Source organism: Arvicanthis niloticus, chromosome 1 (genome assembly GCF_011762505.2).
Source record: "Arvicanthis niloticus isolate mArvNil1 chromosome 1, mArvNil1.pat.X, whole genome shotgun sequence".
Taxonomy (NCBI): domain Eukaryota; kingdom Metazoa; phylum Chordata; class Mammalia; order Rodentia; family Muridae; genus Arvicanthis; species Arvicanthis niloticus.
The window spans coordinates 67,357,327-67,591,087 of NC_047658.1; the positions used below are offsets into that span (position 1 = coordinate 67,357,327).

General features: G+C 47.4%; 4 protein-coding genes and 1 long non-coding RNA gene across 11 annotated transcripts; 2 read left to right on the top strand and 3 right to left on the bottom strand.

The window, feature by feature from the left end:
* The first annotated feature begins 458 nt into the window (after positions 1-458).
* Gdpd4 (glycerophosphodiester phosphodiesterase domain containing 4) lies at positions 459-91,857 on the top strand. 2 transcript variants are annotated; one of them, XM_076938320.1, is made up of 17 exons: positions 459-558; positions 7,085-7,272; positions 11,923-12,026; positions 16,546-16,639; positions 19,701-19,760; positions 23,851-23,949; positions 24,020-24,113; positions 24,885-24,962; positions 25,833-25,978; positions 26,328-26,410; positions 38,917-39,067; positions 59,005-59,226; positions 60,966-61,120; positions 65,305-65,452; positions 67,115-67,197; positions 68,713-68,762; positions 90,885-91,857. In XM_076938320.1, exons 2-17 carry the CDS (start codon positions 7,099-7,101, stop codon positions 90,920-90,922), a joined length of 1,779 nt encoding a protein of 592 aa, XP_076794435.1. In that variant the 5' UTR covers positions 459-558; positions 7,085-7,098; the 3' UTR covers positions 90,923-91,857. The 2 variants fall into 2 exon arrangements, with proteins under 2 accessions (XP_076794435.1, XP_076794430.1); XM_076938315.1 differs by lacking the exon at positions 90,885-91,857 and adding an exon at positions 79,301-80,381 and having other exon boundaries at positions 471-558.
* Positions 91,858-93,270: 1,413 nt separating this feature from the next.
* On the bottom strand, positions 93,271-166,355 carry Myo7a (myosin VIIA). Of its 3 annotated transcripts, XM_076938305.1 has the most exons (49): positions 166,129-166,355; positions 164,626-164,685; positions 153,885-153,998; positions 149,448-149,600; positions 145,214-145,398; positions 144,645-144,766; positions 144,422-144,564; positions 144,138-144,251; positions 142,377-142,530; positions 141,439-141,515; positions 141,063-141,182; positions 140,265-140,407; positions 139,383-139,593; positions 138,722-138,857; positions 136,137-136,243; positions 130,285-130,422; positions 128,270-128,428; positions 127,860-127,952; positions 125,937-126,031; positions 124,720-124,804; positions 123,989-124,207; positions 123,537-123,644; positions 122,406-122,615; positions 121,786-121,989; positions 121,420-121,596; positions 120,707-120,796; positions 119,675-119,802; positions 117,854-117,980; positions 117,075-117,194; positions 116,526-116,699; positions 115,612-115,839; positions 114,198-114,368; positions 111,729-111,846; positions 111,077-111,203; positions 110,332-110,615; positions 109,566-109,756; positions 108,920-109,044; positions 108,402-108,559; positions 107,328-107,481; positions 101,400-101,555; positions 100,829-100,934; positions 99,972-100,085; positions 99,038-99,125; positions 98,772-98,878; positions 96,661-96,846; positions 96,164-96,280; positions 95,322-95,405; positions 94,400-94,519; positions 93,271-93,923 (listed from the first exon to the last, which is right to left on the bottom strand). In XM_076938305.1, exons 2-49 carry the CDS (start codon positions 164,641-164,643, stop codon positions 93,834-93,836), a joined length of 6,648 nt encoding a protein of 2,215 aa, XP_076794420.1. In that variant the 5' UTR covers positions 164,644-164,685; positions 166,129-166,355; the 3' UTR covers positions 93,271-93,833. The 3 variants fall into 3 exon arrangements, with proteins under 3 accessions (XP_076794420.1, XP_034374213.2, XP_034374204.2); XM_034518322.3 differs by lacking the exons at positions 164,626-164,685; positions 166,129-166,355 and adding an exon at positions 158,281-158,420 and having other exon boundaries at positions 110,332-110,501; XM_034518313.2 differs by lacking the exons at positions 164,626-164,685; positions 166,129-166,355 and adding an exon at positions 158,281-158,420.
* Positions 151,876-159,181, top strand: LOC143443080 (uncharacterized). The gene is made up of 4 exons (XR_013111801.1): positions 151,876-151,988; positions 157,621-157,728; positions 158,900-158,947; positions 159,061-159,181. It is a non-coding gene; the product is annotated as an uncharacterized LOC143443080 (long non-coding RNA).
* Positions 166,356-168,440: 2,085 nt separating the features above from the next.
* Capn5 (calpain 5) lies at positions 168,441-224,424 on the bottom strand. 4 transcript variants are annotated; one of them, XM_034514782.2, is made up of 13 exons: positions 224,247-224,424; positions 208,479-208,673; positions 198,566-198,697; positions 184,003-184,211; positions 180,890-181,082; positions 179,747-179,940; positions 179,236-179,313; positions 176,476-176,671; positions 175,682-175,804; positions 173,421-173,617; positions 172,644-172,759; positions 172,097-172,233; positions 168,441-170,980 (listed from the first exon to the last, which is right to left on the bottom strand). In XM_034514782.2, the coding sequence occupies exons 2-13, from the start codon at positions 208,641-208,643 to the stop codon at positions 170,798-170,800; spliced, it is 1,923 nt and encodes a 640-aa protein (XP_034370673.1). In that variant the 5' UTR covers positions 208,644-208,673; positions 224,247-224,424; the 3' UTR covers positions 168,441-170,797. The 4 variants fall into 4 exon arrangements, with proteins under 4 accessions (XP_034370673.1, XP_076794455.1, XP_034370682.1 ...); XM_076938340.1 differs by lacking the exon at positions 224,247-224,424 and adding an exon at positions 219,331-219,350; XM_034514791.2 differs by lacking the exon at positions 224,247-224,424 and adding an exon at positions 208,875-208,968.
* Positions 190,433-192,792, bottom strand: Omp (olfactory marker protein). The gene has a single exon (XM_034514814.2). The coding sequence runs from the start codon at positions 192,596-192,598 to the stop codon at positions 192,107-192,109; it is 492 nt and encodes a 163-aa protein (XP_034370705.1). The 5' UTR covers positions 192,599-192,792; the 3' UTR covers positions 190,433-192,106.
* Positions 224,425-233,761: the final 9,337 nt, after the last annotated feature.

Below are 233,761 nucleotides of genomic sequence, written 5' to 3' on the forward strand. Positions count from 1 at the left end.
CATACAACACCAAAAACAAAACAAAAACAACAACAACAACCCCACCCCCAAAACCCTTTTAAAGATAAGCCCAAAGGTAAAACTGGTTCATTGTCATGTTTGAAACAGATTTGTTTGTTTTCCTTTAAGGGAATGAGAAGAGAATTAAATGGCGATCTGAATAACTTCACTACAAAAATAGCTACTGTGAATTATGCAAGCAGTAATAACTACGCTTATTTTTATATTAACCATAACAAGTCAGAGAACGTTTGTTTACCTTGGAAGGCACAATTAAAACATGTTGCTCTGAGAAAATGAGTTCTAATCCCAGGCATCAGTCAACAACAACAACAGCAAACCAACCACAGTACTTGGTCCTAAGATTGGGGGCCTGGTTTCACAGGGTTTTCCCAGACTGCAGCCCTAAGTGAACTTGGCCATGACCCTACGATGAGTGGCCACGCCCCCTCACACGTGATCAGGTGAGAGGCTTCCTCGTGCTTGTCCTCCATCTTGAGAGACGCTAGTCTTCACAGGTGTGAAATTCAGATTTACGTTGGCGACTGTAGAGTCACCGTAAGTAGTGTTTCCATCTCTTTGGAACTCCCAGACATCACCCAAACCAGGAAGTTACCTTAGGTTTACAGCCGGTAGCCAAACCTGAGGGGAGCTGGCCCGAGTTGCTCATCACTTGAGTTGAGTCAACCAGCCATGTTTCCACAGCTCTAAGGAAAAAGGGGTTTCCTTTCCACGGCTATCAAGGGACCGGCACAAAGCTCTGCAACCAAGGGATGGCCAAGAAGGCCACCCAGACTGTCACCGTGAAGTCCCTGCAGGCTTGTTTCTGCGTCTGAGGATCACAGTTTTAGGCCACCTGTCAACGTTTCGTTTATTACTCTAGTTTTTGTGGCAAGAGAAATGTCTATTTTTTTTTTTTTTTTTTTTTTTTTTTTTTTTTTTTTTGACTTTCGAGACAGGGTTTCTCTGTGTAGTCCTGGCTGTTCTGGAACTCACTCTGTAGACTAGGCTGGCCTCGAACTCAGAAATCTGCCTGCCCCTGCCTCCCAAGTGCTGGGATTAAAGGCGTGCGCCACCACTGCCTGTCGAGAAATGTCTACTCTTAGTCCCTGGAGTCACTGTCTGATTTTCCTGCTCAGTCTAGCTAGTGAACGGTGGCATCTTTTAGATTGAGACATGGGTTCTGGGGATCAGACTCAGGCCATCATGCTTTCGTGGCAAGAACCTTTACCCACTGAGCCATCTTACTGGCCTATATACAGTTTGCTTTGTTTTTGTCTGTTTATTCTGTCATCTATAGGTATGTTAAGCTCCTTAACCAGTGTAACTGTAGATGACTTTATTTCTCTTTTGGAGACTATGTGATTAAGTACATGTAAATTTATAACAATTTTTTAAAATTATTTTTCATCATTGTACTTTTTTTTGGTCTCATATTTACTTGGCTGGTCTTTTAGTAGAGTATACACTGATTATATCATTTGGCCCTAATTCTTCACCTATTGAGTCTACATCTTTTAAAGACTTATTTTTAATTTATGTGTATGTGGGTGGGGGAGGGGATTGCACAGATTGAACCTCTGGTCCTGTGCATGCTCAATGAATTCTCTAGCCCTGAATTACCTCCCCAGACCCAGACCCTCCCTCCCTCCCTCCCTCCCTCCCTCCCTCCCTCCCTCCCTCCCTCCCTCTCACTCTCTTTTTCTTTCTTTCTTTTTTCTTCTTTTCCTTCTTTTGCTTACAATCTCAACAAATGAAACACTTGTATTTGGCTGTCTATTTCTCAATTGAACACATTTTGCCTGTTTTTAAACTGAAGAATTTACTGCATTTACACTTAAAGTAATGCTGACCTTTGTAGACTTAAATGTCACTACTGCTTGAGGGAAGGATTTTGCTGGTCATTTTGTAGGGTGGATTATATTATTCACTTTGCTTCAGTTGTTTATGCTCTTCACTGTAATCTGGCTTTCCTTTGGATTGTTGCTTTAAAAAAAAATTTTTAGTTCTTTGTTTCTTGTTTGAGACAGTGTCTCTTTGTGAAGCCCTGGCTAATTTTGAACTTGCTATGTAGATCAGACTGGCCCTGAACACACAGAGATTCACTTGCTTCTCTGCCTTCTAAGTACCTGTATTAAACTTGTATGATATCATGCTAGGTCCTAGTTTCTTACATTATTAGCTTTTAAAAAAAAAAAAAAAAAAAGCTTTATTTAGAGTTGGAGAGATGGCTCAGTGGTTACAAGCACTGGCTGCTCTTCCAGAGGTCCTGATTTCAATTACCAATACCGACAACATGGCAACCCATAACTGTCTGTAACTCCAGTTCCAGGGGAACTGGCACCTTCACAGTCATACATGCATGTAAAACATCACTGCATATAACTAAATGAAGCTTTTTTAAAAAAAGGTTTACTAAAGCACAACTAGATACAGTAAACTTCACATATGCAAAACATATCATTTTTATTGGGCCTGGTAGCCCGTGCCTACAACCTTAGCAACCCAGAATTCTGAGACAAGAGGATTGAGAGTTTGAGGCCAACCTGGGCTTCATAGCAAGACCCTGTTTCAGGAGAGCACACCAATTAGTTATCCAGTGTGAAATGGTCAGCCCTGAAAACACACATACAAATAAATTGTATGGACTGCGCAGGTTATGTTTAGGAATACATACATGCATACATACATACATATATGCATTTATGTGTGTAATAATGAAAAATGAGGCCATGTATTTGGAAGAGAGAGGATAAACAGGAGGGTTTGGAGGGAAGAAAATGAAGGGAGAAATGTTGCAATTATAATCTCAAAAAGGTTTTTCTTTTTCAGGAAGAAAACAAAGCAAAGAAGTAAGATTACTTTGGAATAGAAAGTAGGTTTGGGGAGGCAAGCGAGTGTAGAGCTGCTGTTTAGGGGGCTTCTGTGGTGCTGCGGTAAGGACTGCAGTTGGAGAAGCAGCTGGGGGCAAAAGGGCGAAACAAGCTCAAGGACTCTCGTAGTTCTATGGACCTGCTAGTTCAGCCTTCGAAGAAAAGCTGAGTAGTGTAGAAATAACTGAGTGGCATAATGATCCTAACCAGTCCAATGGTTGGGTGTAAGTATCTGCTTCTGTCTTAGTCAGCTGCTTGTTGGGCCTCTCAGAGGACTGCCAAGCTATGATTCTGTCTGTAAGCACACTATAGAATCAGTAATAGTATCAGGCCTTGGAGCCTCCCCTTGAGATGGACCCTAAATTGGACTGGTCTCTGGACCTCCTTTCCCTCAGTCTCTTCTCCATTTTTGTCCTTGCAGTTCTTTGAGACAAGAACAATTCTTGGTCAGAGTTTTTGACTGTGGGATGGCAACCCCATCTCTTCACTTGATGCCCTGTCTTTCTATTGGATGTGGGCAGTACAAGTTCTTTCTCCCCACTGTCAGGCATTTCATCTAAGGTCCCTCCCTTTGAGTCCTGATAGTCTCTCACCTCCCAGGTCTCTGGTACTTCCTAGAGGGTTCCCCCAACCTTCTACACCCAAAGCTTGCATATTCCCATTCATTCTGCTGGTCCTTGGGGCTTTTCTCCTGTCTTCCCTATCCCCGGTACCTGATCATGTTCCCTCTTTCTCCTCCCCCTCTTCTCTCCCGCCATCATCCCTTTCTCCCTCTACCTCATGTGATTATTTTTTTCTCCTTCCCAAGAGGGATTGAAGTATCCTCATTTGGGCCCTTCTGCTTGTCAATCTTCTGAGTTCTGTGGACTGTATCCTGGGTACTCTGTACCTTTTATCTAATATCCACTTATCAGTGAGTACAGACCATGCATGTCCCTTTGGGTCTGAGTTACCTCACTCAGGATGATATTTTTTAGTTCCATTCATTTGCCTACAAAACTCAGGATGTCCTCATTCTTAATAGCAGTGTAGTATTGCATTGTGTAAATGAACCACATTTTCTGTATCCATTCTTCTGTTTTGGGACATCTCGGTTGTTTCTAAATTCTGGCTATCACAGATAAAGCTGCTATGAACATAATGGCACATGTGTCCTTGTGGTATGGTGGGGCATCTTTTGGGTGTATGCCCAAGAGTGGTATAGCTGGGTCTTCAGGTAAATCTATTTCCAATTTTCTGAGGAACCTCCCAATTGATTTCCAGAGTGGTTGTACCAGCTTGTGGTCTCACCATAATGGAGGAGCATTTCTCTTTCTCCACATCCTCAACAATGTGTGCTGTCACCTGAATTTTTGATCTTAGCCATTCTGATTGTGTAAGGTGGAATCTAGGGTTGTTTTGATTTGCATTTCCCTGATGACTAAGGAGTTTGAACATCTCTTTAAATGCTTCTCAGCCATTTGAGATTTCTCTGTTGTAAATTCTCTGTTTAGCTCTATACTCTGTTTTCTTTTGTTTGTTTTTGTTTGTTTGGGTTTTTTTTGGAGGTTAGCTTCTTGAGTTCTTTATATATTTTGGATATTAGCCTCTATTGGATGTGGGATTAGTGAAGATTTTTCCCAGTCTGTAGGTGGCTGATTTGTCTTATTGACTGTATCTTTTGCCTTACAGGAGTTTTTCAGTTTCATGAGGTCCTATTTTTCAATTCTTGATCTTAGAGCCTGAGCCATTAGAGTTCTGTTTAGGAAATTTCCACCCATGGCAATGAGTTTGAGGCTCTTTCCCACTTTCTCTTCTCTTAGATTCAGTATATCTGGTATTATGTTGAGGTCCTTGATCCATTTGTACTTGAGCTTTGTGCAAGGTATCAAATATGGATCTATTTTTATTTTTCTACATATAGACAGCCAGTTAGACCAGCACCATTTGTTGAAGATGCTTTTTCACCCCATTGTATATTTTTGTCTTCTTTGTCAAAGAGCAAGTGTCCATAAGTGTCACCATAATTCTTGCTATTCTGTTTTGGCCAAGTAGAAGTTTTTTTTTTAATTTTTATGTGTGTGTGTGTGTCTGTGTGTGTGTGTGTGTAAGCATTGCATGCATGTGTGTAGATTTCCTGAGGAAGACAGAAGAGGCTGTCAGATCTCCTGGAGTTGTAGTTATGGGTAGTTGTGAGCATTCCATGTAGATTTTTGGAACTGAAGTTCAATCTTCTGGAATAGCAGCAAGCAGTCTCAATTGCTGAGACATATTGCCAGCCCTACTCCCTAGACTAGAGACTCTTCAGTGCAGACACAGAATGATGTTCATAAAAACCAAAAAGGAATATGGCTGAAAGTTTTTAGTAGTAGGGACTGTTGCCTGGTATTAGCTCCTTTATGACTTTATAACTATTTCTATAATTATGTCTTATTATTGTTTGTTTTCCTCATAAGTGTTCTTGTTTGTTTTTAAATACTCATGACACACACACACACACACACACACACACACACACACTGAATTTACATGTCCTTTGAAAGCCCTTTGATATGAAAACAACATTCTTTAAACTTTTTTCTTTCATGTTGTTTTGATTGTGTGTGTACACATGTTCCACAGCACAAAAGTATCAGTCAGAGAAAAGCATATAAGAGTTGACCTTCTCCTTCTACCATGCAGATACTGGGGATCACACTCAGGTTTTTAGCCTTGGTGACAGATGCCTTTACCTGCTAAGCCATGTTACCAACCCAAGAACAGCATTATCTATCGTGATACACTGAGAAAATTTAGTAACTATTCATTTACTATCTGCCTGCTCCCTCTTTTCTTACCAATAAGAAAATGTCTGTGAGTGAAATGTCTTGTTTAGCTTCTGTAAAAATCCTTAAAGTTAAGGCAGAGTTTTCTTCTTCGTTCTCCTATTTTCTGCTAACTATAACTTGGGTGAGAAAGGTGAACCGTAAAGTGGAAGATGCCTGAGTTCTTAATGCCATTGTGAGCCCACATGTCCCCTTCCTCCTCCTCTTCCTATTTCTCTCTCCCTTCAGATTCATTTTTAAGACAGGCCCTAACTATTCACTCCACATCAACTTCAAACTTGCAGTCCTCCTTTCTCCTCAGCCTGAAGAGATGCTGGGTTACAGGTGTGTACCACCATGCCAGCTTATCCTTAATTCTAATTGTATAATCTATTCGTGGTGTTGGCCAAAAAGGAAAAGAAATGTGTATTTTTTTTTTTCAGTTGCGAAGATAACCAACAGAAGAAAGTGAATCTCTGAGTTGGAGGACAGTTTGGTCTAGAGACAGCCAGGGTTACATAGAGAAACACTAGCTCAAATACAAAACACAACAAAACAAAGTTTATTTTTTCAACGGTTGCTGTTTTGAATATTCTACCATGCATAGTTGAAGCTAACTGTGACTGATCCCACGTGGAGAGTGTACTAGATAGGTTTATGTCAACCTGACACAAGCTAAAGTCATAGAAGGGAACCTCAAGTAAGAAAATACCTTTAGAGACCCTGCTATAGGCACGACTTAGTGACTGATGGAGGAGGACCTAGCTGTTGGCTGGTGTCCCTGGGTTCTATAAGAAAGAAGTCTGAGCAAGCTATGAGGCACAAGCCAGTAAGCAGCATCCCTCCATGGCCTCTGCATCAGTTCCTGACTCCAGGTTCCTGTCCTACTTGAGTTCCTGCCCTCACTGCTTTTGGTGCTGAACTGTTATATGGAACTGTGAGCAAACTGAGTCCTGTCCTCTTCATGTTGCTTTTGGTCATGGTGTTTTATCACAGCAATAGTAACTCCAACTAAGGCACAGAGTAAGAAGGAAAAGGGACAGGAGGTTGGGTTTGAATCACACATTAGGAGGATGGCATTTTTCATATGCCACCCATGCATTTAACATCCTGGGTTATTTCAAGAGAATGTTGCAGTTAGATACTGTGTGATTGATGCTTTTAGCACCTTTTGGTTGACTAGGGTAGAAATGTGGTCTCACTTCAGAAGTGAGAGAACTATACCTAGTGTGGTGCAACGGCTACAAAAAGTGTTGGGTGAGTTAGTTGGGATGCTTTTATTCCTCTTCCTTGAGTCCCACATTTCGTCCTTGATTGTAAATGTGTGTTCTTACCTATCTATTGTTGATAGAATTGTCTATGGCTGGCCAGTTAGAGTAAATGAACAGGAGCTACCCTAGGTTCTGATTGTTTTATTTGTCCTTCCAGCAAAAGGGTGAATCATGGAAGAGGTCCAAGCTGAGTCCAGTAGCAAGCCAAATGAGAATTCCAATCCATGGATAAAACAGTACTTCAACCACAAATGCTTCATCACCTTCCTGACTGGCTGCTACAGCTGCCAATGGCAATACAGAGAGTGGGAAAAAACTGAACTTGGATCCTGTTGCTGCTCCCGGGTACAGAGATGGAAAGGAGCTAGACTGTACTTACTTAGATGTGGGTGTGGGTGGGTCCCTAAACTCTGCAGAATTCACTGGAAGTCCCAAGGCTGGGTACACTAAGCTTCAGCTTTCCCATCAGAGTATCGTGAGTGTCTAGAGCTAGAGAAGAATGGACTTGATGTCTTCTTTTCCTCCCTTCCTCTTTCCTTTCCTTTCTTTTCTTTCTTGCTTCTTTGGTTTTACAGTAGATCAGATCTATGTTTTTTGTGTGCTGGGCAAAAGCTGCACGGCTGAGCACTTTATTCCCTTTCTTCTTCTTGACATCACTTTTATATCATTCATTTATTCTCTCCTTCACTTTTATATTTATTCATTGAATTTTGAAGAAGACTTAGATGTTCACAGGAGATTACAAGAATGTCCAAATCTTCCAATAAAAAAAAGGATGGGAACAATAAGAATAGGGGTGCTGAGTGTAGTTTAAAGTTTTCCCGTGTACAAAACTACTCTTTTGATATTCCCTGTCTATCTTTTAAGTCTCGTGATTTCAGGAATATTTCATTCAATTGCATATATCCTCATTTTTCACAAAGTAGTGTAGAAAATCATAAACTATATTGAGAGATGGGGAAATTAGCAAACTGTTGACCTAGATAAACAATATACAACTTTTATCTCCTTTGAATTTATCTTTCATACTCACCAGACCAACTCCAGAAATATATATGATGTAAATATATATATGATCATATATTTATATTTAACCCCTTATTCCTTTAATTTTATTAAATTCTCATTCCAGTTTCTAGTTCACCAATATCAAATATGAATGGCACTCACATGAAAACTTAGAAACAAACAAAACAGAGAAACTCTCTAGCCTAGAATAGCTGAGATACCACAAAGATGTACCTAAGAAGTTCCCAATCAACCCATTGTGCTGCTAAGCTACGTTTCATAATATGCTAATCACCATAAAGGCATTAAGATGAAAAAAAGAATGCCTAAATCTTTCATTATCAATAGCAGCCCTTGTGTGAGTCTTTATATTTTTGAGAGAGGTGAGGGGAGAGAAAGAGAGAGAGAGAGAGAGGAAACATCTGTGGTGATCAGCAGATAACGTATTGGAGTTGATTGTGTCCTTTCACCGTGCAGGTTCCAGGGATTGAACAACTCAGGTTATTAGACACCCTTAACCACTAAGTCATCTCACGAGCACCTCAAACTTTACTCTTCTGTTTTCTGTGAGTTTCCAAGGGGAAAGTATATTCCTGGGGGGACAAGGTGGAGAGCAGATAGGGAACCTAGTCAGTAGAAAACAAGGTTTGCTCCTGGCCAAGCAATTGCTTAATTTTCACTAATAGAACTCTTGTGAAACTGGGTGGTAGCATGAAGCATGCCTAAGGAAGCCTCTCTGTCTCTCTAAGCAGTATGTACTGAGGCGCAATATATCACATGATGAGCACACACAAATGACAAGAAAGATAAATCATGCACCCTCACTTGACTATAAGCATAGTCCAACTAAAGGCTAAGATTCTCATTAATTAGATCTCTAATTTCTTGTTATCGGTTTTTATAAATATGTGTTTTCACCTGCCTAGCTGCTTATTTTTGGGATTTTGATGGTTGTTAATTTAAGGCCTTGCACATACTAGGCAAGTACTTTATTGGAGCTACATCTCCAGTCCTGGATTTCTCATTTCTTATGTCTGGTTTGAGTAGTTATAAAGGAAAAATGTAGGAAATGCGAGGCTTCCCTGGAGTAATCAAGCATATTCTTCTGTCCCTTATATTTTTCATGCCCAGATGCTTGGCTTTTATTCTAGTCACAAATGTGCTTTAGGCATGGTCTACTTTCAAAGAGCTCATGTTCTGCTGGGAGAAGTTAAATACAGTCACATTCTAGCATAGCAACAAGTGTATGTATGCACACATAGGCATATATTAAGGGACAGGCCATGGGTAACTATTTAGAAGATGAAAGGTGATTAAGAATTGACCAAGAAAGAATTAGATATGCTATGATAAATTATCTTAGAGGAGCCAAAGCATGTGGGGAGTGTAGTGATTGGTAGGTTTAGGTGGGGCAGAAATGAATAGACAAGTGCTGGCAAATGAAGTTGGAGAGGTGAATGGGTCAGATAGTGTGTAACTTTAAGAGCTTACCACTGTCATATAGGAAATAAAGAATATGTAAAGAGGGCTGGGAATGTAACTCAGTGATAGAGCATGTGTGTAGCATGCATGGAGCCCTGGGTTTGATCTCCATCACCAGAGGGTTGAAACATTTTAATCTGAGGATATGGCCTGAGCTATGATTTGGAATGGTTATTTGAATGTATGGAGGTTGTATCAGAAGGGGCCAATGTAGGAAGGCCGCTACTTTCAAAGGAAAACAGTGGCAGTTTGCCAAAGAGAGACTTGGGTGGTATGGATTCAAGTAGTGAAGGGGGCTATGGAGAAAGATGGGTAGATCTGACAAATTGTTTATTGCTCAGGAATGAAGAATACAATCACTTGAGATCTACAAAGGATATAAAGTAAGAAATAAATGGAAGCAGTTTTGAAAATAGTAGCATTTGTGGCAGTCTAGTATAATGGTAAAAACACTGGATCAGAACTTTGGAGTATGTATGGGTTCTAATTGTAACTGTAACTTGAACTGGTTATGTGATATACCCCACTCTCTCTGTAGCTAGGGGGTTGAGTTAGGTAAGTACCTAGATGATTTTCAAGTCTCATTTCTATTCAGATGGAGTATAACATAAAGGGAAAGACCACCAGATTGAATTTATGGTTTTGCTACTGACCATCCCTAAATTAGTGACCTTCCGGTCCTTGTGGCTGGAACACAGAGAAGGGCCCCAAAAGACACGTGGAGTCCATGGATTTAAGAGATTTATTTTCATGGCAGTTGGTAGTTGGATCTCGATGTACCCCCCCCCCCCCCCCCCCCCCCCCCCCCGTGTGAAACCCAGTGCACACCTGAGTTAAATAAGGAGGGAGAAGGGGGCAGGGTCTGGGGAAGAATGCTTAATTGGCTACGCCCTCTGGCCTTCAGGTATCTCATTAGTATTTAAATCTCTTGAGGCTGAGGCCTGTAGTCACGCCCTCTACCAGTGCTGGGTGACATAAACCTCTCTTACGGAGGGCCTGTATTGCCCTACATGACTGAAAAGTGTGGGTCAATGGAGATCTTCACCACATGTCAGGAGCCTGGGTTCTGGGAGCATGGCGGAATATATGCCCATCCCTCACAGGCATGCACACCTGTTGGGTCTCCAGGCTATTTCCAGCCAGCAATTCTACCAAAAACTAGGCCATCCTATCACGGTCCCACAGTGACCCATTGTTATAAGAGATTAAGGAAGTTATTTAACATCTCTGTGCTTCAGAAACCAAATTAGGGAGATATTAACAGCAAAGCCTACCACAGGAGTTGCTCTGAGAATAGGAGAGACATTATTAGAATATACTTTGAGTTGGATATGATAAAATATTACTACTTGATGGATATTATTACTGTAGTGTTCTTAGGGTTACTGGCTTTGGGAAGCCACATATACAAAGAGATGCACAGTGTTTGGGGTCAGAGGCAGGGAGAACTAACCAAAAATCTAAAGAGAAAAAAAGCACAATGGTGTGTTTAATGAGAATTAGATTTCCAGTGCTGAATTTAGGAACATTTAAAGGAATAAATAATAATTACAATCAGAAAACACAATTCATATGAAACTCTAACATCTTTACATTAGGCTAAAAAAATTCAAGTTTTAACCTATACACAGAGAAGATCCTTTGAAAAATTTCAAGCCAGAATGGTTATGAGATTAAAAGAAGAGAGACAAATTTATTTAGCATAAAATTATTAAGTATATCAGCTATACCACAGTAGCCAAGACAGCTAAAGCCATCTTTGGCCTTCTGGGTGCTTAAATTCTAGTGGGATAAGTTGTGCAATAAATAATACACGAGAAATTATTTCAAATAGTAATAAGATCTTTGAAGGTAAAATAGAAAAATGTATTAGAAAATGGGAAGGGGAGTGTTTAGAGACCTCAAGGAAAGCAAGTCCTTTGATCCATCTCCAGATGAAGAGACAGAGCCTGCCTCGTGTTGGGATAAATGCACTCCAGGCAGAACTGCCAAGTACCTTGCTCCTCCTGAGGAAGAATGAAGTTTGATGTGTTATACATACAGAAAGCAGCTAGTGTGGCTGGTCTCTGGAAAGGGAGTCAGTGGAGAAGAGATGAGGTAGGGGATGGGCAAGAACTAATCCTATATAACCAACCTTGTGGGCTATGGAAGTCTGTTTGGATGGTGACAGTATAATAGCATAGGAGCCCTGAGAGGGTTTGAGGAGGACAGAGACATTATTTGATAAAGTGCATTTTAAAGGTCCACTGAGGTTCTGTGGAGGAGTGGTATAATAAGATGGAGTCAGCTGTGTCTGCACTCTGGGAAGTGATGTGCTGCCTCAGTGCCCATAGGCCTCTTCAGCTGGTTAGGTGTCCTTTCTGTGTGTGCTTGCCCTCAGATTATTCTAGCCTAGGGAGGGGAATGTCCAACACCAGAATGGTACTGCCCTTTGGCAAATGTTTACAAGGATCATTGAGGTCACATGAACAAATGGAGCTAAGTTACACTTTTTTCTTTTTACAGAAAGAGCAATTTTTTTATGTGTGCCTGGTAATTGCATTCATCTTGTCTGTACTTTTTCTGTTCGTCTGGATAGAAACCTCCAATGAATACAACAGCTTTGACTGGTGAGTGCTGTTTTCTCTATTTTTATTGGTGTATGGACTCTTTCATTGGACAGCCACTTGGGCTTTCCTGGGTAAAAAGATCTGGTGGTTTAGTATGAAGGGTAGACAGAGTGGGTTTTGCATACCTTGTGGGCAAGAGATGTGACCAGGACAGTAGTCAGATGCTCACACCCAAACTTGCACCTTCCTTCCACCTGTGCTCACTCAACACACTGAATGCCAAATGGTGTCCTCAGTTTTCTCTGTGCTACCAGCATTCCCAGCCCTTAGACAGGATTCTCTGTCATCTTCATTCCAAAGTCTGTGTGATTACTGATGTCCATACTTTTTTCTTGTCACTATCATGTCCCTCAGCTCTGCTTTTTCTGCTTTTTCTACAGCCTTGGCTTCCTTCTTTTGTCTTTAGGGGTCCCTTGGAACTCTGAACACAGGGACACATATCCCTTCTCAGCTCCTTTTCATGGCTAAGCTACTCTTGGACCAATCTCAGACATCCCAGCTTTTCTGGCTCGATGCATCCTATCATTTTTGTAAACCTAATCCATTATTTGGTGTTTGTGGGAGAAGGCATGTTTAGATGTGAGGCCTCCTTTCTTAATGAAATGCAATTTATTTTTCTCTTTATAAAGTTAAATCTAGTTGGTTGTTTTAAATGTAAAAAAATGTAGGAAATTAGGGCTAGAGAGATGCTCAGTAGATGCCCACAGGTCTGAGTTCAATCCCCATGACCCATATGGTGGGAGGAGAGATCCGATTCCTGCAAGCTGTCCTTTGACCTCCACACCATGAGAACACACCTGCACAATGAATGACTGTAATAATTTTTTAAATGCAGAAAACTGAAAAATAGTCACATTTTCAAGTGACCATCACAAACTAACTTTTTCTTGTCCTTATGTTATACCATTATGTTTATACTATTTTTATAACTTTGCTTTGTATTTTTCCATAAAATAAACATAAGCATTCAATAGATTATTAAAACTCATATTGAATATTATTTTTATGTGATTTTAGAATATGACATGAAGATGCATTAACTTTGCTTTCTGTGTGCTGGGGTGGTGGGACAGGGACAGAGCCTTGCTGTGTAGCTCAGGCTGGCCTCAAGTTGGCATTCTCACTGACCCCACTCCCACTTTGCAAGTTCTGGGATCACAACTCTCTGCTATCATGGCTAATTAGCTGGGGTGAGAAGGGTTACTGATTTTTTTCCTAGGCATTATGAACAACATTCATGTCTTGATAAGATAACAATAAAGTGAATTTTTCATTTTTTGATTAATGTTCCTTGGACTAGATTAGTACAACTGGCATTAAGAGAACGAACACTTAAAATTAGTTCTGCTTTTTGACAAAGTATTTTCTCAAAAGGTTATAGCCAGCTCTGCTTACAGTAGAGGTAAAAGACAGTTTTTATAGTAAGTTGCCTATGGCAACATTAAATATTCCAGTTTTGATTATTCAAAAAGTCTTCTTGATGGAGTTATTTTGTTTTAATTTGAGCCATTTGTGTTTCAAAGCAGTTTTTAAAAATATATTCTCTTTAGAAGTATTTCTTCCTTTTTGATGTTTATGCTTTGAGCATATTCAATACGTTTTATCATTTTCTAAGCAATTTTATTATAGATTCATTCTGAATTATTCTTCAGCACATGCATTTCAGTTGTTCTCTGTGTGAATGGATTTTAAGATATCTGGCATTGAGATCTGCAGAGGACTAAGGCTGTATGATGTCTAATATTTACAGGTTTGTACTTCCCCCACCCCTTGAATGCTATCAAAGTCCTGTAGCTGAAGACAGCAGAAGTTGTCTGGTGGCAACATACAAAAAGTCTTTGAATTTCCTTTAATAAGAACCTGCTGGGGACTATTTCTGGAAGTTCCTATTTTTGTGAAAACGGCTCTATTTTATCTTTATTCTTGAAGGGTATCTTACGCAGACATAGAGTTCTAATTTGCAGTTTTTCTCTTAGCACTGTGACTCCGTCTCTTTCCCATCTTCTTGCTTTGTATATATTGAGAAGTATGCTATCTATCTTGGATCTTTTGAACCTAAGCTGTCCTTGAAAAAGTTGCCTTCTTTTAAGAGTTTTCTCTTTATTTTTTCCATGATTTTATGTTCATGTGCATGTGTTTCTTTGTTTTTGTTCTCCTTTAAGCTTATGTTGCTTCTTTAATTTGCATTTTGATATCAGTGGTAGAGACCCTTCATTGAGGCAGAAAAGATGGCTTAACAGGTAAAGGCTAACAACATAAATTTGATCCCTGAACCCCACATGGTATAAGGCGAGAACTGACTCTCACAAAATATCTTCTGACTGACACGTGCATGCTGTGATATGTACTTCCTGCATCCAAAAAATAGATAAATATAAACTATTATTTTAAAAAGAAGATGCTTATTTTCCTTAGAGTGCAACTATCTAGTGAAGAAAAAACCTGCTCAGGAAACATTAAGAAGCAGCTTAAATTGGGCCAGTCCATGTAGAATGAGCCCCCTGTGCAGCCATCAGTATTACATATTCCCAGCTTAAAGAAGTGGTAGCCAAAAAGAGACTTTCCTTTTCAGGTTCCATTCTGTATAAGTAGTCACATAAGCACAATCCTCTTCATTCTAAATGACACTCCTTTTGACTCATCATCCCTCCATGAAGAGTGATCACAGATGACAGAGGCAGAAGGAGCAGAACAGGGAGAGAGAAAGATCCCAGTTCTTCCTTTCCTCTGGTCCATCCACAGCAGAGGTGAGAGCAGGCCTGCACTTGCTGAGTGAGAGAGCAGCCCCTGTGCTTGCTGAGAGTGCATTGGTTCAGTCAAGTTGGGGTTGAGAAGAAATAAAAATAAATAATATGGTTAGCAAGATGATAATGAAGAAAGATGTCCCGTTAATTGTCAATTCTTAAGTTTTTCTTGTCATTTGGAAGCATAGTCGATTATCAACACTCAATTACTGTTTGGGTAGTAATACTTTGGTTTCATGTGAACCACTATTAAGATCATCGTTGATTGTGCTCCTTTAAAGCCATACTATTTTTGTTCTATAAATCCACGTTTTTACTTCTCTGAAAATCATTTTTAAAAACTTTTAAAAAGTAAAAAGTATTTATTTTGTGTGTGTGTGTGTGTGTGTGTGTGTGTGTGTGTGTGTGTGTCACAGTGCATGTGTGGGAAGCAAGCACAGAACTTGCAGGAGTCAGTTCTCTCCTTCTACCACATGGGTTCTGAAGATCAAACTCATGTCATCAGGCTTGGTGGCAAACACCTTTACCCACTGAGTCATCTCGACAAACTTGGATCTTAGATATATTTTTCTTAATCTTTTTGATTGTTCTATTAATTGCGTTTTTGGGCACAATAATTTCATTTGCTTTGAGAGCTTTATTGGGTCTCCTTTGTCCTTCCAACCGCTGAGTTGGACCCTGGCCTCTCATATACTAGACACATAGTTACCACTGAGCTACATCCAGAAGCCCTCTTTACACCAGCTCTTTTTTTTACAAAGTGTCCTTCTCTTGCAACATCTTTACCCAAGAAGCTTCCTGCTGTGAAAGCTACCTGCCCTTTTTTTTTTTTTATCTTTGACGTATTTCTCTAGTTTCTGAGTGGAAAGGAGGTCATTTATGTTTTCTTGAAATAAGAAGTATAGATTCTTTGACATTGAAAATCTAGACAGATAAAACATTGTCTCTCTGCACAAGTCACTGGTAGAGTTCCCATAGATGGAACTTTAGGAACACCATGTGTAGGACACAGCTCTCTCATACAGCTGAGAGCAATCATGGAAGAAAGTATACATGGACCTGGACAAGGAGCTTGAAAGGTAGAAACAACTAGTCATATTGATGTAATTAATTTAGGGGGTGTGGGGATTGAATATTCTTGGCCCAGGGAGTGGCACTATTAGAAGGTGTGACCTTCTTGGAGGAAGTTTGTTACTGTGGGAGTGGGCTTTGAGACCCTCCTCCTAGCTGCCTGTGAGACAGTCTTCTCCTGTCTGCCCTTGGAACAAGAGGTAGAACTCTTTAACTCCTCCAGCACTGTGCCTGCTCAGATGCTGCCAATGCTGCCATGCTTCCTGCCATAAATGCTAGTGGACTGAACCTCTTAACCTGTAAGCTAGCTCAGTAAATGCTGTTCTTTATTAGAGTTGCCTTGGTCATGGTGTTCACAGCAATGGAAACTCTAAGACAGAGGGTGATTCTTTTTCTTTTATCATTGCAGAATTTCTACATCACTTTGATTATTAAAGATGATATAAATTTGAATATATATTATAAATAACTTTTTAAAGATTGCTTTACTTATAAAGGCTTCATTAATATATCTGGTTGCTTATAGTCTGAAATTAAAATAAAAAATATCCCCAAAGTGCTCACAGATCTGTCCACAAGGTGCTTCTCTTCTGTCCCCACCATTTGTTAATGCTTCATCTAACCTGTTCTTGTCTTTACCCTTAATGTAGATACTAGTACTGATTCCTCCTATATTTTAAAGTTTGAAACATTTTTTTTTTCAGGGTCGTTTATCTAGGGACAGGTCGCTGGTTCTTTTGGTCCATTTTCGTGCTGAGTGCAGCTGGGATTCTGGCTGCCTACACCACCTTGCTTTTGGTGAGTGATGCTTCTCATTATTTTTGTTCCTTAAACAGCCTCATCAGTTAATCCTTTCCGTGGTGTTGTATCTATCTGAAATCTTTGATATTAGTAGAGTCGGAGTTTACACCAGCTCCTTCAGTTTCATGCACAAGGGATGGCTAAAGGAGATTGATGCTATTTAGAGGATGTGTTTAATCAAGCTGTTCTTTGAGTGGGTGACAGGGCACCCCTTTTTTATTCCCCCATTTAATACTGTATTCATTAGTTTACTCAATATTATCATTTAAATGCCAAGAGCTTTACACTCATAGTCTGGGACTTACAAATCAAACCAGTTCTACTGTGCAAAGGCTAGTCACATAGCTCAGATGCAAACTAGTTATGTATGATCCTGCCTCTATTGCATGACACGGTAAAGTCAATATTGTATGAAGGATGCACACCATGTAAGAGAAAGGTTCATGAAAAGGAAGAACCAAACAGAAAGATAACTTTAGAGAAAACTGTGAAATTACTTTAATTTCATAATTTCATGTTTCCACTGATTTGTCTCTGACACACAAGAGTCAAACCCTTAAATATGTTGCCAGTTGCACTATTTTTCTTCTAAAATGTATTAGTCATTATGAAATACTGTAATAAGTACTGAGTATGTAGAAATCAATAAAAGTAAAACTATTTTCATGGAAAGCCCTCAATAGAGATAATGTGTTCATTCTTTCTCACTGACAGTTGAAACTCAGGGAGGGGGTATTTGACTTATAGTTTGAAAGGTGTAGTCTTTTGTAGTAGAGAAGAAAAGGTGACAAGCAGCAGGCAAGTGGAGCATCTGGTCATATTAAATCTCTTGGCCAGGAAGCCAAGAGACATGGATGCTCACCCTCAGCTCCCTTTGTCCTTTTATTCAGCCTATGGCCTCCACCCATGGAAGTCTTATGTCGCTGCCCATATTCAGAGTGAGTCTCCCCTCCTAAGTCAGACCTTTCTGTTAAAAATCTTATACAAACATGCAGAAGTATTTCCATGGTGGTTCTAAATCCAATCAAATTGACAAGGAAAATTAATCTTCACAGATTGGAATGGGAATAAAGTTATGGCTGTTTCTTCATTCAGTGTTTAGAATCTCCTAGACAACTAAGTCACAGAAAAAAGTAACTGCTTATGATGGACCTTTGTAGTTATCATTAGAGATACTCATATGAAGCTTGTCAAGGGTTCTAAGAGGGAAGAGAGAATTTCTAGCAAAGAACAGCAAATAAAACTTATTAGAAGAGGTAGCACTAGAGGGCTGGGCATAGTCAGTAAAGTGTCTGCTGTGTAAACATAGAATCAGACCCAGGACTGCAGCTGGGACAAGGCAGAGACAGGGAAGTCCTTGAAGCCCATTGACTAGGTAGCAATGAGCTTCAGGGTCAGTGAAAGACCTTTTATCCAAAGATAAAATTGGTCCATATACGGGGCTGGAGAGATGGCTCAGTGGATAAGAGCACTGACTGCTCCTCCAGAGGTCCTGAGTTCAATTCCCAGCAACCACATGGTGGCTCACAACCATCTGCAATGCAATCTGATGCCCTCTTCTGGTGTGTCTGAAGACAGCTATACATATACATTAAATAAATAAATCTTTAAAAAAATTGGTCCATGTACTTGTATAAATGTATGCATATACATGACCGACCACATGTGCAAACATCCACACCAAGTACACACACACACACACACACACACACACACACACACACACACACTGTAGCAGCACTGGAGTAGGATCTTGAACAGATGATAGTTTTGGACATAAGGGGATTGAAATGGAAAGGAACATTGTGGGCTGAGAAAATGTATTTTGAGAGAGTAATAAGAGATAAATATACTTGGTATTTTGTTAAGAAGAGAATAGTGTAGACTGATGTGACAGATTTTGAAAGGTTTTGAAAGTAAGAGTAAGGTACTTAGTAAACATGGGTTTCTATTTTCTGAACATCATTCTAGAAGTTGTGATGTGAAGGTAGAACCTTTCTCTTCAGTGAGGAAGGTGCAGATATAGTATGTGCTCTGACCTAAATCTTGGATTGTACCTCGTATCATGCTTACACACAATTAGTGAGACATGGGATTGTTAGCTTCCAATGTGAGAATATTAGTACCCAGCAGTCTTAGTTTCAACAGACTACTTTAGCCTACCTCTCTTACACAATAGTGAGAAAGGAGAGAGGCCTGGCTTCGGCCCTTCCCCCCACCCCCCCTCCATCATTAGGGCACTTACTCTGAAAGCTCAGTATGAAGCTCAGTGGTGAGAATGCTGTGCACTGGGTGAGGCCCCTAGTTTGATTCCCAGCAGTGAAGAACAAAGGTTTCTGAGTAGTAATTTTGGTCAAGATTACTATAACTTGACTAAACTCTCCTAAGCTCTGGTTGCTTTTTAACTGAAAATGATGCTTAATAAAATGGTATTTTTATAGGGCTGAGTAAAAATAGATAAGATCATACACACAAAATTATTGTAGTAAAAGGTAAGTGCTTTGTACAGGAGTATGCTAACATCTGAGGACGTAGCTTTGCAGTTTTTATGTTCATACTGACTTGAAGACTGGCTAGATTTAGACTGAGATCTAAAATGTATTGAGCATATTCCGATGGTAATGACAATCAGCATCAGCACTAGTTCTGGAAAGAGCTTTTAAATGACCCTGGGGAGAGTTGGCTCATAACTCTCTTCTCTTGTTAGTGTCTCTAAGCAATACCAGGCATGAAGTCCATCACAGAGAAAATACTATGCAGAAATTCAGAAACCATCAGTGGTAATGGCCGTGAGATCCCAGAGGAAAGAATAACGAATTCTTTCTAGGGTGCTAATAGAAGCTACAGACAGGAAATGACATTTGAACTGGCTTCAAGGGTTAGTGGCATGGGGAAGAAGAGCCTAAAAGGGATGAGAGGTAACATGGCAAGAGAGAATAAAGGGTAGCCCAAAGAAGCAAAGGTGGTGCCTATCATGAGAGGTTCCTAATCTACTGAGCTGCTCTGGGCAGGACTTTAGTAATCTGGAAATGATCACCTTGCCTCCTTTGCTTTTCAGTTGATTGGGTTTCTGTTGCTCTGGGAAAGGATTGAACTAAACCTGCATAAATCTCATAAGGTAAGACAGCATCATCCTCACAGGAAACCACAGAAAGGATAGCAAGAGCTCCCCAGTGGTCCATGCTATGTGTGTATCTGGCCCTCTTTCACCATACCCTGAACAGATCTGATTGTGCACGTTTAACTGAAATATGTAAACTTCTGGCAGTAGGAAGTGAAGTGCCAAACTTGCTGAGCCTGTACCATGTTTTCTCTCTCCCACTGGCTCCTGTCATACTCCCAGCTTGGCTCTTCCTGCCCCACTGAAGTCTTAGGCACATTTCTTACTTCTGCCATTCTTTTCCATCACAATAGCATTCTCATGCAAGTCAGTAAAATTGTGCTTCATGGTAGTAATCCCACCTCCAACTTTCTAAACTTCTACTTCTAAAACATTCTACCTCCTCTAATTTAGGCTTGACTTGGCCTCTGCCTGTCATGGTGGAGAGGGCAGTGGCTCTTTCTACAGTGACATTTTCCTTGGGTCAGTGCCTGCTTCCTTATGATACCCCCAAAACTTCCCATTTAAGATCTGAGTAACCTTTTCTTAGTTGAATCCCTTTAAAATGATACCACCATGGCTTCTCTCAGTCAGTTCATACCTGGTCCCCAGAGACCAGGCAACCTCATTTCACTCTCTGTGGACCAATAGCATACTTGCAACATGGAGTTTCTGACTTTGTCCTACCATTGATTATCATCACCTCCAGTAGCATGTTCTTCTGCTTTATTTTATTTATTTTATTTATTTTTTTTTATTTTTCTCAATCTGCTTTTATACCATTTTTAATTACATGCAAGTGTCAACGTCAGTTTTAGGTTGAGGAACTAGCAATACAATAGATGCAAATAGTTAAGGAACAAGCAAGATAATAAAATAGTCAAAGAACAAGCAAGGCAATAAACAAAGTCCCATGATCACTCCTGTGATCACTGTTTCTAAGGGCTTATCAGGATGGCCAAAATATCTGAGCCTACTTCCCTGTCCTAGCCCAAAGCCTGAAGCCTACTTCTTTGTTCTAGACTAAGATTTAGATTCCCACCTAAAATTACTTCTTTGTTCTAGCCTAATGTCAGATTCCTGCCTGAAGCCCATTTCCTTGTCCTTGGCCAATGTCAGATTTCTGCCAAGCAGCCCTTAAAGCTCTCCACATCTCCCCCATGTTAATTCTAAACAAGACTGAGTCTCTTAGATATCCTGCCAAGAATGCCTTCCTTACCTGCCATGGAATATGCATTATCAAAAGCAATGTACTTATGTCTTAGGTTGGTAAGGCTCTGTGCAGAATCTTACCCATCTTTGGCTTGCCAGCCTGTTAATTTAATAATTCTGTCTGGGGGTCCATTTTCAGGTTCAAACCATGTACTTCGGCTGCCAACATGTTGATGTTGTTAAAGACAAGCTTTAACAGGATGCGCAGGAATAAAAGTATTCCCAGGACAAAGAGGGCTAGCTAGCATGATCAAGCTATATATGCCATTCTTGAAGCTTGACCAAAATGGAAATACTGACCTCAGGCCATGGATAATTTTATCAGCAGTGTCTGCCACATCAAAGCTCAGCAGAGCAGCATTCTTGAAATTCATAATCTCATTATGCAAAGTTAAAACATCCAGAAATATGTTAGAATTATGCCAAACACCCTGCAAGTATCTTTAAACTTTTTCCTAATTATAATGACTACCACTGTAAATTTTAGAACTAACATGAATCCAATGGTATTTGGCATGACACTCAAGATGGCTCCTTACTCTTAAACTTTGAACCACCTTCCAATAATTTGAATAGGATAAAGAGTATCAATCTGTTGTTCCAAATGCCTCTCTAAATCCTCTTGTATATTCAATACATTAGTAACATTTTTTGCTAAATGATTAACAAAAGTAGCTGTCTTAATTTCTGTGTCAAAGCAATTACAGAAGCAATTGTGCTAGCTATTAATGTAATTAAAGCTGTTATACCAGCAATAATCAAGCCCACTACCCTTTTGCTTCTGCTTAAAGCCTGACTCACTTCTTCCAGTACTTGTAAGCTTTTTTCAGAAGACCAAGGTTCTGTGATACTCAGGGCAATAAAACAAAAGCTGGTTGATAAACTGACATGCCGTGTGACACTAACACAATTAGAGAGTGTACAATCAATACATCTTACATTAAATACTATAGGAAAAAAAAAGTAATTTTAACTTGACAATTAAAAGAGCCTTAACACTTGTACTAACACTTGTTTGAAATTCAGATCCTGTCCCAACTTTATCTCTTGCTAACATAACATCATAGAGAACTGCAGCTAATTTCCAAATATGTCTCTGAAAATGTCCAGAATCAGCCTTCCAAATGAAGACCTTCTCAAGCAAGGTTGTGACCACATGCTCATGTTTCTCCAAATCTGGGAACATGTCAAGTCTTTTGAGTGGCATCCTTAAATCTCCTCTTACTCAAATGAGAAATTCAAATTGGAAATGTAACTTAAGTGTTATTAAAATATATGGAGATTGAAACCATGAGCTGTTGCATGGGAAGAATATATATTGAAAAAAAAAAAGAAAGAAAAGAGAAGGCCTTGGTGCTAATACTATCCATTTTAGAGTTTGGATGCAAGAAACTTATTATTCCATCAGCCTCCTTTTCATGAATCTTCAACCAAGACATTGTTGGCATCCCACTTTCATTAAGCACAGCTATTATCTTCAACCAGGAACAGATGAGGAATATGCTCTAGGCTAAATTCTAGCCACAGAATCTTACCCCCTTCATACACAACCAGCAAGAAATTGTTTTGTTAGTTTCTAAAGTGGGAATGCTAGTATCCGGTTAAGTCATATGTGTTAGTGAACTTTTTTATTATACCCTACCTTTTTTTGGATACATATAATGATTATTGAATCAGTTTCAGAGAACAAAATACTGCTTAAATATTGGGTTCTGGTATCCCAAAATGCAAATCTCTCATATATGTATCTATTAGTAAAGTTAGACTGGTTTATAAAATTATGCTTTCCTCTTGTCTGGCATTATCCTTAGAATTCATTCCTATACATCTTCAATGGGATTTTTACTCAAGTTGATAAAATCTGGCCATTGTTTTCCAAACCTTCTTGTCCTGAAATATTTTTGGATCTAACTGCAGTTATGAACCTGTGGCAGTGAGAGGTGAGGGAGGGAATTTTGAGAGGATGTGACCTTACCTTGGAAGGTAATTTGGTTAGGCCTTCAAACTAGCAAGAACAAGACCTATGGAGCCTGCTTCTGTTGGCAAGGGGGATTCTTTAGGGCTTAGAAGTTTACTTTTATCCTTTTTTTTTTTTTTTCCAAAATAACTCAGAAGGGATCGGATTAGCACCAGGTCTAGACTCTCTAGATTACCTAGGAAAGCACAGAGAGTGCTTTCAGATTACAGTGATGAGTCAAAAGTCCTTGTAAACATGTTAATAACTTGACTTCCTTATAAAAACCCCTAAGGTATCAGTTAGGTAGCAATAATGGGATGCCGCTGAAATTTTCTAACAAGATAGACCTAATAATATCTTGGTTGCTTTTACTTTAAATAAGCCCGGAGTTACAGGTTTTTTTTTATATGACAGAAACGGACTTGCTGGAACTGTATGATTAACAGAGTGATAGATAAGGATGGTATGTACACAAAATGGCTCTTTCTGTAAGGCAGTATTTTTACATATTTGGCTCAAAACACACCTTATATTCTAAGCTCAAAATCAGAATGCTTGATTAATGTGGGTGAGTAAAGAAAGAGCATTTATGAGTAGTTGTGTTTTATATGACCAGATCTCCCCAAGGGAAAATATTTTATTTGTACCCTATGATTGCTTATATCCTTTAAATCATCTGTAAAGCTTGGTATTGAATAAGAGGTAGATTCAACAGTTCAATGCATTTAGTTTGCTAATAGACTGGTAACTTCAAGTTTATGTATTTGAGAGCTTGGTTTGCACTTTTTTGTTTTTTAAGTCAAATAGGAGGAAAAGGTTTATTATAATGATATAATTAGTCATATGCAATTCACAAGGACAGTTCTGATTCAAATCTGGTGTCTAGAAATAAAAAACAAACAAACAAACAACAACAACAAACCCTTTCTCTTTTCCCAGGTCTTCATTTGGATAACCATTATTTTGTGCTCCTTCTTGCTCTGTGTTTTAAGCTATTTCTGGAGAGACAAGTGGCTGATAGCTGGGTTGTCACTGCAGGTAAGCATCATCCTATTGTTCTCAGCACTGTGTCCAGATGCAGCTAGTCTGACTTTTGGCTTTTCCCCAGATCTTTGCTCCCTTCGTGCACCTGAGCCTCATAACTGTGATGATTATAATTTCCTGGCCTCTAGCCATCTGTGTGGCCCACTTGGAATCAGAAGGTACATCATGTGAGGGGAACCTTGCCTGATCTCACCAACTTGCACACACATTCAAAGAAACAGAAATGGTAGCTAGCTACACATGTACCTCTTTGAAATTTCTTTAGCATGTTATGTAGGCATGATTTTTATGGTCTCACTTACTAACCCCTGTAGCCTATCATAGTATTTCTATGACTAAGTTAGTCTTTTTCTGAGAAGGATTCTTTTAGAAAAACATCTTTTCCCCTCTGTGTTAATACACACTATTTTTCTGGGGTGATGAAGACAGCAGAGGGCATCTTAATTCTGGTTTGGCCTGAATGCTACTTATAAGGCTTAGCTTGTTCATACACAAATGTCACTGATTTCAGTTAATACTATGTCCTGAGGGCTCTGGTTATATCAGGCAACTCAGAGAAGTCCTCTGTGAGTTTCTGTCCTACCTAGCAACTTAAAGAGTCAAGAATGGCTGCCTCTGCAGCTGGATTCTTCTCTATTCTTTTTCGATGATAGTGGAAACAAAACAATGAGCTCTGTATGCTTTGGAATTGGAAAGCAGTAGGGTCTTCTTTCTACATCTCTCTTTTTACTATTGGTTAAGTAAAGGGAGCTTGCTTCCTGGCTTGTGGGAGGGTGCAGACAAGTGAAGGGTTGGCTTAATATTGATGCTGGGTGTGTGTGTGTGTGTGTGTGTGTGTGTGTGTGTGTGTTGATTGTAGTACATTTTAGAAAATATTTCTAGGGCAGGAACTTAAAGTGAACAACAATAAACTGTTTTCTCTATTTTAGTTAGAATAAGAAGATACAGGATGGCAGATTACGAGCACGAAATACTGGAGAGGTGTAATATATTCAGAAGGTTAAGAGGTTAGAGATGGTGATCTCAATTTGAAAGTCACTGAAGCATAGTAATTTAAACAATGTACAAGTGGGTGGGAATCTTCAGAGGTCTAAAACAGAAGGTGTTGGGAAGCAGTTGATAATAGGAATTAAAGATAACTTGTGATGTGGGAGCTGGGCATGGGTGGAGGTGAGTAGTGGGAAGAGGAGAAAGAAGGAGGAAAAGAAACAAAAATAATAATTCATCAACTATGATAAGTCAGCACTGTTGTACCACTTCTGTGAGCAGTGTTAGCTCACAGACCTAATTTACGGAAAAAAGATGAAGACCTAGAGAAGTTACCCCATGTGTCCCCAGTTACTACAAGAGGTGATAAAGCTCATACCCACATTCCTGTCAGTTGGCATCTTTTCCACCATACTTCTGTGCCCTAAGTTAGAGCGTCTTTTGAGAGGATCTTCGCAGCCATCAGGGCTCTTTCAGAGCCAGCCAAGCTCCCCTTCTGAGACGCTGTTTCATATATTTCCTTCCTTCTCTTTCTTCCCCTCCCTCATCCAGCCTCCCTTCCCTTCCTCCCACCCACCTTCTGTACCGTTTTTTCCATTTTTACTTTCAAGTTCTAGCAATATTGCCTTAATAATGTCTTTGTCTGAAATGTAGGTCAGTGGTAGAGCACTTGCCTAGCAAATATGTGGTCTGGATTCAATACCCAGCCCTAAAAAAGTCTTATATCTGAACAATCCTGTGTATTTATATCTAAACCCCTGAAAGAGGATGTGATAGAAATAGAAAGTAAATCATGGCCTGACTGCTGCCTTGACTAGTTAGCTGTTTGAAATGACTCTCCATATCTCTTTTCCTTTTTACCCACTTGTCTCTTCTTCCAACTTTTTCAGCTCTACAAATAGCCGCTGGACTGTCCTTCCTGATCATTCTTTTATGCCTTTATTTGATGCCACTGGGGATTTATTCTCCCTGCATTCTGAAAAAGGAGGATTTAGGCCCTAAGCCTTCCCTCTTTGGACATAGAGGTGCACCCATGGTAGGTCTGCTAATATTGAGCTTGGGTAAATGGAGGTAGGTTTGGGGCCTGTGGCTGAGACGGGAACCTCGGAAACATCAGCCACCCTGAAGAGGAAAAGGAATCTTGGCATGACAAGAATAAGGGGTTCATTGTATATTGTACATGTTGTATTTGATCTCAGACTATCTAACTCCTGGTCAGCTTCTCTTTACTGTGCCCAGGGTTCTGCTGTATAGAGGGGATTATAGTCAGCCTTTTTGAAAAGAGCTCAGGGAGCCAAGCTCTGCTTCTCAAAGCCCTTTCATTCCCAGGCTCTGTGCCTACCATAAAAGAAATGCATAGCGCTTAATATCTCTTTCTTCCATAGTTGGCGCCAGAGAATACCATGATGTCCTTTGAGAAGGCTATTGAATTTGATGCTTTTGGCCTGGAGACAGATGTATACTTAAGGTAGGACTAGGGTAGAGGATTTTTCCAGTGTCAAGAGAATTAGCCTTGAAGAGGTTTTTTTCATGTTTGTGTAGCATATTTGCACACACTACATATATAAACCACATGTCCCTTATAAAATATATCCCTTTACATCTGTGTTCTTTACCAGAAGTTCACAAACCACGTGCAATTCAAGTGGTTTTCCAGTGTAAACCACCAACCTACCCCAGGACGTACTCACCAACATTTCTTAGATACCTGCTATATTCTAGGCTGCCTTCTGAGTGTTCAGGAGATGCAGTTGAGTGAGATATAGTCATCTTTACCTTCCTGGGGTGAAGGAGATATGGCATAGTTACAGGTGAGCACAGAATAGGGCCATTTGTGATAACAAGCCTTTCAGAGAAGAACAAATCAAGCACAATGGAGCCTCAGGGAAGGAGAAGGATACTTCCTATTCTGAAAGAAATAATCTGTATACTCAAAGTTATGTGTGGGTTAGCTTTAAAAGAAAATATTTTGCTAACCAGAGATGAGGTCATTCCAGACAAAAGCAGCAACCTATTCAAAGGCATATTGATGAGCAGTCACAAATCACAGAGCTCCATGCATGTGTAGTGGACAGCCAGGGTACTCGTCGGAGGCTGGATGGCTTATTGGGTTTTGTTGTTGTTGTTGATGATTTGTTTCTTTGTATTTGTTTTTTAATTTAATTTTATTATTGTTTGTTTGCTTATATATGTGTACATGTGTGCCATGGTGTGTAGTAAGAAAGGTCAGAGGATGGAGTTGGTTTTTCCCTTCCATCATGTGGGTCCCAGAGATCAAAATCAGGTTGTCACATTTGGGAGCCATTTCACCAACTTTGTATTTGCCTTTTGTTTTGGGAAGCCAGATCTTGTGTACCTAAGATGGTCTTGGGCTCACTATGTAGTTGAGGGTGAGTTGATGCAAGCTTCTGACCCTCTGCCCTGCTTCCTAAGTTCTGGGACTACAGATGGATACCACCACATCAACCATTTTTTTAAAAACTAAATTTTAATTTCAGATTTTACAGCGATGGAGCTCAAACTCAGGGTTTTGTACATGCCAGGAAAGCACCATTCCATTGAGCCATACCCCAGTCCACTTTGTTGTTGTTTTTAATATGCTTTGGGAAGAATTATTAAAGTGTTGGGTGGCAAGGTCTGTCAATACTCCAAAGAAAACCAAAGTAATACTTGGATTAGAACAGAGCCAGGAGCCAGAGGAGGTGGAGGATGGGGCAGGGCGACAGGGAACAACACTGCTATAGAATGTATGTATCTTGGCACCTTAGGAAGTAGAAAGGTTTCATTTTTACTGTGAATGTATTAATAAATATGCTGAGCATGTAATGCTGCCATGCTCATTCAGTGAGGAAAACAGAAACGTGAACTTTTGATTTGACAGAAGAGTAACCTGGGTTCAAAGAAGGGACCTGTAGCTCAGGCCACAAGGCTTAAAGTGCACATGGGAAGGTAGAGACCCCCAAACTGAGATTTTTGGATTCACTGAAACTGAATATTTCAAGGGGACACTTTTGTCACTTCTGGAAGTGCCCAATAGTTGTGGGCTTAATGTGGTAAAGTTCTGGTCCAGTGAACCCCTAAAACGTAGTCTTGTTCTCTGCTGTGGTGTTAACTCTTCACATAGATTATCCTTCCAACTTCTTTCTCTGCTTGCTGATTGACATCACTTTTCAAAAATTATCACTTGCAAATACCTCTACCACTATAACAGTCATTCCTAAACCTTCACTACTACCTCAGATTGCATGCCATCCAGAGTTTATCTAGGACATGAAATTCATTATCAAGAATTTGAACAGGGAAAATGCAATATAAAGGACTGCTAGATACTAAAATAGGACTCTAATTTTACATAAAATAGCATGAACAGGGTTTACAAAGAAACCTACTGTTACACTGTTAATCTTTGATTTGAATAATTTGTGACTCCTCCTCTTACTTTTGTTTGATTTACCTAAGGCTCTATCAATCTTTTATATTTTTAAAACACCTACTCTTAGATGCATTTTTTCCTATTTCTTTCATTTCTTCTCTGGTTTTATTATCTCTTCCTGTCTACTGGATTTGGGTGTGGTTTGCTCTTGTTTTGCTACCTCTTCAGTTTCATCTTTGAGGTTTTTTTTTTTTTTTTATGCTCTTTTGATTTTTTTAAATGTAGGCCCTCCCTTGGAACTATAAACTTTCCTCATGTGGAATTTTTACCTGGTAGTTTTATATTCATTTATTTCAAGGAAATTTTAAACTTTTCTTCTTCATTATTGACTCGTTCATCACTCAGTAATGTGTTGTCTAATCTCTGTGGGTTTGTGTGGTTTCTAGGGACCCTTTTGCTGTTGATTTAAGCCTTACTACCTTGTGGTCAGACCGGATATATGTCATTATTTCAAACTTTCTGTATTTGTTGATATTTGTTTTGTGTTCCAATATGTGTTCTATTTTAGAGTAAGTTCTATGGGATGCTGAATAGAAGGTATAGTCTTTGGTGTTTGGGTGGGAGGACTATTCTGTAAACATCTGTGTAGGTGATCTTAGCTACATTGTGGGTCTTCTTTTACCCACCTTTTATTCCCCTGGTTTCACCCCCTAGCACTAATTAGGAGCAAAAGCAAGACAGAGGGGAGGGAGAAAGAGATTTGTCTTGTGGCTTGATTCACCAACAGCTGTAGTGTGAGCCTGGATACGACCCTGAAGCTGTGCAGGTCCTAATGGAAAACTCAGTTATGACTTAGATTAGCATTTGAGTGCACATCACTGATGGCAGGACAGATATAAAGGGTTTATCTGCAAGTACTGGGGCAGAGAAAGCTGTACTACCAGTGAGTCACCAAGACTGGATTATAAGTTGGGATGGACTACATTAATACTATCCCAACCTTGGGTAGCAAGGGTATGCTGGGAGAGGATGTGGTAACAAGCATAGGATTGCCTTGGAGATTCTGAGTGTATGAAACCCCACACTGGGCAGAACCCTAACAGCCCCTGTCCTCAGGCCTGCCTGTGGAAATCCCCTCTAGAACAGCCCTGTTTTTTTTTTTTTTTAACCCAGTGTCACTTATGACTGATTGCAGCAGACTCTGGCTATGAGTTAGCAGTAGGCAGTCAACAAGAGTGTGGGCTTCAATTCTTGGCAGTCTGTCAGCTGTGTGACAGTGTTGCAGTTTTGGTGACCCTATATAGAAATGGCATAGAGGCCTGGGGCTGGTCCCTCCATGATGCTTCTGTCCAGAGAGGGCAGAGTCTTCAGTGTCTGAATACGTCCTGGTGACTGTGGATGAGGTTTTCCGGGACTAATATAACTCTCTGCAGAGGTTTACATACTTCTCTAGCTCATGCAGCTAGGGATCTGAAGTAAGCATGGGCTTGGATCACCCTCTAGTGCTAAAACAGTGGCAGTGCTCCTGCAGTGAATCCAGCACATGTGGCTACAGAAATCACTATTGACTAAGAGAAAACAAATAGCCTACATAGACTCTCTAGAAGAGTAAGCGCAAAGCCAGAGTACAAAAACCGAAGCAAGCACAGCACACACTAAGAAGCATCAGGGATGTCCTAGAACTATAACCTCACCCAACAGTTGAAATAAGGTACCAGGAAGTGAACAAATGGTAACTAGTGTAGTCTTTGATAGTGAATTTAAGACGTTTTAAAGAAACTCGATGACCTTCAAAAGAAAATAGAATGATTCAGTACTCAGAGAAACTTGACAGAGATGAAAGCATTTTTTTAAAATAAAGCTTAGTTGAGCTGAAAATAATATAGTGAGTCATTAAAAATCTAGGAGATAGAAGAGACCAATACAGGAAAGAAGTAATGAACTCAGAAATAGGCTATTTGAAACCATAATTGGAGAGAAAAAGAATATAAAGCATGAAGAATGCTTGAACAGTTTTAGAACAGAATTAGAAGAGCAAATATTCAAGCTATTGGGGTTCAAGAGGGATTTAGTAATTCCACATGGATATGAAACTCGTTAGAAAGTTAGTGATGCCTAACCAGCTCCTCTGTCATCTATTCTAACTAAAACATTTAATTCTGAACCTGGCTTTAGGATGAATGTCAGCTGACGACCATCCACTCAAATCTTTTCTCTTAAGGTCAATAGCTATATGTTTTCAACCCCATCAGAAATCCAGAATGACTGAGTTAACTATAATTGTGGGAAGCACAAATCATAGTTTCTAAAACTTAGCCAATTTATAGAGACCTCTGAACACCTGGACACTTGCTCTACTTCAAAACGTTGGAGCATCTGTTCTGCCTTCTGGCCCAGGATCATCTGACAGACCTTAGTGCTGCAGAATTATTAAGGGCTGATTACTCTGTCTAGGCAGATATAATCAGTCGACTATTCTGCAAGTGTGTCCTTTTCTGGACAGTAATTTGTCTGTAGAAGGAAAGTGGCAATTCTTGCCTAGTGGCTGTCTCACCACAACTGAAGTAACTCCAAGGATGCTCAATTTCTTCTTAGAATTCAATATAGGAAGCTGTCCTGAGCAGACAGGTCTCTAGTGAAAATGAACATTAATACTGAAATGTTTGTCATGTCAATTCTAAGGATTTCTGATGTTTTGAAAACCAGCTATCCATGTAAGGTAATCTGGACTGTTGCCTGTTAACTCCACTCAGCTATTTCTAAATAAAACATAGAGAACACCCTTATAATAAACTCCAAGTCATGAATTTGCTATAGTCCCTTAACTCACAGGCTGACCATCTCAAATCAGTTAAAAAAGTTAAAGAAGGACTGGGTCTAAGCTTTGTATTCCTAAATGTGTTATACTGGTACAATGCCTATGAGAGTAACAATATTCATCTCACTCTTATATCACTAAGAAGCTCATGCCAATGAAAACCTTAAAATTTGTAAACAAAGTAAATTGGTGCCATTTAAGAATTTATATCTTCATCTTGATATTAATTATACAGATTTCTACTAATAGGTTATGGCTATGCAATAAACCCTAGCTAATCCTCTCTATTCCGACAAAACCACTACTTTTCCCTAGAGAGACAGCCCAACATTTACCACCTTAGTCCCCAAGCCCAGGGAATAGGGGCGCTGACTCATCATTAGCTCCTTCAAGCTGATTATGGGCGTTGGTTATTAGGACTATCCTGTACCTCACTGGTACAAATTGGCATAATTATGCTCTAATTCTATTTTGAGAGAAAAGTTTCATTTTAACAGGAAGGGTGATGTGTAGGAGGAGCTAAGGTAGGAGGAGTAGTGAGAGGAAGAAAAGGAGTAAGAAGAGGAGAAGAAGAAAGAGAGGAGAAGCTAGGTGATGAAAGAGAGAAAGAGGGGGGAGACAGGGAGGCAGATGTTCATGTATCTCCACCAGTCAAAGATAGTTGTTATATCTAGGTTGGTCAGTGGGTTACACCTCTGATTGAACAATTCCAAACTTATAAAGCCTATGATTAACATTATTTTTAAAAAATGTATAAATGCAAAAAGGAAAAGGGGGCATAGGATAGGGGTTTCCTAAGGGGGTTGGGGGGGAATGGGGAAAGGGGATGCCATCTGAAGTGTAAATAAAATATCTAATAAAAAAATTAAGAAAAAATAAATAAATAAAATAATTTAATTAAAAAAAAAAAAGAAAGTCAGTGATGGAAACAGAAGCTTGCAAATCCACAGGAGGAAGCAAGTATCCAGGAACAGGAAGGTCAGAGGTCACTAAGCACTCAACAGATCTGCCCCAAAGCATGATAATGTCAAGCTTTCAAAAGTTAAAGGGAAAAAAAGGGTATCCTCAAAGTGACAAGTATTCCCAGAGCTCCTAAGACAGACAGACACATTCTTGACTCCCTAGGACAGACAGACGTGTCCTTATGGACCAGGAGAGGTGCATGTGAGTTCTAGGAGTTAAAGGGGAAAGACCACAGCCAAATCGAGTGTATTAGTTGCTTTCCTCATCACTGAGACCAATACCTGGCCCAAACAACCTGGAGAAGGAAAGATTTGGTTTGGGACTCACTGTTGTGAGGGATTCTGTCTATGATGACAGGTAGAACACAGTAGAGCTGACTACTTTAACTTGGGCCAGAAAGCAGAGAAAAGGGGGATACTAACATTTGTCCCTGTGCCAGTTGGGTTATCTCAACTTGACATAAACCTAGACATATCTTGGAAGATGGGATCTTAATTGACAAAACACTTCTATAAGATTGGCCTGGAAGCTATTCTGTAGGGCATTTCTTTAACTAATGATTGATTGACATGGGAGGGCCCAGCCCATCGTTAGTAATTCTGCTCCTGAGCAGGTGATCCTGAGGTGCATAAGAAAACAAACTGAACAAGTCTAGAGAAGCAAATCAGTTGCCAGCACTTCACCATGGTCATAAATGTAAATGGATTAATTGTCCAGTTAAAATGCATGGAATAACTGTACTAAAAGTATACTCCCTAACTCCAAGTTTCTTGTATTAAGAACTTTACCTCTGAAGACAAACATAGACTGAGATCAGTGAAGGGATGGGATAAGATGTTCTATGCAAATGACATCCTGAAGAAATAAAAAAGTACCCATTCTTAGATCAAATACTATACTTTTCTATCAGAATCAGTAAAAAAAAAAAAAAAAGACATGAAGGTTATTATATAATTATAAACAGTCAATTCAGCAAGGTGAAATAATTCTAAATATATAGTACCCAATATCTCAAAACCCAAATAATAGGACAAAGTTAATAGACCTAAAGGTAGAGATAGACACCAATACTATAATAGTAAGAATTCTAGTTTGTATTATCAACCAAATCCAGAGAGAGACAATAAAGAAATGACAGTGTTAAGCTGTGCTCAACACCAAATGTTCCTGACAGACATCTTTAAAACATGACATCAAATAGCGTCAGAACATAAGTCCTTCTTATCAACATATTCTCTAAGATAAAACATATGATAAGCCATAAAACATGTCTCAACACATTTTTAAAAATTGAAATCATCTCAGGTAATTTTTCTAACTACTGTCCTTTCTTCCACACAATTGCAAAATACAAACTCAGCATACAGAAATCTGAGCGTTTGTATTTGTGAGGTCTTTGGTCCAATTGTGGGGTTCGTAGCACCACACTCAATCAATAGTAGCATTGCTATGGCTAGTAGGTGGTCAGTTATTGTAGACATCAAGAGGCGTGGGCAGAATGAGTAAAGTGTTTGTTGTGCAAGCATGAAGACCAAACTTCTAATGTCCATCACCCAAATAAAAGCTAGATATGGTATTAGCACATTTGTAACCCCAGTGTTGGGGGAGCAGAGATAGGAAGATCCCCAAGTGCTAGCCGGTCTTGCTAGTTGGTGATCTCCAGGTTTGTAAGAGACCCTATTTCAGAGAATAAGGTGGAAAGAAGAGGACGATACCTGACAACCACCTCTGCTCTCCACACATGAATGCATGGGATGGATGGCTTCCTCCCGAGCACTCACGCGTGCACACACACACACACACACACACACACAAAAGAAATGGTGACATCAAGAGCTGAGCATGGTAATATATACTTATAATCCCAGCCTTGAAAGGCAGAGGTAGGAGAATCATGAGTTCAAGGTCACCATGCACTGTATAGTAAGACCTTCTCTCAAACAAACAAAATCAAGAAAACATTTCCATTTATACTAGATGCAAAGCAATACAACACTTGGGAATATATTTGAAAAGGTAAAAGATCTCTGCCCGCTAAACCCTATAAAACATTGGTGAAGAAATGAAAAAGACACATAAAACATAAACATATCCCAGATTTGTGAAATGAGAGACTTTGTGCTATTAAAACATCTATAGTACCCAAAGGATGCTATGGATTTGTGTGATCCTTGTCAACATACCAATGACAGTTTTCACAGACATAGAAAAAAGAGTTTTAAAACTTGTATGAGACTACAAAAAAACAAAACAAACCAAAACAAAAAACCCTAAAACAACAGTTTGGAGCAAAAAGAATAAAGTAGAAGGAATTATACTATCAAACTCCAGAATCTATTACTATGCTATGGTAATAAAGATACCGTGGATAGCCAGGTGTGGTGACACATGTTTTTATTCCCAGGAGGCAGGGGCAGAGGGGCAGAGGGGCAGAGGGGCAGAGGACTACATAGAGATACCTTGTCTCATAAACAACATAGCAACAAAACACACAGTACTGGCATAAAAACACACAGAGAACAGTGAGCCACAATAGATATTCTACATCCATATATCTATAGCCATCTGATTTTCAGCAAAGATTCTAAGAACACAGAGTGAAGAAAGGAAACCTTTTCAATAAATAGTGCTGGAGAAATTGAATAATTACATGCAGAAGAATTAAAAAATACCTGTATCTCACCAGTTAGAAAAACCAACTCAAAATAGATTAAAGACCTGACTATATGCACATTGGAATCAGTGTAGCAAAATCTTGAGCCATGAAGATGGCTGTGACCAAAGGTGGTTGGCTGACACATGGGGAGGAGTAAGAACTCTAAGCCTCCATATATGGCCAAAGAAGACAAGAGCTCTACAACTGCTGTAGGAAACAGGTTGGTGGTGAGCAAGTTAAAATATGTCCACCAAGAAATCACATATGAATTCCACAATGATAGGATTCACAGCTCCCAAAAGTAGAAAGGGCACAGGCATCCAGAGGAATGGATGAATGGATTCAAACAGTGTGAACCATTTACATGTTGAAACATTCAGCTATAAAAATGGAAAGAGGCTCTGACACAAGCTACAGTGTGAGGGACTTGAGGTCATGTGCTCAGTGAGAGAACCAGATTCGAATGTTAGTTTGGTAGAAAAGATCAAAGGCTGGGAAGCCCAGAGATAGGATCTAAGAGTGATGGTTCATGCAGAGCTGAGGTAACACATAGTTTACAAATAATAAACATATAATTTTTTTTTTAAAGAAAAAGACCATGTAATTGGAAGCCATGGAAGAAAACTTAGGAAGAAATGTTTCAGGACATCAGATTTGGAAAAGATCTCCAGAGTGCCAAAAACAAACAAATTGTGTATAAAACTGAAAACCCTTCACACAGCAAAGTAAATAGTCTTTGGTATGAAGAGCTAACCTACAGAGTAGCAGAAAATATTTGCAATTTATGCATCTGACAAGGGGTTTAATGTCTAAGAATATATAAGGAACACAAATAGTTCAATAGTGAGCTGGCTACATAGCTCGGAAGGCGAGGAAGAGCAAGGCTGACAACCTAGTTTGAGTCCTAGGACCCACAGTGGAAGGAGAGAACTGCATCTCAAAAGTTGTCCTCTGACCTGCTGTAGCATGCATGCATCCTTGTGTGCTTGTGTGCTACAAGACCCAGCCTTTAAAAATAAATAAATAATGCCTTACAACTAAATTACTTGTTATCATATGTTAATCATATTTCCACCACTATGACAACTATATAAGGTAAATTAATTTAATAAGAAGGAAACTTTCATTCTCACTCATGATTGAGCAGTGTCAACCCACAGATCAGTCCTCTTACCTTTGCACTTGTAGTAAGGCAGACCTTCATGGTAGGAGCATATGGGGGTATCACTACCTGCTTCCTGGTGGGTGGGGAGAGAGAAGAGGAGCTAGGGTTTGGAGAACACCTTCAAGGCCACATCCTCAGGGTCCCAGTTCCCTCTAGACCTCACTTCCTGAAGGTTCAACTGTCTCCCAGTAAAACTGGTGTACCCATAGGCATGCTTCTGAGCCCAAGTTCTTGCTTACATTAAGGGAAAATGTATGTAGTTACAGTTTTCTCCACAACTGGGCTGAGAGCCATTCTCATTCAGACGTCACTGTCCACATTATATCACTAATTGTATAGACATGGACAATTGTGATGTTTATATGTTTACTGTAGTATTTAAATCAGGTTAAGCATATTTGTGGCAAATTTTCTCTATAGTGAAAACATTTAAAGATCTACAGGACAGCCAGAGCTATTCAGAAAGACCCTGTCTTGCAGAATAAAACAAGAGGCTGGACAGATGGCTCAGTGGTTAAGAGCACTGGCTTCTCTTCCAGAGGCCCTGAGTTCAATTTCCAGTAATCACATGGTGGTTTACAACCATCTGTAATGGGATCTGATGCCCTCTTCTGGCATTCAGGTGTACATGCAGACAGGGCACTCTTAGAAAAAACAAAACAAAACAAAACCACCAAAACATAAATTAATTAATTTTAAAAAGAAAAACAAAACAACAGCAACAAAACCAAGAGCCCGGAAATAGAGAGTTAGTTCCAAGTCCCAGTGACTGGAGCTGAAAGACATGCCATTCTCCTGGCTTTGGGAGCCAGAGCTTCTGACTTCTATGTTTTATTGTATTGCCCCATTTTCAAAATCACTGCTCTTTTAATGACCTGTTACATATTTGTATGTGGGAGTAGTAAAGTGTTCATCTGTGTGGGCACATTCAGAGAGCAGAAGTTGCCATTGTGCACTCTGGTCTCACAGAGAATCTCTCGATGAACCTGGATCTCCTTATCTAGGTTAGAATGGATGGCCAGGGAGCCCTCAGGATTTTCCTGTCTCTACTTCCTGGTTCTGGAGTTACAGATGTGTGCTGGGCCCAGGTTTTATGTGGGTGCTAGTTCACTTTACCAACTGGGCCACTCCCCAGCCATAGTTGTAAATTTTATCCAGAAGAATTTTCATTTAATTTATTATTGTTTCATCAACAGAATTTCAATTTCTTCTTTATATTCTATACACACACACACACACACACACAACCTGTAGGCAAGGTTTAAACTAGACATCTCCTGCCTCAACCCCGTGTGTTTTATCTCACTAAAGTTGGCTCTACATACATATTTTATATTCATGTTTACGTTGCATGTTATTTACAGAATTTATGTTATTCTATGTTATTTAATACTCTTGTCTAATCCTATCCACTCTTACTTTTGAGTTTGTCTCTGTCAAAGAATCTCACTAGCATATATTTACATAATCTTGCATCTTTATCTCTCTACTAAGGTTTTATTACGTACTGGACACTGTAATTTTACATGGGTGGGGGATAGCTTTGTTGCTTCCCTTTAAAGAATGGACTTTTTCTAGCAAGTCGATGAAGTAAAAGTACTTTTAACTAGTTTGATCCTCTGGAAGCTGTCTTAAGCACTCTTATGGAGGTATTTAAGTGGATGTACATTGTTCTAGTTTTAAGTTATCTTCATTTCTAAGGTATGGCTTTCTGGAATCTCTAAAGAATACCCATGCAAATTCTGAGGTCTCTCCTCTCTTGCTGGATGGAATCAACTGACTCACACCTCATGTGAGTTCTGCAATTTGGGGGACTCTGATAATTTTTTTCTTGAAAGTTGTTTGCTTAAAAAGTTTTAAAATTATACTTATTTACTTGTATGTTTATGTATGGATGTACATGAACACACGTGTAGAGGTCAGAGGACAACCAATAGGAGTCGGTTTTCTCCTTCCATTATGTGGGTTGTGGGGATTGAACTCAAGTTGACAAGCTGGGCAGTGAATGCCTTTACCACCAAGTTGTACCACTAGCCCAAAAGTTGTTCTTGCTAAGCTCCATAGAGTTTCCTGTGTGTAGACTGACACATAGTCATAGACTCGAGATCTCTGTGTGCACTGCTCAGGAACTGTTCTGGTTTGTTTTTGCATAGCTCCATCCTCTATGGGACTCTATTCAATACACTGCAACTTTCTTTTCCTACTCTGATCTCTTTCTTCCCATTGCTGCAAGATGGCTAGGTCACTTTGAGCTCACTCTTCTACTATTTACAGAAAAGAAGTTTGTATAATGGTGTGGCTTAGTCAGTTGGCTTCCCTCTTCTCAGAAGCAGAATACTGCAGTCCCAGCTGTCCTTTGACTAATAGTTACTTCCTTTGTTTTGTCCCATTTTATAGATATGACAAGTTAAATAGCCCCTCAATACCTTATGACCATTGTAGATATTCTCTTGGTGATTATTTTAATGAGAAATAAAGAGAGTGTCAAAAAGTCATGGATTCTACAGAGCAACTAGGAAGTAAAGGAATTGGTAATCTGTTTTATAATAATGTGCCTTGTGGCACAGGTGCTACCCTGAAAAAAAGACTCAGAAAAACCCAGGAAACCTGTGTAGAAACATGTCTAATATGGTTCTGGGGACCCTGCTTCATACCCACCATATTCTTAGGTCATTACTTACCTTCTGTTTTCCTGGTGTCAGGAATCTTCTGAATAAGAAATCTACTCTTCCAGCACCACCAATATAAATACATACATATATATATATATATATATATATATATATATATATATATATATATATATGAAAGATGGATTCCCAGGCAGGAAAATGGTGACATCTGTATATATGACCAGCACTTAGTTCTTTGCTGAGATTGAAGGGAATAGGAGAAGTCCTTGCAAGGCTTCCACCCTGAAGGGCTTTGGGGAGTCATTTATGTCATGGTAGCTAGGTTTATGCTCTGTACTTCTTCCCCTCTTCCCCTCCTGTCTGCAGTTGGGATCATGTGCCTTTCCTCATGCATGACTATGACCTGACCAGAACAACCAATATCAAAGAGGTTCTTCCGTCAGCTGCTAACAACGTCACTTCCAACTTCTATTGGACTTTACTGTCAACTCTGAATGCTGGTGAATGGTTCTTAAAGGTAGGATTTATAGCCTCTAGTTCTGGGAACTTGTGTGAAGCCCTCCTTTGTTCAGGTTCCTGTGCCTGGAGATAAAGGCAAAAGGTGAAGACAGATTAGAGCATAGGGTCTCCCCCAGCTTAGTAGCAGGGCGGTCACATTTTCTGGGTATCATGGGTCAGCATTTACTAGAAAGACTGATGATAAATTGTAAACTCAACCCTTATTGCTTGTTCTTTCCAACATTTCACAGCCTTTAATAGTATGTTTGCAACGCACATGGCACTTGCCTAGCTGTTTTGAATATTTTACAGTCTTCATAAAGCATACTAGGAAACATATTTATTTTTGAATTCTTGCTATTCAAGAATGTGTTAAGTACCTACTGGGTACAAGGCACATGGAATATAATGACAAATAACCCAAATGGAGCAGTATAAGGAGTATACTGACAGCCCAAAGGACAGTGACAGTGTTAGAAATGGACAGTTAGCATACATTGTGGTAAGTGTCAACTCAAGTAAATTTCTTATTATTTCAGAAGCAATGTGAGAACAACTTCTGACTTAATCTAAATAATGAGGATGGGAGGCGCTGGAAGAAGACAGGCTAATTAAGGGAATTGTAAGATATAAACCATACATTATGTATGATATAATTTTGAGCCACCTTCTTGAGGAAGTTGGAGAGTACATATTTTAAAAAGGTATTATTTATGCTATAGGGAGATTGTTACCAAGAGGAACCATGGATGATGGTGGTGATGTATTTCAAAGATACATTACACTAAAGCCAGTGTGTGTAGCTATTTATATTTTAATGTTAATTATGTCCCCCCCCCAAAAAAAAACTGTTTACACAAAAACATCTACATGTAGCTTCTGAGAACCTGCCCCCAATTGATTCTGACTGGTAAATAAGATGCTACCAGCCAATAGCTGGAGAGAACAGACTGGCAGGATTTTAGGATTCCCAGACATGGGACTAGGGGGGTGGGAAAGGGAAGATATGCCATGCAAGCAGAGAGTGGAGGCTAGGGAGACACCATGCCTGGAAAGAATACAAGACAAAGAGGCATGGCCTCCGTGTGGGAGCCAGGAGAGCACAGCCCAGAGTGCAGAGCAGTTGGGCAGCCCTCTGGGTCCAAAACAACCAAGATAGACACAAAATTTAATAAATAGAAACTCGAGATTAGCCACATAGAAGTTAAACAATGGCCCAGCTATTGAGCTACTTAAGACATATTAAAATATGAAGGCTGTGTGCATGTCTTCCATTTGAGAACATAAACCATGGGGCAGGTAGCAAACCTACCCCTGAGACTTCATAATATATATTTCAACAAACATGTGTATAGGGAGGCAGGAAGAAGGAAGGAGAAAAGGATAGCAAAATAAGGCTGAGGAGGAATAGTTGGGAGAAGAGTCAGTAAGGCTGAAGGAGGGGATAGTTGAGAGAATCAGCAAGGCATGCAGAGGGGAGATTTGACAATGCTGAAATAGCAAACTAGAGTGCTTATAATTCCCCTTTGATGATTTCAAAGAGGTATAGAGTTTGATGAAAGGTCAAGACTACAGTCTCAAGATAAGGAAAGTAACACATTTTCAGCTTGTCTTATGACTGGGGAAAACTAATGAAGCCTACATTCCACTCAACCACATATAGTCATCAGAGGCTCTGATTTTGAAAACCGTCTTACTAAGGGCTGGCTGATCATGTTTCATGTAAAAAGCAGTGAAGAATTATGTAAAAATGGACTAGTCTCTACAGACTCCAGATTCACACCCTGCTATTAATGTAAGAGCTGGAAGTAGGTTTATAACAACCATGTTTCCTCAGAATGTTTGTCCCTCTCTCTGGGAGGATATAACTTGTAATGCTGTTTTATTATATGAAAATAATGCAGTGGTCCATGTGTGGTAGAGTACACCATTAACTCTTGGGAGGAGGATGCTGGCCAGTGGACCTCTGTAAGCCAGGGCTACAGAGTGAGACCATGTCAAATCTCAAACAATCATACACGTGTATATGAGCATATGTGTGGGGCAGAGATAAGAGGACAACTTTCAGGAATTGGTTCTCTCATTCTACTACATTGGTCTCAGAGATCAAACTTAGGTCATGAGGCTTGATAGTGGGGCCTTTGTTGTAGGTGCCTTTACCTGTTAAACCATCTTGCTGAGCCAGTTAATGTTTTAACACTGTGCCTTCTACACGAAGGGATATTATGTATTAGATATATACAGCATTGCTACTAAAAATCTTCTTAGGGTTTGTAGGATTAAATATATACTAAAGATGAGCCAAAATTTCATCAAACTGAGGTGTTTGATGGACATGTAGGGTTGATGATTTGAGTGGGTGGTATTTTAATCTAATGGGTAATTTTTCTGGGTTGTTCTTATTGGAGCCTTATAGTGTTTATTACCCAAAGACAACCATAATTATTTTCTATGGCTTGATTCCATCTGGGAGTGTGGCACATAATATTTAATATTTCTGTTAAATATTGTCCTTGGTTCAGGTTTTCAAAACTTTCCTTCAATACTTTCCCTAGGGCTGGGAGTGTAGCTCAGTAATAGAGCCCTTGCCTGGAATGTTCGAGGCCCTGGGTTTGAGCCTCAGAGCCATAAAAGAACAACGAAGCCCAGCAATTTTCTGTTTTCAGATTCTGGGATTAGTTATAAGTGGTAAGATTGGGTGTGCTGTTATGATAGATTTTGGTGGGTTTTTTACATTTAGAATCAATAGCTTTATTATCAATAGCTTTATTAGAATCAATAGCTTTATTAGAATCAATAGCTTTATTATCAATAGCTTTATTAGAATCAATAGCTTTATTATCAATAGCTTTATTATCAATAGCTTTATTATCAATAGCTTTATTAGAATCAATAGCTTTATTGCAGCGTTTTGTTTTATGATGACTGTAGCTACTGTGAATTCTGAAACCTGGAGTTCACATTTGGTTTATTTGGTGAGTGAAGAACTTTAGGCTTTACTGTGGGGCTTTCTTCTGATATGTTATCAGAAGGTAGTTGAAATTATTGTTATCTGTGATTTAAAATATTTAAAGGGTAGTATTTTCAGTAAATTTTTGCTGTGTTTTTGAGTTTCTGTTGCTGTAAAGAGATACAGTGACCATAGCAACTCTTACAAAGGCTGGCTTACAGTTTTACAGGTTTAGTTCACTATTATCTTGGCAGGAAGCATGGCAGCGTGCAGGCAAACATGGTGCTGAAGAAGGAGCAAAGAGTTCTAGGTCTAGACCTGTAGGCAGCAGGAGAGAGAGAGAGAGGGAGAGAGAGAGAGAGAGAGAGAGAGAGAGAGAGAGAGAGAGAGAGAAAGAGAGAGAGAAAGAGAGAGAGAGACAGAGAGAGAGAAAGAGAGAGAGAGAGAGAGACAGACAGACAGACAGACAGACAGAGACAGAGAGAGAGAGAAAGAGAGAGAGAGAAAGAGAGACAGACAGAGAGAGAGAAAGAGAGAGAGAGAGAGAGAGAGAGACAGACAGACAGACAGACAGACAGACAGACAGACAGAGACAGAGAGAGAGACTGGGCCTGGCTTGAGCTTCTGAAACTCCAAATCCCACCATCAGTAACACAGTTCCTCCAGTGAGTCTATATCCACTCCCAAAAGGCCACATGTCCTAATCCTTTCAAATAGTGTCATTCACTGTGAGCCTTTGGGGGCCATTTTCATTCACACCACCACAACTGTGAAAATCTTTCTAGTGATTCATTGTTTGATAGTAATGATAATTAATTGGTGATGGTTATAAATTGATCATTATTTATTAGTATCCCTGTACTTAAGAGACTTGTGAAAATCTAATAGTTGTATGTTAGTCAGATTTCTGTTACTGTAACAAAGACCCTGAGATAACCAGCTTACAATGAGAAAAGGTTCTCTTAGCTCACAGCTTTGGAGGCTTGAGGTCATGATCTGTTGACTTTGTTGCTTTAGTAACATCATGGTAGGGAACACATGGCAGAGCAAACCTCCCAATGGCTGAGAAGTGAAATAGAGAAAGAAGAGACCTAGATTCCACATGTTTCTCCAAGGGCACTTCCCACAGTGACATACATCTACCAAATGTGATTCTCATGAACCAGCCTTTAACACATGGGTCTTTAAAGATAGTCTATATCCAGACTACAACAGCCCAACTGATAGTGAAAAAAGAACAGATACGGGAATTCTAGGATCTGTTTTTAGAAACGTAGTGAATTCTTGTTTCTCTTGCCTAACCAACATTTCTGAGGCTCTTTCTTATATTTCTTTTTAAAGTATAAATTCTTACAGTAATAAAAACCCATTACATGTGTATGGATAGTGAACAGGGTACATTTAGCAATTAGTGAAATAACAGGCAGGACTAACAAAGCTTTCTCAGGAGAGCTGTGAGAAACTAATCTATGTGTAGCCAATGAAAGGATGTTGAGACCAGACTGCTGAGTTAGACACAGACTTAGTGTACTAAATGACAGAGCTGAGACCCTTGGCAATAACTCTTCTATTTTAAAAAAAAAAGCATCATTCTATCTTTATATGACAAAGTTAACTTTCTTATTTTCTATAAACTAACATATAACTTTATATAGTCTAGGCCCTAATCAGAAGAAGTAATGAGTAACTGGTTGTGGTGTACATATCCAGGACTCTGGAGTAGAAGGATCATGAATTTGAGGCTAACACTGTTAGGAGCCATGCTGTGTTTGCTGAAGTAGCTATACGCTCGCCATTATAAGATGGCGCTGGCTTCCTGTTCCTGGTTCTTCTTGGCCTTGGTGTCTGCAGCTGTGCGCACACGTAGGCACGAATTTTCCTGCTGAAAGTACTATCAGTGGATATGTAAATGAGACCCCAGTCTGTAAGCCAATGAGAACAGATCATGTCTCTTTGATAGTATATAAGTCAGTACATTCTGGGGCTTGGGGTCCTTCCTTTGTTCTCCATCTTGCATCCTTCTAACTAAAAGAGCTGTAACAATAAAAGACGTTGTCAGAAGAATCTTGAGTGTGACGTGCTTCTTATCGGCGAGGTAGCATGTCGCATTTGGTGCTGAAACCCGGGAGTGCAAGCCGAACGCCCCCGAGGATCGTCTACCTTGAAGGACCCTGCTTAGCTCGCAGAAACAAGATTCAGAACTGACGGTGCAGTAAGTCTAGACACTTTTCTGTAAGATATGGTGGATCCTATGCTTGGCCTTGCTTTCGCTATCCCTGTCTGGGCTGTGGTTGTTCTCGTGTTTTGCTTTTGCCTTAATTGGCATATTAAGGGACGGGAGTGTACATGTCCTCCTTTTCAAAGTGAACCGTAAATCACAGGCAGATAACTGTGCAGGTTCGCCCAGTTCTGTAGATAAAGAATTATGGGCAATCAACAGTTTAAGCCGGCTCTCGTGGCAGTGCAGGCGCTGCTGCAGGAAAGCGGCTTGACTATTTCAGATGGGGTTCTTTTGAAGTTTTTTAAAGAGGTAGATAGAGTTACTCCGTGGTATGGTCCTACAGGATCCCTTACCACGCGATCATGGGAAAAGTTAGGAGCTGATTTAGCCCGGGAAAAGGAAGAGGGAAGATTGAGAGCAGGCACATTACCTATTTTTAGGATGATTCAGGCATGCATAGCGGATGAGAAATGCCAAGGAAAGATTAGAGAAGGACAAAAGGTCCTTACTCAGTGTCAGGATAGCCTATCAGAAGCAGAAAAGGAAGGGAATGCTAGTAGAAGAAAAGGCAATGATAAACAGCCTTTAAGCCCTCCATGTCAGAAGAAGAAGGAGCGAGAGAAAAGAAAAAAGAAAAAAGAGAATGGAGCTGAGAAAATAGCTCAGTCAGAGAAATATAAAAAAATATATCCATCCTTGTCTGGGTTTAGAAAATTAACACTGAATGACTCCGCCTCAGAGGAGACGTCCTCTGAGGATGGAGAAAATGAGGACGATACTTCGTCCCAGGATGGGTTGGATTCGGACGAACAAACAGAATTAGATGAGGAGGCAGCTCGTTATGAGAAAGAAAGATATCGTCCGGATCCTCCTTATGCACCTGGCAGTTTGCCATCAGCGCCGCAGCTGCTTGTTCGGAAGACAAAACAGGAACAGGCTAGGAGACATGTTATTCCAATAGCCACCTCCTTGATTCCAGAAAAGGAGAGAAGAAGGATTAGAGCAGCCTTTCCGGTCTTTGAAGATCAGAATCAGCAGAGATACCATCGAAGTTTAGACTTGAAACAATTAAAGTCATTGGCAGAATCGGTGCAAACATATGGCATAAATGCCTCTTTTACCCAAGCCTTAATAGAGAGACTTGCAGAAAGTGCTATGACGCCTGGGGATTGGTGTAGTACTAGCAAGACAATTGTCCCTACAGGCAAATATTTAGAATGGAAATCTCTTTATCATGATTTGTGTGCTACACAGGCCAGAGATAACATGGCACAAAATCACCCCCAATGGAGCTTTGATATGCTCACTGGCCAGGGGAGCTATTTGTGTTTTCCCACAGGAGCAAGAAAATCCGATCTGGGTACCAACAAGATTGACAAGAATAGTGAAGGATGGAGAAAAAGAAAATCCGGATCCAGAGGCTGTGGACGTCAATGTTTCTGATATTAATTCTTTGGACTCCCATAAGGAGCAGCCTACCTCTGTGGGCAATAGTGAGAACATGGCCCGTTCCAATGCCTGTACATGCTAATTCGACTAAACTTCCTTTATTCTTATCCACAAGTTGTGCCATGGAAGCACCATGCATCAAAACGCCTAAGTTTGAAACAGAACCATATAATGCCACCTCAATAAAATTAAATACGGCATTATGTTTTACTTTCCAAAATGAGACTATTAGCTCTGGGAAAGGGCCATGTATTAAAATTACAAAAATGAAATTGGGATATTGGGAAGATCCACTTGTTGCTAATAAAATTCCCACAGGGATATCAATGAATGCCCTGTCACAAATAAGTACTGGAGCAACTAGTGGAAGTGGAACTGGTGGTAATAATACATCTTCTAATATCACTACAATTATGCTCACTAGCAATGTAACTATACCATTACCTGATAATTCTCCTCTTAATGTGACCGCTAAAAGACAGATACCATGGTGCTATCCATTATTGGATTTTCCTCCGACATTTACAGCATGTCAACCACCAGAATTACGGAAATTTAAACTATCGGAGGGTTTTTATTTTAATCAAAAGTTAAAAAGATTTAAAACAAATAACACTCACTCTGGCCCTGGGAGTGAGTGGCCATTTTTCGAATGGATAATTATAAATGATGCCGAGGCATCTACTAGTATATCAGCTTTTGCTAATCTACAAGGAAGCTTCCATACATCTAATAATGTCAGTGGTACACGATTGGAGACCACGAAAAGTAATAAAACAAAGATCAGTTTATCTATTTGAAGATTAATCAACAATATTCTAATTATACGCTTGAGCCATCGCTAGTGTGTGTTCAAGCACCATATTCTTTCCTTATATGTGATGAAGAGTTGTTTGAAAACAGCTCAATAATTAATTGCCATAGTCCTAATATTACATGTTACTTAACAGAATGTTGGAATGGAAAAAACCGGACAGCAATTGTGGTGAATATTCCCACATTTGTACCAGTACCTGTTGAAGCTGACCCCAAAGATTTTCCTATCGTACAATTATTGAGACAAAAAAGAGATTTTGGCATTACAGCAGCTATAATCACTGACATTACTGTTTCTGCTGCAGCTGCAGTGACTGCAGGTATTGCCATGGCCAATCAAGTGCAAACAGCCTCAGTTATTAGTCATATTACTGAAAAGGCATCCGATGCACTTGAGACAGTGAAGAGACCTGATGCTCATTTGGCCTCAGGGGTCTTACTGGTCAATCAGCGCATTGACTTATTACAACAACAATTACAAGCGCTTGGAGATGTCGTACAACTTTCTTGTGTGGCTTCCACACGTTCCCTATGTATAACCCCCTTACTTTTTGATAATTCTTCCCTCGTTAACAGTTCTATTATTTCAGAATATCTGAAGGGGAATTGGACCCAGGAGTTGGAGTTTCTTCAAGAAGAATTACAGTTGAAGATATTAGACCTCAAAAATACAAGCCTTGATATAATCAGTTTTAAAGACTTTACCTCTTGGCTTTTTTCCGCATTTTCCTTTTTTAAGGAGTGGGTGGGGGTAGGTTTGTTTGGCTGTATGCTACTTGGAGGGACATTGATCTTACTCTGGTTGTTCTGTAAAATGAAAACTCAACAACAACGTGATAAAGTAGTTATTGCTCAGGCATTTTTGGCCATTGAGACTGGAGCATCCCCTCAAGCTTGGTTGAATATGCTAAGTGCTGAGACGCTTTTCCGTTTATGCATGCTTGTGGGCACAGGATCTCATTGCACCAAGCTGTAGACGGGACAGCCTTTTGATGCCTCCCAGGGCTCGGGTTCCCATTGCACGGGACTAAGGCACAAAAGGTCTCTAGTCACTATATGCTATTTATAAAGAAGGAGGAGATGTTAGGAGCCATGCTGCGTTTGCTGAAGTAGCTATACGCTCGCCATTATAAGATGGCGCTGGCTTCCTGTTCCTGGTTCTTCTTGGCCTTGGTGTCTGCAGCTGTGCGCACGCGTAGGCGCGAATTTTCCCGCTGAAAGTACTATCAGTGGATATGTAAATGAGACCCCAGTCTGTAAGCCAATGAGGACAGATAGTCAGTACATTCTGGGGCTTGGGGTCCTTCCTTTGTTCTCCATCTTGCATCCTTCTAACTAAAAGAGCTGTAACAATAAAAGATGCTGTCAGAAGAATCTTGAGTGTGACGTGCTCCTTATCGGCGAGGTAGCGTGTTGCATAACACAACCAATATGGCAAGAAAAAAATCTAAAGAAAAAAATAATGTTTTACAAAATGTGGACTAGGGAGATGGCTCAGTCAGTAAGGTGCTTGCCCTGCAAGCATGAGTGCAGAGGCTATAAGGCCCCCATGAAGGGAGGACCTCACCCAAGCCTCAGGAATTCTCAGCCACCCATTAACTCACAAGACACTGAACTTGATGCAATCAGCAAGAGGTATATTTCAATCAGTATACTGAGGTCAAGACCCATGAACCACGCAGGGCAGTGGGGTCTGACCCCAGGGCTTTGGAGACAGAGAGAATTTAAAGCCAAAAACCACAACTCAGGGGGGAAACCACAACCCAGGGGGAGTAAAGGAGGGCTATTGGAAAGCACCTGTGGAAAGTCCCAGCCCATTATTCAGTTTGTGACAGAGTACAAGGAACAGGCACAGGCTATTCTCTAAGAGCCTATACATAATCAGCCATCTATCTCGTGATCAGTCAAGTTCCTGAAACGCAGAGCTCATGACCAAGCTGATCTGCACTCTTGGTTCTGTTCAGTCTGCTAGGAGGTTTTGAAAATTCTTAACCCTTTCAAGGCCAGATGGATCAGAGGGGCCAGACTTGACAAAAGAGAGTCTCTAAGTTCAGTGAGAGAATGGGAGAGTGACAAAGGACAGTACCAGCTTTCTCCTCTGGACTCATCTTGTTTATCTACATGTACATATACAGAGAGACCACACATAGTACAAAAAAATAAAAATAATGTAAAGCAACCAACTTTTTCCTGTATTCTATGCTCTGAATAATATAGCAGCAGTCTCCTGCCGGGCGGTGGTGGCGCATGCCTTTAATCCCAGCACTTGGGAGGCAGAGGCAGGTGGATTTTGGAGTTCAAGGCTAGCCTGGTCTACAGAGTGAGTTCTAGGACAGCCAGGACTACACAGAGAAACCCTGTCTGGAAAAACATATGTGTGTGTGTGTGTGTGTCCTATTGTAATTGTAACTTTTACAGATTATTTAAAAGCTGATTTCATGTTATTTAACTCTTAGTTTATGTAAGTGAATTAAAAGGGTCAAGTAACAAGAAACAGATACAGTTTTTTGTTTTTGTTTTGTTATTTTTTTTTCTGCAGAATCAGCAAGTCTAGATAGAGCCAGGCTCTGTTAGCCAGCATTTAAATTAAGTTCTAGGGATGAGGTAGGTAATCAATACATATTACTTTAATTTTTTAAATTTAGTTTTAAAATATATTTTCTGATTCCAATTTTTATTTTATTTCATTATTTAAAACAATGTTTAAATTTAAATATATTTTGATCATATTTTTCCCCTTCTTGAGTTCTTCCAGATCCTTTTCCCTCCCTGCCCACCCAACTTCAAGTTCTTCTTTAAAAAAAAAAAAAAACCTAAAACCCAATACAGCAAACCCCCAAACCCTAGAAAACAAAATAGAACATCACTCAAGAAAAAAAAAAAAAAAAAAAAAAAAAAAAAACACCAGACTGTAACTAAACAAAAGCACACACACACACAAGCCATGGAGTCCGTTATATGTTGGTCAATGACTCCTGAACATGAAGCCTGCCCTGGAGTAGTTGATATACCCAGTATATCTCTATTGGAGAAAACTGATTTTCCCTAACCTAGCAGGTATAAATAACAGTTCAGTTGTTATCCTTTACCCTGCTGGTTAGATTTTCACGTATTCATTCATTCACTCGTTTAAAAAATATAACAAAATAGAATATAATAAGATAAAAACAAAATTATCACATCAAAACTAGAAAAGACAAAGCAAAAGAAGGAAAAGAGCCCAAGGGAAGGCACAAGAATCAGAGACCCACTCATTCGCACACCCAGGAATCCCATAAAAACCTTAAACTGAAGTCTTGCTATATACACAGAGGCCCTGATGCAGACCCACGTAGTCCCTGTGCTTGCTGCTTCAGTCCCTGCGTGTTCTTATGATCTTTGCTCATGGTGACCTAGAGGGCCTTGTTTTTTTTGGTGTCCTCCATCCACTCTGTCACTTATACTTTTTCTGTCTTCTCTTGTGTGGAGCTCACTGAGCTCTAAGAAGAGGGATTTGATGGTCATCCCATTGAGGGCTGAGTGTTCCAAGGTTTCTCACTCTAAAATGTCTGGCTGTGGGTCTGAAAAACCTGTGGCACATGCCTCTTAAGGCACCTAGGCCAGGCCAACTCCATGGTTCTCTGCAAATTGGAAGGGTAGTTTAGTGGCAAAATATTTCCTACAAATGCTTGGGGGTCCAAGAATTCTTTCTCACTTTCCATGCAGAAAGGAGAAAGAAAGTCACCACAGCAGCATCATAGATGTTGAAGACAACAACTGCACCACTGATAATAATAAGAAGAGGGTAAAGTAATATAGAACAGAATAACAGTTTATATAAAATTATAATTTAAAATTAATGAAAATAACAAGATCAATGAGAAAGAAGAGAAATTACCAAACAAAACAAATCCAATTGAGAATTGAAAAAAAAAACCCAATAGTCTGGGGAGTGCCTTCCTATACCAAAGACACTAGAATGCAAGGATGACAGCTCTCTGTTGGCATGAGCTTGACTTCTCTATATTCAGTGAGCTGTGTAGGTGTTATCTGCAGCAATGGGGCCTTGCTGTCAGTTTGTGAAGAGCAACCTACAGTCTTAGCAAAGGCCGAGGTTGTTTGGGGATTCTTGTGGGACCTCTTTGGCCAACCACTCAATTAGATGTAACCAAATCCTGATACTGAAAGCTTTGTTTGGTAAGCAGTTGGAATTTTTGTCTTTCATTTGGCAATTTCATTTAGAACTCCTTCATATATGTATATATTTTAGGTATATTACTACAGTATCATGTTTTCATGTTATCCCTCATATATCCTTTCATTTCAGTGGTCTCCTTTATTTTCCCCCCATAACGCTCTCTCCTTCCCCTTCCTCACTTGATCTCCCATTCCAGCCCTGCCCCCATGTATTCATATCTATCTATCTATTCTATTTCCCTTTTCTAATGAGATCTATCTGTACCCTGTACTCCCTTATTCTATCTATACCTACCCTCTGTGTTTCTGTGGACTGTAGCTTTACTGTCATTGACTTCACAGCTAATATCCACACATAAGCAAATACAGACTAGTTATGTCTTTCTGGGTCTGGGATAGCTCACTCAGGATAATTTTCTAGTTCCATATATGCCTGCTGCTGTAGTAATTATTTTAAAAAGTGGCCACTGGTCAAACCGACTGGCTAAGCTGCTGCGGCTCTGCCTAGCTCAACCACGTGGCCAGAGGCTACATGTGTGCCACAGCTATAAACGGCCAGCCAGAAACACCAGCCCTGTCACCCACGAGACACCAGCGTAGGAGATGGCTCTGCCAATCTTCCACACTGTCTCTACAAGGTTGGGCATTGCCCAGATCATCCCGCCATCCATGCTGGCCCAGTAGGAAGATGAGACTCTAATGCTTAAATTATTCAAAGGCTTTATATATTTGGTAATGGTCAATAACAAAATGCCCATACAGAGGTATAACCCAATACCTAATTTAGATATACCAACTACCTTTGACTGCTACAGACAAGCAAACATCAGCCTCCATGTCCCCCTCTCTTGGTTCTCCTCTCTCTCCTTTAGCTTCTCCTCTTCCTTCTCCTCTTCCTCTCCTCCCTCCTCCCCTTCCTCTCTTTATTCCTCCCACCTTAGCTCCTCCTACAGCCTGCAGATTTCACAATGTCATTTTTAACAGCTGTATAGTACTCCATTATGTAAACATACTACATTTTCTTTATCCATTCTTCTGTAGAGGGACATCTAGGTTGTTTCCAGCTTCTGGCTATCATGAATAGAGCAACAAAGAACATGTTTGTACAAGTGACTTTGTGGTAGGATGAAGCATTCTTTGGATATATACCAAGAGTGGTATAGCTGGACCTTCAGATAGATTAATTCCTGTCTTCCTGAGGAACTACCACACTGATTTCCATAGTGACTATACAAGTTTGCACTCACACTAGCAATGGATGAGTGTCCCTCTTACCCTTGCCAGAATGAGCTATCATTTGTTTTATTGATTTTAGCCATCTGACAAGTGTAAGATTAAATCTCAAAGTAGTTTTGTTTTACATTTCCCTGAGGGCAAAGGATGTTGAATATTTCATTAAGTGTTTCTCAGCTATTTGAGTTTCCTCTCCTAAACAGAGAACTCTCTGTTTAGATCTGTACCCCACTTTTATTGGATTATCTGTTTTCTTAATATCTAGTTTCTTTATATATTTTAGATATTAATCTTCTGTCAGATGTGTAGTTGGAGAAAATCTTACCAATTCTATAGGTTGCCACTTTGTCTGAATGATATTGTCATTTACCATGCAGAAGCTTCTCAGTTTTATGAGACCCCATTTATTAACTGTTGATTTTATTGCCTGTGTTAATGGTGTTTTGTTCAGAAAGTCTTTTCTTGGCCAATGAGTTTAAAGATATTTCCTACTTTCTCTTCTATTAGGTTCGGTGTATCTGGTTTTATGCTGGGGTCTTTGATTCATTTGGAGTTGAGTTTTATGCAAGGTGATAAGTATGCATCTATTTGGATCTTCTACATGCAGTCATCAGTTAGACCTGCACAATTTGTTGAAGATGCCCTTTTTTCCAGTGTCTATTTCTGGCCTCTTTATTTAAAATCAGATATCTGTCAGTGTGTGGATTTATGTCTGGGTCTTCAGTTTGATTCTGTTATAAATTGAGGGGTTAGGGAAATAAGACCAAATGCAAAGAATGGTTTACAGAAGCATAGCATAAGATTCAGATTTTTTTTTTTTTTAAAATGTCTTCATTACATGCTCATCAAAAAGTAGAACACAACAAAAACTCTAAAATGAATAGTTGTGACTAGAGAATCAATTACTTTTCTGTTGCTGTGATAAAATACCATGACAAAAACAACTTAAGAAAGAAAGGCTTTATGTTAGCTCATAGTTCCAGAGGGAGTGTCTATAAAGGCAGGAAACACATTGCATGGTGACAGAGCAAGACGGTGGCTGATCACATCTTTATCCACACACAGGAAGCAGAGGGAATAAAGCAAGTGGTGAACAAGGCGAACAACTCTTAAAGCTCGCCCTCAGTGACATACTTTTCTGCAAGGCTGCATCTCCTAAAGGCTATATAACCTCTCCAAGTGGTACCACCAACTGGGGACCAAGTGTTCAAATACATATGCCTATGTGAGACATTTTTTAAATTCAAATCTCTACATTTGTCCCCTTAGCCCTAGGGACTCATGAGCATCTCATGACACAAAATGCACTTAACCCAACTTCAAAAGTCCCATAGTCGTTAACAGTCTCAACACCATTATAAAGTCCAAAGTTCCTTCTAAGACTTGAGACAATCTCTTTTTTTTTTACATTTAGTGTTTTCAGCTCTCTCTTTTTTCACTTTTATTTTTATTTTTTTATATTTTATTTACATTTCAGATGCCATCCCCTTTCCCCATTTCCCCTCCCTAGAAAACCCCTATCCCATGCCCCCTTTTCCTTTTTGCTTTTATACAATTTTTTAAATGTTGATCAAAGGCTTTATAAGTTTGGTAATGCTCAATCAGAAGTGTAACCCAATACCCAACCTAGATATATAAACTATCTTTGACTGGTGGAGACATGTGAACATCTGCCTCCATGCCCCCCCCCCTTTTCTCTCTCTCATCACCTAGCTTCACCCTTCCTGTTAAAATAAAACTTTTCTCTCAAAATGCAATTAGAGCATAATTACTCCTAATTGTACCAGTGAGGTACAAGATAGTCCTAATACCCAGTCCATCATTTTGTTGACTAACCAGAACCTCTGTCATCTCTCCTAACTAAAACACTTAGTTTTGAACCTGGCTTTTTTCTTGGCTTTAGAATAAATGTCAGCTGAAAACCATCCACTCAGATCTTTTCTCTCAAAGTAAATAGCCAGGATTGGCTATGAGACTATAGGTCTTCAACCCCATCAGAAATCCAGAATGACTGAGTTAACTGAAATTATGGGAAGCACAAAGCATAGCTTCTAAAACTTAGCCAATTTATAGAGAATGCTGAACACCTGGAAAGCCCCTATATGACCGAACGTTGGAGCATCAAATCTTCAGCCTTCTGGCCCAGAATCATCTGACAGACCTTAGTGATGCAGGATTATTAAGGGCTGATTACTCTGTCTAGGCAGATATAATCAGTCGACTAGTCTGCAAGTGTGTCCTTTTCTGGACAGTAATTTATCTGTAGATGGAAAGAGGCAATTCTTGCCTAGTGGCTGTCACCGCACAAATGGAGTAGCTCCAAGGATGCTCAATTTTTTCTTAGAATCCACAACAGGAAGCTGTCAGGAGCAGACAGGTCTCTAATCAAAATGAACATTAATAAAGAAATATTTGTAACATCAAATCTATGGACTTCTGATGTTTTGAAAACCAACTATCCATGCAAGGTAACTTGGACTGTTGTCTGTTAACTCCTCTCAGCTATTTCTAAATAAAATATGGAAAACACCCTAACAATTAACTCAAAGCCCTGAATTTGCTATAGTCCCTTAACTCACAGGCTAACCGTCTCAAATCTGTTTAAAAAGTTAAAGAAGGACTGGGTCTATGCCTTGTATTCCTAAATGTGTTATATAGGCACAATGCCTATGCGAGTACCAATATTCATCTTATTTTTATATAAATAAGAGGCTCGTACCAATGAAAACCTTAAATTTGAAATCAAAGTAAATTTTGTACCATTTAAGAAATTATAACTTCATCTTGATACTAATTGTACAGATTTCTACCAATAGGTTATGGCTATGCAATAAGTCCTAGCTAATCCTCCCTGTTCCAACAAAACCACTACTTTTCCCTAGAAAGACAGACCAGTATTAACCACCTCTGTCCCCAAGCCCAGGGAAGAGGGGCGCTGACTCTTCTTTAACTTCTTCAAGCTGATTACGGGCATTGAGATATTAGAAGAGGGGTGGGGGGAAAGAGTAAATTGATAAGCCTCTGATGCTGTGTCTTCACTGCATCCAGATGGAATTCCAGGACACTGGAGGTTTGAGCAGGTCTGCTCAGTTTGCTTGATGAGTAGATACACCAAGGCTGTGTATTCTGCAATATACAGTTCTCAGAACAAGTTTTAGTATCAAGAAAAAAAATTTTTTTTCCTAGAGGGCTGACTTTTTTTTTTAAAGATGTTGGTTCTAACAACTTTCCTTTTTCCCCCTTTTTTAAATTGGTTGTAATATTTACATTTCAAATTCTATCCCCTTATCCCATTCCCCCCACCACCTAGGAACCCATCCCCCCCTTCTTGTGCTTCTATGAGGGTGAGATTTTCCAGTTTCTATGATGCTGTTTCCATTAACATAAACTGCCTCCTAAATTTCTAAATCCTTCCATTTGTGTTATTAAATCTCCTATTTTTCTTTTTTCCCCTTTTTTCCTTTTTTTCATCTCTTTTTTAAAATTGGGTATTATATTTACCTTTCAGATTTTATCCCCTTACCCCACTTCCTCCCACCACCCAGAAACCTCCTATCCCATCCCCCCTCCTCATGCTTCTGAGGCAGTGCCCACACCTACCCCCCCCACTACCCCTCTGGAAATTCCTCTCCCACCTATGCTCGACAAGGCCATTCTCCCCTACATATACTGCTGGAGCCATGGGTCCCTCCCTATGTGCTCCTAGGCTGGTGGTTTAGACCCTGGGGGGCTCTGGTTGTTTGGTATTGTTGCTTTCCTCCTGGGGTCACAAACCCTTTCTGCTCCTTCAGTCTTCTAAGTTCTCCATTGGGAAACCCTTGATCATATCAGTGGTTAACTGTGAGCATCGTCCTCTGAATGTGTTAGTCTTTGACAGACCTCTAATTAGACAGCTATATCATGTTCTTGACAGCATGCACTTCCAGCCATCCACATCAGTGTCTAGCTTAGGTGACTGTACATGGGATGGATACCCAGGTGGAATGGTCTTCTGATGGCCCCTCCTTCAGTTTTTGTCCCATGTTTTGTTTCCATATTTGTTCCCTTGAGTATTTTTGTTACTCATTCTAAGTAGAACTGAGGCATCCCCTCTTGGTCTTCCTTCTTCATGAGCTTCATGTGGTCTGCAGGTTGAGTCTTCGCTATTCCAAGCTTTTGGGCTAACATCCGCTTAACAGGGAGTAAATACTATGTGTGTTCTTTTGTGATTGGGTTAACTCACTCAGGATGATAATTTCTAGATACATCCATTTGCCTAAAAATTTCTCGAATTCATTATTTTTTAATAGCTGAGTAATACTCCATTGTGTAGATGTACCACACTTTTTGTATCCATTCCTCTGTTGAGGGACATCTTGGTTCTTTCCAGCTTCTGGCTATTATAAATAAGACTGCTATGAACATAGTGGAGCATATATCCTTATTATATGTTGGAGCATCTTCTGGGTATATGCCCAGGAGTGGTATAGCTGGATCCTCAAGTAATGTTATGTCCAGTTTTCTGAGGAACTGCCAGACTGATTTCCAGAGTGGATGTACCCACTTGCAATCCCACCAACAATGGAGGAGTGTTCCTCTTTCTCCCCATCCTCGCCAGCATCTACTATCACCTGTATTTTTGATCTTAGCCATTCTGATTGGTGTGAGGTGGTATCTCAGGTTTGTTTTGATTTGCATTTCCCTGATGACTGAGGATGTTGAGCATTTCTTAAGGTGCTTCTCAGCCATTTGAGTTTCCTCTGTTGAGAATTCTTTGTTTAGCTCTGTACCCCATTTTTTAATAGGGTTATATGGTTGTCTAGAGTATAATTTCCTGAGTTCTTTGTATATCTTGGATATTAGCCCTCTATCAGATGTAGGATTGGTAATGATCTTTTCCCAATCTGTTGGTTGCCGTTTTGTCTTGTTGACAGTGTCCTTTGCCTTACAGAAGCTTTGCAATTTGATGAGGTCCCATTTGTCGATTCTTGATCTTAGAGCATAAGCCATTGGTGTTCAGTTCAGGAACTTTTCCCCTGTGCCTAGGTATTCGAGGGTCTTCCCCACCTTCTCTTCTATTAGTTTCAGTGTATCTGGTTTTAAGTGAAGGTCTTTTATCCACTTGGATTTGAGCTTTGTACAAGGAGATATAAATGGATTGATTTGCATCCTTCTACATGTTGATCTCCAGTTGAACCAGCACCATTCGCTGTAACTTCATGTTTCCTATCACATACAATGCTCCTAAGATCGTGGGATGTGCTGCCTTCACCTTTGTTACTTATACCCTATTGTCTTTGTGTGTTCTCTTCTCATAGGCTTCAGCCTTTGGTTTCTTTTGGTTTTCAGTTGTGGAAGTTTATCTCATCCAACCTTCAAGTTCAGGGATTCTTTTTCAGTATATTCAGTATACTAATAAGCATATCAGATACATGCTTACTCTTCAAAATAATCCCAAAGGCTGGTTGTGGTGGCACAGACCTGTAATACCAGCAGTCAGGAGGCTGAGGCAGGAGAACTATAAATTTGAAGCCAGTCTAAGCTATGCAGCAAGATCTTGGATCAAAAAAAATTGAGAAACACATAGATTACTACACTACTCTCCTGTTTTACAGTTTGGGATATTAAAACTAAGAATATTGACCAAGAGTAGAATTGTTTGTTAACTTGACAAGATCTATAATTACCTAAGAGATAAGCTTCCTGAGAAGCCTATGAAGGATCATCTAGATTAAGTTATCTTATGATCCTGCCTGTAAAAGATCATCCAGATTAGGTTAGCCTGTGGTCATGCCTGTAAAGAATTATCTAGATTAGGTTAGCCTGTGGTCAAGCCTGTAAAGAATTATCTAGATTAGGTTAGCCTGTGGTCATGCCTGTAAAGAATTATCTAGATTAGGTTAGTTGTGTTGGAAATAACTACATTAACAGTTGACAGCACTCTTCTCTAGGCTAAAGTCCTGGACTGCATAAAAAGTAGAAAGCTAGCTGAACAGTGGCATTCATCATTCTCTACTTCCTGTCTACAAATACGATGTGACCAGCTGCCTCAAGTTTCTGAGGTCATGCCTTCCCCAAAATGATTAACTGTACCCTCAAACTATGAGCTAAAACAAACCCTTCCTCCTTTGGATTGCTTATTGCTAGGAATTTTGTCTAACAATGAGAAAAGTAATACAGACAATTGGTACTGAGAAATGGAGTCCATTGTTGTACCATGTGGTCCTCGGGTCTTCAGAACTGGTTTACAAGAGGATTGTAAAGAATTCTGAAACTCTGGCCTAGAAGTCTTTGAATGCTGCAAACAGATCTTAATGAGTGATTCTCATAGGAGCTTGGAAGACAAGAATGTGAAGAGAAACATGGACAGTGGAGGCCCAACTCATGAGAGAAGCAAAGGCTCTATTCAGAACAAGGCTAGAGGCCATTTATGTGGTTTTCTGGCAAAGAATCTGGCTACATTATGCCAGTGTCCTGAAAACTTGAGTATGGTTGAGTTTAAATGAACAGCAAGAAGTATACTGAGTGAGGATTTTAACTGTGGTCTAAGATGTATATGAATACTATCAAAGGCAGCACAATATATAAATTTATAGAAATTTAAAAATCGACCATTGGAATATCTTGCTATCAAATTGTCATTAGTTCAGAAATACTTAAGAAACGCTTCATGAAGGAGGAAGCGTTTGAGCAGGTAGAGTAGGATTTTAGCAGTTGACATGGTAAACAACTGAGGGAGTGGTACAGCTGGGACAAACACAGTGAACCCTGAACCAAAGCTTATGTTCTTTCCGTTACACAAAACTATGATAGCAAGAGCCCATGTGGTAAGGTAGTGTGATTAAAAAAAGGGGGGGGGGGAGCTGGGGACTGTGAGTTGCAGAAGAAAAGACTAAAAAGAAAAAGTTAAGAAAATGGAGAACTTTTGGTATGTGTATAAGAAGTCTAGGATATCAAAGAAATCATTCTGAACCCTCAAATCACCAATGGAGATGACATTGTATTCCCCTCGTATGTCAGAAGGCATAGTAATTGAGTGGTAATGTAAGCAGTATGGAAGCAGAGTCACAGAGCAGGAAACCTGGGAGTGCTTGACCAGAACCAATGTTTTCTTTGATACATTTATCTTTAGAATAAGCCGTTTTATGGCATGAAACCTTTATCAGAGGATGACAAAAGAAGAGCAGCCAGCCAGTCAATTCCACAGCTGACTGACTTATTGAAACTTGCACAAAGGGAACAGAAGCTTGTGATATTTGATCTTTTCGGCCCTCCACCAGGACATCCTCTCAGAAACAGCTTTGTCCGAAGAGTAGTAAGGGTCATCCTTGACTCTAATATTCAACAACATCTGGTATGTCTTTCTTAGTATTTATGGCAGAGGTTGGGAGGTGAGCAGTCTGGTCAGGAGTGTAGTTGAATTTAACTACCATATAAGTCCTCTCTGAGATCAGTAAGTGATATTGCTTCCTTTGGAAATGGAAATAATTGTTTATACAGCCACAGAAGGCAATCTGAGAATGATCCAGTTAAAATGCTCCCAATAGGGAAAATATTGCGACTTCTTACGTTTTTAAACCAAATTTATTAGTGCATTGTTAAAGAATGATTTAGGAGTTGAGGAGACAGCTCAGTGCATGAACCACTTGCACACAAGCATGAGGGTGGAAGTTTGGATATTCAGAACCCATGTAGAAGCTGTACAGGCATGGGAGCCACCTGTAATTCCAGAACTTAGGAGGCAGAGACAGGGCAGGACAAGATTGCTAGCTAGACTAACTGGGGTTGGCAAACTCCAGGTTCAGTGATCGACTCTGTCTCAAAAAATAAAATGGGAACCAATTAAGAAGATACCTTATGACAGCCGAAATAGCTCAGTTGAGAGAGCGTTAGACTGAAGAAGATATCTTATGTTAACATTTGGCCTCTACGTATGCACACACATATGCATGTGCACACGTGTACATTTGTGTACCTGTGGGCATTCACATATGTATGCTACACATACACACATGTGCAGGAAAAGAGAATAATGTATATGAGGCTTGGCTCATATAATCCCAGCTACTGTGGATGCTGAGGCCAGACGATGACAAGTTTAAAGTTTGCATGGATATAGAATAAGGACAATTTATACAACTTAGCAAGACTTTGCCTCAAAATTAAAAAAAAAAAATTTAAGAGTGCTGGGGATATAGCTCACCAGTAGGATTATTGCCTCGCATGCTTGGGACTGTGTGTTCAGTCCCTAGGACCACACCAAAACATAATAGTGTGTATGATAACACTGAGGTGATCTATCCAGTGCTCAACATAGACCTAACATGACAATACAGTCATGGTCTTCACGACAGTATAACTTTGAGGGCATTGGCTTTAAAGAACCATGCAGAGAGACCACCGCTCTCAGTGGCGTGAAGCTCTGCTCCTCATTTGCTTTTGGTTTCTTCTTTTAGAATCACTCTTTATTTGCAAAGTTATTTTTTCAAATCACTTAATTTCTCAAAATCAGCAATGCTGTGAGTAAAACAAATGTGTATCTCCCTCCCTGCAAATGGAGCTCTTTCCACAGCTGAGTCACGGCAGCATCCCTGTTGCCAGGAAACACCTAAGTAGCTCCTCTTAAAGAGGGCTTTGGGCATCAGAAACTAGGGTATAGTACTTTAATACTCATATCTACCAATATTTTTTCTCTGTTAAATATCTAATTCACGATCCTGCAAGTACTAGGAAGGAGCCTTACCACTGGGCTACAATACATCGTTAGCCCTCAGTTGTTTTTTTTGTTTGTTTGTTTGTTTTTTTGTTTTGTTTTGTTTTTTTTTTTTTGTATGAATCTTTCTATATGCTTGGGCCTTTAACTTACTGTTAACTGGTGGATGGAAAGGTCTGGGGGAAAACTCAATTCCACAGCAGTTTTCCCCATTTTTAAGAGTTCATTAGACAATATAACTAATTTGATTGCTGCACCAAGGGCTAGACTCTTTCTCTGCTTCCTATAGACTACTACCAGTGCTGGAATGGAGTCTCACCCATTCTCCTGGGCTGTTTGCAATTAGGAAAGTTGAGCATCCACTGTGTTTCTTCTTGCAGATACTTTGGTTGACTGGTTTTGATAGAGACTATGTCAAGTACATAGCTCCTGGTTTTCGGCACGTGGGTCGTTTATGGTCCATTACAGAGCTTACACAAAAGAATATTAGTATAATAAATGTTGACTATAAGAGATTGTTCTACACTGGGATGAGGTAAGTGTTTTACCCCAGCTCTTGGCATGCATCATTGCTGTAACATTGACAAAATATCAGTTCTACTTAGCTTCCTTTCCCTCACGCCTTATTTGGTTTTATATCATCTTTGACTCCTCCAGATTCTCATTGCTTTTTCTGCTTCCCTTTTTTGTTAATGAACATGTATGATATGTAGATGATGCTCCTTCTTCGTACTCTAATTCCTTACCATTTAATACTTGTGTTAAAGGTCCATTTATTATTTTATGTGTGTGTGTTTCCATGATGTGTGTATGTGCATATGTATAGTGCCCACAGAAGCTAGACAAGAGTGTAAGATCCCCTGGAACTGGAGTTATAAGATGACTGTGAGCCTCCATGTGGTTGCTGGGATTTGAACGAGGGTCCCGTGGAAGAGTGGACTGTACTTTGATCAGCTGAGCCATCTCTCCAGCCTCTCCACACATATTTTTATATGATTGTATATATATTTTACTCTACACTTTTGTAAGGTTGACTATTTAAGATTCCATATTTAAGCACAATTATACACCGTTTGTCTTTCTACCTCTGGCTCATTTCATGTAGTATAGTGCTCTCCAGATTCATCCATATTGGGGCAGCTAGCAGAATTTAATTTAATTTAATTTTTTTAAACACTGAGTAGTATCCCATTGTATATAAGCACCATATTTTCTTAATCCATTTCTTAATCAATTTTATAAATCTATTGGTAGATACTTTGGTTGATTCCTTAGCTTGGCCATTGTGAACAATGGTGTGTGAAGCTGGGAGTGAAAACAACTTCTGAACTGTGGTCACCAGCGTCCTTTGACCCTGTCCTTGAGCAGCTACTCTCCTGTCTTTTCCCCCAGCCCAAAATCTTAACCCCTGGCAAAATGTCTGTAATGTGTTATAGCAAGAAGGAACAACTCATATTATTTGAGGACTAGTTTATTTTTCACTCATAATTCTCTTAAATTGTATCCAGGGCATTTATCTGTAATTTGTTCCTTTTGTTGCTGAATAGTGTTCAATGGTGTGTTTACCAAAGTTTGTTTAATCAGTTCCTAGCAGAAGGACATCGGATTATTTCCATCTGTTTGCATATGGGCTTTCATGCAAATACAAGTCTTTATGTCAGGGATAAAATGCCCCAGATTTCAAATTCTTGGGTACAGTAATTGAAAGTTTTATGAAAAGCCACCAGACTTTTCCAGGAAGGCTGTAACCTTTTACATTCCTGCCAACACCGTGACCCAGAGTTTCTGCATCTTTGGTAATGTTTGGTGTTGTCACTTTTTAATCTTATCCTTTCTAACAGGCACGTAACATCAGTTTGTTTAAACATATTCTCTAAAGGCTAAAGATGCTGTGTTTACTTGCTCATAGATTTCTTCATTTAAATTCCTTTTCTTTATTGTTGAATTTAAGAATTCTTTTCCCCCTTTGTTAGATAGGATTTGAAAGCACTTTCCTGGGACTGGAGGGATGGGTCAGTGGATAACAATATGAACTGTTCTTCCAGAGTTCCTAGAGTCCCCAGTGCCATCCTGGGAGGCTCAGAAACATCCATAACTGGAGCTCCAGGAATCTGACACCTTCTTTTAGAGTCCATGGGCACTTGTACAATAATTTCAGTCACACACACTTATAAATAAATATGAATCTGTATAAAAGGGAGCACATTGTCCTAGTCTATGACTTACTTACTGTGGCATCTTCTTAACAGGGCACAAGGTCTCCACAAAGCAAGAGCAGTGTCTGCATTTGGATGAGGCTGGCCTGTGAGTTCTCCCTTTAAGGAAGTGAGCACTTAGCTCTAATCTAAGAACTCTTTGCTCAACTCAAGAGCTGACAGAGTTCTTTTCTTCTGTGTCTTCTGTAAGGTTTATATTGTTACATTATATACTCAAGCCTACAAATCATCCTGAGCTCATTTTTATACATAGTCTGGGGTTTGGTTGAGATTTTAATGTTCTTTTGGGAGAGGGCCTCTGGCCTTCCAAATTGGTGACATTTGTTGAAATCTACTGTTCCACTCGCTTTAACAGCTTTGTCACAGGTATATTTGAGGAAATTTATATAGGTCTTTTTCTGGAGTTTCTATTCAGGACCACTAACTGATGTGTCTGTTCTTGCTCTGGTACCTTGGTGTCTTGATTACATGTAGCTTCACTGTCGAATACGGTGATTAATTCCCTTTCACTTATTATTTTTCCAGACTGAAGTATGTTTTCCCCAGCATATGGGAGACTAAAGATTGTCAGGGCCAGCCTGGACTAAATAGTGAGTTTAAGATCACCTTGCACTGGAGTGAGACTCTAGCACTCCCTCGGACCCATCCCCACCAAAGATTTTATTTTCCTAGAGCTGTACCTTCGCATGTGTGTTTTGGATCAGGTGACCTGACTGTGTAAACAGGCCTTTGTCAGCCTTCTCTAGGACTCTCATTGACCTTCCAGATCAGCTTAAGGACAGCTGGCAGCTCTTCCCTGATGCTCTCCAGTCTGGTGAGCATCACTCTGTTGACTTGGGTTCTTCGCTTGCTTTCATCACTATTTCTACATTTTCAGGGTTACATCCTTAATGCTTCTTAAATTCATAACAAAGTATTTCATTTTCTTTGAAGTAATTCTTAAGGGTATTATGTTTTTAATTATAGTTTTTACAGCCATTATTCATATTTTAAAACATTGAATTTCAAGTTATAGTTTTAAACACTACAAAGAAGTCTTTTTCACTACTTTTTCCCTTTAAATTCTTTCTAAGTTTCTCTTTATGTGACCTGCAGAACTTAGAGGCAGTTCTTACCTGTGAACAGGAAATTAGCAGCACCTCCTGTAGAAAGGCATGGTTATTATCTTAGGTCTCTCCTCTGAAGCACATCGTTTGCCATGCTAGTGTATGGCAGACTTGTACTCTCCTATGTGACTACTGGATCAGGATTTGAAAGTGCTTAGGCAAACACTTCCACCTGACCTCAGCCCACAGGCTAAGCAGCAGCAGAGGGGCACTTGGTGTGCTTTCTGAGAACTTGAATTCTGAGATGACACTGGCCTTGCTTTGCGAGTCCTTCACTTATTCTCTTCCTTCTCCACAGATCAGGCCAAGGTGTTCACTGACTTAGTGCCTTATAGACAGTTGGGTTTGTTTTCTCCCACCAAATGCTTGTTAAAAAACAAAATACCACAAAACTCATTGTATTTAATTGTTAAAATGGCTAACCAACCAGAGCTCCCCAGCGTCTAAACCACCAGCCTGGGAGCACATAGGGATGGACCCATGGCTCCAGCTGTATATGTAGGGGAGGATGGCCTTGTCAGGCATAGGTGGGAGAGGAGATCCTTGGTCCCATGAAGGCTGAACACCGAATTGGGGGTAGAGAATTCGAGGGTGAGGAGGTGGGAGTGGGGGGGTAGGTGGGGGCACATCCTCATAGAAGCTGGAGGAGGGGGGATGGGATGGGGGTTCCTGGGCGGGGTTTAGTGGGTAAGGGGATAACATCTGAAATGTAAATAAAATATCCAATAAGAAAATGTTAAAACGGTCACCACACTGGCTTTTACTTTGTTCTTTCAATTAAAACTTACACTTATAGAGCCAGGTGCTGAGCTAGGTCTGGATTCACAAAGTAGGGTAGGGTTATAGTAGTTTCTGCTGTAACTCGTTTACAGTCAAACAGAAAATGGCAAGTGAGCAAGCAGGTCATCAGCATCAGGGTGGGCTGTGCTGGGATAGAATCCTATGGGACCCACATGCCCAAGGTGACAGGCAGTGAGTGGCATGTAGAAGCACCCATTCCGGAGCCATGTGCTCCTCTGCAAACTAGTTTTCTTAGTTATAGTTTGAAACTGGCTGTGGTGGGAAGATTTGTAAATGTTATAAAAGATTTGTGTCTGTTGTTGTCCCCCCCACCCCATTCTTTCTCTTTTTCTCTTTCCATTTTCTGTGTCTTGCTGCACCCCCTTAGGACATTTAGTTTACCAGAGCTCTGTTGGTGCTGTAGGAGCCAGAGGACTAGAGCAGCCTTTGCCTCCCCTGAGCCCCTTCTGTTGCAATGGATCTGAAGCTGTCCTTTGACCAGGTGTTGTCTGGTGATTTAAGTCGTCGCTTTTCACAAATGTGGTTGTTGCCCTTTAGTTATTGAGAATACAACTGAGCTAAAACCAAACCCTCTGTGGGCTCTGTTTTTGTTCCAGACATTATAAGGAAGCTAAAATCTTCATCAATGTCTATGTTATCAACGAGCCTTGGCTCTTCTCACTGGCCTGGTGTTCTCGTATCAACTCTGTGACCACAGACAACATTGAGCTCCTGCATCAGCTCACTCACCCTCTCTTCTTCATGGTGAGCTGCTTGCTTGTCCACATCATTCTAAACCTGGTGTGACTGTGCTCTCCCACCCCCATGGAGACCCCTGTTAAGCTACTTCAGAATAGAGACATCTGTGAGTAATGGAGATGTGCCTTCTCCCTCACCACCCGAACTCTTCTGGGTTCTTTATTTGTTACAATGCACTTTACACGCTACAGTGTAATCTCATTGGAGATTATTTTTATTATCCCATAGAAAACTGGAGCTCACAGGTGTCTTGGTCCACCTTCTCTTAATGCGAGGTCTGTCTGACCCCAGGGCTTTGCTGCTGCAGGCTTCATGTGCAAGCATATCCACACGCACACGCTAGTGCTATGGCAGCAGCAACAGTGAGAGGGTATATTGTGTGAAGAAAGCCAGAGCCCTTTGTCTGCCAAGTAAAAACTGTTTCTTGAATATAATGCTCTTAAATAAATGAGCCAGCATCCAGCTGTATTACCCTGGCACCCTGGTGGGACTTGGTGGACCTGAAGACCTGGTTTGCAGCCACTGCTAAATCCAATCACTTAGCACCTATGGAGGGAGCTGTGGCTAGCCAGTTACTGCAACAGAGCCTGGGTTTCTTGTCTGCCTAGAATGATTTGACTGAGCAGCATGCAACAGAAAACAGGTTTGTCAAAAGGGAGTCTCAATGTGCCACTCATGCTAGCCTCAAACTCTTGGCCTCAAGTCATTCTCCACCTTAGTCTCCCAAGTGGATGGGACTATAGACACACTCTACTATTCCCACTAGGAAACAGTCTAGGAGCTGGAGAGTTAAGAGTGCTTGCTATTCTTCTAAAGGTCCTAAGTTTGGTTCCCAGCACCAATATCAGGCAGTTTACAACTGCCCAGAAGTCAAGTTCTAGGGGGTTCAATGCCTCCCTCTGGATTCTGGAAACACCCATATGTACACGTGTGGTACGAATAAAATAAATCTTGTTTTTTTTTTTTTTTTTTTTTTTTTTTTTTTAAAGAAAAGTTTAACTTTGCTCCTTTGAAAGTTAAGCATTGGGCAGAAAAGCTTAAGAAAGACTAAAAAGCACCAGATTCTGTAGCGTCAAGAGTAACACTGAGAAGGAGCAATGCATGAGTAGAGGAAAAAATCAAAGCAGAGATTAGGAAATCCATGTGAATCAGTGCAGGAGTCAGAGTTCCCAGAGTGCTGGGGAAAGAACTGATCTTGGTAGAGTCTGGAGAAGTGGGTGTGTGAATCAAAGGGAATTACATATAATTCAGCATTTCTGTGAAGAATGTTGATTCTGACCAGTGGTGCCCAGGTACTAGTTCATAGACAGTTGCATTATGAATGGCTTCCCAGAACTATATGGAAGTAGCTAGATATTGGAGGCCATGTTACAGAAAGAGAGCACAAGATGTCAGATAACCTGGACTGGAGTCCTGGGTCCGGGACAGACTTGGTGTGACTTGTCTGTAATTCCCACAGATGTTTGCCTTCAGAGTCAAGGGAGATGAAGAGCTTGGCACAATGTATCTCTTGCAGATCCCCTGTCTGTGTGCGGGTGACTGTTAGAATAGCTGAAGGTAGTCTCACCTGGCCCCACTTCCTATGGCCCTCAGCCCAAGTAGATGAGCAAGAAACTTGAAACCTTCCGCTATAGAGCGATTCACCTTCGGTTGGTTCATGTTTTGCAGACACCAGGATACTACATGGTCATCTGGCTTTTCCTGGATCTTGCTTCTGCATTTATCATTACGTTTGTGTTTTGTTATCACTGGTAAGTATTTACTTATAATTCTAAATGAAAAATTCCTCTAAATAAAAGTAATAAATGGGTTCTTACAGAGAATTGAGGAAAAGGTTGTTTTCTTCTGACACCTTCCATGGCAAAGTGGGTTTGGAATATCAGCCTCTCTTTTCCTTCTGCCTGCAGCTTACTCCCTCACCCCCTGTCTTAGTTAGGGTTTCATTACTTCAAAGAGCCATCATGACTGAGGAAATTCTTATAAAGGACAACATTTAATTTGGGGCTGGCTTACAGTTCCAGAAGTTCAGTCCATCATACAGGCAGACTTGGTACTGGAGAAGGAGCTGAGAGTTCTATATCTTGATCTAAAGGCAGCCAGGAAGAGATTCTGTCCATAGTGGGCAGAACTTGAGCATGGGACCTCAAAGTTCACCCCTACACTGACTCACTTCCCCCAACAAGGCCAAACCTCCGTCTCTAAGAAAGCCACACCTCCTAATAGTGCCACTTCCCATGGGCTAAGCATATTCAAACCACCACACCCCCTTTTCAAATAAGGGCTCCCACTGGAGCCCAGTCAGGTGAATTCAGTGTGATCTGTTGAGAAAGGCCTGGGATTGCTGTCCAAACAAGGGCCTCCATCTCCCCTCCTGAGAAGAATGGACAGAGCAGACGCACAGGCCAGGAAGACTGGGCCGTAGCCCTGGCTTTGAATTTTAGTTCCTGGATGACCTTGAGGGAAAAAACATGCTTTATCTTTCTGGACCATACTCCTCCCCCCACCCCATCCCACCCCAAGGTTTCTTTCTTTTCTTTTTTCTTTTTTTTTCTATTGATTATTTTATTTACATTTCAAATGTCCTCTTTCCTGGTCTCCCCTCCACAAACCCCCTCCTATTCCCTGTCCCCTTTGTCTCTAAGAGGGTGCTCCCCCACCTACCCACTCCCACCTCACCTCTCCAGCACTCCCCTTCACTAACCATACTCCTCTTTACATCTACCCAGAAAGGGGCAGCTAAGTATCCTTGCAGGACAAATGCTACAGGGGGTTGGTTTTATTTGTTTTGGGGGGGGGGCTTTTTGGGGGGGGGAATCCTTTGTTTTTACTATTCTCTGTGTGTGGTTGTTTTGGCTGCATGTGTGTCTGTGTACCTTGTGAGTACCTCATGTCCACAGAAGCCAGAAGATGGTGCCAGATTCCCTGGAACTGTAGTTACAGATGGGCTGTGAGCCACTAGGTAGGTGCTGGGAATCAGGGTCCTCCGGAAAAGCAGCCAGTGCTCAGAGCTAACTATGGAGTCATCTCTGCATCCCCAGGATTGTGGGATTTGAAGATGAGAGAACTAACAGCCTGGAAGAAGGATGTAAGTTCAGGTAGACAGTGGTTCTCTATATCCATCATTCTGATTGGTGACTTACCCTTTAAAGGGAAGGAAGCACAGACCCTCCTCTCAGGTGAAAGCCTGCCTGGGTAATGCATCTCTTCTGGCCATAATGCTAACCAAAAGAGGCCTGTGAGCTAATACATGGTCTGCTTCCTTCCAGGATAAAAGAGCTTAGAAAAGAAAGGTGGCTTGAAGCTCCTGCATCAGCAGGTAAGGTCAAACGCCTTGCTCATTCCTTCCTCTTTGTCCCTTCCCATTGCCTTTAGAAGACAAGGCCTGCTCTTCACATCCCTGCTGAGAGCTGAGGGTGTGTGGGGACGGAAGGTTGGGGACCAGAGAGAAGCAGGAATGTTTAGTCAGCCCCCTTGTCCTTGAGTTCCCATCTGCAAACTCAACCAAGCACCAGTGGGAACAGAAGTCCTGTTGTTGCTGATATGATTCATGTAAGTAGGTCCTGTAAAGTGTGCTGGCTATGAGTACATACAGCTTTATTTCTGTGGTCAATCCTTATCACTGCAGAATGGTTGTGTTTTCCAAATGGTTGCTTACTTGATTTTATTGTTGTGCAAAAACCACAGAGTGCATTTACTGTAGATCTCTCTCCCCTCCTCCCCCCTCTCTCTCTTAGCATTGCTCCTAGGGCCATGATGAATGGAGCAGTATGATACTAAATAAAGCACATGAGCAAATGATATAGTCTAGAGACTTAACATGAAATTTAGCTGCCTGGCAAGACCATAATCTCATATTAATTAATTAATCTCATAATTTTTAATCTCATAATTTAGGTTTTTTATTCATATTACATACCAATCATAGCCCCTTCCCTCCTCTACTCTCAGTCCCACCCTTACTTTTAGTAGACCCCCACTTAGTCTCTCCTTGGGTACCACCCCAGCCTGGGACATCTAGTCCCAGCAGGACTAAGCACCTCCTTTCCTATTGAGGCCCAACCAGGCAATCAAGGTAGGGGAAGGGGATCCAATGACAGGCAACAGAGTCAGAGACAGCCCCTACTCCAATTGTTAGGGGACTCACATGAAGACCAAGCTGCACATCTGCTACAAATGTTGGGGGAGGCCTAGGTCCAGCCCCTGTGTGCTCTTTGGTTGGTGTTGAGTCTCTGTGAGCCCCCATAGGCCCAGGTTAGTTGGCATTGTAGGTCTTCTTGTGGCTTTCATTTTTCATGATGTCTTTGTTTTTATTAGCTGAATAGTATTCCATTGTGTAGATGTACCACATTTTCTTTATCCATTCTTCAGTTGAGGGATATCTAGTTGTTTCCAGTTTCTGGCTATGACGAATAAAGGTGCTGTGAACATAGTTGAGCAAATGTCCCTGTGGAGCATCTTATTTTCAGTTGGGCTATTTGGTTTATTGATGTCTAATTTCTTGAGTTTAAAAAACTCTTTTTAAAAGTAGCATGTGAAAACAACAATAAAATGCATAACTATCACAATGCAATCACCTGTTACCATGGTCATAAATGACAAACTATACTTGTTATGTACTGACATCTCCACAAATGTGTACAAACTACACTGTGCTCTAACTCAAGATGGTAGCAGTGTCACTAAATAAGAGTTTTCAGTTCTGCTGTGACTTTTTTGTGACCATTATCAGGTGTTCAGTTCATGACAACTGAAACATCATTATAGGGCACATGACTGAATTTCCTAAACAACACAGTGTACTTATTTATACAGCATTTACATAATTTGGGCATTACAGATCATCTAAAAATGATGTAAAGTATATAAGAAAGTATTTTGAACTCATGTTTTCAGAGTTCTTTCCCAAAGCCTTAAGGGCTGTCCTGAAGGTCCCAGTGTTTGCCATTTTGCTAAGACATTAGCCATACCTTTGCCTCCTGGACTCATGCTGTCTGGATTATCATGTAGTCATTAACTGTTGAGAGCCTCACTAGCCCCACATTCGGGCAGCCAAAATATGTCTCCGCCCGAGCTGAATGTTGAGGCCCGGGCTGCCCCGCGTTTGGCAGCCACTGTATCCCGGCCCAAGCTGCCGCTCAGGTCCACGGGTCGGGGTTCAGCAAGAGAGAGAGTGAGGACAAACTCGAAGAATGGAGACTAGATAGTGCCTCCAAGTTCAAAGTTACTTCTTCCAAGTTCTCTTCCAAGTGCCTGCTTCTCTGTCTTCTCTCTGCTGTGTCTGATTCTCTCCTCTGTGTCTCCCTAATGTCTGATGTGTCTGATATCTGCCTCTGCCTTTTATATGTCTTACTTCTAAGCCACGCCTCTAAGTTACACCTTTAATCATGCCCTTAGGTCTTGTCTCTAAATCTGATCTCTACACTTCTAAGTCATACTCTTAAGTCACACACACCTTTAATCTCATGCACCTTTAATCTCAAGGTATCTAAACCAAGATTATCGGAGTGTGCTCAGCTGTTGTAGGCTATTGTAATCCAAGTCACATGTCAGGGTATATGGCTCAAGATGGCTGCAAAGCTGTTAGAAAAAAAAAAAAAAAAAAAGTCGGCCCCCAACAATTAACATTAACAGGAAAGACATTCCTCAAAGGAGGAATGTGAAACTATGTACATTATTATATAAAAAGCCTTATGCCCACAGCAGCCATAGACACTAGTGGAGGCCCATGCCCTGTTGGCCCTATTCCAGAGTCAGGAACCATGCCATTCCACCCCTAGCAAGGCCAGGCCAGACCTAGCAACCTTTCACTGCAGAGTATAAATGTCTAAGCACATATCCCTGGGATATTTCTGGAATAGGTATTTATTTGCTCGTGTATTGCATTATTTGGGTACCTACTTTGTGCCAGAGAAAACCAAGAACAGTTAAAGAGAACTGGAAATTTTCTGTGGTAGGTGTCCCGTTCAGCCAGTGAGGAAGCAAACAAAAGCTGCAGGTGCTATCATTGAACCAGACATCTAGGTCCAGGGCAGAGTATCCTCCATGCCTGTGAAGGCTGAAAGTGCTTTATTGGGTTTCAGTTGTGGATGGTATATGTTGGAGAGTACACAAAGAATACTTTGTAGGGCCTGAAACGCTAGGCTGCAGTCTAGTCTCTGATACCAACAATAGGAGATACCAACAATTGAGTTCAAAGGGGAAATGATAAAGCTAGATTTCTAGGAAAGGATGGTGTTAGGTCTCAAGAAATTCCCTTTCCCAGCATCTGGCATTTAGACACAAGCCAGCATTCCCTCAGGGACCTAGGAAGATAGTTCCTACTTGTTGAAAGGAGTTATTTTCCTTATTTCTGGCTAAAGGAGCATATAACTCTTCAATTAACCTGTGCTTATTAGCATTTTGAGGTCTACGCTCTGGCTGCCCCCGTCCCATATCTACAATAAATCTCTTCAACCATTCCTAGGAACAATCATGTCCTAATACACACACATAGGAAATGTTTATTCAGAAAAAATATTTCAAGAGAAAGCTAACTGAGCTGAGGTGGATAAAGTTTTGTTTTATCAAGAATTTCCATCTGGGCATCCCCAAGTAGAATAGTAAACTTGACAGAGAGAAAACATTCCAAATCACAGAGGAAAAGCATCCCTTGTCCTTGTGATTGGAACCTACTGGGGGGCAAGAGGAAGCTTCCTGGCACATTAGTGAGGCTTTTGTAGTTAAAGTAGACAAAGCAGGGAACTCTGTAGTGGCACTTGTCTATTACAGGAGAGAGGAGAGAGTAGGAGAAAGGGCGATGTCCACCTGGGTGTAGCAAGCCCGAGGTGTAGCAGGTTTCAGGAGCCAGAGAAACATGTAGGTGCCTATGTGGAGGGCATAGCAGGCCAGACCCCAGAGATATGAGAGACAAATGGTTAGAACAAGCAGAGGGAAGCAGCAGCTGAAGAATCAGACTCTAGAACTTGGAATCAAATTCTGTGGGTGGCAGTAGCCAGCAAGGGGAAAAAAATAATCCATACATACCTTAGGAGAGTCAGGTCAGCAGCTTGAATCAGAGTGGCCCAGTTCCTTGGAAGAGGACTCATTTATGACGCTCCTGGGATTTGGCAGCAGATGAATGAAAAAGAAGAGAAGAAAGAAGAAGAAGAAGAAGAAGAAGAAGGAGGAGGAGGAGGAGGAGGAGGGGGAGGAGGAGGAGGAGGAGGAGGAAGAAGAAGAAGAAGAAGAAGAAGAAGAAGAAGAGGAGGAGGAGGAGGAGGAGGAGGAGGAGGAGGAGGAAGAAGAGGAGGAGGAGGAGGAAGAGGTAGAAAAAGAAGAAGAAGAAGAAGAAGAGGAAGAAGAAGAGGAGGAAATAATAATAATAATAACAATAACAATAAATATAGGACATGACTGGTCCCAGGTTTCAGCACCAGGTGAATGAAAAAAAAAGGAAAGAAAAAGGAAAGATAAGATTGCCCCTAGGTATGGTGGGAGAAAGGGTTTATTGTAGCTAAAAGGGAGAGCATAGCCAGAGGAAGAGATATGGAGAGTCCAGAGTGAACCTGAACCTGAGGAGAAGCAAGAGGGAGAAGGGAAAGCCAGACCAAAGACAAGGAAGGCAAAGGGTAGACAAAATAAGCCAAAAGGACTTGCATAGCAAAAATGGCTGGATTATATAAGCAAAGACAGCTGGGAGAAGGGCAACCCAGCTGCTGGGCTGAAGAAATTTGGGGTAGGGGAGAGGGTATGCCAGCCAGGAGGGCCCTGACACAGGTAGAAACTGAGAAACCCTTTGGCTGTTGGCCTCGGTGAGAGTGAGATCTGCAACCCGATAGCTTATCTTTCTTTACTGCTGCTGTATCGCTATGATCTGGCCCATTCTGTTTAAGGATTCTGTTTCAGAGAGTTTCTTAAGTAACTCCAGCATTATAAAATAGTAATGTAAACAGTGTGAAGCTTCTCATTCTACCCAAGAGTTGGATATTCTGTGGAGATGGACTGGATGGTTTTGAGATTTCCACTGGGATCAGTTGGTTTCAAGAATTAAAACCTGGAGTGACCCTAGGAATCTGGCATTGAATGAGTCCCTCTCATGGCCTCCCTATTTAGAAGTTTTGTGTCTGTTTCCCATGTATCTCTTACATTGTTCTGCTTCAAAGTCTCAAGATCAAGGTCATTCAAACAGAAGACACACAGAAACACTGAAACCTTCATCTAGATCGTCTTCCCTGGCTCCACCATCTTCACTGTCCCTTGGTCTTTGTGTGTGCCCTGGAAGCTAGTCTGGAAGTGTCCTTTATTTCTAAGATAGGGAAACAGAACTTGAGTAGGTGGCTGTTTGCCTTATGAAGTGGTATCCATTCTGGCTCACCCCCAGAAGATGGACTCTTCACAGGGCATCATCTGTGGCTGTATTCTGTTTTGTAAAGAGGATCATAAACACCAAAGATTTCACCGAGATAGTCAATTCTTTTTGCCTCATTCTGATTTCTTTATTAATAGAATGCATCACTCTCCCACTACCACCTCTGTTTTGTTTTTGTTGTTGTTGTTGGGATTTGTTGTTGTTGTTTTGAGATAGTCTCACTCTGTAACCCAGGCTGGACTCAAAGTAATAGCAGTCCTCTTTCCTTGGCTTCCTAAGGCCATGTGCTACCACGCCTGGCCTCTCTTAATTGGATCTGTTTAGCAAAGATTCATACCTCTGTGCCTCATCTTATGTCCAGAGCAGATTCCATTAGGCAGGTATCTGGCTTGGGCCCCAAGTCATAACCTGGTGATTTTCTGCAAAGCCTTGCTCTCTACGGAGCTTCATATGGCTGGTACTTACACAGTACACCCTGCCATACCATAGTGAAGAGATCTGCTCCAAATAAAAAAGGGGCCACATGGGTTTCTAAGTTATGTTGCACCTGCCTGCCCATAGTGAGGTATCTGCCTGTGAGTTGCAGATGACACTCCCTTCTCTCTGGAGACTTCTGTGTCATCAACCATTAAGAAAGTAGTCAGAAATAGGGATGTAAGTCAGTGATAGGACACTTGATTAGCATGTGCCAGGCCCTGGGGCAAATCCCCAGTACTTCGGGCTTGTGGAGAGTTGGGAAGAAAGAAAAAAAGTAGCCCAGGACTCTCATTTAGGTTCTGTCCTAATGTTGGAACCAAATCATTGTTCTCTCTAACCTTGGAATAAGAGCAGATGTCTTCTTATTCCAACTCTTCCTCTTACAAGCAATCTAGCTACAGGAGACAAGAAAAAGAAGCTGATTGTCTCTGGTTATGTGGCCCTGGGCAGAGGGGAAGTATGCCATTTATCTATAATGACTTTGTGCTACTTCAAGGTCTTCTTGCTGTCTTAGTGGAAATATTGTTTCCTTTTTCTTCTTGTTAAACAAAATGCCTCTAATCTACCTTCCCTCTGCCCTCCTCCCTCCTCTTGTTACTCAAAGGCAAGACAAGGGACTATCTCTCCAGTCTGTTATCTTACACACTGTAAAGTACTCATGGGAACAACTTTACCACTACCTTTACATACAACAGAACAAAGGCAGGGTGTGTGTGCCGTATCCTATTGTATAATTATAGGCCTCACAACACTCAAATGAAAGGGATATACATTAAAATTTGGGAAACTTGGAAGCTATCATAGAATTCTCTCTCCTACATTAAAACTCTGATAGTCTTGTCATTTGTAATATCTTACTAGGTAATTTTAACCGCTGACATTTTCAAATATATGCTTTATATCTACAAGTTGTATTTTAGCAGAGGTAGGGGCATAGGTATGATACATAAATACAATAGAAACATAGTAAGTACTAAGTAGACTTACTATGTTTATGTTTCTCCTTCCCCTGTGTGGGTCCCTGGGATCAAACTCAGGTCATCAGGCTTGACACCCTGTGACTTCACCTGCTGAGCCATCGTGTGTGTGTGTGTGTGTGTGTGTGTGTGTGTGTGTGTGTGTGTGTTACATGATTTTATTTAACTATCTGAAATATTCAGATACAGTGGTAAACACCTGTAATACCAGCACTTGGGAGATGGAGGCAGCAGAATCAAGGTTCCAAGCTCATCTTCAGCTACATAATAAATTCAAAGTCAGCCTGAGTATGTGAGCCAGTCTCAAAACAACAATAAAAGCTAAACATAGTTGCAGTGGTTTTATTCTCTTTGTTTTCTGGCTGTCTCACCTGTTAGTTTTCATCCTTTTATATTAACTGATGCTTTTGGAAACAGGATATTTTTTCATTTCTTGTGTCTAATATTGTCATTCCCACCCTGCTCTCCATCCCTCAGCAGCCTGAGAGGGAAGGCAAAATGGGGATGGCTGGGGGTAATGGAGACCTCAAGTGACAGGTGAGTGCAGGAGAAGCAGACTTCTCAAAAGACAGGCTTCACTGAGCAGCTTGTTTAATTAGGGGGTGAGGTGGGAGACAAGGGCTATTTAAACCTTTGGGGAGTAGAGGCTTTTAGGGTAAGCATACATCATTGGCTGGGGCTGAGGCACTGGGAATGCCTTACTTGCATGAAGAGGAATTCCAGGTACTTGCTGGAAATTACCTTATAAGGAGAGAGGAAATTTAACCTGTAACCTGGCCACCATACTGCCTGACTACCTCAAAGTCAGCAGAGGTAGAGGTCAAAGGTTGTGCACCAGGACTTGCAGGCCCAGAGCCGTAGAGGAAGCGCTCCTCATCCCTACCACACTCAGATGAGATTTCCGGGGTTGGTCATGCCTCAACCCCACTTCTGCTCCAGACTGGCTCTTCTCAGTACCTCAGCCCCACACACTATCTATTGTTATTTGCCATCTTGTAATGTTTAAAATATTTGCAGGTTCATTTCAAAGTGATTTTTAAAGGTTTTTGTGTGATGTATCAGTTTTAGAAAAAGAATGTAGTGAGAAATATAGCAGTCTTTAAAAAAAAATCTAAACACCTAAATTTGAAAAAGTGACAAAAATTCTCATATCTGCTTCTGAATTTTCCATCTCTCACAGTCACTGTTTGTGAGGTCCATGCAAACAAAACGGCAAATAGCATTAGTATTACTATAAAAGTCGCTTTGATTTAAGCGACTCCTCCCTTATGAAAAGGGTTTCCAGAGACCTCTAAAGGACAAATTGAGAACTGTTAACCAAAATTTTCATAATTATTGGCATTCTTTATTACTGATTATTACAGCAGGGTGTTATCTCTTTAATAATTTTATATTGTAAAGACCGATGTCTGTCGGCTCAGAACTCCCAAGACCAAGTTCTTGGCACAAAGGAGATTTATTTGTCCTAGAGGGATAAAGAGCAGAGAATTAGAAAACAAAGAGAGGACAGGGGAGAAGAGGAAAGGAACAAGGGAGAGGGGACAAGAGTTTTGTCCCAGAGATGGGGACAAAGGGCTGCCTCGGATAGAAAAGAGACAGACATGGCCCATAGGAAAATGGCTGTTTAAAGGTACAGTGGAAACCTCGTGTTGGGATGAGATTTTTTACTTTAATTGTGCATGTTAATTAGGGCAGCCAAAGGGAGTTTTTGGTTGCTGGACTTCAATGCCTTCATAGCTGGACTTTGGAAGTCAACATCAGGAGGAAGAAGTGACCAAATATGGGAGTAGACTTCATCGGTGACTTTAGGAATGTAATCTAATGGTTTTTAGCAAGGCAGAGGGGATGGGGAGAGGGGTAAGGCCTGCCAGAGCCATGCATACCATGTGTGCCATGCCCAGGCTGGCCAGAGGCCCTTCATTGCCTCCTTTTTGTTTTATTATTATGTCACTGGGTGTTGGGTAAGTGGACTTTGTCTCTGGCTGTTTCCTGATGACATTGGGACATTGTTGTTAGGGGGTCCAAGGAAGCTGGGTTTCTGGTGAAGGCCAGGAAGATCAGGCAGTTTCACTTGGCTCTGCCACAGGGAAGTGTAGTGATGAGCCTGGGCTAGGATGTAGATCCCAAAGAAACAGCTGGATCTGGGCTGGAGTTGTGGGAGCAATCTTAGTTGATTTGAAATCAGGTGGGACAGATGGACTAGGGGCAGAGCTGAAGTTAAAGAATTTAGAGAATTTTTTCTCTTGGATGTATATCTGAATCTTTTAGGTTCATAAGTCCTAGTAGTTGGGAAGAGGAATCCCAAGACCAGGGAAAGGGGAAGAGATGCCACCATAGGAAAAGGCAGGAGGCAGGAAAACTTGGTTCAGGAGTGCTTATCTGGAGTCTTGAGAGTTCTTCAGAAGAGCCAGGAGAATTTAGATTGGCTATATAAAGATAATTGGGAAACAACTATCATTTGAAAGTAGGTTTGGCTGTGTTAGGGAGAATACAATTTGAGAGTCTTTTGTTACATGAGAGTAGTCTTTCCAGGGACATTAACATAGGACTTAGATGGTTAGGGGACAAGCAATCAATGGTGAAGGGGGGGCATAGTCACTGGGAATTAGCAATTGTCTTTATGATAACGGAGGCACCAGTCTAACATGACTGTCTGACAGGAACGAGCTTCCAGCTGTATAAGACAATGTAGGCAGAAGTAACTGAAGGGCCTTCTTGTGTCTGAGAGGAAAGGGATAGGGGGTTTTTGAGAGCTTTTGCCAGGAGTGAAGAGGATCTGGGGAACCCAGGGCAGAGATAAGTGTGGGTGAATTGCAGGGGAGGACAGATAAGTGTGACTGATGAGTTCTCAATAAATCGGCCAAGGAGTCCTTTGTAAGTGAGGAATGGGGGGGGGGGGGCAGTGTGAGAGGGGATCCTGGAGGCTCTATCTTTGTCTTCAGCTTTAGCAGCTGGGGGAATAGCAGTTCTCTGGGAACACTAGACTTATTTAGATAGATTTAGAGGTAGCAGAGAGGCTGTGGCAAGAGTGCATAAACAAGGAGTCAGCCATAGATGGTGTTGTTTAGAATTTTGGAGAGGCAGGTGACAGGGGAAAGGGTCAGTCTTATGCCTTCACTTATAAACTGTTGATGAATTTCACTTTAAAAATTTAATGTTATTAGCATTTCATGAAATGCATGAGTTTAAATATCTCAGAAGCTCAGAAGCAAACCTCATGTGTGCTGATGTTTTTTCCCAGTTTGAATATGTGTAGGCAGGAATCCCATTCTAGCCCTGAGCTTCCTGCTTTGCAGACTCAGCTTCTGGGTATTGATGCTCCTGCCCACAGTGGTAAACTTCTTGAAAATTTGGACATGTTTTTATGTTTTTACAGATCAACTAGACTCATTATTCCTCTGCGATAGACTTGCTCTCAATTCCCTTGCTCCATTGTTATAAGTTTTTACTGCCTATGTTCTCCTATCAGTAAAACAAAGTTCACTTATCTGGTACTTATTTTGTGACACACACATTAAAATGCTATGACAAGTCAAAGCTCTGTACTTAAGAAGCTTCCTTTGAAGCCAGCATGGTGGTTCACACCTGTAACCCCTGTACTTAAGAGATGAGGTACAAGGACCACCACAAGTTCAAGGCCAGCCTGGGCTGCATAATGGGTTCCAAGCCTGCCTGGGCTATAAAGTGAGACATTGTCTCAAACAAATAAACAAATCTGTGACTCTAATTGAGAGTATATTTATTTTTTTATTTAAGCTGATTTATAAGCAAAGGTTATGAGGCATGAACTCTCAGCAAAGTCTGGTCCTTTCCTTCTGAGACCTTCCATGGTAAGCTAGAGACTTACAGTAAATCCGTAAGCTTCACCTCCATGCTGAGCTATAGGATCAGAATAAAATTTGTACAGTCTAGAGAGAGAAGAAAGCTTAGAGGAAAGAACCTGAACAGTTTAGAAGATAATGCTGAGGTGACTTGGATGTCATACATGACTGGCAGGGATTGGAGAAAAGTGACATTTGAGGAATCCGTATTTGTGTCTTTTCTATCCTACAGATATTGAAAAATCTGAGATTCAAAGAGTTTCACACTTACCTAACAAGCCTACTGCCCGAATAGGGAGAAGTCCATGGACTCCAACAGTCCACTATGGAAGCCCAACCAGGAAAGAAAAGAGCCCTCCACACAGAGATCCATTTGTCAAAATCCCCAAGACGAAACCAGTGCCATTGAAGAACAAGGTTAAACCACTAACTCAGGGCTTTCAACACACCAGAACCAAGGAAACTTCCTTAGAAATCCCAAAGCCCACTTTGAAGAAGGATGAATCAGAAGGACCCTTCACAGACGACTCCCATACCAAAACCCAACAAAAGACTCCCATGTGGGACTTTTCTGAAGAAAGCTCTGGCTCATTCCCTTCCATCATTTCCGACATCTCCTATAACATGCCCTTAAAGAGGAAATAGCCATGTTCCCTTTTTTTCCTGTTCTCTAAGTATGGTGATGGTAGGGTGTGGTCAAGAAGGTTCACAGCAAGACCACTGAGGCTTCCAGGAGCAGGTCTCTGGCCTCGCTCCTCTACAGGATGCACTTCAGGAGACAGGCCAGGGAAACAGTGGTACACAGTCGTGGACCTGGAGCTGGTTGCTCTCCGGGTTTGCAGGGCTGTCTCATCTTATGCTTTTGTTGTACTTCCTGCTGAAGTGTCTAGTCATGTCAGCTTATAATAAAGGCAACCTCCCAGGAAGCCAGTGTGTTGTTTGTGCCTCTGTGGTCACCTAGGCTGAAAAGACTGTGGGATGGTGCAGCAGTGACATTTTCCTAAGTCTGGGAAGGAGACATGAGCCAAGACAAAGCTCTCAACCCACCCTCGTTTTCTGATCTGTGTGCAGTGGTTTGCTCCCTAATGCCTGGGATTCCTGGTGGGCATAAGCAGTGGCCCTCAGCCTTGAGTGAATTTTAGGACTGTATCCCTGTCAGCATAGCAGCTCAAAGAAGACAGGCTCAGGATCCAGGAAGTACAATGATTAAAAAAATAAAAGATATACCATTAATCAGACCTATGCATAAGCTCTAGAGTCTGTCACTAAAAATGTGTTGACATTTCCCTTAGAGAAGAGTCAATGCATAACAAGAATCAAAATAAATATAAATATTTGTAATTGCTGATACTTAATTCTTCAAGGTTAAAGACAGAATGTGATGAACTAAATAAACTTACTCAGACAGTAATAGTTCTTTGGATCCAGGAAAGAAAGTTATTTCGCAATTAGAAGAAACCTGAGACCTAGGGCCATGGTGTGTTGATAGAGCGCTCACCCTGTGTGAGTCCCTAGGGTCCCTCAGTGCACAAGAAGGGGGGAGGATAATAACATTTGGTTGTGAAAGATAGGTTGGTTGGTTGTTTTAGTCTTAAGACAGGGTTTTGCTAAGTTGCCAAGATTGGCCACACTTGAAATCCTCCTGCCTCAACTTCCTGGGGGTCTGGGGTTATAGGGCTGCATTGCCATTCCAGGCTATAACAACAGTCTTAAGTATTACATTCTCTCTCTCTCTCTCTCTCTCTCTCTCTCTCTCTCTCTCTCTCTCTCTCTGTGTGTGTGTGTGTGTGTGTGTCTGTACACTTGCATGCATATGCTTATAGAGGCCAAAAGATAACATTGACCATCAGTTCTCAGAAGCTGTCTTCCTTGTCTCTCAGTGGCCAGGAACTCACCAATTAGGCTATGCTGGCTGGGCAGCAAGCCCAAGAATCCCTCCCCAGGTCTAGAGGAGTATGAGCCTCCAGCCACCACACCTGGCTTTTACTCCTTCCTTCCTTCCTTCCTTCCTTCCTTCCTTCCTTCCTTTTTTTAAAAAAAAATTTATATTTTTATTTATGTGTGTGTGGAAGGGGTGTGTGCATGTGAGTGCTGGTGGCAGCCAGAAGCATCAGATCCCTTGGAGCTAGAGTTAAGAGGCTGCCTGATATGCATGCTGGGAATTGAACTCTAGTCCTCTGGTGTGATCTTAGCCAAGGAGCCATTACCAGCTCAACACAGCAGGTTTTGTTTTGTTTTGTTTTTAGTACACTCTGAGATAGAACTCAGGTCTGCATGCTTCCAAAGCAAGCACTTTACCAAGGAACCATTTTTCCAACCCTTATATTTACTTATTGCTTAAAAATTGTGATAAATGACCAGACAGCTGATGCACAACTGAAAGCCAGCACTCCAGAATCAGAGACGGGGATTGTGAATTGGAAGACATCCTGGAGTACTTAACTGAGTTTCTGCCTCAGATAAATAAATAAATGTTATAATAAAATACATATAACAAGGTTCATTATTTTAACCATCTTTAGATATAGTCCTGGGACATTAAGTGCATTCACATAGCTATAAATTATCACAGTTCATTCCAAAACTTTTTAACTTGTACTGAATGGACTATAAACAAATAAACAGACTGAGACCAAAAAACAACTAGAAGAGCATGTTAGGGAAGTCTATTTTTGAGCTCTGTCTGAGCAATGCCTTTTTAACTATGACTCCAAGAACATGAATATCAAAACCAAGAATAGATAAGTGGTTCTGTGTCAAGCTAAAGCTCATTAAAGTGTAGACAACCTGTGTACTGGGAAGAGCAGCTGTTTGCTGCATGGCTAGGAAGAGGTTAATAGCCACAGTTTTTAAGGAACTCAACTCAGTAGCAAGAAAGAGCTGATTTAAAAACAAAGTACCCAGACAGACATTTCTCAAAAGAAGTCATCTTGCCAGCTGACTGACATAAGCAAAGGTGGCCAGCATCCCTATCACTAGAGAAATGCAAATGAAACCCTGATGTGACACTGCCTCACATATGTTAGAATAACTTGACACACGGAGAATCACTTGGACCAGGAGAGTCAATGAATGATTGTCTAGATTAGGTTGGCCTATGGGATTGCTTTGATCACATTAGTAGAGATGGGAAGACCCGTCCAGTGTAAGCAGCATCATTCCCTGGGCAGAGAGATCCTGGCAATGTAAGAGAGGAGAAAACAAACTGAACACTAGTATGTATGTATGTATTAATTCACAGTTTGCTCTTGCCTGTGATGTAATGTGGCTAGCTACTTCAAATTCCTACTGCCTTGACTTCTCAAAATGATGGATGGTAACCTGGAATTGCCAGACAGAAACAAAACATCAACAACATCTCAACAACAGGAAATTAAATTAAGATAATGACTACTATAGACAGAAGAAAAATAACAAGAAGGCAAAGAGGTGGAAAAAGGAAAACCCTGTGCAATGTTGGTAAAAAATATATATAATACAGCCAGTACAGAAAGAAGTTTGGATGTTCCTCAGAAAACCAGAACTGCCACTTGCTTCAGCAAGCCTGCCACTGGCCAGATGTTCAAAGAAAATGAAATCAGCAGAGAGGAACAGTCTATATCCCCTGTCCAACACAGTGCTACTCACTAACAAAGACATGGAGTAACCTAGATTCCTGTCCATGGATGAATTCATAAAGATAACATTCACACAGTGCAAGATCACTCAGTGCTAAAAAAAAACAACCTGGCCATCAGAGACAGCATGGATAAGCGTGAGGATAGTACACTAAGTGAAATAAAACAGACCTAGAAGGACATGGCCTGACCTGGCCTGGAAAATTTAAAAGTCAGCAGTGCATGATTGCTAGGTGTCTGGAGGTGGGAGGCAGGTATCAAAGAGACAAAGTTACACTGAAATTGAAATAGACAGCAGTGTGACTCTAGTTAGCAATATTGTAGACTTGCAATTTGAAGAGAGTATGTCTTAAGGGTTCTCGTTACACACACACAATCAGAGGCATGATTTACATGTTTGTTTTGTTGAAACTGGGTCTCATGTAGCCCAGGCTCACCTCAAATTTGCTATGTAGCTGAGGTTACCCTTAAACTTCTGATTTCTCAACCTCCATCTCCCAAGTGCTTGGATTAGAGGTTTATGCAACAATTCCTAGCTCCTATGCTAATTACCTTAACTATGGTGATTATTCCACATTGTGTAAATATATAATAAATGAAGTTGAATGCCTTGAATTTGTACACTTTTTATGTCCCCATCTTATCTCAGTCCCTGGTAATTGCCATTATTTCTATCTCTAATGAATTTTATTACTTTTAAGTGTTTTGAATGTATTAAATACCATAGTATTTTCCTTCTGAGACTGGCTTGTTTCACTCAGCACAGTACCTACAAGTTCCTCCATATTGTGTTAGAAGTTGCCCACGGAAGCCAGAAGAAGTCATCAGATACCCTAGAACCAGAGTTACAGATACTTGTAAGCCATGATGTGCGTGCTGGGACTTGAAACCAGGTCCTCAGGAAGAGTAGCCAATGCTCTGAACCAGTGACCTATCTCTCCAGACCCCTAGTTCTTAATTTTTTTTTTTGTAAAAAATGAGCTGCCATTGCCTTTAAACCGGACTTGGACCTAGTAACAACCTTAGGTCATATACTCTTTATTTGATGAGTTTATCAGAATATGCTTCAGTATTCTGCATTGGATGATACTATAAAAGAAATTTCAGCTACTAAATTAGTTGATATTTCTGCCAGCTTAAAAAGAAAAAGAGTCTAATAACATAATTGAAAATGACCTGGAGGGCTGGGGAGATGGCTCAGTCGGTGAAGTGCTTACTGAACAAGAGTAAGGCTACATATGTAGCCATAGCACTAGGGACATAGAGATAGGAGAATCCCTGGGGCTTACAGGGGACACCAGGTCCTCATAAGAGACTCTATCTAAAAAACTGAGGTAGAAGATGGCTGGGAACATAGCTCAGTGGTAGAGCACTTTCCTACCATGTGAGGTTCTAAGTTCAACTTCCGGCACTGAAAAAGACGGCAATTCCCAAGGAATAACACCCAAGTGGACCTCTGGCCCCTCATGCCAGATTTCAACACACTAACACAATTAGAGAGTGTACAATCAATACAGCTTACATTAAATACTGTAGAAGAAACAAAAGTAATTTTAACATGACAATTAAAAGAGCCTTAACACATGCACTAACACTGGTTTGAAATCCAGATCTTGTCCCAACTTTATCTCTTGCTAACATAACATCATAGAGAACTGCAGCTAACTTCCAAATATGTCTCTGAAAATGTCCAGAACCAGCCTTCCAAATGAAGACTGTAATTTCCAATATTGGATTGATTTCTAGACCAGTCTATGATTGAATCCAAATAACTGGTCACATTAGAAAAAAATACAAGAGTCATTATAACTTCTCTTTTTGATTCTCTATCCCACAAGGTCTAAAAACCTGAGGCAAGGCAGCTTGTCCCATCTGGTATATAGGCAAGCAAAGGTAGGTCAGGAACATATGTCCAATACAGCTTCCCAGTCACCATTGGCAGGGCTCTCAGCAAGCTCACAGGTCAGCATCATTCTTTGTCCCAGCATCAGCATGTTTCACCAATCACTCTCCTTCAGCATCCTACGATCCTGGGTGTGTTCTTTTCTTGTTGTTATTGTTTCCTTTCTCCTGATTTAGGTTTGATTGGTTCCTCATTTCCGACAGCCTTCTTAAATACTGCTTCCACAATCCCCATGGTCACATGGTATTATTATTATAGTTTGAATGTGAGCATCCCTCTAGAATCCCCACATGAGAACCTAATACCCCATGTGGTTGTATTCAGAAGTGAGTATTTGGGGGAAGAGATTGACATGAATACCCCCTCCTTGGAAGGGCTGATGCTCTTATAAAAGAAGCTGAACATAATGTCCTAATACTTTTTTGTCTTTCTCTTCTCCTGCCTCTGTGAATATACAGATTTACTTCATCCAGATAATATAACAGACATAGTAGAGAATACAGATGTCTCTCAGCAGAAGCCAGAGGTGGCCCCTTAGTCTGTCAGTTCAGCCCTTGAAAATATGATAAGTAAGCTGTTCCTTTTTATAAACACCCTAACCTGTGATGTTCTCTTATAGCCTTGGAGAAAGATAGCGACCTACTGTGGATTCATTTTCATACTTTTTAACATCGTTTCTTATTTCCTTTACTTTAATAAAACATTAAAAAATACATTACATTTGAACTTATTTACCACGTGTGTGTTGGGTATGCCCCACAGCATGCCTGTGCCATCCAGGAGACAACCCATGGAGGCTGGTTCTCTTCTCCCCTCTTCTGTGTTCTAAGGGTTGAACTGGGGCTGTCAGAGTTGGCTAATGTAGTAAGGTGGATGATACAAGTTCTTATTCACGCTTCAGACAGCTAAAGTATTTAGTTCTTCTGAATTCTTCAACCTTTTCAGGTCTTGTTCCTACTTTGGGGAACTATAAGGTTATCACACTGCTGTACTTCCCCAGAGGAAGAGCACAGACTACACCATGCTTCCTACCCACAGGACCACCTTGAGACCTTGTCCCTCCACATCCATGAAACATCCAAACAATTTTATGCTGCAGCTCTGCAAACTCAACTCTGCAGCTACAGGAGGCATTTGGACAGCTCAGAGAAGTCCTCAGCAAAGAGCCACATGGCAGCTTCGGCTGCCCTGAAGGCAATGAGATAACCCAGGCCTGAAAGGCCCTGTCCTCCAGTGTCCCCACAAGATAACCAAGCAGATCTTCCTGGATGGCATGTGCATACTCCTTCCCCTTTGAGAAGCAGAAGAGCATCCTGTTCTCAACTTAGCCTATTGTTGCCTGTGTAAGTTAGCATGGGAGAGCAGTAAGGTCAGCTTATGGAGCCTTGGATACTAATATCCTGCCTAAGGGAGCTGCATCTAAGTTAGCACTACAATCAAACATCCTCATCCCAGGCTGTTATATCCCACATCTTAGCTAATGTGAATTACAGCCAAGGAAAGAACACAGGCACTGAGCCAAAATATTCACAATAGACTAATCAACAAAGCCCATTTTTTTTTACAGATGCCACAATTATAGGCCAGATTTGGTAGCACACAGCTATAAATCCAGTATTCAGGACACAGGAGCAGGATGATTGCAACAAATTTTGGAATAGTCTGGTCTATACAGCAAGTCCTATGTCAACCAGTGCTATATAATGAAACTCTGTCTCAAAAAAGAAAAGCCACTGTTTAATGTTGAGAAAGGCAGTTATTGGCCGATCATATTCTTTCTTATAAGAATATAAGAAGGATGATAAAAAACAGCACTGTAATTCCTGAAGAGGAGCAAAGAAACACTCTAGCAACAGACCCCAGTAGGAAAGAAAATAAACAGATTATCTAAAAATAAAGTGGGCCAAAAGAAAGTTAGATACTTAGTGAGATAACTACAAGAAGACAGTTCATAACGTGGATGAAGGAGTCATCAGGGAGATAGATCATTAAAAAAAGAAGCAGTAAGAAATCAGCCGGGCGGTGGTGGCGCACGCCTTTAATCCCAGCACTTGGGAGGCAGAGGCAGGCGGATTTCTGAGTTCGAGGCCAGCCTGGTCTACAGAGTGAGTTCCAGGACAGCCAGGGCTACACAGAGAAACCCTGTCTTGAAAAAACAAAACAAAAAAAAAATGGCTCTAAAAAACTCAAGAAATAAAGTTTAAGACATGGTAAAGCACTTCAATAAAATTGATCAGATAGAAGAATTTCTGAGATTAAAGTTCTGAAGTAGTTTTGAAATGGAGAACACTTTATGCATCTATGAGATAGCATTTTATAAGTAAATATGTATATATCATAGTTGTTTTAGAAAAGGAGATGAAGGAAGGCATAGAAAAATCTTCCTCTTTGGACTGGAGAGATGACCAACAGTTAAGAGCACTCGCTGCTCTTGCAGAGGACCTATGTGGCTCATGACCATCTGTAACTCCAGTCAGGGGATTCAGTGTCTTCTTCTGGCCTCAGCTGGCACCAAGCACACACACAGCGTAAATACATACATTCAGGTAGTCATGGGCATAAAATCAAAGTTAAAACATTTTTAAAGAAATAAGTGAGGGGCTGGAGAGATGGCTCAGTGGTTAAGAGCACCGACTGCTCTTCCTGAGGTCCTGAGTTCAATTCCCAGCAACCACATGGTGGCTCACAACCATCTGTAACAGAATCTGATGCCCTTTTCTGGTGTGTCTGAAGACAGCTACAATGTACATAAAATAAATAAACAAATCTTAAAAAAAAAAAAAGAAAAAGAAATAAGTGAAAATTTTCTTCAGTAAAACAATTGCTGGAATTATGGGGAAGCTTCTACCAGGCCCAAGAAATTCAAAGGACACCTTAATAAATTTGACCAAAACCAAACTCTCTGATTTGTATTGTAGTCAAACTTCCAAAGGAACAAAACAAAAACAAAAATAAAACAACAACAAAAAATCCAAAACACCTCTAAAAAACAGTAAAAGAAAGCATTAGTATCTTAGAAGGTTAACAACAGACTTCTCAACAGAAACGTTGAAGGTTGGGAGAAAATGGTGTCTTAGAGTTTCTATTGCTGTGAAGATACACAGTGACCACAGCATTTCTTATAAAGGAACATTTGCTTAGGGCTGACTTACAATTTCAGAGGCTCAGTCCATTATTGTCATGTGAGGAGACATGGCATCATACAGGAAGACATGGGTCTGACTAGCAGACAGCAGGAAGTAAACTGAGGTACACTTCCTCTGACAAGGCCATACCTCCCTAAAGTGCTGTTTCCATGAACCTATGGGGGCCAATTTCTTTCAAATCACCACAATGGGATATGTCCAAAGAACCAAAGGAAAAAAATAGCATGGACAACAAAACGTGCTTCAGAGGTGAAGGAGAAAGACTTCCACGACAAGTAAAACCTGAAGGTATCCATCATTACTAGGCCAGCCTTACAAGAAATGCGAACAGAAATACAACAGAAGCAAAAGGATAACAACCATCACAAAAAGTACAAACCTCAGCCGGGCAGTGGTGTCACATGCTTTTAACCCCAGCAGTCAGGAGGCAGAGGCAGGAGGATCTCTGAGTTTGAGGCCCTCCTGGTCTACAGAGTGAGTTCCAGGACAGCCAGAGCTATACAGAGAAACCCTGTCTCAAAAAAACAAAACAAGACAAACAAACACAACCCCAAACAAATGGGAAGTACAGAATTCAGCAGTGGAGTAGATGAACAAAGGGGAAAGGAAATCAAATCCTACGAATACAGAAACCCATCAGAGCACAAACACAAACAAGAGAGGAAAAATGATATACACAACAACCAGAAACTACAGAAAGGTGTCTTTAATTTTCAATGATGACATTGAATGCAAAAAGATCAAAGTCTCAATTTAAAGAATAAAGGCTGGCTAAATCAATTTAAAAAAAAAAACTATCATGTTTTGTATTTGAATGTTTTGCTTGAATGTATATAAGTGTTCCACATGCATGCCTGTCACCGGTAGAAGCCAGAAGAGGGCATAAGATCTCCTGGAACTGTACTTAGAGATGGTTGTGAATCAGACGGTGTGAACCACACTATGTAGGTGCTGGGATTCAAACAAGGGTCTCTGGGAGACCTGCTGCTGCTCAGGACCATGGAGCAATCTCCCCACCTCCTGGCAATATAGATTTTTAAAATCTATACCTAATGATACACTGCCTATGAGAAATTTCTTTATTGGTAAAGAGATACATAGGCTGAAAGTGAAGGGATGAAAAAAGACATACCATCTAAATGAAAACCAAAATGTGAACAATTATTTTACATAAAATAGACTACATAAAAACTATTTAGAAATACATGGATTGATCCAAGAAAAGGAAGTATAATCACAAAGGTGTATGTATCCAGTGCTGGGGTAACACATTGCAAATAACAGACATCAATTATTAGACAGCAGATCATTCAGGTACAAAATCAATAGACATTAGAATTCAAGTCTGTAATAGGCCAAATAGACTTAGGAGTTGCAAGACATCACATCTAATAGCTACTGAATATACCTTCTTCTTATCCACACACACAGAACATTTTCCAGGATAGCTTATAGAAGTTAGGCCAAAACAAGTCTCAACAAAATTTAAAAACTGAAGTGACAGAATATGTTTTCCTTGGCCTCAGTAAGACCTGTAATTAACAAGAGGATTTTTAGATATAGTACAAATACAACTGAGGTGGCTCTCCTCACAGCTGAGGAGGTAGTGACAATGGATGGTGCTGGGGATAGAGGTGTAATCTCAGAGAGGGTGCCCGTGCTCTATAGAATGACCCCACACCCTTGCACATGCAGGCAAGATCAACTGGACTCAATGGGATATTTTTTAAAAAATAGAAGAAGACATTAAGAGAGAAACAAGTATTGGAGAGGGTCTGGCAGGAGTCACAGAGGGAATTGGGGTTGAATATGATTAAGATACTTTGTATACATGAATAAATTGTCAAATAATAAATAAAATATATGCAAAAATATACCTGAGGAACTAGCTATGGTAGTTACTATTATCATTACATACTACATACATGCATTGAATTGCTACTGTATACCCCATATATACTATTTTGATAATCAAAAAACCGAACTTGTTTGTTACAAATATTAGGAGATTTTCCAGATGTCTTTGGGGGAATTCTTAGTGGATGCTGGGCTTGGAGCTCAGATTTTTTCTTTACTTGCTAAGCCCACATTCTATTCCTGAGCTAGATTCACAGCTCCAACTTCTCCAGAAATATTGCCATTATTTTCTACTTTAAATTTCTATTTCCAGAGAATATAATTAGAATGATTATTAGTCCCTTTGTATTTACTATGACTATTTTATGCCTATAATGCAGCCTATCTTTGTTGATTTTTCCCATGTATATATGTAAATAATGCATTCTGTAATTAGACAGAGTATACTATGAACGTTAATTAAGTCAATAATAAAACTTTTATTATTTTGGGTAAATAATATAATTCTTAAATCTATTTGGTATAATATTAATAGAAACCCTGACTTTTCTCTAGTGTTGGTATGACCTACCTTTTAAAAGCATTTACCTCTATTTATATTTTTAGTATCTAAAATAAGTGTCTTGCAGGAAACATACAGTTGGGATAGTCTTCCCTCCTTGAGGGTCCTATAATTCCTCACTATATTGTTAACTCTCAAATAACTGTAATATGATTTTTTTCTTTATACTTTACACACTTTTATAGTTGATTTTCTACTTGAAGGTGTATCTGAATTCCCTAGCTCCCCCACCTACCAGTTTTTCCACCAAGAAAGTAGGGTGTATTAGGCTTCTAGTATGTGACATTTTTCTGGGTATTGGGAACATAACAGCAAGCAAGTCAAAGTTCCCCCAAGAAATTCCCATTCTGGTGGGGGGAAGTGTTCAGTTTTGACAGGTAGATTGAAAGAGGAATTCACCCTGAAGCTTAAGCTGGCCTCCAGCTTGTAATCCTCCCTAAGTGCTGGGAATTTAGGAGCAGGACGTCACAGCTGATCACTTGAAGATAATTTCAGTCACTGACTACTGAACACCCTTGGATCACACAACGACTTTTGTGGGTCTGGATGAAATGGAGGGTTATCTGTAAGGTTTGCATAAAACTGTGCAGTGACTGAAAGTTTAGAGTAAGCCAGTGGTGGGTTGGAATCAGTGCTAACATGCTAGCCACAGCTGTGAGCTCACTATATAGTAAACAAAAATCTGGAGAGTGACAGTTGGGAAATCTGTTTATCTTTTCTCTCCCCTACAGAATTTCAGGAAAAAGGGCCTACAACAGAAAACGCATAGGAAAACTCTGGCCAGATTCCAGCCTTCTGAGATATTCAAACTCTCTCCATTTCACAAGTCCTGAAAGAGGAGGCTCTCAAACCACCAGATTTCCTCCAGCACAGCATTGTTCTATTAGGACTTGCAAAGAAGAATATCAAGCCACCAGTATCTCCCCAAAGGAGTTATTAGTGCCATGCCACCAGTAACCTCTAAAAGAATACTATACCTCAAGGGTCCCCCCAAAATGACAATGCTCTGTCACAGCTTCCAAAAGGAACCTTGAACCACCAAAATATCCTAAGAGGGGTGTGAGATAGATCTCGAATGCTCCTCTCAACAGTACCATGTCTCCTAAGGGGAGTATCAAACAACCAGCATCCCTATAGAGAACATCAAACCTCCAAGTTTGATGGTACACTCCTCACTGAAGAACACTGTGACCCTGTATAACTGAATCCCTTCCCAGGAGTCTGTTTACATGGCATATTCCCTCCTCAATTATGTCTTCCTTCTCCCACTGGAGAAAATTTAACTTCACCTTGCCCTCTCCTCCTCTCTTCTCTAACTATGGTGATGGTAGGGTGTGGTCAAGAAGGTTCACAGCAAGACCACTGAGGCTTCCAGGAGCAGGTCTCTGGCCTTGCTCCTCTACAGGATGCACTTCAGGAGATAGGCCAGGGAAACAGTGGTACACAGTCGTGGACCTGGAGCTGGTTGCTCTCCGGGTTTGCAGGGCTGTCTCATCTTATGCTTCTGTTGTACTTCCTGCTGAAGTGTCTAGTCATGTCAGCTTATAATAAAGGCAACCTCCCAGGAAGCCAGTGTGTTGTTTGTGCCTCTGTGGTCACCTAGGCTGAAAAGACTGTGGGATGGTTGCTCCCTAATGGCTGAGGTTTACAATTCATGATCCCATTTCACTCAATAAATAGCCTTTGGCCTTACCAGAAAAATGGAACTCAGAACAATCATTTGGCTCCCTTTGGGAGCCCAGTGTTAGCAATAGTGAGTTGAGTTCTATGATACTTCTTTCATCCATTGTGCTGGGCCAGCCAGCACCAGGCAGACAGACCTCTGAGTGGGGAGTGAGGATTAACAATAGGAAAGGCAGAGAGAAGACACAGATAGATTCGAGAATATTCCAGTGACTACTACAGTTCTGAGTTTATTTCTCAATAGCATTTTATACCCTGCAGTGCAGTGGGAAGCAAAGTCACAAACTAGCAGAAACAGTGGCTGACAACATAGGATATCTGTTCCCATTTGGAGGCTTTTCTGTTCCTTCTACCAAGGTTAATAGAATATTCAGCCCCTTGCCTTGACCCTCAAAGTATCTCCTCATATCGTCCCATGTGTCAGCAGGCCAGGAAATCTGTCTGCCCACAGAACATCCTGCCAGGCCAGCAACCCCTGACCTGTTTTGACTCTGCTTAGCAGGCAAAAATGGCTCCCGACAATCCATTCACACTCCCCCTGGACCTCACCCTTCCCCTCAGCATGAAGATATAGAGAAAACTATAGCATCATTTCTCCATGGGTCACATTTATCTAGTTGACTGTGGAGTCATGTGAGTGTTATAGGACAAGGCATTTCCTGCCTTCTCAACAGCCAAGGCAGCCATTCCATAGAATGAGGCTGCTGGATCTGGGTTCTCTGCTTGTGTACACCAGCTGCCCTCTCCTACACATGCACTTCACTGGTCAGCTACAGCACCCCCTGGGGTGGTTAGTCACACAGATATGGCAGCCTGTGCTTAATGTGACGTCTCAGGGAGATGCTGATGGAAGTCCCAAACATTACCAGCTCAAAGAGATTCTCAACTGTCACACCAGTAGCTACTTGCTTCAGCCACCATCCCATCTGAAGCTCCTGCCCCAGATCTACTCAGTCACCCCCAGACTCATTCTGGTCACAAAGCACCATCACTGGATGTTAGCATTTCATTCAAGGAAGTATTATCATTCTTGGAAATGTCTTGCTAAACCAAGGAGAAGCTTCTGGCAAGATGTGAGGGGCTACTCTGCCTCCATTGGCCCTACTTAAGAGCCAGAATGCTACCCATCCTCTATACTCTACCCCCTAAACACACACACACACACACACACACACACACACACACACACACACACACAATTTATACACATACTCGGGCCTTCCCCTCTCTGGCCAGTGGCAATCATTTTCCCCAACCCCTGTCCCAAGTGGTTATTTAAGATTCAAGGAAACCTTGGCTTAAGCATGCCAAACCCTAAATGTAAAGCAGTTGGTCAGACAAGTAGAAGAAGTAGCTTCATAGGCCACCCCCTACAGATTTGTACCCCAACCCCACATTGTCTCCCCCAGCAAAGACCACCATGAGACCAGAGGATAAGACACATGCTTTATGCCCTCAGGTGGTCAGGGAGATTTTAACAGGGACCCAGCACATGGCTGTCACAGGAGTGATCTAGGTAGAATCAGGAGGCTTTGTCCAGACTCAGGAGGTAGTCTAGGGGGCTTCCTGGAGCAGGTGATACTGAAGGAGTCCTCCAGAGAGTCCTCAGTGGTAGTGCTTATGACAGGGGCCAGTGCTGAGAACCCCGAATCCAGTCCCTTGGGTTTCAGAGTATCATTAGTTCAATGCACAAATAGTTTGGTTGTTCCAGGTGCAGAGATAGCTAAGCTGCCCTTGATTCCTCTGCCCCATCCGTATACAGAAAGTCAAAAGAGGTTGCTTGATGGAGCTGATCTCAATCAGGAGAGGTGACCAAGGAACAAGGCTCTTACACCAGGAAGGCCACAACAAAGTAGGGTGACAGCAAACCCAGATGCCATAGGTGGATGCAGAAAAGTCTGGACCTCGTGGCAGGCAGGTCAGATGGCCAGCAGATATGGTCAGTCCAGCCTCCCTGCCTAGATGGCCAAGGCCTGAGCCAGCGTCTCCTCTACTGTTCACCTCCCACTCCTGGAGTTCCTCTGTTTGCTCATGGCTGTGAGCATCTGGCTGATGTAGGAAGTCAGAAGATCATCCATTTTGTATCCCTGAAACCAGGGGTAGGAAAATAAGCAGAGCCCACAGTGGAACACGCAAGCCCCTCACACACAGACACGGCTCCCAGAACATACTGCAGTGGGCACAATTCAGAAACAAAGCAAATCTGTCCCCATCTACACATTTGAGTGGCTGGGTTCATCTTGCCTTCTTGAGCCCCAGGCTTGTGGTCCCTCTAAGCCTGGATGCCTTGTTGCAGGAGTGACTGCAAAAACTACCAGTTAAGCTGCACCTTGGAAATTTGGGCTCATGTGGAAGGTCTCATTGCTAATGACTCTTCTGTTACATGTGGGCTGAAGGCCCACATTCACTGGCTCAATGGCCAGATACTAAAACAGCAGGTGAATGACAGTTCTCTTCCTCTACCCTAGCTGACCGTTTTCCCCAGACCTAAATAAACTAGGCTTCTAACAGACTCCACCAGGAGAGGCAGGGAACCATGCCGGCCACTAGGAGGCGCTCTCACCAGTGATGTCTCACAGAGCAGTTTGCTCCCACGGACTAAGTTCCCAATGGTGATGTGGAAGTAGGTGTTTCCACTGCTCCAGTTGGAGATCTTGGTGAAGGGGTGGGTAGTCAAGATGTCCTAGGAGAGAAGGTAAATACAGATGCACAGCCCACAGATACCCCCCGCAAAGAAAGCCTGAGCCCTCACACGAGGAAAGGAACAAGAGGGAGTGGCCAGCTCTGTGTGGAGCTGCCAGGGAGCAGGTCCCTTCTCCTCCATGCCTTGCCTTGCCCTGGAGGCTGTCATGTACTTAGGGCCAAATATAGAAACGTAGGTGCCTGAGAGCACTGTCAACTGTTGGTCTGAATGAGATAGCCTGATGAGTTTAAAGAGAAAAATGGGACGGAGAAGAGCCTTGGAAGGACACAGGATACATGAATTGTGTAGAGTAGAAGCCCCAAAATGCCTCAGAAAGAATGACAAAGGAAGGCAGAGAGCCCATGTGACCATGACATCATGCAGCAAGAAGACGTCAATCATTCGTGATTTCTATCTATTATTCAGAAGCACAACCTCTGGCCTCACAGTGGGACTGGCCTTTCGGTGCATAAGCACAGCCACCCTGCACATGCTCTGCCATTTATCATCCTGACCAGATAGTCAGAGACCATTTTGGAAAGAGGTGTCGGTCTGTGGCATCCAGTGACGTTGAAAAGCTGGGTGCTAAAAGGAGTTTGTGGAACTTAGCAGCAAGAATTTGGTAATAAGTTGAAGGTTGCAATTTTGGTGGAACAAATGACTGAGCCTTTCATGTGGCAAGCACAGGCAGCCTTTCAAGGTGGGCACCCAGGGGCTCTGAACTGGGGACAGTAGATGACAGGAAGATGTCTGGGACCTTGGTTGGTCCTCACTCCAACCTGCTCACTCCTGCCCTGCTCACCTTGGTTCTGGGATCGATGAGGCTGACCCCATACTTGTTGATGGCAATTAAGAGAATCTCTGGGAAGTTTGGTTCTGTAGTTTGCTAGCAAAGAAAGCAGAGGCATCATCAAATGGGAGTCCAGAGCAAGACGGGTTTGCAGACAGGCATGAAGCCATCTGAGCCAGGAAAAGATCAACCCAGCCTGGCTGCCTATGTGGAGCCATCCCTGCCAAAGCCTCCCGCTTTCTCCCTCTGCCCACAGCCTCATTCATGGGTCCCCAGAAGAAGTCCCATCTTTTCCCTCTTGCTTCCCTGAAAGTTTTTACTATGTCCTTTCTCCATTGAAAGTTTCAACATATGGTAAAAACATCCATATGGTACTCTTGCCCCAGTCCCGAACCTCCCCAGTCTCGCTGTCCCTTGAGGAGACTCTGACCCTCACCGGCTTGGCGCCCTGTCTCTCACCACACTTAGCCACAGTTAGCCTTTTTCATTTCCTGCCCAGACCTGAGCTCTCAGGCCTGTGGGCCTTTATCTATATAGGACCCTTGGCAGAGGACTTCCTGGAAAGCCCAACATCACCTGCTCCAGGAAGCACAACCTGCTGGCTCTGCTACCTCACAGGGGCCCACTATTATGGGACAAACCACCCTCCATTATTCCAGCCTGTTTATATGACTGTCTCCCTCTGTGGCCCAAGTTCTGGCTGTCCTTAGTGGGCCAAAGTTAACGATGCTCCCCTCCTTTCTGTGCCAGCAGGTGTTCAAGGCAGCTGCTGTCACCTCCATTCCAGTTTCTGTGCTGCCTCACTCCCGACCTTTTACCCCTACCTGCCCTCAGAAGGTCCCCTGAAGACATACCTTCACCTCAAAGAAGGCTGAGCCAAAGGTGGGCCACTTGAAGATAAGCTTGAGGAAGGCCAGCTTGGCTTCCTCCTTGGACTTCCCTGCATGCTTGTTGAAGTAGGCGACAATAGACTGTGGGGGGAGGGAATCAGGGAGGACCAATCACAGCTCTGCTTCTGCTTGTCTACACGGACAGTGTTGCCATGGTCCCCATGTATCCCAGCCAACTGGTTTCTGATCTACCCCCATCCAATGCAGACAAACCAGAGGGCATCAAGCAAATTCCGGTCACCTTGACAACGAGGATGGGGCAAATTAATACTATAGGGCCACTAAATCCTTTGCACAGGGACTAGAGAACAAAGCAGACAGAAATGGAGTAGAGGCTTCCCTCATCACACAGGAGGGCCACTCCCCTTAGCTGCTGGCCAGCACTTGCTGTCTCAAACCCTGGGATAAGCAATGTACCATTCTGAGAGGCCCCATTCCCGCTGCTGCTCCTCCGTGTTTACCCGTTTCCAGTCATCAGGGGAGACCTGCCGGATTAGGTCCTGGGGCACCAGCTCCCTTAGCAGCTTGGGGATGCTGGGGAAATAGGATTTGTCCTCCTCAAACTTGACCCTGTAGATGAGTGCACCCAGCTGCAGCACCTCCTCCCGGGTGCACTTGTGGTAGCCTCGGAGATACTTGGGCAGTTCCTGTCAGAAACAGAGCAGGTGTCATCCCCTATATGTGGGCCAGAGCTTCCTCTGCCTCAGTTGACCCTGCTTCCTCACAGGAGACATAGGACAGGAGCTGCACAGTCCCAGCTCTCGGCTGTTTAAAGGCAGAGCCATGCTGGAACATTGTCCACCACCTTTTGAATAGCCAGTGAGGTGAGCTGACCCATTTTCAAGACGGAGAAATCCAGAATCAGTTCCTCATCCCTCCTCTCCTGGGCCCATCCTTCCTAGCCACTTCCTGTTTATCTTCTTAAGGGTTTCGGTAGCAACACCAGCCCTCTCACTCCCTTGAATTTCCAGACCCAGTGCCAGCTCATCTGCGGGGGAGCGGCCTTACCAGTACTGTCCACAGGAGCCTCAGAACCATCTTATCCACCACTAAAGGGCAGAGAAACTGAGGCAGGCCAGGTCACAATGCTAATCAGAGACTTGAGTCAATGACTCTCCATCCACCCTTCATTACTTATGGGTCCATCTACCCATCCATCTATCCATCCATTCACATCTAGCCACCCATCTACGCACAATTCATCTGACGTTCATCCTTCCACCCATCCGTTCAGCCAGTTGCTAGTTCACCTATATGTGAATCCATCAATCCAGCCAATAGTCATTGAGCATTGACGATGCACTCTTAGCAGCAACACACACACTCCTGCAGAATATACAGTCTGAAGTGAAAAGTCAGACATGGGAGTGGGGGAGAATCTATACTTGAGGACAAAGAAGAAGACATCCTTTAAAATGAAACATCTAACTGCCCAGTAGATGAGGAGAAGGGAGTGAAAAGTGTCCCGCACAGGACAACACTGCTGAGGCTGGGTGGCACTTGAGAGTTTGTAGCTGGAGTGGCCAGAGCCAGGGTTCACGACTACAGCCGCAGACATCAGGAGAAGGAGGCAGCACCAGGATCTCGAATTAGATCCTGAGAACAACAAGAAGGCCCTGGGCAGCTCTAGAAGGCAGGATAACCATTCCACGCAGAGCAGAAAGGAGAGTCAAACCAAGAGAGGCCAAGGAGACTGTCAGAGCAGCACGAGAGGGCGTGGCAGAGTATCCCAGCTCCGAGGGTGACAGGGAGATGAGATACAGTTTAGGTATTCAGTTATAATGACATTAATGATAACCATTTACAATAACCATTAATAAGCTGATGTGGATCAACTCGTAGGAGAGGTAACAGCTGACTCAGACTTGTGTGTTGGGGGACCTGGTAGGGGGAGGGGCATGGTGGAGGGCAGCCCAGGTTTGACTGAGGGCAGTTCTTGCTTCCAGATCATCATGCTCTACACCAGAGCAGCCCCTGTCCTATTCTCCATCCAGGCATCCTGGTTCACTTCTCACTCAAGGCTAAGCAGGCTGCAGTCAAGTGCAGAGCACTGAGCTGCAGTCACTACGATCCAGAGCGCTGTTCCACCAGCTGTGTGACCTGAACTGCATCACTTGGACTGCCTGTGTCTGTTCCTCCAAAATAGGAACACGGTGATTTCAAGGGGTTACATGAAAGGACAGAAGGAATCAGAGGCAGCCATGACAGGCTCTGCCTGTGAGCACCCCTCCGGGTTTCCTGTCTGACACTGCCCGAAGAACCAAGGAGGGCTTGAACAGACTCAGCCACACCAGCAGATGCCGGCAACCAGAGGACTCAGGGCACGGAGCAGCCTGAGCTAGCAAGGACCTCAGAAGAAGAATGATCAGTTAAGTCTTTAGGACTGGAAGATGATGAGACAAGTCTGAATCCACACAACTGTCTGGAGACTAAGTGATGAAAACAGGAAGGCATTTGAAGCAGCAGCTGCAAGCCCTTATCTGTCAACGGTAGCACTCTCCAGCTTCACAGTGAAACCACAAGGCAGATGGCCCACGAAGCCAAGGGGAGCAGAGGGCACAGTGCAGCTCACCTGGTAATAGTGGAAGATGGAGTCAGCCATGGGGTCCTTGCCTGGCACTGTGGTGGTCCACAGCTTCTTCATGAAGAACACCTGGTAGGTTAGTGAGGGCACGATTCCTGTGGCACAGGGCAGCTAGTCACATGTAGTCTCAGCAAAGAAGGTCCCCTGACCCCACCAGCTTGGTTCCAGCCCCTTGGCTAACTACTGGGATTCACAGCCTGGCCTCAAGCCAACATGTCCCTGTGCTGCTAGCATTCCAGAGCCCAGTCCCTTACCATCCTTGATGGGCCGTGCTTTCTTTATCCAGTCTGTCAGGTGTCGAACAAAGTCAAAGAAGAAGTCATTCTCGGGGACGCTGATGACCTAGGGATGTAGTAGCCATTGCAGCTCTGGGTCGTTTGCTTTGGTTCTGATTTTCCCAAGGACATTCCTGTCAGCTGCTTCTATAGGAAGGCTCCGCGCCCCACCCCCACCCCCACCCCCCAGCCAGAGATGTTCTGTGTGTCCGTCCCACCCACACCACCTGTGCCTAGTCAGCATCTCGGGAACACCGGCCTCCTGCTTGGAGTGGCATCATCCCACCCAGTCCCCGGCACACCAAAAACTGCACAGGCCCAATCAAACGTAGCCAAGAACAAGACCAGTGTGCCTCAGCTGACTTCTGGCATCTGTGTTCAGCTCCCCCCACAGGCTCTGACAGAGATCCTCACAGACATTGTCTTTAGGCCCTTGTGTTTGACACAGTGACAGTCAGTGAGGTTGAATGTACACAGGGCTGTCAGTGATCAGTAGAAGGGAAATTCCAGTTCCTCAGGATGCTCTAGGAAGTCTTCCCTTTGAGGAGACATTAAAGCTGACTAGTGAGACCTTTAGGGATGGCACACCTGGATCTGGGTCCCTGCTGTGTGATCATGGATAAGTTACTTAACCTCTCTGATGAAGCAATAATAAGCAGTCTACCCCTCTGAAGGTTACTTCAAGGGTGAATTTTCTGAGTGTACAAAGTCAATGAGCCTTGTGACCGCAGAGCACAGGGCCTGGGCATGTGACTCTCAGAAGAGCTTTGCTGCCATGTGCCATGCTCTAGGGAACAGAGGACATCTGTGCCATGTGAGGTGAGCAGATAGATGCTCCATGCAGGCACCTCTCTTCTCTTACCCCACGTGTTCCTGTGGCCCCAGCAAGTCTCCAAAAGATGGGCAGACCCACCTTATCTGCGATTTTGACAAAAAGGCTGAATCCTTCGGAAGACTTGAGGAGCAGCCGGCTGGCGATGTTCTGGCAGAAGTCCTTGGCCTTGGTGCTGGACTCCACCTCAAAAGCCTAGGGGTAGCACACACTTAACTTTTGCAGGACTTCCCCCCAGCCCCCACTGCCCGTCTCTGCTGTCTCTCCTACCCAACCAACCAACCAACCAACCAACCAAGACCAAGTTCCTCCCTTTCAAGCCCCCTGCCCTATTGGTCATCCTGGTGGATCCAGATCTGCATGTAGTATTTGAAAAGAGCAATTCCCACTCAGCTTTTCCCAGATCTCACTGTCCCTGGCCCTCAAGCAGGACTAGGCCTGGTGCTGGCGCTTTAGGTCCAGGCCTGGATAGTGAGAGCAGAGGCGGGGACTCACGGGAGTATGGGCGTGTTGGGGAGGGGATGAAAAAGAAAACCAACCAAGAGAGGATGGACTGGGAAAAGCTGTGACCATGGGGGGTGGGGCAGAGTTTGAGAAAGAGAGAAAAGGAGAGATGGGACAGAATATAGGTGGGAAGGAGTCTGGGAAATGTCTGAGTTTGCCACAGAATCCTTCTGTGGCATTTGAGTCTCCAGGATCAGGCAAGTATTATAACCACTCATCAGGACACAAGGTAAGATGACAGATTCATGACAGAAGGCCTGACTGGGGATCTGGGGTGAAGGAGGGAACTAAGGTCTAAAGTGGAGGGAACAGGAGTGTCTGTAGTCTTTTGACCAAGACTCATTCTGCCCAAGGGCAAGAGAATGAGATACTAGGTGTTGTTAGAGACACCCTGTGCAGGCGGAGGGATCAGACCCGAGTGTGGGGCCCCTCACCTCGTCTGTGTCGTCAGGGAAGTAGACCTTGTGGAAGATCTGGGTAGTCTTGTGCTGGATGGCCTCCACCTCCACCAGGTGTGGGGGGTACTTCCGGGAGCCATTTCTGAAAACACAGAGGAAGAGAGGGAAGGAAGCATGCTCCTAGGTCCACACAGCTGGGAAGCAGAGGAAACAGGAAACTGGCCCCAGCCTGAACCCCCACCTCCATGCCCAACAGTGGACTCAGCTATGTGGTCTCCCCAAGCTCTGAATTCCCAGCCAGTAAGTGGGATGGGGGTGGGAGGGACAAGAACAAAGGGTGTGAGTGAGCTTTGCAGAGTCTGCAGTGGGGCCCAGGGGCCACCTTCCCAGTCCTCCAGAAGGTGAAAGCCACTCAGGGGGCAGCCAGTTCCCAAACTGTAGCCAGCATGGGATGCAGCTCCTGCCACTGTCAAGCTGGGAACTCAGGGAAAGTCTTCACACTGTGTGTCAAGTCCTAGAGTCCAACACACCAAGGGTCTGTCCTACCGTTGGGTGTGGTCAAACTGCCCCCCACTCTGTGCTTGCCCGGTCTCTGTGGCTCTAGTACCTCAGAGCTTTCTGGAGCCTCTGCAGGCAGTCAATGGCAAGAGGACAGTGCTTGCGGGACTGCAGGAAACGCTGAACATGAGGTAGGAGGATGTTGCTGGGCGGGAAGAGGCCTGTGCACAACCACAGCAGTTCCCAGCCCCTTTCCTCACTGTACCTGTGGGAAAAGGACCAGAGTGACAGGGACCATGCACCCTGGAGCTATACTTTCTGTTCAAGGACCAGAACAGACACACTTTCATGATAGCCAGAACCAAGCAGTGCTCTTCAATGTGGCCATGTGCCCATACCAGGTCATACAGTAGCCAGTCCATGGGGACACAAGGTTCTGGTGCCAGAATGAAAGTCCACAGTTACCCAGCACTCTGTCTGGGTCAGCTGAGATTTCCCGAGGGATAACACAGAAGTAAGTGTGCAACCTATACACCCGCTGAGCTCCTGAACTCATCTATACTGTTAAAGCAGAACCCCCTACACCCTCGTGCACCCCTTGGTTCACTGGGCCTGATGGAGCAGTGCGGCCTGGAAGGCTCTATATGAGGTGCTATTAATGTAGGCTTTGAAGAACAAGACAAATTCTGACAAACAGAGATGAAAGGTGATCCTGCCCAGGGGAAGACCTGGCATTGTGAAGAGACCTGATGTGCTTGCTTCCAGGGTGGATCTTGCAAAGATGGGGAAATGTGTCTGCCATTCTGATACAGGAATATGCTGGGCTCTTCTAGTCCCAGAACTAGGCAGTCACTACCTCGGGGCAGGCTGGACTTAGACCAAGGTCTCTGCTCCTTCCAAAGGGAGAGCAAGGCCAGTATCTCATCAGAAAGAATAAATCAAATCATGCCAAGCCCCAGCCGCAACCTGTCTCCAGGTATCCTGGCATCAGTGTAGAAGATTCTACACTTTACCATGCAGCCCAGACCATCCAGAGACTGACCCCTAGTGACACACGGAGTCTTACACAGACAGCTGGTCCCCAAAAAGGAAGAGCACACACAACAAAACTCAGCCCTTCACAAAATGATGAGCTGCCCGGCTAACCATCTGGAAGTGAGCTAGTCAAGACGTTTCATATGGTGAGACCATGACTGTCCTTTTAACCACCCTAAGAGGGGCTTTCACTCTCCCCCAAGGGTGAGCTCCTTGGGAACTCAGCCACCATCTCCTTACAGTTTGTTTCTGTAAGTCTCCCTGTTGCTTATTTTGTCTAGCTAAGATCTTTTGCCCACCTGCACACCGGCCTCTTCAGACACTGCCCTGCACAGCATTTTGGGGGCCTGTATAGGAGTTGGGGTTGGGGGGGGGGACTATTTGCCTTGCCTCTCTTAGCTACTTAAACTGGTGCCTGTGGTGGCTGCCTGAGTGGTTCAGAGACAGGTGATGGTCCTTGGCTGGGCTCTAGAGCATAGACTTTTTTTTAACCCCTTGAAGAAAAGTCTTAGTTCCCACCTGTGGGTGATAGAGGAAGACCATTTGTTTATGGAACACGAAAGGTAACAGAAAAAGGAAGGCTGACTGCCATAGTTCATAAGGGCAAGAGTCTCTTTGCCTTCACCTCTGAGGACCTCCTTACCAGCTATGTACCGCACAAATGGCGGTGGCAGCTGGGCCAAGGAAATGTCACACACCACCCTTCTTCCCTTTCCCCTTCTCCAGAGTGGGAAGGGACAAAGTGTGTGGCTCACTGTGCTTGCATTTGTGGGTTCTCCTGCTGTCCAGTATTCCTGATCTGAAGGCTCACAGATAGCCGGGTTTCACTCCTGAACAAGTACCCCTCTCCTTCAGGACTGATTCATGGCCAGGATCAGTTTGTGACTTTCCCTGGGGCTTCAGTTTGCTCCAGCCTATGGGTTTGGCTCTGGAGTGAGTTCTCCTTCCAGGGTTGGAAGGATGCCTTGGTTTGTCACAGGATCCTGCACTGTGGGAGAAAGATCACTGTGCCTCACTAGACTCTTACCCTAGGCTCACCTTCCTTAACCCAACCCCATCCCTGATCCTTCCTTGAGGGCACATCCAGACCCCTCCCCCTGGTGACCCCCCCTTCATCGCCTTTCTTTTCTCCCTGGGGAGCCCTCTCCAAACCCTTTCTCTTTACCAGCAAGATGCACTTTCTCGATCACTTGGTCACTTGGGAACTGCATGTAAGGGACTCACCTCCTCTCCCTCTGAGAACATCCTTTTCCTTTACAAGGTGACTAACAGGACCTCTGTATCCCCTTGGTAACCATCAGTTCTCTGCATCGGATCTGTCCCAAATACCATGTAAGCTGGAGCCATTTACTCAAAATCCTTTTACTTTCATTAAGGAAACCAAAGGGTTTGTTATGACTTTGACCTGACCTGTCAAAACATTTATCACCCAAACCACTTGCTGTGTGTATGAGGAGAGTTACCTGGCCTTAGCATGTGCCTGGGCTGCTGAGACCCAGACTCTTAAGGTCACAGCCAAGCCAGCCTCCACGATGGCACCTGACACAGAATTGAACTGGTCAAATCAGGCCACCACTGTAAAAGGCAAGCGGGGAGGGACCTGCTAGATATATTTGCCTGCCTAGTAGGAGGATGACAAAGGCCATTGCTAAATGTCTTAACCAGGACAATATGCATAAGGTCACACAGGATTGTCCTAGAACCTCAGCATCTTTCAACTTAGACTAGCAGAAGCCGTGTGCAAGTATGCCAGTCTGGACCCCATGGGCCACAACAGTCTTGGCTGTGAATTTTATAAGCCAAGCCTGTAAAAGCCAGACCAGGGACTTGGTCTCCTTTTCCCTACTTTACCAAACACACCCTCAGAGGTATTTTTAACAACCAAAAAGTGACCTCAAGAGTGGAGGAAGAAAGGGACAAAGGACAAGCTCAGGATGCAGCTGCAGCAAGTACCTCCTCTCTGCCCATCTCAGCATCCGTGAGCTCCATCTAGAGCCCGCTTCATATCTGTTTCCAACCTATGGGAACTTAAGTAAGTGAGCGTTTCTGCTATGGTTGTGGACAACTTGGGCATTTCTCTCCGTATACACAAAGCCACCTGGGGCCCTGTCCAAACTGCAGACTGAAGGCCCAGTAGAAGCAAGAATGTCCCTCTATTTCTTGAGAAAAGGGACAAGCACTTCTCCATCTAAGAACCTCACACTCAGGTCAAACCTGACAAAGGACAAGTAGCCTTGATTTTGTTTCCAGACTGAAGGCACTCAGTGAAATGGAGTTCCCTCTCCTTCAGAAGACTAAAGGGCCCCTGAGGCTATGTGGGTTCCCAGATTTTCCAGCTCTGTGGGTTGTGGAAGCCCTGGTCTTGTATTTTGATGCTAGTTCCTCTTTCTCAGGAGGGCCTGCAGAAGAGGAATGAATCAGTATACAGGTGACTTTGTGAACCTTCTGCCACTTTAATTTGTAAAATAAAGGCTAAAGCCAGTGATTGGGCAGTAGAAGAGGTAGGTGGAGCTAGGAGTTGGGAGGAGGAAGGAACGAGGGAGGAGGAGAGAGGAGAGAAGGCAGAGGATGTCTGCATGGCTCTAGCAGTCTGAGGTTCATTCATTCAAGATTAGGCAGTTGGGTTAACAATTCTAATTATGTGGGCATCTTGTGTATTGAGTATTTGCTGATATATAAATCCACTGGATAATCTTTAATCATTAAGAGTCTTCTTTGTACCGGGTACCACAAGGATGGCAGATATTGTCTGGGGTTGAGCAGAGCACTATGTGGGTGGCAGAGTTGGCACAAAGGCCATGCTTAGAGCCAGAGTCCACAGAGGAGACTACAGAGGCAGCAGCCATGCTAATGTCTCATGAGTCTTGGGCCAGTGGCTGGGAGCCAGACCTGCCTGCTATTTCTAATATCTCCTGCCACATCTATGAATGAACTTCAGATAACCCTAGATGAGGCAGGGACCCAAGTGACATTCCTTTTAGGTATGGAGCAACTTTTTCTGCTCTGAATACCTTTTCTGATTAGACCTTCCAGACTCAAATCCTCACTGGTTTTAATGGCAAGCCCCAACCAGCCCACTTTATGCCCTTCTTAATATGTATGACACATGATGTAATACATTTTTATCCATTCCTTCCTGGTCCTTCCTAGCTTCCCTGTTTCCTTTCTAGTTAGGGACTTTATGTTTAAACTCTAGACCCATCTAGGACTTTTTAAGCACAATGGTCTGTCTGGAAAGTCTTCTGCACTGGGAACATGGGCCCTACAGGATATCCCTGTACTGGGCCAGCCTGAAGCAGTAGCTAAACTCAAGCTCACTGTAGATATTAGGGGAAAGCTCTACCCGGCCTAGCTTCACCTTCCTCTCTGCGTGACATGGTGTGGAGCCTTATCTTAACATCCCCCCTCCTGTAACCTCCTGAAAGACCCTCCCTAGCATCTGCTATAGCCTCGTAACCAACAAGCTCCCACAGGGTCTGGGATGTCTCCAATCCTGGGCACTCACTAACAGCCACTCAGGTTACAATAGCCCTTAAAGACTCTTAGTGACTTTCCTTAAAGGAAAATCCCAATATTCTTAAAAGCCAAATGTGCAGAAAGGCTCACAGACTCTCATTGATAAGTAAGTTCTTGTCACTCACTTTGCAACACTCCTATCTTGGCATTGGAAAGTCTAGTGGATCTGAGAGAGTGGCCCTTGGTCTTCTAAGAATGGGGCTATAACTGAGGCTGTGGTCCTAATCCACTCCACAGTTTCCAATCCTTACCCACTCTGGGGACAGATAGCCTCTAGCCCCTCCTTGGTAACAGTTAGACCTTAAGGATATTTTCATTCGTATTCCCATCCGCCAGACCCTCCATTCCGATCTCCTTTCAAATGGCAGGACACCTTCACTCAAGTTTTTCAATAGCTTACCTGGACTGCCTTACCTCAGAGGCTCTGGGATAGCCCCAAGTGTTTTGGACAGGCTTTAGCTACGTGACCTGCCATCCCTTTAATTCACCCTTTGGGAGCAGCTGCTTGGAGTACACTGGTGATTTATTAAACTGTAGCCCACCCAAATCCACTGCAGATCAAAACAGTGTCCTGACTCTTCAAAAGCAAGCCCCCTGTGACTTCTTCAAAGTTCAAATCTCCCTACACAAGAGCTATCTCCTGGGCCTTACCTGAAATCCAGGCACAGGAGCCTTTCCTATCAGCACTAGGGTCTCATTCTGACATAACTCTAAACACAAAACAATAGCTAAGGACCTTCCTATGAAGTCTACAGAATTCAGCCTTGAAAGCTAAGCCTCACTATGAGGCCTTGAGGAGACCAGAGAAGGGGCTGATTGATTGGGCCTGAGATGAAATGAGCCCTGGACCTCCAAAAGCAGGCACTTACCTCTGCCCCAGGATTAGCTCTCTCTGGTCTTACTAAACTCTTTTATTCGCACACATGTGGGCAAAAGGGTCTTTCACCAGAAAGTTTAACTCAAGCACTGGGACCTTCCCAGTGCTCACTTGTTTATCTTCTGAGTTATTAGACCTGCTGGCATGAGGCTAGCCCCCTTGTCTAAAGACACAGCAGTTTTGAGTGTCTTGGTTAGAAGGCCTCTGTATCAACCCTCGGACAGAGTGTGATGGCTTTTCACTGGGGCACAACCCACTCTTGGAATTCTCCTCCCCTCTTCTTGGAGCATATACCAATAACTCTTGTCTTATGGTCTTGGTAAAGATGTCTTCCTTACGTGTGTCACAGGACCTCCACACCATCTCACGTGGAGGGGACAGCAAAGTGAAGCAGAGATATTCTGTAGGCCCAATGCTCTCAGTGTGGGAGCCTCTCCAGACAGACCACTGGGCTGACCGCCACCTCAGTTCAAGTCAGCTCAGGTGTTAGGAGTGGGTGCTGGGAAGGCCGGGCTGGGCTGTTCTAAGGGTTACCCCTTCTGGGCTCTTAACAGGTTGACCCTAGGCCCCAGGCCAATTGCCTCAAGAGGTCCCACAGTGTCTGCTCACCTGATGTGATTGTCAGTCAGCTGCTTCAGGATCTGCACGTAGGCCTCATCTTTGAGGGGCTCAGCCTTGAGTGCCCACTCAAAGATCTGGTCAGTGAGCTCATTGACAGACCGTGTCCTCTTGGATGGGTAGTCGCCCATGTACTTGAGCACAGGTAAGAGGCTGTCAAGGAAGGACTTGTGGCTGAAGGGGAAACACTGGCCTAGGAAGTAGGGGTTGGACTCTCAAGGCCCCAGAACTCTGAATTACATAGTAGTAGATGGGGCCTGCTCACCACTTCTCTTCCCTTCCCTTCCCCATCATGGCCACCCTTCCTCAAGCCCTGACCCTACATTCCAGGTGTCCAAGGCAGCCAGAAAACATTGTCCAATCCCCAATCTGACTTTGCCTCCTCCTGCCCAGCAGCTCCTCCTGTTCCTGGGACACAGACTAATCGAATAATCTAGTGTTCTCTCTCTCTCTCTCTCTCTCTCTCTCTCTCTCTCTCTCTCTCTCTCTCTCTCTCTGTATGTGTGTGTGTATGTCTGTGTGTGTTGTGTGTCTGTGTGTGTTGTGTGTCTGTGTGTGTTGCTAGACATTGACCCCAGAACCTTGGCCTGATAGGCAAACACTTTACCACCCAGTTATATCTCCAGCTTTTTAACAGACCCCGGGAACCTTTCTTTGGCATACTTCTGCCCTTCAGTGATGCTAAGTTATTTTGCACCCTTGAAATAGCCCTGATGATTTGCCTCAGGTCTTTGGTGTATGCCCACCCCTCAGGAAAGCTCTCTTTATAGTTGGTTCAGGCCATTTCCTGGTCTGGCACCATCATCACTGACTCTGGCCAGCATGTTATCCTTATGAGGCCAGGGGCTGGCTCTTGTCTCTGTGCCTGGCCCAGTGCAGGGCAAAATGCTTATATTTTAACAGGATAACAAGATCAAAGGAGACAGAGGATGAGGCTGTCCCTTGCAAGCTATGAGGTGCCATGTGCCCAGTCAGAGTCTTCCATCTGTCACCTGGTCCAAGCCCTGCCATTCTCTGACCTGAGTCCCTCCCTGCTGCCCTCCTAGCCCCCGTGGCAATGGATATCTATGAAGGCCATGCAGGCTTCCTGGGAGAGTTCCTCACTGCCCAGGATCTTCTTGAGCAGGGCCTGCTTGAGGGGCTCTCGTGTGTGACTCCACAGCCGGTCCTTACCACGGGCCTTGGACACCATGACACGGCTCAGCGTGTGCTTGGGTGGGGGCCTGTCAGGCATGGAGATGGTCAGTACCTGCCCCACCACAGGAAGCTGGGTAGAGAGCCCCTCCCCAACTTGCTTTTCCTGCTGTGCTTCCCGATGTACATGTATGCCACTTCTTCCAGAGCCTCTGCCCTGCTCCCAGGCAACCTCAGGCAGAGCTGGGCACTCCAAACCACAACATCTATCCTGCCCAGCCCCTGATGCCCAGGATGGAGGACCTGCTGGGTGGCACATATACCACCCAGAGGAAGAAAGGATGAGAGGAGACCACACAGGGAGCTTATCCAGGACAACAAAAACTGCTCATAGCTGGGGACATCTCAAAGTGCACCATTCTTGCCCCCAACCTGCTACCCGACGTCACCTGAAGTAGTCATAGGAGAACTCCTCCAGTGTGTAGGGCTTGGTGCGCACCTCTGGCTCTGCTGCGCGCAGCTGCAGGAGCCGGACAACATCCTGCCTCTGGTCTGGGGTCATAGTGACCAGGGCCTGGGAGGCAAGAGATAGGGAGGACATATCAGCTCTTCAGCTGGGGCCACTGGGATCTGGTAGAGCTGGAGCTTTCCAGAATGGGGTGGGGAGACTTGGTCTCCATGGGGTTGGACCCCAAGCCTTTTCTTCCCACGCCAACAGTTCCTGTGCCTCGAGCATGTTGTGCTTAGAACAGCCCAGTCCCGTGAGCCTTGCACAGGAGCTGCCTGGAGAGCTGTATGAATCTTTGAGCTGTGATCTATGAAAAAAGAGACCCTCACCCAGCTGTGGCCCCATTTCCCTTCAGACATTATGGCAATGGTTCCCCATCCCTGCCCTTAGGCCCCTCCCCAACTGATGTAAATTTGGAGGATGCCTATATATTATTAACTCTGTGGTCCCCCCAAACCCCAGAGCTATCTGTCATCTACACAGAAGATACAAATCATTAGTGTGTTACAACCCCTCATTTTAATGACCAGATGTGAGAAGAAAAGTAAGGGAGGAGCCGGGGGAGACTCCTGGTGTTGGTCACATACCACAATTTCCCTCGGTGGCAAGGTAACAGTGGGCATGACGTATACACAGTCAGTGGGGAAGTCTCCACGCTGCTTGGTCCTCTCGTTGATACCATTGGCCCAGCCTGAGTTCATGACCTGCTCACCAGTGTCATGGTCGAGAATGATGAGGTCTCCCTTCGCAAAGCTGAGGAAGCCCGAGTCCTCTCCAGCTTCGCAGCAGGGACGAGCAGGTCCACATGGGGACAGGAAGCAAGGGTGGGTTAGAACATCTTCATTTGTGACTTATAAGCCACAGCTCCTCACTGAAGGTCTATGTCGTCCTCCACTCTGCAGATTCTTTGTGCAAACCCCACACCCAGATTTAGTCCTCAAAGCTGGTCGCCATCCTCTCAGAGCTCAGCTCCTTCCTCCTCACTCCTCACCTCCTTCCTTCTCCTCGCCATTTTTAATCAAGCCAATGCAATTGCAGTTTAAGACACACTGGCTTTCTCCATGCATGGCTCTCCTCTGCCCTCTGCCTCAGACCCCTGCTCACTTGGGCTTCCTCCCTGGACCAGGCTGCACGAAGAGCCTGACCTCCAAGTTCCCATAGCCTCTGAGTTTTCATGGTCATTGTGCTACCACCATTTCCCACATGCTCCCCCATGGAGTCTGGGCTCCGTATTGCTCTGGAGGTGTGCCATGGTGTGATCAGGTATGGCGGACCTGATAACCTGCTGTGAGTGCCAGGCCAGCTGTACGGTCTGCCTACCACCCCAGAGCACCCATGTCAGCTGTCACTCACCAGGGTTAGAATTGTCCTGCAGTGCCACCACATACTTAGACCTCTTCCGCAGCCCCTCCAGGAAGGTGACCACCAGGTCACGGATGTCCTCGGCATTGCTGGATGTGAAGGTGTACTCGTCCCCTTTGATAGTGGCCAGTGTAAAGCTGGGGGCCATCAGTTTTGCTCCCCTACAGGACCAACACGGAGAACAGGGTCCAGCCGGGGTCAGCCATGCCCGGCCCGAGTGACAAGTAGCACAGCCCAAGTCAGAGCAGCCCAATGAGAGCATGATGCGGCACTCCCTGAAGGAGACCAAGGCCAATTGTCAGAGTGTCCCAGACACCCAGACAGGGCCCTTCCAGGACAAGGCCTGGCCCACTGGGGTGGGCCACATCACCCTCTAAGGCAGACATAGCCATAGCTACAGCCAGCTCTGGTCCAGAAGCGGTCCACTCTGGCCCAGTGCACTGCTTATTGTCCATCTATGTCCTTATTAACCCTTCAAGGCTCTGCCTGATGTCTCTTGCACCAGGAAATCTTCCCTACCCTCATCATATCTGAGATACACTCCCACAAGCCCCAGACAGATGCTCTGGGATGCACCGCACTATGGAATATGGCTATTCCAGGACCCTGCCACCCTCTGGGTGCTTTTAAAGGTGACATAGAGTCCCCACATTGATAACATTGATTGTGTCCCCGGCCCCAGGAACTTTGCCCTCTCCTCCCATCACTCTGTCTGTGCCCTGGCAGCCATCCCCACCTACTGCTGGACACAGCCATGATCTCCGGGAAGGACAGCTCCAGAAGCACCTGCTCCTGCTCGTCCACGAAGTACACACCCGTCCAGTTGACAGCCACAATGACATCACTCTTGGGAAGGGGAGGGCCTGGGACAGTGACAGAGGCTCTGAGAGGGGGGGACTCCCAATCTTGGAGCTAGCTCCTCCCTGATCCTCTTAACAACAAGGAGGTGGCTTCTGCAGGGTTTATAAACAGGGAAAGGGAGGCTCAGCATGGCTACCTTGCAAAGTGACACCCAAAAAGTGGTGGGAAGAGAAAGCTGGCTTGAGAAACAGCTTCAGTCCCCTTTCTACCTCTGGTCCCTGCCCTGCACCCAGGTGAGATGTAGGAAGAGGTCAGCAGTGTCCACAGAGGCCATCGGGGCTGATGGGTTGTGTGGGCCAGCACTAGCCAGTCACTTCCCGTCAGACACAGCCTCTTGGAATAGCCCAACAGAACAGCCCATCCATCTATAGCCTGGCTACCCTCCTCTGTCCATAGCGGGAGCTCTAATGATCAGTTGTTCAAGCCAGTGGGCCATTGACACTGACTGCGTGGGTCTCCCACAGCCCCTCCCAGGAGAACCTGAGAAGACCAGGCACCTCCTTCCGCATGGCTGGGGCCACAGATACCTGAGAATTTGTAGGCTTCATAAAACCTGGAGAAGAGCAAGGGCCACTTGAAACGGGCATAATTGACCACATCCTCTTTGACCTTCTGGGCGTCGGTTCTCCTCTGGGCATAAATTCCCTGCAGAGGGCAGCGTGGGGTAAAGATCAAAGGCCTGGGGGTAGGCTCTAGAAACCAGCTATCCCTTCTACCAGGTGAGGGCTGAGGGGCCTCTGCTCCCATCAGCCCACAGACACCCCGGCTGCACTGCTTTCTCTTCTCCAGTCTGCACCAGAGCTCCTGCAAGTCTCTGTGTGTGGGTCCAGGCAGAAAAGGAAACATAGCTCCCACCTTGGAGACCCCCACCGGAAAACACATGCTGTGTGGGGAGGCACGAGAGCAGAGAGAGGTTGTGGCACCATGGTACAGAAAGCTGAGTCCCAAGAGTGGGTTTCTACAAGGCCGGACAGGCAGGTGGACGAGTGAGCAATGTCCACGAGTGGGAGGATGGGCCTAGAGGTCAGGCCTGGCAAGAGCTGCTGCGACACTCCCGTCGGGGGTAGCGGTCTGTTAAGAATTGGCTAGAGGTCAGGCCTGGCAAGAGCTGCTGCGACACTCCCGTCGGGGGTAGCGGTCTGTTAAGAATTGGTAAGAACTCCATGGCTCTGGGGTAGAATGAAGGGGTCAGAATGAATATGTGGCCGTGACAGTACAGAGACCCAGCCCCAGATAAAAGTACTCATGCCAACCACATATAGGGTGTTGCCACCCACAAGAGGGCCAACATGGCCACAGGCCAAGAACAGCAAGCATTGACTGAGAGTTTGATGCAACCAATTTAACCCCCAAGTGTTCAGTACACAATATGTATGTGTGTGGAGAGAAAGCCACAAAGCAGAAGGCGGGGATCCAAACATGGCAGTGAGGGATCCACAACTTGAAACTTCTCTGCAAGTTTGAAATGGTTTCGGGATTTTTTTTTTTTTCTTAATTCCCCTCTATATCCTTGTGTTTGAGTCTTCACATCCCAGGGTGCACATTTGCATGTAAGGTCTATAAGAAGTGATTGGCATGAGCCCCATCCCAACAGGCTGTGTCCTCACAGGAGAGCCGGTTAGGTGCATGTGACCACAGAGGACGGCAATGAGCAGACAAGACGGGAACCTCGGACGAAGCCAGACCAGAAGATCCTGATCTCAGCCCCAGGCCCCAGAATTAACAGAAATGTCTGTGGTTCCTATGTCCAGGGTGGCTTCTTCCCACCCTTCTTCTGAAAAGCATCTACATCCACTTCTGTCCAGTGCAGCGGAACCCAGGGCTCTGACATACACACCAAGGTGCTGTGATCCAGTTAAAGACAGAACCAAGCTGTGGACCCCAGAAGAGGATGTCCATCCCACTCTGCCCCCCAAGGTCTGACTCCAAAATAAAATGAATACCACCACACCACCCAAAGCATCCACACACACACATGCCTTGCTGGCAATAAATGCCGGGGTAGCTGGGGACTGGGAAGCGAAGCTGTTTGGGAGACAAAGTGGACAGGCTTCAGTAACTTGCCGGAAGTCAACGGGAAGCAAGAAGAGATGGCCAAGAAGAGGTTTTCCTCTTGGGAGATGGAGGGATACAGGAAGAAAATACTCTAGAGGAGAGAGGGGCTAGGCCTGGAGGAAACGCTTGAAGGGGGCATTCATAACCAGGCGCTCTACAGGGAGTTAACCAGAGAAGGTGAAAGGTGTGTGGAAGGTACCCCAGAACCCTAGGCGTGGAAGAGGCTATCTTTGGGGAATGAGATACTATCCATGGAGACCTCCAGTAACTGAGCTAGGCTTAGCCTGCTCTGATATGGCAGGGCCTTGGAGGAAGGAGGTGCTTGGATCCCTGGCAACCACCTACACCCAGCTGCTGCTTCACAGGTCCCTTAGTTCCTGTATTAGACATGGCCTGGGACTTCAAAAGGAGCCTGCACCCAGAGTTCCCAGGTAGGAGGGTACTGGAGTTCTTCCTAGACAATCCCATTGTCAGTCCTGAGTGGTCACTCAGAAAGCACAGCACCGTCATCAACAGGAGAGGTCACCCTCAACATCCATGACCCCAGGGATCCCTCAACGGGTCACAGGACCAGCTTTGAGCCTTCTGTGTCTCAGGCATCCAGCCCAGAGAAAGTGAGAGAGACATATATGAATGATGTCCGTGGTGGGGGCTGGGGCTGGGGCTGGGGCTGGGGCTGGGGCTGGGGCTGGGGCTGGGGCTGGGGCTGGGGCTGGGGCTGGGGCTGGGGCTGGGGCTGGGGCTGGGGCTGGGGCTGGGGCTGGGGCTGGGGCTGGGGCTGGGGCTGGGGCTGGGGCTGGGGCTGGGGCTGGGGCTGGGGCTGGGGCTGGGGGCAGGAGGCCCTGGTCCCCAGCAACTGTCAGGCAGAAAACATCAGGCGCCAGTCGTGACATCTTGGATGCTCCGTGCTGCCACTCCTCTGAACCCCTCCCTCTTCCTACCTTCTTGTGGGCAGCAATGGCCAGCTGTGCCCACTTCTCGAGATTCTTCAGCGGTGTGATCTCACGGTCAGGGATGTAAGTGGGCACGAGGCTCAGCAGGCGCTCCAGAATCATCTCAGAACCATAGTCCACAAAGTACTGCTGGGAGGCCAGCTCGGCCAGGTCATCCTCCTAAGGATAACACACACCATCATACCGCCCTGGGGATGCCCTTCCAGCCAAGCCCCCTCCCAGCCGTGCCTCCTGTAGCTTGGGGATCCTGACCCTCAGGACCCTGTGTTCTCCCTGTCTCACTTCTCTTCAAAGGGCAGCCATGAGGTCCCTAAGCCATCAGCCATACTCTTGCCCTGTGCCTGGTCTCCTTGGGCACAGAGGCACATGAACAGAGCAAAAGAGAGCAGGTGGCCTATTTGGTGGTGGTCAGACAGCCAGGGCACAGCACTGCATGAAAGCCACGTGGGCTAGCAGTTCTGTCTTGGAGGGCAGGACACTGGAGATGGACTGGTGGGATGGTGACAGTGATGTGCTATCCCTGTCACCCCCGTTAGTGATAGCATGTCACCATCCCCATCCCCATCACCGTCACTCTCTACCCAGGGAGAGTCAACACAGTAACTACTCGGCTGTATTTCAGAGATCCAGGTGAGAGTCTAGCACAGGCTGGACTCCTGTCTGACGAGGCTGGTGCCAAGCAGCCAGGGCAGAACTCCCCTGGGGGCTCCTGGTGTTTCTATTGAGTAGCAGCAGTGTGGCAGAGGAGGCTCTCAGGGACCTTGTAGGCAACTGCTATTTTATAGTTGTGGGAGATATTTCCCAACTTTAGTAGCCAGTACGGTGGCTCTAAAACGCTCAGAATATTAGCTTGTCATCATCTATATCAGCACTACAAGTATCACCAGTGTCACCGTCACCTATGAATACCACCATCTGCATCAGCACTACCATCATCACCACCAGCAACCACTCTCAACACCAGCAGCAGCTCCATCTTTATCCTGCCGTCGCTAACAGGGCCACAGGTACTGGAAACACCACCATTATCTTCAAAACCAAGACGCTCAAGTCTGCCCCCAAAACGAGGTAAACTGAGATGTACACCTGCGAATCCTGATCTAAATGATTGATCTTCTCCTTCAAAGCCGTTCCTAAACTAAGAACCACACAAGTATGTCTGTCTGTCCGTCAGCCCCTACATATATCACTCACGAGCACTGCAGAGTGCATGGAGCCCTTCCCATGGGAAATCAGGATAGTTATCTAAGCACCCACTGGTTAAGTAGCACTGAATCCACAAGAAACCCAGGAAATGTCTAACTGCCACCCAGCCAGTGTCGGCACCTTCTGACAACAGCCCTTAGCCTGTGGACGTAACACAAGCGGCCATGGCCTCTTGTGGCTCGTGCACCCCACTTACCTTATCACACCTGTACTCCCCAAACTTGACTCCTCGCACCACCTGCTGGTAGATCAGGTTGGTGGCCACGTTGTCCTCCGAGGGGTTGTGCCAGGGTGTGAAGACCTCTTTTCTAAAGAAAAGCCTCCACGGAGCGTTGCGCTCCTGTGCACCCTGCTCCTTGGCATACTGCTCACACTGGGAGATGGCGTCCATGACATGGTCACTGCCACTGCCCAGGGAGGATACCTGTGAGCAGAAGAGAGACAGCATAGTGGGAGGATAGGCAGGACAGGGTCAGAGAAGGACTTCAAAGGGTCATCCTCTGTGTCAACTGCACGAGCACAGATAGGCCTGAGGCCCAGAGGAGGCAGGAATGTGTGTCCTAGGTCCCCTGGGAGGCGGGCTCTGAGCTAGTTTGTAGCATGTAGTGACTGCCTATCAAGGCATGAGTATGTGGAGGCCCCCTTTTTTCCTCTCAGAGCAAGGGATGCTGTCAGGCAAACTACACCACTGGAGGGGCCAATTCATGAGGGAGATCCAGGCAAGCTATGAACAAGTGCAAGGCCTTGCCCATGGGTCTTCCCAGTGCCAGAGGAAACCCCAGGCCTAGCTCAGTAGAAAAGATGGTGTGCTCACGCCAGGAGGACTCACACGGCTGGAGAAGATGTGGCAAGGGCGGAGCAGACTCCTACACATTACAACGACAGATATGACCCTGGAGAGCGGAGTTGCCTGCCCTCTTTTCTAAGCGGGAAGAGAAGGGCTCCCACCCCCCACCCCCGGTACCCGTGGTTGGAGAGAGCTCTGGACCTCTGACCATGGGGTTCCTGGGTGCAGAAAGCTGTAGAGCCTGTTGCCCATAGCTTAAGTGACTCCCATGCATGAGAACACCTCAGCCAGCAGGTGGCAGCACTGGGCTGGGCTAGGCATACCTTATCAAACAGGGCGATATAGAGGGAGAAGCCAAAGCGATCCTTGAGTGAGATCTTGTCTGCCAGAGCATTGCACAGCTCCTTGGCTGTGGTTGCCGAATCTGTTAGCAGGGTCTTAGTGGTCCCGTCCATGAAGGTCACAGGCAACATGATGGGCTTCTTGGACTTGGTGGCCTGAAAGAGACCGAGAGGGTCTGTGGTCTCGTCCCTCTATGCTCTGGCTGCCTATGGGGCTGGAGCTGACCCCCATACTGCCAACATCCTACTGGGACACCACATGGATCTGTCACAGGTATCCACCCTGAGGGGACATTTAGATGTCTTGTGCCAGGGACCAAAGCCTAGGAGGAGACCACTGTAGAAACGTGGCCTTGACTAAGTTCCATGAACATGAGACAGGCAGAAAGAGCCAATGACACTTTGGGACTTTCATATTCTGGGGAGCCTGAGATTCCAGAACCCAAGGACTCCTGCAATCCAACATGAAGGGGTACTTCTGAGGCATTATAGGTCACATTCCCATATGCATGCTATGTGAGCCTTGCCAACCTGCAGCTCCAGCCAGCTGGGTGGCTGTGTCCGAGTTCCATTGACAAAGGTCCTTCTCAGGCGCTCCTCACAGTAGGGGGCATAGCCGGGTGGGCCCCCGTGGATGAAGTTCCGTAGGTACTGCAGACAGGTAACTCAGTGAGGCCGTCTCCACCCTAGCTACTGCTGCAGCCTGCAGTTCCCCCCAGGCACACTCAGAACCCGCTGCTTCAGCAGGGCCACCTACAGCCCCCTTTTCTAGGCCTACTCCTGCTACCCGTAAAATCAAGTCACATCCTGCAGCAAGGCCAGACAGTCGACCTTTTCAGCTTCAGCTCCTGCCTCACCTTCACGTTCTATCTCTGCCCTCTCTACTGCAGCTGCTGATACCCTTCAGGGCCCCATTTGGTCTTCTCCCCCACCCTCATGGCAACCAGCCAGTACCCAACTAGTACCCAGAGCCTGGTACAGGGTGACATCAAAGTGCCTGTCCCAAGATACATGTTCAGGTTGTACATATCTTTATCACACTTGGCCTCTATAGAAAGGGGCTGACAAAGCCAAGTGCTGGTCATCTGGGCAAAGGGAACCTGGGAGGAAGCAGCTGGGCATGTATGAGACCTTCAAGGACCTGGGAGGGACTCTGTCCCTACAACAAAGTATGGGATTCCAGAACTCAAGAAGTCTCAGAATCCCATATGAGAAATATTTGTAGGGCACCAGAAAGCACATGCCACATACATGCTGTGTCCCAGCATAGAGGGGCCCTGCACCCTTCCCACCCCAGACCACATTCCTACCTTAACAAACTTCTCAGAGGGGGCAAAGCAGCCCACGCAGAGAGACACGAGGATCCAGCCCCTGGCATAGCTGCTCTTAGATGGGTTGTGCGTGAGCTGCTTGCTGATCTGGCAGTAAATCTCGTCCCTAAGTGGGGACAATACCTCAGAGTGACACCCAATCACCCCTCTACACCACAGCTCCTCTGACCAACCAGCCCAAGGCCTCTCAGGAGACAGAGACAGGCTGAGCAGAGGGTTCTTGCTTTAGATTTGGAGGTCACTAAGAATGAGTCATGGCCCAGGAATAAAGCAAAAGCTCCTGAGGATGGGGTCCACCATCCTCAAAGTGACCTGTATCCTAATACAAGTTCAAAGGTCACAGTCCCTGATGTCCACCATGCCTAGCCCCAGGTCAACCATATAGCTTGAGCAGGGGACCCCACATCAGGGACAGTTGCTGTAATAGTGATGACATGGCAGAAACAAACAGGCTCCTGGGAGGGTGTCAGGGCCAGTAAGCAGGGACCCTGACTCTGGAACACCTCTCTCCAGTTTATGAATACTTAGAGCATGGATCACTTTGTACTGAGCTGAAAACATCTCTTAACAGAATTTTAAGCCCAATTTTAAGAATTTTAAGAATTCTTGGGAGCTCCAAGAAGGATTACCCACCCAGGATGGACACACACACACACACACACACACACACACTAATGTGGTGTTCCTCTTCTCTGAGGACAGTGACAGGTAGGAGGCAGGACTGTCTAATTCAGTAACGTCTCAATTTGGAGAGTTCATGAACCAGCAGAATGTCACATTGCCATCTTTATTTCATGGCCATGACCTAAATCATTTCCTAGAACAAAGCAGACAGGCAGCCCTCACAGCAACAACCAGGCTGATTACGGCTCATCGAGGTCCCATCTTCCCACAGAACAGTGGGAATCCTGTGCCTGAGTCTTCAACCTAGCCCTGCTCAACCAACAGAAGGTGGCAATGGCTAAGCCAGAGGAGGGAGGTTAGCCATGGTTCCCCAGGAGTCCACTTTCTAGCCTTCTTTGGCCTGGGGCTTCTGCCACAAGACCGAACAGTCTACTTCAGATATGGCAGACAGGTAACCTGGTGGCCACCTCTCCCTCATGGTGGCCCTTGGAGGCCTCTGGCTCAATTGGCCTTGAGGAGCAATGGAGAGAGGTGAGGCTGACAGGTAGGTAGTCTAGAAGGTCAAATAACCCCTGGAAAGTCTCTTCCACATGCTAGGCCTCAGTTTCCCCACTGGGAAGATGGGACTTGTCTCTCGTCCCACACTCCCAATATAAACACAAGTTCTTGGGATCCCAAGTCTACCTATGGTGATATGATAAGCAAGTTCCTTGAGTAGCCCAGATCCCCACATCTGGCTGGGCTATCGCCCCACCCAGGCCATTGGTAGAGGTCTCTCCTGACCCAGGGATGGAAACAATGGCAGGGTCTCTAGGGAGAGTGTAACCTCACCGTTGGCCTGAGTCAGCTGCACTGAAGGTGAGCCAGCAGCAGAGGGGTTAAATCAGAAAGCTCAGGAGGGGCCATGATAACCATTAGCTGCTGGTTACAGTCTGCTTGCCCCATTCACTGTCTCACAGTTCTGCCTTCCCTCAGATCTCAGATGTGGGCACTATTCTTATGCCACTTTCCAGATAAGGCATAGGGGGATGAAGGAGATAGGTTAGGATCATGTGACTAGCCAGCAACAGAGCTAACACTGGCCTTTTTGCTTAATCTGTGGCTAAAGTGTTGGAGATCCGACCAGCTGCCTTGAGAAGCCCAGCCACGGCATCCCACTGTCCCTTGGGTACTGACCGCAGTGCAGGCCGCAGGATGCCGTTGCCAATGATGAAATGCAGCTTCTCTAGATTTGAGGTGGGTCGATCTTCCAGCATGCTGTTGCCCTGTACTGTGGATTCCCCGTCATGCAGCCTCTTGGTCACCTAGGACAAGGACATGGGCTTAAGCCACAGGTAAGGCTGGGGCGCTGCACCTGCTAGGCTCCCCACAGGGAGCAGATAGTGTCATGGATGGGATGCTGTCCCTGCCAGCCACTGCAGAAAGAAGATGGACGTGTGGGTGGCCCCTGAGCTTGCAATCACTTGAAGACTAAAACCTAGACCTGCTTGGCTCTCTGTACCTCAGTCCCACCCAAGGGAAAGTCTTTCATCCAGGATGTGTCCCATCCCTGACTCTAAGTGAGACCATCTCACACCTACAGCACCAAAGTACAGCCTGGTTCACAACCACCTAATTATCAAGGCCCCTGGCCCTGACATGGCCACCCTCCATTCTCAGTAGATGTGTGTCTCTCTTCTGGCCTCATGTAGCCACAGAAGCAGCCCCACTATTGCACTCAAATGCAGTAAGAGACCCTCCATCATAGAAAAGGCCATGAAAGGGCCTCCTAGCACCTGAACCCATGCCTGTCTGTCCCCACCAGCCTACACAGCCCCCTGTGCAAGGCCTTGGCCATCTCAGAAGGTGAGAGATGAATTGATGGATGGTGGTGTCAGTATTCAAAAAGACCAGCACAGAAGTCTGCTCCCAGGCTGAGAGGTCCTGGGATGAAACGCATGGTATATGCATGGTATATGCATCAGCCAGAAGTGCCCTCCTTCTCACGCGTGTGCTTGCCCCCTCCCCAGTCTTTCTCCTGCTCTGGGAAGCCCCCACCCCAAGCATTTCCATACATTTCTGTCAAGTGATGGCTTCAGTGCTATGCTGTGCAGAAGGAAGAAGCACCGTCCACATCTCCTCCTGCTCCCACCCCCAGGGCCCCCAGCTCAGCTGTGCTGCAGCCTGGCTGCCTAAGGAAGCCCTACAGGACCCGGGCTCTGATCTTACCTCTTCTGTGAGTTTGGACTTCTTCTTCAGTGTCAGGTGAACCAACTTGTGTCTCACACTGGTCTTCTTCTGCCCCTCGGGGAGCTGGGTCTGTGTAACAGATGCAGGGATGAGACCTCTGGACAGTGGGGCTATGGTGTGTGTGTGTGTGTGTGTGTGTGTGTGTGTGTGTGTGTGTGTGTGTGTGTGTGTGTGTTTGTGTATATGTGTGTTTGTGTATGTGTGTATGTGTGTGTATGTGTGTGTGTGTGTGTATGTGTGTGTGTGTGTGTGTATGTGTGTGTGTGAGTGTGTGTGTGTGTGTGTGTGTGAGAGAGAGAGAGAGAGAGAGAGAGAGAGAGAGAGAGAGAGAGAGAGAGAGAGATTTCCACACAGATGCTCACAAGGTGCAGGCCATGGGGCCTCTACCCTTGTCCTTGCTGAGAGTCAAAAAATCACAATTATTGTCTGAGGCCTCCCAGTGAGGTGTCCTGGCTCCCCTGACAGCCAGTCTGGTCCACAGTGTGGCCCCTCAGCTACAATGAGAATTTTACAGTTGGCAATTAATCACACATTATTCCCATGAGTAGACAGAGAATGATGGGGACTGGGGTCGGGATGAGGCAGACATAGGATGCTTTCTACTGATTACCTGAGGCTGGTAATTATCACCAGCTGACACCATCCCCGCTAGCCCAAGACAGCTGTCAGTTGGGGGGGCCCTGTGGCCTCACCTCGCCCTCGCCCTGCAGGGCCTGCAGCTCCCTCTTGTATGTCTTCTTGCCTAAGGTCTCATAGATCTTAGTCATCACAGGGATCTTCTCACTGCCGTCACTCATGGCTGTGTGGTACTTGGGCTCTGGGAGGTCCCCCATGAACCGGAGGATGGTGATCCAGACAGCCAGTGCCGCCTGAGGATGGAGCACACATGTAAGAGAGCCAGGGAGGATGGAGGAAGTGGCTCAAACCATAGAGGGAGCCTTGGAGAGGAAGCTGGAGAGATAGATAGCCACCTGCAAATGTGGTCTGACCCTAGGCCAGGTGACCATCCACTACCCGCCCGGGCCTGTGAGCCATGACCCAGCCTCGGGCAGCCTCACCAGCTGATCACCCTCATCATCGTGGTAGAGCAGCGGCTGCTTGAGAGGTCTCCGGGTGTAGGAGTGTGTGGTCGTGCCCTGGAAGTAGGTGGCAGCAAATTTGGCGAATTTGTACTCAGAAAGGTCCTCCTCATCCTCGTCAGGCAGGGGCAGGGCTGCATCAACATCCTCTTCCACCATCTCCCTCCGTCCTCGCTCCAGGTCCTGATGGGCACAGAGAAGTTGTGTCTTAACTGTCAGGCTGGGCCTTGTAGCCGGCAAGACCAGAACAGAGGCAGCACTGGCTGCTGTCTTCTGGCTGCTGTCCTCACTCTGTCTCTGCAGAGCTGGCCCCTCCTCCCAGAGGGCAAGGCCTCTGCTGCTTCTCTCCACTGTGCACTGGGCGCTATGAGCCCAGCACATAGGGGACCCTCAAGGACCGTGGATGAAAGTTTGAGAATGGCTTTAATGAAGGGAAGCGGGTGGACAGGCAGAGGCTGGGTGGGATCTGAGACCCGTAGTCCTTCACCTAGTCAGTCACTAGTGCCTTCTGCTACAGGACAGAGGATGTAAGAGGAGACAGACAAGGCTCTGGGGGGAAAACGGGGCGCTCAGCAAGTCCTGTCCCAAAATCCTGATACCTCAAAGCCACTAGGCGCCTGGCCCTCCTGGCCTGGCAGGCCGCCTGAAGTCCCCAGGAAGCCAAACATCTTGTCCACCATATCTGAGTGGTTGATGGGTTCGTGGCGGGCCTTCTCCATCTGCTCTAGAAGCTCCTTCTTTCGCCGAGCCTCCTCCTTCTCCTTCAGCTCCCGCTCTGCGTCCTCCCGGGCTAGCTGGGCCAGGCGCTCCTGAGGTTGGGGGGATGCAGAGGAAGTAAGTCAGCACCCGGCAATATGGCTTCAGAGAACAGCTATCAGGGAGCCCAAGAGGGACCAGGAGCAGCAGCAGTCCCACTAGGGTTCTGACACAGGGGCAGGCTGACTGTGCTTGTAGCCCCGCTCTGGGCCAGACAGATGTCCAGCATCCCTGGACTACAGGAGGACACCTCCTCTAGCATTCTCCTTTCCCCGCTCACCCCTGCCTCCATACCCTCCCCTGCTTACCCTCCCCTGCTCACCCTCCCCTTTCCGTGCCCTCCCATTTCCGGGCCACAGAAAACATAAAGTCCTGAGCTGTGGAACTGGGCACTGTACTAGAGCTGACCAAAAGATTAACGTGAGCCACATTTAAACGGCAAAATAATGATGGTGATGATGATGGTGGTAGTGGTGATGCTGCTGCTGGTGGTGATGACGATAAATGAAACCAATATTAATAATGCTTTAATTATCTGAGTTATATTTTCAAATATCATCTTATAGCATGTAATCAGTATAAAAAATACACCGGGTTACCTTACATCCTGCCCCTCCACAGCTAAGTCGTCATAACATTGTATGCAGCTCACAATTTTAGCCATGGCTTTTAGATGAACCACACTTCAGTATTTGGTGGCATTTGTGGTTGACAGGCTTATGGCAGGCTGTGTGACCCTAATCACTCCCTTGTCAGGCTTTTGCTTTGGGTGTCACTGCTAATCAGGAAGGCACTGTGAACAGTGAGGCCAGGCCTCAGGTGAAACTTCAGCTGCTGTGTGCTGAGGGAAGAAGTGTCTCCTAGGAGGAGGGAGGAAGATGGCAGGGACAGGTGACAAGCTGCCAGCGATGGAGAAAAGCCATGGAGCCACTCTGTAGAGCAGCTACCCAGGAGAGCATGGAGGTCTGGCTTACCTGATGCTTGCGTTCTGCCTCCTCCTTGGCTTTCTTGGCACTCATCTCCTTCCGGAGCTTCTCCTCCTCTGCCAGCCGCATCCTCTCTGCCTCAAGGCGCCGCCGGTACTGAGGAAAGGAGCAGCCACGTGGCCGGAGAAACGTGTAGCCCTTGTCACAGCTCTGCTTTACCCCCCACCCCCCACCCCAATCTCCCTCAAGCTCCAAAAGGCAGCTGAGTTGGTCCCCTGGTCACAGTGGGTCGGGGCTCATTGGCTCCCAGAGCCAGACCAGATGTATCTGTCTCCTTAAATTCACGAGGGACCTGGGCCTCAGTCCATCCCCGCAGGCAACACCAAGACTCTTTTCTGGCTTTGGCTTCCTCAGCCAGCACCAGGCGGGGGACGGGGAAACACCTGTGTCGGGTAGCACACACTTAGACACCACCCACTCTTGGGGCTGAGAAACCTCACCTCAACCCGGAGGCGCCGGTGTAGCCGGCGGGCAATCATGCCTCGGGCATAGGCCTGCACGGTGATCACAGCCCAGAGGCGGTGGCGGAAGGCCTTGCGCACTAGGTAGGCACGGCAGCGGGCCTGGAACTCGATTATGCGCTGTCTGGCCAGGCGGTACTGCTTGTGCAGCTTCCGGGAGCGGTGCAGGGCCTGCAACCGCAGGAAGCCAAGACGAATCTGCAAGGACAGCATGCTGTGCTTAGACCTGAGCTCCCGCCAAGATGAATGAAGCCCGCAGCAACACCCAGGGCGCAAGCCTCTATCAGTGCACAAGCCTCCATCAGACTGGACACACCAAGGTACCATCTATGTCAGACAGAGCCCCACAGTGAGTCCTGCATCCTTCCAGGAACTCCAGCTTCAATTAACCAGTGTCCATTTCTGCTCATCTCCCTAATCCTAAATCCAGGCTGCAGCCAGATGTTCCACAGTGTTGCATGTGACCAGGTCTCTCTTGGATCATTCTAAAGTCTCAGTCTCATGCTTTAACTCACCAAAATATTTCAAGAGAAAAGCTCACAAAACATACGGTGAGCCATTAGAGCTAGACCAGGGCTTTGACTGAAGGTAAGGTAGAGCTGGCTAGGGCATCCTCAGGATGCAGGTTAAGTCCTGTTGCCAAGGTAACACAGCCTGCTTCCGAGGTCTGGCTAATAGAATCAGGGGTTGGTGCTAGGGAGAGAACTCACCAGTTCATAGTTTTTTCTACAGTGGTGGCCCCGCCAATGCCTCTGGATCAGTGTGGCAGCACTCTTCAATCTCAGGAAGTTGGACCTGAAAGGGAGACAGGGATGGGTGACTCCAGAGCAGACAGCTAGTGGCCAGAGCCAGCCATGGCCCAGGTGTGCCCAGATAGCACCCTGGGCCCTGGGCCTGTGATCTTCAATGTGTGTGATCTTGGGCAAGACATAGAACCTCTCTACCACAGTCCTACCATCTGGAAGGAATGAGGAGTGATGCCTGTGTATGGCCTTCCTGTCTGGCAGTCTTATCACAAGAGACCTTTAAGGCAGAAATCAGAAAGATGCTTGCTGAGCAGGTGAATGTATGGCCAGATCAATAATGACATAACTCAAAAGGGGGACCTTTACATTGTCCAACTAACTCCTTCACGCTGTAGCTGAGGAAGCTGAGACCTACGAGGCTGGAGCCAGAGCCCCTGTCACTGTCTGCCTCTGAGGAGCCCAGTGCTGTTCCCCGGCACACAGTAGGCTGTTTCTCAAATGCCACAGTCACCTCTGGCTTGATGGGGACAGAGACCACACAGCAACAGCAAGGGTCTGCTGAGAATCAGAAACCACAGGAGGGAAGGGTGGGTATGTCATGGCACAAGCCAACACTCCAGGGCCAGCAAGCTGTGTGCATGGAGAGACAATTGGAGGATGGATGGGGGTGAGAGTGGGGACACTGGAGGAAGAGCAGGCATCAAGGAAGAGACGGACAGACTCACAGGTAATGGGGAGACAGGGGGAAGGACCAGATGAACTGCAAGCAAGGCAGTTTGTGGGTGTCTGTGGTTCTCGAAGCACACTGTTGGTCTTGCCATGTGGGGGCCAGCACAGGTGTAGACATGTCCTTAATGTAGCCTGTGAGCTACTCCTTGTAGCTGATAAAATCTCCAACCCTGTCCAGAGGAGAGGAATGTCTGTAAACACGCCTCTTGTCTCCGTGTGCCTGGGAAGGGCAAGTGACTGTACAGTCTGGATTCAGTGACATGGCCGAGCTGCATAAACCTTGTACCTGGGTTCCTTGATCATCTTGTGATCATGTGTGCGCATGTGTGATGGTTTCTGTGTGTGCACCATTGGTATGCATGTTTGCTCCTGGTGTTCACATGGGAGAGCAGAGGTGAGTCAAGCACGTTCCCACTGGGGGAACTGAGGGAGCAGAAGCTGTTGACACGGACCTGTCTTTGAAGCCCCGGATGACCTTCTGGAGGAGGATGACTCTGTCTGTGATGGCCTTGTCTCTCTCCACCTCCAGCAACATGTCATGGTGGTCCTGAAAAGCAGAGCTCCTGAGCAATATCCCCCAGGACCACCTACTCGATCCAGGCAGAGCCAGTCTCCCTTCACAACTCAGGCTTAGGGCTCTATGTGCACGTCAGAGTGAACCCTGATGAGGCCTGTGCAGCAACTTCCTATAGCCACTGTGGCTATTTCCCAGAAGCCTGGAGAGTCGAGATTGGGGAGTGACTCAATAATGTCAGTTCCTGGCTTCCCCTGCCATCATTACAGCCCTGGGCCCTGTTACTTTTCTAAGATCTTGGTAGGAGACTCCTTACCAGGAGTCCCCTGGTATCCATCAGTCCCCCTCTGACCCTCTCCTTCACATGCAGATGGACAACCTTCCTATGACCCTCCACACATACCCTATAGCATATGCATCAACCTGGCACTCAAGACCACTCCAGGTCCCACTGACATCTCCAGCCCTTCCCCTGCTCATTTCCAAGCCCAGTCTTCTTCCCAGTTAGATGAAATGTGAAACTTCACTGGTTCATTCAATACACAGATAGCTGGAATGTTCTGTGGGTAGACATGGTGCTGAGTACCGTGTGAGAGCCACAGAAGAGCAGGCAGATGTGTCCTTGATTGGAAGCCTGGCCTTGGAGCCTCACAAGGGGAAGGAAAAAAACCTGTCTAATAATCACAGACATCAGGTGAGACTCCGAAGCTCGCCATGGCCTTGTCAGTGAGCAGATGAACAGACAGATGGGTGGATGGATGACTGGGAGGATGGCATTGGGACATGTGGGCTCTAAGAAGTATTCCTAAACAGTACAGATGGGTGAGCATGAGGACAGTGGGCACTGTGAGTCTTCTGTGCTATGTGCTATCACCACCCCTGTTCTCTATACTAACACATGCCTGGCACTTGCTAGCCCAGGTCTGTAGCCTGCTCTCTGCATCCCCCAGCTTGACTTCAGTCCCCCACTCTTCTCTGAACCTGTGAACTGGGCATAGGACTTTCTACCCCACACCACTAGCAGGAAGGCACTGGGAGGCCTGGCACACAGAAGTCACTGTCTAACCAGCTGTCAAGGAACACAGAGGGAAAGCAAACATCTTTCCCAATGCAGAAATCTGCATAGGAGATGCAGGGGCTGATTCAAAGCTCATACCAAGAGGAGTTAGCTTAACACCTAACCAGACTCCACTAAAGACCACTTCCTCCCCTTTCTTCTCCCAGCTGTCCTGCACCCAGCCCTGCCCCCACAGAGGAGGGGCCCTGCTCTGTCACCAGGACAGAGGAAATGGAGATGAGGAAGTCCTCACTGTCCCTGTGCAGCTGCTCTCCAGGCCATGGCTGCTCGGGGCCCAGTTTTTTGCTCTCATCCACCATTTCCTAGGAGACTGTGGGAGTCAGGAACCCTAACTGCTGTACCTGGATGCTGAGACAGAACCACAGACGACAGCACTCAGCTGACCCTCATGACCCTGCCTGCAGAAAACCACAAGGGGGGACCTGAGGTCCACTCCAGACCATCACAGGTCCAGCCTGTCACAGACAGCAGGGAAGGCAGAGATGTTCAGGACCTTGTCCAAAGCCTCCAGGCCGAGCACCACAGACCCCACAGGGTTTGAATGCCTGGCACAATGCCTGGCATGGGTCTGAGGAGACAACCCACTTTGGTCATTCAGCTCTAACCTGGAGTCAGTGCCTGGCCCCATGAGTTATCTCTAATGCACACACACACACACACACACACACACACACACACACACACACACACATCAAGATACCCTGTAGCCCCCTCAGAAACGTCCCGTGCATGGAGGCCCCTGGACATGGCGGAGCCATGGCAACCAGAACAGGCTGCTCTTACCTTCAGAAAGATCTTGGTTTTGCCAATCTGCCAGTCATCGTGCGTGCCCAGCACAGCCTCAGCCATGCGCTGGCATGTCCCTCGTAGGTCACCCTGGGTAGAAGACAAGGGTATTGACAGTATAACCAATGGAAAGGCCCCCAAGTGTCCTTCTCAAGATTGGGAAACAGGTCTGTCCCTGCATGGCTGTGACTGACCCAGCCTGGCCCTGTCTTCTGTAATGTCTGTTTTCTCCTCAAGCCAGCTAGAGGACACAGACACCATGGCGGCCTTCTAGGGTGTCCTTCTATCCTGTCCTATCTTTGCAGCAGTACCTGAAGTGGCCAGCCACATCGATGTCAAGCTCCAGTCACTGTCACACATTAAACTGGGGTCCTCTCTCTCCCCTGTTGGTGCACCCAGCCTTGTACCTGCTTGTATGCTGGCTTCACTCCAGGCAGCAGCACCCGGTAGCGCTCCACAAACTCTACAAAGCTGTAGCGAATGGGGTAGCCTGCGTGGCGGATGCGGATTGTCTCCATCATGCCCGAATACCGCAGCTGGCGTACACACAGGTGCCGGTCGAAGAGCTGCCGGGCCAGGACCAAAGTCATCACCGCAAGGCCACTACTGAAATGCATTCCCTGCCCCATGTCTGACCAGCACAGACAGAAACACACAGAAGTCAAGGCCTCCTAGGAGCAAAGCCAGGCAGGAGGCCAGGTCTGTTGGTCAGACCCACATGGCAACAGGAAGTAGGGACCTGCAGGTGGACAACCGTGTGCTATAGGATCAGATCACAGAGAAGACACAGGTCTGTGTCCCTTGGGAGACACAAGAGGTTTCATGGATATTAGGGAAGGGTCTTCCAAGGCTGAAGGAGGGCGAGCATGTGGGGAGGGGCAGAAGCTTTAAAGTGCAATCCTTGCTTGGGAGGAACATGGAGGGAGCTGAAGAGCCTCGGCCAGGACACAGTGGAGGCAGCCAGGTGGTGGGTATGCCACACAGCCCCACGCCGTCCTTTACATGGCCTCCATGCAAAACTGTGGTTATTTTAACAAGTCTCCAGGGGCGGGCTGTAGTGCTTTATAACCGGCTCACAGTAGCCACTGTGATGGCTTCTGGGCAGGACTACACCCTGAGTTCAGATGAACAAAAAAGGCAGAAAGCAGGGCCAGGGGCCTTCTGAGGCCAGGCTACCAAGTTTGGGCCTTGTCCCATGGGTGGCTGGAGCCAGAAAAGGTTTGCAGCAGAGAGATATGGGGCAGGATTTACTTTAAGAATAACAGCTGGGTTAGTTGATCGCAACAATCAAGAGGCAGAGGCAGATAGGTCCCTGTGAGCTAATCTGTATAGCAAGGTCTAGGCCAGGTAGGGCTACATAGCAAGACCTCATCACAAATGAAGAACATGAATGATGTTATCCCCAGTGTAGTGGAACGGTGGTGAGAAGAGGGGGAGGGGACAAGCTACTGCAAAGGTGAAGGCCTGGGGCCGGGGAAAAGGTCCCAGGGAGCCAGTGCCCAGCCCTGTCATCCCACATGCCTGCTCCAGAGGGGGACCTGAGGTCTGAAGAGGACAGGCCTCACCCACTCTGGGAAATGACTTCCTGGCGGGGACGGCGGGGACAGCGGGGACAGCGGGGACAGCGGGGACAGCGGGGACAGCGGGGACAGCGGGGACAGCGGGGACAGCGGGGACAGCGTGTGCGGAAGGTCGGCTTCCGCAGTCCATTTCCTCTCCCTCTGGGCCACTTTCCCCTGGCCTTCCTTCCCTCCCTAAGCCCCACACCCAACTTCCCCTGGGTCTCTCCCCTCCTTTGGATAAACAACACCTCTCAGGGTCTGTACTGAAACAGAGAGCTAGCAGGTAGTTAGCCTGTGGCACTTGAGCCCCCCAGTCCCTGAGCCCCTATGAGACAACTCACGACTGTCACTTCCTCCTAGGCAATGTGCTGAAAGGTACTCTACACAGTGTATAGAAGGGCTAACAAATACTGTCACTAATAGAAAAAAAAAAAAAAAAAGAGGGACCTTCAGGCAAAGGAGTCCAGAAGGACTTCCTGGAGGAGGTGTGCACTGAACTGAGGGGAGGAGAGCTTTCAAAGGAGGGGCCCCAGCATGAGCCACACTGATATTTACTAAGCACTTAGCAAGCACCCTACAATCTTCAGGCATGGTCTCAGGGGAGGAGGTGGCTGTGAGATTTCATTCTCAAGAAAACTGAGGCAAAGGGCAGTGTCTGACTTAAGTACAACCACTCAGCTAGGAGAGAGCAAAGCCAGGCTGGGTTAACATGACTGTGGAGCCCCTATGCTCCCAGCAACTTGACAAGCCCTCTAGTCCCCAGAAAGAACAAGGCTTCCCATTGCCTACCTACCCCATCCATCTTGCCCCCTCCCTCCCCACCTTCCACCCCTGCCCACCACATCCCCTCTGAGGCTCACCATGGGCTTCTTGAACTCATTAGGTTTGATGCAACGCACAAAGAAGGGCTGGCAGGCGCCCAGCGTGCGCATCAGCAGCTCCAGAGACCGCTTGAACTGACTGCTGAGTGTAGGCGAGCGCTTCCTGGTCTCCGCACCCTGAAGCAGGGGACAGACAGACAGTGATGGGAGGGGCCATGCCTTCCCCTTCCCTCCCCCCAGCAGCTATCCAGAACGGAGGAAGCCACCAGGGAAGGTCACCAAGGTCAGTATATGGGTAGTTGGGTATCTCCTGTGACACCCCAGGTCTAGGCTGGAACTTGGCCCTCAGACAGCCACTACAGGACCCTCCAATGTGTCCCTCCAGACCCTGCTCCCCACCATCAGCTGGGAGACTCTAGGCCAGCAGCAGTCCCTCTCTGAGTCCTATTCCCTCTCTGTGTAAATGAGGGGTTCAGACTTGGTGTCCTCAGGATACTGAGATCATCTTAGTGTCAGGAGTTAGGCAAACCTAAATTCAAACCCCATATATAGCCTGACCAGTAAATGGTGCTGAGTCTCCACTGCTTCCTAAGTGAAAACATTGCCATCTGCCTGCCTGATGGGACAGGCGGAGAGTCCAAGTGCATTGAGTCCACCTGGGGTGGTCACTGCACCCCCTAGGAGCCTTGGAGATGACAGCACAGCTCATGACCTCCCCTGCTCTGCTTGTAGGATTTGTGGGCAGGCTGGGGCAGTGTGGGTAACCTGATAATCCTGAAAAGTTAGGTGGCAGTGCTCCCAGCTGCTGTGTGAGCCACCCATAGCCTCTGCACTCCCTTCCTATATGTTGTCTTCTCAGAATATTGGGAAATAACAGGGAGAAAGGGGACTCGGGAAGAGCTGAGGTCAAGCAAACAGGAAACGAGCCTTCTGGAACGTGGCAGAACTCAGATTAGAAAGAACACAGTACAACCACCACATACTGTTTTCCTGGTCATGTGTGTGTGTGTGTGTGTGTGTGTGTGTGTGTGTGTGAGAGAGAGAGAGAGAGAGAGAGAGAGAGAGAGAGAGAGAGAGAGAGAGAATCCACTAGTAAACTTGATTTTGTTGAAAGATTTTATGTTTTTAGAGATATAATTCAATCCTATCCTTTTGCATCAAAACTATGGAGTGCAGGGAGCTAGAGAGAGGGTTGAACAGAGAGGAATGCTTACAACTCTTGGAGAGGACACAGGCCGCTCACCACAACCTGGAAGTCCAGCTCCAGGGGGTCTGGCGCCCTCTGCTGGTCTCTGAGGAGTCCTGCATACCTGAGCTGCATTTATGTACACTCAGGCAAACACACACACACACACACACATACGCACATACGCACATACGCACATACGCACATACGCACATACATACATACATACATACATACATACATACACATAAAATAAATACTTTAAAATCCAGGGTGCAGAAGCATGTGCATGAGGTATTTGGGAGGTAAAGGTGTTTAACCCGCACCAAATCCAGGTGATAGGCTATAGCTTCTAATCAAGCATGTGGGAAAGCAAACGTTTTGGATCTGAAACAAGAAGTATTTTTCATCTCAAGTTCCATTGAAGAACATAACAAATTTTCGTTAAGGGGATCTAGGGCTAGGTTAATATTTGTTCTGCCTCGTCAGGATTCTTGATTCAGCAACGGCACATACATACTGAGCGTGTAGTCCAAAACAGAGCATACACAGCGCATACCATATGCTCATAGCTCACATGCACCCAGTGCACACATCTCACCGTGTACACACTCCCACACAGAGCACACACACATGCCCATCATACAGTATTACACACACCGGCGGCACCTGAGCATGCAGACACTACACAAACACCCGCATGCACATGTATAGCATGTACAGCATGCACACCATACAGCAGGCATGACCTGTCCACACCAGGCATGCGTATACCACACAAAGCACTTACAGAATGCATGGCCCATGTGACAGTGCATATAAATCACACACAGCATGCACGCCATCCAGAATAAATTTGTACATATGATCAAACATGGTAAGAGTGCAACACTCAGCACACTTACTGAACACATACTGTAAAGTACATGTGGCACGCATACTCTGTACATACATGCATCATGCTCACTCCCCACGGCACCGGCACATAGCAAGCACACCATGTCGTACTCATGCACATACATGACACACATACACTAAGAGCACACAAGACACCTCCCTCACAGCACACACCTCTGCATGCACATGGCATGCTCACTGTGTGGCACAGGACATAGATAATGAGAACACACATGACACTGGACAGGGCACACAGCCTTCAAGACTCTGTCATCTTGAAGCTGTTCCCTTCTGTCTGTCCTCCCTGTTGGGGCCTCATGAGAACAGGTCTGCCTCGATCACTGCTGAGTCACCAGGCCTGGGCACACTCACTGCTGTGTGCACCAGGACACACGTCAACACCTCGGTTCCTGGGTTATGGTTGCACAGCTTCCCGGTGTCCTCCATGGTGCACAGACTGTCCCCTTCCAGCTATGCAAGCCAAATCCTTAGGAAGTCCCCTCGTGGCCCTTCTCTCGTATGGGACAAGCCATCAGGTCCTCCGTGGAATCTAATGCCACTCACAGTTCCCATGGCTGGGTCCAGCCTCAGCCTAGCTCCCTCCTTTCCCCACTTTGGCCTTCACACTGGGCTCCTGCCCTGCCACCATGTCAGCCCCATTCACAAAGCAGCTGGGGCCTAGGTAAGGAAATAGGCACATCCGTCCCCACTTGAAACCCTCCAGTGACATCAGTCCACTCCAGGGGAAGCCAAGGTCCCTACAAGGATCCATGACAGCCCCAGAATCTACTCCAGAGCCTCTGGTCCCCACCATATGTTTGCACCCTTCCTAACACTCCAGCCTCCTGGTTCTGCTTGGAGCACACTGGGAAGTTTTGCACACGCCCATCCCTCTCCTTGCAAAGCCCACCTTGGGGAGGGGTAGTGCTTTCAAGGTCCTACCAATTGTCCAGTAAGGCCTGTCCTGTGCCTCATGCACAATCACAGGGCTTACCACTGATGCCTCCCCTGACTCTCCTCCCCCTCCCCCAGCACACACTGCACGCTTCATTACTTATTGATCTCCCACTGTTCCCCCTCTGCTGGATCACAAGACTAAGTAGGGGTTTCTATTTGTTTACTGCTGTGTCCTGGGACTTGGGAAGCATGTGGCATATAGAAGGCACTCAATAAACATTTGTAGATTGAGTGAGTGAGTGACTGAGGAGGTGAAGGGGTGTGTGGAATTTGCTCTCCCAGCCTCAGCCAACCGGGTTCTCATCTGGTTCTTTTTTATTCAGGGAAAGCATCCTTCCTGGTGATCACTGATTCCTGGGTCACCGGTGGATGTTCAGGGGTGAGGCAAAGACTGAAGCCAAAAAGTTCAAAGGCCAATGTGAAATGGGCACAGAAAGGGTCTGAGGGAAGGTGGATGTCACCATGGTGTCAGTGACTGCCAATGAGCAGGCACATTGCAGGTGGAAGTGAGCAGCGGTCCTGTGGACCTAGCTGGGATAAGGCATTCATCCAGGTACAGCCCATGCTTCGAAAGATGGCCTACCTCTGCTTCACTGATCCCTGTCAGTATGTCAGGGCGGGTCATGATGTTCTGAACCGCCCTGGGGCAGCAGGCACAAAAGTCAAAGGATGAGAACTCAGGACTTAGGGACCTGCCCAAGCAGAGAGCTTAGGTTACTGTAAGCATGCACTGTAGGTTTCTACTCTGAAGAAAGCTATCACTAAGACATCGTCTTGGGGTAATTCCCACAAGACAGTAGCCAAGTTTCCAGCAGCTGAAGATTATTCTTGGACTGGGGATGTAGCTCAGTCGGCAGAGCTCTTGTCTCAAAAGCGTGGAGACCTGAATCCAATTCCCCCAAACCCATATACAAAAAGATAAGGTTGGCAGTACACACTTGTAATCCCAGTGCTGGGGGGACAGAACAGGCTGAGCAGAACTGGAGCTCTCACTGGCCAGCCAGCCTAACCTACATGGTGAGCTCCAGATCAGTGAGAAAACTTGTCTCAAAAAAGTGGGGAGGAGGGGGTGTATGGTTCCTGGGGAACAATATCTGAAGTGGCCCCCTGGCCTCCATACACATATTCGTGCAAGCAAGCACGCGCGTGCGCACGGGCACTGATGGACACACACACACACACACACACATGACCATGAACATTCACAGACTCTTATCTGCTAGCCCAGGGCCACATGACCCATTCTAGATGACAGGTTGAGTCACATCAGGATTGGAACCTATCTCAGAACAGTGAAGGGACTTGTTGAAGGTCACAGTCAATCACTGCTAAAATGTCTATATGGTCACACCAGGAAAGAATGTGAAATGTGTGTGTGTGTGTGTGTGTGTGTGTGTGTGTGTGTGTGTGTGTGATGGGTGCAGGGACCAGAGGCATCAACAGGAGAGAAGAGAGTCCCTATGTAGACAGGGCTGGTATATACTCCTCCCCTTAACACTCAGGGGGTTGGGTCTATCCTAGGGCTCTGGGAGGGCCTAGGAACAGGCCAAATCTATGTGCTGTTAGCACTTGGCAGAGAGGAAAACTGGGAAGCAGGGGGTGAGGGGTGAGGGGGTAAGGGGGAGAAAAGAGGAGGTAGGAGGGTGGTAGCCGAGGGTCCCAGCTCCTTTGGAATGGGAAGAGCACCACAGCAGTCAAGACTTGAAGGTAGGGATCAATTCTAGCTGATCTCCCCAAAGGATGTGTCATTAGGGTAAATGAAGCCCCTCCTTGACCTTCTTAGTCCCGCACCCACAAAACAGAAGACCACCTGTACCTACACGTAAGTGTGCCATCAGAGTCCTACTGAGTCCTTAGGGGCCTTGGGCATAGAAGCAGGCACAATAGCAGGGGTGGGGCAGAAAAGGCTTAGGAACCTTCTCTAACTTTCTTCTTGCAGGCCTCAGTTTCCCCTTTAAGAAACTGAGATTACTGCAGCACACACAACTCAAAAACCACTCCAAAAACCACTCCACAAAAATTAAAAAAAAAAAAATCAGAACAACAACAACAACAAAAACCACACTCCACAAAAGACAGAAAAATCCAGCCCTCTCTTCCTTGGAGTCAACCCCATGAGGGTGAGCTCTCCCACCACAGTTATCCTGGTCCCCAGGCTGGGGCTTTTACCTTCGAGGAAGCCGCTGCCTGGCCGACAGTGCCGGATGAGTAACCACAGAGAAACTATAAGGGGAACCACAGGCAGGTGAGGCAGAAGAGGCGTGGGGGAGAGAGCCAGACAACCACTGAGACTGGATTGGGAGGGCCTGGCACAGAGGTCAAGGTTGGCCACAAGCATGGGCCACCTCCCATGCTATGCAGGTGTCCCAAGCAGGTCAGACACCTGCATAGCATGGGAGGATGGTGGCTTCTCCCCTCCAGGCTCCCCCCTTCCTGTGCCCTGGGAAACAGGGACACAGAAAGGAACACAATAAAAGCCATACAGCCCAGCAAGAAGCTCCAACTGACACCCGCCTGCCCTTCAAAGGAGCAGAGTAGGCACTCCTTTGTATCAGCTCAGAGTCCAGGGTGGCCCACCTGCCACTCAATCCTATGTCTCTCTCCCCTTGTGACTGGCTAGACATGGGCCTCTATGGTAAAGTCCCAAGTGACCTCCCCCATAGCCCTTCTCTGAGCCTCATGCCCCAGTCACACCCAGGGCCAGTAAAGGAGGACCAGACGAAAGCATCTTGCAGGCCTTCCCTTGTGGAGCACAGCTTCTGTCCCTTGTCCCTACTCTGAGGCTCAAGGGGATCCATGGATAGACAAGACTCAGGGTGGGGTAGAGATTCAGGCCTGGCTTCTATCTTACCATGGCAACGTCCGCCTGGAAAATCTGCTTTACGAACTTGTTCTGGGAAGAGTGAACCAGCTGGATGATGTCCCCGTGCAGGGTGTCTCGGTTCTTCTCCAGGAAGCCTGGCAGCAAGCAGCAAAGAGCAGTCATAGCTCCCTCCTGCCGCAGGGCAAGGGATCCCCAAACCCACATCTGAGCCAGAAGGACCCTCAGAATTTACCTTGCTTACCCACATCCATTCCACAGTGCAGGCACTGGGCCTGGAGAGGACTGTGGCTAACCCAAGATCACAGAGAAAATGAGGAGCAATCCCTCAAACACACCCCCCATTCACAACCTATGTAAGAAGTACAGGTCTCTGTCTCAAGGAGAGAATGAGGCTAGCTTCCCAACCAGGTCATCCCTAAGCCACTGTGAGCCTTTTGAATTAAGATGCCAGAGTCCTTGTGAAGGGATCACCTGAGAGAGACCACATGTTGATGCTATAAGCCATCAGTAGAGCAGCTAATTACTACCACCCCATGACTAGGCAGGACAGTGTGTTTTACAGGTCCTCCCTGTGTTCTGGAACTGGCACCAACTATATTCTCCAACTGACAAGAAAGGAAAGTGATTTCAGTGACACCAGAGCATCGATCTACAGCAGAGCTAACACTCAAACCCAGGACCCTGGTCCCAACCTGGAGGAAGCTGCCATTCTCAGGGACAGAGGAACTAGGAAGCTGCAGAAGATGAGGTATCCACAGGCAGAAGATACCCCAGGGATGGCAACACAGCCAAACACAGGACTTGGGCCACCCAAGGGCAGACCCTTTACCTGGTATGGTGAAGGAAGGGTGAATTACAAGAGCAGGGTCTCTTATTAGAGCTATGCCAGCCTCACATGGGACATAAAGAAAGTCCCTTTCAAGGTTTTGGTGTCTCTGTCTGAGAGGAGAAAGGTAGTACTTAGCCTCTCTATCAGGTCCTGCATACACGCACTGACTTCCAGACCAGCTTGTGTTGGAGCATGACCCATGGCCCTAGGTTGCTCTGAATGCAATGGGTCTCATGGGTGGGAGCGTTCGTGGCACTGGGCAGGATCTCAGTGCATTACACCACAGTGAATGCCAACTTGGGGTTGGCCTTTCACACCTGGGTAGGTGGGAGGCTCAGCAAGACTCTCTGAGGAAAGCTGCAAAGCTGCAGGAATTGCAGAACTGCAGGTGAGGTAAGCTGGGTTTCCACCCCTCTGCCTAATTTCCAACTTTTCTTTTTAAGATTTGTTTTTAAAACAGACTGTAAATCTGGCTGGTCCAGAACTCACAGAGATTGCCCTGTCTCTATTTTCTGAGTGCACCACCATACCCAGCAAGATTTATCTTCTGGATGTGTATGACACGTATGGGTGGGTACCCACGGAGGGCACTGGATCCCTTAGAGCTGGAGTTACAGGCAACTGGGAGCCAGCTAACATGTGCTGGGAGCTGAGCCCAGGTCCTTTGGAAGAGTGCTTAACGGCTGAGCCACCTCTCTAGCCCCCTTAATTTTCAGCTTTAAATGAGCCAGCTGCATGCTCTTGGGAAAAGGGAAGATCCCTGGGCATCCACTTCAATGTGCTTGGAACACATTGTGTCTATTAGGCTGTGCCAGGTCATTGAAGAACAGTTCATGGCCATGTGAGCTTCAGTTTCTCATTATACAAAAAAGAGCATGGAGCCCTCCCATAAAAACCCAAAGCAGGAGCTCACACAGACACAATGCCCACAGCAGCACTGTTTGTTTGCACTAGCTGAAGGGTAAACAACCATGCTCCCATTAACACACGAACAAGTAAACTGTGTGAAATAGCCATGTGACAGAATATTAGTCAGTCATGAAAAGGACCCACCCATGCTACAACATGGATGAACCCAGGCCTGACTGTGATCAGAGTAAGCCAGACTCTAAGGGGTGTATCCTGTGACTCCAAAGACATGAGGTAGCTGGATGGTGGGATCATAGCAACAGAAGGTAGAATGGAGGTGCTGGACTGGGTGAAGGGTGGGAGGTACTGACTGATGGGTGGCTTGACTTCTGTGTGGAGTCGTGGATAGCCCTGGAAGGGGTGGTGGTGAAGACTCACAGCATTGTAAACGCCCATCACGCCACTGAATTGAATGTAGAGTAGTTACCATGGAAAAGGTTGCATTGTGTATGCTTTGCCACAATTAAATGTGTCTTTTAAAAAACCGTCTTCTGGAGGGCTGGGGATGTAGTTCATGGGTGGAGCACTTGTATAGCACAGCTTTGATCCCCAGGGTCATAAGAAAGCAAGAGCAAGCTCAGAATTCAGGAGGCAGGGGCAGGTGATCTCCATGAACTCCGGGTCAGCCTGCTCCACATAGTGAGTCCCCTCCCAGCTAGGGCTACATAGTGAGACCTTGTCTTGTTTTGCTTGCTTGCTTGCTTGCTTGCTTAATAAATTAAAAGGCAAAGCACTGAATGGCGTGCTTCCTGTGGTCCCTTCTGTCCCTTCTGAACTCTGCAACTTGTGTCCTCAGTCCTAACCTAGAGACAGAGAGGGCTGGAGTACAGACAGACAGACAGACAGACAGATACTCATCACTGCCTGTATGTACCTTGACTCTCATAATAGACAACGCCTGCAAAGTGGTTGATTCCAAACTGGGTCTCATGGCTGTTCTTGGGTGGCACATAGTTGGCATTGAGCTTGTGCTGTGAGTTCAGCTTATGCAGCATGGTGGCATCTGTGCCCTGAGGGAATAGAGTGGCTATTGCTAAGCCCCTGCCTTCCAGGGGCTCCCTACCCACACCCTCCCATCCTCCCCTGACTTTCCCAGTAGCTACCCCATCACACCCCAACACAGGCTCCTGACCTCACTGCCAGTCCGTGAGGTTGAGTGAACCACATAACCTTAAAGGCACACTCCAGGCCAGGGCATCTGTTTCTCATGACTAAAATAATTGTGTGGCTAAGGCTGAAGGATGTCTAGGGCCCAGGATTTCAAGGCTAGCCTGATCAGTAGAGCAAGACTCTAATCTTAGTGTTTCCCCGTGAGAGCAATACTGTTTCCTTCCCCCAGGTCAAGCCAAATTCTATCATTAGCATCTATCCTGAAGCAGCTGTGGAGATCTTGATGGTTTGGCCCAGGGCCCAGTGGAAAGCAGGTAATCCCTGCTCACCACGTGAGCACCCTAGAATCAGCCCAGAGCACCAGAACAGGCTCCTGATGCTCCTCCCAGATTGCAGATGGGGAAGCTGAGGCTTGCTGTGCTCACCTTGGGGAACTTGCTCTCCTCATCGATGAGGGAGATGACGTTCATAGGCCGGTTGGCAATCATGTCCAGTGCGTCCTGGTTGTCAGTGAACTCGATGTGCAGCCAGTCGATGCTCTCCAGATCGTACTCCTCCTGCTCCAGCTTGAACACGTGCCGCACGAAGAATTGCTGCAGGTGCTCGTTGGCAAAGTTAATGCAGAGCTGCTCGAAGCTGCAGAGGGCAGAGGACCATGGACAAGTGACACCCAACTTCTGCCCTGCCACCCAGACCCAGTTCTGCCTATATCTGCAGCTTGACACAAGACTCCCATCAGGTGGACTAGGGTAGAACTATCAAGTCCAACTCTGATGCTGAAGAAGATTCTGGGGACTGGCAAGGGCAAAGGACATGGCCAAGGTCACTGAGGGTTAGAGAGGTAGGCTTGAAGCCAGACACAGGGCTTTATCCTTGAGCGATCAGGCCCTACATAGGGGAAATGTCAGAACACCGGGAAACTGGCCATAGAGAGATACCAGACTGTCACTGAGGCCGAGGCTGACAATATCCAGCAAGCAGAGAGAGCCCTGACATCAGCCCAGCTACGCAGCAGCCTTGACTCTTGTACTTAGTATGGTGGTCTCAGGGACTTTGTGACATTCTACATTGCAAGAATTGAATTGACTTAAATTGAAGTGACTCAGGTCATAAGCTCAGAGACCAGAGACCACCTTCCAAGTACCCAGGACGGTGTAAACCTTCCTCAGTATCCAATTGGGCTGGCCTCAGCTGACCTGGGGCTGGGCATGAAAAGGCCCTCCAGGGTGACTGAGGCCAAGTTTCCCAAGCCTGAGGGTGTTCTTGGAGGCCGCTTAAAGGAAGAGGCATAGGGTCCCCCACATTACCTGTTCACAGTGAAGTTCTCAAACCCGAAGATGTCCAGGAGGCCGATGGACCGCCGAGAGTTCTTCACTTCCAGGGAGGGCGGCTTGTAGATTGCTGCGTTGATCTTCTCCACAATCCACACAAAGAGACGCCCATAGATGCCCTGAAAGGTACCCGTCAGCCACAGGCAAGGCACACCCTCCCTCAGTGGCAGTCACCATCCCTAGACACATTGGGTCTGGGCTGCCACCTTACAGGTGGCATTAATATCCCCAAGTCTTCACGGGGCTGTCCCTGCTATGGCACATACACCCTGCCTCAGCAACTACCCATCTGCCCCCTTAGGGCTTCCCATGACTCCGAGGCTGGAAAGGAGTCACCTTGGGGTTCACCATCTTCACTTATTTGTCTCTCCATCCTCTGCATACCTTAAAAGTCCAGAATCCGGCACAGGGAGGGGGTACAGATTAGGGACTTTTTGATTGGCAAGTACATGGCTATAGCAACGTGAGGACTGGGAGTCTTCCACCAGCCAGACCCCATGAGACCTAAGAGGGTACCCCTGGCTGAGAACAGCTGATCAAAGCAAGCCCGAGGGGACAAAGCAAGGCCCCTGGGGAATGCAGAGCCAATCCTTTGGGATGCCTGGCCTTGGGACTTAGAAGCTGACAGAGGGAAGTTGGGCAGCCGAGAGCCAGAGATTTCAGTGGGCACTCTAGCCCACACGCTGCCAAGCAAGGACAAGCTTTGGAAGCATCTTGCACCTGTCCATCCACAACTCAAGGCAAAGAGAACAGACGGCCACCCCACTCACCCACCTTGACAAAGGCATCTCGCACATCCAGGGCCTGCTCCCTGCTCAGAGGGGTGGACACTGTCTCCCCACGGGTGATAAGGGTGCGACTGGTGAGGCAGCTCATCAGGTCTGGGGGGTTCACCTAGAGCAAACACCCAGGTGTTAGCCCAGCCCTGCCCTGCCTGTCCCCTTTCACCCCACCTGGCTTCCCAGATATCCCAGAGCCCCAGCCCAGACCTCTCAACACCACCCACTGTAAGAACTGCGGTCCTGGACCAAACACTGCTCCCTGAACAGAACTCGCCCATGCAAGGCCCCCACAGCTGGTTCCCACCTCAGCCCAGCTGAGCCAGATGTCCCTCAGAGGGACAGACAGAGAGGGAGCAGCTAGCACTGACCTCGAGCAGAGAAGCTGCCGTGGCCAGCGATGGGGAGAAGAGGACTTCACAGGCATCCAAGTTCTCAAATGTACGGGCTGCCAGCAGCAAGGGATACAGTGTCACATAGGGAGACAGGTGGGCAGGCGGACCCTGAGGAGAGCAGGCTGCCGTGCCTATTCTCAGGGACCTGCCCTGCCCATGGAGGGTGAGATCAGGATGGTCAGTATACATCTGATTGATGTTCTCATAACAGCCTGTGGTCACCGTAACAGTACGGACCCTAAATGCCAGCACCTAGCACTGAGCCTGGCACCTAAGCTGGACCCTCTGGTGGCTCCCTCTCAGCCTCTACCCATGGTACCTGTGGTACAAGTGTTGTGAACTTGTCCTTTGACCAAATAAACCTCGTTCTCTTGGGCCTCAGAGTCCTTCACACCCTCATCTCTCTACTCAAAGCACCCATTTTCCCTTATCTTTCCAGACTTACTAACTCAGGATTGCCTAGTTCTGGGGACACTCATTCACTGCATGAACTTCCAAGAGCTTCTATTCTGCCAGGGACCCATGCTAGACACCTATGAAAAGGCAGAGTGTAATCCAGTGCCTTCTTCCAATGGACCACTTCACTCCAGTATGCAGTGGTGTCAAATAAGTGTGCATGCCCTGCTTTGTCTCCCCCCTTACAGACAGCTGTTGGGTCGTTCACGCCACAGTGTGAACTCCAAATGTTAGCCTCTCTTGAAGACACTAAGCCTTACAGGAAAAACCAACTGTGGAAGAGAACTTAAAGGGCTGCAGTCAGACCCTCGAGACTGAAGTCCTGCTGGGAGGGTTCCCAGCCCACATCCCATGTAATACTCGCTGCAGCAGACAGCACTGCCAACCTCTGAAAGTGAGGTGCCATGCTGCCCCGAGTGGTGTGTGGCACCGTGGGGCATGGCACTACGGGGCCTCACCCTCATACTGCAGGTTGCCCATGTGAAGGATGGCGGCCAGAAGCTTTGAGATCTCCCAGTTCTCTGTGTCTGTGAACATGAGCACCTTCATGGCTGAGCGGATGTTGGCATACTCCTGACTGTCCACGCGGCCCTCACAGGTGATGCAGTTACCCTGGGGGGGGGTATACAGGATGGCATACAGGAGGACAGGGAAGTGTCAGGGAGGTGTCAGGAGGCAATACCCCCAGGATATGTAGAATGGTCCTGTGGTCTTCTCCAGGGCACCCTGACAAGAGTAAGAACTGGGCACTATACAGGCTCACCCAACTGCTCTTTCCCACCACAGCTCACAGCACCAACACCTCACCTGGCTCCACACAGCTCTAGGGTGCTGCCCACTCCTGGGGGAGTTCCCTTCTACTGTAACCTTACATGAACCACAGAGGGGAAGTAGAAACACAGCCTGCTCAGTAGGGTGTGTGTGTGTGTGTATGGTGTGCACATGTATGTACATTCGTGTGTGTGTGTGTGTGTGGTGTGCACAAGTATGTACATTCATGTGTGTGGTGTGTAGTGTGCACATGTGTGTGTGCATGTGTGTATGGTGTGGTGAGGTGCATGGTGTGTGTCATGTGTGTGGTGTATCTGTGGTGTGTGTGTGGTATATGTGTGTGTTGTCTGAGTGTGTGTGCTGTGTATATGTGTGTGGTATATATGTGTGTGTCTAAGTGTATGAATGTGTGTGGTGTGGTGTGTGCTGTATGTGGTGTGTGGTGTGTAGTATCTGCATGTGTGTATGGTGTGGTGTGTGCTGTATGTGGTGTGTGGTGTGTAGTATCTGCATGTGTTATATGTGTGTGTGTGCTGTATGTGGTGTGTGTGTGTGTGTGTATAGTGTGTGTGTGTGTGGTGTATGTGTAGTATGTGGTGTGTGTGGTGTGTGGTATGTGGTGTATGTGGTGGGTGGTATGTCTGTGTGTGTGTCTGTGAGAGAGAGAGAGAGTGAGAGCAAGAGAGAGAGAGAGAGAGCAAGAGAGACACAGAGAGAGACAGAGACAGAGAGCCAGCTAGCTAGTTACAGAAGAGAAGGTCCTGTCCCACCCACAACACGGTTCTCTCAAACCCAAATCCCAAAACGGTTCTCTCCAGGGAGGTAGAGCTAGAATTCTCAACCTAGCCTGCTGTGTGCACAGTCCCTAGAGCAGTGGCTCCCACTGCTTCCTAACGCTGTGACCCTTTGATACAGTTCTTCATGTTGTGGTGACCCCCAATCACAAAATTATTTTGTTGCCACTTCATAGTTTTAATTTTGCTAGTTATAAATTGTAATGCAAATATCTGTGTTTTCCAATGGCCTTAGGTGACCCCTGTGAAAGGGTCATTCAATCCTCAAAGGGGTAGAGATAGACCCACTGCACTAGAGGCACAGAGCACCAGAAACCAGCACCAGAGCCTGCCATCAACAAATCCTGGAGGTCCAGGTCTCAGTAACCAGCTCCCTCAATCCTAGGAGGCCCAGCAGAGGCCTTTAAAGTCTACATTATGAGCAGGTCCATATGCTTGGTTCTGTGGCTCCGATGCTGTGTCCCCATGCTCTGTGTTGACCTTGAGAAATGTATCTGTGTTAAGAATTCACTAGGGACATATGCCCAAGTGAGGGCAAGTTGTTTAAGGCACAGACAAGCCTGGGTGGGCTGGTGCAGTGCCACATTGCTAAGCTTGGTCTTGCCCTACATCACCAAGACAGGTGTTTACCCCAGCGTGTCACCTGGGCCTCACCATGGCCAAGTAGTTGTAGTCAGCAGCCTGGCCTAGGCCCAGCTTCTTCTTCTCCTCCTCATTCATGCCCTCCAGCATACAGTAGAACACGTGATAGTTCCTCTCATCAGGGGCCTGGAAGTGGGCACCAGAATTGGGAACACACCTGAGCAGGAGTCTCATAGGGACCTTGAACACTTTGAGGGCGGGGTGGAAGTACAGTGTGGTAACAGGAGCCCAAACTCTGGACAGTGGTGCCCATCCAGCCTCTCCAGGCACTGACTCTCACTGGAGCCAGGGCTCACCTGGCGACAGACTCGTGACTTCTCCAGCAGGTACTGTTCTATTTTGGCTCCCTCGATGGCACCACGCTTGTTAAAGTGGATGTCGATGTACTTGCCAAAGCGGCTGGAGTTGTCATTTCGGATGGTCTTGGCATTCCCAAATGCTGCAGGGTGGTAGGGATCACAGGTGAGACTGGATAGACCCGGTGCCAGCACCCGGCTCATCCTCAGGACCTGGTTTTACCTTCCAGGATCGGGGTGGCCTCCAGCACCTGCTGCTCAATCCATGAGTGCTGTCCACTGATGGCAGCCAGGAACTGCAGGATCAGCTTTGTGCTCTCTGTCTTGCCAGCTCCCGACTCCCCGCTGCAGAGGGTGGGAGTCACAGGAAAGTCCTCAGCCTTGGCTGTGACACTAGCCCCAGTTGTTACAATAAGCCGAGTCCCCAGGGACACAGGGCTCTGCCACGCCCCCATCCCTCCTGGTCAAGAATATGAACCACAGGAACTGCTCAACTGATGTTCTGGCCTCTTCCCTCACCCAAGAGAAAAAAAAGACAGATTTCAACTGACCATCACTTAACAGGAACCCTCAGGAAACAATGTTGACCTCAAAAGCTAGCATCAGCCTTTGTAGTGTTAAGAGAAGTGTAAGATCTGGAATGTGGGGGTGACTCCGTACACTATGACACAGCACAGAGGGCACAGCCAGCTCCTGGGGAGCCCCCTGGCAGTCTAACATGGAACAACTCCTAGTATGTTAGCAGGGCAGCAGAACTGAGCCGCTCACTGGGAGCGAGGCCGGGCCACCTACCTGATGATACAGCACTGGTCCCGGTTGTTGCGTTTCATGTTGAAGTAGCAATTGTCGGCAATAGCAAAGATGTGGGGGGGCATCTCCCCTATCTTCTTGTTGGTGTACTGGCGGATGTGCTCTGACGAGTAGATGGAGAGCAGCTGGTAGGGGTTCACGGCCACCAGGATGGAACCCGTGTACGTCTGCAAGCAGCAAGGGACAGACAGGAGCTTGCACTGTCTGCTGGGGTTGTCCTGTGCAGCTCTGGAGTCCGCAGACACCGCAAGAGCTGATGGGAGGGGGGTGTCTCAGACTGGCTCTTGGTCTGGCTCAGAGACATTTGGTGAAAGGAGGAGGAGGGGACAGCAAGAGGCCCCCAAGCCTGGATTGCATTGTCTTATCTGTACAATGGGCAAAACGGAACTGAAAATGACAGATAATGTGCTTTCAGATTCAAAGCGCAAGGCAGAGACAACTCAAATGTCGGCTCCTTCCTTTGGTCCCAATCTTTGTACCTAAGACTTTTAGAGCAAAATTTTAAAAACTGGTCCATGTTCTGAGGGGGGACTAGGATGGTAAGAAGCTATGAGTGAACCAAGTCATGAAGAGCAGAGCGCTGGGGCTGGAATGTGGCACAGAAGAAGCTGGGATTGGGTGACGACTTTCTCTGTAGCTCCACCCAGGGCAGAGTAGCTACTATGCCCCGTGGATGGAGCATGGGGACCAGAAGCTGCCTGCTCAGGTCTGTCTCAGTTTGGGGACCTCAGGCTGTATGAGAGCATGGGCAAGATGTCCAGCTGTATCCTGGGTCCTGTCACACAGAGAAGCATCAGGATAGTGTGGGTTTACTCTTCCCTCCTCCCGCCTCACCCCAAGCCAGAAAAGGTCAGGCATCGCCTGTTGTTGGTGATAGATGTTTTGATGTCTGGGGCCTAGAGAGGCTGGAGACAGATGTGTCTGCACAGGGGAGGTGGCAGCCTCGGATGTCTTTCCAACCTCTACCACCTTTCCAGGACTCAGTGCATGACACTAGAGCATCCACCATTCTCCAGCAGCTCAGCCCAGTGTGGCATGCAGGGAAATCAGCTGTGGTATTCAGCCCAGGCCAGGAGAGCTGTGCAGAGAAGCATTGATTAAGCCTTTTCCAGAGCATAGGAGCTCTTAAGCCGACTCTCCCAAGCACTGCAGCCAGGAGCACCTAAAACTTGGCTTTCACAGCTCAGCTCAATGCCAAGAGCCTTGCAGGCAAAGAAATGAAACAAGGAGACCAAGAGGAGTAGCCCAGCCAAGAGGAGTAGCCCAGCCAAGCCAACAACCTTCCAGGGGCTATTACTGTGCTACTCACCCACCCTCCACAGCTGGTCTGTTACAAAGAGAGACAACCAGTCAGTGGAAAAGAGGCCACAAAGACATTTTGAGGAACCTGGGCCTAGGCTAAACAATTGAGCAGGACCCCTGTGGCCACCATCTGTTACATACCATCCCACACAACTGTAGAATATAGCTGACTCTTATCTCCAGATGGGGAACCCATCCCCACCTGAGAAAGAGACTCAAGGAACATTACTTTGGCCAGCCTCAGTCTGCTTATTTGTGAAAGTGGATGCTGGCTGTCCCCTCCCGGGGTCACTGCAAAGACAAAGGTGCCACCTTTGGTGGATAGCAGAGGCCTAAGTGCCACCTTACTCCAGTCTTAAGACATGCTCAAGAATGTGACACCTGTCACCAACACACGGCTGGAAGCTGGCTCCACAAAGTCACTCTCAGCCCCCAGCATTGGTGCTTCAGGAGCCCTTGCATCCTCCAGTGAGGGGAGGAGCTGGACTGCAGCAGACAATAGGAATGTGAAAGGCCATGACATTTGGGGGGATCTGCTGGAGAAAAGTCACTCTGGCAACTAGAGAAGACTAATATCTGTTACTGTTTCAGACCTAATGATCCAGCCTACAGAGTTGCCCTGAGAGGCTCAATGGCCGGAAGTAACAGAAAGAAATATGGAGGTGCTGCAATACCCCAAGACTTTCCAGTGCTGTAGACGTACCTTCTTATTCTAGTACTGCCCCAGGATCCTTTCCATTCTGCATGCAACCCGAGGGAGGGCCGCATGGGCCCAAGATTCCTCAGTGTCCCGTCTCCTGGAGGCCACCACATGATGGCCACTAAGACTTCCAAGCCAGCATTCCTTCAGGCCTGCTCTCAGCCTGCTCAACTTGGCCTCCAGTACCACCACACCCTTCACCCAGGTGAGGCCTCCATTCCTTGCTCCCTGTTACCAGCCCACCAACCCAGCTGGCCTTCTTGGTCTGGGCTTCCAGATCCTTCCGAGTCCCCACCTAGCTGCCCACCTGGCTCCTGTCTGCATGGTTGCTCCACCTCCCCTCCACTTGCAGCCAAGGCGGGCTTTCGCTCCGTTGTCTTCTGCTGGGACCCATCCCTGCTTCCTACAACCTCAAGTCATGGTCTACATCTCTCGAAATAGCCTTGTTACTCTTTATCTTGCAGTGGGCGGCCACTGAACCTGAGGCCCAAAGCCCCTCACTCTCCTGCTGTACCAGGCTGGACCACACTGCCCATGCCCTTCACCTAGGTGGTGTCTCTTTGCCATAAGGTGCTAACTTCTTCAGAAAGTGGGAGTGTTATGTGTGTCTCATTGCACCCAAGATGTTCTCTGAAATACATTGTATTGGATGCTTGCTTGGTGACTCTGGTTCAAGGCCTTTGTCTAACACAGAGTACAGGACACAGAAGCACTGTCTGTTACATGACTAAGAGATTAGAAGTCATGGGCTGAGAGGGCGCATCTCCAATTATCTCCAGGGACTAGCAGAGAGGGGAGCTAAGGAACACCCTGTCAGTACTCAGGGCCACAGTACCAAAAATGAGGTCTAGGATGAGACTGGTGGGAAAGACAGAATACTGTAAATAGTTATACTACTGCATGTGGAGAAAGAATGAAAGCTTACACATTTAATGTGCACACATGTAAAGGTATGTCCACATATGTCCACATATGTGTGCTTGGTCCCATAGCTGAGTGTATACATAAGTACTCACGATCAAACACATGTCTATCAGTGTGTACACATATACATGTACACATACATGTACACACATGCATACCGTCTGAGTACACACAGTCTTTCAGTCAGAAGGAAATCTACAATTTATAGTACACACATCTGGTTAAAACTGAACCAAAAAGGGCCAGCGAGACTGTTCCAGAGGTTAAGGCTCTTACTGTGTAGGCCTGCTAGCCAGAGTCCCAGAACCTGTGTAAAAACTTTGATGCAGGAACACGCATCTGAAGTCCCAGCACTCCTACAGGAGAGTTGGCTGGAAGCTCTCAAGCCAACTAGGCTAAAGCATGCAGGACAATGACAAGAAAAACCCTGCCTCAAAACACAGTGGAAGGAGAGAAAGCGTCCCCAAAGTTGTTCCTCCACCTGTGGTGGTTCTAGCACACACACATCTGAGCACATACAATAAATAGTTCATTTTTAAAAGAATACTCAAAACAAGGTCCTTTTCATCAGGAGGGCAATGCCAACAAGATTCCTGTCTTTGCATATTTGCAAGTCTTTGCAGCTCCAGATATGAGGTCTGGCCACATCACTTTCCAGATAGTCCTAGCCTGCCATTTTTAATGAATAAACATCTTAAGCATTCTGTTTTAATTTCTAATACCATAAATATCATCTTATGACCCAAATAAACAAAAGCCTTTGGCTCCCTCAATAATCGTAAAAGGCTTTGGGTTTGATGAAACCTTTGGAGTATCAATTTGCTAAGGGTCTCCAGGGCATGTGTCCTGCCTTGGATAAGCTGCCTTTACCCCTGATGTCCTAGCTGGGTGAGACCAAATTTATTTGTTTCTCAGCGGAAGCAGTTTTCTGCATTCCACTAAGACTCCGATAAGCTGGCTGGTTCTAATGAGTCTGTGGTCCTTTTTCCTTCCTAAGGACACATGCTTCTTAGCTTGCCTCCACTGGTCTTAAGGCTTCAGTCCCCGGCTCCCTAACTGGTAAAATGCTAAGCCTGCCCCCGAGCAACCCTGCCTCTAGTTTCCAAGGCTATGAGGCCAATAAACCTGCAGTATAAGAGCTCCTGCCCCAGACTTAGTTCTAGAGAGCCCAGAGCCTGGATCCACGGAGGGGAGGTGCTCTCAGATGGAGCACCCCAGTGCAGAGCTGGTGAAGTCCCAGGAGTCTGGACCTCTGGGTGTAGCACAGGGGTAGCCATGGGTGGTACTCACGTAGATGAGGTGGTCCTGGTAGCGAATGAGAAGGTTTCGAAGAATGCCTGCCTCGTTGAGATCCCCCAGGCGGATCATGTCCTCCACGCCATGCACTGATGTGGGGTGCATCGGCTTGATGTGCGTGGCATTTTGAGGGGAAATCCAGTGTTCCTGCAGGGAACATAGCCCTTTATGTCAGCTGCTGCTTCTGGGCCCAGGGTAGGCAGAGGATGAGCCTGTGATTGGCTCTGACTGGTTTGAGTCTGGAGATTTTACTGGTCTCTGCCCATCAAGGCAGCTCCCCTCCACAGACATATAGGGGGAGCAAGACAAAGACTTTGCAACCACCAGTGGTTATCATTAAGGGGCTCAGGTCCCCCAGTCACTTAGAAAGATAGAGAGAAAGCACAGCTTGGCTTGGCTTAAAAGGCTTGGCTTCAAATCCAGGCCTCAGTAAACAAATACATTAAAAAATAATAATAATAAGTTCAGAGACTTCTACAGAGCTACTGCGGGTAGGTGCTAATCCATCTCTCCAGGGAGATAGCTTTCCAGAAGAGACCTGAAGGAAGAGAAAGTTTCTGTAAGAAGTGAAGAGAGAAGGCCAGGCCAGGGGCCAGGAAAAACAACCCTTCCCAGGCTGTGTGGGTGTGACATGTGAGGGATAGCCAGGGACAGTAGCAATGGCCATCTGGCCCCAGAGTGTCCTTCACAGGCCTGGCTGGTAAACAATACGGAGCTGGGGAAGGGAGACTTTCTGGACCTGTGAGCTGAGGTGGGAACTGCAATAGTTACACACAACACACACACACACACACACACACACACACACACACACACACACACACACACGATTGGGCACAAGTGTGTCGTTTTCCTCTTTCCTGTAAAAGTCCCTGCAGCCACCAGATGGCAGACAAGGGCATCTAGGAAGTTCTTAAATTCTTCCCTCTGGAGAACAGAGCCTCCGTTTCCTGGGATGGCTGCGATCAAGAGCCTTTTCGCATCACCAGACTCCAACCTGAGGTCCCAGGTATGGCCCTAGCCCACCCACACTCACTTTCGCTCTCCTTGAGCCAGAAAGAAACATAGTTTCTGCGGAGGGAACCTCTCTGCTTCCACCGGAGCCCATAGGTTTGTTAATAGTTGTAACACACCCGTCAGACCCTGCACACTTGTATTTCCTCCAGCTGTTCTTAGATATCACCAGCTCCAACAGGAGTCTCTAGCAGGAATCTAGCTTCAGTCCCAGGCTGCTCCTGACAGATCTGGTCACATGACTTTGGCCATCCCACTCTCTAATGGCTGCCACCACAACAGCCACAAACTGGTCCACACCTTTCCTCTCCTCTGGCCTTAGCTCAGCCCCTGCCTCTCGGGGTGAAGAGGTAGCTCACCTACCTGCTCAGAAGGGCCAGGGCAGGGCCAGCCAGAGCCCTGCTCCACCTTACCCAGCATTCCATGGCACTCCCGCAGGAAAACTTAATCCAATCCAGGCCCTCCCCCAGCCATTCCCAATGCAAGGGGCCCAGCAGTGACGTCAAAGACCTGTCTACACTTTCAGTGCTGTGTGGAACATTCCTGTCTCCCAAACACTCTGAGAAAGGCTGATCCATTTGGAAAATTCCCTTTGCCTGTCCCTGGCCCCTGCCTGGGACCAGAGGACAGGGCCTCTGGGGAGCTTTCTACTGTCCTTGGCCCCACCCTCTGATCCATAATTCCTTCCAAAATAGGTCAGTTAGAGAGTTCAACAGAGCTACTTTGGGCAGATACTGAGTACCATCTCTCCAAGGAGGGAGCATTTGAGCTGAGACCTTAATGAAGAGAAAGTTTCTGTAAGAAGTAAGGAGAGAAGGCCAGGCTGAGGGACCAGCAAAAACAGCCCTTCCCAGACAGTGTGGGCGTGGTGTGTAAGGAGTTGGCAGGGACAGTTTCAATGGGAATCCAGCTCCTCCAGAGTGTCTTTCAAAGCCTGGCTGGTGAACTCTATGGAGGGGGGGTGGGGAGACAGGACAGAGGTCAAGCAGCTTACACCACCTTCCTGGCTCCTCACATCACCTTCTTGGGGCTCTAGGGCCTCATCCACAAACAATAAAGACAATAGTGCTTCCTTCCTGGAGAGGGGGAGGGGAAAGTTATCTCCTCTGGAGAATCCTGTCAGGTGTGCAGGTCACTGAGGCCTGGGATACACTCAGCCAGGTATGGGTTGGACACCCTGAGCCACCAGGTTATAAAGGCCACGAGTGTTCTCTTCATGACACACACGGAGAAGTGAGACCAGGATTCACAGTGGCAGGCAGACTTAACATAAAATGACTGGCCAGGTTAAGAAGTGCAGCCGAACAGCTCCCCCTCCTATGTGGGAGGACACCCTGCTGAGGGCAGCAGCGCTCTGGTCAAGGTCCACAGCCCACAGCAGAGGCCAAAGTGTAACAAGCCTAGTAGTGGAGCATTGGTTCTGACGGACAGAGTAACAGGCAGAGAAAAAGACAGGAAGTGTCTGAAGACTGACAGAGACAGAAAAGGGCAGAGACATGGAAGAAAGACAGAGAAAAGAAGGTAGGAAGAGAGGGAGAGACAGCAGGGCACATAGAAACACCACAGACAATTCTGAAGACTGGGGGCACATCTGAGAACTGTCTGGGAAGGGGAACAGGTGTTCTGTGGAGGGAGGTGGGGTCTCCTGGCAGGCACAGGAATACACTTTGCAAAGGCAGGAAGGCCAGAGCTTCCTCGTTCCTGCAGTGCTCTCCAGAGAGCCTCTCTGAACACTGTTGAGCTCTGCTGAAGCAGATGTGACTGCCCAGGTCCCTACTCTCAGGCCACTGTGTCAGTGAGAGGACAAAGGTGGAGGACGATGGCCTGGTATTGAAGAAGGAAATAGGAAAGAGGGTCCCAAGGTCTCAGCTTCCCTAATTGTCCACATCCTCTGTCCCTAGCCAGTCTCGCCGGCCCCCCACCCCACCCCCACCCCCAGCAGTCTCTACTCTTACGGCTTTGGTGGAGGGGTGTGCAGGATGGGAGGGGACCTTCAGGATCCAGTGACACAGAGTTACAGGATACCATCTGACATGCAACCTGATCCAGGTGAAACTCTACCCTCAGGTAGTGTCCCTGGTCCCCATCCTTAGAGCTGGGGAGCTTCACCAACCTGTCAGCTGCCAGCCCGCCCTACAGGAGCTCTCCATGATTCAGCTGCATAGTGGCTTCCCTGCACGGAGGGAGAGCTGGAGCCTCGGAAGGAAGGGAAGGGCACTCTGGCCTCAAGCCCAGGACCAAGTCTCTCTCCTACAACCTGACCCTGGAGCTGAGATGCAGGAATACATGCAGGAGTAGCAAGCCTAAATCCTAATCCCAGTACCATTGGCTGTGAACTTTGTGGCTCACAGTCACCCTATGGGGTCACAGCTATTGTCTGCCCTGACTTTCACAGATGCCTTGAGAATCCAGACAGAAGTTAGGTCAAGAGTTCTGGGGGGTGGCCCTGTAATTCCCTCCCCTAGGACCACAGCTCCTGTGCCTGCCTCCCCTTGTCCCAAAGGGACCTGGACTTTATTCCATCTTGGCTTTCTCTGGACCAGGAGACTAAGGCAGGAATCCAAGCTAGGCTGTCCCTAGAGCCAGGCACAGAATTGGACACAATCCCGATTATAGCAAATAGAAGCTTCCTACGTCTTTTATGTCTCCACTATACACATGCCTGTGCTCTGCAGTACATTGTGTCGCCAGGGCATACCCATGTGAGTCCGAACAGAGGCACACATGTGCACACATGCATACACATATGCACACTCATGCACGTGCACATACAACCCATGCAAAGGCACATACGCATGCTGCGAACGTATGCTCTGAGTCCCCATGGCTCCCCTCCAGGCCCTCACATAGGCCACCTGCCTCCCTAGTGGCACACCCCGTTCCTTTATAATCTTTGCCCCTCTCTTCAAGGCTGCATCATCATGATCTACCAGGCTTGCACTTCTGGGCCTCTTTCCATGAGACTGATTCCCCGAGAGCTGTGTGGATGATGAATTCCACAAGCCAGTAGGGCTAAGCCCAGTAGGCCTAGATGGACACCAACTGTACTGAGGCATCAACATGTGCAGGCACACATGGGAGTCTCATTAAAGAGGAAGCCCAGGCCTGAAAGGAAGGAGCCTGACGCCAAAGCTCTACTGATCCATGCCAAAGAGCTTCCCCAACATAGCCTGCACAGCCTTCACCCCTTTGTCCCAGGATGGCCTGAAGGTGTTGAAAATGTGCAAACAGGAAGCAGAAGGGAGTGGCTCTTGCAGGAGCAGAGGAGGAAGGGTTGTGTTCATGACAGGCAGTGTGTGTGTGTGTGTGTGTGTGTGTGTGTGTGTGTGTGGTTGGACACTTCCTGGTCACTTCCTACTCTGGACACCTGTCACTGTAGCCTTCCCAGGTAGGATTGGAGGAAAGGTGGTTACTCACGTTGCCTTCATCATCCACCACCTGGATCTGCCCAGAGTCGCAGAGCTTCACCACGGCCCCGATGGGCACATCGAACTCCTGGCCCGACTTCAGGTCCATCCACACATAGTCCCCCTGTAGGCAGGAGATTCTGAAGCTGAGCCTGGAGAGCACACTCAATGGATCTCTCCCCCACTACCACCAAGGCTTGGAATCTGAGCCAGAAGAGAGGGGTTGGGGGAACCCTTGCTTTCTGGGAGCCTCGTGGCAGCCAGCCCTAGGCTGGGGCTCATGCAATGTCATCAATGCCTCTTCTGTAAGCCAGGTCCCCTCACCTTCAGGTGAGTGAGCTGAGGCTCAAAAGAAGAGGAAGCCGACAGCATGGAAGGGTAACCTCAGCCCCGGCCCACCTGAGGCTATGCAGAACATGGCTTCTAAACACACAGGCACCTGACAGACTAGAGACTAAGGCAGGCACACCAAATCACATCCTTTCTCCCCTAAAGGGACACACAAGGACCACCAGGCTGTGTCGGACATTGAAGGCTCTTTCACATCTCCCTAGCAATGGGTTCCTGTGGGCCCTGTGCCCTCTGCTGAGCCTGCATACAAGCCTGTATCAACTCCTGTTTGTGAGAAGAGCCCAGATCTTGAAGGGAGTGGGGGAGGGGCATTTTCATTGTTCTCTGCAGCATCTGGTACAAAGCCTGCCACTTAACTTGAATTAAACCCACGTTCAGAGAGCTGGACTGAGAACAACTCCATTCCATCCTGATTTATTCAAGAAACATGTATTGGGCACCTACTGAATACAAAGTCCTGCTTCATTTAGAAGGAGCAGAGACCATTATAGAATTTCCGTTCTAGCTGAAGAAATTAGAATGATAACAACCGACCAAAGCTCTTCCCAGGATCCCTGTGGACCCAGGTGAGCAGAGCAGAAGAGAGAAACACGAGGTGACAGGCAACAGCAGGAGAATGACACTCCAAGTTGGCAGCCAGTGAACCACACAGTGGAGGAAACCTCTGTGCTGAGATCTGAAGGGTAAAAAGCAGCCAGGCAGGGAAAGGACAGCAGAAAGGGCATGAGCAAAGGCCCTGAGGCAGGAGGGAACATTCAGGAGACAGTTATGGAGAGGACAGAGGGCATAGGGTCCAGGACACAGAGCTCCTTAGTAGCCTTGAAATAAGATATCTGCTTGTATCCCAATCTTATTAATTAAAAAAAAAGTGTTCTTTGGGGAGGGGTTCCCAAGCCTTCCTGGAGTGTGGGAGAACTCGGCATCTTTATAAGCATATAGTGTGGTTGGAAACGTAATAGCCTGGTAAACTGGCTCATTACAGAGCCATGGGCATGGCATAGTGGGAAGAGCTCAAGGTCTGGAGTCAGGAACCTGGGTCCAAGCCCCGCTCACTGGCCCCTGAACCTCAGTTTCCTTGCCACCCCCAGTAAGGGGGAGGGCTTGGGCATATAACTCTTTCAGCCTCCCTCTCCCATCAGAACTACAGTGGGCCCTGGCTTGCTCATGTGAGTGGGAGTTAGTGCATGCCAGAGACAAGCTAGTCAGTCCCGGGTCCTGCTTGACCCCAGACAAGTAAGAAAAATGATCAGGCCCAGAGGATGGAGAGTTCATACTCACCGAGCATCCACTGGGAGTCTGAGCCTCCATTCTGCTTCCAACTTAACCCTCACAACTGCTTGACAGACACCTCCAGCACCTAGGTCCCCTGTGTGTACTCGCACAGCCACATAGCAGTGACTTTCCCTGGCCTCAGTTTCCCCAGCCCTGCTAAGGAGCATTGATTTTGCACTCTGTGAGAGATCTATGTGCGGGCTGCCCATCCTCTGCAGATGAAACAGGAACAGATGAGGAGGTGCATCCCAGGAGGAAAAGCCAGGCTGCCCTGAGGTGGGTCATCAGGAACCAGTATCAGGTCCACAGGGCCCTGTGAACCACACACAGGGGTTGGGTTTTCTCCTAAGTAGGATATGAAGCCACCCACACCCAGAAGATGGCACAATTACCACCTTCTTTCTTGAGACACTGTTTCATGTAGCTCAGGCTGGTCACAAATTTGGCCAAGGATGACCTCTCTTCCATTAGAGAGTTGAGATTACAGGCATGTTGTGCAATACCTGGTTTACAAAGCTGGGATTGAACACAGAATTTTGTACATTCTAGACAAGTTCTTACCCCCCTTACCCAAAATACACCCCCAGTCCCTGGGGTTTCACTCTGACACCTCCCCTCTGGAGCTGTGTGATTAATGGAGTCCTCTGCAGATCTCACAGCCCAGCACCACACTTAGGGCAGGACCAGCCCAGCCTCTCACCCAGGCCCAGCCTGGCTCAGAAAAGACCTCAGTGAGAGAGAAGGCAGGGGAGTGTGAGTGGATGTGAGCATGTGTGTGGTGTGAGCACATAGGAGGTCATGCGACTGTGTGTGAGGGACCGCAGAGTGAGGCAGTCTGGATAGAGAGTGAGCACAGAGCAGAAGCTTCAAAGAGTGGTGTGTGTGGTTCAGAGGAAGAAAACTTGCCCAGGACACAAGGCTATAGATAGACTCTGTCTCCACCGCCACAAAGGAGAAAGTCAGGCAGAAAGAAAGGGGAGGGGAGGAGAGGGGAGGAGAGGGGAGGAGAGGGGAGGGAAAGGAGAAATAGAAATGATTTCTGCCTGCTGGCCCAGGTGCCAGATGACTGCTCTGTGGAAGTCCCAGAACCTTCCAGAACTTTAGACGTTCCTCTGAAATAAACTGTTGTATTAGGCTGCATGATACACCCTGTGTGGAGAGTCCCGTTTCTCAGAGGTTAAAACAGCCTTGCTGTCACCCAGCCAGAACCTGAGAAACCCCAAGCCCAGGGCTCTATCCCCACATTCCAGAGGTTTATCCCTGTGCAAGACAGGCTGGGGCTCTTGGCTGAATGATTCCCAGCCCTAAAGACAAGCTGCAAACCTAGACTGAGAGCAGCTGAGAGCCAGGTCCCTGACTCACCCATGTCTCCTGGCCTAGCACAGAGCCTGGCACACAAGGATGATTCATCCCACTGAAAGAACATAAGATAACCGAATTAAGATACCTTGTGTGAGCCAGAAAGAGAAGCCCAGAGAGGGAAACCAAGGCACTCATAACGCACAACAAATAGAAATGACTAGACTGTTCTAGCTTCAGGCTGTTCCCAGGAGGTGGACGATGCTCTGGGCAGAAAAGGCCCCTGTATCCCAAGGCAGGTAGGACACAAAAATACTGTTTTATAGGTGAAGAAAGTAAGACCCAAGAAGAAAAGGGAACTTGGTACATTCTCGCATCAGACTGCTCATTGGCGAGGCTGGCAGATGCTAAGAAAGAAGGAAGCCATGAAGGGCTCCAAGTCACAACCCACTTTCTGTGGCTAGACCCAGGTCACCATACTGACCAAATATATGCCCTCAAAGGCACCTCTCTAGGGACCTCACTTTGCAGTGATGATCCCATTTGAGACATGGTAAATGCCTTGGTGGAGGCTATGGAACTTGGGCCAGCTCACCGCTTTCCCATTGTCAAGTGAATCCAGGATCAGTCTCTTCCAGGCCCGGCCCCCACCTGCTACGCAGACCCAGCCACAGGGACTTCCTTACTAGTCTCAAGCATACTCCCAATCCCAGCTGCTAGCTAGCATTTAGCCACAGTGAACACAGTAGCCTAGAGATGTGTGTTCCAATTTCAGTTCTGCCCCAGGTCCTGTGTGACTCGGGCCTAACACTCAATCTTTCCAGACCTCACTCTTCGGCGATCTTGGAAGGGAAGGAGTCAGTGTATCCGAAAACCAGAGGCCCAGAAAAATGCCACCCGTGCCTGCTGTCTGCCCTAATTCTAAGCTTGAGGTCAGTATCACATCAGTAACAATCCATAGTCCTGGACCCCTCCTGTCTCTTCCCCACTCTGGGACAGGTCTTAGGTCTCTGTGGATCGACAGGAGCCTCAATTAGAACATGGCCCCTCACTAATTTTTCTACCCATGGTGGACCATTTAATCGGTGGGCAGGTGACCTATGTATTGGTATAGGCATCTAGAAGCGGGAAAGGTGGCAAATTACTAGCCTTTGTTGAGAGGGGGGGCACTCTAGGATGCCTCATTATGTACCTCGGGTTGCTGGACACCAGTAAAAGCTGAGAATTCTATTCTTAACCTGGTTCAGCTAGTCTGCCCCTCCCCCATGGCATCCCTGGGTTTTCTGATGGCAAAAACCTCCAGACCCTGGGAGGTGTGCCTTCAGCCAAGTTCACACCAAAGTCCCTAGTCCCCATGCAGCATCCTAGGGCTGCAGTCTCCCGTGTACTTCTAGCTCCTGCATCCCACTTGGCTACTGACTGCCTGGGGAATTGAGACTCAAGCTGGTGAGCCTTCCCCTCCCGGCCCGGCCCCCGGGGCTCACCGGCAGGACTGCAAAGGTCTTGAGCGTTTGGTTCAAGTTTCGCACCAGAGCCCACTTGCCAGGCGGCGGGGCGGGCGCCTCGCCTGGGTCAGAAGGGCTTCCGGGGGACTCCATGGTGCGGTAGGTCTGGTGGCCTCACGACGCGACGCGAGCTCCTAATTCACCTAATCCCGCGCGCCACCCGCTTGGGAACCCTAAACCCAGCCATCTGCCAGAGGCCCATGGCAACCGCAGCTTAGGTGACGCCCGTGGGCCTGGAGAGGAAGGGGCACTGGTGCGATGCGACCCCTCCCAGTGAGGGACCTTGACACCCCCGGATTCCCAGGTTGCTTCTCAGAAACCGCAGCCAGGAAAAGAGCTCCAGGAATCTCATTTTAGCTGCAGTATTGGAGAAAATCGGTCTGTTTTCTACAGGAGGAAAAACCCGACAACTATTGTGAAGCATAAGTAAACTTAGAAAAGTTTTAGGACTCCAGAGAATGGTGGTTCCAAGGCCACCGCTGGGGAGTGGAAGCCAGTAAATAAGACAAAATAAAATAAAATAAAATAAAATAAAATAAAATCCGGGGCCTCTCTTAAGCCACCAATTCCATTGTCTGCCCTCCCCCTTCCTTCGCAGATCTTTGTGTTGTTCCAGAGGGATAGCACAGAGGGCTGGTAAAAGCAGGTAAAATAAATAAATAAATAAATAAATAATCTCTCAGGGAGGCATCTTCAGGGGAACTGAACCCTGAAGAGCTTGTCTGGTCCTCCTCCCCAAAACCCTGGGGTCAATTACAGGTGGTCTCCTATCTCAGAGCTTCCCTGGATTCCCCAGGACCTCCAGCCACCAAGACGGCTTAGGCTTACCTGGTAGGAGCTTGGCAGCATTCCTGTGTCCTGGTATCCAAACAAGATGAGGTACCAGGCTCCAGATGATGCAGAGCCCTGAGCCAGAGGCCACTGTCCATCCATGATGCTCTCCAGTCTCCTGCTCCACCCTCCCAGCTTGTCTTCTTGTCTGCCCTCCTCTCTTTCAACCTCTTCTCTCTTTTGTCTTCTCTTATCCATTTTACACAACCCTCCTGGTCTGGAACCCTAGAAACCTGACTGTTTCCTTAGAAAGCACCAGCAGGGAGCAGGGGCTGGGAAGAATGGGAGAACCAGGAGGACACTCAGAAGGCACCGGCAGCTCAGGCAGCTCAGGGCTGTCAGGCCAGGCCAGCACCTCCTTCTACCCACACAACCCAGGCTGAACCTCAGGGACCCAGGACCTCAGCATCCTACTCCGGGCACCGTCCTGCATCCACCAACCCTTTCCACACTCAGGGACCCTGCTCTCATAAGGGTCCTTCCCCCTGCCTGCCTGCCCAAGAAATCCAGACTGAAGGGGAGGAGCCGATGTGGACTCTGGGCATTTTCCAACTGTCCATACAAAACCAAGGGTGGAGCAGGACACAGAGGGTCCTATTAACACACTATGTCCTTGAGTTCTCAGCCTGGTGGGACAAGATACAGATAAGGAAGAACCACCAGATAAGGGTCAATGCTCCCTTCCTATCAGCTCTGTGGATTCCGGAACCAGACTGTTCAGATTAAATTCTACTTGGCCTTAAGCAGTGTTCTTTGGGCAAACTCCTTTACCTGGGGCATTTGTTTCCTCATCTGCCTGCGGCAGGGCAGGAACACTGAAGAGGGGTTGTGGGTCCATGGTGCTGTGAACAAATCCTGTGTGTTTGGTGACTGCAAATAAGCCACAGACTCTTAGGTCTTAGGCCTCTGCAAGGGGAAAGGTTCTAGACAGAGGGGTCGCACAAGGAGATGCAAAGGAGAGACGACTGGGAAAGGGCAGACAATGGATCTGGTGGCTGGAGAGAGCCCCCACTCCCAGAGAGGCCCAGCAGGGTGCTGGGAGGTTGTCTCCGCAGGTGACACTAGAAAAATAGGTCCACTTGTGAGACAGAGAGTCAGAAGCTGCAAGAGAGAGGCGACTCCTTGTATGCTAAGAATCTTTACTTATGTGTACAGCTGATTCCTCTTCCAAAACCATGGAGGGCTTAATTTAAAAGCCAGGCAGTGGTGGTACACTCCTTTAATCCCAGCACTTGAGAGGCAGGTGGATCTCTGTAAGTTTAAGGCTAGCTTGGTCTACAGAGCAGTATTGTACTTTGGTGTGTAATCCTCCCTTTCCTCTCTGTGACTGGAAATGCAAAGAGTAGTGCTAACTCTGTATTAACATGTTTGGTGCACAGTGTGTAAAGATATAAGCTGTGAAAACGGAAAGTGTCGTGGATCTTTAGAGGTGCACGTCTCTTATATACCACGGAAGTCATTTTGGTTTTTGTTTATATATATTTATATATATATATATTATATATATATATTATATTATATATATATTATATATATATTATATTATATATATAATATATTTTGTTTGTATATATTTAAGATCTTAGTTATAAGCCTAAGAGAAACCCATAAAGAAAAAAACATTTAAAAATTTTAAACAATGTTTATTTTTAAGACTTTGTTTTTATTTATGTGTATGTGTTTGTGTTGTCTGGGTGAGCATATCCCAGGCCTGTGAGTGCACAGGTTGGATTCTCTGGAGCTAGCTCCTATTGCTGTGAGCTAGCTACCTGACATAGGTGCTAGGACCTGAATCTCAGGCCTCTGCGAGAGCAGCAAGTACTCTTAACTGCCAAGCCATCTCTCCTGCCCTTAGTTAGAGAGAGAGAGAGAGAGAGAGAGAGAGAGAGAGAGAGAGAGAGAGAGAAGGGGGAAGGAGGAGGAAGAGGAAGAAGAGGAAGAGGAGGAAGAAGAGGAAGAAGAGGAAGAAGAGGAAGAAGAAGAGGAGGAAGAGGAGGAGGAAGAAGAATAGGAGGAGGAGGGGGAGGGGGAGGAGGAAGAAGAGGAGGAGGAGGGGGAGGAGGAAGAGGAGGAAGAAGAGGAAGAAGAAGAAGAAGAAGACGACGACTCATAAAAAAGAGGATTTGAAAAAGGAATCAAAATGGTAAATTGGAAAAAAATCAATTAAACACAAAAGTATCAATAATGAAAGAACTGGAGAACAAATAGCTCAGCAGCGAAGGCCTTAGCAGGGGCCTAGGGATGCAGCTCAATTGGCTGAGTGCTTGCCTCGCATGAAGCCCCAGCACTACATAAAACCAGTCCTGGTGCTGCCTTTAACCACAGCACTGGGGAGGGGGGAACAGTAGGATCAGAAGTTCAAAGCCATTCTTGGCTATATGGCAAGTTGGAGGCTAGCCTTGGATAAAGGAGGCTGGTCTCAGCAAGTCCTTACCAGTAGTTAAATATGCACCAACTGAAAGGAAGAACTTGACAGAATGGATAAGAACACAGGATTCTACCAAGGGATGCCTGCACGAGACTCACTTTAGATCCAAGGTCTTTGTGCAGATAGCATTCCGGGCAAACAGTAACCAAGAGAGAGCCGGGTGTTCACATCCATATCAGGCCTAACAGATTCAAAGTCATGACTTGTAACAAGGGACAAAGAAGGCATTATATTGTATTAAGTCACACTCCAACCAGCGTGCAGCCCAGAGCTATCTTCAAACCTTCTGCCTATAGATCTGGGTCAAGTTCACATGGTTCCTACCCTGGCCTACCTCAAGAACACAGAGGAAAGTCATGTCAGACTGAAGCGAAAAAGCCTCGTCAAGGTCCTCAGTGAAGCTGTGTGTACACCGCAGAGGCCTGGAGTCTCCTGTCCAATGTCACCTGGCCTGGCCAGTTGGGGACATCATCCTGGAGACCTTGAGGAGGAGGGACTTTTGCTATAGTCTCATATCATTCCTCAGTCTGACTCTCAGGCTTCCTGTCATCGTCCTGTCCCCCTGGGATCTATGGTCACATTTTGGCTTCCAGATGACACTCAATTGGTCTGAAAAACTTCTCCTGAGAGACAGGGAATAGTCTGCATCCTCGGGGTTCTGTCTGGCATGGAACTAGGCCTCAGTCGGGGGTTCAGTGGGGCAGGTGGATGAGAACTGGCTGGAAGAGGGAGCCTCAGATACCCTAACAGTCCTTAGGGATTTTGTCTAACTTGTATAGCCATAAAGACAAGGGGTGTGCCCAGACTGGTAACAGGCCTCTCTGCAAAACGTCCCTACCCTGCAAAGCCGTCCAGGGACAGTCTGATCTCTCCTCCCCCAGGCCCTGTGCCCCTCCCCAGGCCTCCTTTCCTTGACAATTGTCTCCCCATCAGCTCCTTATTTCCTATCATGTCCAGGCCTGCCCAGATTATGTTTCAGTGACTGCTTGAGCCTCAGTTTCTTCACGCATGTGAAATAGACTGAGTTCCCAGCCCACAGCTTCACTGAATCACTTAGGATGATGACCACTCTTGGCCAGTTGGAACCCTTCACAAAGCAAAAGGTTTTCTGGGAGTAGTGGAGTTTGTGTAATTAGCCCACTGTCGCTCATGTGTCCTCTGTGCCTGGCACCCTACCATGGGTTAGGAAGATTTGAAGGGAGCAGTGATGATGCATGAGTTGAATCTGTGGTTCAGAAAGGCTGAGGTGTAGAAGGAAGGAGAGAAACTGAATGAATGACCTGCCATTCATATTCCCTCATGAGGGCAAGCTACACATGGAAAAAGAACCATCCAACCCTCTGAGGTCTCCTGGGACTTCCTCATCTTAAATAAAATAAGAAAATAAAGCACAAGAACAGGTCACAGCGCCACTCTCAGAAGGTATATGGCAGCTGACCTCTGTGGACTTCTATGTTAAGCCTAGGCTGAACAATTTTATTAGCAGGACATTATACGCTCAAACCTCCTACAGGCAGGAGCTACCACCAGCCCTTTGCAAAGTGGTGGTAGCAATTAGCCTATAGCTTCATAGCTGGAAAGCCAAGGGCCAGGAGCCCAGCTCAGCCCTTGCATTCAAATGATGTGCTCTTAGCTGGGCATCACTTGGCACTGAACCCCACGTCACAAGGGGCTGGCTCCCAGCTAGAAGGTGAGGAGCAGGAGGAAGCTGCCCTTGTTTCTAGGGCTCTATGCGGGTCCAGGAAGTCAGAGGAGACACAGTCTCCAGGGTGACAGGAGCAAAGAGGCTCCCAAAGAAAAGAGGCTACACTGAGGCCTGGAAGGAGGTAGCCAGCAGGAGGGGGAGATGAAGGTCAGGAGATGGAACAGAGGGTGAGACAAGCAGAAGTGAGGCAACAGAATCAGCAGTTCAGGGATCATAGCCAAGGTCAGAAGGGACCTGCATGGTCAGCTCAAGGTTCCTCCCAGCATCATCAAAGTCCAAGATGGAGCCTGCAGAGCTGGTCGGCACCCACGGCCAGGGCATTGCGGAGGATGAAAGATGTAACAGAAAGGTATGTCCCACTTGAAAATGGGTGGAGCCATCATTTACTTAAAGATCTGCTCCCAAAAGAGCCCCTGTAGAACGAGGCTGGCCACCATTCAGAGGTAGTCAAAAGCAAACAGTCCAGGGGAAGAGAAGTCCAGTCAGGTAGAGGCCTGCTTCAGAGGCCCTGGGGAACACCCCTGAGGCCTATAGGGACCCCAGATCCTCCTTCTGGGTGTGTCTGTGTGAATCACCACCCATCAGCCCCTTTTAGCCTGGCTTTGGTTTTCTCTGATGGGCCACTGAGCAAGCTTTCAGCCCCTAAAATTTCTCCTGATCCAGATCAGTAGCCTGCCTTTAACACAGGGGCCCTGTATGGCCTTGAGACTTCCAGCCAAGCTGCTCCATTGGCCTCTCATGGCCTGAGGCAACAGGAAACTGGTGACTGAGCCCCAACAGCACCCAAATTCTCAGCTCAAAGGCTCTGTCCCCAGACCATCTGGCACATTTCCTACATTCCTCACACTTTGGAAACCAAGAAGTTCTTTAGTCTCAGGCTGGTCACGGGGAAGGGCTGAGGGTCAGGGACCACAGTGGCTCTGGGGACCAGGGGAACTGGAAGGCAGGCTCAGCTGATGAGCAGTGCCTGTGCCTCTTCCCTCCAGCTTGGGCCTTGTCACCCTGACTCACTTCTGCCCAAGGTCCTCCCTAAGCAAACTAACTGCTAACTGCTTCCCCAAAGACCTTCCACACTGCGGCTTCTGCATGTGCTTCCTCTGTCTGGAATGCCTGGGACTCAGGGGCATGAATCATCACTCCTGCCCAGAGACACCCGTCAGTGACAAAAGCTGCTGTGACAGGGGCGGGGGGGGGGGCGGGAATTCACAACAGGGTTCTGAAGACTAAGTAGGAGTTTGCCAAGAGGAAGAACTGGAATCAATTTCCATGGCTAAGCACATAGAGAGGAGAACGTGGAGGGTGGGAGATGAGGTACCCAACATGGCTCTCCCTAGGTCTGCGAGAGAAGAGACACACTCACCTTCTGAAGAATAACCATGGTTCTACGTCAGAGCACCTGCCGGAGTGACCAGACACAGTTCTGTGGGAAGAGACCATGCCACGCCCTGAGCCCAGGCACCTTGGATCTGCAAGGCCGCCTAGACTCCTCCCCAACCCCAGACTCCTCCTCCCTCATGGAAATCCTCCGTGATTTCCATCCTTCTGATTAAGGCTCAGTTTATGTGACCAGAGCCTCAGTTACTGTCACCACCTCCACTGCCCAAAGCGCTACACCTGTGTCAGCCCTTGTCATCCCAAAGGGCTCGTAGAAAGTAGTGTAGTTAGCCCTGGACCAGACATCAGCATGAGGGGTGGGCTGTGCTGTGACTGAGACTAATGTCCTGAGACTGCCCAAAGCTCAGAGAAGGACCATCTCTCACCCAAGATCACACAGCAGGGCAGGGAAGACTCAGGACTAAGTAAGACTTGGGCTCTGCAACCAGTTCAGGGCTGCTCCAGGAGTTTTGGGACACATGGAAGAATGGTCTAACACCCGTGGCCCTCACCTTCTACCTCATCCAGCACAGACCTAGGCCCAGAAATAGGCTGGAGATGGATTTGCTGCACCAAGGGTGAGGCCCCTCGATCCCTGCCTGGCCTGCCCTCCAGAGTGAGCATTAAGTTTTCACAAGGGCCCATTCAGAGGCACTGTGACATCTGATCCTCTGCCCACGACACTACCTGACACCTGAGCCCTGACCCCCATGCCCTGGGTCTCTATGAGCATCTGGTCCTTCTGGAGACCTACACACCGTGGGTTTTGCAAGAGCATCAGCAGTGGCCAGAAGAGCGGGCGACTGAGGAGGCTGCCTGGCTCCTGCCTCACTCATGCTGGTACAATACTGCAGGAAAGACTGGGACCTTGGAGGGTAGAGCTGAAGATCCATGGAAAAGCTCAGGTCTCTTCCATCCAGTGCATGAGGCTCTACCTCTCCATTCCAGTTCTAAACCTAAGAGCCAGCCTGTGTGTAAGACCATTGCTTTTCAAATTGAGAACAAAGAATTATAGTTTTTTCCTAGGGCCACGTCTGATTTTACCTTGACCCCTCGGTAACCCCAGATGGTGACCTTCATGTTCTCGGGTCACAGATAGGAAGCGTAAGGCACACAGAGAGGAAAACAACTTGTGCAAGGAGAAATAATCAGGGAGCTGACCAAAAAGACCAAGAAAGAGAGGCACCCACATTCACCCCCACCCTCCACTCCCATCTTTCCCCCTGCCTCTGAATACCCCTGACCCAGCTCTAACCCCAAAACAACTCCACAGGCCCTGGGCTCTTCAGCTGTTCCCTCATCCAGGGCATAAGCCTCCATGTGTACAGCTCAGAACATTTTCTTTCCATGGTTATGGTAGCAAGGCCCCTGTAGGTTCAGGGGAGTCCAGTTCTGGAACCTAAGGCTGTAGGACAGGGGCTCCAGAGGAGGCCCCAACCTGTAACTCCTCCCCAGTCCAAAAGTTCCAGCCAGGGCAGCCCATTCTTACCTGGGTCTTATCCACGCCCTCTGAGTCACCACCTTCCAGCCTGGGGCGAGGGGTCACAGGTCAGGGAGGACTCTGGAAGCTGAGGCTAGAGCCTGCAAATACTTTGCCCCAGCTCGAGTCTTGCTCTGAAGTTGCTGTTGGGTTCCCTTGGGCTACTCTGTTTCTTGTCTCCCTGGGTCACTCTTTCTTTCTGTTCAGGGCAGCTGTCCAGCCTGCACTGCCACCCGCCCTCTCCCTCCAAAGCCTTCTCCCAGGAGGCGGAGCCCTGGGGGGCCTCCAAGGTCTGGATGTGGTGACATCAGCATGAGGGGCGGGCTATGCTGGGATTAATGTCCAGAGGCTGCCCAAGGTGCTGTGTAAAGCTAACCCGCAGGGATTCAAGGCATGGAAGCCATAGGAGGCACTGACAGCCAGTGGGGGACTCAGGCCTGGGGTCAACCATCTGGGCCTCAGGGTCTCTTGTGTGTTACTACTTGCTATCTCTGCATGGTTGGGACTCCTGTTCTGTCCCACCTTGGTCATGATTTTGCTGGGTCTCAGCTCCCAGTAGCCTCCCCTGCTCACCCAGCTTCTCTCCTCCATGACACTACTAGAGACCATAGAGATGAGCAGGCTTGACAATACCTGGACACACATTCAAACTAGGAATCCCCAAGATGTAATCCCCCACCCCTTTCGAGGCTCTACCACCTGTCCCCACAGCCTGTTCTAGGAGTCTTGAGTGTGCTGTTACCTAATTATCCAGACATTTTGCAAAGCCACCTCACACAAGACAAAGACTCATCCAATGTGTGTGATTTAAATGTGTGATTTTTAAAAGGGGCTGGGTGGGAATGAACAGGACACAAAATATTCATCATGGTAGGTGAGGAAGGAGGCTGGAGGATCTCCTCCTGAGACCTGGCTCCTTTCTCTGCCCGCTCTTGGCCGGCTGCAACATCTCCGAAGAGAAGCTGCTTTTCAGGGGTAGGGGTGTGGGGGTGTGGCTGGGGAGGCGGGGCTGGTTTTGGTGGTGGTGGAATCTACTGTGGTATGAGGCGGGAAAGATCAATGGTGCAATGATGCCACCTGCTGGGCGCAGCCAACTGCTACAAGACTAAGGAAAAGCTGGTCGACTTCCTCAGACCAGTGTGTCACAGTGAAACCAAGGTCCAAGATCCAATTGCACGCAGTGCAGCCTTCACGCATGGAGCTGATACTTATGGACCAGGGGTGTATCGTGAGCCTACACAGAGTGTGAGATATGCAGGTTGGAGCATCCAGAACCCAATCGATAAGGTGGGAGAGTTGGGGGCAGGTGTGCTTCATTGGGGCCGAGGTGCATGCTGGGAAGACATTGGGTGGCTGAGAAGATGGTCTCAGAACCATAACGGAGACAATCCCTCAGCACCCAAACTCGGCTAAGCAGGTCACCCAAATCCCAAAAGACAAACCACCTGAGATGGTGAGGTGTGTGTGTGTGTGTGTGTGTGTGTGTGTGTGTGTGTGTGTGTTCGCGGGCTGTAAAAGATGTCCATCTTGTCTCAGTATCTTGGAGGCAGAAAACGAAGTTCTAGCATAGTGCTCACTACCACAGCAATCTCTCCTCTTATGAAAGCACTTTTATTCCTTCCTCGCCACCTCATACGCCACCCTACCTCTCCAGGTTCTGCCTGCTTTCTGCACCATCCAGAAGGGTCATAGATTTCCAGCACCTGAACCTCTTAAGGGCACCACATCCAAACCACTCACTGCAGAACTGGTCTTACTTCAGACCAACTTCACCCACCCCTCCAAACCCAATCTATCATTGTATTCTAACCATTTTGCTTTCGACAACTTGAACCCAGCTTCTGCCCATGAATTCCTAGCTCTAGCTACCTGCATCTTCCCAACATCTTTGCTCTGGTGTCCTGTCTGTGGCCTGCATGTAACTGTCTCCTCTCCACTGCAACAGGACACAGGTCTTGAACTGAGAGACTGAGAGTTAGCTCCTAGGGACTTCCACACTGACTACAGTGCTGCGATCAGACATGATTTGTACGTTTTCCTCAGTTGTTGGAAGGCTGTTCTAGAGCAGGAACTGTGCTTCCATGTCCCCAGGCCTGGGGTGTGCAGAGCTCTGCAAAGCCAGCCCCACACTGACTGGCAATAGGGAACCTGAAGGATTCCATAGAGGTGGGCTCTGACTCACTAGGCAACCAGCAAGGCCAGCTTTATCTGTGATTCCTTGCTCATCCTTCTGACCAGAAGTCAGCTATTCATTGTTCCTCTGTCCTTACTCTTGTATGTGTGGGAGTACAGGACAAATGAAACAGACAGACACAGAAAGATCCCTCTAGAGTGGCAGTAATATTTATTCTGAGAAGATAACAGAGTTCCTCTCTCCCTTGACCCCAGGTCATGGTGGCCTGGAGGAGGGAAGGCTGGGTCCTGGTGGTCCATGTAGTGTACACCGCAGGGCTGATCACCTGCAACTGAAACACTACAAGGCCTCCTGGGTGCAAGTGGTGAACAAAGCCACTGCTATGCCTGCTCCACTCTGTCCTCACCTGTCCAGTCGTCAAGGCTTCCTGGGGACCAGAGGTTCCTTCACAGCCAGGAGCCAGCCTGGCCTAGCTTAAGGGAGAACAGGAGGGCTTCTGGCCCAGTTCTGCTAGAGGTGGGGGACAGTGGCTAGATGCCAGATGACACATCTACACATTTGCTACTTGGTCCTTGTTTGCCTGTGCCTCAGAGGGATATGGCTAAGACCCACATGTCAGGCCCTGAGACCCAGGATTGTGAGGCAGGTGCTCATCCCCCATTCCTGACTGCAGTCTTCGTTTGCGATAGCCATTGAGAAGTGAAGTGATCAAGTGACGTGCGGAGTATACGACAGATTGGCACACAGCGTAAGTGGTGTGGCCTTGCTCTTATTCTTGTGAGAGTCCTCACAAATAGGAGTCGCCAGCCCCATGCTACAGAGGAAGGAATCGAGGCACGGGAGGTTGAAGTGACTTGCTCCTGGTGGAGTGCACAGCCCCAGACCCAGGTCAGTGAAGGGAAGCCCCAAGTGTGCAGGAGGGAATGCTATTATCTTTAATTCAGCTCCTAGCCCTTCCTGTGGACCAGATTCCAGGCCAGAAGAGCCATCATGGAGCAAGATGGCAGTCAGAACCCAGCACCTCCAGCAAGAGGACCACATCTTATGTCCTCCTGGGCCAGAGACAGAATGTAACCGTTCCAAAAGCAATTGCTGCTGATGACCCAATTGTTTTTTTTTTTTTTTGTTTTGTTTTGTTTTGTTTTGTTTTTAAATCTACTAAGCCTGGTCTGGAAACTGAAGGAGGGCACAGAGGGGACCTGTGAGCCACAGCACCGATACTAAACAAGAGTTCCTCAGGAATGCAGATGGCAGCCAGGAATGAACATCTCATCTCCATCCTCCTCTGAGATTCCTCCGAGAAGGTCCCTCTGCACCCATGGCCTCTCATGCTCAATGTCAGGATAAAGCAGAAGACCAACAAACCGAGTCTGCAAAGGACAACTGTGGGGGCAGACCTCCCTTACACCAAAAATTTTTTAAAATGCTAAGGCTATCCAATGTTGAGGATTGAGAGCAACATTTTGGTCTGGACAGTAAGAGCATGGTGGCCTCCTTGGCTCTTTGGGGATGCTGGTGGAGAGCCCTCTGGTCAGAAGAGAGAAGTCCCCATGTGTGACACCCAACAGATGATCCAACCCTGAGGGCCTGGCACTATCCACCCTAGAGTCCTTTCTTCCAAGAAAACCCTAGGGTCTTTCAGCAGAGGCAGCACGAGTCTCCCCCTTGGGTCTCCCGTAGCCTTACATCAACCTGTTTGGCCCAGGCCACTCCTTCCAACATCACAAGTAGAGGTTGGGAAATCATACTTTCTCACCAGCATGATCACAGCTTTTCAGTGGGTGAGAGTGAAGTCAGAGCCTGCTGCTCAGGAAGGTATCTGCCCCGGAGAAGACCTGAGAATCAGGAAGCCTAGGGTGGCTTATTGGGCAAGTCTACATTGAATAACTAAGTGGATGGAGGTCAGGCATTAGACAATGAGCAGATGTCTCCTGCATATGCCCGTTAAGGGTTCTTTCAAGATGGTTTTAAAATGGGGTGTAGTTAGATTGGGGATGTAGCTAAGCTGGTAAGTGCTCGCCTGGCATGCACAAAGCCCTGGGTTCCATACCCAGCACCACATAAACTGGTGTAGCGGTATGGCACTGAGGAGGTGGAGGCAGGAGGATCAGGAATTTAAGGTCACTCTAAGCTACATAGCAAAGATCTGGGGAGGGACACAACCTCCCCCATAGCAAACAAGGTTGGGGAAGGGGCTTGGGACATGGCAGTTTGTCTGTAAACAATTGACATCTTGGCACTCCTCGGCAGACAGCAGGGCCTGGGGAAACGTTTTCAACAGATAGCCCCTTAACAGCAGCGCCCATTGGGTAGAGAGAGCTGCTTTAAATCTTAGGCAAGAAAACTCTCCCACAAGATGGGAATTATTTGGGGCCCTCCAAACACTGAGGCTCAGAGAGGGGCAGGGCTCTCCTCAGGTCACACAGTGGGTTAGTGGAAGAGTGGGTAAAGGGCCCCAGTGTCTGGTTCCCAGGCTGGTCCTAGGCCAGGTGGGGACATGCGAGGTGTGGTGAGGACTAGTGGGGCCGGACAGGCGGGCTGGCTTCAGACAGCCGTGAGAGAGGCACTGCAGAGGACTCGCACAGCTACAATGCCTGGCAAGTCGCTGGGCTGCCGGCTACTGCGGTCCTGGAGATGGAGGGTGTGGAGGTCCTGCAGGTCATCCGGGTCAGTCTTCAGGTGCACCTGGCCCAGGAATTCATCCTTCAGGACTCGGTGATTCCAAACCTGAGAGGAGACAGAGGGTGGAGGAGGGGTTTATCTAAGGCCAGAAATATAGCCTAGGGCAGGAGGGGAGTGAGGGCAGCTGGATCTAGAAGCCTTTTGGCTCGGTGCAAGCCCAGTCAGGGAAAAGCCCATGGCCTGGACTGATGGGGTGCCCTCTTCCAGAGGCTCCCCATAAAAGCATGCTACCATTTAGAAAGCTCAATCCGTCACTACTAGCTCTAGTAAAGTTGACCTGGGTGGAGCAAGGGGTGGGCTGAGGAGGGACCCTGAACTTGACCTAGTTCTGCCCCGGCCCTTTTTTCTTTTCTCTTTTCTCTCTTTCTGTCTCTGTCTCTGTCTCTGTCTCTCTCTCTCTCTCTCTCTCTCTCTCTGACAATGTTTCACTACGTAGCCCCTGCTAGCAGCCTGATCTGATCTGCATAGATTAGCCTCAAACTCAGAATCTAGTCTGCCTCTGTCTCCTGAGATTAAAACATCGGCCACTGCACTCAGCACCTCATTTTAATATTTGCGCTGAACTGCCTGCCCCTAATGACCCTTCTGGACTCAACAGCTCTGAGTCTGTGGTTTAAACCACTGGGACCCAGTGTTAAGAAAACTTGGAAAATCTAGTAGCTCCCCCGGGGTGCTACGCATTTGTTTACAGATGGTTTCTTGTCCAGAGAGAGGCTGCTCTGGCCCCGGGGGACAGAGAAGGTTCCTTGGTAATGAGTCAGAGTCACCATACTCCAGCCATGTTGGACTGAAAGAAAGGAGCTGTGCCCAAGGTCACTGGCATTCACATTGGCTCCCCAGGGCTCTTAGGAGACAGTTACATGCCACACATGATCTCAGTGTCACCTCAAGTGGATCCACCGGTGGAAGCTCTGAAAAATAGTGACCAAGGCTTTGGGCCAGATCAGCAAAGAGGACCACTGGCCTCAGCTGGGAGACCAACCTTGCTGGATCTCAGACCCAGACTGACTAATTATCAGTCACCTACAGAGGAGCAAGAGGAGGGGCAAGACAACGGAAGCTAGCACCTGGGCTCATACCGAAGGCTCCTCTGTCCCGGGCCCTACCCCTCGGAGTGGGAGGCTATGGGAGGGGCAGAATATGCCCATGAGTATGTCTCACCTGCACAGTGATGGGCTGAGCCAGCTTCTTTCGATAGAAGATGCCTTTCACGTTGTACTCTGGTGTCGAGGTCCCTCTCTGCACGGCTGAGCGAACCTTTTCGCCCTCACACTTGATGATCACATATGAGTTTGCTCCTGGAAGGAGGATTGGGGAGCTGGGGTGAGGATGGGGCTGGTGCAGAGCCTAATGGGACAGGCATCTGGGAGGTGACATGCCAACATGGTCTTTGTCACAAAGGGGAAAGGGAAAACAGGAGCCTGATCCACCTTAGTCCCCTACTTTCTAGGGCCAGGTCGAGGGAAGAGTACAGGGTGGCACACAGGTTTCTCATCTTGACACCTCCTCCATCTAAAGACGCCGTCTCTGAACCCCCATCAGCTATCTGATGCCCTACCACATGGGGGCTCCAGGGACGCAGGAGATGGACCTCTCTAGAAGCTCACATCACCCACTGGATGGCTGTGTCTGCAGGTGCTGGGGTCTCAGGAGGCTGAGGTGTGCACTGACGGAGAGAGAACCTGAGGTAATCTCCAGAGAAGCTCACCTGTTGGGGAGTCCTTGAGGCCAGCAGCCCCCAGGACATGGACCTGGGTCACTTGCTGAGGGTAGCCACAGAGGGAGCTCCAACAGGTTCGAGGAGGCTCATCCAGGCGTAGCTCCCTAAAACAGGGCAGAGTAAGGGGACGGATGGGTGGCAAAAAGACAGATGTGAAGATGGGGTTTAAAATAAGGAGCTAATCAAACCTCATGGCAAACTCAACCACCCTCTACCACAGACTTCCAGCCTCTCTGCCCACCTCCTCCAGGGTCCCACCCTCCTCCTCTCAGGACGCCAAAGCACTTAGCACTTCCCACATGACACATCCTCTGTTGGGCATTATAGATACTATTTTACATCCTCAAAATGGATTTAGCAGCCTACTGCCCCATAAAGCCAGTCTCCATGGGACAGGTGGTAGTAACAGTAAGACCCATGTGAAAATCCAGTTGGGTGGGTGGCTTGGTCCATACTACCACTGACAGCACGGTGCCAGATCCTCTTTCTAGAGCTGGTCTCTATGTTAAAATGGAGTAGTTAGGCTTCCCATTTGGGGTGTGAGATGGTAAATAAAGCAAGCCTTTCTGTAAATTGTTAAGTGCACATATGAATCACTGTTCCTAGTCGGAACCAAGAGAACCCGGGCAGGCAAACAGAGGAGAGAAGCAATGGATGCCCATCCCTGAGAACGGCCTTGCCTTGAGCAGACACAGACAGGCCAGGCTGCGGATTCCTCCAGGCCCAGCATGGGGTACATGGTCACTAGCCCCAGCCCCCACACACCGGCAGTTGGAGGGAACATCTGTGAAGACTCGGAGCAGGAACTCGCCAGTGTGGCCTGGCTCGAAGGTGGTGGGGATGATAACATAGCGGCCCTCGGGCAGCTCTGTCCGCAAGAAAACGCTGCGTGAATTGATGTAGATGGAGCTGGCGGCCTTGTGCTGTAGGCTGTGCATACGGTACTGACGGTTTTCTTCCACCTGTGTGGAGACAAGGAGGAGATGGGCCGAAAACAGCCCCACACCAGAGTCCATCCTGTCTCCCAGTGGCTACCACAAAAGGATCAGTAGGATACATGGACAGAAAATATCCAGAACTAACAAATCTATAAGGACAAGATTAGGTTGGTGTTTGGTTAGGGCTGAGGGGAAGGAGGGTGTGGAAAGCACAGAGGTCCTTGGGCTCACAGATGCGGACCAGGGAACCAGGAATGTTAAACACACAGGGTGAAGGCTGGGAGTAGAGGTGGTTGACAAACTGGTGACCTGTATGACTGAGACCACACTAGGTCCTCCCCCCAGACCCTTAAGATGTCTTAAGCAGTCAATCTTATATTTTTGGTTGTGAGCCCAGCCTTTAACGGCTGAGCCATCTCTCCAGCCCTCATGCAGCCATCTATAGAGCCTGTCCTTATGAGGGTGTCCCATGCAGCCATGTCTTAAGCTCTATTGTACACACAGGGTTGATTTATCACCCAGAAAACTTTTTTTTTCCCAAACTGTGCTGTGCCTAAAGATGCCTAAAATGAACCACCCAGTGCCAGACTCCTGAAGTTTGGACCAACAGCAGCTACTGGGTCACAGTGAACTGAAGTTCCCCCTGCCTCACGTGGATCATGCTGGCTATGGTGTTTTGCAGAGACCCCCCAGAGGCTCCATCATATCAAATGACAATGATTTACTGGAGTGGACCATCTCTTCACAAAGACGATAATCTAGTGATGTCACTAGGTTATGTACTTTAACTGCTCAATTAGGTGGTCTATGACTTTACCTCAAGAAAAACAATTTAAAAGTAGGTGAGAAATCCCCTGGTGATCCCAATGGCCCTACAAGTTCTTTAAAAAAAAAAAAAAAAAACTATTTCTTATATATGTGTGTGTATGATGGGGGGGCACACGTGCCACAGCACACAGGTATTGGTCAGAGGGCAACGTTGTGGGGTTTATTCTCCCCTTCACCTTGGCTTGTGTTCCAGGGATCGAACTCACATCGTCAGGTTTTGGCAGCAAGCCCCTTTACCTGAAGAGCCTTTCTCTTCTTTTGTTTTGCTGCTGAGACAAGGTCTCCTACAGCCCAGACTTGAACTCGCTTTGTAATTGAGAATGTCCTGCTGCTCCTGATTCTCCTGTCACAGCCTCTTACGTGCTGGGATTACAGGCATGTGCCCCTATACCCAGCCTGACTCTGGAGTTTTGTCACAGAGGCACCAAATGCAGTCATCCCCCACTGCCAACCCTGCTTATCCACAGTTCCAATTTCCATGATTCCAGTTGCCTACAGACAACCATGCTTTGAAAATAGCAAAAGGGAAACTCCAGAAACAATGTATGTATTTTCAGTTTCAGATGTGCTGAAATCCTGCACCATCTTAACTCACTCGACAGGAGGGACACCAGTTGCCTTGTTTGGCCAGCACATCTGTACTGTGTTCTGAGCCACCGATGAGCTGCTCAGTAGCTGTTTTCATTATGGCTATGGTATGGTGCTACCTGCAGTTTGGGTCATCCAGTGGGTGTCTCAGAACTTACCTTTCTGGGTTGGGAAGCCTACTTATCATGACATGCCTAACTCCCAGCCCAAAGTCATGAAATGACACTACCAGCTGCCAGGACATCCTAGACAGTTCCGGGAAAAGCACAGCATGACATGACACAAAGTGTCACAGTGTGTTAATAAGCCAGCACAAGGGAGTAAACAAATGGTTTTCTCATAAACAGTGAATGCCAGAGAGCAAGCAAGCACCAGTGTCTCCCATCTGTATGGGTTCAGCAAGTTCTGAAGATCTGACTCGTATGGGGGAGATCTGTCATCCCAACTGTCTCTCCACACTGAGCATCACGTGTGGAGGATATCAACTTCCAAGCCAGGGGAGTGAGCAGACGTGAGTCTGCCTGTCTCTGAACAAGGTTGCCTACTCCTGTGCATGGAAAGGCCTCTGATACAAGAGGCCTAGCCCTGGGGGAGGCGCAGTGAGACCATCAGACACACAAGACCTCACAGAGCTCAGGCCAATGGCATGTGGTGTGGGCCTGCAGATCTCACCTTATAGATGTCGAAGCCGATTGCCAGATTCTCGCCTTTGCCCTCTCGGCGAGTTGAGCGCTTGGGCCTCTGCTGGATGCAGATCAACACTTCATCTTCTGGCTTCTTGACTTCAAATATGTACTGAAGGTGTGGCCGTGAAAAGAGAACCACGGTGAGACCCAGGTCAACCTTCTGGATCTCAGGAGCCTAGACTCCGGATTGGAGCCCCAGCCTTATTGGTAGCATGAACTTAGACCATCCCATCAGCTCTCCAAGTCAGTCCCTCCTCTGGGAGATGAGCCCATTAACTCAGAGAGTGGCCACCCTGACTGAAGACCGGGAGAGCCCACTGAGATGGTAAGGGCTCACCTCAGAGCCTGACACACAGTTGGTGCTCAATAAGGACACACTGAGTCTAAGGACTAAGTAGATGGACTGCAGCAGCAGAAGCTGCTGGGGGGTTGGGGGAGGGGGAGTTCCCGGTGGGAGCATAGCCTGGCCACACTTCCTGGGAAAAGCCAAACTGGGCTACTGTGAAAACAAGGAGGTCTGACCACTACCTGGCCTCTCACTGTGCCCGAGACTCTGGACAAGACAGGGTCTTGAGTCCCTGAGAGACAGTTTCCTCATTGTGACCATATGCAGTGCAGACAGTAAGACAGCAACTTCATGACCTCACATAGTGTCCACCAGGCCCCCACTGCACAGAGAGTCATAGTGAGGCTCAAAGACAGCCAGGGACATCCCTGAGTCACTCAGGAACCCCTGGCAGGGCAGCAGTGAGACAGGGTGGGGTCCTTGCGCATGCCCACCTGTGGGTTCTGGAAGAAAGTGTCCTTGTGGTTGATGCAACCTCCACTGCGGTTCTGCTGTGGGTCCTCATGTCTCGTCCAGGCACCATGCAGCCGGGCCTCCTCCCATGTCTTATGGATGCTCAGGTAGGACGTGTTAATCAGGCGGCACTTAATGATGTCAGTAAAGTAGCGGCACATGTCCTCGAAGGTCATCCTAGGTGCAGGAAGGGAGTGAGCTCGGGGCACCCCGCCATGCTCTGAAACACAGCTATACACGAGCAAGCAGGACACAATACCACCAAGACCCCAAATCTTTCTTGGGCCTCACTTTCCTCATTTGTAAAATGGGATGAATCTACCAACAGGTGCCTGTCTCACGGGGATGGAAGGGCATTGAGCAAAACAAGAATGTACGTGTAGCTGATGTGTTGGCTGCAACAACTGTTCATGGTGTTAATAACCAGTGTGTATATTTTAACATTTTATTGCAGTTTTGAACATTTATTGTTGGAGGGGGCCCAGTTGTACATGGCATGCATGTGGAGGTTGGAGGACAGCCTATGGGAGTTAGTTCTCTCCTCTCACCATGTGGGGCCCAGGAATTGAAGTTAAGTTGATAGGAAAGTGTCTTCTCATCAGACCTGATGTGTACATCATGTTCACTCTGTTTCTACCCATTGTCTTCCATGGCTACTGTAAGGCCCAAATCAACTGGTAGTAGACTCCCCCCACCTTCCCTCCCTGCTAAGCATAAGGCAGTGGCCAGGCTGTTGCCAGGCACACCTCCAGGAACATGGGCAGTGCAAGAGAAGTACATGGTTTGAACATGCTTGAGAAATGCCCTTAAAAGCAGCTTTTCCCATGGAGGAGCAATGTTGCTATGTTCTAGCTCAACTGACTCCTGAGCCAGACTGCAGAAAGTGGACTCTGTCAGTGCAGGCTGAGGGCCTGGCCAGTCTCCTCCACCCCAGCACAAGGGGGCTCCGTTAGGGTATTAATATCACTGTCATCTGATCCTGGCTGGCCTGTGGGTCTGCATGGCATGTACCTCCCACGGGGCACTTTGTACCTTTCCCTCTTGTAAGTGGCTCTGAAGGAGAGCAGGGCACCAAACGGTGTCCAAATAGAATGCTGGCAGAGTGGAATCAGGGTAAGGGATGTAAGGGAATGAATGGGTGCAAGGGGAGAAGGTAGGGGAGTGTATACAAAGGAAGGATGGATACAGGAGAATGCATAGGTACAGGGAAGGGATGAGGGGATGGATACAGGAGAATGCATAGGTACAGGGAAGGGATGAGGGGCTGGATACAGGAGAATGCATAGGTACAGGGAAGGGATGAGGGGCTGGATACAGGAGAATGCATAGGTACAGGGAAGGGATGAGGGGATGGATACAGGAGAATGCATAGGTACAGGGAAGGGATGAGGGGATGGATACAGGAGAATGCATAGGTACAGGGAAGGGATGAGGGGATGGATACAGGAGAATGCATAGGTACAGGGAAGGGATGAGGGGCTGGATACAGGAGAATGCATAGGTACAGGGAAGGGATGAGGGGATGGATACAGGAGAATGCATAGGTACAGGGAAGGGATGAGGGGCTGGATACAGGAGAATGCATAGGTACAGGGAAGGGATGAGGGGATGGATACAGGAGAATGCATAGGTACAGGGAAGGGATGAGGGGATGGATACAGGAGAATGCATAGGTACAGGGAAGGGATGAGGGGATGGATACAGGAGAATGCATAGGTACAGGGAAGGGATGAGGGGCTGGATACAGGAGAATGCATAGGTACAGGGAAGGGATGAGGGGATGGATACAGGAGAATGCATAGGTACAGGGAAGGGATGAGGGGCTGGATACAGGAGAATGCATAGGTACAGGGAAGGGATGAGGGGATGGATACAGGAGAATGCATAGGTACAGGGAAGGGATGAGGGGATGGGTGTGGGAAATGAATGAGTTTATAGAATGAATAGAAGCAGATGAAGGGATGTATTCAGAGGAATGAACAGAAGGAAGCAAGGGGATGAGTAGGTGCTGGGGTACACACAACAGGATGAGTGGAGAGAGTGGATTTGAAGGATGGATACAGGGTGATGTATTCAGAGGGATAGACTTAGGGAACAGGTTCAGCAAATGGATGCAGGGAGTGGATGTGTGAAGCAGATATAGGGGATGGTGGACCACAGGGGATGGTGGACCACAGGGGATGGTAGACCACAGGGGATGGATGGTGGACCACAGGGGATGGATGGTGGACCACAGGGGATGGTGGACCACAGGGGATGGATGGTGGACCACAAGGGATGGTGGACCACAGGGGATGAATGGTGGACCACAGGGGATGGATGGTGGACCACAGGGGATGGATGGTGGACCACAGGGGATAGAGATAGAAGAATGGATGGGGGCATTATAGGGAATAGCTACAGAGGGATGGGGGCAAAGGGATGGACACTAGAGGTGGTTGCAGAGTGGACACAAGCCAACAGATGCATGGCATGGATGAAGGGGATTGATGCTTGGAGGTGACTGACTGCTGGCTCTGAGGCTTGCTTGCTAAAACTTGATCTGGGTGACCAAACAGTTCTGGTATCCCTCAGGTATGCAGACAGGACATGGGGTAAAAGGACCCATCCTTATACAACGTATCTTACGAAGGAGCAAACTGATGCTGACCAAGGCACTGGCTCCTGACACCCTGGCCCGTGCTCCTGCCGGGCCCCAGGAAGGTCCCCTCAGCCCAAACTCAAGACAAGAGGACACTCACCAGAATTCACCATCGTCCTGCACAGTCACACCCATCTTCTCCCTCTCACTCTTGCTCACTTTCTGCCATTCCTCTGACCTGGGATGTGAGTATCAGAGAGGGGACTGTATGAGAGGCGTGGCCTGCCAGGACCACTTCCCCAAGGGAGAGCTCTGGGTAGCCGCCCCAGAGCAGTGTGGGTAGAGAAACTGGAGGTCATGCCCAGCCCAGCTCTAAGAAGCCTCTGTTCTCTCCCACAAGAAATGGTGATCTTTCTTTATGCCAGAGCTATGAAGTCAGGGAAGAAAGCTGGTGAGATCCTACGACCCCTTGGGGCCATTGTCCATGTACAAAGCATGTCACCCTTCTCCAGGCCACGATTCTTGATGAACCCACCCCGGAGACACCACTAGAAAGTAAGTCTCCTAATTGTTCCTCAGAGCATCTCTCCCAGACCCTGAAAGGCCTAGTCGTGTCACCTCTTGTCCTTGCCTCTGTGCCTGTACCCAGCTCCAACCCTAGTGGGCCTCACGTGTCACTCCAGGGCCCGGTCCACTCCCGCTCGCCCCAGGGGTTCCTCAGGCGGATCATGTCCAGCTTCTCTGACTTGAAGAAGGCCAGCAGGCCATGGCCCAGGCGCACCTTGCGCACATCAGTGACAGCATATGCATGGCCCTTCACGAGGCCACACGCTAGGCGGGTCTCCATGTCAGCTGCTGTCACAGCCTGTGGAACAAAGACACTCAGACAGGAGGGTCACACTGGAATCTGAACTAAGGCATTGGAGCTAGGCTAAGGAGCCACACCACCCCCTTCAGGTAGGGATGGGAACTGCAGTCTCACAAAAAGCACAAGCTTTGCTAAGGGGTCAGAACCCCAGGGGACTACACACACAGAAGCGCCCCTTTCCCCTCCCTGCCCAGAGAATATTGGTGCCAGCTTGCCCCAGTGAAGCTGATTGCTATGTATTTAGAAATTTTCAAGTCTCAGTACACAGGCTTGGCTGGCCTAGAATTCTCTATGTAGACTAGGTTGGCTTTGAACTTGGGGCAGTCCTCCTGCCTCTGCCTCCTACGTACTGAGATTACAGATGTGTAGCACCATGTCTGGTGGTAATATTCAGAAATGTTAAGAGATGTTTGTGAAAACAAGCAATAGGAAATTGACCTTGACAGGAGAGTTTATACCACGGAATCCAGCAGATGCCACAAATCAGGGCTCAGGGCTCCATGTTTCTAGAGAGCCAGCAGTCCAGGCTCCACAGACAGCTAGTTTATCCCAGCTTCAATAAGCCCACATTTCTCCCAGCAGTGATTGAGCAGAGGACCCTCCTGAAGACCAGCTAGTCTAGATCACCTAAAGGGACTAGCGACTCCCTGTCGGCTTCCAGCTTCCCCTTAACTTTTGACACTTTATACCTTGACAAAATACCTCAAAGGCAGGGACACAAGAGCCCAAGGGAGTCTGAATGGGGTGTGAATGGTGTAGGGGGCATTGCACGATGCAGGGGTTGGAGTTGGATTGGCATTGCCATTCAGCTCTGGGGAAGGGGAGCTATGCTCTCCAACTGCTCCATCTCCCAGAAAGCCAAGGGTCATTATGATGAGCTGGCTGGGGCCCAAGCTCAGCCCCACTCCCTCCCACCCAGGGCTTGGAGTCTTCCCTGCAGCCCTACCTTGATGGAGGCACTGATAAGCCCGCCTCTGCTGTGCACCTTCAGCACCCGTTCAAAGAGCTGGTTTCTCTTAGCCTCATCGGTGGCCAAGTCTCCCTCGGTCAGGTCGATGGGTTCAGAAACACCACCTGTGAAATCCACCAGTGCATCGGCCGTATTGCCTCCGTCCAGGGCCTGGTAACAGCCTGCCAGTCTGGGAACAACAGGAAGGGAATTCCCAGCTCAGGCTTCCAGGCAGGTCTGAATCTTTTAACTCATACAGGAGCCGTCTGAAGCTCAGAAATCAAGCAGACTGCCACAGTGACATAGCAAACCATGAGACAGCCAATATTAGAGCTCAGGTCTCAACTCCCAGGCCCTCAGTCACATGGCGCTGGTGCCTACTTTTAATCCTAGCACTCAGGAGGCAGAGGCAGGTGGATTTCTGAGTTTGAAGCCAGCCTGGTCTACAGACTGAGTTCCAGGACAGGTTACACAAAATCAAAACCAAACCAAACCAAACCAAACCAAACCAAACCAAACCAAACCAAACCAACCCAACCCAACTAAACAAATAAACAAACAAAGTGAAAAAAACACCTCCCAGGCCCACCCTGACCCACTGAGCACCACCACTGTAGGACTCAAATTCCCTAGGCTTTAAGAGCCCTGTCGTCACCAACTGTTTAAATATCTATCAATTCTTCTTAAACGTGTTTAAAGTTCATTTATCTTTTGACACAATTCTGGATTTTATTTTTGACACAATTTTGGTTTTAAAAACAAATGCTGTATTTATGCCCTAAAAAACTCTAGAAAGTACTAGAAAAGAATCTTTGGGGTAGGGGAAATGTTTGTTTGTTATGCCTGCAGAAGCACTCCAGCTAGATCCCAATTATGTTTCGAGGGGTTGGCAATAATTCCTTAAAGTAGCTTCTGGCCAGGAGTGATGAAGTGTACGTGGAATTGGGAGATCTGTGTTCAGTTTCTTTGAAAGAACTTTGAAAATATATCAATCATTAATCATCTATTACGTGTTACAGCATGACTGTGAACATGGGTAGCAGATACACAGTACAGTGCCATCAGTATGCATTGAAAAGACACACCCACAAACACAGTGCCTGCTTTGCCTTTGATCAAAAAATGCATCAAAGACATTAAAAGAAGCTGGCCAGGTAGCACATGCCTGGAACCTCAGCACTTTTGATTGTGAGTTCAAGATCAGCTTCTGCTACATAATGAGTTTGGGGAAAGCCTACAGGAGACCCAGTCTCTCTCTCTCTCTCTCTCTCTCTCTCTCTCTCTCTCTCTCTCTCTCTCTCTCTCTCTCACACACACACACACACACACACACACACACACACACACACACACACAAAATGATACTGAAAGAGCTGTCCTTCTTACAGGGAATGGGGTGGTGAGAATAAAAGAGGTACCAGAGGCACAGACGCTAACAATGGCCTAAAGCAGGAAGGGCATGGCCTTCACTGTTTTCTGTGCCAACTGGATTTGCTCTAAAAGGTACATGCTCATTCTACAACAGGGGAGGGGAGGCAGTTCAGGGGTTAAAGCAATTGCTGGGGAAAGCCAGTCCAAACTCAGAACCCAAGTAAATACAAGTGGATGCAGGGTGGTGGGGTGAGGGGTTGGGGGAAGGCACCTGTAACTCCAGCCTTGGCAGGCATGGGATGCTGAGAGCAAGCTAGCTAGTAAGACTAGCTGTACCAGTGAGCTCTGGGTTTAACTGAGAGCCCCTGCTTCAATGAGTAAAGTGAAAGAGCAAGCCAGGATGTGTCTAACAGCAACCTCATGACTCCACATGCACACATACATATATGCACATACATATACCTACACACATATGCACACATACATACATACACATGCACACACACACATACGCACACATACATACATACATATGCACACACACATACACCCATACATGTATACATACACCCACACACATATACATGCATACATGTACACACACATACATATATACATACACATGCACACACACCCACACAGAAGTATACAAGTTTGCCCACATACATAAAAACATATATGTAAGTACACCACACACACACACACATGCACACACACACACACACACACACACACACATGCACACACACATGGAAAAAGGAAATAGAAAAAATTAAAAGTAAATAAACAATAAATTCAAAAGCAAGCATAAAATGGTGCAGTCACTATAAACTGTCATGTGAGCCTGCAGTCTTGCTGCTAGGATACATTGGGAACAGGTGAGAGCGGAGACTCGGTGGACACCCACAATCTCAGCAGCCCAGGGGTGGACGCTGCCCAAGAGTCCATCACAGACAGCTGAAGTCAGACTTGGATGCAGCACTTGCCTACCCAACAGGAGGTTCTCCACTGCAGCCCCACTAGTGGCAGTAGAAATCACTGGCCACCAGGGGACCAGCTCCGCTTTCTTAGGGTTAAATCCACAAGTCTCTTTTCCTGGACACGTCTTTCCAATTCTTTTTCTCTCTTCCATGCAGGCTCTTGAACTCACACTCTTGTGATTCCTCTCACACCCTCGGCCACCTCCAACCCCTCTACACACAGCAAAGACCTAGGAAGAGAACCCAGGGAGAGGCTCCTTCCAAGCTGCTTGGAACCAGCTGGCATTCCTGCCCCCAAATGTTCCACTCCTCAGCGCACCTTTGCTGGTGTTCATTCTGTGCCAGGTCCTACAAGAGGAAGACAAGCATCTGGCCCACAGTCCACCATCTAGACCAGATCTCAGGGGCCACATACCAGGAAAGGCTCCCAGGGGAGTTTGGCAAGCATGTGTTTGAGGGTAAGATCTACTGCCGTGTATGAGTGTCCGTCTGCCTAACTGTGGCAGGGTGCCTGCCCTCTCCCAGGTCTCCACCTCACCGATAACAGAGCTACTTGGCAAGGTTCTTGGGCCTAGGCTTTGACCATGCTGTGTTCTAGGCACCAGCCCCTCACCTCTCTGTGACAGGTGCCTTTCCTAAAGTCCCATGGGACCCATCAGCAGCCCACACTGGCCCAGCAACTCAGCCTGGTTATCCTACTCAGACAGCTCCCCCTGGTCAACCCACCTGGCCACCCCGCCTGGCCACAGCCACACCTACTTGGCATAGGCCTTCTCCACCAGGGCGCACCAGAACTCATTTCTGGAGTTGGAGTGGCAGTAAATGAGCTGGTTGTTGACTGTGGGCAGCCGGTCGTCGACGACCACGTCCACCCACTCCCCAAAGCGCCAGAAGTTGAAATGAAAGATGCCAGCATAGCTGTCAGGCTTCTCAGGGTTCCACTCCTGCTCCTTCCAGTCTGGGATGACCTAGGTGGAGAGAATGGAGACACTGAGAGGCATCTGGCTCCTGAGGAAAGGGGAGGCACATGGGGCCAAAGAAACAGAACGAGAGTACCGGAGTTCGTCCTATCACTGCATGAAACTCGGTCTTGGGACTTGGGTTCCACGTCTGTCAGAGCCAGAGACCCTGTCAGGTCCTTTCTAGCCAGTGTTGTAAGGTCCCACAGGCTCCCCTCCCTGCAAGCCTCCCTCACATCTGTCCCATCCACCCCAGCCATCCAGGGAAGCCCTGGGTGGAATCCAGTGGCCATGGGAGATTCTTCTGTCTCCCTCTCCACCTAACCAGCTCTTCCCAGCTCCTGCCTTCAGCACCATCCCTCACCATCTCTGGTTCCAAGACACTGTAACAGCACTGACACCCACAGTCACCCTGGTCCTCACATAATGGCAAACCCACAAAATGGCGCCACTACCCTGTGGTGTCTCCCTACCCAGCCTCACTTCTCCACCCTCTCATGGTTCCCAGTCCAGCTCCCTGCCCTCATTCCTCACATTCTTCCATCAGTGGCCACTTCATTGTCCAGGAAGCCCTCCCTAACTTTAGCCCAGACAAAGACCCCTATCCCTCAGCCTCTGGGCCAAGCACTTCTCTAAAATCTGTACTTTCGCTGGGTTAATATATCAAGTGCCTATGCGGCACTTCACCCAAGGTCTGCCACTACCTCTGCAGGGTCAGCTCTCTGCAGGCAAGGCTATTTACCTGCTTCCCATCCACCTGGCACAGGTGCATGTGTGTCACACATATGTTGACTGAATGAATAAACTCGCAGACGTGCATTAGGACTGTAGAATCTGGTATTCACAAATGCCAGGGCCTGGGCCTGACACAAATTCACTCACTGTAATTTTCACAGTTAGCTCCATGGAGAGATTGCTATCACCCATCTCAGCCTAACAGATGGTTAAGGCTCTGAGAGGACAAGTCACTCATCCAGAGCCCACAGAGTTAGGAAAACAACGATAAAACATGTGCTTTGGAGGCAGGTAGATCTGGGTTTGAGGCTAGGATTCAAACCCAGGCCTGTGAGTTTACAGATGACTTGTTTTGCAGTATATGAACCACTGTGTGGGCCCAGGGCCATGTGAGACATCGAGGACCAATATGACCCAGGCATAATACATGCCTTCAAGAAAGCTGAGTCTGGTGGGAGAGGAGGCACAAGGTGGGCACACATGGTATGGAGGGGAAAGAATAAGGAGCACGTTGGGAGGGAACAGGGAGCACCCTGGAGCTAACCTCAGCTCTGAGCAGATGATCTAGGGGGTCGGCACAGGTGTCACCCAAAGACATGAGGGCAAATAAAGGTCATCTGAACTCCAGGAAGCAGGCAGGGAAGGGGGGACACCTCAGCTCCTCAGGCCAGTGTGACCAGCTAATTCTCTTGGTTATGGACCAAGCACAGCTGAGCCCCACCTGGAGCACAGGAGGTTCCTTCTAGAAGAAAGTCACTGTTGATCAGATAGCAGTGTCCAGGCACGCAGGCGGGGTTGGCACAAAGCTGCAGCCTTAACGGAGAGGCTGTGCTGGCCAGAGCCTCCGCCCCCACACTCTTTAGGGATATGTTGTTTGTATGCTCATACTACCAACAGGGACATAGGCGAAGGAGACCAGTGTTTCTCTGGTGAGACACTGGAAGCTACAAAATGAAGACACCAACTCCGGGGAGAGGTACTACCACTACTCCTCTGTAAGGAGCTCTGTGAGGTGCCAGGCACAAGCCAGCGGTTTCCTGTGTTGCCCCCACCTCACAGCTAGGCAGGACGATGCCCTGGGAGAACATCACTGGCAGAAGCCCCCACAAGCAGAGTTCCAAAACAGGCTTAGCAACCTGGGCCCAGGTCCATAACCAGGCACCGTCCAGTATCACTGGCTGCTTCCTTTCCTCTCCTTACCTCTGTCTTCAACCAATTCTGTGGCCTTTTGAAATAAAAGCTCCCAGGTTGGCCTGCTCCGACCCCTAGCCCTGACTCCCCAGTTTTCCTTGAAGATAGAACACTGGGCAAAAAATGGGGCCTATACAAAGTGGGGTCATCCTACTGTGCAGATGGGAAAACTGAAGTCCAGAGAAGCTGCCCAAGGATACAGAACCATACCCAATGGTAGAGAGCCACACCACGGGCCTGGCCCACTGCCTTGCTGCCTCCTCCCCAGAGACTCTGCACTGGGTGCTCTGGACTGCAAGGGACAGGAGGAGGAGGGGGAGGAGGAGCCCTCAAAGGGCATGGGGAGGTATGCTGGGACTTGGAAGGATCATTAGTCAAACTCAGGGTTTTGGCACTGAGCCCACTGTGGCCCAAGAAGAAGCTAATGAGACTCCAGGGCCAGAGATCCAGAGTCATGATCTCCTGCAGCAAAGCCATTAGAATTAGCATGCGGAGGGCTCCACTGTAGCTTTTCCCCTCAGCCCCTCTGCTGCCTGCTGGGCCATGGGGATGGGAGGAGAGAGTCCATACATCTATCCACATGCCACATCGGGTTCTGCCGCAGGCAAGGAGGCCTTAGCTAAAAGATTGAGGACACTGCTGCAAACAGAACCCACCTGAGCTTTAGGGAGGGAATGGCAATTCGATGAACACAGTGTACATGTTTAAGTCCACGAGGTCACAGTGACACAGAACAGTCACTACTGGAGGAAAGTAGAAGACTGACTTACTTCTTGAGATGGAAAATTTAAGGATGAAACACAGACCCTGCTTTTTCTGTATCCCATACCAGAAGACAACCAAACAGCAAGGGAAGGGAGGCCTCTGCCTGGAATAAATTCCCAGGAGATAAATGAGGAAGGAAAGGTGAGATTGCGTGACTTTTATTCTGAAACCACAGATGCATTCATGGTTGTGGGTATAAAATCCTAGTACTGGGTTGTGGGGCAGAGGTTGGGGAATTTGAGATCAAATTTCAGGCTTGCCTGGGCTAGGCCCTGTTTCAAAGAACTCTTAAGGAATAGGAAAGTATCTTATTGGTGGAGTGCTTACCCAAGGTGTAGGATGCCTGGGTCGGCTCCCCAGCACCAGATTGGCATTATATCTCATGCCTGTAATCCCAGCACTGAGGAGATAGAGGAAGTGTGAACAGAAATCCTACATGGAGGTGGGGGGGGGGGCAAAGAGGGCAAGATGTAACTTCTGAAGGTGAAAAAACAAAAACAAAACAAACTCAAAACTCTGAATCTTATCAAGCCTCTGGGACAAATGCAGGTTACAGAATGCAAGAGCCAGAGAGTATGTCACTCACACACCCCCATGAGGGTGCAGCCAACAAAATCCACACAACAAATGACCCAGTTTCTTCAATAAATAAATTGCAGGGAAAATGAACAGAAGAAAGGGAGGCTGGGCCATGGCTTTTACGGAGTTCTGTTTGGATCCCACATAAGCAGACTGCCAACCCTGTGCATCTTTGAAACCAGAGCACTTACTGTGTATTAAGTCACTCAAGGAAGGCACCCCTAAACTGAAAGGTTTTAAGCACTGACAGATGTTCAGAGTTTTGAGGCTGAAGCTGTGGATTTGGGGTTTTCAGATAAGGACTGCTCAATGAGTAAGGTATATATAAATACCAAAAAATCCTGAAGTCTGAAGGTTTGGGTTCCAAACATTTTGGACTACTTTAAAAATATTTTGAGGTCGGGCAGTGGTGGCGCACGACTTTAATCCTAGCACTTGGGAGGCAGAGGCAGGCAGATTTCTGAGTTCGAGGCCAGCCTGGTCTACAGAGTGAGTTCCAGGACAGCCAGGGCTATACAGAGAAACCCTGTCTTGAAAAACCAAAAAAAAAAAAAATTTGGTTGCATATTAGTATTATAGGAAATATATGCGTGTGTGTATACATACATACATATTATATTAAAAGTTAATAAGTTAAAAGTTATATAAACATACAGGCTATGTTGCCTGTATGCATGTCTGTGTACGTCATGCCTAGCTCCTGCAGAGGCCAGGAAGTATCTTTCTCTGTCTGTCTGTCTGTCTGTCTGTCTGTCTCTCTCTCTCTCTCTCTCTCTGTCTCTCTGTATATGTGTGTGTGTGTGTGTGTGTATGTGTGTGTGTGTGAGAGAGAGAGAGAGAGAGAGAGAGAGAGAGAGAGAGAGAGAGAGAGAGAGAGAGGGGCAGGCAGGCAGACAGACAGACAGAGGTATTGGGGTCTCAAGCTGAAAAGACTATGGGATGTAGAGCTCCTCACAGGCCTTGGATGGGAACCACGTGCCCCCTGGAAAGCTCTCAGACTCAAGTGCCTGGCTGGAATCTCCCTTGGACAGCACCCAACCCTGTGTACACTCGCCTGGCATTGCCCAGGACCTGTGTGTAGTGTGAGCAACGTGAAAGCGAGTGTGATGAACAGAGGACAGGCAGGAGCTTTTCAGATCTCTGCCTTAGATCCCAGGGCTAGCTTAGGGCATTGCTGAGCAACCCTGATGAAGCGGCAGGGTGGGGGTCGCCAGGGGGATTCTGTGTTGCCTGAGTTGGGTGAGGTGAGACCCAGGCCTTTTGGAGTCCTGAACTTACTAGCCCTTGCTGTGGGATTCCTCAAGTCTTAGTTCGGATTTCACATTCAGATACAGTGAATGGAGAGGCCAGGAAGTAAGGTACCAACCCTGTGCCCCTGGAACAGTGTGTCCAGAGCACAGGGTGGGCTACACTTCTCTGGCCACAGTGACTCCTGCTCATGGGGCAGGAGAATGCTGGTCTTGCCTTCTCTAGGCATAATGTGATTGCCTTCAGCTGGGACATCTAAGCCCAATTACAGTGGGGAGAACGCACTCCTTCACAACACTGCCACCATGAGCACTGGCCTGCTGTGCAGTCTCAGGCAATGCCTTTTACCTCTCTGAACCTTAAGTTCCCATTCAGTGAGGAGACCTTCCAACCCTTCTCTCAAGATGATATAGAGTTTATAGCAGTCGTTGGGACAGTAACAGGCCACTGAAAAACAAGCGACTTCCAGGGTGTTAGCTGTACTGACATTCTTCATTTGACCTTCCTGGCAATCTGTAAGGGTAGCATCACTGACTACCAGGTAAGATAATGGTTCAAGAAAGGTTGCCTGGGGCCATATAGCAGGTTAGTAGCTGGCAGAACAAAGCCCCACAGCTACAGAGACACTGGCTTTCCAGCTGGCAGAGGATCCAGGACAGCAGGACTTCTCGCTCTGTGATTCCCAGTGGTTTCCATGGCAAATGGATCATATCCACTGTATGCATTCTGGGGACAGGCCCAGACCACTGCAGTTCACAGGGGCTGGGAGCTGGACTCGTCTTCTCAACTCTGCCTCTCTCAGAGGCCAGCAGCTTCAAGGCTGGCTGGGTGAACTGGATGGAGGCGTTTAGGGAGGGCATGTGAGAACACAAAGCTCCTGAGCCACGGGGAGGCAGCGCAGGGAGGTGTCTCTGAATGTTAAGAGTAAGGGGCAAGGTAACAAAAGCTGAGGGAGACCCCCTTGGAGTGCGCAGAAGCTAGGAGTATTTGCAAGCCATGGAGCCTTCTGGAAGCCCAGTTCTAATGAGGAACCTCACTGCTACTTCTTTCTCTGTGGAGAGCCATCCTAAGAGGCCTGGGTCCTCAGAAGTGGTGGGAGAGCATCCTTCCCTAAGCCATCACAGGAGGTCAAAGTTGTGAGATCAAAGGCCCAAGGGCTGAGAGCTCAACTCCCAGTCCACCCCTTCCATGCCCCAGGATGGAGGCCTCCTCTACTGGGCCTCAGTTGTCCCTATCCAAAGATGGGAGACGATGAGGGCTGAACCATGAAAGATCAGAGGGGCGATAAGGTGATGTCACTACCAGCTATCCCAATGCCAAGATCAGAGGAGAAGGTTTTGAAGACGTGGCATGGAACCAGAGACTCTATTGGAAGGTCAAGCCCAGGAGAGGGTCAGGGGCTTCTAGAGGACACAGCCAAGCAGTGACCAAGATCAAGCTAAATTAGTATCAGTGCTGCCCACTACACTCCCTGCCCCAGGCATAGCCTCTTCGTGTTCTTCCATACTCTAGAGGCTGGATTGGTACCTGCAGGAGAACTATGACTGGTGAAACTCGGTCCTGATGAGAGATCTCATTGCTTGACCTCATCCTCAAAGCTGGCAGGGTAGAGTTCCTTAGAACCACAGGGCCCACGAGAGAAGGCTTCTAATGCTCTAGGCTTGCAGCAAGATAAACAAACCACACTGCAGAGGCACACACACCACAGCACAGAGGGGAGGGCACACAGTCTTTATTGTGTAAGAGGCATAGCAGAGACATTCGTGTCCCCACAGGGCATGCGGAGTGAGGCAGAGTTGGGGCACAGTCAGTGTGAACCAAAGGGGTCTCTAAAGCTGTAGGGAGAGGTCAGAAAGGGAAGCAAACAGCAGAGACACTGCCTGGGTATGGCTCCCTAGAACCAGCAGGGTCCAGAAGCACTGTGCAGTGCTTCTGCAAGCATGTTACAGAGCAGAGGCACCAGTACAAGAGGCGGGTACTACAGCCTATCTCCTGCCTCCAGAATCCTGAACCTGAACTGGGGCTTGCCCTCCTGACAGCCCACCCACTAGGACAGCTCCTTCCTTCAGATCTTGATGCATTGGTATCCCCAGTAGAGGCAGCCTTGAGACAGCTGGGGACACTGCTGAGGTGCCCCTGGCTGATGCTACATGGCAGGTGAGGCTTCTCAATGGGAGGCTCTCAGGATACGCAGGGCAAGGGACAATGAGACTTGGGGTAGGGTTGAATCTGCTGATAACTGAGCCACAGTTTTCCTGTCGGTTTGCTGAGTGGGTTGCCCTGGACAACCTCCGAGGCCATCGCTAGGCATCACAGCCAGACAGCTCCAGCCCACTTCAGACCTCAGGCATCCTAACTGCTACCCCCTTCCACTCCTAAGCCTTACCCATGCACCTGCACTCCAGGAGAACAGCCAGGAAATGCCCAGGGAGGTGACAGCAGGACACAACACCTTGACCAGCGAGCAGCAAATGCCAGTCTTCCTAATGGGGAATATCAGTGTTTCTAGCTCAGAGCCCTGGACCCCTCTAACTCAGTTCTCTGCTTTACCATTTGAACCTCAGTTACCCAGTTCAAAAAGCACTACACCAAGGACGTTTCAGTCAGGATCACCTCTACCAAGCCCACAAGCCAGTACCAGCTCAACAATTAAAGTTAACCTTACCCCTTACCAGGAATAGCCCTTGGGCACACATCCATACAAATACAGTCATGCTATCTCTCGATACACACGAGTGTGGGTATCTAGAGCTGTTTCAGTTTCTACACGTTCTTTCACTTCTCCATAAAAACTGGGCCCAGACCTGGAAAGCCAGTCAGATCAAGCCCTGCTGTCATCTGGCCCAGTGTCTTGAAGGCCCTAAGGTCATGGCAGGCTGATGCTGACACCGGGAGGGGCACCTTCTTGCTGCCAGAGTGCTGCTGGGCATGGACTTCCTGGCTCCAGCTCTGGCCAGCAGGGACAAATGCCTTCTTGCCAGGTTCCCCGGAAGGTGTTCCTGTCCAGTCTCAGTCTCCCATCCCTGAAGGAAATCAGTGCTGGCTGTTTGCATCTCTTGGTCAGTCTTTATCTCTCAATCCCGCTCTTCACCACAATAAAGCAGAGATCACAGGTATCCAAGAGGCCCATCCATCTTCGCTCATGGACCCAAAGGCCTCTACTATCTATGGTAGCAGCGTCCAGCTTCTAGACTACGGAGCCATGGGACATCACTGTGAGCCGAAGCACTGGCACCCGGGGGAAAAAGAGGGGATGCGGCATTTAAGGGGCCTCTGGCCAAGATGAGCACAGAAGGAGCAGCTAGATGATGTCCCCAAAATACATTGAGGAAGGTGGTCTGGGCAAGGGAGAGTTAGGACCAGGTGCAGGGCAGTCAGGGCTGTCATCAGAGCTGGTTAAACACCACAGAGGCCTTTAGGTTGGCAGGCTCCACACCCTCACCAAAAGTGATGAGGAAATACATGACCTTTCGGATCTTGGCCAGGTCAGAAAGACGCTCCCCAAACTCCAGGGCATCCGCCTCATTCCAATCCATGGCATCGGAGTCTTCCTTGCGCCAGAAGATGGCGGCGGGGTCCAGCAGCTGGCGTGTCATGAGGTTGGTGAGGTCGGGCGTCCAGTTCTGCGAGGTGCCTGTGATGGTGACCTTGCCCGGCTTGTCCAGAACCACGTTCCAGTGATCGAACTGCAGCTTTTGCTGCTGGGTGAAATCAAGGCGGTAGACAGACTCAGCCGGCCGGAGCAGCTTCTCGCCATCCTGCTTCTTCTCCCCACGCTGCTTGAGGCTCTCTACCCGGAGCCGCATCTGCTTGGTCAGGTCCTGGTCCAGAACCAGCGGCATGTCCAGCTGCTGCTTCTGTGGCCCGTCCTCTGCCATGGCCCAAGTGCTACAGCTGTTGCTACTGCCACCACTACCACCGATGTCAGGGAATCAAGTGGGCTGGAGCCACAGATACCACGAGAAGAGGCCACCTGAAGGCCCGCCTCCCTTTCCAGTCTCTCTGGCCCCACCCAGTTCTCAGAACAGAGGACACATGAGTGTGTGTCCACCTGCCTTCTGAGTGGTAATGCCGTGCAGCAGGCAGGCTGGAAGGTGACAGGCTCCTTGGGGACCAGAGCACTGATATCAACTGCTGTGGCAACCACCTTGACTACAGTGGTAGTGGCAAGCTAGAGGTTTGCTTGTTTGTGAAGAATAGAACACTTCACAGGGCTGTTGGGAGATAGCTGGGGTTATAGACACATGGAGGTAACCGAAGACTGTCTAGGAGGAAGAGGCAGGGCAGGGTAGCTCCAGCGGCACACCCTGTTAGTTTGCTGTACTCATCCAAGCCAACATTCCATGCTTGCCTCCTCCTCCCTCATTCTCTCATAGTCCCTGCCAGGTCCTGTCAGATGCCCTGGTGTCTCCCCCTCCTTTATCACCATCCAGATCCAGCCCAGCTGTCACCTCCCACCTGAACCTGCAGCTCTCAAGTCCCAAATCATCCATCAGACAGATGGCTGGCTCAGCTCCCAGAGGCCATGGTTTGATCGATCCAACCACACACTGCACCACATAGCCAAGGGCCTGGCTCTCACTTCCACCAAAATCCTACCAGCCATTTCACCTAAACTGATCCTCCACCTCCCCTGGGACGTGGAAGAAGCTGGAGACCTACATATAGGCGAGTGTTGGTGGGAGGTGGAACCCAGACAGCGTCTGTGGACAGATGGCAGAAGTGGAGTCTATGAGTGCCTGTGAGTGGTGGAGACAGAGATGCTGGTGTCTCAAGAAGGCACACACATGAAAGAGGCATGGGGTGAGGTGTAGTAGCTGGAAACAATTGGAACAGTCTAGGGGACCAGAAGCACATTCTATTGCCAGATGGAGGCCAAGTGAACCAGTGGGGTTTTGGGGTTATGAACAGCACAGGGCCCCGTGATGCATGATGGGCAACTTGCCTGCCTTGTTTTGTTTATTTGTTTTTGTTCTGTTTTGAGACAAGGTCTCACTGTGTAACCATCCAGGCTGGCCTCAAACTCTGCTTGAGTCTCCTGTGTGCTGGACTTACAGGTATGAGTCACCATGGCAGGCTGTTTTATTTTGTTTGTTTGTGCAGTGCTAGAAATTGAACTCAAGGCCTCTATAACTGAACCACGCCCCCTAGATCAGTTCCTTTTATTTTAAAGCAGGATCTCAGTAAGTTGCATAGACTGGTTTCAATCTCACAATTCTCCTGCCTCAGCCTCCCTGTGAGGGTTTTAGGATGAAGGAGGAGCTCAGAGGTAACAGTGTCCATGCTCACCAAGCATGGACAAGATCCTGGATTCAGTTCCCAGTGCTGAAAAAAATAACCTCAAACCGTGGGGCGAGCCCTTGAGGCCATCAGCAGCAATTCCAGAAAGCAGCAATGGTAGGAGACAAAGTCAAGCTGCCTGCTCACCAGCTGGCTTTCAGGAGTGTGCCTGGGAGCTGTCACTGAGGCACGAATACTTACTCCCTGAAGAGAAACAGCTTCTGTGCTTCCAGCACTACAATCTGATCTTAAAAGTTTTTTTCATTGCATTTATTTATTGTGTGTGTGCACATGTGCACATGTGCATGTGTGGGCATGTGAGGCCGGGGGACAATCTGTTCTCTCCATCCACTGTAAGGATCCAGGATTGAAGGCAGATTGTCAGGCAATAAACAAGCTCCTTTTCCCACCTAGCCACATGGCAAGTACAACTTGTGTTTGTATGTTTGCTTATGTGTCTGGGAGAATGGTGTGTGTGAGTGTGAATAGGAGTGTTGTGTGTGAGTGTGAATAAGTGCAAATGAGTGTGTGGTGTGACGGCTGGTGTGAGTAGTGTGCTGGGGATAGAAGCTCAAGCTCTGCCCAGGGCAGGCAGGTGCTTTCTCACTGAACTGGACTGCAGCTCTTGTTCTGTGTCTAGGATCTCTCCACTGGACCAGGCACCCTGATAGGGCAGGTGTTGTCTGTCTTGTTCATCACGGTACATGAGGACAGGGCTTGCCATGCTCAGGGGATGCTCAGATAGCCGAATGAACGGCAGAAATGATGAATGATGAATGAATGAATGAACAAATGAATGGATGGATGACAAGGACAAAAGGTGATTAGGGGACTCAGAGGCCTAGAAGGTGAAGTAGAGACTCTGTGAAGCGCTTCAGGAAAAGGGGTTCTAGACAAGCTGTGGGTACATCAGTAAGCTGTTGAAGGTGAATATGGATGGAGCTGATGCCAAGAACCAAAGCTATGGGGGTCAAGGGCAGAGGGCAGAGATTAAGCTTATAGACACAATTATCTCCAGAAATTAGAGGTGGCAAGCACTTTGCGCCAGGCAACAAGCCAGCACAGCGGCCTGGCAAGGACAGCAACACTGGACGCTGAGGCCGAGAAAGCTGGCATCTGTACAGTCACTCACAGGGGGAAAAAGTAGGGTCCCTGCATCCTGAGGGAAGAGAGAGGGGCTCAGCCTCTCCTAATGAGGATCCAGGGCCATGAAACCTCTAGGGAGGCCTGGTCCACTCCTGAGTAGAGGGGTACACTTTTCAGGAAGTTAGAGTGGAGGATGTGACTTCTGTGACAGGGACTCAACAGACAGAGCAGGCGGAAGGGGTTGGAAGAGCCAGCCAAGAGCCATGTGGTACATTGTGGGCAGTGAGGGAGGATGGACAGATGCTAGCCAGCCACAGGACGGACTCTGTGAGGAGCCACCCAAGGTGGGAGAGCCATGGGAAATCAGGACAGAAAGGCCACTCGCTCTAAAGTGGCATCTGTGGTTGCAGAAGTGTGTATGAGAACTCAGCGCCAGCAAAGACTAGAAGGGAACAAGGAGACCCCTAAAGCTGCTGCCTCTGGATAGTGAAAGTCGCTCGGCCCTTTTGTGCACATTACATCTTCCAGTCCCCGGAATGTCCCGTGCACACAGGTTATGCTTCAGTCCTCCGTCCATCACTTCTCAGTGACCCAATTCATAACTGAGGCATGAGCTGGGACATGGGAAACATTCAACTTATTGTTGTTGTTTTCCTTGGTACTGACCCAGAGTTTAATGAGTAGGCCAAGCAAACCTTGAATTCAAGATCTTCCCGCTGCAATCCCTGAAAACTGGGAAGTATTTAAACTGGAAACAAAAATTGTTGTTTGGCCCCAATATCCTCAGGCTCTCCTTAACACTGCTCAGGACTGTCAATCTCATGCCTCACTCCCCGCCCTCAGAACATGGACTGTCAATCTCATGCCTCACTCCCCGCCCCCTTCACATGTATGTTATTGCTTTGCACCATGGTCACTTCTGCATTTTCTTCCAGCCAGGACCTCGGCTGGCTCCTCCTAGGTCCCAGGCAGCTGAGAGCAGGCAGCAAGCTCATCCCCCATTTGGGGCTGCACCAGGCACTGGGGAGCCTTGGATTTGGCCTAAGCTGAGCCTGGTGACAAGTATTTAACTTAATCATATCCTAACTGTGGGTTCACATGGCCTGGTCCACTTTCTGCCTTAGGAAACAAATTACTGAGTCGGGGAGGCCATACTGAAGCCCTGGGAGCCCCTAAAAGAGGGAACCTTACAGAACACATGATTAGGTTGAAGCACAAGGGAAGAGGGGAAAAGAACCAAGTGTGCAAGTAAGGACCTTCCAAACACCCAGGATTTGTCCCTAGGGCTGAAAGTCAGGCTCACACTGAGGCCCAGGGTCATTGAGTAGCAACCAGAACAGACTCAGCCCGGCTGGCTTTGAACACTGTGCCCACCAGCCCCAGATGAGGTCTAAGAATAAAGGAGCAGCTTCCTAGAGGAAGGTGAAGAGTGTTCCAACCATGACACGTGTGCATCTGAGGCTCAGCACTGGGAATGTACAGCTGGGTGGGGGTTTCAGGGTACAACTTCCCTACTGCCCTTCCAGGGAAAACCAGAGGGCAGGGGAGGCCTTGCAGGGCAACAGGACAGAACAAGAGAGGTGACAACAAACAGGGGCCAGTCAGTGGGGATGTAAGGCACAGTAATGAGCTCCCCAGGGCCTCCTTGCAGGAACCAGAGGCTGTCACCACAACAGCACCAGGAGGTAGAATGTAATTAGCCCAGAGCTCCCAGCCTTGCCCAGCTTCCCCAGCTTCCCCTGGGGCCAAACTCCGGGAGACCACTGTGGCTGGACTCTCAGCCTTGCAGGAGGCTGAGGTTACATACTGATGAGAAGCAGGCCTGCCAACAACCAGGCCACCTCCTCTGCTAGATAAATAGGGGGCAGGGCCTGGGAGGCCTGATAATGCATAGCCAGCCCTGGTTAGGCTCCAGTCCTATCAGACACCCAGGGAAATGGGCAGCAAGGTCAGTTTAGGAGCCACAGGGCTGAACTGGATTCAAGGTAGGGCAGCCCTCTGTTCCCCCAAGGTCTCTGGGTTCTCCCTCTGCTCACCACACCAGGCTCAGCAGGAAGGGACAGACTGGGCCAGCTATGCCCCTAGGGAGCTCCAGAGGGGAGACTCAGATAAACAGGCAATTACAGGGCAGGGGGGAGTATCACACAGGACCTCACGCCCCTCCAGCCTCAGGCCTTACTCAGAGTAGGGGCTGAAGGCTGCAGCATTGAGGACCGTCCTCCACCCAGAGAATGGTTCCCGTCTGACTCCTCTCTGGCCCTTGATCCCCACAACAGACACATACTCTCTCGTCATCTGTGAGGCTGTCCAGCATAGACTTCCCATCCCTATCAGCCATGGCATTGAACTCTATCTGAGCACCAAGGGCTCACAGTGGGAGTTGCTGTGACCCTCACAGGGACACCTACTGGGTGGCTAGGGGCTCAGGTGCCCAGGATTGGGAGAGGATAGCAGAGTGCAAGGTCTTGGCTTTGGCTAAGGACACAGCTCCCTCTGATGGCTGATGGATGCCTAGGAATACAAGGGAAACATTACCCTATTCCTGTGTCCTGTTTCATGGAAACATTTCTTTTTTAATGTTAAAATGTACCTATTAATTTACTTATGTACCAGGGGGCACATACTGAGGTCAGAGGACAAACTTGTGGGAGTCAATGCTATCCTTCCACCACATGGGTCCTACGGATCAAACTCGGGCTGGACAGCAAGGGCCTTTACCTGCTGAGCCTTCTCCCTGCCTGGAACGCTTTTATGTTGTACAAATAATAATTATTTAAATACAGGTCAGAGTGCTCATCACACTGCCAAGGGTCCTATAAGAACAGTATCTCTTCCTCATTCTCCTCTTCTTCTTCTTCCTCCTCCTTCTCCTCCTCAGCTTTCAGACAGGGTTTCATACATCTGAACTCATTGTGAACTCACTATGTAACTGAAGATGGCCTCTTTTCCCCAGGAAGGTGTTTCTTTTAAGAATTGTATTTAAGAGTTGTATGTAAGGTCTCCTGCCCAATGCTGCCACAAAGGTCCAAGTAGCAGGTCTAGGACCCATTCCTTCAAGCCCCAAACCTTTGCCCCTGGCCCAGAACATCAACACCATGAACCCAGGAATCACGAAACATGGAGCTGTCTGGACCACATCCTGTTGAACAACTGGGAAAATTATGGCCCAGAAAAGACAGTAACTGGTCCATGCCACCCAGCAGTTACTGAGCGCTGAGTGGTGTTCCCACACCGAGATACCACAGGCAGTGTGCACATTTCACAGTGTGCTCTGCCCCACAGATGCTTGTCCCTCAGTAGTGAAGAAGAGACACACCAGAATCACTAAGAGGAGAGGCTAACCTGCCACCCATGATGCTCTGCCCATCCCAGCACCAGGCTTGCAGAAGATACGTTCCTCACTGATGTCACACCCGTCGGGCAGTGAGAGCCGTGGGCTATCTGAATAGCCCCTTCACCCACCTGTCCCCAGGCCTCACCTTTTGCCAGAGTGAGTCTCGGGAGGCAAGTGAAGAGCAGGCAGCCACGAACCAGCAGTTGCCCACCTGGCCCTGGTGCAGGTCATGGGAGCTGATGCCGTCTACGAAGAGCCGGGGGTCGTCACAGATCTCCTGCAGAGGCGGGGGGAGTGACATGAGGAACTGCAGGTGCAGGGGCTCCTCCAAGGCAGAAAAGGACTCACTGGCCCTGTGGAGGTTTACTGGACCCCTCTCCCACAGAAGGGAGGGGTAAGGCCAAGTGACCCCTAAATCCAGCTTTCCGAAACTTCTTTCCACTAAGGTGTGCTGAGGAGTGGTGGCTGAGGAAGGACCTCAGAGTGCTGGACCCTGGGCTGCCATCTTCTTGCCCTTGAGTGGATCTCCCTGTCTGGCCACCTGGCCCCTGAGACCAGCCACAGTGCAGTCAAGTGACAATCCCCTCAAAAGGACCCATGGTGAGCACCAACGGAGGAGCTTTGGGCAGTGAGGGGATTGCCACTGTATTCTAAGAATGAGGAGTACAAGCCCAGAGAACAAGGACTTGTCAGAGGACAGCAGTGAGGCAGAAATTCTTTTGATTATCTCCATGGAGAAGGCAGGTTTGGCTGAAGGGGCACAGGACATGCTCAGAACCAGTTTGGGGCAGCTGCTGGGCAGAGTCATGTCTGGCAGTACTCAGGTCCTGTCTCCCACCCCCACCGCACCCCTCAGTTCCTGGGAGCTTGGTCTGGTTTTCCCATCTTTCCACTCTCCAGGGTTGCCCTTACAGGCCCCCAAGGGGCTGGTGCGGAGTGGAAGAAGTACGGCTTTGGCTTCTGCACTGAGAGACACAATCTGAAAGCACAGCTCCCTGCCTCCCAGAAGCCATGACACCCTGCCCAGCCTGGAACTGGATGCTGGCTGGATCTCTGAGAGAGCAATTAGCAGCATGGGCCAGCCTAGGAGAGCAGCTAGGCACACAGTCACAGACCCCTCAGAGTCTGATACTTTCATGTGGGCCAGGCTGCTGCAGGCTAGATGTTGAGGATTCCCTTCCCAGATTGTCTTCCCAGAGCTGTGAGTGTACCTGCCTTCAGCAGGCCCACCCAGCTCTCCTCTCCATCAGTGCCTAGCTCCCCATGGCTGAGAGCTGAGTTGAGGAGGTGAGAAGGTGGGGGAGGGCCCTGAGAACTGAGCACTGTGCCCATTTCAGATGAGAGGCCGAGTGGACACCTGTGATATAGCTGTTCCCTCTGGGCTTGACAAAACCATCTCCATAGAGAAGCTAAGCAGCTGTGCTAACCCACGAGCTTGCAACTCTTTGCATCCCCTTGGGCAGGGGGCCAGGGGAGAGGCTCACAAGTCTCATGAGCGTCAGATGTCACCCCAGGATCTTCCTGAGGCTCCCTACCCTGAGTCCTGCTGTAATTGCTGCTCCCTAAGGTAACAGTTGACTGGGGATGAGATTCCCGGGTGGTGTAGCTGCCTATGAATGGTCCCTGCCCCTGTAACTCCATTAAACGCACTGGTCCTGAGTTTGGCTTAGACAAAACCTTTTCTTTGATCTGCCCATGCCTTCTCTATGAGGGGATGAATAGAAGTTTCTTCATATCTCCCAGAAAAAAAAAATCACACAATCAGTGGCACCAAAACAGAGAGCAGATAGAACCACAGACAGATCAGGGTAGAGCATCTATGGGGAAAAAATCCTGGAGTGACATGCCCCCTAACTGGGGTGACAGTTGCCAAGGCCCTCAGACATAGCTGAAGCTGAGCTTTCTACGCCCAGGGAAAATCCCAGGGTAACAGGTCTCTATGTGATAAGAAATTAAAAAGTTAAAACAGTTTAACTTTTAGATTAATTTTTAATTCTCAGTTGTATTTAAAAATTTATTATTTTAAATTAAGCATTGAAAGTTTTAAGTTAGACAATATTAAATTAATGAACTTAGCATCATTCCTTTGTATGCCCGTGTTATATGGTAAGGTATGAATGAGATCCTTGTTGTATGGGACCCACCACACGGGTACCCGGGTTCCTCCAAAACAGCTGACAGACTGGTTAGAGGCTAACACTGCAGTCTCTGGAAGCAGCCCATACGGGATGGGATGGTTAGAAAGCTGTGGGGACGGCTGTGTGGAGAGTGACAAGACAGGCAGCCAAGGCTGAGTTCTCTGCCTAAAGGACGAGAATGAGCCAAAGTCAAATTTGTGCTTGGAAATTCCTGGAAGGCTTCAAGTCCGAACAATTGCTCAGCAAAGGGGTGACTGAATGGGAGGTGCAGGTGAGCCAGGGGCACTCACTTCTGTAGGTGAAAGGGTCACTTGGCATGGGAATTCCCTGAAGGTAAGGGCTAGGCAGGGCAACAGAGGCCCCACAAAGAGCTGTGGCTCTATTGCTCCTGTACTGATACACAGAAGTCTTGAGCTTTGACGGACAGTGGAGTCACATATACCTTGATTCATGGCACCCTCTGAAAATATGGGGGTGGGGGGAGTAATGAATGAATCAGGAAATGGAATCATGAAGTTGACATTAAACTTGTTCTGAGTAGGTTGTAATTGACGCCTGCTCCAGAATAGGCCTATACAGTTCTCCCTGTAAGAGGGCAGGGGTGGGTATACTGCGGGGACTCACCCGGCCCTGAGGACCTGACTTGTAAAGTCATGTGTGGCTGGGGAAAACCAGAGACTACAGAGTTGGGAAATCTCAACTCTATCACTTTGTCTAAAGCCCTTTCAGCAGCCTGGATGAGGGGCTAAATAAATAAACAAGTAAATGCCAAATGGCTCATGGGAAATGAGTCTGGGTTACAGAAAGCCAAAACACGGTAGAGCCCTTAATTAACTTAGTATCGTTCCCATGTGAGCATGTGTGATGTGCATGTGTGCTGGAGCACATGTGTGCACTGGTCCTTCCATCTTCACATGGGTCCCAGGGATCAAACTCAACTATCCTTCGCGTTATCAGCCGATCCACCTCGGTGGCCCCCATCCTTGCTCTTCAGACAATCAGACAAGCGGTGGTGCCTCTTCACATCGTATGGCCCAGGAGGGTTTTGGTGTTTGTTTTGCTTTGGTTTTTTAATATCCCCTTAATATCAGTTTAATATCAAACTGATGAGCCCCAGATCAGTTTGTGTTTTCTGGAAATGGATGCGGCAGACCTTCAGAAAACCTGCCAACCTCTGCAAAAAGATTTCATTATATTACACTTGCCTCTAAGTGTCTCAGAGATTTGGACACACGTCTGAACACTGCTGTGCCTGGGCATTTGCAGGGCGGAGGATGGGAAACCAGCTGCACACAATGCAAGGACCAGGCACAGCTGTGAAGCACCGGGAGCCCCTCTCTCCTCCCACCCTGAGACCCTCATCACTGCTACAAAACAGTTTACTGGGATGGGTCTTCTTGGTGGCATAGACACGCATGGTCCTGTAAGTAGCCCATCAACTCACCGGTTCCCCCAGGGTGGCCTAAGGCAGGGCCCTTTGTTTGATCTGTCAGTGCCCCCTCTCTCTCCTCAGAAAAAGTCACACCCCAATGTCTCCAGCACACAATGGGGGCTAGAAGCCTCTGCCTGTTTGGCTAGGCGCCTCTGCCTGTTTGGCTAGGCTTGTTTCTGGGCTCTGCTGTCATACACAGCAGCTGGGGTCCTTCCACAGGCAGCCAGCAGAGGGCAGGAGAGCCTGGAAGGCAGACCTCAGTTCCTGCATGCCCTTGCTGAAGATGCAAACGCAGGCCAACATTCATCCTCTCTGTACCTCCAAGTCCTTAAACCCTGGCCCTACAGGGCTATGTGTGGCCTCCACAGAGGGTGGTGGAATATTCTGCAGGGAAAAATGGGATACTGGAATCTCGATACAGTGTTTGGGACACATCTGCCCAGAAAACAAAAACCAGAATTAAAGGGCCAGGATGAGTAATTCTCCCGAGAACAGTAGCTGAGAGGACTTCTGGCTGGGGCCATAGGAGAGCCAGGGCAAGCTGCATGGTGGCTCCTCCAAGGCACTGGTCTGTGTCCTGCTATCTCTGATCAGAGGAAACCCAGTTAGGGAGCCTGCTTCTTGTCCCCATGGCCACTCTCAGGAAGCTCAGGCCGGAAGCTGAACTCCACCAGGCCTGCTTCCTCCATATCTTATCTTTCAGCCAACTGCACCCGCCTGGCTTCTCAGTCTGAGAGAGTGAGTGGTGTTCCCCCCCCCCCAAAAAAAAGAAGGATGGGGGAGGGGCTTCACAGCAACAGCACCTGCTGTCTCTAGGGCTGCAGAGGGAGATGACATGAAGGGGCTCATCTACCTCAGGACCTCCCAGTCAGTGTCCTGTGACTGACAGGACACCAGCTCCAGATGAGGCAGAGATGCCCAAGGTCAAGCACAACTGAATGAGCAGACAGGACAGAGGAGGTTGGCTGGGCTCCCAGCCTGGGCTCTCCACTATACAGCTGTACCAGCCTGGCTCCAGGCCCCAGAACACTCTCCTGCCATGCCCACCCAGCCTTGGAAAGAAGACTGGGAGAGACGGAGTTCCAGAACCCAGCTTCCATCCCACCCTGAGCATTCTGCCTGCATCTGAAGCCTCAGGCTGTCAACTCTGACCTAGGACACATCCGGAGCTTGACGGCACTTGGGATTTAGCCACTACCTTACATTACCTCTGAGAAAAGATCACAAAAACAGCTCTGAGGGCTTATCCCTTCTGAGGTAGGAGGACCCTGCCTGAGGACAGGGTTCTACAGGCAGCTCTGTCACAGACAAGGACAACGAGGACAGAGGAGCAAGGCCACTTGTGCAGGGCCACAGAGTAGGATGAACTAAGATTCAAACTCGGCCTCTGTCTAGGTGTGCTGGGTCCTAGGAATGAGGAGCTCACCCTTCTCTGTGTGTCCACAGGACCAAGGAGGACAAGATGTCTAAGCCCTGTCCACCACTGTAAGCCAAGAATTCTCAGGACCAGAGTTTGCTTCTCCTGAGTCACTGGCTGACCACAGTGAGCTAGAGATAGGCAGGCTGCTGGAAAGAGCAAGCAAGGCCTGAGCCTCCAGGAGAATGGAGTTGTGATAGCATGAGACCCATGAGACCAGAGAAGCTGTCAAGAAGGTGGCATCTTGCCGGGCGGTGGTGGCTCACGCCTTTAATCCCAGCACTTGGGAGGCAGAGGCAGGCGGATTTCTGAGTTCGAGGCCAACCTGGTCTACAGAGTGAGTTCCAGGACAGCCAGGACTACACAGAGAAACCCTGTCTCAAAAAAAAAAAAAAAAAAAAAGTGGCATCTTCAGAGCTGATGTGGGCAGGAGCTTGAGAGAACAAGGACCCCAAATGCCCTGAAGATGAAATCAGGCTCTAGTCACAGCCAGGAGGAAAACTGCCCAGCCCCCACCACACACTCATACACACACACCCTACACACACACACTTATACACACACCCTACACACATTCACTTATACACACATTCTACACACACAAATATATACACATATTCTATACACATATGCACACTCCTATATACATATAATACCATTATATGTATATATAATACTTATTACAAACCACACACATACACACCCTACACTTATATATATACACATACACACTACACTTATACACACACACCCTACATTTATATATATATACATACACACATACACTCACCCTACAGTTATAAACAACACACACACACACCCTACATTTATATATATATATACATACACACATACACTCACCCTACAGTTATATACAACACACACACACACACACACACACACACACACAAACACACACACACCCTACCTTGGTGCCAGGCTACCCAAGCACCATCCAGCCTGCCCACATCAGCTTTCTAATGGTGGCTCTGAAGCTGTTTATTCCAGGAAATCCCTCTGGCTACAGAAGAGAAAGTCCCTAGAGATAAGGCAGCTCCCAGGAAAGCTCATCTCACCAGTCAGACAACTCACTTGTCTGCATATTCAGATTTCCTGGCTTTTGTTTCTTCTTCCTATGAAGCGTGATACTGCAGCAAGCAAGGCAGAATCTGTAAATTAATCTATTTCCTTCGGTCAGTTCCTTCCTCCTGGTTCTGATTATTTAGTAAATGTGACCTAGAATTGAGACACTGGGCACCACTTTGCCTGTCCTTGTGATGGTTTGTCACTGTGGCCCTGGGCTTTAAGACCCTCCTCCTAGCTGCCTGGAAGCCAGTCTTCCACTAGCTGCCTTCAGATGAAGATGTAGAACTCTCAGCTCCTCTTGCACCATGCCTGCCTGGATGCTGCCATGTCTTGATGACAATGGACTGAACCTCTGAACCTGTAAGCCAGCCCCAATTAAATGTTGTTCTTAGAAGAGCTGTCTTGGTCATGGTGTCTGTTAACAGCAGTAAAACCCCAACTAAGATAATCCTCTACGTGCCAGTGAGCTCCCCAGGGAGGGAGGGGTTTGGCACAGGGAAGCAAGTTGGAGACAGAAGCTACCAATAGGACATGGAGGAATGATGAAGTGCCCAAGACTGGATTGCAGAGGGCCTACTGTGAGTCCTGGACTGAAACACACACACACACACACACACACACACACACACACACACACACATATACACACACACACAAGGCTGAGGTGCTGCTCCTCTGACCAACATTATCTCCAGGTCACAGGCTTCTTCTGAACCTGCAGTCACCTCAGCTGGTTAAACCAGCTGGCCCAGATCTGACCAGGCCTGAGCCATGCCCCTCCTGGTTCAACAAGAAATTCAGGTTTTCAGCTGGTACAGAGCCAAGAATACAACCAGGAAGGTGGGGAGCATAAGATCTGTGCTGCCGTGGGGTGCACCGCCTTGTCCTTCTTTCCCTTGGCCCACTGAACCTAAGACCATGAAAGGAAAGGCCACTGCGGGAGGGTCCTTTGCCTGGGACATAACAGAAAAGCCAAGAGTGTGGTACCTCCTCTGCAATTGCCCCTCCTCCCCCTCCCCCGACTTCAGCAATCCAGCTGTTGCCAGGACCTTCCCCGGTGCTCTAAGCAGACCGGAGGCACCCAAGAGGGTCAGTTTTAGGCAGAGCAGAAGCCTTCCTTCAGCAGGACAAGTGGCCAGCATGCAGTATTTCCCCAAATGAGCATGAATCCCTTGGATGGGCGGGGAGGGGGCACCAGGCTGCCTCAAGGAAAGCTAGACGCTGCACAACTAACCAGTGTTCATAGGGTCCTACCTACCCCATGCATTCTGTCCAGAAACCTCAAGATGATGTCTAGACATAGAGAAGGCGGAGAGCTGGGGAGACGGGGGAGGGGGGCGCTAAAGAGCTATAGCCTCCAGCCTGAGAACCAGAAGTGGCTTCTGCCCACATCCCCAGCTCCCCAGAGTCCCTCCCCTCCAGCCAACAGTGAGGGAGGTGGCAGATAGTCCCTGTACAGGAAAGAAGGTAGTACGGTGGACACTAAAGATAGTAAGACCTGCAGAGTGAATGACTGGATGGATACCAGGCCAACTCCCCATCATGGGGCTGACAAGAAGGATGAGGGTGGCTTGTTGCTGCTTCCATGTCTGACTCCACCAGTACCTCAACTTCCAGAAACCATTCTCTATAAGAATTATTCTCCCCACTTAAAGATGAGCAACTGTGGCCCAGAGAAGGGGACACTTTGCTCAAGATCACACGTCACTTCAAGAAGGCCCCTCAGGCTGGAGCCAAGTCTGACTGGCTTAAAAAAGAACACTCTTCATAATATCTGGGGTCAGTGAGGAAGGGAGGCTGACTGACAAGTGGGGAAGCCAGAGGCTGCGAGATAGGAAGACTGGCACTCGGAGGTTAAGAAGCGTGAAGGCTGAGAACCTGAAGCCTCCTCGGGTTGCTCAGAAGCTAAGGGGTTTGGGAGCAAGGGAAAGGGTGAGGTTGGAAGGCAGGGATCCTGGGAGGCAGGAAGCTCGGAGGGACTGAGAAACTGGAAACAGGAAGGCTGAGGGCCTGGGGCCTGGGAAGCTGCAGGTAGCAGGGGTAAGAGACAGGGACACTGAGTGGCTTGAGTCTCAGAGGCCACCTAAGGAGAAAGAGCAGAGACGTCATCATAATGACCAAGAGAGAAGTTTCTAAGTGGAACCAGAATGAGCTGTAGAGAAAACGGCTCTTTGCTCTGCTTACAGTCTGTCAGGCTTTAGGACCCAGGAAACAGGACCATTCAGAAGCACAGCTGCCTCAGGCCTATCTTACCTCTGGCCAGAGACCAAGAAGCTGGGATCCAATGGTCAGGGGCTGGACAACCTACTCTTGCCCCAGGCTGCCCCACTTCCTCCCCTGTAGACTTCGCCCCTCACCCACACTTAATCTCTTCATCACATCACTCCCATGGGATCCTTTCTGCCCAACACACTGCCCAGTGGGCTCAGGTCTAGCCTGTCTCCTGACCAAGACTGAAGGCTGACCACTGTCCTGTGGACCCCACTCTGATGTCCCCATCTATGCCAGCCACAGGTGCTGTGACCTAGCCAAGGTGGGCAGGTCACCCTTCCTCTTCAGCTGCAGCTAGAAAGGCAGCTGGACAGGTGCCAAGGAGGGAGGACAAAGGAGGAGATAAGATTCCTGAGCGCAGGGGCAAGGGCTCTGAGAGGGCAGGGACTCCATTGGGTCACACCGCAGGGGCGTTCCAAGTCCCCAGCCTTCCCCACTCAGCCTGGGGCCTCATGAAGTCCATGCCACACTGCAGCCCACAGTCTTAGGAAGAGGTCAGGACAAGGTCAGTGCGTGATGGGGAAGGCAGCAGGAGGAGGCTCAGGTGTCCACCCTCCCTCCTGGGAACCAGGATCTCACAAAGGCCCTTTAGAGCCGGCTCATTCCCCACACCTTGATGAAGCAGATGGCAGTGGGCATAGGAGAGTAGAGCCAAAGTCCTGTTACTAGGTCAGATGGACATCAGGGTCAGAAGCTCCTCAAAGCCCCAAGAACGGAGGCCAAAAAAGCCAGGGCCTTCTACCTAGTATCAGGGAGGGGCCAGGAGCAGGACTCCTGGATGTGTGGTCCCTTCTCTCAGCCTCAGTTTCCTTCCCTGACAAGTAACGCCCAGGGTTGGCTGTTGAGAAGAAGCATGAAAGTGGAATTTCATTTTTCTCCAAATGTCCAGGGGCCAGAGAGAGACGGGGCAGTACAAATCCAACCACTGTTTGCTGCTCAAAGCAAAGGTTTGCATGGCTCATGAGCCCTCAGAACTAACAAGCCAGGTTCAGAAGTGGGGTGTGCTTCCCTCGTGTGCCCCAGGTCCCACCTGCTTTGTCATTGCTAGAGAGAGCCTGATACCCAAGCCTCCACCCTGCAGCCAGAGGTGCCTTCTCTAGAACAGGGCAGGGGGGGAGGCTGTGACACTTGCCCTAGTGATCTGGAAGAGCCTAGTTTCCCACACTAAAGTCCCCTGTCAGTGACTGTCCCCTTGTCACCAGCATAGTGGTGACACCTGGAATGGGTCTGGGCCAGTGTCCTCTAGTGCCCTTGTGTTCACCCGGGCCCCAGGAACCCCACACTGCAGAACCCCTCTTCCCATCTCACACATAGGACTGAGAACCAAGCCATGCCACCAGATAACTATGTCTGTTTAGCATGCAGCTCTTGGGCTCTAGAGAAGGTTGGGATTGGAAAGGCCACCAATACTGAGGGTGCAGGCTGGACACTGGTCCTCTGCTGCTCCATTCTCACTTGGATGACAGTACGTGCTTCCCCTAGTACAGGAAGTGACTTTGAAAATCAGCAAAGTAAACCTGCCCTCGGACATCACACAAGCGCGCGCAAGGTTCGTTCACAGCATGGCACACAAAAGACCAGGGGAAGGAAAGCAGAGGCCTGCAGTGCCCACGGTCCGTGAGTATTCCATGCCCGAGCAGTCTGCCTAGGCAGATGGATGGTTGTCTGTGGGATCCGGGCCCATTCTCCCCGGGCAGGAGGGCCAGACACTAACCTTAGGACGCTTCCACCTGACTGTGGGCCCTGGAGTACCCTTATAGTAGAGGGAATCGTCGGTGGCAGGGAAGTGGGGGTCCTCGAACAGCACCTTCTTGCGCAGACAGGCCCGCTTCAGTGCTGAGTAGTTCTGGTCCTCATAGGCCTTTGCGCAGGAGAACATGGTGACCACGTCCCCAAGAAGGGAAGGCACCTAGAAGAGAGGAGAACAAGACCATTAACCACAGGCACCATAAGTTCCTGCTGAGCTCTGACCACCAGATATATTCCCCTCCCAGCTGCCTCCCAATAACACAGGGAAGGGAAGGCAGCACAGAGAGGGATGAAGGCCTGCCGTAGGTCACACAGCTAGCACCTGCTATGGGTTACAAAAAACACAGAGCAAAGCACATGCCTCAGCAATGGATGTTCTCTCCTTTCTAGAGTCTGAAAGGCAATACCAGGCCCTCAGGCCACCAGTGACTGATGTCCAGGGCTGGCCCAGGCCACTCCCACCTCACTCTCCCTGTTGTGTTTAGCCAACCCTTCCTACTGCCCTAGGACTGAGTCATACAAGCGGCCACCCCGCAGGAGCTTGTGGCCAGTGCCACACCCATAGGACTCAGCTGTGGGCATCTCAGAGGTGTCTTCCTGTTTCATTCCTGTCCAACAGGGGAAAACCCTGTCACAGGCTGTCACCCAGCTGTCACCCAGTGCCCACCCCGGCACTCTGCCTACTATGTGCACCTTACTCTTAGGCAGGGAGCAGGCTCCTAGCTCTGTTCACTCCTCAACAGGGTCAGGAGACCACCCCACACTCTGTACTTTGTACACTAAGTTCAAGGGACACACTGCACCAGTGTGGCAGTGGTGGGGGAGAAGACAGGGGTGGGGGTGGGGACACAGCCACCCATCAGGAGTGTTGACAAGGGTCTAGTCTCTCACATTCCATCTTTAACCTCTTGAAATCTACTCATCCTGGGGCTTACTGGGGACAACATTTGTTGCTTTATTGAGGTTCAGGCTGCCCATGAGGGAAATTGAGGCAGAATTCTTAGAATGGTTTCTGGGCAAAGTTTAATAGCAAGACTGATGCAGACACTGATTCTGGCGGAACTACTCTGCTAGGTGGCCATGGAAAAGCTGCTCGGCCTCTTTGAACCTCTTTCATTCATCTCCAAGATGAGAACAAGGTTGCCCCAATGAGAGAAAGATGCCATTATGATTAGCCAGGGGCGGGGGGCAGAGGAAGTAGAGCAGAGGGCTCAAGTCTCCTCTCATTCCACAGAGACTCCAGCTCTCTGGCACCCACCATGTGCAAGCCATTGAGTAAGAGGTTTGTGTCCACTGCTGAGAGCAACACCAGGTGGGCATGCTGTCGCCATTTTCAGAATGAGGGCTGAGGCTCTGTGAGGTGAGGCACTTTACCCATGTTCTCATGGAGGAGGCAGTGAACCAGAACCCAGGCCTCAGGTTGAGGTGGCCCACCTTGGTCCCGGGAGCAAGGACTAGGCAATGAATGTCAGGCGAGCTCCCCACACAACCCTTAACTGAACTGCAGCCCAAAAGGAAGGAAGACAGGATTCTCCAGGGAAGGGAAAAAACAGGAAGGAAGTGGTGACATTAGTTCGTATGGACCCAGAAAAACAGCAAGGAGGGTCACTGTCCCACTGGCTGAGAGTGGACAATGCCTCCTACTGTATCTGCAGCCACTGTAGCCATTCAGAGTTGCTGTGTGACTCAAGCCAACCATTTAACTTCCCTGGTCTCTCCTCTGCCCAAGGAGGTCAGTCTCCTTTGGCCTTAGGCCTCCCTCAGCCTTGGAGCCCTGGGAAAAGAGAAAGGGGAGGCTGGAAAGCCTCAGAGCCGTTAGACACCAAACAGGTTCATTGGCCCTGCAGGCTTCGGCAGCCTGAGCTCAGGAAGCAATTTAAGCCTCAAGAATTAAATCAGGGAGCCAGAAACCAGCCACTGTGATTCCAGTATTTCAGATCCCAGAGAGCCCAGAGAGGGGGAACAGCCAGCTGAGATCACACAGCCAAGATAACAAACGAGGCTTCTGGCTGCTCTCCAGGCCACAGAGAGGTCAACAACAGGGAGGACCTGCGCTCCCAGGAAGAACAGATGGGGCAACCAGGAGATACTGGGTGAAGAGGAGCAGAGGTGGGCAGGCAAGGAGGGCATGGATACAGAGGAGTGGGTCACCCACAGAGGCCCAGCACACCTGTCATCCCCCCTCATCCTTAACAGGCAGGCCAACCCCGGCCTCCTTCTGGAGTTCTTCTGGGACCTGGGACCTGGCCTTTATCTACTCAGCCCCCTACTCTGACCCCATGTGGTGCATTCAAGAGTGGACCCAAGGTGTCACAGACTACAGCTTCTCCCCATACTTCAGGTAACTCTCTCAGGAGGTAGGGTATAAACGGGAAGGCAGGAAACCCAGATTCACACAACAGCCTCTCTCCCAAGGCCCATGCTCCGGGTATGATCACTTCTGACCGTCTTACCTGGGTTAGAGCTGGACAAGACCCTGTTGATAGTGGGGTTGCAGAGACAAGATGTAAGGACAAGCTGGGCCTCCAGCTGTCTGATGTCCACCTGCTTCGATTTCCCTGCAGATTTCATCCTTTACCCTGATGCTCTATATTCCTGTAGGTCCCTCAAGCTGTGAGCTCAGGGCATTTGCCTAAGCCTCCCCTTCACAGTGTTGCCTTGGCATCTGGAGCCCCCAGGAGCTCAGCACCGGTTACGTTAGGCCCATTTGGACACTCCTTGTCCATTCTCCCAGCCTACCCTCTGAGGACAGGGCCTATATCAAGTGTCTCTGCACCCCCACTATCAACAGTGAGGCGCTGGGATTCAGAAATCAGGTTCAGATCCCAGCACCCACACGGCTGTTCACAAGTCTAATAGGGCATTCAAAGCCCTCTTTCTGGCTTCCACAGGCACGAGGTATGCACATGGTACCCAAACATACATGCAGGGGAAAAACAACAACAACCAAAACCACTCATACACATAAAAATAAACCAAGACAGAAGAAGAGGATGGGGCTCTACAGGAAGTTGCTTTCAGTCCACATTCAAGCCATCTGGAGCCACCCACCTCTGCCCACTGGGCCAGGCATCCGTTTGCCTCCTGACCTTCCTGATGGCTGTGTGCCAGCTGGGGCCCACACCCCACTGCCCAGGCTGAGCTGGCTACAGCCCTGCCCTTCAGGCTCTGTGACTGAGCCTGGGTCACAGGGCCCCAGGGCTGGACTAGCTGGAGGCCTGCACAGGCCACACAGCCTACAGGGTCTTTGTCAGAAAGAGAAGCCTCTAGATGAAGAGTGGAGCCAGGACAAAGAACCGGAGAACAGGCGGAGCCTGAGTCCAATAGTAGGGGCAGAGAAAGAGGCCAAGAACAGCTGAGGGCCCAGCCAGAGGAGCCACACCCCAGTCAAGCAGCCAGTCCTAAAGTTCTGGTCACTGAGGCACTGACAGGACAGACAAACAGATCAGTGGAATGGATCAGAACAGAATCTACATGGTTCAGGCATAAAGCTACCTGAGCCATGGCTTGGTGCACTGAGGGAAGAACCACTGTTTCGATGAATGGTCACTCGCTCTCCACAAAGAAGAGCAATCTTGACCCTACCTCACACCACACACAGAACCAACCCCAAGAAACAGCAGTGCAACTCCACCCCTGGGGCTGCCTGTGAACAGCATAGCACAGCTGGAGAACTGGCTCAGCTGTTAAGAGCACTTGGAACTCTTGCAGAGGACCCAAGTTTAGTTGCCAACACCCACATGGTGGCTCACAACCATCTGTAACTCCAATTCTAGGTGATCCAACTCCTTCTTCCAACATCCGCAGGCACTAGGCACATGTTTGGTACACAGACATGCATGCAGACAAAGTACTCATACACATAAAATAAAACCACAATAAAATCAATAAACAACAACAACGAAAACAGCAGAATGTAAAAGAAAGAGTGGCTCCAAACGTCCAGCAAATAGAAGAAAAAGTGCTGGGCTTCATGGACCAGCAAGAAAGTACAAGTTAAAAATCATAGCAAGACAGACACCAGCACAACCTACTAGGAGGGTTAGAGCGACAAGCACCATGACACGCTAGCTCACACATGTCCAGTGCACAGGCTGGGTTCTAGGCTAAGTAGCACAGTGATGTGTTAGCGTGTGTGAAGCCCTAGATTCCATGCTCAAAAAACAAACAAACAAACAAACAAAAAAAAAAAACAATGACACTTCAGGTGGAGCTCTGACACCTGGCAGGCAGGGGCAACACCTGGCAGGCACGGGTGACACCTGGCAGGGGTGGACATCTGCAGTGACTCTGCAAAGTTGTCTGAGTCCCTGCTGCAGACAAGAAACACACAGTCCATTGTCTAGGTAGTCTATTATATATGAGACCATATCTCTCTCTGAGACCATATCTCTCTCTGAGACCATATCTCTCTCTGAGACCATATCTCTCTCTGAGACCGTATCGACTATATCCCATACATTCAGAGAGACACAAGAATGTTTAGCACAGGTTTCTTTTTAAATGCTTTTTTAAAAAGCCATGGACTCCTGATCCTTCTCCGCCACTGCCCATGTTCGAGAATCCCAGACATCAAATCCTGAACTAGCACAACAGAATCTGGTATGTTGAAATCAGAAACTATTCAAGGACTATCAATAAAGGACTGGGTGAGAGGGTTTGTTGTTATCTTCCAGTAATAGAAAACAACAAACCCACAGTCATACGCAGCCCCACAGATGGAGCTCACAGGCATGGCATTCAACAGCAGGGCCATTACTACATGATCTCATTAGATCACATTGAAACTCAGGACCAAATTGCTCTGATACTAAAGCCAGAAAGGAAAGTCACAGGCAAGCGAGAGGAGGCTCAGAGGTGAAGGGCACAGTCTGCTCTCTCAGGGGACCTGAGTTCTGTCTGTTCCCAGCACCCACATGGGGGTTCACAACCACCTATAACTTCAGCTCCCAGAGATCTAAGGCGTTCTTCTGGCCTTCTCAAACACTGCACTTAGGTGCACATACCCACACAAATACATAAAAAGAAAAAAGCAAGGAAGTTATAGGTCAGAGGTTTCTGAGGAACACCAACATAAAATCTGGCGTTCCAGCAGCATAGTCAATTACTATGTGGGTTTATATGTTACAAAAAAGCCTTAGCAAAGGACTACAAACAGAAGTCCCCGGCACCTGAAAAAGGACACTCACTGTGACCCAGGGGCTGGAAAGAAGATTGACTCAGCAGTAACAGTGGAGCTGAGTGTGACGGCTCTCACTTGTAATCCCAGCCCCTGAGATGCCAATGCAGGTGGATAGATAAGAGTCGGAGGCCAGTTTAAACTATACAGTCAAACGCTATCTCCAAAGACAGATGAAAACTGTACAATCCTCTTGTCAGGTAAAAGGAAAACATTTGAGAACACTTGGCATCAAATCAGAGAAGTAATGCTCATAATTAAATAATAACATAAAGAACACGGAAGAGGAGGGTAACACTCAAAGCCCAGTTGTGCTTCTAGGCGAACAACAAACTACCGGAAAATGAAACAGCAAATCCCACTCATGGTGGCTACAGAAAGAAAAACAGAGAAAAATGTTTCAGAATAAATGTAAACAGGGAAGCAGAACCCTTCACAGTAAAACTGTAATGGGGCGGGGGGAGAGACACAAATAAATGCTACATCTTCCACGCTTATGCCCTGGAAGAAATAATGTTGAGGCAACACTATCCTGTGATTCCATTCAGCATAATTCCAAAGACTTCCTCACAGAAGAAAAACAGAACCCTAAAGCCCTTAGGAACCCACAGAAGATCCTTGAATAGCTTAAACAATTTTGAGCAAAAAGCTAGAGATATCACATCACTCACTTGTTGGTTAAAAACAAACACACACACAATCCAGGGGCCAGGAGTGTAGCTTAGTTGATGGAGTGCTTGCCTAACACGCACAACACCCAGGGCCCTATCCCCAGCACCACACAAACCAAACGTAGCAGCCCATGCCTGTAATACCAGCTCTCGGGATAGAGGCAAGAGAATCAGGAGTTAAAAGTCATACTTGTCAACATGGGAAATTTGAGGCATGCCTGTGCTACATAAGATTGTGTCTCAATAAATAGATATACAGATGGACAGTCAGTCAGACAGACAGACAGACAGACAGATCCCCCACTCCAGGGTTTGAGGTGCATCCTTGTAATTCCAGCATGAAAGAGACAGAGGCAGCAGGATTAGGAGTTTAGGGCCAGCCTTAGCTACATGAGATCCTGTGTGTGTGTGTGTGTGTGTGTGTGTGTGTGTGTGTGTGTGTGTGCGCGCGCGCGCGTGCGCGCATGCGCGAACTTTGTCTAAGTTTGCTGTGACAAAACACCACAACGAAAAGCAAGCTGGGGAGGGGAAAGGATTTATTTGGCTCACACTTCCACATCACTGTCTATCACTGAAGGAAGTCAGGGTTGGAACTTAGTCTGTATCATGGCTGATGCTGAGGCCATGGAGGATTGCTGCTCACTGGCTTGCTCCCTGTGGCTTTCTCAGCCTGCTTCTTATACAACCCAGGACCACCAGCTCAGGGATAGCACCAACCGCCATAGGCTGGGCCCTCCCACATCCATCACTAAGAAATGCCTTTCAGCCTGATCTTATGGAGGCATTTTGTCAATTGATGACTTTATCAATCAGATGACGCTAGCTTGTGTCAGGTTGACACAAACTAGCCAACATACACATGCACACACACACACACACACACACACACACACACACACACACAGCAGAACTATGATCATCAAAACAGCATGGCACTGGGGCATGAGACCAGGAACAGAGAGTTCAGAAGATTAGATACATGTTTAAAGTTAATTGGTTTTCATCAAAGTTCTCAACATCACCCAGTGGGAAAAGGGACTAGACTCCCATCAAGAGGGGAGGAACAGGGAAACACACATGCAACAGAGTATAGTTATACCCTAATTTCACTTATGCAAAATCCAGCTCAAGTGGATTAAAGACCAGAAACTGTACAGTGTAAAACTACCAGAGGAAAATGGGGAAACTGCATGACACTGGTCTGAATGGCTCTTTCCTTTCCTTTCCTTTCCTTTCCTTTCCTTTCCTTTCCTTTCCTTTCCTTTCCTTTCCTTTCCTGTCCCTTTATTTCTTTCTTTCTTAATTACTTTCTTTCTTTATTTCTTTCCCTACCTCCATTCCTTCCTTCCTTCCTTCATTCCTTTTTTTTCTTTGGATATGATCTCAAAAGTACAGGAAACATAGGCAAAGTAGACAAACAGGCTGACATCAAACACCAAAGCTTATATATACACAAAGTGACCCATGGAATAAACACAGCCCACAGAAAGTAGAGCCCACTTCTGATAAGAGACTCACTGCTAACATAACGAGAAACTCACTCAACTTAGTAGCCGCATAGCAGACACGCAGCTAAAAATAGGCAAAAGACCTAAACAGATGTTTCTCAGAAAAGAAATATGAACGGGCATGTGAACAACAGTTTGACATCAGTAACCAGCAGGAAAAACAAATTAAAACCAAGAAGACATGCTCTTTCACACCTGGCAGAATCCTCAAAAGACTGAATGAGGATGTGAAGAAAAGGGACCTGTGCAGCCACCGTAGACAGCAGCAATGTGTACACACCTCTAATCCTAGCTTTATTGAGGTCAAGACAGAAGGATCACGAGTTCCAGGTCAGCCTTGGCTATATACTAAAGCCCTGTCACACCCATAAAACAATCTAAAATAGGACTAGCCTGGACTAGCAGACGGGAAAAACATGAGTGAGTGCCCATCAACAGCTGAACGCATAGGGACCGGTGGGCTGGGGTGGGGTGTCACTCAGTAGGTAGAGCGCTCACTTAGTGAGACTCTCAGAGGTATGCAAAGTGGGCATGGTGGTATGTATGCCTGCAGTCCCAACATTAGGGACTTACAGGCAGGAGGATTCAGAGTTCAAGGCCAAACTCCACTATGCAGGCAATTTAAGACCAGCCTGGGCTACATGGTCTTGTCTGAAACAAAACAAAACAAAACAAAACAAAACAAAACAAAACAAGGGTCAGTGAGATAGCTCAGGGTAAAGAACTTTGGCCTGAGTTCAACTCCCAGAACTCACATAAAGGGAGAGAAGGAGAGAAGGAAGGGAAGGAGGGAGGGAGGGAGAAAGAATAAGAACTGACTTCACAGAGTTGCCCTCTGACTTCCACACACCTGCTGTGTCATGTCTCCACTCCCACACCATTATAACCATAAAACAAATATTAATGTATTTTTAAAATGCCACTGTACCTCACCCATAATGGCTACTGTGCCAGTCAGTCTTCTGTTACTGTGATAGACACCTGAGATAACCAACTTCTAGAGAGAAAGGATGCGGTGATTCAGTCTGAGTGGCTCCAACCCATGACGGGAAACCCTTAGATTGAGGCTCTAGTGTGGGGCTGGAAAGCAGTGTTGGGGACCTGGAGCTGAGGCAGGACCTCAAAATCCAGAATGATTTCAAAGTGAGAGCAGTTTGTATTCTGCAGCCCTCTTCATAACCTAAGGACACCCCACTGCCAAAGGGTTCCGCCACCTAAATTCTCAGTGCATGGGCCTTTGGGGAACATTCCGGACACAAACCATGGTACTATCTTTGCTTTCCAGTCAAGTGAACGAAGAACTGCTAACACCCTGGGACAATCCAGGTAAAGAGGGGCCCAGGGTGGCAGATATACTGTAGTCAGTAATCTTTAGGGGGCACACTGTGGTCAGCGCTTCCAGGAAAGAGACAGGTTACAGGAGACAGAATGCTGGTTACTCTTTGAGATGAAGCATGAGGTGTGGGATGTGTCTCCATGTTAGATCGAGAGGCCAGCATGTATAAGGTCCTGGGTTCTATCCCCAGACCTGTGAGCCAGGGTGGGGCAACCCCACTTTAATTATATTCTTAGTGTATCTGTCTCCCTGTCTTGCCAAAGCTGTAGTCTGCACCCCACCCCCAGCCCTCCAGCCCTCTCTATACTGAGGAAAGCAAGTGTGAAGGAAAACCAGGGCTCAGGCCACCCAGGCTCCAGGCTTCTGGGCTTCTGGCTGTAGAGCTGAGGCAGCCAGGGCCAAATGAGTCACCTAACCAACACCAGGCAGGCTGGCACCCACACTGGGAAATCCTGTTCTCCTTCCTTTCCCCTTATCGCTTCTGTTGGTGTCCAATCCCCTCTCCACCCAGCGACAGTGAGCTCCTGACACACCCCCAGCCAGGCAGTGCCCCCTTTGTCCCTCAGAGCTGGAGGGCGGGGACAGGCACATGGAACAGAGAGTCTGAGCTAGCCCTAAGGGATGGATGGAGGTCCAGGAGGCTTGGATGCCTCCACACATACACACAAGAAAGGAAAAGTTTTCTTGGCTCTGTGTGGCCCTGAGTCACAGGCCTGACCCCACAGCTGTTCCTCATTTGGGACTTAGCTCCTGCTGAGGGTGTTTTAAGTAGGAAAGAGTTTGGGAGGCCTCTGTAAGCAGGAGGATGCTGGGGTGGGTTGGAGTAGGGGGAAGGTACTTCAGTTCTTGGGCTCCTGTGGGCTGTGGGCTGTAACAGGAAGAAGCTGAAAATGTGGCCAAAAACCTGAGGAGAGTCTTCCGGCACAGGCTCTGCCTTGGTGACTAAGTTGCCACTCTTTTGAGTTCTCAAAGACTCACTTTGCAGGAAAGCCCTCAGCCTGGACAACACAGGCCAGACCTCATAGCTTAGCACCATATGCTGTGGAGAATACATTGACACAGGAGTAGGGTTGGGGTGGGGCAGATGTAGTGTGTGTTCCCAGCAAAGGAGTGTGTCCTACCAGGGTGGGGTGGGGACAAGATTCTGGCAGCTCAGGATACAGGTGCCACTCACTCACCCCCTTCCCCCCCCCACACACACAAGATGGACAATCTGATGAAAAAGCCTGACCTGGTCATGTGACTCCAGCTCTCCTGCCCTCTCTGGCTTGTAGGTTCTTACCACAGATGGTGGGGTAGAGATGCCTTGGTACATGATTTCTAATCTGGTGGATCTGTCACCAGGACAGCAATGTCCCCCAGGCTCCCCCCATTTGCTGTGGCCCTAACGCCACCTCCTTCCAAAAGTGAGGGTTTGAAATCCAAATGAGTAATGGTACCCAATTCTCAGATGAAAAAACTAAGGTGCCTTTTTTCAACTTAAGTTCCTGCTTTAGAAACAGACAAGGAGCCGGGCAGTGGTGGCGCACGCCTTTAATCCCAGCACTTGGGAGGCAGAGGCAGGCGGATTTCTGAGTTCGAGGCCAGCCTGGTCTACAGAGTGAGTTCCAGGACAGCCAAGGCTACACAGAGAAACCCTGTCTCGAAAAAACAAAAACAAAACAAAACAAAACAAAACAAAAAAAAGAAGAAGAAGAAAAAAAGAAAAGAAACAGACAAGGCTGATTCCACTGTGCAGAGGGAACAGGAAAGAACATTCAAGGCAGAAGCAGGAACTTGTCCTATGTCACAGCCCAGTTCTGCCTGGGTCACCACCCTGTTCCCAGGGTCCTGCCCCTGCACCTACTCTGTGATTGGCCAAGGGGACAGCAGGAGTCAGACAAAACTGTGCCCCAGAGGTCAGCTGGTGGACAGACAGAGACCCCAGAAGTCTGCCCTTGTATGTGTGAGGAGCTCAGTGTGTGGACTTCAGAAAGGTGTGAAGGCAAGAAGGAGGGGGAAGGAGCATGCTGGGGGAAGAAACCAGTTAGGCCAGGTTGAAGGCCAGGGTGTGGAGGAGAGGGAAGACAGAAGTAGAAGCAAGCGAGCCCAGAAAGCCAGGCTTAGGACTGAGAGTAACTTACAAGGAAGCTGAAGGGAAAAGGAGGCCCTGAGCACGGGCAACACTCGCACCAGGACACCTGCTGCACTTGAGAGAAGCATCTGACGTGGTGTTGGTTGTGGGAATGAAAAGCAGGGCATGGCCTGCAAGCCAGGGTGCCCTGGGGTCAGCTGGGCTCCTTCCTCCTAGCTTGACAGAGCAGGTATCAAGGTGAGCGGCGTAGGGTGACCCTTCCAGGCTCTGTGCCCCGCTGGGAGCTGAGTGCTGTTCTTGCTCCTAGCAGCCTTGGATGCTGAGTTCCCGCGCTGTGTCCAGGTAGAGACAAACTGAAGTTCAGGATACCAAGCCTGAGCCTGCCTAATACCACACTCCTAACACAAGGAGTAAAGACCAGGAAGGGCCAAGCAGTTCAGCTCCATATAAGTAAGGCCCAGCCTGCCTCCTCACCTTACACGGATTCCCACCCAGCAGACTGGAGTATTCTCTCAGGCCTGTGTTGTTTTGTTTTGTTTGTTTGTTTTAACAGAGTCTCACTATATAGCCTTAGCTGGCCTTAGCTGGCCTAGGATGGAATTGGCTATATAGACCTCAGAAATCTGCCTGCCTCTGCCCCCATCCCCCACTCCGAGTTCTAGAGTTAAGGTCATGTGCCACCACGCCTGCCTTACCTGCCTCTTAAAAGGTGTTGGTGAAGGTCCAAGGACCAGCCATGCGCTGGCTGTCCTGAATGCTCATCTCACATGAGCCACCATCTGCCCTAAAACCATAGCACAGTCCTAGCAGGATGAGTTCAAGTCACTGGGGTGACCGCAGGGACATGGCGAGAGAGTCCCCTCTCCCGAAATCACTAAGTTCTGGCTCCCATAGACTCAGGCTGGGCACCAGGGCCAGAGACAAAACAGTCCCAGGCCTGTCTGAAAGGAAGCAGGCAGAGGACCCATTCGGTCACTGAGAGTGACCTCATGAGATAGCAGGACCTTGACTAGGAAAACCAGCCACTGTAGGCACCAGGGAGTTGGTGGTATGTTCAGGGGAGGGGGGCAGTGTAGATTCTGCCAAAACACCACAGTCAGTTCTTCCCTGGGCTGATAATGGCTCACAAAAGCATCCATATGGGAATCCTTAGGCCTGCGGCCTCATGTACCACTAAAGGCTTGAAGATGGATAGGGAGAGGTTCCAGGATGGGTTCTAATAGTAACTGCAAATGTCCTTATAAGAGAGAAGCAGGGCTGGGCACATGGCTCCATGGCGGAGTGCCTGTTTAGCATAGACAAGGTTCTGGGGTCTTTCTTCACCGCTGCCCTGAATGAATGAATGAATGAATGAATGAATGAAGCCATGTGTGGCAGCACACACTGGTGTCCCTAACACGTTGGAGGCAGAGGCATGAACATGAGGAGTGCAAGGTCTGAGGCTATTCTGAGCTACAGGAGACCTTGACTCAAAAAAGGGGAGGGGAACAGGGAACCTACAGGACTGGTCATCGGGTAACAGCACTTGCTGCCCAAATCTAAGGACTTGGGTTCCATCCCCACCACCCAATTAAAAACACAATGGCAGAACCCTGTCCCTTGACTTCCACTCACCAGACTCGGGCACGTGCCCAGCCAGACACAAGCCCCGTGCACACACAGTAATAAATAAAACTTAACATAAATAAAAACAGAATGACAGTGAGGCAGAGAGGCTTGTGCACAGAAGGGGGAAAGAAATATGCAGATTGACTAGGAACTGAGGTGACTCAGGCACAAGGAATGTCTGCAGCCCGCAAGAGCTGGAGGAGACAAGGAACAGGGTCTAGTCTGCACTTTAGTCCCGCAGGGCTCATCTCAGACTTCTGACATCCCGGATCAGGGAAGAATGAATCCACATTGTCTTAAGCCTCCAACTTTCTGGCCTCTTAAGTTCAGCAATTATAATGAAAAACATCTCTGAGGAACAGGGGGCTGCCACCAGAGTAACATGAAGTCCCCTGTTACAGTTACTAGTGAGAAGTCATGGAGTCCTACCTCAGCCTGACTGGCAGATGCTACCCCAGTGTGGGATAGAGGCCACTGGCACCTTCTATACCTGACCAAGTGCCCCACTGAGATATAAGGTCACAGGATGCACCCATAAGCCATCCTACTCTCACAGCCAACCCCAAGAAACCTGGAGTCCCATGGACCAGGATCCCAGCAATGACAACGGGATGTGGCAACTCAGCCATCCCTGGGCAACAAAAAACACATTCTACAACCTTCTATCCAAGCTCAAGAATAGGCTTCAGGAGGTCCAGATTGGTACCCCCAAAACACGTGGTTCATTTTGCCTTTAGTGAGCAAGGAAAGACGGAGCCTGAGGTCTAAAGGAGGCTGGTGGCTCCACCTGATCTGAGGCAAGGTGGCACCACTACCCAGAGAAGAGGCTACCAAGGTGGGGGCCTTGAAGGCCAAGCCTGGGGACCTTGGGGGAACTACAGGAAAACAAGAATTGAAAGGGTAGGGAGATGTCTGGAGGACTTGGGTAGCTGGGAGGGGCCCCTCAGGCACTGAGAGATAGGGGAGAGGAGGGCTTGATCAGCAAGACCAGCTACAAAGCCAAACAGCAGCTACCCAGCCCACAGAGATATCTGGAGAAGGTGTGACAGTCTGCTGTCTGTAACCGAGGACAGCCAGAGCTCACACCTATGAGCCCTTTGCAAAACATACCTAGGGTACCCCTCAGCTGCTCTACCCTGCTTCTCCCAGGGAATAAGGGGGAGGGAGGGCAAAAGACTTGGCCAATCTGACAGAGAACAGTGAGCAGGTTCTCTCATTCATTAAAGCCAAGAGGGCCTCCTGCTTCAACAGGAAAACAAAACAAACAAACAAGGACCAAAAAACAAAAACCAAACAACAACAAAACCCATTGCTGACAAGTCCTCTTTCCTGAAAAATGACCCTCCCTTTACTCAATGAAGGGACCAGTGACAATGGATGTCAGCTGGCTAGCAAACACCCTGTAGTAAAGTGCTAAGTGACCAGATCGAATGTCACCATCATCATCCCTAAGTCTTGGAGAAAAGGTGTTATTTATCCTCACTCCACACACCAGGGGAAACTGAGCCACAGGCAGAGCTCTCTGCTTCAAGGCCATGGGCAGGCAGGAAGACGGAGCCAGCCTTCAGGAGAAAGAAGACAGGGCCTACAGGGAAGCGGGTGGCAGAGAGTGGTCCCCAGTGCCCTCTGAGGGGACAAGGAAGGCCTCCTTTTGTGGGGCCAGATCTCAGAGCCATCCTAAGAGTGTACAGGGAAATTAGAGTAGACTAAGACAGAGACAGCACAGGCTTCTGAGAAGCCCACAGATGTCCCACCGAAAGCCACAGGCTTCCTGCCACCAGTGCCCAACTGCCACCTGTCTGGTACCGTTTCAGAAGCCTGTTAGCTTCCCCTAGACCTCCCACTCCTGTTCTGGGAGCCCCAAGATCCCCTCCTGTCTTGTCACACCTGGCCTGTATTAGGTGCTGAGAAAAACAGACAGAAAGGTGTGTGTGGGGGGGTGTCTCCCTGCTGTAACCTCTATAACAACCTTTCCCCTAGGGTAGCCAAAGATGGCCCTTGTCAGACACACCTACTTTCCAAATCAGTGTTCAACTTCACACCTCCTCCATCTTTGTCCAGGTTTTTTCTTGGCTTGACTGTTTCATAGTTTGGACTCTAAGCTCCTTTCTTCACCTTGTTGGGCTTTTCCTAATCCTTGTTCAGATTAACTATCAGCTCCCAAGCAAGGATGGCCCCTGCCTGGTGCTTGTCTCTGCCTTATTCTCACCACACAAGTCAGGAGCTCATCTGTTGGCCCACCATCCTCTCAGTGGGAGGAAGCCTCTCAGGGTAGGCTCCACCCAGGCTTCAGCTCTGACCCAGCAGCTGGGCCCACCACAACCGACCTCTCTGGTCTTTTTCACCTCCACCCAAAACACTAAGCCTGTAGCAAGGGCCAGCAAGGATCCAGGGAGGCCTCAACCCTCTCTTGCAAGACAGGGCTTCCCAGGAAGATCTCCCTGGCTCCCTGAACGCCTAGTTGCCCCGGGCATTGGCTGCGTGTTTCACTCTGGCACAGAGGAGATCATAGCTTGTGTCTTGGGATCCTGGGTGCCAATTGTAGCTGGGTCACCTTAGAGGGAGGCTAGGCTGCCTTCCCTTCTGCGGCTGGGGCTCATCTGTGTGGAGTCTGGGGCTGACTCTCACCACAGGAAAGACTGCCAGGGGAAAACTGAGCACTTGTTAATGCTCTTCTGTCCTATTCCACCCCTGGGCCCCCCAGGAGGACTTTTCCTACACACCCCAATCCTGAAGGCTGGAGGTAGGACCCTAAACAGTCTGAGAAAAACCAGTTTCTACCAGACCCGTCTTGCCCCCAGTACCACATACCCAGCCCTGAAGGCAAGGTGAGAGGCCCCCAGTCAACTAGGGGATTATGGCCAAGAAGGGGTGAAGGGTCATATATCTGGGATCTTTGGCCTCATGCCTACTCCAAGCCATGGGATGTAGACATCTAGAAAGGTTAAGGAGGTTTAATGGGTTGAGGGGTACAGGGGTGAGGACAGGAAAGGGGACTTGTAAGGAAGATTAGAAAGAGTCAAGCCCAGTGATAAGCACACCCCAGCGCATCCGCACTAGGAACATGGCCTCAGAACACCCAGGTGGAGATGAGGTTGGTCCCTCACCCAGGGCTACGGGTGGAGGTGGGGATGAGCTCAGGGGCCCGGGCAGATCTTTGGAGGGGTGGGGGTGGAGCTCAGCCTCCTAGGCCTGCAGGCCAGGGCTCAACTCCCAGCCCTAAATCCGCAGGATGTGCAACCCCTGCTCAGATTCGTGCTCCCGAGGCACGCACTGGCCCGCGCTGCACCTGCACACACACCCAAATGCACACTAATCTGCGCTCGCACACGCCTCCCTCCGCGCAGCGCCTCCTACCTGCCGCGTCGCCGCAGCTGGGGCCGGACTCCCGAGATGCAGGGCACAGTGCGGCCACTGGAGCAGAGGCTGGACCAGCCCGTGCCACAGCCTGGGACTCTCCCGGGAGACGCTGCCCCGGCAGCCCGCAGGCCTGGGGTTGGAACTTGGACCCCGGGGCTTCGGTCTGTCCCGCCCCGCCTCTCAGTCTCCTCCCATTGGAGGCCAGAGGCGTGGTCTCTCGGGGCGGGGCTGGGAAGGGGGTTGTTGCGCATGCGAAGTGGAGAGGCCGTGTCTCCCCGAGGCCTCCAGATAATGCTGGCTCGGAATTGGGAGGGTGTCCCTGACCCAGCGCTCCTTCCTCCCCACTCCAGTGCTGTCCGCGATAGGAGAGCATCCCGGGACGTTGGCTGCCTAGCTCGCCATTGGCCTTAGCGGACCTGTGTGCACCACCAAGTGCTGGCAGAGAATGTTGGCTGACTTGGGGATTGCATCTCAGATGGGCCCAGACAGGGCCAAGGCAGGGCAGCTGAGAATGGGAGGACCCAATAAGATGAGAACCCCTCCCTTTCTGTTTGTATCTTTACATCCATTCTCAAGATTTTAGCAGGAGAAGAGGAATGTAGGCCCTGGTGAGGTGCCCGGAGGGCCCCAGTCAGTTAAAGAAAGCTGGCCCGGTCTTGTGCAGCCCTGTGCTGGGCATTTATGTTCTTTGAGTATAGACTGAAGCAGCAGGGCCCAGATTTTTGACCTTCTCTGACTGCCTTCAGAATGCCCTGGAATACACCAAGCCTTGGTTTCTTTCTTTATAAAGTAGGAACTGCAATCTCCTCAGGCCAGGCTGTTTGGGGTAATACCATCGAGATTTATGGATGACCAAGGCTGGGCAACAGTAGGCTGGGTCACTCTAAGGTCACAGAGAAAACACTTGTCTGACCTGGTCATCTTGGTTGCTGCTGGCCCACCTCACAGGTCAGAAACTTGGACCCACTCATCCCTTCAGTTTCCTGGTCTCTGTTAATGATTACCTCAATGTCAGTCACCCCGACTTCTACCTCACCCCTGTCCCTGGCCACCTAAGTGTAGCTCCATCTGGTTATCTGACTGACTGAACAGAGTTTTCAAGTATGTTGCTGTCCCCCATCATCCAAGCACAATGTCCCAAGACTGTACTAAGTTCTGCTCACCATTTCCAAGGCTATGACTGACCCAGGGTTTTTTTTATATTCTTTCCATCCCTGAAGAAAAGCTCTTCCATCGACTCCACACAGTCTCAGCCATGTCTCTGCCCAGAAGTCCTTGGTCTACAAAGCAGATTTGGATCCAGGGCTCACTCCACCAGTTACCAGGCAAGTTCTATATCCTTTCATGGCCTCAATTTCCTTGTCTGTAAAATAGGCTTTCTAGGAGAAGCACGTGGTGATGGTGGGGACAGAAAAGTCAAAAGGTTCAGTCAAAGTCCTCAAGCAAGGAAGTAGGCAGCATTGCCTCTGGCAGGGCACCTCTCATATCTTCTGAGATAGAGCCGGGGTCACGTCTGGGAAAGTGTGTTCTTCAGCCTACAGAACCATTGTATGTGGAGAAGGCTCTGACTCTCTTCTGTAGCTCAGAGTATGGAGCCAGGGGAGGGGTACCATGTGTTGGTTTCATTCATGGGCTCTGCCTTGACTCCTTAGCTGTGTGGCCTTGAACATGAGACCTGCACTGCAGAACCCCCAGCAGCATCCAAACTGCAGTTGTGGCATTGACTGGCCTGATTCCTGGGAAGTCCTTATGGGGTCTCTACTGTTACTGTCATCTAGCCCAGCCTGCTCATTCTGTAAAGATACAGTGTTTCCAGAAGCGGAGACACATACTCTGTAAAATGGCGATTAGTCCCAGGTGACTTAGGCTTGGGGCCCTGTCTCAGGGCTCATCTCTGGCAGTTTCCACCTTCCTGACAGATGAGGCAAGAAACCTAGAGAGACATCGACCTGTCGAGGGCATCTGGACTTGATGGAGGGAGCGGTGACTCTAATCACTGAGGAGCAGAAGATCAAGAGATGCCAGGAAGAGCTGGGCTGCCTAACAAGGCTTTCTGAGGAGCCGATGATGCATCTTTGCCAATGTGTTGGCCTCAGGACCCTGCCAATTGGTTTTTATGAGCTTAGTCATCTAATGGTGCCATTAAAGAGCCTGATGGGTAGGTCTTTTCCCATTAAATTCTCACAGTTATTAGCCCCACTTAGCCAGTGACAGACCTGAACCTCAGGGAGATGCCCCCAGGTCACAAAATTAGTAAACAGCAGAACTGGGATCCAGACCTCCGAACTATGCAGCTTCTATCTGTTCTTGTGTTGGGTCGCTTCTCCTTCTCCTCTCCTGGCTTCCAGGGAAAGGACATCACAGTAGGCCCCGTGACCTGCTGTCCAACCTCTACTTAAATTCCCTTGTAACTGGGAACTCATTCCTTCCAAGGATAGCCCAGTCCCTTGTCAGAATCTTTTGCATCCCAACCCTTCCTGCCTAGCTTTGCAGAGCTCTATGCCCCTCACCAACGCCTGGGGACAGGATTGTCTCTGCACAGCTCAGTAACACCATTAACTGTTTCTGAGTAACAGTGTTATAGTGCTTCCGGGTGAAACTCATAATGTTCCCATCCATCCTTCCTTCCTTCCTTCCTTCCTTCCTTCCTTCCTTCCTTCCTTTCTTTCCTTTTGTTTTCTTTCTCTCTTCCTTCCTTCTTTCCTCCCTTCCTCCCTCCCTCCCTTCCTCCCTCCCTTTATCCCTCTTTCCCTCCTTTCCCTCTTTCCTTCCTCCTCTTTTTAAAAATTATTTTGGCTGGCCGTGGACTTCCAAGTTCAAATGTTTCTTCCACCTCAGCCTACTAAATGCTCAGACTATAGGTGTTGCCCAGTCTGGATGTGAAATGTCCCCACATAGGCTCATGTCTTTAAACACTTGGTGTCCAGCAGATGGTGATGTTTTGGAAGGTTGTAGAACTTCCAGGAGGTGAAGCCTCAAAGGAGGAAGCAGGTCATTTAAGGAAGGCCTTCAGATTTTACAACCCCACCCCTGTCCACTCTGTGTTTAACTGTGGACTAGCCACCTTGTGTGTCCTTTCTCAAACTGTAAGTCAAAAAAATCTCTTTTCTACGTAGCAGCTGTCATAGCAATGATAAATGTCACGAATACAGACAATTGGTATCATGAGTGGGGTTTTTGTTATAATAAACCTGAGCGAGTCATTTGGAATTGTTTTGCAAGAGGAATGTGGGAGAACTTGGGACTATGGACTAGACAACCTTTTAGAAAAGCCTAAGAAGAGCTCAAAGGGACATTGTGATGGGAGTTTAGAGGACGAGAACACCAAGGGTAATGTGTACAATGGAGGTTCATGAGATTTCAGAAGGGGATTAAGACTTTTATCAGGAATTGGGCTAGAAACCATTTGTATTACATTCTAGTTAAGAATATGGGTACATCCTGCCTGTGTTCTAGACATCAAATTAAGCCAAACTTAAAAACAAAACAAAACAAAAAACAAAAACAAGACAAACAACAGGAACAACAAGAAAACAAAAAAAAATCCAGTGGACTAATTTGTTGACTAGGGCAACTTCCAAGACAGGATATAGTAGTAGCCAGGCTCTGTCATGGCTGCTGCTCGCTGCTCTTGTCAGGTCTACAGTGAGAGGAGGAACAGTGGAGTAGAGAGACAAAAACATGTGTAGTTTGGTGGTGGGAAGGAGGGAGCTTAAAGTTGCAGGCAAGACCAATGCAAGAGCAGTCATTATCCCCATCAGAGAGAGAGAGAATCTAGTTCTGTGCCTTGGTATGATTTAAAAAGCAGAGTCTCTGAAGGCAAGACCTTGCCCACCAGGAGAGCCATTCATTGCATGGAAATGCAAATTCCTTTCCAAGGAGAGGACCTGAACTGAGAACATTGGAGGAGGGTGGGGCCAGGGAAGTTAGTTTGCTTCATTGTTGCTCTGATAAACACCACAAGCAAAGGCAGCTTGGAGTGGAAAGGGTTGCCTTCATCTACACTTCTAGGCCATAATTCATCGCTGATGGAAGTCAGGGCAGGACCCCAGTGGTAGGAACTGAAGACCATAGGTGACTATTGCTTGCTGGCATGTTCCCTGCTTCTGCTCAGCTGACTTTCTTGTACAACACATGACCACTTGCCCAGCAGTGCTACCACCCACAGTGAGGTAGGCTCTTCTCCATCAATTTAGCAGTCAAGAAATGCCCCAAAAGCGATCTGATGGCATTGCTTCTTCAATGGATGTTCCCTCCTCCCAGGCATGCCAAGGGGACAACGAAGGTTAGCCATCATAAAGGGGCTCTCTGCTAAAAAACAAACAGACAAACAAGCAACAATTTAAGAATGTATTTTTCTTTTATATTCAGCCACCAAGACATTCAGAAGTCACTACAGCTTTGGTCCAGTATGGTTTGGTTTTTTTTTTTTTTTTTTTTTTTTTTTTTTTAGTCCCAGCAACCAATTTGCCAAGCTATTATTGAAGAGGGCTAAGGAGATGACTCAGTGGATAAAGAACTTGCTGGGCAAGCATGAGGACTTTAGTTCGAATGTGAACTAAACCTGTGTGAAGCCGGATACAACAGTATGCACCTGTAATCACAGCACTCTTCCACTGAGACGAGGAGCAGAGATGGGAGAATCCCCAAATGCAAGTCTGTCAACCTGCTGTATAAGTGACAGACAGTAAGGGACAGTGTCTCGAACAAGGTAGGAGATGAAGACAGACATCCAGGTTATTCTGTGATCTCCACACACGCCACAGCATCGACATGCCCCCCATCATACGACATACATTTACATACACTTAAATAAAGCCTGCGGAGAGCTCCTCGACACGTGGAGTGTTTCAGAGAATCTGATGCCCTTCCACAGATGCATGTGCAGGCAAAAACACCAATGCACAGGAAATAAAAATAAATTATATAAAAAGACCAAAATGTTAAAAACAAAATATCAACAACAAAATAAACTAATTAAAAATATAAATTTAAAAAATGCAAGGAGTCCAGTTAGAAAGCCAGGATTTACAGTTAGGCTGGGTGAGAAGTCACATCTGTGACTTCAGTGCTTGAGAGACTGAGGCAGGAAGATTGAAAGATGGGTCAGGGGATGGAGACATGGCTCTGTCACCAAAGTGTTTGCTGTGCAGTAGTGAGAACTTCCTATCTGATTCCCATCAAGACAGAAAACAAGCCATGTGTGACAGCCTGTACCTAAAGTCCCACCACTGGGGAAGCAGAGACTAGCAAATTCCTGGAGTCCTGTGGCCAACAGAGCTGCAGAGGAGAGCACCAAGCTCAGTGAGGAGCCCCGCCTCAGTAAACAGGGTGGGGAGCAACTGAGGAATATAAGAACTTTGACCTCTCCCTTCCACACACACACACACACGCACACACACAGTTCACAGCCACATTGGATTACACAGTAAGACCGTCTCAACAATAAACAACCAGCTTCTGGTTTGCAGTAGTTTCCAGTGCACTCCACAAAAATGAGAAGCCAGGTTATACTTCACAGAATCAGATGCCAAGCAAAGCCAGCACGGGGACAAAGTGTCCTTAATTCTGTCCTTTTCTGAAACACTGTCCATATTTTTTCACTGGATATTAGAAGCCAAGCCAGCTGAGGCTGGAGATGGGGCTCAGTGGGACAGCACTTGCTTAGCATGTGCAGGCCTTGGCTTCTAGACAAGGCAAAAAAGAAAGGTTAAAAAATGTCTAAGATGGGGTCTTAGTTACTTTTCTACGGATGTGAAGAGGCATCATGGCCAAGACCAAAACCAACTTACAGAGTTTATTGGAGGTTTACAGTCCCAGACAGTTAGAATCTATGACCATCATGGTGGGTAGCATGGTACTGGAATAGTAGCTGAGAACTTACACATTTATCCACAAGTAGGAGTCAGACAGACAGACAGACAGACAGACAGACAGACACACACACACACACACAGAGAGAGAGAGAGAGAGAGAGAGAGAGAGAGAGAGAGAGAGAGAGAACTATCTGAGAATGTATAGACTTTTGGAAGCTTGGAGTTCATGCCCAGTGGCACACTCCTGCACCAAACCTTCTCCTTCAAATTTTAATCCTTCCAAACAGCTGCACCAATGAGGACCAATTTTTCAAACATGTGAGTCTATGAGGTCTATTCTCATTTAAACCACCACATAAGTATGCTGGCACCTTCTCTATCATCTCAGCTGAGGAAGGAGAACCACCTCAAGTTTAAGGCCAGCCTGAGCTATAAAGTGAAACTCTGGCGATAGATAGATAGATAAATAGATAGATAGATAGATAGATAGATAGATAGATAGATAGATATTAAAAGCACTGCCCTTCACAGATGCCAGGAAGCAGTCCAAGAATAGAGTGGCTCGCATGTGCAGAGGAAGTCTGACAGGAAGCTGAGGAGTAATGAGGTTGCTTGGTTCCCCACCAGGCAGGTGGTGGGGTGTGGGAAGAAGTGGAGGACTGAGTGGTGGAGCAGGGAAGAGAAGGGGGTGCCATTTCTCTAGCTAAATCTTTAAAAACTGTATTACTGAGATACAACTTACCTATCATAAAATTCACCCTTTAGAGACTGGGGCAGGGAGGTGTAGATCAGTGTTAGAGAACATTAGCTTAGTGTGTGCAAGGCCCAACCCTAAATGACAATTCTCTGAAGTATAGTATCTTTACACCATACAGCCATCACCGAAAGTGAACTTCAGGTTCTCCACTCCAAACGAATGTTAGTGCCCACCCTCAGTCACGCCCCCTCGCCCTCAGTCACGCCCCCTCGCCCCCAGTCACGCCCCCTCGCCCTCAGTCACGCCCCCTCGCCCCCAGTCACGCCCCCTCGCCCTCAATCATGCCCCCTCGCCCTGGGCCGCCCCGGGCTACAGAAAATCCACTCCGTCCTTTTGGATTTGCCTGCTGTGGGAGTTTCATATAATGGAGTCATACAACATGTGGCCTTCTGTTTCTGCAGTCTTTCACTTAGCCTTCTGTTGTCATGTTAGAGCATGAATCAGGACTTTATCCCTGTTTATGGTTGGATAATAGCCCATTGTGCAGCTATGCAGATTTTGCTTATCTGTTCATTTGTTGCTGGGTGCCTGGCCCCCTCACACTTTTTGGCTACTGTGAATAATGGCACTGTGCACTGTTGCGGGGTACTCACCAGAGAAGACTGTTTGGACATGGGTTTAAGCCAACAGAGCATCTTTATTAGCCGGACAGCGACTACACTGATGTTTGGGATCTCAACCTAGTACCAAGCCTTTCTCAGGGTGAGCTTTTAAGTACAAAAACCATGTTCTGGACTGGCATACTTGAGTTAACAAGAAGAGTTACCCAAAAGCAGACCTACAGAAGCCAAAAAGCAAGCTTGGTACACTCAGAGACTTTCCCAGAACTATGGATTTAATGAACTTAGTTTTGGCAGGTGATGCTGACTGTGTGCTGAGTTTTACAGCCTGAGTGGCTCTTCCATCATGGACTCAGTTGTACTAAGGTCTCAGGCCTGCTAAGTGTGGGGCCTTGTTACATGCACATTTGCATAAGAGTTTTTGGGAGGATTCAATTTCTCTGCTCTCACAGGAATGCCTAAGGGTAGAATTGTGATCCCAGGGTAAGCCGAGAGGTTTCTTCTGTCTGTGGTTTTGGTGCTGAGAGCAGGACTGGGATCTCAAGCATGGCAAGCACATGTTCTCATGTGACAATGGACCACAGCCCCAATGTCACACACTTGATTTTAATTTTATTTTTTATTTATCTGTTTTTACTATTTTATGTTTATGGGTGTTTTGCCTACATGTATGTCTGTGAAACACATGTATGCCTTGTGCCTTTGGAGGCCAAAAGACAGTGTTGGATCCCCTGAAACTGGAGTTATAGATGGTTCTGAGTTAGGTGCTGGAAATTCAACCCAGGTCCTCTGCAAAGAGCAGTCAGTGCGCTTAACTGCTGAGCTGTCTCTCTAACCATCAACACATTTAACTTAAAAACAATTGTTTAGGATTGTAGTGCACAAACATACGTGCAGATGAAACACTTGTACGTATAAAACTTCAACATAAATAAAATATTTTTAAAAATTATGTATGGTGGGGGACAAGTCTGGAGGCCAAGGGCCAACTTGTAAAAGTTGGTTGTCTCCTGCCATGTGGGACTGGGGGACTGAACTCACGTCATCGGGTTTGGTAGCAAGTCCTTTATATGCTGAGTCAGGGTTTCATGTATATTAAATTTTCTATGTAGCTAAGAGAGGCAATGAACTCTGACCCTTCTGCTTTACTTCAGCTATGCACTGCCACACCTGCTTGTATTTCATTTGGTTTATTTATTTTTTGATATATAAATGTTCTGTCTGGATGTACACCTACATGCCAGAAGGGGCATCTGATCGCTTTATAGATGGTCCTGAGCCATCATGTGGTTGCTGAGAATTGAACCCAGGACCTCTAGAAGAGTAGTCAGAGCTCTTAACCTCTAAGCCATCTCATAAGCCCCCTTATTTGTTATTTTAAAGGAGTCTCCCTGTGTAGAACTGTCTGACCTTGAACTCTGTCTCCTGCCTCAGCCTCTCGCATGCTAGGACAGTAGGAGTGTACAGGTATGTACCACCACACCCTGGCAATGATGTTTAACTCTTGAGGAACTCCCATACAGCTTTTCAAAACACCGAGATAGTCCACCCTGGAGTAGGGACACCTACCCATGTCCCTGTCTTTGGCAGGTAAAAGCGTCCATAGTGTCTCTCTAGCCTGGACTCTTGACCCTGTTAGATGTGAGTGCTTCAGTACTAGCTAGTAAGTGGTTTAAGGAATGCCGAGGATGCCCACCCATGTGGGCCTTAATGGCTGTCAGGGAGAGGTGGATCTGGTGTCCCTTGAGGGTTGGGGATGATAAGGCTTACTCGAAGAGGAAGCCTTTGAGTCCCCCAAAGGTTCCATGCCTTTGCACCTGGAAAGCCAAAGATATTGGATGAAGTTCTAGTTCACAACACTGGGCCCCTGGGATGTAAAAGTGAGCTGGTGTCAGGGGTCCTGCTCACTGAAGTTCCAGCATCCTGGCATCTGTACTCATCTCTGAGTGTTTGTGGGGGGGGAAGGGGGGGAGCAGATGTGGGTGTCAGGGACTTCCATGTCCCTCAGGAGCTTCCAGAGTCTCCTCTCACATTATAACCACCTTTTAGGAATTAATTTCACCTTACCTGAAACCCAAGGACACTTCCTCCCGCTCATCCTGACAAGGCCCCAAGTCCCTCCCAATCCTGTTGTCTTACAACCCTCCTCTTCTTCCTCCTATAGGTGGGGCTCCCTGGTCACCATCTCCCCCCTCTCCCCTGTCCTTCCTTCTGCTTCAGCGTAGCCCTCTGCCCCAGCAGCCAGGGAAGTGGGTACATCTCCACTTGGTCTTCGCTCTGCTTACAAGTCTTGAGCGCAGAATAAAGAGCAAGGATGGCTTTCTCAAAGCCGACGTCATCTTCATCTGTGGAAGCACAGCTGCATTTGTGGGACCGCTG

Excerpts from the sequence above, each read along its gene's own strand:
- Gdpd4 (XM_076938315.1), top strand. The coding sequence starts at position 7,099 with ATGGAAGAGGTCCAAGCTGAGTCCAGTAGCAAGCCAAATGAGAATTCC. Across the intron at positions 12,027-16,545 it reads GAATACAACAGCTTTGACTG|GGTCGTTTATCTAGGGACAG; the intron begins GTGAGTGCTGTT and ends TTTTTTTTTCAG. Across the intron at positions 23,950-24,019 it reads TAGCTGGGTTGTCACTGCAG|ATCTTTGCTCCCTTCGTGCA; the intron begins GTAAGCATCATC and ends GCTTTTCCCCAG.
- Myo7a (XM_034518313.2), bottom strand. The coding sequence starts at position 158,394 with ATGGAGTCCCCCGGAAGCCCTTCTGACCCAGGCGAGGCGCCCGCCCCG. Across the intron at positions 130,423-136,136 it reads TCCAGGCGGACGTTGCCATG|GGTGCGGAGACCAGGAAGCG; the intron begins GTAAGATAGAAG and ends CCCCTGCTTCAG. Across the intron at positions 124,805-125,936 it reads ATCCGGGGCTTCAAAGACAG|GTCCAACTTCCTGAGATTGA; the intron begins GTCCGTGTCAAC and ends TCTCCCTTTCAG.
- Omp (XM_034514814.2), bottom strand. The coding sequence starts at position 192,598 with ATGGCAGAGGACGGGCCACAGAAGCAGCAGCTGGACATGCCGCTGGTT.
- Capn5 (XM_034514782.2), bottom strand. The coding sequence starts at position 208,643 with ATGTTCTCCTGCGCAAAGGCCTATGAGGACCAGAACTACTCAGCACTG. Across the intron at positions 184,212-198,565 it reads GAGACTCACTCTGGCAAAAG|GTCATCCCAGACTGGAAGGA; the intron begins GTGAGGCCTGGG and ends CTCTCCACCTAG. Across the intron at positions 172,234-172,643 it reads CCTCAAGGACTCCCCAACAG|GAGCAAACTCATATGTGATC; the intron begins GTGAGCTTCTCT and ends TCCTCCTTCCAG.